General features: G+C 39.1%; 2 protein-coding genes across 8 annotated transcripts; one reads left to right on the plus strand and one right to left on the minus strand.

Moving 5' to 3' along the window:
• The first annotated feature begins 2,644 nt into the window (after positions 1–2,644).
• On the plus strand, positions 2,645–86,672 carry LOC121674425 (myelin basic protein). Of its 2 annotated transcripts, XM_042048772.1 has the most exons (8): positions 2,645–2,715; positions 33,779–33,869; positions 67,529–67,959; positions 80,056–80,163; positions 80,633–80,668; positions 81,241–81,273; positions 82,242–82,364; positions 84,873–86,672. In XM_042048772.1, the coding sequence occupies exons 1-8, from the start codon at positions 2,665–2,667 to the stop codon at positions 84,927–84,929; spliced, it is 930 nt and encodes a 309-aa protein (XP_041904706.1). In that variant the 5' UTR covers positions 2,645–2,664; the 3' UTR covers positions 84,930–86,672. The 2 variants fall into 2 exon arrangements, with proteins under 2 accessions (XP_041904706.1, XP_041904707.1); XM_042048773.1 differs by lacking the exon at positions 81,241–81,273 and having other exon boundaries at positions 2,646–2,715.
• Positions 86,520–166,109, minus strand: ZNF236 (zinc finger protein 236). 6 transcript variants are annotated; one of them, XM_042048767.1, is made up of 33 exons: positions 166,004–166,108; positions 155,390–155,532; positions 153,787–153,951; positions 148,769–148,947; positions 147,521–147,645; positions 144,235–144,407; positions 141,439–141,585; positions 139,538–139,609; positions 134,560–134,763; positions 133,211–133,439; positions 131,222–131,494; positions 129,284–129,487; positions 127,387–127,531; positions 124,794–125,054; positions 124,290–124,540; positions 123,560–123,661; positions 118,457–118,608; positions 117,208–117,314; positions 116,962–117,113; positions 116,634–116,846; positions 115,841–116,120; positions 115,210–115,313; positions 111,140–111,505; positions 109,042–109,157; positions 107,584–107,827; positions 105,349–105,528; positions 104,668–104,820; positions 103,859–104,049; positions 100,737–100,868; positions 99,322–99,519; positions 93,516–93,645; positions 90,538–90,714; positions 86,520–90,098 (listed from the first exon to the last, which is right to left on the minus strand). In XM_042048767.1, the coding sequence occupies exons 1-33, from the start codon at positions 166,062–166,064 to the stop codon at positions 89,971–89,973; spliced, it is 5,757 nt and encodes a 1,918-aa protein (XP_041904701.1). In that variant the 5' UTR covers positions 166,065–166,108; the 3' UTR covers positions 86,520–89,970. The 6 variants fall into 6 exon arrangements, with proteins under 6 accessions (XP_041904701.1, XP_041904700.1, XP_041904705.1 ...); XM_042048766.1 differs by having other exon boundaries at positions 109,042–109,187; XM_042048771.1 differs by lacking the exon at positions 166,004–166,108 and adding an exon at positions 165,612–165,714 and having other exon boundaries at positions 109,042–109,187.
• Positions 166,110–288,358: the final 122,249 nt, after the last annotated feature.

The raw sequence follows: 288,358 nt of genomic DNA on the forward strand, positions 1-288,358 counted from the left end.
GGCCTGTTTTGGCAGCTTATTGTTAGATGTGATTCATGTTAGATTCAAAGAAGGTGCTGCATTTCCAGAGTACCTCTGTTTGTTTGTTTCTCCATTGCTTGGAGCACCATGACTGTTGTTGTGGCTGTTCATCAATGCTAAATCATTCATGGATTTCTCTGCAAAGGAGAGTGTTGATCAGCTGATGGACATTGTTGGGAAGTGTAAGAAGCTGTTTCTTCACTTCATACTGAGCTGCTTAGTCTGGCAACCTGTACGTTAGGAAGGTGACTAAAAAGAAAATATGAATCTTTTTCTAGATGAGATGTTTGGAATAGTTGGCTGCAAGTTCCTACAAAGGTGGTAAACTGAGTAATCCCATTGAAGACAGTGACTCAACTCATTGCATAAAAATTGGCGTAGGTAGAAACTATGCAGTATGGTCTCCCTCAGGACAGTAAGAACCAAAGTCAGTGTTTAATTCTTAGTGCTGCAGGGTCTACTTTCATCCTGAGGTGCAAATGACCTGTGTGCTCAGTTTTTAGTCAAGTAAGGCAGATTTCAGCTTGAGGCTGAAGTGAAAAATTAAGTCTTTGTTGCTGTAAATGTTTAAATGTTTATGGGCTTGCATGTATGTAAGGTTTTACTTCCTCATCAGATATCTACAGAACAGTTGGCACTATACAATTTCTTTCATAATTCATGTCAGATCTTGGAAGCCTTTCTTTGCCAAAGCATTACTTAAATTCTCTGTTTAATAGGTAGCATGAAAAAATTTGTAACATTTGGGATACCTTGCTAGTGCCTGGTTGCTTTTGTCCCTTTGGCTGAAAAGTAGTTTTATTGCTATGTGAGGAATTAATAGCAGTTACCTGTAGCTAACTTCTCTTCAGTTTAAGCATCTGCATTCATTTATGCATGAAAAAAAGATAAAATCCAGTTGTGAATGTTTTATGGATACAAGGTAATTGTTCCTGGAGCGTTACTCCAAAGACATGAGGGAGACTAAGGGGGACAAGATCACAGATCTGATTTGCAAGTGTTGTGTTGGCTTCATCATCTGTGTACTTAGATACATGTGTGTTATAGGTCAGATTTGATTGTTAATTTTTTGATAAATGAGTGGAAGAATAACACATAGAACATTTGCCTTTTTATTCTGCTGTAGACATCTCTCAACAGTTTTGTATTCCATTTTGCTTTCCTTATGTTGGGAAGTAAGTGATGAGGGGTGAGCTGCTCCTCACAATTTGTAGAGCAACGACCAGTTTGAGGAAGTTCAGCTCTGAAACTCAGTGTATATGAATTTATTTGTATTTTTCCTTGAAAATTTTCAGAACCACAAAAAATATGTGGGTTGGTTGTGCTGATCTCACAATTTGAAAGGATAGGGTTGTTTGTTTTTTTTTTTCATCTTGTAGGCAGTAGATAGTGCTGTTCAAAAAAAAATGTTTCCAATTTACCAATAAATTCTATCATGAGTATTCACTGAGTTTGGATGGTTTTTTAGTTTTTATTTTGTGATATCTTAGAAATGGATTTTTGTGAGGAACTATTTAATTGGCTTGGCACTTAGATTTTAGAGCAAATTGAGTTCAGTGGATTGTCAAATGAGCACTGTAGACCCTCAAAATTTGAAATTTATCACTGGGGTGTTGGGTGGAGTGGTGAAGTGTGTGTGTAAATAAATCTATCAGTCTCTCCAAAAGTTGAAGTAGAGATACAAAATAAGATTAATTACTTATGACTGTCCATCACAGACGTGTACTTTGTCAAAAGCACAGTTTCTGTCTTTAGAATCCTTTTGTACACAAATCAGTGCATGTAGCTCAGGTTATAACAATATATGAGTGTATATAGCCTATTGTTTTACTTCATGCATGTAATTTAATGTTTCATGACTTCAGATGCTATGATGCACTGCATTCAAATCAGCTGAAGGCAGCAGCTGTGTGTAAGATCCTGTACAAACGTGCTTCTGTGAGAATATGTAGCACAACCGCAAGTGTGCTCTAAAAGCTGAAATTTGAGTGTTGTGGTTTAACCTACATAAGCTCTGTTAGAGCTGAGATACAACAGGATGAGCCAGAAAATACAAAGAAAGAGTTGGCATTACTTTCTTGTGGGCTCATCACGAAAGTGGGAGCTGTAAACAACTCACATATTCTAACCTCCCCAGCAAATTGTTAGCAGTTTAAGTGTGGTGCTTTTTTCACTAATTGCTGTTTATATAATGGTAAATGTGAATTCAGAAGAACTTACTTGAGCTTGTATGGAAGTTTGTAGTTGTAAGTTATTTGATGCATACTACACTGTTTGTTATCATAAACAATATCGAAAGACAGGGCTTCTACCTAATTTCTAATCTAGTTTTGTTTCATGTCGAAATTTCAAAAATAACATTTCCTTCCCTTTTACATGTTGATTTTTGGTTTTTTTTTTAACAGAAGTAGGAAAGCTTTCTGATACTGCTTAAACTTGCAAAATAGACCAGATAAGCATGGGTTTTTCCTTAGGATCTTTCACAGATGTTACCTTGGATTGTAGAAATTCTTACTGTATGCGAACAATTTCTTTCCTATGTATCAGATTAAAAGTTAATTTATATTTCTGTACAAAGGTATTGGTTTCAAAAATGTTGTTTTGTTTTTATCTTTTCAGAATTTAAAGTTTTGGTGATCCATCATGGGGAACCATGTAGGAAAACGAGAGCATAGCACTGAGAAGTCAGCCAAGGTGAGTGTAGAAAACTGAAGATAGAGGGCCACTTGGGAAATATGTATTCTGTGAAATACAGGGGATTTTTAGGACAGTAGTTGTTTACCAGATCACTGTTATCATTACTGTTTTGTAGTTGATACTGTAAAATGACCATGTTTTAAGGAGTGTCCTATGAGATGTGGCCAAATGAAGATTTTGTTGTGCTGGATTTAATGAGAGATTTCAAGTCAGATCCACAGCTGATAAGATTCTCAGTCACGGTGGAAATGAATGAAAGAGACTCAGAAGCATGATATTGTAGAAGTTTTTTAAGAGTCAGTGAGCAGAGTTATGTTCTGTGTGTTGACAGTTTTTCATTTGGGCAATCGTTGGCTTTATCCGTAAGAAAGAAACTATGTAAAAATAGGTAAAATAAGAGGATTTTAGAGGACAAGACTGTCAGTCCAAGGAGATACACAGCTTTAAAAATCTCCTCCCTAAGAGGAAAAAAAAAAAAAAAAAGAAAACTGTCAACATGTTCATTAAAAGTTACTATTTGATTCCTAAGCATCTGCTGACACTGTTGTGTTTTCTACACATAATGTGGTGTTCTGTTTGCCTTGTGATAATATCTTGTTTATTTGTTTTTCTGTGTAGTACCGGAAGAGGTTTCACATATCTTAAAACAGGACATCTTTCTATATATATATTTATATGTAAAAAAAACCCCACTGCTTGTTGCTAGCTATTGCTATCTTCCCTCCACACATCCTCATCCAAAAATAACAGTTTACAGTCTAAGCCCACACTGTATAAAACTATTGCCCTTTGCATTGCACATATGATATAAACAGATAGTTCTGTACTTTTTCTGGAGGAATGTGGGTATTTTGCTTTGCTGTGGCAGATAAGCAGCTATCCCCAAAAAGTATACAAACTAGAACTCACACAGTTGTTTAGTTCCTTGCCATCTCCTTTAGGAAAATATATAAGCACACTGGAAGGAATAGGGAGAAAGCAGCACGAAGAGAGGACAGCTGGCTACATATGGTTTTGGTTTGGGTTGCTGCAGTATTTTGCAAAACGCTTTTGTGGCCCAAAGTTGCAGTTTGAGTACAAACAATAGTATGAATCCCAAGTTGTTGTCTTGTGGTGACTGGTCTTGCAGACATGCCCTTTTGAAAACTCTGTTGTGCAGCAAAGTCAAATGCACCAAACAGATGCATTTAGCCAAATATTTTGATCCTTTCTGAGTAAGCATGTGAGATCCAGCAGGTGTGATACATTAAGTTTACAAAGCTTGATGGACTGTAGTGCACCAAATACCCCCTGCTTTGGTCTTTGAGGATAAAATTTGCTTAGAAAAACACATTGTATCTTCTTTCCTGCTGTGGGATCACATGTGTTTGATGCATCTGGATGGCAGGAGGGTGAGTTGTGGGGCACATCTGGCTTCAAAAAGCTAAAAATTCTTCAAATTGTAACAGCCTGTGCAAGAGGTGCAAATTCTGTGGTGGTGAGCAAGAGTCAGGTGACCATGAGACTGCAGTTGTACAGGACAGATCAACAGAGAAACGGATTGCTGCAATTCTTTAAAATTCCTTCTTTTTCCTAATTAGTTCATGGAGAATACTTGATTCTGCAGTCAAAATAAAGTTCATTTACCAAAACTGTTTTGTGAAGCAGGAACTTACTACTGTAGTAATATCTTCTGTCCTTCACTCATCCTCCTAGAGAGTCAAAAAACCAAAACACCAAACCCCTAAACTTCCAAGTTGGTAGTGCTTGATCAAAATCTCCCTTTACGCACAGAAATGTGCATAATATCCCTTTATCTAAAACAGCAGTCATGCCACAAGAAATTATAAGGCCACAGATTTAAAATCAGGAAATGTATGGTTAAGGCAGTACTATGGATTCCCTATAGTTAGTCATTCTTGATTCAGTTCTTTCAGGCAGCATTAAATTTCTTCGTGGTTGCATTAACCAAATGTCACAGTGTGCTTTGGTTTTTTCTTCTTTTTTTGAAGTCAGAGTAAGTTTTTCTGTTGTTGTTCAATATTGCTGTAGATTAGAAGTGTTTTCCCACTGACCTTCTAGTGTGCTGTGGGAGACCTGCTGAAGGCCTACAGAGACTACAGTGGAAATGCTGAACTGCCTCTCCTCACTCATAGTAATAGAACTGAAATGAAAGAGGAGAACATCTCATCAGGGGTCTTCCTCAATTTCATTACTTTCACTCTCCAGGCTGTTTACTCTTAAGTCCTTTCCTAAAACTTTAGGACCAAAGAAAAACATAATTTTAGGCAGCTTCTTTGAACCTTTGAGGTCAGATTTGCAGCCACTGTAGTGCTCCTGCACTGGCAGACCATTTCTCCTCAGACCTGTTTTATGTGTAGTGACATTAAAGAGACTGTTGCCAACTGCAGCAATCACAATTCTTGATTGTCCAGTAAATGTCCTTTAATCCAGCGATTACTGTGAGGTTTGTTTGGTGGTTTTTTGAGTTGACATCTAGCTTCACTTTACATTTAGGAAATTTGTGTATTTGAATTACAAAATTAGAAATGGACTTCTGGAAAGCAATTACTTTATGAAACGTCTAGGATGATGCTAAGAAGCTTTCAAATTAGGAAATTCGCAAAAGACATTAAGATGACTTCCCATGCTGTGACACTTCTTTCAAAATATTGTTCTCCTCTTGATATATAAATATGGCAAGCTACAGTGATTATTTCATAAATAATGAGATACTGTGAAATTAAGTGAATGCTTTGAAAAATAATTGGTCTGTTTGACCTGAATAATATGGAGGAGTGTTTACAAAACCCTTCTGTTTTACTCACAGCAGTAACATACACCACCTCATTTCTGTGGGATATCTTTCTTGTATGTTTAATGGATCTGCATTTTTTAGAGTTTCATAAGATACAAAAAAATTGCTCAAGGAACCCAGCATTTTCTTTTCTTTTTACTTTGATTGATACTAGACTCTGCATCTACCTAATGCATTAGTAGATGTTCTAAGTATTTATTTTGTTTACTTTCTTCTTAGCGTTAATACTTGGGTTTGAACTTGACATAAATAAATCTAAGAACAACAATAACAAAAAGAATGGGCTGTGCAGAGTTTCTTGCCAAGAGTTTCTTTAACTTTTCATAGACCTAAATGTAGATGAGTAGACACTGAAGATTTTTCTGGTTTTTGTTCAGTTTTAGTTGTCTCTGATAATTTGTCATCATTATGCTACAAAGTGCCACAATCTCTTTTGCAGTGACTAAAGCTGCCTGTGTTACAACAGCACAGTTCTCTGCTACTCCTCATTAGAGAATTCTGCACAGCACATTATTACCATCCCAAAATCTTTGAACTTTCTTGCTACCTGTGAAAACTGGCCCTTAATTTTATTGATTGTTCAGGAAGAGGGGTTTGGAAGGAAGGTTTCCAGCATTGTCCCACTTACTGAACAGCAACTACCAAATGCACCTAGTCCAAGTAGCCTGGTTTCCATGGTCACATAGTACAGTGGGGAGCTGGAAACAAAACTTGTGACCTATATGAAAGATCAAAACCCACTGCACTGCCATGTCAAGGGATTGCTCAAGAAATTTATCCAGGCCTGGGACGTGTTAGATTATTGGAAATGCTGGATTATCTACCTAGTTCATGTCCTTTGTGTAATTGGGGTGTGCTGTAAATAAACACCAAGGAATCAAACCCAACTGCCACTTCTGGTACCTAGGTCTGAAAAACCTTGGGAAATGCAATTGCAGGCAAAAACTGAAAACAGACATAGTGCTGATAAGGTCTTTAGTCTGCAATTTAATGTTTTATTTGAACTAAAAATAATCTGTTAATAATGACCAAGTCTTGCTGGATAGCGAACTTACAAAAAATCTTACCTTTAATTGCCCTGTGTTATGTACCTAGATTCTATAATGTGTTTTGAGGTGGTCGATTTGAGAACTTGAATAAAGTGACTGGTACTCAGTGTTTGAGTGTGGATACAAATATGCTGCTAGCAAGAATTTCTCTTGTTTCTTTCCAGTCCTGTGAGATACTTTTCTCTCTCACGGAAGATATTAGTAGAGTTCTATAAACTATGAACACCTGCGACCTTGCAAACCTTTGTTTATAGTCCAGTAGAAAAATATTTTGACAATGGATGTTTTAGGATTTTAGCCAATCACCCCAAGGGGTGGCTGATCCTTTGACCAATTAGACTATGAAGAAAAAAGGCTATAAAAGAGTTGTAAAATAAATCAATCTTGCTGCGCAATTCCTGCCTGCTGGATCTCTCTTCTCCTACCCTGTGGGATACTGTGACATTTGAGGAGAGCTCAGCATAACTAGTTCAAGCTAAATTGCTTCAGTAAGCATGTATCAGTAAATCAGATGGGTTCTGTGCTGCTTTAGAGGAGATTCTATTTTGTCTCCTCTTTTTCCCCCCCATTGCCTTGCTAATGTTCCGAAATCTGCACCCTGACTAAGGCTGCAGTCCCGTAACACTGGCAGGAAATTTTCTGTCTCTTCCTGGTGAGAGGGAGTTGAAATTCTTAACATGGCACATGATGGTAGTTGTACTGTTCACCTCATATATGCTCAATGATCTGCAAGCATAAAAGCTTTCACTACCTCTCATGGCTTAGGCTGCTTACAGACCTGAGCTGTGTGTGTGGTTTTTGCCAGGTGCTTCCTCTTGGTATGCATCATAAGTTATCAAAAAAGGAAAAAACCAACAGATGAAATATTTTTTACTTGCTTAGTTAATTGCTCTGAAATGTTATTTTCATAAGATAAAAGTTTATTATTTTTTTCGTACATGCAGTTTGAGAGATACATGACATACAGATTGCATGGATTTTGAAGTTCGGGGTATGCTTTTCTGTAAAAAGTAAACAAACAAAAAGAATAGTCGTATTACCATACAAAATTAATCATGAAGCCTTTTCACTTTTTTTTTTTCCCCTAGCAAAGTTGTATTGCACTGTTTCTATTTTCCAGTGTAATCTTTTTTTCTCAGAGTTTTACCTTTTTCTGTAAAGCAATAAAGAGTGCAGGAACTATTATGGTGTATTTGCAATTTGATGTATTGATTAAACCACTCCCCCTTGATCTTTTCTGATGGCAAGTGAAAAAGAGAAAAAAACCTCAAAATGTTGATAGCGCCAGTGCTTTCTGTGAGAGATTTGATGAGATTTTCACCAACCAGTTTTACAAGTTACATATGCACTGTAGAATCCTTATGACCAACTGGTGTCTGGTTAAGTTGGTGCCTGGTACAAGGAAGTGCTGCTTTTGGAAGAGGCAAATCTTCTTTAAGGATGTGAAGGGAAGTTCTGGGCAGTCAGGTTAAGCAATACCAGTTGAATTTGATAGATGGCTGTTTTCCTCAATTCTACCACCAACCTAGCTTTGCCCTTGAGCAAATCCTCATGTGCTGGCTCTGTCTTCCTATTTCATTCTTAACCTTCGTGCTGTCTAACTGGATGGTTTGTTGGGACAGATGCAGTGTCATTCTGTATTAATAGTAGTGCTTGGAGACCTTGAGTGGAGCCTTCAGGCACTAATGTGCTTCTGCTGGTGAGATGATACCACAGCAATACAGAAATGACTGTACTGTTTGAAACCTCTGAGAATGCCAAGCATGAAGTAGCTATGACATCTGTCCTCAAAAATTAACCTTAACACCAGCATTCAGTACGGTATCAGAAGTCTGTGTTAATGTTTCAATGGGCAAATAGCTTTACTATGAAGTTAAAAGGAACAACTTACGTGTCTAAATCAAAGTAATGTGTTTTAATACTTGACTGTTCATTAAACTCCTAGGGTGCTGAAATTAGTATAGTCAATTGTAGCTGCAGTAGTTAATCTTTCTCATGTCTAAAATATGGCAAGCTCGTCGTAATTTTGTGTGGAACATAAATCGTCCCTGAATTGAAGCTGATACTCCTACACTTCCATGTTTCCCTTTGTTGCATGTGAAGGCTGCTGAAGGTACAGTGTTCTGCTGTGCAAGGAATGGGTGGAAAAGTTACAGGTGAGAGGCAAGGCTGGTGCAAGTGAGGAGCAAGTTCTGGTCCTGCTGCAGTGCCCACTGCTAATGTTTAAGGAGTTGCCTGAATTTTATAACCATGGCAATATATGACTAGATCTGTGTTCCAGTGAAAAAATGAGTAAATGTGTAGGCAATGGTTTCATAAAATAAATTGCAAGTATGTTTTTCTGTTGTGCACACAGTGGCTAAGTACTGGTGCTTCTTGATTTGGGTCTTGAGCTGGTTAAGCGTGCATGGGTGTAAGAGGAAGAGGTGCAGTCGCTGTGGCTGGGGAGGAGGTAGGGTCTTAGGCTTTGTTCTCCCACCCTCAGCCTGCAGAACTCACTAAATGAGGGAAGTGCACTCTGTGCTTTTTAAGGTCTTGTGCTTTAGATGCCATGTTTTTGTGGTAGTTTTCTGCAGTTCCCTCCTTGTTAGCTTTGATGCAGAACTAGATAAATGTCCTGTCAAATGAGTTTAATGCCAGTGCCACTTAAATTAGCAAGGAGCTGGAAGAACAGGGGTGTAATGCAGTAGGCATTCTTTGTGAACTCTCTGTGAACTGTTCTAGCTGCTGAGATGACTTTTCTAGTAAATCAGCCCATACTTCAGCCTGAGAACATGTTGTTCAGTGTTTTGGCACCTTCATGTCATAAAAACGAAGGGAAAGTTGTTCGTATTTATAATTTTGAGGAAGCAGTAAGTGACATGGCGATCCTGAAAGGGAGCAATATCTTCCTTCCTCACATAACCTTTTGTGCTTTTACTGTTGTGGCGGTCATGATCTGGGTGCGGCAGTAATGTTGTATCACCTGCTCTGAAACTGCGTGAGATGAAAATTCTACTCTGTTACTTTGACCTTGGTTATATTTGAGAAGAGCTTAAAAAATCTTCTGCAGTAATGTGCTACCTTAAAATGCAGTTATATCTGTAAAATAAGTTGTGGTGAAATGTATTTGCCCTTTTAGAGAAATGCCCAAGCTTTACCTTTGGGTATCTAGTGTCAAACCACAGGGGAATCTCCAGTGTCTGAGACAGCAACTGGCAAACCTGCCCCATAGCACTTACTAAAGCATTAAACCCTGTAAAAAAGTGCGTTTTAAAGTTTGTTCTCATCTTCTTCTTCCTAGTGCTAACTCTGTTGTGTTTGATGCTCCTGGGCAGCAGCTATAAGGAAGAGTTCTGGCACCATGTTTTATTTTAATTCTCAGTTTCCCACAGTTGTATTTCTGATAGTGTAACTGACCATGCAGATGGGGTAGTTGTAACACATGGTTTTACACTATGCACCAGTACAGAGTCAAAACACTGCTCACATCTGATGCTAAATATTCTGTCGTGAGAAAAGAGGGTTTCTACATTAAGCTGAGTTGAATTTTGCTCTCAATTGTAAATTCAGCAAGTGTGTAATGGACATCAGAAGGAAAAAGTTGTAGGGCTTTCCCATGCAAAGTATTGCTGACAGTAACTTCTTTTTGCACTTCAGAAGTTAAATTTCTTGAGTAATTGGAACTATTTGTACAGTGAATAAATTTAACTTGTCTGCAGCTACAGTTCAGAAATTGATTTTTCCACTTTGAGCAGAAATGTCATGGAATGCTTTTCCTTTTTATTTAACTTTTTCAGGCCGTCTGCTTTAAGTTGATAGAAATACTCTGGTAGCATTTGCTGGGGGAGAAAAAAAGGTTTTTGTAAAAGGAAATAAAAAAACTTTTAAGCAGAATAATACGATGTTACTCTTGATTGCTGAGATAAGGTTCACTCTTAAAAACAATCTGATCTTTCAGCACAGCATCCAGTGGATGTGGCCATAAAGATAGCAAAATTTGCATAGAGCTGAAAGCCACAAGATAGATACCAGTTACCTCGGAGCATTTGGGGGACTTCTGAGCATCAGTTGCAATCAAGAAGAGGCAATAATGAAAATCTTGCATTTTTGTCACAGTGCCACAGAGTGATGGTCAGGCTGGTCTGGCGGGACTTAGAATTGAAAGCTGATTTTAGGGAGGCCTGAGGGCACTCAGCTTGCTCGGAACTCTAGGCAGCTCAAAAAACATTGAAAAGACACAAGAGCCAGAAATCTTAGCAAGTCTTTTACCAATGAGATATATCTTCAAATAGGCACTTATCAAAACATCGCCATTTTTGGGTCCTCAGTTATACCTGTTCAGTATAAGAGCTTCAGGAATGGATTCACTGATGGTGCAGACATTTTCAGATGAATTATGGAAATACCAGTACGTTGGAGGCATTTTGATTCAAAAAAATAGAGACTCTGATGTTGAAATCTGAATCATCTGGGGTTTTTCTAGTTTTGGTTTTGTGGTCATAGCTAACTTATCCGTCTAGCTCCTTCCTTTATCTTCCTTCTATTTCTTTCACCCAGTTTCTTCCTGCATGCTACTTTCTGCCAGCACCTCTGATGCAGTCAAAATGCATTGCTTTGATTTTTCTGAGGTCTTAGAAATAATATTTAGTTGCTAACAGTGCTCAGGAACAATGAAGAGATGGCCAGCTAACAGGCAGTCTGATCAGGAAGGTGTGAACACCATAGAAGAAAATAGAGAAAATTTGCACTTTCCTGACAACACATATCCACTGCAAAAATTACTTTCTCTTCAAGCCAGTTCTTTCTCTTCATGTTATAATATGACTTTCTACAACCTTCACAGCCTACCACAGTACATTGCTTTGCAAAGCAAACCAGTAGTGCCATTGTCAGGATTTGAAAGCTGAAAATCAAAGTAATATTCTGGGGTTTTTTATGACCAACTATCATTGTCACTTATATAGTGTTTTGGCATGAAGTTGTTTTGGATTTTTGTATTTTCACCTTCTACCTGTTAAAGAATTTGTTTTATGCAGCAAATGCAAGAACTTCTGTGTTCCTTGGGGAGAAATGTGGCTAGAATTTGTCCGTGTGAAGTGGAACTGTGCAAAAACTTCAAATCCCACTTCTGTTTCTTTCATGCATGTCTATGTAAGCATGCACAGGTCCATACTGAAAAAAGTACAAGTGTAGGTTTAAAAAATATTTTTATATAAATGCAAGTGTATATTCAAGTATTGATGCTCTGCTTCTGCCCCTGTATGGCTGCAGATGTGCTTGCTGTATTAGTCTCAAAAGGCAGGACTGGTAGCCTTTCACCCTGGGGAGTCTGACTATTCATTCTGATCTTCCCTGTGAACTACAGACTAAATGTTTTCTCAGTGTGGTTAAAGCCAATGAAACTTGCCTCATGGTGCGCAGCGATAAAGCCTGAGTAATCAGTACTATTTTTTTCTTTTAAACTCTTGTCTGAAATTCCAGACAATTCTGGGGTTTTGAGACTTGGAAGATGAAAGATTGGTGCATATGAGACTCAGAATGTCAAGTCAGTGCCTGTAACAGTTGAGAAATATTTATATATCATAAAATACATTGAATATATTTCAATACTTACTATATATAGATTTAAAATTAAATATCCTTAATATATTTAACAAATATATAGTACTAGTATAAATAAAGGTATCTTCATGTTTTAGAAGAGGCTTCAGACCTCATAGTAGGTGAGACCCACTGCACAAAGTAACAACTGTTTTGTCTTTGGTACGCTACTGCACAGAAGACTGTTTGGGATGTGTGTTTGGGATGATTGACATTACTTCTGGAGCTTGGTCACATGAGATGAGATTCTAGGTCAAGGCTGTGCATAACGTTATATATTTGTGCTGAAATAAGTAACTTGTCATGTGCTGCAGGATACTTGCTGATAGATACTTGCTGAGAGGAGGTCTTCTATGTTGTGGTGCTGATTTCCATCAGAATCAAATCTGTGTTAGGAGAAGACCTATGTTATATATTTTATTTGAGAGAATCTGAACCACTGTAATCTATTACATTCAGATTGGCTTAAATGAAGCATATTTGTTTGTAGGTGCTGACAATGTGTCCTGAACATTCAGCGTTAGGATTCTTGCAGATTCATTTACTTGAAAAATTAATTTTAATGTTGGTATTTTGTTTCTACAATGCAATATTTAAAAAAAAAAAAAATCTTGAAAAAAGTAGGTGAAATACCTAATAAAAATTAAGCTTTTACTCCTTTTCCTCTTGTTTTGACTTAAGTGTTTTGTGTTCTACTTTCCTGAAGTCTTCTCGGGAAGGGATAGAACTCCATTCAGGAATCTCTTCAATATACCTTTTCTGTCTGTTGCCTTCTTTTCCTTTCCAGTGGCATCTTATCTGTTGTTTTTTAATTTTTTTATTATTATTATATTATGCTGTGCTATATAGTCTTTATAAGGATTGCTAAAATGATATAAAAATGAAAGTTTTATGGAGCCTGAGGGAAAGGAGGCCACAAGATCCCTGTCATTGGATGTGTTCAGTTGGGATGGGGAGCTCTGGGTTCTAATACCTTCTCAACAGATTGTACAGGTGACTGGCCAGTGACTTCAAGTACAAAGAATAACGAGTGGAGCAAGGGATATTTCTGCCTTTGACAAGGGATGCTGAGATCTTCCAGGCAACAGATTTTGCTCTGGGATTTTGCAGAGTTCATAATGCCATAGCATAATGCAGTTAATACTGTCATAATATAATACTGTACTTCAGCTGTTGAATCACCTAATTATGGGAGAATAAAAGGTTTATGGGATTTTGGAAGCCCGTAGGGCTCAACACGTAGACTTTGTATCAACTAAATTGGGTGTCTTTGATAATTTCTGATTATGTCTCCTGCTGCTGTATGTAAGAACAGGAGAGACCCTCTGAACATGTCTTGAATGTAGCCCCCGAGGGAGCTGGCTCCACCAGGAGCAGGGGCCCTTGGCTTCCATCCCAGCTTTGAGATCTGGTCTCAGCAGATGACAGGTTGTTCTGGATTTTGCCCCATGGGCTTGCTTTAACCAATTAGACTGCAAACCGTGGGCTGGTGGAACAGGTGCAGAGCTGCTGTCTTTGTGCAGGAGCCAGATGGCCAGTTAATTGTCCCAGTCGCTGAGTAAGACTTGGCCGAGTCTCCTGCTCAGTTCTCAATTCTGCTGCTGCGCTGCCAAGCTGGGTCTTGTGGCTTTAAGAAATTGGGAACTTCAGAGACAACTCTGAGCATCTGGACTTCTCTTAGTCACGATGTAACGTTGTTAGTTTCAAGCCTCAAAATGGTTCATGGCCTAATGTTGTTTTCTTAAAAGAAAAAAGTTGCTTGATGCTTTCCTGGAGTAAAGATTTCTGATCTGAGCTGGGATATCTTGCTTGTTACAATGTTATTAAGATCAAGGTGACAGAAACAAAGCTTTAAGTAGGAACCCATATTTCAAAGGATTGATTCTCTGGGATTTTGCAAGGAGGAACTCTTGTTGAGTTATCTCTTACGAGGACATTAGCTGAGGGGAGGAATTTTGAGAGGAGGAATATTTTGGTTTCCTAAAGTTTTTAAAATCCTGTTTTAGAATAACTGTTTTTCATTGTTAGGAAGAAGTAAGAAACCATTATGTGAATGCTGTACTTAAGGGGAAGTGCTAGGCTTTAGGGCTTGTAAACTTGCTAAAAGAATTGCAAATTAAGTGTGTTTGCTTATCTATATGCTTATACTTATTTGCTTGGTTTAATAACTGCAAATATAGTTTACCTGTAACCTCTTCATATGAATATGAAGTTATATGAAGTTATATGTAACTCAGTCCATTGCTTTCTGTCAAGATAATCCACTTTTATTACAGTAAATCATTTTAGAAGATAAAACTGTGGGGTGTTAGAGGCAAAGGGTAGGCCTAAGCAGATTAATGATGATATGTTATTTGCTATGGTAGGGAATTGCATAAAAAGATGTCTAGGTATTTCCAGCAGGCCACCACTTTTGTTCAGTGCTAAAAAGGCAATCTCTGGGTCTAAAGTGATTATGAAGTCCCATGTTGATTCAAACTACTTGAGTTAGACTGTCAGTCAAATCACAAGTAGCTTATATATGGAAAGAATCAAATATATAGGTTAATAAAGTACAGCTATTTAAGTTTTTGTATTTAGAGTTGATGGATTCTAATCTGCATTTATTTTAAGATTTTTTTTTTATCCATCATGCTCCACCTGTTTTGTTCGGTCCTGGATCTGATTCACACAGCTTTTTTTAGTATTGTTTTGGCTGTGGCTCTGGCAGTACCAATTCTACCCAGAAGTTACATAGCCTATGGGTTATACTACCTCTAGGGGAGGAGGTGAAGAGCTTTGCATGGTCTGTTGTCCTTATGTCTGAAGTCTCCATTGCACAGCATGTGAATAATACCAGGAAGTCTGCCCAAGTCTACCTGCTCCTTTTTTATGATGAAATACCAGCAGGAGAAGGGCAGTGGAAATAGCTTCTTGTTTACACACAGGTTTCTCTCCAATTATATTCTCTGCCTAGAGAAGCAGCTGACAGTAGTTGGTGCAACTTTGTTTTACAGTTGCCCACATGACTCCTTTAATTCCTGCCTGCCTATAGAATTGAGGCATGGTTTTTAGCCTTCACAAAACATATGCAGTGATGTAAAATTCTATTTATGTGCAGAGGGTTACTAAGTAACAGTTGCTGAGGGAAATGCAGTCTTTAACTGTGTGACGTCTGTGCACTTTAAATTGCCAGCCAAGTAGTGCATTAACATAGATTTTGCTCATTAACGTAATGGGATTTGCTGTGGGCAGTGGGAGAAAAACCTTGGAAAAACAACAGTGTAGTTCAAGGAGTTGTAGTCTCTGCAGCCTGACCTTGTGGACAGGAGGTGAAACCCAGTTTTTGCCCTTCTACCTCATCGTCTCCATACCATACCATAATTAAGGACCCTGATATATTTCATAGAATCATAGAATATCCTGAGTTGGAAGGCACCCACCAAGTCCAGCTCGTGGCCCTGCACAGGATATGCCCAAGAATATCACACCATGTGCCTGAAAGTGTTGTCCAGACATTTCTTAACTCTCTCAGGCTTGGTTTGTCCAGTGCCTAGCCACCTACCTAGGTGAAGAACCTTCTCCTAATACCCAGCCTAAACCTCTCCTGACACAACTTCAGGCCATTCTCTTGGGTCCTGTCACTGATCAACAGAGAGAAGAGATCAGTGTCTGCTTCCTTTGCCAGCTTTCAGTCAACTGGCACCTTTCTAGATTCCCAAGATAGTTGAAGAATCATTGTGGGAGGTCTCACGGTGACATCAGGCAGCTCCTTGAGTATCCTGGCATGAATCCCATCAGGCTCCATAAACTTGAAGGGATCCAGCTGAAGAAGCAAGTCCCCCACAGGTTCAGGTTGGCTGGGAGTTTATAATTCTCGCAGTCATGGTCCTTCAGTTCAGGACTCTGGAGGTTCTGTTTTAAATATTTGTGTGTATTTTTGTATATTTTAATATTTGCTTGATATTTTGTGTGTATTTGTATTTATATCTGCCTAGATATAAAAAGGATTCCATGTGTAACCAGTTTGTTTTGCATGTGTTCCTTCCTTCAGGGGGAGGAAAGTTGAGGGTCAAACAAACAAAAAGAGTTGGGGATAGATTGGGTGTTGATAATACAAGGAGAAATTTCCCTTGAACTGTGTCTCAAGTGTGTCTCTTCTTTTAACTCTTTGCTTCTAATTTTGCGTGGTCTATCAAAGGATTTGTTTTTTCTAAGGATTATTTTCAAGAAATGTTACTTGGGAAAGGTCATGTGTGTAGCCTTGAAAATGAGCTTTTGTATTGAAAAAGATTCTACTTAAGTGATCAACCTTTCCTTTAAATCACACCTAATATGACCTAGCAGTAGGGCTTTTCATCGAAGACCTTCATATGCTGATAAAGATGATTTGTTGAACTTTTATGAAGTCCTACAGCTTTTAACTCATTTCTCTGTTACCAGGCTCCTTTTCGTCTGAAAATACACAGAGGATAGGGAGAAGTGTGCATGTATGTAAATAATTATTGCACTGGGAAGGTAACATGAGCTTATTAGGCTGTGTGATTTACTCACTGTGGCTTATGGAGATCTTAATTTCAGTGAGGTTCTTATGTTAGTGATACCATTATGTCAGAGTACCTAAAAGATGGGCAAAAATAATTTTTTTATAATGAAGTACTATCACAGTCCTTTTATAAAAGTGCCATAAATATCTATCAGGCATATCTAGTCATTATTTTCTTGGATTTTTATGATGTTTTAGATGAATCCAAGGATGTTATTTGTTTATCAGTGAGAAATGAATTATGGCCTGGAGTTGATCTTAAGTTATTTATCTGGGCTCTTCAGTAACTGGCATTGCCACTGTCATGTGAATAGTATCGTAATTTGTCAACTGTGCAAAATTTCTTGGTTTATTCGCTTATGACAATTGTTTTTTTAGTTTATTTTCTTGTTCTTCCTATGAAAATTTAAAAATACCCCAGCAAACCAAGAAAAAACCAAACCTAGTGATACCATCTCTGTAAAAGTGTGTGTTGATTTCTCTTCCTGGCATTGTACAGTCTCTTCACATTTTTGATGGGGTATAATTCTCAAGTACTGTCTGACTTCATTTTTTGCCCATGTTTGAGAGAGTGTAGTATCTGAGGGTTTCTGTAGTCTTTCATACGGTTCACTCATTTTAGTTTTGAGCCCAGAAACCCTTCCCTCTGGAGAGAAATTGGTCCTGAATTCTTCATTGTTCAGTCAAGCTCCTGTTTTTCTGTAACTCTTTGTCATCAGCTGTTCAAGTGGTTTGAAACTGATGTATTAGCCACAGCTTTTCTCTTAGGAAGCAGTCCTTGCTGGTGGGAGTACTGACTCTGAGCAAAGTATCTTTGGAGTCTACAGAAGAAGTAAAGCAGAACAAGGGGAGAAAAATTGTCACACAATTTACATAGCTATTCTTCCAAAGCCTCTTCTTGTTGCTCCATAGGGACTCATGTGTTTCTTTTCTCTCATATGGCCAGGTTCAGGAGAACTGGAGTTAAACCTATTTGCCAATAGCTCCTGGCTTTGCCATGTACTTCAGGAGCTGCTCATCAGTTCCAAACACCTGTAATGCAACCATTTATAGTTACTTAACTAGAATGGATGCAAAAAATAAATGGAACCTTTTCTGCAAAGTGACTTTCAGGCCATTTGGCCCCTGCCGATCCTAGTGAATGGATGTAACCCATTTCAGCTGCAGAGTTTTGCATGTGCCTTTATTGGACTTCATGAGATCCTTGTCTGTTTACTTCTGTAGCCTGCCAAGGTCCCTCTGAAGAGCGCCTCTGTGTACTGACCAGTCCCCCAGTTTATTATATCCTGGGTTTTTAATAAAGACATTAAATGATACTGGCCTGAGTGTTGATCCCTGGGGGATGCTGCTGCTGACAGACTGACAGCTGGACTCCGTGCCGTTGATTGCTGTCCTCTGAGCATGGTGGTCCAACCAGTTACCCACCCCTTGTATTCCACCTACCCAGACTTTATCTTCTTGGTTTGACTCGAAGGGTGGAGTGGGAGGCTGTTGTCATAGGCCATGCTAAATTCAGGGGATATGATGTCATACTTTTTCCCTCCTCCCCAAAACCGGTCATTTCATCACAGGAGACTATTGGGGGGTTAGTCAGATACCATTTGCCCTTGATAAATTCAAGCAGGCTGTTCCCACACACCTTCTATCCATGGAGAGGAATTACTGTTAAAACTGTTATGTCATCTGCCTTTAATAAAAAAGAGAAAAACAGCTAAGCATTTGAAATGCTGTGTATAAAGTATATGTCTCATTTTACCAATGCGTTATCACCCCTTCGGTGTTAACGCAGAGGTTTCTGTTGAGTACAGAATGTACCTACCTTTGACAGTCTTTTATCCTTCACTGAATTGTTGCACTTTTGAATTATTGGGAAAAAAAAATACCAAGGCCTTCTTCTTTCAGGACAAATCCACATAAAAAAGAGGTGTGAAGTGCACTTCCTAGTTGTATGATGTTCCTTGATTTCTTGAAACCTTTCTAGAAAGATGGACCGTTGTCACGTATTTACAAAGTCTTGACAGATTGATAGCAGCCTGTATATTGTAACAGTACAGAGTTCATGTTGAGCGGTCGCAGAAGAAATGGCGATGCTGTCTGGCTGAGCTGTCAGTTGGGTTTTTGTTTGATTTGTTTGTTGTTGTCTTGGGTTTGGTGGGGATTTTTTCAGTTTTTGGGTTTTGGGGTTTTTTTTGTTTTTTTTGTTTTGTTAAATAGCTATAAAAGAGTAAAGATCTAAAAATTAGGCACTGGAGGAAAAGGTGGAAGTTGAAGAAAAGAACAAGTGCTCCTGCCTGGAGTTGGAGACATTCCCAGGCAGTGAATAGGTGTGCTTGCTGGTAGTGCTTCATGCTCCCCCCCAGAGCCTGGGGCTTGCACAGATGATGACTATAAATAGTGCAAAGTAGCACTTATTTAAATCACCCTTTTTTTTTTTTTTTTAAAAAACGTAGCTCTTGAATTTCAATGCGATACTTCTCCTGAAGATGTGCAGAGTTCTTACCAGAAGCACACTAATGAATCAAACTCTGGTAAATTGAATCATCTCTGTAGTGACCAGTCACAGGACCCAAGCTAACAGTCTGAAGTTGTGGCAGGGGAGGTTTAGGTTGGATTTTAGAAAAAGGTTCCTCACCCAGAGGGTGTTTGGGCACTGGAACAGGCTCCCCAGGGAAGCGGTCACAGCCTGACAGAGTTCAAGGAGCGTTTAGACAGTGGTCTCAGGCACATGGTCTGATTCTGGGGGATGGTCCTGTGCAGGGCCAGGAGTTGGATGATCTTTGTGAGTCCCTTCCAACTCAGCATATTGAATGATTCTGTGATCTATTAAAATGACAGTTTCTATTTGGTTTTTGGCTCACTGAGTGATAAGCTGGCTGCTCAGATTGTATTTCTTGTCTTAAACTGTTTATTTCTCCTGCTTGTACATGCACGAGTGTTTCAATGTCATCACTTCTGATATTTATTTACATTGGTATTAGAGAAAATGGACATTCATCTTACAGTCAGTTGGAGATTTATATTGCTTGATCTTTTTCAGGTTTATTTTCTTTATATATTCTTTAAATATTTCTTTGTCTATTTGGAAAATGGTAGCTACAACTGTTTAAAACAATACTGTCTCTACAACAAAACTCGAAGTGTTCCCGAAAAACAGGGTTGTGTATAGTGCAGATGGGGTCCTTCTTACTCAGTTATTAGACTAGCTGCTCATGCTTTTCAAAAGGTATGAGAGCAGCCTTATGAGCCATTTATGTTCTGGAGCATGTATCTTATCATATTGGCCATCTGAAGACACTTTGGATAGATGCTTACTGACAGCAGTCCTTTTTTCGTGGTGTACAGAAATGGCAGCAATTAACTCCACAGGAAAACCTTCTCTAGTTCCAGGTGAGTAATAGTAGGTATTGGCTGATGAATCAGGTGTCGCCTGGGGCTGAAGGAGTGCTGAGTGTGAGATCTGGGTGAGTCACTTCCTTGGGCTCTCAAGATTTGTCTTACCACTAGTTCAGTTTGGTAAGCAGCAGTAGTTAACTCAAGATGACTATTTCTGAAAGGCAGGAACATGTTAAATTACTGATTTATGGGGGGAAGTAACATTTCAGCTGTACTCCTTGCATATGAAATCAATAACATCTGTTAGAAACTCACCACATCGTTTTATGGAATTTTGGAAAAACATTAATCATTGCATGTCTGATATGCCCGCATCTTCATGTTACAATCTGTAAGTATGCTCCAGAGGAGGGCACCAAAATGTGGAGGTGTTAGTGCAACTGGTATAACAAACCAGTGGGTGGCCTGGTAGCCAGAACCCGATGAGGTCATGTTCTGAGTGACAGCCCTTAAAATGTCTGGAAGCTGCAGTGTGATCAGGTACTCTGACTGAGTTTTCAGTAGGTGCTCATTAAAGTGTACTTACCTCACAACTGCATAAATATTCTGATATTACTGCTTCTGACTGAAACAATGCATTCTCTGTTTCCTTGTAGCTTACTTCTAGCTTTAGAGGACCTTCACGTACCAGTTGTGGGGCAACAAATGAAATTGGCTTCTGCTGTTGGTTAACATCCAGATACTCAGGATTTGTTGTTGTTTTCCCTCTCACAGTGGTCAATACACTTTGAATGCTAATTTAGACATTTTAAACAGGCTGAAAATAAATTATTAAAATGTCATCTCTCTTGGCAAGTTTGGGTAAACAATTGGGTTTGTTGTATTTTTTCCCCAAATATTTTGCCTCTGAGACTTAGTTATTCCCTTCTGAGATGGGAAAGTTCACCTGTTGAATGTGTAGGTTAGTATTTCAGCATGCAACTTCATATATGTGTTATAATGGTCCATTTTTCTTCTAATATTGGTGTGATTGTAACTCTGCACAGTAGTTTTTGTGAGCGTGCCTCTGTGTTGGCTTAAAGCATGGAGGGAAGCATTGTTCCCTTGTTTGTTTTCAGAAAATGTGGTGGGTTGATCCTGGCTGGACTCCCGGTGCCCACCAAAGCTGCTCTATCACATGTTTAGTGCATATGAACATTGTGAGAGGGAAATGACCATGCCAGTAAGGGTTCTGCTCCTCTGTTCCTGATAAAGGATGCAGAAGTCAAAGCAAGCAGTGAATGGGAGCAGTTTCTATTTGTGTTGTGAAAATTTGAGGGGTTTGTGTTCTGTAGCTGTGGAATTTCTTCCTTGTTGTTGGAGTGGATTGGTTTTGGTTAGATTTTTTGACATTCTCCTGACTTGGCTTCTATTGCTTCAGTGTTAATTAGGTGCATTGTTTTGAGATGTTTATTTTATGACAGTCTTTCTGGTTCAGTTTAGACAGTTTCTTGAAAAATGACTGACAGCTAGAATATTTCTGAAATCAGTTAATCTCCTCTTTAGATTTTGCATTTTGTGGTTGTTAAGGTAACTAGGAAAAATGAGTAAGGGATCCTCATTGTGCTTTCTTCAAGCCTCTTAAGCAAAACTGTAAATTAATTTTAATAGGTGTTCTGAAGTTGCTCTTTAAAAAATATTCAGGTAAGTATTGCATACATTTCATTGTATATTCTTTGTCTCTTAGGGAATATCTCTCAGGATATTTGTCTGTGTTCTAGTAAGTAGTTGTATTTATGTACCATTGACAGCTATCTGTTAGTTAGCAGTTGATTTCTACTTGAATGGCTTACAGTGGCCTGCTGAAAGAAAGGTCAGCTTGATTTGGGCCTGTACTTGGACATCAGATGAACAAATCCCTGGGATGGTATTGTGGCTTTCTGAAGAGGTAGCTGTTCCTGTGATTTTAAAGTCAAAAATTAGCTTTTATCATTCTGTTGCTTCCTGCTGGTTGACTTGTGTGAGAATTGAAGTTGCTGAGAATTTGTGGGCAAGGTCTAGCTCTTAAAATGATCTAAAAAAATATTTGCAAGGTGACTAATACTGATGATAAACTTCTTGTAATGTCTTTGGTAAGGTATGGAAAGGGAGGTAACTTCTGGTTTTTAAGCATGTTGAGAAACAGACTCCTTGGGAGGCTTTAATATGGTTCTAAAAACTAACATATACTTCACAATGGTCCCTCTTTCCTGTCTTTTTATATCCAAGGTCATTATGTAAGGTGCAACTGACAGTTCTGTTCATGCTGTCTTTCCCTCTCATGTATCTTCTCCTTTAGGAGAGAGATTTGGGTCCACGGTGTTGTGGTGATGCTGGTGGGGTTTGTGAAATCCTTGGACTATTACCCCCTACTGCTGCTCTTCCAAATGGGCACCCTTGATACTGCTAGGGGGGTCCTGAGAGTGGTCATACGGCTCTGGGTCTGAGGAACAAGGGCACAGGAGCCGAGGTTTTCTCCCTGATGTTCCCAGTGAGGGTGTAGGGCTTGAAAAGAAGTGAATGGATTCTGGAGGTCAACAGCTGGTTGCACAACAGGCATTTGGCTTTTACAACCATGGAGACCCTCTCTGAGGGTCAAGGACTGCTCAGAAGAGATTGAATCTACCTGACCAAGTCACGCAAAAGCTTCTTTGCCACTAGGCTGGCCAAGCTGGTGAGGAGAAAAATAAGGGAAAAATAAGGGGGAGAGAGATGACAACCCACAGACAAGTGAGGAAGGGATGGAATGGGTTGACAAACAAAGGACACAGGATGAGCAGATAAGAAGAACCTTGGAAAAAATGTAACGGGGCTGAAGGCAGAGGTTAGTTCTGTGAACCATCAAGGAAATATTCAGTTTTGCCTAGTGTCTTAACATTCCTGGTGAGTCTGCATTCGACTCTAAGTTTTACAATAAAACTTTGTATCTAATGTTTGTAGCATTTTTTTAGAGTTTTTTCTTCTTTTTTTCCTTTTTTCTTTTCTTTTAATGTAGTCTTATAGAGGAACTGTTTTTGACACAGTATTATATTGATAAAGTGATCCTTGATAATATGATCAATGTCTTTCCTTATCTTCACATCTTCACATATTATATGCTTGATGTTTTTTAAAATGTACTTAAGTGGGAGTTAAAAGATGTCATGCCACTGTTTTACATTTATACGAACTGTTTTGTGCCTTTATCAGTTTCCTTTAACTAAAAAAAAAACTTGCTTCCATGCCAACTGTATTTCAAAACTCTTATCGGAAGAAAAATCTTTATTTACATTTTGAAAAAGGCAGTTGTGTTGATTATTGTGTAAATATTGACCCTGTAAATCTTGACATTTGAAAATATTTTCTTCTAAGTGGTGTTTGTGCATTTATTTACACTACACAGAGGACTTATGCTCATTCTGGGAGCACGGAGCAATAAAACTCATTTTCTTTCAAGATCATGCATTTAACATTGGCCTATTTTTAAATCAAACAGGGAAGTGGAAAGTAATTTTCTGTCTTGGGTGGATAGACAGGTACATGCACATGAAGGCCTCGTTTTCTATGGTGGCAGCTTTGCTCTTAACCAAGCGTTACATAGCAAACCTTCTTTTCCCATACAGACTGGAGTAAGGGAGGCTCTGTGGTGGCTTGGACCCAGGAGCTGGTTTGGTTCTGTCTTCTCCCTTTCTCTCACTTCATGTTACTAAGATGGATTATTTTTAGCCCTTCTTTCGCCCCTTGGGGGCCCAAAAAGCGTTAGAAGCAGCCCAGTGTGTCGGGCTGGTTAAGAGGGAGGCCACATGCCATGGAGATGGGACACGGTTGGGATCTTGGCAGGAGCTCATGCTAATGAGGAGCTGAAATGTCTGGCTCAAAATACCTTGCCACTTTAGAAAGGCAAAAGCATCTTTTTAACAACCCACCACCCCCCAAAAAACCTAAGCCCTTTTTGTACAAGATTTAAGAGACATCTGTTAATTTTCTTTTATCACAGTTCAGAAACATTGATCTGTACTGTGGTCAGAATTTGCTTTGAACCTACAAATCTTGCAGGTAAATAGAATGTATTTTAGTATCAGGCAACTTGTGTGTGCAGTTTTTCTTAGCTTTGGCCTAGAAATACACTTCATGAGGCTAGAGACTTCCAAGTGACCTAAAGCAGTATCAGTGTGCTGGAAAAAACTCCCTTCTAAAATTAACTGCTTGATGTTAAATTTAATTCTCCTTTTAATTCTTGGCAAATAAAAGTGAATTTTGCTTTTTAAATGCTGAAAATGTGTTGGTACTTCTTAGGGAGTTGAAGGGATGTAATTTTGAATTTAAAGTGCTTTTTACATTGCTGCTTTTGAGCTTTCTTTCCTCATGAGCTAAAGACTTGGAATTGAAAATTAAAGAAGTTGAAAGTTCATGTTTGGTGTGCACTGGCAATTGTTTCAGAGTGTGTTTTATACTCATTAAGCTCAGAGGGGATTTGAATTAGTCTGTTGCATCTCTTGCCCACTGTGAGTAGAACAGCGAGAAAGTGTTTTAAAGTTGTCTACTGTTTTTAGCTTCTTTTTGTAACCTCAGAGAAAGCACTAAAAAGGTATTTTTATTACTCAAGCAAGCCAGCCTGCAACCATGTTGAGGAAATGACCCAGACACATATTCTGTGTAATTATTTTGCATACTGAAGGACTGGTTCACGCACGTAATGGAATTAGGAATGAAATACCAGAAGTGAAATTCTGGCTTTCCTGCAGCCTGGTTTGCTGCTGGGGAGCTGGGCAGAGCTAACCTGTCGTGTTGGGTGCAGAGTTCCTGCTGTGTGTATTCATTTGGCAAGTTGCGCTTCAGCTCTCTGTAGCCCCCACAGTCACATGTTCCACTTTGCTCCTGCAGACCGATGGAGTCAACAGTTTATGTTGACAAGGGAAACCTCATGTGTTTTCTGTTAACAACGGTAACATTGGCTGCAGAGTCAGGATATCAACTGTGTTGGGTTTTTGTCAAAAATACCTGTCCGCTCTCAATCGGAGCACTGCAAAAGCCAGAAGGTTTTCACACCTGGGAGCCGAGAAAAGATGTTTTGCTGGTAATGCAGCAGAAAGGTTTATCTCTGATAGTTGTTTACTGTTCTTTGGTTTGACACTTTTACAGTGAATATTTCTGAGATGCTCTGTAACAGCTTTTATTTTATAATATATTTCACTCAAAATGCCTTCAAGATAATGAAAGCAGGAAAATAAGATTTAATGGAATTTTTTTTTTTTTTAACTTATTTAAGACACTCTGAGTATCCTCTAGTTCCTGGGTTAGTGCAGACATCCTTGTGTGTGATGAGCCAGATTTGGACATTGTTTCAGGCATAATTTCTCATTTTTTTTACTTTTGTTAAACAACCATAAGCATCAGGCAAATGCAGCAGTGCAGCTTCACACAGCCAGTGATTGGTGGGACTCTGGAACAGGACCAGAGCCTTTCCTCTGCATATCATGGCATTGGGAAACTGCTGCACTGAATCATGGTTTGGAATGATGCAGTCTCCCAGATGTGCTCCTTTGTGGCCAGCTGTTTGTAGGTTGCCTGCAGGGAAGTGTAGAAGAGCTGTGGGTGCCTTTGCTTTCTTTGCTGCTCAGTGCTGCATTGTGCAGCACAGCACAGAACCCTGCAGGAACCCTCGCAGCGCTGCTCCCAGCCAGTGCCCTGCTGGGCCACTGCCCACTCCCCACAGACAGCTGCCGCCTCTTCTGCATCTCTTCCTGTGGATAAAAGCTGCAAATCAACCGATTTACTGCCACGCTCTACAGGCTCCTGAGGAGGATTCAAGACTGAGGGTTTCTAATTATGTGGCAATCTTTTTGATTTTTATTTGTTGCAAACTGCCAAACTGAGAATTCAGATATGAGAAGTTCAATGTAAGAGGTTGAGAGGCATTTTTCACCTGAAAAAAAGCCCAGAATATTTGTAGTCTTCTCTCCCTGGTTAGTGGATTGTTATTTTGCACTTTTTTTATAATTACTTTGGGGTTTTTTTTCCCTGTTAACTACTGGGCATCATTCTGTACCTAGTTGCTAGTTTTTGCATCTCTGTTGTGCTTTTACAATAGATAGAGTAGTCAGATGTTTAGTATCTTTTTCTGGTGTATTGGATATATATATATGAATTCAGATTTTATCAATATGCTAGAGTATAGAAGTTAGCTGTGAAGAAAACAGGATCTCATTAGCTGTGAAGAAAACAGGATTCTGTTGTAATCTTTTGTTACAACCCTTCAGAAAGACCTCAGGTGGTGGCATTTGAAAATTACCAGTCTGCTGGGGTCAGACACAGACATTGCTTGATGGATTTATGAAGCTTTTAAGGAGGTACACCGAGGGTTGAGGCTGCAGCATTAAGACTGTGTTTATGACCTGAACCACATCCTTTTCTTGGAAAAAAAAAGAGTGAAATATTTGCACTTGTTTCAGCATGTGGCTAAAATAAGTGCTTAAAGGACAGTAAATTTGCACTCAGTTTAGATGAGATAAAGATGATGAGTGGACTGTGAAGGCATCCCTATTGACAGCTGTCACTTTTCAGACTATTCTGGAAATCAGCTTGAATACCTTTTGTAAAAGAGACGGGCTCTTGTGCTTGATGTACAAAGTACCTGTTTTTGATTTTGTCCCTTGAGTGTTGTTATGGTTCCTCTTTGTTTCATGAGGTCAAGAGCTGCATCCATCAATGTGCCTGCCAGATGCTGTTTGCAGTGGAGCTGTAGAAAACCTGCCTGAGTTCAAAGCAGGTAGCACATGTTCTTTAATAACATTAGCCCAGGTCAGGTGTTCCAGAGGCTGTTGAGCCTCACTCACTGTGTTCTCAAGTGTGGGTGTAGGTCCTTGTATTGGTCTTCACAGTGTCATAGAATGTTGCCACTGCACTGCTTGTGCAGCTGGTGTGGTGATGGTTGCTCTGCTCTGTAGGACCAGGGTGGGATTGGCAGAGGAAGTAGGAAATCATAGCCCTGTCTGTACTTGTCTGAATTTTACGTGATTCACATCCGGGTTTCCTGTGTACAGTTTCAGGGTTAATGTGCACAGAGTTAAAGAAACTTGCATGAAATTGAAAATATTTCCCAGAGCAGATTTTTGTGTCTTGTCTTTACTTGTTCTGCAAATTCCTTGCTGTTCTATGATGATTCCTGATTCTGGCAGTGTCTTAGAGCACCTACAGAGTAAAAGGTCACTCACAAAGCTTTTCCTCTCTCTCTGCCCCTATGCCCAGGGTATCTGAGATTGGTTTTTTTCAGTTCACAGTATTAGTGCAGAAGTCTTGAATCTTGCACAGGGCTGTCTGACCTGGTTTTTTATTTAGTTTTGTTTCCCAGATGAACACTGTCATTTTAACAGCTTGCTCCCAAATGCCTTTAGCCTCTGTCAGTTGTATGGACACAGTAATGTAATCCCTCATTTTCTTCTTATTGCATGCTTGAAACTCCCTCTTCAGCATAATGGAATACGGTATGGACTAGTGAAAGCTGACTAATAGCACACTGTAGGTCCATTAATTGTCTTTATCTGTTACATTTTGAGCTGAAGAGACCTCAGTTATAAAATATGAGAACCCCAGTGTGGTCAGGAACATTTAAAGGTGAGACAGTCTCTGTATTAACCCAGTTTGGAAGAACATGGAGCAGAGTGCTGGTAACACCAAAACCATGGGTTCAATCCCAGTATGAGCCATTGGCTTGAGTTGGACTCAATGGTCCTTGTGGGTCCCTTTCAACTCAGAATGTTCTGTGAAATCTGTGAAGCTTCATGAACAAAAGTAGTTTTTAAATGCCTTTCATGAACGAAGGGAAACACATAGCAAAATAGCGTGGAACTGTAATGCGGAATGTAGCAAATTTTTTAGTTGGAATTTAGTGTGTTTTACTTCGACCCCTTGGTATTTTAAGATTTCAAAATAGACTGCATTCGTTTCTTCAAAGACCTGGATAATGTGTTTGAGGCATCTCAGACTTTTTTCGAAGTGCCTTGGGGGTTAGTGATGAGAATCCTTTTGTTTGCAACTTCTTTTGAAGTTCTCATTTGGTGACAGCAGCAGTAGCACTGTGCTGTTGAGAGGAAAGGAAAACTGTCCTTGGAAAACTCTAGCCCTCTCTTTTTCCATCACCCTGTCAATTTTTTTTCTTTCTTATACCTTAAATAAGATTTTGACACATGCACAGGAGTGTAAAAATAATTACATACAGAATTTTGTGGAAGCTATGAAGTAGAGGATATAGTAAGTCTTGCATTTTAAAATGAATGAAACTGAATGTAAAAAATCTGTAGAAATTAAACTTAAACTGAGAAAACAAGATATAATAGAAAGCTGGAGATAATGATTGTGATTAGCTTGATGTTTAAAAAGAGTTATTTTATTTAACTGAAAATTAATGGCAAAATTTGAATCCTTTTCTTGGCTGGTGGGGACTGAAGAACAAACTGATGTGGGAGTTCCTGGAATGTTTTCAAGAGCTTGGAGCTGTATAGATAGCACGAGCCCGGCTTCAGCCTGGGATGACCTTGTTGTGAATGCGGGCAGTAGTCTTGTTTGAGGAGTACAGATCTGCCAGTATGATGTTGTTAAAATTGACCATTCACCTTCGGTGCAAGAGGCCTGGTGCTTGCTAGTGTGTGTGGGAGTTTCTGTACCAACACAAAAGCGTTTGGGAAATCTCCACATTGAGGAAGAATTAGTGGTGGAATTCAAGAATATGTTTGAACATACTTGTTAATGCAGGTCCAGGAGATCTCTGCTCACCTGAAGAGGGTCAGCTGCCATTCCCTGAATTCCTGCTGCTAATAAGTGTTCACAGCATCTTCTCCGTGTCACTGTGTTAAGCTGTATGTGTAGAAATTCCTCTCAATGAACAGGAGCTAAAAATTTTGATCCTGATTGAGGTCTCTGATAAGAAGTAACAAGGAATTTCTCCAGCTTTTATGAAAGCAACATTGTTAAAACTTAATATGGGGATGCAGAATATAAAAATTACTAGGAAAATTACAACTCTTAAGATTGACTTCCATCCTGCCCTGCTGATTGCAGCAGTATTTGGTGTTTTGAGAAACATCTGTGTATTTGACAGACTTACTGATACTTGTCTCTCAGTCCTGTTACTGTCACAATTTTGAAGGAGCACATATTCATGTTTTAAAGAATTTTCCTACTTTTTCCCCATGGAACTCTTTGGAAAATCAGTTATCTCTGAGAAGACTGAGATTGTCCTGAAGGTATACTATAGCCTGAACATCATACATACATTTTATGAATATTACATGAAAGGTGGCCTTGCATGGTAGAATTCAGGGGAATGTCATTGCAGAAGTGGAAAGTCAGGAATGTTTTGCAGGAATGGAACAGTATGATCTACTGCTATAGATATGGGTTAGATTATCCTGATCGTTATTGCCTGCAGCCTTACTCTTTTTCTGTTATTTCAAAAGGAAGGTTTATTGCCAGTCAGTTCTGGTTTTATCCACTAGAAACTCTTGCCTGTCTTTTGAGGTGGTGTCTGTTGTTTATCTTAGTTTTGTAGATATAGCACAGGGAGAGAATCAAGTGTTTAACCATGCCCCCAGTGCTGCTGGGCTTTGTGGAGGGAAGGTAATGTGCTGTGGACAGGAATGAATGAGACAAGGAACTGGAGAAATGTCTGTGCTGCCAAAGCAGCTGCTCATGCACTCACAGTCTGTTGTTGTCTTGCTGCAGCTTTTGATGCCCTTGTGGCACTTTTCTGAAAATAAAGGAAATTTTAGCTGTTTTCAGTTGTGCCGCTGGAGTGGAGCTAAACATACTAGCTGAATATATATAATAAGAAAAAGGAGTAGGTTGTAAAAGGCAGGAATGAAAGCACAGACAATGTGAATCTGTGCTTCACACTGAATTTCTTTAACTCTCATGAAGACGTAACACTTCTTGAATAGTCATTTTATTTCTGATGAGAAATTTTAACTTTTCTGTGTGGTTTTATCACTTAGAAATTGAAGTCATTGAGTCATAACTTTGTGGTTAAAGGAAAAGAAACAAGCCCTTCTTAACTAGTAACAAAAATGGCAAGGTAGTTAAAAAGCTGCCTTGAATACTCTAGAGTACAACTTTCTATTTCCAAGGCCTATGATTCCTTGAGGACTTAGCTGCTTCTCTAAATATAATGTGCCTCACTGCACTTTTTAACCCTCCTGATACTGTAGTACCTGCAGAATACAGCTCACTGTAACTCAGTATTTCTTAATATTTCCCATATAAGTAAAGATCATCTAAGTAGGCACTGATAGCAGCAAAATACAAGTAGCCTCTTCTTGCACTAATGGCTGTATATATAGCCAAAACATTTTTGATATTGCTGTTCATTTGTTGAAAATACTTTGATAGCTACTGGTTATTTGTATATTTACCTATCAAAGTTTTAAAATGTGTAATATGGGGACTATGGTGTGCACGTGGTAGATAATGGGAAAACAGGTGAACTGAGTCGTAAGGCACCAGAGAACAGCTACAGTGGAAAGTTGGGCCAAAAATATCTTATAAAACTGGGGCAGATTATAAGGCAATTCTAATTTTTGTCCGGTCTGAATCAAGAGCAGTTGTATATGTACATATTCACATACATAGAACTGCAGTATATATGCACATCTCATTTTGAAACTGCTTTAAGAAATAATATAAGGGGTTCTAGTCTGTCACCAGCTGTTCCCATGCAGTAGCTGCTGGCTTGCTCCTTAGGTATTTTATGGTGTTTTGGAACATGAGTGGCAAAGGAGGTGCTTTTTAGGGAGACGGTTTTTGTGAGTTTAGGCCTATATAATATTTATTTCATACTAAAATCAGGTAATATCTACTCTCCTGGGAACTGATACTGTAAAATGAATCTATTTTCTCTATCACTTCTGAAATTGCATTCAGTACTCAGCCTGAAGGAGCTAGGTAGAGTTACGTTTACACTGTTATGTACAAAGGGCCTTTATTTTATAACCAGCCACAAGCACACTATTTCTGTAGGTAAAGAGTCTCTTCTGGCACAGCTCAGGCAGTGTAAGGGAATGTGTTCTCACTTTTTCTCTTCATTGATTACAAGGACAGAGACACTTAAAATTTTTTAGGACCCTAGAAAAAAAGAATCAAGCAACTGACCGAGCCTTGACTGTTTTGCAGTGTCTGGATTGTTGATTGTTCTTTTGCAGTGATTTGTCTTGTATTGGTTTTGGGAATATAAGCATTATATGTGCCAGCAATAATGTGTTGGGTAGATTCCTTCATGCAAAAAATAAAGCAAAAGAAGTCTTTTGAAAGTTTGCATTTTGGTTAAGAAGGCATGCCAAGCAGAATTATATCCAACCATACACTGTCGTTTTAGGCTGATACATCACACAACTTTGCTGTCAACATCTTGGAGCTGGCTTCTGTCAACACCAACATTGTGCCTTATGTAGGGAGCAGACAGCACAGCTGCTGTGTAGTTCTTTCCAGTGATTGAACTCAAACCAAAATGTCTCAGAGTTCTTTCTAACTTCCCTGAGACTGCCAAAACCATGTTTTCCAAGTAAGGGATGCAAGCATCTCCCCGGTAAGAGCTTGGAGTGACAATGCGTTTCACAGACACAGCTGAGTGTCTGCTGGATAGTGTTTTGTTGCTACTGCTCTTGATGCCTTGCAGCAGGTTACAGACTTCCAGCAGTTTCCCAAGGGGAACAAGAGCATGAAGAACAGCAATCCCTCTCCTCCTGTACCACCAGCTCTACCATACACTACATATGATGAAATACAATTAAAGATGGAGCTAACAAGCACTGCCTTTACAAAGCCTAGAGCAATAGCTCTGATCAGGAGTTCAGCTGTCCCCTTCATTTGGGAAAGCCCTGAACTTTTGATCTTCTAAATGTATTCATTTTGTCCCATGCACGATGACACAATTTTTAGTGTTTTTCTTTGCCTTTGGGATTGACTTACCCTCCTGTAGCAGATGTCCTCTTCTGCTTTTTTTCAGAGTTGACTGCTGTTCTCGATCTCTCTGTACAACAAAGATGTAGTTGATTTGCTGCTCCCTATAAAGCAACTAAAATAGATTGGAGAACCCAAATCCAATATGCAGCTCACTGAATCAGTGGCCTCTAAATATGGGTGATCCTGTCAACAAGTACAGACCTTAGCCTAAGTCCCTTGTCCGGGTGGACAGCATTGCAGACTGGGTGGCTCCAGGACTTCAGTTATTTGTGCTGATCGTGAAGTTGTTTACCCTAAGCAAGTTGTCTCCCAGTATAGCCACTGCTGATTTCTGACTGGGTCCCTTCGTCTTCCCAAGGGACACTAGTTAAGCCAGACTGAGTGAGCATCTGCTAAAACTGACTTCCCTCCTCAGCTCTGAGAGGTACCAAGCTGATGGGTTTTCTGCATGGGACACACTCAGGTTGGTACCTTGAGGGAGTGCAGAACCTTTTCACTTCTGCATGTGCTTCCTGCTTCAGGAAGGACCTGCAGTTTCCTCTGAAGCACTTTCTCTGTCTCTGCTTTTCCCAGTTCTTGTCAGCTGCTGTGTGACACCAGTAAGCTTGCTAGGCCTATCTTTCATTTCTTTCTCAAAATTATTGCTGTCTTGTTTCAAAGTCTCTTGAGTTTATGTGCCTTAAGTTTGCACTCCCCTGTTCTATAGGGAGGTTAACAAACTTAATCTACCTATCTTCTTACACCTTCCTTATTGTTATTAATAAAGGGAAATAAGAGAAATTTGGAGCTGTGCTATGTTTCTGAGAGCAGAGATGGTAATTTTCATGAACAGATTGTATAGCAGCATTTTCAAATATGTATCAGAGTTTAAAAATTGTATTTTTCCAAAACATCACACAGAGTCTTCCAAATGAGCATGTACTTGAATAGAGCAATATGTATCCTTTAAAAAGCATAGGCATACAACATTTCTCTTTTATTCCTTTCTCAACTCTTAGTCAACTCTTTCCAGTAATATTTAATATTGTATCAGTCATTTCATATCCATCATTCAATGACTGACTGCTTATGCAGTTTACTGTCTGCATTGCTGTAAGCTTGTTTATATGTTTCTCTTGAGTACTAAAGTAAAATATTTTTAAAACATGAGTTATTTTTTCTTTAGTAGTAATATAAATATTTAAAACTCAGTGTTTCACAGCTTATGTTTTCCTCAGACTTTTCTAGCTAGGGAATGAAATGTTTTAACTTCTGGCAAGTTAAGTGCTGAAGCTGTTGCTTTATCTCTGGGCCCAGTCTAGTACCAGATAGCTAATTGGCAGATTTCTTTCATAAATAGAAAAGTACTTGTGCTTTAAACAGTCAAGTACATGAATTGGTTAAAGACTTGAAGCTGGCTGCTCATAAGCTCTCTTTAGCTCACTTGCCTTTGCTCTGTAAGGAGGAATATTTGTGTACTATGTTCTGATCTCGGTTCACTAAGTCAACATGGAATATGTCAATAGAAATAAAATTAGATATGAAACAGAAAGGTGGAAACTTACAAGACTTTTATGATTTAAGATCTCTCTCTTGCTTAAATGTCTTTTCTAACTCTCCAGTTTATGTAGTCTAGTCAGATTAAAACAGGCTCAAAAAAAAAATCCAGGTTTTCTGAGAGTATTTTTCCTTACTATTTTGCAAACCCACATACGTGTAGCAAAGATAACAAAACCACCCGTGTTAATGATTCTGTAATTAAGAATATAATTTAAAAGTTTGAAGAGTGTTTCTGTTTGAGAGCTATAAAAGGAGAACTAATCTCAGTAAATGTTTGTTTTACAGAATGCTGAAACCAAGGTGGAGGAAGCAGCTAAGGAGAGTCCAAAAGCAGCCAGACTAACACAGCAGTCTTCAGAGGATAATGAAGTATTTGGTGAGTTACTAGGACAAGTGGAAAATGTTATTTGATGTGTTAGTACAAAGAGAATTCCCACAAAGTCCTAGTGATCTACTTAATGTTGGTGTGCAGTATTTGAGTGCAGGCTGTACAGTCCCACAGAGACCTGGAAAGATGGAGGAGAGGACCAAGAAGAAAACAAAGAGCGATCAACAGTCTGAAACAAATAATCTCTGAGGAGAAGAAAGATTGAATCCAAGTGTTCAGCAAAATTAAAGGTTTATGCAGTAAGGGAATATAAGCTTTTCTTCATCCATAATGGACAGGAAAAGCAGTGAATTCTTAAAACTGCAAAAAGAAAGATGTGATCAAATGTCAGGAAGGGAAATACAGAAACAAATACTAAAGCATTGTGATACATCATCTGGAAAGTGTGCAGATTCATCATTGCAGGTCTTGAAAAACAGGTTAGACAAGTAACTGTCTAAGCTGATGTAATCATCTTGTGCCAGAAGGATAGACTGGATGACCTTTGAGAATTCTTGGAGGCCTAGGTTTTAAATGAGCTTCTCTTGGTATTTTTCAGTGAATCCCTTTCCTGCTCTCCATAGAGGTTTTGCTGATAGTTTTATTATTTAATCTGAAAGCCACATTTGACCTTTTCTTCTGCATTAAGTTTTGGAAAAGAGACTGGGAATCTTAGAATCATAGAATATGCTGAGTTGGAAGGAATCCATCAGAACTATTAAGTCCAACTCCTGGCCCTGCACAGGACACCTCAAGAATCACACCATATGCCTAAGAGAATTGTCCAGACTCTTCTTGAACTCTGTCAGGCTTGAGCACTTGCTATGAGCACTTGCCTGCAGAGCCTGTTCCTGTGCCCAAACACTGGCTGGGCGACGAAAGTTTTCCTGATGAGGGAAACCTTATTATTACAACTTTAGGTTGATTTTATGCTAATAGAACTACAATAAAGAAGCAGTAGTCTTAACATTAATGCAGGAGAGGTTAGGGGAAGGCTGGTCATGTGAATGTTACTAAGGATGACTAGCTTGAAAACTTCGGGATGAGCGAAATATTTTTAAATACAGTAACGATTTTTTTTTCTTTCAAAGTACAAAAGGAATGGAGCATGGATAATTAGTCTTTTTCACTATATATGGAAATCATTTAAACTGGTTTTGTTTCAATTCATCTTTTCTCAGTGAGATAATATAGTGTGATTGGCACATGAGCCTGAATTCCTGGCATGAATGTTTCCAACACTGATCACATAGTGCTAGTGTCTGATGAATCCACCAGTGGACTTTAGAACTAGCTTTCAGCTTTATTAAGTGGGTGCTGAGGCTATTACCTCATTTCCTCGCTATTTGCTCTGCCAATTATTTGCAGTAGATCCAGTATTACTGGTTAGAAAGCCCCATGGCACAGTGTAATGTGCATCTCAAGCTGTGTCCTTTCTCAGAGCAGAGCTTTCGTTTTCTTTCTGCAAGAATGATGGAGACAGCAAAGCAAGGAGATCTCCATCTGCCTCTTTCTGCCAGCAAAATCTCAAGCATTTAAACATCTGTATACTGTGATCACTGCTCCCATGTACCAGTGAGCTAATCTGGTAGTTAGTCAAGCCTGTGGTCCACATGAGAACTGTGAGTCTAGAGATGGGAATAAACCATGGAATTCACTGTTGGTAGGTTTAAACTCAACATCCAATGATTCATACCCTGTATCAACACATTCTTTTACTAATTGAAGAAAGTCAACATGCAGTATGCTATATGGTCTTTAAAGCTAATAATTTACTAACAAACTGCTAAATATTTCCATGTTCCAAATCTGTGAACTGAACTGGTTATCTGAGATAAGACACTGATCAACCTTTGATAACTCGACATAACAAGGAGGAAAATTTTTTTCCAGCCCCAAAACAGTCAGACTGCAGTATCTTATATCAACCCTCCTACCACTTTGCAAATGACAGTCTGGTGTGGGTTTTTTTGATTTTAAGATAAGGTCAAAATGGGGGAGAAAAAAAGAGGAAGTATGGTGCAAATGGAGTCTGTAATCTTCTTTTACCCTGGTCAAATGAGGAAATCAAAGTGGACTGAAGGTGCAAGTGAAATCACTGTAGTAAGGATCAGGGAGAATATTTTGACGGATACAAGTTTTGTGTCTTGAGAATGACTGCTGTGTGTGCCTTTCCCTGCAGTTCTGGACAATTTCTTAAAATACTCTATTACAGGGATAAAGGATAAGCTTGAAGCAGTTTTCCCTAGATGAGTTATTTGTTGTTCGGTGACTTAAATGATTAGAGATCCTGCTCACTCTGGCTTGATCTATTTCAAGCTATCCCTCATTTCTTTCTTCTTTTTCCCCAGTGATGCTAATTATACCAAGCATCAAGTATGCACCAATAGTTGGTTAATTCATAGCTCCAGCTTTGACTAGAATCCCTCTTCTGAAGAATTTTTAATAGCCTCCAGTCTCTTTGAGCAGGTGCAGTGTCTTCCCTTTTCACAGAGATCACTATCTTCTGTGACTTATTTACAATTTTCCCCAGACATCCCTTCCCCCAGCTTTCTCTGGACAGTGCCACCCCCTACAGAAAGGTTAGCACAGGCAGCAGAGGAGCCTGACACAGCCTCTGAGCCCCCTTTGAAGCGGGGCAGCATCCCTTGAGAGCCGCCTGCCTTTTCTGTCCTGGTGCGTGGGTGCGCAGCAGGCGCTGGGACGAGCCGTGTCCCCCGACAGCGCTGGCTGTCCCTCTGCGCTGAGCCACCCGGTGGCAGCAGCTGCCAGGCCCTGGCAGCCACCAGGGCGCCTGGACTGCCAGGTCCAAGGCTCTGCAGCAAAGGAGACAGAAATCTCTTGATTTGTGCTTGTCTCCCCACTCTCCGAGGTTAGTGTTGGCGTGCACCAGGTGACAGTAATGACTTCTCAAGATACGGGAACTTTCTCTGCTGTGGACAGCATGGAATAGATGCAGTTGCTAAGAATTGTTATACAGAAGATACCTGGTGAAGCTGTACCATTTGAATATGTCAGGGTTTTTTTGAAAATGCTTCCTTTCAGAGTAAATGTGGTTTCTGCAGTCCCTATCAGCTGGATCCAGTTTTGGAGGCAAACATGTTATTATTGATTGAAAACATCACGGTGGTAAGGAGCCAAGTGTGGGGTTCTCTTTCAAGTCTGCTAGACCTGGTAGCATACTTTGTAGATTCAAGCAAGGTTTGATCCACTACTGCAAAGGGCCACTTGTGAACACACATAAATGTCATACTTTTCCTGTTGTTCTTCTCTCTGTGGGTTGGATTTGGGAATTACCATTCCAGAAGGCTTTTTTGCATTTCTCTTTAATATTTGGGGTTTTTCTGGGGTATAAATGAAATGGCCTTGCGAACAATGAAGCCACATCGTACCAGCTGCTTTATGAAACAAGCAAATGAGTCAGGTGTGTCTTGTGTTTCAGAGAGGTAATTCTCAAAGGCAATGAACTTTTTATACAGGAAGATGGAATGGAGAAATGAAGCAGAAGGGTAAGGGCATGGGAGAGAAAAGACATCACAGTGATGGCATTCGCAACTATGAAATTCTGAATTGACAAGAGTTAGTTTTGTTTGCCCTTTGAAAGGATTTTCTTGTGGCATCCAACAGAGTTCTGTTGTCTGATATATACTGAATATGCATCTGTGATGTGGAGCTAGAATATCTTGCTTGCTACAAACTTCTGTTGAACTTGCACGTAGTCAACATGGTCTCTGTTGCAACCAGTATGTAGTCAGAAAAGGATTGTGAATTACAGTCCAGGGGAAAGAAGGAAATTGCTGGGTATGGTGCTATGCATTTAAGGCAATGGATCAGGAGAGGACTCTTCACCTTACTTCCAGAGATTATTTTGTGAAGTTTATTAGATCCAATGCTACGCTACAACTGTCAGGCAGAAGCAGGGGGGAAATCTGCCTTTTGTTCTGACCACTGGGATGACTGGATCTTTCTTTCTTTGGTTTAGCCCCTATTACATTAACCTGGAAAATGACAAATGCAGATTTTTAATTACACTTTATACTTTTTTTTCCATATGGTTGAACTAGCATAAAATTACAAGCAAGATTTTTCCTTGGGAGGACTGTTGTATATTAACAATATATTCCCCTTTCTGATGGAAAAGAAAGTCAAGTGTGCTAACTTTTTGTCATAGAATCATAGAATATTTTGAGTTGGAAGGGACCTTTGAAGGCCATGTGGTCCTAATCCCCTGCCATGGGCAGGGACATCTTGAACCAAATCAGGTTGCTCAGAACTCTGTCCAACCTCACCTTGACTGTGTCTAGGGATGGGACATCCACCACCTCTGTGAGTAACCTGCTCCAGTGTTTTACCACCCTCATAGTAAAAAAACATCTTCCTTACGAAGATAGAGTAAGACTTGATCTTGTCAGACAGGAAGCTTCATTTTCTTTCTATCTTGTCGATCAGGTCTAAGCTCGTATCTGGATGTGGCCATTTTTCTTCTGGCTTAGAGCTTTTCAGGGATCCATGCTGTGCGCCTAAAGTTGTACTGTGAGGTGTTGGGTTTTTGTTGTTGTTTGGGTTTGGTGGTGGGGTTTTGTGCTTTGGTTATTTGTTTTTGGTGTGAGTTTTTTGTTTGGTTGGCTTTGGTTTTTGGTTTGTTTGTTCTCTGGGTTTTTTTACAAAAAAGAGGCAAAATGAACACATTTTTTTTCCCCTCTAAGAGGAGAGATCCTGTTGTAGGGCTTTTTCAGCACCATCTGCCATTCTGCTGTTTCAAATTGCAGTACTGGGTACCTCTTGATGTATCTTTTTGTGTGCAGAGCTCAGAGATAGAGCAAGAAAATGTACATTCAGCACAATTCCACGGTGGCCCTGACTCACCCCGATTCTTGCTTATGCTGATGCCTGCTGCTGTGTCCCACACAGAATGTCCTGTTGGGAGTTGTGTAAACCCACGTGGGATGAAGAGCTCCTCTCTCTGTGAGACTTCCATCTGTAGTGGTTTGACAGACCTAGTCACACTCACTGTTGGTCTGCCTTAACATAGTCCCACTGCATCCAAACGTGGGAACTTTTGGATGCTGTGTATTGAATGCCAGTTTGGGTTCTTTGGTTGTGGGGTTGTTCTGGTTGAGTTTTTTTCTTTATCTGAGGATTTACTGATGGTCTATAAAATTTGTCTGGGAAAATGAGAGAATTTGTATTCTGGTCTTATAGAATATACTTATAAAGGTGGGAATATATATGTTTTTGAATGTTACATCTGTAAGGATTTCACTCTTCTTGTACCTATTTTTGCTTTTTGATTCTTGCTTAAGAAAGAGAGGGGGCAGAATGTGAAGGGAGGAGCTGGAAGGCACAATGGCTTTATCAGGAGGTGATGCAGTCCTGTCAAAAGCTGGCTAAAAGCTGAAGGTTATTGCAGTTCAGTGACCTTACTGGGAAGCTTCTTTCATTGTAAACACAATCAATAGTGGAATACAAGCTATGACATTAATGCAAAATAATGGCAAGCTTACACACAAAAAAAATCAATCTGGTGGGACAGCAAATGGTCCTAAAATAGGTGTTATTACCATGGTGCAGTTATCTCCTCTTGCCTGAGAGGCAAATGGGGGAATTTAGTGTCCTGTCGGTTTTCATTATAAGCTAAGTAATGATTCTGGTTTTCCAGCTATCCACCTATTTCCACTTTTCCTAGCCTTCTTTCCTTTTCCTGGTTTCTTGCAAGACTTGGCCTGTCTGCTTTCATCCAGAGACCACTGGTTTATCAAAATTACAACAGCAACCCTGGATTAGCTTTCTGAGATGGAAAGAATAGATTTACATTTTAATAAAAAAACCCACTTGCTATTTTTTATGCAATTGTTGGGTCTCAGAGGTACAGCTCACAGCTTTCCCTTTTTGGTGTGGTATTTTATGCCCACCTGCAGATCTTTATTTTAGGGAAAGGGCTGAAACTTGTGTATCTCACATATCATAAAGTGGTTTTTGCAAACAATGTGTAGTTTTTGCATATGGGCAAGCGAAGATGAATATTGGAGAAGTGCTGAGGTGGAAAGAGACCTATAGGAGTCCAGAGGCAGCAGCTGGCCAACTGGTGGGAAGTTTTGTTATTTTAAAGTTTGAAGCTTTCTATACATTTATAGATATTTGCAACTTCTCTATTAGTTCTGTAATTGGTTTGGTTATGGCTCATTTTTATGGATTTTCTTTATTTAACAGTAGCATTCAAACATTATTTATTTCCTGGCAGCAGTCTGGTGCTTTAAACAGTAACAGTAGCTCTTGGACATCTAATTAGTTAATATGCCTTTAATTAAGTAATGTAATGTCCTACAGTAGCATCAACTAAGTCTTCAAGATTACCTTTAGTATGCCATTGATGTTTGCTGCAAAATTAGTGCACAAGCACTTAAGGGCATTTTAACAACTCTGATTTGGTACGATTTTTCTTATTTTTTTCTTGTGTGTACCACATGCAAGCAACATGTAAAACAGAGGTCTGGGTTTTCCTAATATCATAGGGACTGGATTTGTTACTTGGGTGGTTAGCATAGGCGTGGAGCTGAGACAGCAATGCCTGCTGCATTTTTAGCAGTGGTGGGCTGTGCTTGCTGTAATTAATCAGCACATTAACAATAAATGACTTATTCATGATTTTAATGCTTGCTATACAATGTACAGGAGCTGGTGATTTTTTCCCCCCTTGTTTATTCAGTAAGAGTGAGTCTGTATGCAAGATGGAGGGCAGCACAATAGGCATTTACCATCCTATTGTTACCCAGAACAAGCATTGTATCCAATTGTAAAAGTGAGGATGGAGAAGGGTGGTCTAATGTCACATGTTGCTGGATGGTGATTTGAGGCCTATGGTTAATTAGCTAGCCATGAAACAAATTACTCCTTTCCCAGTGTGTTTTATTATCTTTGTCCTGTTAGCAGGCTGCAGCCCAAGAGAGTATTCTGTGTGCACAGAAGTCCTTAGTGTTCTCTGTCACTGATTCTTATGTACCATCCAGTTGGGTTAAGGCAGGATTTTATCTGTAAATGAATTAAAAGTGCTTCTGAAAGATCCTTATTTTGGGGAAAGGAGCTGAAATGTTGCTGTTGTCCCGTTTCCAATTTTGTTGAGGCTGAATAACCACTCAGTTCTGGTTTGAGTGAAAGAAGCAGCAGAATAGTTCTCTGTGGGCCAACCGCTCTTCTGTCGGGTTAGCTGAAACAGATGTTGTTGTTAAAGTTTAATTACAACATGACTCACTTTTTAATGCAGTGGCTAGAAGAGAACTAGAAGTTTTTGTACCATACGTTAGGAGAATACGAAAACAACAGCTAAGATTGATAACACTTCTGTGTCTTTAAAAAAATAAGTAATACGAAACTCATCAACTTTGGCTTCCTGCATAATAGAAACTATGGAATTTCATTGTGTAATTCCTGGATAAAATCCATAATACCTGATTTGAGCCAGAATAATGTCCTGTTGCAAAATTTGTACAAAAACAATGGATTCTCCTCAGACTTTAAGCAGTCAGTTACCCCGGTTTGAAAGAGGCTCTTTGCTGATGGTCTGCACCCCATAGTTACCTCTAGTTGTGTGTCTGGCCTCCATTAGGCTGCCCATAGCACACATCATGAAAGACATATACAAACCCAGATTTTTTCTCATCTGAATGCAGAAGACAGAAATCGAGGTAAAAAGGGAATACAGAGGTAAACATCTTGCCCTCATAAATACTGTAGGTCAGTGCTAAGTTGATGCTTCCCCTCCAGTGTGCTGTGAAACAGGTGAAATTCCAATTCCTTGCCAGGATCTGATGGGCCTAAGAAATTCTGGGTTGGATTCTTAATGACGCTTCCCACTCACGCCCCCCTTTAAGTCATGTTCACTCATGATATTGTGATAAGCTCTATTGACTTTGCCAAAACCATAAAGATAGTGAATTGAGCTTAAAAATCAAAAATCCATTGACTTGTCCTTCCAATATTAAAGGATCAGGCTGGAGTGTGGAAAAACCTGTGGATTTTCTTATGTTCAGGTTGATGCCCAAAGAGCATGGAAGGGCAGGGAGAGAGCCACTGTAGCTGCATCCTCTTGTCCAGCAGCAGTTCTGTGAAAATATCAGCCTGGGTGTGCGGTGCGTGTAGCTCTGGAAGGAAAGCCAAGCAGCAAGAAGCCCACCGTGAAGGATTATGAAAGTAGAGAGTGACAGCTATTGTAAACATGTTATGCAAGCTGTTTTGGTGGTGACCCTGACAAAATATTTTTATTCCGGTGCTGAATTGGGCTTCAGCCTCGTGCGTGGCATTTGCAACTGTGTCCACAAGACTGAAAATGACTCTGCTGGTGGTGGAGAGTGAAAGCAAGAAGGAATGCACAGCATTTGAACAAGTGAATGAAAATTTGCAGGGCTTGGCATGTGTCAGTTTCCCCTTGGCACTGCCATCGCTGTACTCTGGAGCTCTGTGAAGCTCCAGGGCTCCAGTACCCTGTCAGGCAGGAAATCCAACCCGTACTTGAAGCTATGGCTTTCTGTTACGCATTTGTTCGAGAAGGCTGCCTGTGGTTTGGCTTAACTCCTTCAAACACATAGCTCAGCAGCACTTGTGCAATAGCTCAGTTTCAGGGGTGGGACAGTGGCCCTTTAAGTGCTGAAAAGGAGGAACAGAGCAGAAATTCACATCTGAGATAATCCATTTTTGATGAGGAAAATAGAAGTGAAAAGGACTAGTATTTACTGGTGTGCACACACTGGTACTTGTACAGAAACATCCTGGTGGCGACAAGACTGCAGTCGCTCACAAGCCTTGCAAGGAGCAGAGAACAGCCATGATAATGCTGCTCTTTATTTCCAGTGCTGTTCAGAGCAGGCACCCTCTCTAGAGCCTTCCCTATGCTTCCCTTCCCTGTTGCCAATGAAAAGCTTGGCCTTTTCTAGTCCCTTTAATAGTCCCACTTAATTAGAAGGAACCATTTTTAGATACAAAGTATTTCCATCAAAACAGCAACTTTAAATTAGTTTGAGTGATTTCTAGTAGTTGTCATCCATTGTGAATTCTTCTTTTCTTTTTGGTTCTTTCTGTAGCATCTTAAAATTTCTTCTGTGCATCATATTAATCTACTGCAGGAGGACTGCAGTAAAAATCAGAATTTTAAAGACTAAACTCAGTTGCTTAAACATATGCTTGGACTGTTAAGAAATAATTCTAAATAAGTTTATCTCAAGTGACTTCAATAGAAAGAGTCAACATATAAAAGAAATCCACAACAGTTCTCATTTGTGTTCTGAAGTAACTGTAATAGGATTTTCTTTTAACCTTTGCTCGTGGAAAAGTAGATGAATGGGCTCTTGAAACAAAAGTGATAGGTTTTGGACACTTAACTAAGCCACCATGTTATGTTACAATAAATAGACTTCATTTCATTGGACTCAGTGGAGACAAAATTAAAATATTGATGCTTCTAAAATAAATACTTGACATTTCACAAATGATTCCTTTGAAATAGGCCTGCTTCCCTGAATGTTTCTCAGGATGTGGTGTCTCTGTTTGCCTTGATGGGACCTCCTGCTTCTTCAACACAACAACTCTGCTGATTTTAATGGAGCCTTGCAGTGGTTATGCCTGAGTTCCTACCAAGATTATGGTTATACCCAAGTTCCTACTGAGGAAGATGCTGATCTGTAGTACCTGAAGTCGTCAGCTCAGCCAGCAGGTTTGAGGTAGCTGTCTTTCACATATCAAGCGTGCCACTGGGGCAGCTTCAGGCAGGCACATATTTCCATTTTCTGATCTACTGATGTCGTGCAGCCCAAAGTCAAATAGGAGTAGATAATTCTATTCTGAAGTGAATGGGCCAAGTTTTAATTGCAGTTGTGACATTTATTGTCATGAGTGAACTGAATTCTTTAGAAAGCCTTTTTGGGCAGGATTAGCTATAGACATGGTAAATTTTTGTCCCCTTTTTTTCACCTGTTGCTTCACCTATTCATCAGGTGTAAAATATGCAAGTATTTCATTTTTTAAGGTAAGGCTATGGCAGGAGCAGGCTGTAGTGTTACTCTGTTCCCTTACTTTCAGGCTGTTCTTTGTTTTGTGTATCATGTTCAGTCTTGTATCTAAACTGGCCATCCTTAAAATGACCACGAGACCCTCTTGTTTGGTCTCCAGATTTTATTGCTGTAGTATCACTTTCCTTCTGCATTTGTCAGCATAGGAAATCTACTACAAAATAGGCAATAGATGTCTGGATACTAATTATACAACAAGCCTGAGTGCCCTAGTCAGCATTAAATATAAATTCTGAACGTTTATTTATTTTGATATATTTGCCAAAATTTCTTGAAATAATTTTACTGCTCTGTTTTGGAATATATAATTCTGATATGAAGATCTGAAGGCAAATTTGTTTCAAGATTCCTGAATGATTTTGCTTGAAATAAAAACCAAAACCACAAACTGTTGAGATCCCTGAAAAATAAGAGCTTCCCTCTTCCTTTTCCACCAAATTTTTCCACCCTTGCTTTGACAGATCAGTGGCTGGCCAACATTATCATGAGCTACATAGCCTAGAGAGGGAGAATAATAAGTGAAAATTAATTGAGGAACTTTACTAAATTTCATCAGAATTAGGAACATGCATTAACATTTTGAAATACTATCCAGATTTTGACTGAGATACTTTGGTGGATCTGGGCTTAAAGTGAGAATCAGAAGACTGAGCAAAATAACTGTTTGTGACTTTTCCCTTGATGATAAATTCCCCCAGGCTCCAGCAGAGAGATGTGACTTCTGTTTCCATATGCCAGCAACAATAAATCTGGCATCTATCTTAAAATCAGTGCTCACCTGATTGTAGTAATTTATATATAGTGGCCTGTTTTCAGGATGTGGATTGGAGTGGTCAGTGAGATTGAACTGAGCAATTTTCTGAAAGTGAGAAGCCTGGGAGTTGAGATTTCTAAATATATTCATGCTTGGGATTTTTCTTTTACCTTTTCAGCTGCTCTCATTATTTTCATGGTGCACAGGGTGTTTTTCCCTCTGTTACTGAAGTACCAATGTCCAAATGCAGACTCACTGCCAGCATTATTTCAGTCACAATTCATACTGCAGGAGCACCCAGTCGAGGACTGGACCTCACTGAGCCTATTGATCTATAAACATCAGACCATAAGAAGGTTGCTCTGCATGTGTTACTGCCAATTCCTGTTTCTGAGAGTAGGTGTTTCCTTGCCAGTCAGACTGCTTTTACACCAACCAGTATTTTTCTCTTAACTGTAAGACAAGAACCAAATTGCTCTAGATTTTGCAGACAAACTTCGGTTTCACAATGAAACCTGTTCTACGTGGGTAAACTCAGTAGCAGAATCCCAACAGCACAATTATTCTGTGGGGATGTGTGCTTCATTAGCAGCCTCTCTCGATGCTGTTGCTGCTCTTGACAGAGTTACAGCTGCAGAGTCATACTTGTAGCAATACAGCTCTGCTAGTGACTGCTCCCCGAAGGCAAGCCTTTAAATTATTCCTCTCTTCAGCCCAACAATCTTTCTATATTGACTTGTAATTTGTTGTTCAGTTTTGAATAATTATGAAGAAGGGCAAATATCTTTCTGGTTTCTGAGTTACACTTTTGCCACCCACGGAGTTTTTTTGTGTAACGTATGTGCTGATTAAAAATGTCTCCTGCAGTGAAAATATGAGACCTTTTCTACTGTATTTTCTTAGTTCTCGTGTAAAAGGACCCTTTTTAGCTCTACCTAAATGTACCTATTAGAGGATTTCTGAGACTGAAATGTTCCTGCAAATTAATTTCAAGATAAAAAAGAAAATAAGAAAAAGAAAGCTGTGGAGCTGGCCCCTCAAGAAAACAGAAGTGAATGTCTTGAAACCAGCATGTTATTTAAAATCACCCACTGCTTTGGCTAGTCATTGTGTCACCCCACCACTACTGGCATGTTCAAATACCTAGCTTTTCTAGTCAACTCCCTGTGTATTTTCAGAGTATTATAATCATGTTCTTTATCAGGAATGAATTGTGAGAAAAGTCAGAATATAAGATAGTTTGACATAGGGAGCTATTTAGAATTAGAGCCTTTTCTCCTTCCTCTCTATTAGTCTGTTTGTGTTGACATAATTGTGATGCAACACTGCAATATAAAGACATGTATTTTTTTAAAGGCAAGATTCGTAATTCAATATCCTGATTTAAATAAAAATATAACCCCTCTAATTTAGCAGATTCATTTTCATTGAGGAAATATGTAAATATTTGATAGTTCTGGTATTTTTATTTAGTTGTTTAATTTTCTATTTTAATTAGAGAATAAAAAGGGATCTGGAGGTTCTCAGGATGATGGAAAGTTGTATTTTTTTGCTACCTATAATGTTAAATAAAAAATCTGTGCAAATAGTGACATTTTCATCTGAGTGAAATATCCTAACATTTCTTCTTTGTAGAATTGCTAATGAGGTCACATCTTTCTGAAAATTGCAGTTAATTTGTATTGAGTGTAGGGATTTATAACATTTCAGATCTCCTTAAAATGTTGTGGTTGCAATAGTGCATTTATTTTAAGGACGTTATTTATACACAAAAATTAGGAACCATGCTAGTAAGCTGTGTCTTCCACAGAGGGGAAGATAAAATTGCAGCTTGGATTAGGGGGAGGAATTTGATAAAGCATATTTATGTCCTTTCATGCTCTGTACATTCATCTGTTTAATTCCTGTGCTGGTTTGTGTGTTAATTCAGAGAACAGTACTGTGCACACAGTGGAGATGCAAAGGCAATTTCCTTGTCTCTCTGAAGTGTAAGCTGGAAAGTGTATAATTATCTGTAGATTTTAGCACATAGTACCAATTGGAGTTCTTGCTTATATGCTGCTTGTGCTAAAAGTGGTGTGAATCAGAGGTGGTTTGTTTTGTTGTTTGGGGTTTGGTTTATTTTTTTATTAACTTACCTGTGGGTAAGAAGCTGAGCATCTCATTTTTGAGATTACTGGTAAACAATGTTTTCAACAAAGCAATTCAGGAATCATGAAAGTGCATCACAAGGATGTGGCTTGAATGAAATATTATAAAACAAAATTTAAGAGATAAGAAATAAATCTTGTATAGGAGATGGTATAACAGTGAAGAATGGAATAACCTTATTCTTTCCTAATTACATTATCTTTGTGCACAGCTGCTTAGTCTAGTGTTTGGGTTTTGAGTGGAGGGGTTTTCCTTGTGCTTTGGAGTGTGGCTTTTTGGGAGGTTTTTTTTGGGGGGGGGTTGGGGGGGGCGTTTTGGTTTTTTTTCCTCATATGTTAGTATCTGCTTGTGCTAAGAACCTTGGATCAAATGCACTTTTAGGTTTCTGCCAACGGCTTTGGGGAGAGACAGATGGAACGGGGATTAGAAACACATCTGTATCTGTTTTGTCATTCTTAGAACTGCTTCACCATTCAGCACACAAGGTCTCGAGCCTGGAACTCTTAAGTAAAGGATTGCTTGTATCCTCACACCTTTTAGATTAGCCCAGTGGTCAGCGAGTTCATCCGAAAAGGCAGAAGAGAAGTTCCAGGTCTGTGAAAATACTTCACTTAAAATGTCCTGCCAGCAGTTCTACCTCAGCCTTTATATGTGGTAGCCGACATATCTCAGATGATCTCAGCTCTCAGGGGAGCATAAGAATAGAGGCATTCTCTGCGTGCATGAGTGGTTGGAATAACACTGTGCTTAGTGATCAAATGAACAATCCCTTTGAGCTTTCGAGATAGTACCCCCTCTCACAGGGCATCGGAAAGCATTTCTTTAACAATTATGCAATAACAAAGCACAATAGGATCACTGGTTGCCGTGATTTCTGAGGAGGAAAGTCAAGAGTTTATGTTACCTTGTTACTATCTCAAACTAAACCGGTTTGGCAGTCAAGAAATGTAGCCTGATCTGTGCCAGATCCCTGATTTTAGTGGAATAGGGTGGTGCAGAAATAAATGTTCAGAATTTTTTTGTGTTTTAGCCTGCCTGGTGCTTTTTTTTTTTTAAACTTCCCCCCCTCTTGCCCCCCAATCTCGTCTGGCATTCTTGCTTTTCCTTAAAGCAGTTTAAAGATCCTCCTGATGTAAACAGAACTTGTACTATGGACTGTGCTTTTCTTATGCTCCAGGTCATTTCTCCAGCCCAGTGGTCTTCCTTTTTATTGTGACCGATTCCTCCTGTGTGACTACTCTATTTTACTGCTGCTGTCTGCTTCTGCTTACCACCAGTCTTTTTTTCCCTGTGTTTTTCTCACCACATTTTCTTCTCACCTGCTGATCCATTTCTTTCTGCCAGACCTTTAGCTGCATTTGCATCCTTCCATCTGGCTGGTTCATTCCTTTTCTTCCTTTTCCTCTTCTCCTCTTCATGGTCCTCCTTTACTACCAGGAGTCACTCCTTCAGCTGCTTTCTAGCAGCTTCTCTACTGACAAACACACAAAGTTCTCCTTCTGGTGAGCTTCTTGATGATTAACCTGCATGTTACTGCAAATATTCTAAACAATATTAGCCAGTCTATCTGTTTTCTTGCACCCCTGGTCATCAGAAAAAGAAAAAAGGGGGATGAAAAAGGATCAATTTAAAGTAATTTAGATGTTTCCTTTTTTGATTTTTAGGTGTTGAATGTGGGACACTGCAAGCCACATATCAGCAAATATTCCAGCCTTGCACAAATGAATACTGATGAGATGACCTGGGATAATAGCATTGCTCAGGGCTGCTGAGGCCATTCTGCTGTAATAACAAATTCTAGTCAAGACTGAGACATATTCAGCAACAGGATGTCTTGTCTTTTCTTTGAATTTGAAAACTAGTAACAAAGCTGAGGTTTTCTTATGTTGTGCATGTGTGTGTGCAAACAAGTATTTGTATGGCACACAAGTGTTGCACAGCAGCAGAAAAAATACAATACATATATTCTGTGTTCTCTGGGATGTTCATATTACCTAATCTTTTCATTCTAGATGAAGAAGAATAAAAGTTGAAGATTATAAATTGCATTAATTTAAAATTAAGATCTGGTGTTTATGGTTTTGCTGGTGCAGTGCCCATGCCCTGTTAAAATCTCAGGGGGAAAAAACATATGATCTTTAGCAAAACTGCTAGTTCTCAGCTACTGAAGTGGGCCTCAATGTAATATTTATAGTCTCATCATAGAGTTCTACTGGTTTGTTGTTGAGTTTCTTTTTCCCCTTTTCTCCCTGCTAATTAGCTTAATGCTGTCAGCATAAGAAACTTATTTTTACTTTTGTATTTGTAGTATTCATCTATAACTTCAGGTTTGTCTGTACTTTTTAGGAAAGGGAAGAAGTCTTAGCCCTGGATTTCAGATCTGACCAATTACTGTGTCTAGAATCTCATGAGCTCTTCCTACTGCTTTCAGCTCATCCCAGTAGAATAGGCTGCGATGGTTGGCTTTGAGCTGCTTATAATCAGGAAGCACACACAGTTTGTTAGATTTTACATCATTGGAGGGCCAGAGGCTGGAAATGGGAATGTGTAAATTTGACACTTGATTTGATATTCCTGCTGAGTAAAAGATGCACACAGTTCTCCCTTTGCCGTCTTATTTTCTCCTGGTGGAGCAGAAAGTATATGATAATGAGTCCAAAAGCAAGTGGTTATTTAGATAGCAACAAATTGCTGCATAAAAAAGATCCATATGCTAAGGGTCAATTTAAAGTAACTTAGATATTTTCTTTTTTGATTTTTAAATGTTGAGTATCAGTGAATGTTCCAGCTGTGGTCCCAGGGAAGAATGGGAAGGTGGGAAAGCTGTTCTGGTTTTATCTTGCAGAGGGTATTTAGCAAAGCCAGTTGTCTCAGGGTCCCACTGAGATTTTGTTTATGGAGTCAAGTATTTTGAATGTCTGAATCTACTGCTGACCTTTTCTCCTTTCTCTTAATTATTTTGAGTACCATGGATTAGTATCTTGCTTCAGATTTAAAAAACAACCAAGCAAAACAAAACAAAAACCAGATGAATGTGCATGACAAATTGATAGCATATTACCCTCTCTATTAAGAGTATGAAACTGGTAGAAAACAAGAAGCAGACATAAAATTCTTAAGCAGGCAATTTGCATGTTGTGGGTGGATTTTCTGAAATACCTGAAGGGAATTTTAAATACTCTGGAAAAATTATGAGAAAGATCATAACCTGAGTGTATTGTAAGTAATAAAGAACACTAAGCACAGTGGTGAGCTCTGCAGAATATCCTAAAGCATTTTCACATTCACAGCTCAGTCTCAAAGGAAAAATTGTAAATGGAAGGGAAGGACTAGAAAAATCTGGTCCATGCAAGTGTTAGTAATGAACACTGTCAATACCATGTTCTGGGAACCCTGAGGTGTAAAACAACTGTTGGCATTTGGAAGTTTGGACAGGGTTTGGGGGTTCTTTTGCAGGAGCTGAAGGTCAAAATACCCGATGCCAGACTGCATATGAGCTTTAACCTGACAGGCAAAATACTGACACCACTGAACCTTTCCAGTTTGGCTGGCAGTAGTGCCCCTAGCTGTGTGTGTTTTGTAAGAACACACTGGGGGACAGCCAAGCAAGACGGATAAATGGACACATATTCTTAAACAGCAGCTGTCTGTAACATCCAGTTCCACTTGGCTAAGCACTAATTTGATTTTTGCTTCTGCTTTTAAATTCTTTTTGGGCTCATTGTAATCTGTTTGCATTGGTTGGTTAAATTTGCAGTAATAGTCCAAAAGCAGAATTTGACAGCCACTGCTTTATTGCCACCTCCTTTCCCCACCCCATTTCAAACAAAGCCTAATTCCAAAGTAGAGTGGCTGCACATTTGGCTTGTTTGCTTTAGATTTCCATTAGACTTAACTGCCAAAACAACCTGGTCATACCCATGACAAGGTTGAATTTGTCTTCCTAGTAATTTGTTTGCCCTAAAAAGCAATTTGACAACAAAGGTTTTCTTCAAAAAGGAAGGTATTTTGGGGCAGTAACCACACAACAAAGATACTTATTTTCACTTTTGGAGACCACTCACTTTTAAATTGCTTTGGGTGAACACATTCCATTGTATGCTGCGACATAACCCAGCAACATTTTCCATCTCTCCTAGGGCTAGGTCCTGGCTTTTTCCTGTATTCATGTGCTTACAGTCCCTTTGCTTTCCCCTTCCACACCTTTGTGTCTATGTTCCCGTGACAGAAAAACCATTCTGAGCAGGCTGGGTGACAGAGGATGTCATAATTCACATCTTGACACATAGCAGAGGCACAGCTATACCACTAGAATGCATCTGGTATGAGCAAACAAAAAGAACAGACTGTTTTTCAGGCCATTTGGGGTACGGCTAAGGCTGCCTCTTAGTTCTTCGGAGATTGTGTGTTACACAGATTTTCAATTTGTGTAAAATAGATGCAGGAAGGGCTAAGGAATGCTTTGACAATATGATAGTGTTTCCCAAGGGTTGATCAGCATAGTTCTGAATCGATATACTGTGTAATTCCTGTAAGGCAGATGAAGCACATAGTCCATGATACATATCCTTGGTAGGAGGTAAAAGAGTTCCACTCAGCCATTTTTTAAAGACTTTTTAGCTATTGTGTAGGGCAAACAGTGTTTTGGTGGAGGAAGAAAAGACACTGCTTCTCTGGTATCACTGACATCTCTCCAGTCAGCATTCAAGTGCCATGGTATTCATTGAATGTTGTGTTTTTCAGAAGCAAAGCCTTGCTTGATCTGTTTTGTGTTACAAAACATGAAAGACAGTCTGGATAAATTTCTTTCATGGAATCACTGATCCTTCTAAATGTATTTCATTTTCATGTCAATTCCTCTTCTGGCTACCATTTAAAGCATATTTGATCTAGTTACTAGCCCTTCTGCAGGCTTAATGCTGCTGGTACCTCCGAGTTACTAATGCTCATGTTTGTGTAGATGTTGCTGGAGAAACTGTGTATGGCCACATGCGAAACCGCACTGTCAGAAGGTAACCTGGTGCACTCTCCAGGGGTGTGGTGCCTCTGCATTGCAGTACATCCACCCTTGCCTTTTCCTGACATTTATTCATTTGTTAAGGGTTTATATTTATTAAGGGAATTGCCTTTATTCAGTCACCACTTAAGCTGGCTTTTGCTAATTACATCAGATATCTGTACGTGTGCATGCAGAATAGTGCTAACAAAAGGATTCTGCTTACAAAACTTAATAGTTTGTTCATTAAGTAGGTCTCACTTGCCTGTGAATCCATGCTGACTTAGAGCTATACAGATGCATTTTTTTTGGATAATCTTGGACATATATCTTTGGTACACAGGTTGTACATCCACCCAATTATGCTAAAGTTCCTGTGAACTGGTCTGGGTGTCCTGCCACTCACGAAAGTTCAAGTGGCTCCCACTGACCTAAATACCAGTCAAAATAATTTTTTTTAAAAAGCAGGTCTATACTGCAGTGCAAGCAGAAGAGTAATAGCTGAAGATGATGCAGTTTTATCTGCTGGTTAGTTGTGATGATGATAATGGTAGTTATCATTTAGCTAGCCCCGTGCAGCTTCTAAGGACTGCACAAAGTGTGCACTAATTAAGTGTGAACTACTCTGTCAGTTAACTTTTACTGTATTTGGAAAGCCTGACACTTTTTATTATGTGTGGCAGACCTGGCAATGAGAGAAAGATTTAAGCAGCATGACTTCAACTTGCAATCATCTAGTCAGACTGTATCAAATTAGATGTATATGAAAAAGAATAAATGCTCAGATAATGTCATGGTCTAGCTCCACATCAAGTTATCCTCTATTGTTTTTTCTCTTTTTTTTTAATATGGATTGCAACATGTTGCTTGTGCCATCAGTAGAAGTGTAGGATAATTTGTCAATTGCTGATTTCAACTAAGTTGTGTCAGCCCCCTGCAAAGAATATGGGCCTTAATTTTATTCCTTTCAGGTATGTGAGAAATATTTTCCTTGCCAGAATAGAAGATTAAGAAATCGAAAATGGGGTGAGTGATAGACCTGTCTTATTTATTGTCACAGAAAGAATTGTCAGGAGATGTGGGTGGGAAGAAGGGGATTTGTTTCAGTAAATGCCTCTTTATGACACTTTCTGAAAGGCAAGCAGTCAGAGCTGAGACTTTTGCAAGTGCAAGTTTTTGTCCTATCATGAACTACTTATTTTCTTATTTTTATGAAATGTATCTTGGTCTGTTAATCTGCATGCATTTGTTTTTTTTCTTTCTTTTTTGTTTCGCTTCTGTTTCTCAGGCAATACTGTCTGCAGTGGGCTTTCTTTACTGCTGAAGGAGATACCCTGGAGGTTCAATCCCTCCTGTAATAGGCCAAAGATAATAAATGAGAGTTCAAAATTAAGTGCATTTGCTTCTCACAGCTTGATGCTTTCATGCTGTTGGGGAGCAACAGGAGTGGCCTGCCCAGCGTGGGGATGAGCTGGGACCAGGGTGACAGCGAGGAAGGCCGGTCAGGCAGGCACCCAGCAAGGGGAGCAGCGAGGGCTGTCAGTCCTGGCAGGTCCCACCGTGGGGGAGACACAAGCCCAGCCACCTGGGAGGATCCCCACAGGCTTTTTTCTCATCCCAGCTGTCTCCTGGCAGTCTGAACCTGGGCTAGAGCTGACCTTGAACAGGGACAGGGAACTCACAGACGAGTGGGAAGAGGCTGCAGAGCCTGCTCATGCACTTGGGACCTGGAAATGTATCCTTGAGCCATGTGTTTTTCCTACTGTTCTTCACAGTTACTATAGATGGAGTTAGATTTTTTTCTCCTTTGTATTTTTTTTTTATCCTTGATTCCAGTACTTCAGGCTTTCAGTGGGGAGGAAAAAAAAAAAACCTAGTAGAGCATGAACACAAATCTGGAGGCACAGGCAGTTTCCTGCTACTTCCAGCACATTTGACTTCTGTAGCCTGTGGCACCCCTTTGTCAGACTGTCCTGGTTATCCTGTTTTCTCAGGATAAGTTAAGTCCATGGTTCTCTACAATGGATTGCATCCTATATTGAGAACCGAACAAGTTGCAAAGATTTTATAAACAGATTGCATTATTTACTTATTTCAAAGGATGCTGAGTAACTTCCTGGGATACCACAGACTGTGAATATGAAAGACTTCTCATTTTGCCACTCACAATTTGTGGCTGCAGAAATTCTCTTACAGCACTTACCTGGGAAATAAATGAATTTTTATTTTCAGAGATAAGATTAACACAGCTTTTTTTCCTGTCTTTGGAGCACTTTCTACCTTCTGTCAGTTGTCTGCACAACTTCCTAGGAGGCAGAAAAATGAAAACTTCCTGCTGAGAAAACCAAGGCAGAGTTGTTTTGTTTATTTCTGAAATGGCCTGTGCATGGTGCTCCTGCACACACAGGCCCAGAACCACGAATTGCTGAGCCTTTTGCCAGCAGACACAGGGCTGCTGCACCCAGGAAAGTGCCAGCTGGAGGCTGCCAGTCCCAGGTCAGTGCAGCACCAAGCCAGGCATTAGTCAGGTTTGGTGGCTGGAGTGAGCATGGTGCTGAAGGCTCCAATGTGACTTCTGGCGGCCTTGGGCACAGCGGAGCAATCTGCCTGCAAAAAGCAGGCATGGTATCACCTGCCTCCCCAGGGCTGCATCCTAAGTTAGGGTAACCAGGACTGTGTGCTGTGTGCATCTTCTGTATACAGTGCTGCCCTATGACAGTCCTTCTGGTGTAACCCACTGAGTTGCTCTTAGGCTCTTTGTAAACTTTTCTAGAAGTGGTGGTTTTACTCACTCTCATGCTTGCCGGGTGTACCTAAGTACACTTGGGAAAAACATGTTTATAGCCTTTCTTGCTTGTTGAAATACTGTGTAGCTCAATCATACTGCCATTTTAGTCTTCAGAACTAACAGCTCTTTTTGCTGACCAAGCTTTCTTCATCACATGAGAAGCGACTTTATACGTACTCAAATAGCAAAATAAAGTTTGTGAATTCTTGTATTTTCTTTCTTTCTTTTTTTAATGGTAGTAACTCCCACGAACTGGTACAAGGCTTGGTACTGTGCAAGCAGTTTTCACTCTCAGAATGCTGCTACTGAAAAGCAGATATTGTGTAAAGTACCATCGATCACTGCCGCGGTTTTATACAGTTTGTCACCATTGTTCTTCGTATAGCATTGAGTCACATTTAGAACTATGGTACAGCTCACAAGTGTTCAGCATGGGGAAAAAAGTGTTGGGTTTTTTTAATGTAAAAAAGCTTTTAATTATTTGTAATCTGGTATCATTGATTTGTTAGTGTGTAGAAAATATATCTGATGTGGCCTAGTATAGGTGAGAACAGAATCATTAATATATTTAGGACTGCATGATGTGGTTTATAATGATGGAGAGTGGAATGGAGTTTCTAAAGACCTAGAATAGCTGAGGTTAGAAATATTAGAGCAGGTATCTATAAGGCTGTTCTGAGAGATGCTTGGCTCAGAGGCAGAAATGGACTTTTATATCTAGTTTTACATTAACAGCTTTGGGATTCCCTAATAATTTCCTTGGGGTTTTTTTCTGACTAAGAGCATACTGTATCTCAGGTAAAATCCCACTGAAGTAATAGATTATTTTAAACTGGTGTGTGAGCAAATCACATTTTCTCTCAGTCTACCAAACACCATGTAAATACATATTTTAGAAATGTGGGATTTCCTGCTGTACAAATCATACCAATGGCCTAGGCTACTTTGGAAGTCTTGTAATTTTGCTCCCTCCTTCTACCAATACAGAAATGTTTTGTTTTCTTTCAAGCAGTACCTGTATAGATGAGCTTGTAGCATGAAATGGGGAGAATCCTGTTTGTAATTGGAACATAGAGCAGGCAGCAGTGTATGATCTTTGTGTTAGTACAGCCATTTAAATTTCACTGGGAAGGGTGAGGAATGAAGTATTTCTTATTTCAGTGCAGAGAAGGCAAACTCCACAAACCAGATCAATCTGTGGCACCAACCACACAACACTTAATGCTGGTTTAAGGGAACTGATCCAGCAGTGCTGCGTTAGCAGAGCTGTAGGGGGTTGCTGCTGGAAAGGTGTTTGTGAAATGTATCCTGACATGACTTTGAAAGCTCTTAGCTAATGTGGACAAGTGTCAGTAATCCAGAGCAGCAGAACCATGTGAGAAAGGGCAAAAGGCCATGCAGTGTTTATTTTCCAAGTGGGGACCCTTTGAATTTAGATGTTTTGTGTTATCATCATAAGACATGCATGGGTTTTAAGCCTTTGACAGAGTAGGTTAGGAGAGGTAGCACTTTAGTCTTTTGACTCTTGCAGTTGATTTAGAAATGAGTATTTGTTGTCTGCTTCTACTAGCTTCTGACAGCTCTGACTGGTATTGGGCAGGCAGGCTTTAGGACAAGGAGAGATTCCAGAGGTGAATTCCTGTGCAGAGATAATTTGGAATTTGTTCCAGAAGAAGCCTGCCAAGTCCTGCAGCAGCTTGGCAAGGCATCATGATCTTTGTGGAGGTGAAGCTCGTGGGAACCGGATACGCAACACAGCAGAGTGGTTTGGACAGCAGCTTTGGTCCAGGAGCCTTGGGAAGGGAAGGTGGGAGGAAGGACTGGAAACTGCTGGCGGCCAGAGAGGGAGACAGTGCTTGACAGGAGAGAACAGCAGAATAGTGTGAGCAGAGCAAATACTGTCCTATCCTCCAGGATTGGAAGTCTTGCATCTAGACTTATAACACTGTGGATTCTCTGGTTCACCTTGGAGTGTAAAGTCTTTCCATGTGATTATTGGTAACGTTTCTTTATTCCCTGGTAAGTGCCGGTCATTGCTTTCAGTATAGACAGACGAGGTGATTTGTATCCAGCTTTAAACGTCTTCAGCTCATCATCCAAAAAAACCACTCATCTCTCTCTTTTTTATTTTTCCCCCCTGGTATCTTTTTTCTGAACATCTTATTCTCAGCTTTCTGCCAATATTTCTAGGGAATACTATCTCTGCTGTTAGGCCCTGTGCCAGTTCAGTCAGTGCATACTGCTGAACAAATCCTTTGGATTTGTTGTTTTATTTGCTTGGTTTCAAGTATTCTTCTTTTCTGGTTTTAGGGCTTCTCTGGAGGCTATGGTGAAGAAGATACTGCCTCCTGTAAAACCTATGATAAGTTCTGGAATAAGGTTTTCTTTTAATCTGTCTGCTAGGCAGGCAGATATTTTAATCAAATCTCATATTAATTGTTCAGGCATATGTTAGAGTTCCCTTCTAAAAAACATTTCTTTGGATACCAAATTTCTTCACTGAGGAAATTGCTTCACTAAGAAATCTCTAAACAGTTTATTTTGCTGTTTAATGCAAACTACCTCTAAAATTCTTGGGGGTTTTATTGTATTGATGGTAAAAGTGTAAAGGCCTTGAAATAATTTTTGCTAGTATTTAACAAACTACCCACCTTTCATTGCATGTATTGCAATGTTTCCTGCCCTCCACTCATTCTGCACAGCAATTCCGTGGCTCTGCTCCTAGGTCTGTGCTGACGTTCTCCATTGTGCAGCTTCCAGACAAAGCTGTTTTGACAAGCAGGACAGAGCATGATGGCAAAAATCCCATTCCCTCCGTTCACAGCAGTGATCAGGATGCAACATCCTCGAGTGCTGTGCTCCTGTGCCAGGGCCTGCAGAGAGACTTGGAACTGCAAGAGATTCCAAATGCAGCCTCCCGAGTCTGTGCCCAGCAGCATCCCTGCCATAAATGTGGTCAGCTGTGATTTCTTGTGTTGACTTTGGATATGGTATGTGGAATTTGTGCTTTGAGAAACCAGGCTTTTAGGTTCATGCTCAAGAGCTCAGAGGATGTCACAATCACCTTGAGTGTTATCTTCTAAAATCCGTTTCATGACATGAAAACATTTTAAAATATGGTTAGAATAAGCATTGCCAGGCAGACTAAAACTAAGATCTGGAGTTGAACATCCCTGAAGTGACACATATGTGAAGTATTTACTGTGTTTTTCAAATTGACAGTTGGCTGCCAGTCTTGTAGGCAGAATGACTTTCTCACCATCCGTACCCCAGGCAGAGCTGGAGCTGCACATGGCTGCTACACAGTGCTCATGAGAGACATGGCAGCATTGTGGACTGGAGGTGAAGCTCAGGACCTGGTCCTCTGCTTCCCCAAAGGGTTACAGAGGTGCTTCCATCTCATGGATGCAGCTGGTGGTGTGGCTCTTGTCCCCACCGAGGTGTGAGCTTCTTCCACTTCTTCCACTGTCTGGTTTAAGCTGGAGGTGTGAGTCATTGCCTTCCCCCAGGACACAGAGGGGCTCATCTTCTACCTCCTGGGCACTGCTGGATATGCAGGTCACAGCATGGTCCCCTACACCCTCCCAGGGCAGGAAGCTGCCCTCCTGGGCTCTGCCTCCCACAGGGCACAGGGGTGCTTGCATCACCTTAGAGGAATTAATCAGGTTCTGAGATGTGACAAGCTCTGTGAACAAGCTCTGTGCAACCGGAAGAAACTCCTGCTCGCTTTTGCTCCTCTGACCTCTCCCCATAGGTGTAAGGTGAAAATCAGTTCCAAAGTGAAGGTAATGTCAGACAGCAACCCATGGCTGTGGATTTGTGGTGATTGTAAAGAACTGCAGTTTAGGCAGACTTGAACAACCCTACCCCATATTTTTTGGCTTGTGTGTGTGTGTGTTTGTTTAGGGGGTCTGTTTTGTCAGCTTCTGAAGAGCCAGATCTCGAATTTTGTTTTACATATGCAAGAATGCAACACAACGGTAAAGGGTCTACAGGCTTATTTGTGCCCAGGTATTTCATGTATTTTTAGAAATATTGGCAAATATGTGTGTCATACTCAAAATGTGTCATTTATACCATTGTGGTGCATTGCAGAATTTTCTGGAAAAAAAGGTCTTCTAAAAACTACCAGTGTAATTCCCCTCACTGCAAATTCTGTAACCATGACTCTCTGAGATCACTTCTGCTATTAAAAACTTCAGTTCAGAATGCATTAACAGGGCAAAATAGAGAAATCCAGAGATATGGCAATGTACACCTGAAAGATGCACAAAAATGCCAGGCTTATTGATCACATCATCATGCAGGTGATTCACAGCTTCCAGAAACCCAGCTTGCATTGTGCACTTGTCACTCTGCCATACTCCTGTAATTTGCTTTTTACCTGGACCTGCCCTATGTTTTCTATTGGAAAACAAACTTTGAAGTTATGTCCTCAAACCAGCAAATCAGTGCATTATTTTGGGGAGAGTTAGAAGCATTCATATTCGCTTTTTATTTTAACATATGAAAAGCTCCTCTACAGTGCTTTGGGCTGTGTTCACTACTGTGAAGTGTTTTGTTGGGTTTAGTTGGGTTAGTTGGTCTCAGGAAAAGTTAACACACATAAACACTTATTCTGTAGGACTAAAATGCAGCTCTTAGAAATTGGAGTTTATAGCCTCATGCTGTAAGAATTTTCCCTGTGGTCACAATCAAACCATGTTTTTTAAAGGTAGCTTATTTGGTTAAATTACTACAAGTGTATTTTATCCTGCAGTTTATACTTTCTAAATAATAAAATACCACTCAGAAACTTAAATCCTGGTCATGAAAAACACAGTAGTGTTATCAGGCCCTCTTTTGGAGATGCTATGTGATGGGTTTTAACAGAAAATATTCTACGGATAGGGGTTTTTTTGTGCTGCTTATCGTGGTCTGAGCAACTTCTTTGAACCAGCTGGTTCAGTCACTGTACTCACTTCATTTACTTCACGAACATTTCGTTTTCTGCTGCTTTTAAGGCCCTGTTTCTCTATGCTATTATGAAAGAAATTTAACTGTAATCGGGTACTGAGTTGCACTGATGGAAGTAGGTTATTTTCCAGTAAAACATAATTGATGTGGAAAATACAAAAGATAGTGGAAGTTGTGAGGTCTGATGGAAGCACTGCTCATTTTGTCATACTGTTACTTTGGTGGGGAGGGATATATCCAAGTTTTGCAACCTAACGATTATTCAGACTCGATGCAACTGAAGCAGAAAATATGAATAACCAAACAATCTTTGTCTAATACTAGTGAGTTGCACGATCTTTAAAGAATACAAATGCTGATGGGTCAGCAGGTGATTTCTCCTCCTTAAGTACATGAAATTGTTTGTTACAAATGATGCTCCAGCTTGCTTTGCTGTAGGAGGATCTTTTGTGAGATATTCAAGATTAAAACAAACCTATATGTTCTAGTAACACAAAGGAACAATTTTCTTTGAAAATTGGTGGGTGGATAAAATTCTTTGTTTAGATTTTTAAAAAACTCTGCAGGCTTTATGGAGAATTGCCACATGCTTCTCATAGATTCCAAATTTCTGCCATAGCAAGTCCCACTGGTTTCAACCACAGGCTCTTTTGTTTTCTGTACTCGCCTTTGTAACCCTCAGCAAGTGGAGGCAATGCCAGAAGTTCTGGAAAACAAGAGCGAGAGGGTGCGAGCCAGGCCTACACTGCTGCATTCCTCTGCAATGGTAGGCCACCGTGTGGGCTTTGTTTCAGCTCTTCATTGTGAACTAGAGGCACGGATAACCAAGTGCCCAACTCTGTGAAAGCATGCAGAGTGCAAGGCAGTTTCTGCAATCAAGGAGATGGGTTTTAGTTACAATCTCGAGATCAAAAATCGCTCTTGCGCAGGGGATGTTTCCAGCTTTTTGGAATGCCTCTTTTTACTTGCAGGTTTCTTTACTTGACCTCACAAGCAAACAGTACCTTCACACACCCATGAGGCTCATAGCAGCCCTGAGCCACTTTCTCTTTCATAGAATCATATAATCATTGAGGTTGGAAAAGACCTCAAAGGTCAAGTCCCACCTTTGACTGAACACCACCACATCAACTAAACCGCAGCACTAAGTGCCACATCCAGTCCTTGCTTGAACACTTCCAGGGATAGTGACTCCATCACTCCCCTAGGCAGCCTGATTCAATGCTTAATCCCCCTTTCAGTGAAGAAATCCCTCCTGATGTCCAACCTGAACCTCCCCTTGAGGCCATTTCCTCTTATCCTGTTGCTGGTTGCCTGGGAGGAGAGGCCGACCCCCACCTCGCTTCTCTTTCCTCCATCAAGTCTGAAAGCTGGCTCCTGGAGTGCAGCCCCTCACAGGGGGATGTTAATGCATTTCAGCCCACAGTAACCACACATGCTTCTTGGGCATGGACTTCGGGTTATTACTGCACAGACTTGCAAGTGATTCGACATCTCTGACGTGCAGATCCTAGGAGTTGTATGTGCCTTGGTGAAAATACAGAAAAGCTTTCCAGCAAGAGGACTCCTGATATATCAAAAATCTCTGACTCAGGGAGTATTGCTACTTTTTACACACTGATACCATAAAACATAATTGCCTTCAGTAGAATGATAATGCTGAACATAAGCTGTAATGAGTATACAGCTTATTTTTAATTTCTCATTTTTATTTTGTAGTAGTTTCACAGGACCAACCCTCTCAAATCATGGAGCTGTCAGCAAAACTAAAAATTTTGTGCTGTTTACTGATTCACAAAATAAGATTTAGGCATGTTTATTAGAGAGTCACCATTCCAGCTGGATGTCACATTGCTGTGTGTTTTCACCTAGTCCTTGATTGGTTACGTTATGGTTTTACTGGGTAAGTTGAAAAAATCAGTATAGTTACCCTACCCAAAAAGACACCACAGCAACAATTCCCCACTGTGCCACTACCACCTTATAGGGATCCTTCTCCCAAAAACTGTTTGCTTTACTGCAAAGCAGTGCTTAAGGGATGTATGTGCCATAAAACTGGTACTCTTGTAACAAGCAGCGGTTCACAGTTACATATTAAACACTTTGGGGTGATGAAGTCTAGCAAAGACAGTTGAAATCATATTTCCTGATACTTTCCTATTGTCTCTCCTTCATGTGTTTTCATGTGAGCTTTGCTGTAAGGCCAAGCTCTGCTACCTCAGCAGCTTTTCTTCAGCAGGAAAAGACCAGGGAGGACTTGGAGAAATGAGATCTTTCATGAGTCTGAAAGAAACTGTGCCAATGCTTGGGTATTAGCAAAGGTCCAGCGACTAATAGATCCTTTTTGACCTATTAACTTTCCGTCTGGCATTAGCTCTTAGGGGGCATAATGCTTTCTGCAGAGAACAGCTGGTAGCTGGTATTCCATGAGGCATCAGGGATGCAGGAAAAGCAGCAGTTTTCAGGCACTTATTGTAAAATTTTAAGTGGAAGTTTCATTCACTCGGCCACAGCAATGCAGTCTAAAGGTCTAAACCTATGTTTGGCCTTTACCAACAATAAAGTTGTTTTTAAATAAAATGAAGTGCAGTAACTTTCAGCAGGCTCAGCCAGTGATCCTTACTGACCCAAGATGTAGTGTAGAACTAAACTTGGTCTTTTTTTAGTTTAGTTCAATAGAAATAAATGCTGGACCAGGTGAGGTTTTTCAGTTTTTACTGTATTTTTAGTACTAAGTTTCATTGTAAGGAAAATTATGCCATAGCAGATTCCTTATTCACTGCTTCATCAGTGTAGAAATGTACTCAACTCATCAGTGAAATGGAAACACTCTCACAACTTTTATTCTAGTCTGGTAAGAGCTTTATATGCTGTAAAATGTCTAATGAAAGAAGCGAGGGAGGGAAGTCAAAGGAGTGCATGTTATGCTTAGCAGGTGGTTTCTTGTTTGTGTGGTAGTTTAGTCTGCAGCTTGGTTAACCCATAGAACAAACTGAATTTCTTGTGTAAAAAAGTATCATTCCTTCAGTTATGCTGCAGCTAGAAAGAAAATTTGCCTTTGGGTGGAAGTTTTTTTTCCTGGAGGTGATAAGCTTTGGCAAGGAGGGAGGGAGGGGAGAGCAAGCTGTAATGGAAGTGATCTCTTGGCTAAGTGCAGTAGGAATGTTGAACTCGTGTGAATCTATATCATGAGACACATGGGCACTTCTCTCTGCATTCAGTCTGCTAGAAAATGGGGAAAATGTTTGTGTAAAGATTAAATACACCAGCATATCCGTTCTGGTTGTGTTCAGAGGTATGACCAAGTGTTTGTTTCACAATTACACTGCATGCCATCCATTTCAAACAGAAATATTTGTCCAAAATTGATTCCCAACTGTTTGACAAGCATCAGACAAGCCCAGTAATTAGGTCTGTTAATTTGAAATGTCTGATGGCATATTGCCTTCTAACCATATTAGTGAAGTTAGGCTAAGAGCCATTTTTTGTCTGCAGTGTCTTAGCATAATGAGGATGAATCAAGCTCTTGCAGTTCAGATTTAACAATGCAGACATAATTCTTTCCCCTCTGTCTCCCCAAAACTTCTGTAGTGAAGCCTAATGGCTGTGGGCACTCTATGGTGCTGTGGGCTGTGCTGCAGTAAAAGTCCAAACCAGTAGTTGGACTGTTGGGAAATCATCTCAGCAGAGTTGGAACGCAGATATCCTCAGCTACAGCGTGTATGTAGTGATGATGGATGTGTTTTCTCTGGCCTTTTATTCTTTCAAGTGCCTGATATTACCACAAGTGTCATTAGAAGCCACACATTCCAAAACAGTGGTCTCGGCCTCTTAAATAATGCAAAGCAAACTATTACTAACACATTTGCGTTACTGCTTTAGCTTACCAGAGATCTTCAAATCTCAGCTGTGACAAAGCTGATTAATTTCTAGGTGTTACCTTTTGTTGCTCAAGTGACTAAGAACAGGTGAATCAATACAAAAAGTCAGATGTTTTAGTTAGTATTTTATTGTCAATATTTTGGGAAACATACTGAAATAAACTTAGCTCAGAATTGAGGACTATACTGCATTGCATTTAACTGTCTATAAGTTGACATCTTATAGAAGAGAGAGGATCTAAAAAGCAGAAAAGGGCAAATACAGATTATATTTCATGTAGTGAAAAACAGTGCTTTTTATCTATAAATTACTTAAGCTAGCATGAAAAGTTGATTTAAAAGATCAGTGAGATAATTTCCATCTTCATACTCTGAGAAAAGAAAGCTGAGAAAAAGGAAGTATAATTGATCACAGTAGCCTGTAGTTATGAAAAAGTAGATTCAATATTCAGTGTTACAAAGTTGATTAATGTACTTTTTGGCATTTGTAACGAGTAAATGGTACTTAAGATTTCATACAAATATTTAAGGTGCTGTCATGTATTATTATGATCAATATTTGCAATATGCTGTGGCAGTTGATCTAAGCCTCTCTTGAGAACCCAAAGTAAGGGAATGGACTTCAGCTTTTATCAGCTTCATCTTCCTCATTTATTTTACAGCATTTGTAGAGGGAGCAGCGATAGGAATGTGAGAGGAATTAAAAGTATCTGCAAGAAAGCAAGACTGGAAAGGAGTAGGAGGAGATGAAAAACTTGTAATCTTTTTTAAAACTCTTAGCATAAGAACCCCTTTCCAGGTTGTCCTCTGTATGGAAGACTACAGACTGCTGCACACACAAGGGGGGACTATCAGAGAGCAACCCTTCCAAGTGCCCCATGAGAAGGATATTTGTATCCAAATTGGAAATTGTACTTTGCATAGAACAAATTTCCATGGTCCTGAGACGAGTTGTTGTTTGAAGCACTGGGCCAAGAGGTCCCAGGAAATTAGAAGCTTAGGGAAAAGAGTTTTCTCAAGAAATGGGATAAACTATCAGTGTCTAATCAAACACTAAGGCCACAGTAGTTTTGAAAATACTCATATGGGACCTAACTCTTATTAAAGACAATGAAGGATTGGATTTATTATTGTCTCAGTGAGAGCACCTTTGGACTTTCTCTTTGGTTTCTTTAACAGACTGTTAAGAATTTTTTGTCCGTCTATATTCCTCATTTTGGAAGTCACTGTGTGTACAGGGAACAAATGGCTCTGTTCACTGTGACCAACATGCCCAGGGAACATTGTGCCAGCAGCAGGCTCAGAGCACCGTGTGGTGAGGGGAAGTGGAGAGGTGGCATTGCCCTTGGGAGTGGTCCTTGGCCCCACCTGGAGTGCCACATCCCTGCTCCGGTCTGGCTCCCTCCTGCTGCTTTTGGGCTAATGCGAGGAGGTGCTTTTCTTGTGCCCTCATTTGTGCAGCTCTCAAGGACTGCATTCACTTACGTATTAATAGAAGACACTGCCATAGCCCTCTAGTTAATGCCTGTGGCAATGCATTCTGCCGCATTTCATTTTACAAGGATTAGTAAAAAAATGCCGAAGATCTCTTCCTTCCTGGGCAACTTTCTCTTGTATAGGTGATGTGGTACAGGCTGGGTACTCTGTTTTAAGAAAGAGCTTCATTTTCCAAAGAAAAACAGCTTTAAAAAATAGTAGCTATACACAGCATTTACAATAGGTTTTAATAAAAGTCTAAATATTTGTTTTTAAATGAAAAGATAAGCATATATTAATATAGTCCATTAATTCTGGATGTCCTTAGGACATTATTAAAGTGATCTGCCTCTCCAAATGCACTGGAAGTCTTTGATTAGTTAGCAAAAATATTAACAGTATCTCTCTTACATGTTTTTATATATTAGAGAAGACATAAGCATGAAGAAAATTTAGAGGCAAACTTAAATGTGTGCTTTCACTACTGAAATAAAGCCTCCAGAAAGATTTCTACTTTATAGCTCGCTGCCTATGCATTGGGAGAAGCTACTTTTGTGGCACATTTACCCTTCTTTGTTGCTTACCAATACCCGTATTCAGTGACACAAAGAACAACTGTTGTAAAAGATATTAGTATGCAGATGCTCTGGTGTTATGTTAATGCATTTAATTAAATACAATAACTCTTTTGTTTGCTTTTCTTTCTGCCCTTGAATGGATTTGTATTATGGTATAGAATCTAGGCTTAGAGATGCTGTTTAAAATGTTTTGCAGTTTCAGAATGTGTCCCATATCCACGTTAGTTACTTTGCTTTTGTTCTGTTAAGAAAATCATTTGGGTATGTTAAGGGTTTCTAATAAATTTGAAAGTATTTTTTCAGGAAAACTCAAATCCCAAAGTTGCCAGCGAGTATTTTCCCCACTGATGAGGTCTTCAGTGACAGATAGTCACTGATTAAATAATTGTATTCCTGAGAGACACTTACAGATGTTTTAACCAAAGAAATTTTTCTTGAAGTTCCCCAACATTTTCTAGGTAGTTTTCACAAAAGAAATAAAAAAATTGAACCAACAAAACTGCACTTTATGTTTTTATATGAAAAACTGTAGCAGACTGATTACAACCAGTTGTAACCTACACACAGGTTTTGCAGAAGCCATCATTACTGTCTTGTGTTGTTATTCATAAAATTATTTCAGAATTGTTCTCAGCCTGAGAAAAGGTTTCTTTAGTGCCCTGTGAGTGGGTGAAACCCTATGAAATGACTGTGTCAAGTCTAAAATTGCTCTGCTGAATTAGCAAAGTGCTTGAGCCCAGAGTACTTCAAAAACACAGCAGTATTTGCCAGATCCTATCCCTCCCAGGGCAATAAGGACCAAATCAAATGAGGATGTAACAGGGTAATTAGGAGACCCTAAAGGTAACACATGACTAACTTACTTCTGAAATTCTGAGCCCCCTTAACTCCAAAAGACATTTCTGACACAGAGTGAGTGTGTGGGAGGTGTCTGTGCTGTAGGTTGCTCCTCAGGCAATGACCTACTAACACTCTTTTGGTGTTCCTTGGAGATAAGTCATACTCCTCAGTGGGTGCCATTTCCTTTAGAACAGTAGGAATCGTGGTATAGATCGTAGAAACCTCCATAAATCTTTTTGTCACTGATAGAAGGAGCTACTGTAGGTGAAGGGCTAAGTGTGCTGCAGCTGATGCTTCTTAGATACTTTACTTGGAGCATCAGAACACAACTGTGGAGAAGGCAGCAGGCATTTCACTTACCACAGGGGTCTGTCTTGACACCTTTCTTGGCTTAAAAAAAGCTTGTCAGTTGCTGATAATTGTTTTTGTCACTTCTCACAAGCACTAAATGCAAATTGGACAGTTTTGCTTTAGGCCTTCAGCATCAGTGCTAGGACATTGTACCTGGAGTGCCAGGATCATCCTACGTGGAGAAAAACTGTCATGAGAGGCCAAGCAGAAATTGCAGTTCAGTGCTCGCTGTCTTTTTTGAAGTGAGGACAATTTCAATAGTGGGGAAAAGGAACCCCTCCCCTCATTATGCATGTTTGATCCATACTGAAGTTACAGCAAGGGATTCCAAATGAGGCCAAACGCTCTGGCATTGTGGAGAGGGAATGTGCACTTGTGAAGGCACAGATCTGCAATGTCACTGTAATTATTTATTTTTTCCCCGTTTTGGACAAAGACGGCATAGTTAGAGTTGCAGTTCTCAAGGGAAAGTACAGGAATTCTGACTACTCACTGAAAGCCTCCTCATCCCCAAAACTTCCATGTAAATAAAGTTAGTTGTGCTTCAAGTAATCTATCGATCTATTTATAAATGTGTTAAATTTAAAAAAAGAAAAAAAAAACCCACAGCAAAAAACTACCTAGAACTACTGCAAATTTGTGTGAGAACATCATTCTGGTTTCAGTTCCAAGATAACTTAATGTTCTTTAAGGCTGGAAGAGAACATAGTTTCATTACAACTGCACATATTACGGGTTTTGTATGAAATGAGCATCTCAAGGCAAGGGAAAGAAAGCAGCATTGTTCCAGGGCTGTTTTTTACAGGCCTGTATTCATATCTCATCCTTGTTGTTTGCAGGAGAGGCAGATGTGAACCAGAACAATGGGACCTCCACGAAGAGCCCAGCGGTGACAGACTCCAAAGGCACAGCAGACCCGAAGAATGCCTGGCCTGAGGCCAACCCAGCTGACAGGACTGGTCGCCCCCACTTGATCCGCCTCTTTTCCCGAGATGCCCCAGGAAGAGAAGACAACACCTTCAAAGATCGGCCCTCAGAGTCAGACGAGCTACAGACCATCCAAGAGGACAGTGCAGCAGCTTCAGAGAATTCGGATTTGATGGCTTCACAAAAACGCTCCTCTTTCCGGCACGGATCAAAAATGGCATCTGCGAGCACTATAGACCATGCCAGACATGGATCCCCACGGCACAGAGACTCGGGTCTACTTGACTCGCTGGGCAGATTCTTTGGAGGTGAAAGACACGTTCCCCGGCGGGGCTCTGGCAAGGTGAGCTCTGAGGAATAGAGAACTGCGAGGCTACAGCAAAATACAGTACAATGAAAGAGGAAGGGTGGGTCTGAAAGAAAGGTCTCACTGCTATAATGCAAGACCTAGCCAGCAGGATGGTACTTGTAATATAATGCTTGGCTTTAAACTGAAAACAGCAACAACAAAAAAGCAAAGATCTGGGAAACAAGAGGAGCTACTCTGGGTAGTAACAAGGAGTATTAGAAATCCAGGGGGCTCTAGAAACATTACCAAGAGGAATTTTTATGAGCATTTAATGTAGTGCATTGTATGCATTTGTATGCTGTGCCATTTAGAGAAACTTCAGCCTGCTTTTGTGTGTTGTTCTTAAATATTTGCATAAGGGACCTGGATGAGAGCACTAAATGCAAGACAATCTCTTCGTATCTTGGCACTAAACAAACTTGGAAATAGATGTTGGAAAAGGAACTGTGGCCAAATTCTCAGCCTGCTTGTGCAAGAGTAAGTTTAAGGTCAGTTGACAGCATTGCCAGGGAGATGGCTTGACAGTTATTATCCTGAATCCCAGGTGTACAAAATAGTCCAGCTGCTTTGTTCTGATAAGAAGTTGAGATTTGTTCCAGGCATTTCATATTAGAAACTGTATAACAAGCCATTTCTACACTATGAATTCAGAAACAAGGTATCAGTGAAAGGTTGTTAATTGAATTCTTTCCTTTTCCAGGATTAATCTGCCTCCTCTGATAAATTATGCAGCTGGCATATTAGTTCACTATTATTCAAGTGGCAAAGTTTAACATATTTTCGCTGTACCCTTTGCCATGTAAATGATAAGTGGAGTCTTGTGTTTGTGTGTCCACACACTACATAAGCATTCGAATGGAACTGCTGTAGGGCGGTAAAACCTTTCTTTTAGCTGAATTTATTGTAGTTGCTCAAGTTGTGTGTTGCAAAAGCAAAAAGCAGCATTCGTAGTTACCGGCTGGGCCCAAGTTTTTGGATAACCTCTGACAACCTTTGAGGTCTATTCAGTGTTCCAGCCTGTGATCTGTGCCGTCTCTTAGTGCTGCACTGGGACGGGACACGAGCTGCCCTGTGGTGTAAAACCAATCTGTGGTGGTCCCACAGCTGTGGCTGTCAGTGTCTGTCACAGCTCCACATCTGGAAGCACAATGTATAATAGCCCTTCCCTGAAGAGTCATTGTAGTGTAGAGACCTCTGGATGAAAAATACTCTAGAAACTTAAAACCAGAAGCTTCTCATGCTTGGTAGGCTGTACTAAGCAAGCTGGGTGTTTTGTTCTTTTTATTTCTCACCTTTACAAACTGGGGCCTGTAATGCTATTGAAAAAGATTTAGCAGCCAGGCAGTTGTTTCTGTAGTATTGTTCCTGTGTGTAATGTTCATAAATGCAAAAAACAGTTGCTGTGAGCATGAAGAGAACTGTTTTTCTTACTGTTACTGCAAATAGCAGAGACTGTTCCCAGCTGCTCTTTTCTGGAACCTGGTTGGCCAGCTCAACTCTTGCTGTTTTGTTTGTGTACTGTGTTACTCAATGAAAAATAGCATATGAAATGTTCTTTGTACACCAAGGAAACAATACCAAAAAGTTAGATTCTGCATACAGAATATACAGAGGTATGTGCATTCCTGCTTGGCAATAAATCAAACCAATCAACTCAGTTTTTAGGAGTAATGACTAAAAAATGTCTGCAAGCTGTACAAATTCTGTATTTTATCTTTTGGCGCGAACACAATTGCAATGATTCTCTAGAGATTTCTATGTAATTATGTATGAGAGGACAGGACATCATCTCTTTTATCTCTGCTCTTCAGTAAACTGCTATTCTGAAGAACTTAAGTGTCTGCAAAACAGTACAGAATTATGGACAATTCTGACTCTTTTTACCCAGCAGAAGTAGTTGTTTGGGGTTTTTTTTCCTGTAAGAATGACTACTCACAGTGCTAGAGAGTCCTGATTTGCAGATCTGAGCTGGAAGCACAGAAAAGTCGAATTATTTTGGCAAAGTCAGTCACAGTACGACTTCCCGTGCCAAAGGATCTCTAGCACTCTTCCACACAATGATAATATTGATTTATGTCCTAGGAAACATTCCTAGGAAGCTCTCTTGTGGAAGGGCTTCAGTGTGGAAAGGACTGAGCAAGTGGCACAGACAGTCATTTCAGCTATTATTTATTTAGCCTCTGAAACAATGCCTTTTGGTTTCTTGTATCAAGAAAGGCTTGTGGTGTCATTTATTTATACAAGTGTAGACAGAGGAAATCTAGATGGTTAATTTGTGCTTAAACCCTAAATAGTTGTTGCCATTTGCTGAATTTTGTAGAGTATCACTGATAGATGATGAAGGTGTTAATGAACAAGCCAAAATAGAATGAAGTCCCTTGGCAGTTTTCCAGACTCCACTAAGTAAACAGGTCTTTGGCAAATAAGATACCACTAAAAGCACCTTAAAGGATGAATTTCAAAGGCTTGAAAAGGAAAAGTTCCTAGAGCTGCACTGTTTATTTGCTTGCACTTTTTTCTTTATTTATTTTGAAGCATTTCAAAGCAATTCTGCTGCTGCCTTTCTTGCAGTCTTCCTTTTTCAACCAGCCCATGCCTCAGTGGGAGCATCTCAACTACCCACACCAGCAAGCACTGGAATGCGAAGACAACACTTACTCTTTGTACAAATTTAGGGCTGACATTCAAGCAAAACATATTATAAATTCTTTGTGGAGGCATTTTCTTCTTGCATCCATTGCTAAGAAGTACATTAATGAATAATATGCACTATTGTGTCCAGAAAGGTGGAGTAGGAACAATGCTGGGACTGTTTCATGGCCTCCTTTTCTCATGTGGAGCAGGTTCTCCCTTGCCCTGCAATTCTGAAGTTAAATTAAGAGTGCATGGGAGTTCCACGGGAGTTGTTAAAAATAGAAATACTGGAGTGTACAAAAGTACTCCTTCTCCTCTAAGGGGCAGCAAGTGCATTTGCCATTTTTCCCCCAACCCCATCAAGATTATGGATAGCTGAAACTCAATCAAAACCAGCTTGAACTTCTAAAAGTTCTTCTTAAGGTAGAATATTTGAAACAAAACTGTTGTGCACAGCTCAAATTTAATCGTATTGAGAAAGAATTTAAAATGGTGACAGAAGGAAACTGTGGTGCAGACATTTTAAATAGCATGCAAGAGAGAGTAGTATAACAATAAATTATTTCCTTTCTAATCTTTGTAGCATATTGGTCGAAGCAAGTTTGTTAAAACAATCAAATGTTCTTTGCACCTCCTAGATTCTAGCCTGTATTCAACTTCAGTATGTACTGACTGCTGTTTTGTTTCTTTGATGCAGTTGTTCATGCTTTTGTAATCCTTTTGTTTATGATTTTTTTTTTTTTTTTCTACTAAAGTTTGGATTGTGAAACAAGAACTTTTCTGTCCTGGTTTAACATTTTGCATTAACGTACTAAACTTTAAACTACATTTGTGACACAGATGAAACAAACCAAAATATGTGACAGTAAACAGTAGGTGAGGCAAGGCTGAGTGGAAGGTTCTATCAATTTCTCTTTTACATTTTGCTTCAGTTTTGTATGCAATCTTGTAACATGCTCCTGTTGCCTGTATGAAGCCTTGCTCCTGTATTTCCTTCCCAATTTCTATATGCTTGGGTGCAAGAAATACAGAAGGTAGAGATGGGGCTTCCCTGTCCTACAGATAGATACAAGGCAGGAGCATCACTGGGCTGAAGTTCTTCTCAATTTGAGCAGAATCAGGGTTTGGGATCAGCATTTCAGAATCAGCCGTTCCAAACCCACTCTTGAGCTAAGCAGTTGCTAGAGTGGGGATCCACAAAAATGGTTGCAATAGCCATGCAGAGGCAAAAAGTTTAAGAACCACAGTTTTAAATAATGCCATGGAGGGATAAATTAATCAGAATCTTTTTTTCTTTTTTTTGCACTTGAACTCTATTTGCATTTCCTGTGGAAGCTTTAATGTATACTACAGCACCATGAAGAATTTGAAAAGTAGTTAAATCAGTGCTAGTCTGACTAGTATATGATGTGATTTAAGTAAATACTTACTGTGATTTTAATTTCCAAGTCTTAGCTTTCAGGGAGTGGTATTGCTTGTGATACACTGTTTTGTAAAACCTGCTGTGCAAGCAGTATGCTTGTAAAAAAAAATTATAGAATTTATGGTGGTTGTAACAATAATTTTGTTTTAATCTTTGGCTTTTTATGTGCTTTATGTATTCATTAAACTGTTTACATGACAAAAACCAGTGTACTAATGATTTAATTTGTTTTAAATGCTTTAATCCATTAACAGCAGTTGCAACAAACTACTACTCATATGTGACGGGTTCACTAAGAGGCTGCGTGTCCTTCTGCAAAATTCAGCTAGAACAGTGCATGGGATGCAGGGGAACAGAGGTTGCCTTCTGGAAGGAAAGGAGAGGCTTTGAATAACCAAAGCTCCTGAATCTGATGTTCTCAATTAATGATAATGGGAACTGAATCTGGCCTCTATTTTGTAGCACTAGTAAGGAATGATGAACACCCAAAAATGAATCAGTGTATCAGAACTGCCGGTCTGAAGCTCATTGAGGTTGCGCAGTGGTAGAACCTCAGAGTACTTTGTATCTGCCTGGTTTTAAAAATACCACCTGTACAAAACAAAGTATCAAATGGTGAGTACACACAGCATGTGAGAAGTGAAAGGCTTAGGAGCCAACATTACATGGGATTGATTGTGACATGTTCATTTAACACAGGTATGACCATATACATGTTATTTGTGCCTAATAATTAACACTTTATTTAATGCACTGGAACTTGCATTTTCATGGAAGTTACTGCTTGAAGCAATTATTACAAGCTACTAGAGGAATGTGGGAATTGGACTAGGTTTAATGCTCTGTGCTACTTAGAAGTGCAAGCACTAAATGCTGGTGAAGTATTAGTGGTGCTTTGTGCTCACCTGAGAGCAGCTGCATGCAAGGACTGTTCAGAAATGGGACAAAGTATTCAGGGCTCACTGATTTGTATTTCAGGTTAAGAGGAGATCATGACTGGGCAGAATGCCAATGTGCTTCTCTGCTTTAACTGTCTTTTATATGGTTGTTTTTGCCTCTTAAATTCCGAAATGTATTAGTAACATGTTCAGGCTAAAATACAAATTAATCAACTGAAGCATTTGAAGGATCTCTGTTTCTAATCACTCCACAACAAAAGGTTTCCCCCTTTCATTAAACTTCAAACATGATCTTTCAGTTCAGTCTCTACTTGATTATTTCTGGAGTCTTCTAGTCACTAGTATGATATAAAAATAATAGTAGTGTGTTTAAGTGGGAGCTGCAGAAGAGCTCCAAGGATTCTTTTGAGCACTTGGTGAAATTCAAGGCTTGCTGGTGCCCTTTGGCTGGGCCTGAGCCGGATGGCACAGCTTCTGGTGGGGCAGTGATGGCAGCTTTGGGGTCTTTTAGTGGGAACTGGCCTCTTCTGTTCTCAGCCAGTCTTCTCTTGTTCACCTGCATGGCACCACAGCCCAGCTGAGAGTAAGGTCTGGATTTAATTTTAATACCATATACCAGAGGGAGGTGTCTGTGCAAGGGGCCAGCAGGGACCCCAAAACTTACAGATGGTCAAATAGGTCTATGAAAAATTTAGCACGAGGATTTTCTCTGCCTGAAAACAATCTGTTTATTCTCTGCAGATTAATCAGTTTGGTAAGTAAGAAATTGCTTTATATTAAAATCTGCTATATTGGTTTTTCTATCACATTCCTTGCAAATGAAGAATTGCATTATCCTTAGCACTTTCTGTCCTAGAATGCCAAAATAAATAACTGTTCTTCAGCTGTTCTCAGATTACACAATGGTAAATTCTGCCAAATAGAAAACTGCAGTAGAAGTTAATACTTTTTTTTCCCCTGACCTTGTTCTTTACCTCTGTCATCACGTACCATTAGTGACAATTGCTGGCTTTCAGCTTCTGTACTGATGCAAAATATGTCACCTTGTTCCTGAAATGGTCTCCAGTTAGTTGTGTTCAGTTACTCATGACACTCTTCAAGTTACTTGGTTTCATTTCTGAGCTGTACAAGAAATCATCCACTGCCATTTTCAGGTGATTTTACTGAATTTTTTACAAAACAATTTAAAAAATGTCTGTAAAACACAGAATTACTTCTGCAGACCCAAGATGAGCCTTAGCTCTCTTTCACCTTTTGCTTATGATGCATCTACTTCTCCATTTCTGATACATCATACAATTAATGTGCCTTGGAAACTGTACAAGCCTCAGGTTTGGAGTGGTCCATTTTCCCCACTTATATTATTGGAAATTTTACCACAGTATTTTTTTCAAAGAAATATGCTGTTAACCATGCCATATCTAATTATTCCATAATAGTAAACTCACCTTGCTATTAGGCTCTCTCCACAAGTTATGCTGATACCAGCAGGAGTGCTTTTAGCAGCCTGTACAAGAGTTTAGCTTGTCACTTGCCTATGCAAGGCAGAAAAGAAATAGAATTGAGCCAATCCCTTCAAAGATGATCAGATATTTTGTGGGTGGGTGGGTGAGTGTGTGCAATCTCAGATTTTCAGAAATCAAGGTTGTAGTAACATTCTTCTGGCCAGCAGCTGTAAAGTGATAGTGTATGCCTGGTATTTATAGCTTTGTTTTCCAAATAATTCCCATCTTGTTTATTGCGTGACCTTCATGACTGAAATACCAGGGAACAGGACTTGTAAAAATTGTATAAATCTCTGCTTTCTTACCAATGGCCATACCCACAACATTAAATTCTTCTGCTGTAGCAGCAGCAGCAAACAGCTGCATCTCCACCAAATACGCAGGCCATCAGTAAACTGCTCATGGTGAATACCAGTGCAGGATGCCTTCCATCTCTTGCCCATGTACAGTTAAATCCTTCAGGCTGTGAAGTTTGCTGGTAGCAGAAGCTACTCAGAGAATACCTACTAGGCAAAATCCTTTTTTTGCTGGAATGATTATTGTCAAACAAAATCAAAAACAAAACCAGCCAAGAAAACCCCCACCCAAACCATGGATTATTTCAACAAAGTTTAATTTACGTCATTGATACCAACTTGATAAAGTAACAGAGAGAACAATACTGAGTATGCATGAGAGACTGTGTTCAAGTAGATGAAGAACTTCTATAATGAAGAATATTTGAATAAAATTACTGATGCTAGGCAGAAAAAGTGCTTCAAAAAGCAAAGTCAAATTGAAGTATCGGGTTTTGCCTCTGAAACCATTTATCAAGTGTCACAACAATGGAATAAACTGGACACAGGGAAAAAACCCAGAGGGTACAATGGCACTGGTCTCTGATTTGAGTCCCATCATAAAACAGAACTATCCTGAAAAACTGCCCCCATTCTTCTTTTTTCCCCAGTAATTCTTTTACCTGCTAATTTGTGAACACTAATCATCAAGGCACTAAGGTGTAAAAGGGTTATGGAGAAATGTGGTTCTGGATTATCAATTGGCACCTCTCTTGATGGGGAGTGTTCTCCATTGTTTCCTTCTTCTTCCTTGCATTTCTTACTTTTCAATCATCTCTGCTCTTTACTGCCATTTTTGTTATTCCTGTCGTTCTGCTAAGAATTCTTCCTCTTTTTGTTCATCACCTATTTCTAGACAAAGATTGATCTCAGCACAACACTGAAAGACAGAATCTCCTGTACTATACATCCCTCTTCCTGCCAATTCTCCTCTATACCTTTGAGCAAGTAATTTAATTTCTGTCTTCCACATTAGTAAAAATTAACAGGACCATTACAAGGATGTGTGGCTCATCCATTCTAAAGTGATTAAAAAAGCCTGCTATTAGCTATAATGTCATCACCAGATCAGCCAGTGGGGAAGCCGTCAGCATTCCCATTACTTTTGGCAACAGATCAGCAAGTCGTGAACAGCCTGGGACAAACACCACCACCAAGAGCAAACTGCTACCTGGGTTGTATGTGAACGAAGATGGAACCAACACCACCAGTACAACACAGCTCTGGTTTAGCAGTGCATGCTCACAGAAGTTGTATTACTACTAGAATAAGCATGGAAAAATACATCCCCACATGACACATGGGCTGTGTATTCTGTCGCTGCCTGGTGAGAGCCTGGGCAGCAGCACTGGAAGGTTCTGACGAAGCGTCAGCCATGCCCAGAACACAAAGCCCCATGGACAAAGCCCCTCCAAATCCCAAGATGATGCAATTTCTGTATTCAAGTGCCTGTCAGATTTTTCGTTAAACTATATAATAGATTTCCATGTTATTAAAAAAAACCCCCGAAACATATCTATTAACTGAAAGGATGCATCTCAACTCCTGTTTGGCATACTTATTTAGAAACCATACTGACTACGTACATTTGAACCTGGATAGAAATGTCATTAGAGTTTGGATTCAGAGTCCATTTCAAGGACTAACACAGAATCAGCTGAGTGGCTTAAAAATTGCCTGTTGAACTTGCAGCATTTTCTTCCCGCTGAACAGCAAATTGTTCATCACCTAATGCTTAAAGAATAATTTTAGTCTACCAGTGCAGTTGCAAATGTCCTAGTGGGGTGGTTAAGCATTACAGACAACCTGCAAGTTGTGGGACAGTTTGATTTTCTAAGGCAATCTAAATGCAATTTTCATGTCCATGTGAATTTGAAATGTGTTGATTTTGTAGGATATCTTTTAAATTCATGCACAGCAACTCATTAGGTATCTTGTGAAGAAAAGCCATTGGAAACCATGAAACCCATTGAACCCATGAAAAAGCCCATTGTTTCTCATCTTTACCTGGTTTGACTGCATTTGGTATCAGCTATTTCTGTATTTCATATGTATTTGGATTTTGCCAGTAGAAAAACAACATGGCATGTACTTTAGACTTTCATCTCACATCCCCAAGTAGGCAACAAAACCACATAATAATGATACTGAAAGGAACTGTAAAAAGCTGAAAATTCAAGTATTCAAAACATTTTAATACTGTTATTGTCACAAATGTGTATCACAGACTGATTAGGAGTTAGAGCTATTTACATGCATACGGTGTCTTCAGCTATAAGCAATCCTCTTGTGGAGGATGAGAGCCCTCAGAGACAGATTATAATATGCATTTAAAGTCCCCCCTAATGCGTATGAGTTGCGAGATGTGACATACCCTGTTTACAGCAAGCAAAGTCAGGGATGGATTTCATGGGATATCAAGACTGAAAAAAAGGCCTGTAACTGCTTAACTGCAGTTTTTATACATTTTATACCCAGAGTGAGTTGTTGCACAACACTGAAAAGCATGCATATATATATACACGTGTGTGTGTGTATGCATATATATCTATCCACACACACACACAAACACACACCTGGGTATCTTCAGGTCAACTGGAAATGTAATAACCTTGCACAAAAACCCAGAAGGAGCCCATATTGTTAGAGAAGTGGCAATTTTAATTTTTTTTTAATTAACAGCTCTTTCAAGATATATTAATATGGGTTGTGCCAGTAAATGCAATTAGTCTGGTGTGGAAGTACATGGCTAACACAGGGAATGCAATTCCAAGGTATAGCTAATGTTGAGACTAAAATACCTGCATGTTTTCTTTGCCCTGCATTCAGAGTTACTCTTTTTTTTTGTCTTAGTGGCCAACATACCTAAGGTAGGTGACACACAGTGAAACAGTGCAACTTTCCTGTGCATCACCAGAAAGAACCACAAACTGTTTCAAGAAAAATCACTCCCCATTACAGAATAACTGGGGGTATTTTTTTAAGAATTTTTATTTAGATTATTAAACCTTAAAACTATTGATTTCAAAGTGAAGTTGCAAACTGTGTTTTTGTAATCAGTTCTCCCAGTTACTGCTTAAATTTCCAGCACGGGCAAATCCTTTTTATTAGTATTATTTAGCTTTAGGGTTCTTTATGGCTTTTTTGAATGTGCAGCAGAGTTAGTTCAGATCCTTAACTGAGGTCAAACATTTCATTAATGTTAACTGGGAACAGGAAAAGCTGACTGTTCTCTCCTCTTCAGTTACTGAAGAATTATTGTGTGTTTAAACTTTCTTTAAGGGCACAAACAGAGGCACCTCCGTTTTAAACTTCACCAACAATACCCAAGGGCTCTGAATTCAGGCTCATACTTGGCAAGTACATTTCAAAATACATAGTTATAGAAGCCAAGGATGCCTTTTATTGGCCCTACTCTCAAGACTGAAATTCCTGGCAACATTGCTAGAGGTGTGGGGAGAGTTCACTGCAGTTCCTGGGCACAAGAGACCAGTAACACAAAGAAATAAGAAGTATATTACACCCCTTCCTAAAACACAGTTGCTCTTCTCTATTCCTATTAGGTTTTAACAAGAATATTATTTAAAGCCAAGCACTTAAACCATACTTACAGATAAATGGTGATGATCTGAATGCATTAATGAAACACATGATAACTGTTAAACTGAGTTCCTTCAAAAAAGTCCACTCATATCACATCATCTCAGTAGTCCATCGTAGCAGTATAAATCAAATTTCTCTTTTCATTTCAATTCCATTAGAATTTACCTTTTAACACCTACAGATACCAGTTATTGCACAAACATAGGCAGTCTCCGAAAAACACCACCGGATTTTGCTCTCTGCCCCTAGGAGTCCAAAAACTGAAAGAACAAACCAGAGGTGAAAGAGTAATTCCAACAATGAATTGAAGGGAAATGTGAATTACCTGTCACAAATAAAGAATAATATCAAAGATTCTGAAGACCTTTCCATTCAAAGGTGAAGTTTGCTGATGATAATATGAATGGAAAGCACTTTATTTTAAACACCAGGAAACTCACCCAGAACAGTCATTAAAAATTACTTTTTTCTACTGCTTTCTACACATTAAAAGGGGGGACAATCAAAGCCTGTGATGACATTTGGCACTGCAGGCAGAAGAAACTTTGTATTTACAGCACAATAACCTTTTCAATAAGCCAAGTTATTAGCACCTAATAATTGTGCTAATTCAACCTAATAATTGGTCAGAACGCCAAAACCAAGAAACTCAACCCGATCTAGATTCTAAAACCTTATTCCAGTTTCTCTCCATTTCTGTGGCAATCCATAGCCCGTCAGATCTGCAACACCATGGTATTTATCACATTACTTATCCTAAAGACAAGGCAGCAGGTTTCAAAGGCAAAGCACTGGGTGATTTGAATGTAGATTAAGAAGACAAAAACATGGCCGAAGTGCTCTGAATACTACTGGCTCTCTCTTCCTAATCACGACAGCAGAGGATATTTTGGCATCACTGGAACTAGCGACCAAGTAGAAACTGCTGCAGAAGTTTAGGCAGGACTGACTGCGTGACATTCTGGAGATTTCACAGATCCAATAAATTTCAAGTTTTCCTGCTTTTAAAACAGTAAGTGTCCACTTCAGCATGCAAAAAAACAACCATGATAAAAACCAGCTGAACTTCTTTGCATTGATTATTTTTCTTTTCCAGCAGAAGTCAGTGTCATAAACCATATATCTGACTTCATTTGGACTATTGCTCAGGAAGCCCTACTGAAAATAGAAAGCTCTACTGGAATAGAAATTGTCAGCCTCACTTGATTCCCTCATTCTTAAAAAAAACCCATTGCTCCTGCAGCTCATGAGTGTTACATAGTCTTTGGGAACTAAAAATGATACACGATCTATTCCTGCTTTCCCATGCAGAATGAGCCAACATAATTTTAAGTTTTTTCTCCATTTTGGTTTAATTTCTAAAATCACAGCCTAAGATCCTACTTGAGAAAAAATTCCTATTTAAGGAAAATTACAAGGTTTCTGTTGCCTGAACTTTCCAACAAGAGGCTTAATTCCACACTGGGCTGTAATGTTAAAAGCATATGCACCCATATATATGCACATCATATGTGCATATACATACTGCGTATTTGCCATTTCACAGCACTGACAGCTATAGGGGGCAATCTCTGTAGATTTCCAAGGCATTTTTCTCCTCTCTTCACCCCTGGTGAAAATGACTCTCCATGCCATGGCTGATAAGCTGTCCTTCCCAGCTGACTGGGCCACGTGCCTGTTCTGCTTTTCAGGACATACATGCAGCCAGGGTCAGCCACCACGTCGGGTCCATCCCCCAGAGATCTCAGCATGGCCGGCCTGTTGATGACAACCCTGTAGTCCACTTCTTCAAGAACATTGTAAGTCTCCCCTCCTCTTATGCACCAAAATTAAATATTTTCTTTAGAATCCATCAGTAACAAACACTAACCAATCATTACCCGTTGAGCCCCAAATTGTACTGTGCCCTTGAGCTCATTATGCCATTAAATGCCAAAAATAATTTTTACATAGAAGACAAACAATACTGAAATGCTACCAAAAAAAGCATGTAAACCTCCATTACCATAGTCAAATGCTAACCATGTCAGTTGCACAGCTTCATCATATACAGGTTTAGTCCTTGTGTCTTCAACACTGGCAGTATTCAGAAATTATTACTGTTTCAAGATAGACATAAATCCAGTGTCTTCCAGGCAAAGCCTAAGACAGCAGAGAAGCTTCTCAGTGCAATTACCATTTTTAGCTCATGGATAATGTGCAAAAGGCCTGATGATTTCTGACATTTATTTTTGTCTTCATTTGACAACTCCTTGTGTTGGTTTTTAGGTCTCACCCCGTACACCTCCCCCAATGCAAGCAAAGGTAAGCAGTTTCAGGGGCTCAAGGCATTTACGGGCTAATTCACACTAATTTAACTGCGAGCCTGATTCATTGTCTCTAACGGCACTAAGTAAAGACTACAGGTATCATTGGGAACAATTTAAAGTATGAGCCTAAGACATAGAAGCCATGGTTCTCTTCCTCACACAGCTCCTGACTTCATGCATGACTAATTGAAGCCACTTGCAAGGATTTCTATATTCAATTTATGCTGTGATTGCTTTATGTAATGAACTAACAATAGGTAATGCTTTCAAACAAGCCTCTCCAACCAGGAGCTGTCCTTCCATTTACTCAGCTGGCTTCTGAAATATATAATACTGACAAACCATGGCTAGTGAAGTCCGTTCTAGTAATTACAATAAACAATCTTGCCTTTTTTTGCTTCATGAAATGACTGTACAGATTGTTGTTTTCAACTCCTGCCGGCCTCATTACCTGGCCGTTATTTCATAATCTTGGCTGTCTTTTCATCATCTTCTGTGTATGGCAGACCCAGATGCTGTGTTCCATAGTGATCATCATGTCATTGTTTCTATTTCTTGCATGTACAGGGAAGAGGATTATCCCTCACCAGATTTAGCTGGGTAGGTGATGAATGTGCTTTTGGTAACAGCCCTTTTATTTACCAGGCCAAAGCATATCTTGCTCCATTGCCTCAAGCTGCCACAGCAACGTGATAATTTTGTTTTGTCTCAGTTTTGCTATTTTGCTTTTCCTGTTCCACCTTCCTCCCTCCTTCCACAGCACTTTAAGATGGTAATTGTGTTGCTTGCTCTTATCCTGCAATTTGACAGCCCTTGCAGCAATTATTTCTTTTGCTTCAGCACGAAGGGAGCAAAATCCACTGCATGGCAAAGCTCTCTTCCCTTAAAGGCTCCTGGAAGACTCATCTGCTGCATTTTTCTCCTCCTGGGATGGACCAAAAATGGGAGGGAGGTCTGGGATGAGATAGGTGCTTACTCCACTTTTCCAACTGCTTTTACACAGTAAAGTCTGCAAAACTAATTCTGTCACTAACCTCAGTATTTTGTCCCACCTTTCCTGTCAGTTAGAAGTGATCTGCCTAAGCAATTCCTAGACAAGTTCTTCCCACAGTTCTCTCACAACTAATTAAATTCTACTTCTCTACCACAGGTTTGATTTTATATGAGATGGCATGTAAATTACTGGCACTTTAAGACAAAATATCAAAGCCTTCAAGCTGTTAAGCATTTCTTTCACTATCAGAACACCACAGATTAGCTGATGTGTTTGACATCTTAGAACTCATGAAATTAAAACATTTTAAGTTTTGTCACACAGGTTAACCTTCTGAGTATTTAATAAATCATTTTTTACAGATTGATGCTTCCCTCAGATTTGAATGTATTCAGATAATTTCCTAACATTTTCCTTCATTCTTGTTTATCACATAAAAGATGGTTTTATTCCAACAACCTCCAAATTCCACATTTAAGTATTACATTTCAGTGATCACAAAAAAAGACTACAACACGCCTATGTTAATTTGAATGTGATAATTTGCAATAAACATGAAAATCTTTCTTTGCAGGGTGGTGAAGGACACAAGCCAGGATATGGAAGTGGAAAATTCTATGAGCATAAATCTGCTCACAAGGGACACAAGGGATCCTATCATGAGGGCCAGGGCACTCTTTCAAGAATCTTTAAACTGGTAATGTACAACTGAATTTTAAGTACAAAAGAATTGAACTGGGAAAAAGAGAAGCCAAACCTCTCCAGAACCTGCCTTGTTTGAAACAACCACATTCCCTTAAAGCTTCTGATGGAACTAGATTTGCATGGATAAACCAGAAGGTTATTTTGTGGCTTAGGGACTACTTACATGATAGGAAACAAAGGTAAAAATACACAGTTAGAGGCCATAAGGAAAGAAGGTAAGTCCACAAGGTCTCACAAAGACCTGCACCAGGATCAGTGTTGTTACTGAATGCAAAAATGATCTGGAATACAGAAGACAAAAGAGATGACACAGCTTGTTGCTGCTGAATTATTTAGGATAGTGAAAATGAAACAGAACTGATAAACTGCAGCAGGGTAGTACAGGGAAGTGCTGGACACGTATTTGGATGCAATAACAACTCCAGAAGTCCCTGTTGCTCCCACCCCAGGTGGGAGAACTCCTACAGTATGTCAGTATCGCAAGTTACGACACTAGAAAGTGAGGCAAATCAGAAAACCGTCATATTAGAAATAGACATTTGGTCAGATTATCTTCAGCCTGGTTCAATTCCCCATTTCAAGGCACAGCACAGCCACAGCAACACAGGCAATACACAAAAACAGAACAGGAAAAAAAAGGTCAGTGGTGAGGATTTTTCATATTCTATGCCAGGAAACAGACACATGAAAAAGCAGACTGTATCTGCTGGCAGATACTTTAAGGAACACCGTATTTTCCCTCAAAGGCAAAGAAGGCAGTGAATTCACTCATAACAAATCACCCGGTGCACTATTTGCACATGAGGATGCAATAAGCAGTCATCATAACTTCAAGTCAGAAGGTCTGAGATCCTTAGCAGAGCTGATTATTTCAGATTCTTACTATTCCTCCCTGCAACAGGAGATGTAACAGTGCCTTCATCTGTAGCAAAATCCACATTTTTGTCTCTTACACAGTTTAGGTTACATATCTCCCATTGTACAGTTGTTTTCCAAATATATGCAGCAGTGAGTGACAGCACAAAAACTTCAAGGAAGTAGTAGGAATTCTTATGATGCAATTTAAGAAAATGAATGATCTCTTCAGAGGCCCAGGTAAAAATCAAACACATTTCAAGTCTTATTTTCACATTATGCACTTGGTAGTTTTTAGTGGGGTTCAGATACATCAACTATTCCATGGCTATGTACTGATATTATTTGTAAAATTTCATCATTTCAGCATCTGAAAATACTCATTAATGACCTTCCATGAAATTGAACATTCCCTTTTCTGCATAATCATCACACCTATTTTAGCTTAGATTTATATATATCTGAGAGATACATACACCAGTTCTACTTTTTAGATAGCCTTTTGCCAGCCATTATAATTTCTGGAACTTTGATATGAGTTTTATTCAGGCCCATTTGATTTAGCCCCATTGTTTACAGAAACTACTATTTCTTTATATAGTTGTACAGTCTCGTAAAATAAAAAAGTTATCCATTCTTTAAGATATTTTTGAAAGAAAAAAGCCTATTGCCTAATGAATTAGACTGAATTTTCCTTGAAACAGTTCTATAAAACTAAGGAGGCAGCACTGAAAGATGAGAAGAATATAAATAAAGAATATTAAGTCTCAAAGTACACACATGGTTTTTTTTTAACTAAACATTTCAGTCATCACCTGATTAGAGTAACGTAACAATTACCACACCATCTCACATTTGTGGTCATAACTGTACTTTTTCAAGATTTTCCTATAGAAGAGTTGCTAAAGCTACGGGAACATGATGTCAAGTTAGCCTAATCTTAAATTCAAAAAAATGAAATGTCAAAATTGCAGCTTGGATCATCTTTGCTATAAAACTGCTTATTTTCTCAAGTGCAGATTTATGAACTGTCACAGTTTTTTCCTCCTCGTTTGACACTTTCTTATTATTTCTAAGAATAGGGCAGGTTTCAGCCCTTTCATCTACTCTTAGCTTTCCCCTGTATTTGCATCTGAGCTTTCCATACAAGACTCATGTTGATAAAACACTGAGAATTTACTGCAGAATGAAACTATTAACTTTCAGTTCTTTCAGATGTGAGACTATTACACCTCATATGCAAGGTTTGGAGATTTTGTTTGTTTGTTTTTCTGAAGCATACACACAGTACAGGGTATATAAAAATGAAATTTTCCATTATGTCCAAGCAAATAAATAGTTTTCATTAGGAAGGCCTGAGTAAGAACATGCACTTAGAAGTAATTAATGAGAGACACCGTCCTGTGTGGAAGATTTAATGAGAGTAAATTAACCCTATGTGAAAATATAGGAAAATCAATCATCTTTTTGAAGTGAAAGTCCCAGTAATATTTAGTGATGTACTAGAGGCAACTGCAGGCCATCTTCATTAGACAGTATTTAAATTCTGTCACACTCACTACAGATTGATGTTTTTCAATGCACAGCCCCATATTAATTAACATATTAATTTCTAATTAATACAACTCTGCTCTTCCTTCCACAGGGAGGCTCTGGGTCCCGACCTGGATCGCGGTCTGGTTCACCCATTGCTAGGCGCTGAAGCTCCAAGATGCCATCCAAGGATCATGTACTCTGCTTCATAATGTAACTGCCTTAAAATTAGTAACAGCTGCCACAATTACCTAGATAGATGCAATCCATTACTTAATGCCAATTAGGTTCTGCATGCAGTAGATTATACAAACTTCTATTGGCAATCCCTGAGCAACAGTTGAATGAAAGCAACACAAAAAGTAGCTTTACTAGATGTTTTCCTTATTTTATGTGAAGTAACAAGATCTCTGACTTTACCCGTTCTTCTTCAGGATGCCCTAACTGTATGCTGGACTCCTTTATTTCTCCCAAGCACCTAATTTAAGCTCAACTCCTCTGGTTTCGTTTTAGTGAACATCAGAATTACAAATAAAGAGCTATAATGTCTTGGATACTGAGCACTGCTGTTAATGAATTTTTGAGATACTGCTGTTAAAAACAAAAAAAAACCCCAACATGTGCAGAAGTTGTAAGGACTGTTTATCCAAATTTTCTTTTTGGTTTTGTTTTGTTTTGTTTTAATCTTCCTTCTCTCACTCACAGAATAATTTATTTTCATAACAGGATTAGGCAGTCATGGAAAGGTTTAACAAACATTGGGAGTTCAAGGTATGTGAAGTGTGGGAGGGGGCAGATGTTGTAGAATCAATACGATGTGGAGCAATAGCAATAAGGAAATTCTTTCCATACTAAAAATTGCTCATTGCATCCAAACCATTAGAATAAAGAGTAGATGAGGGAGAGAAAGAGGATTTCAAATTTGAGTTAGACTAATGTTACAAAATAAGGGATATTCCCAGAGAAACATCTAAGATTGCACAAGTGACCACTGGACGTCACTGGTGCTTCACATAAACTCTGCTGCAACAGCGTTAACTTTGCAGTACAGTAAGTAAATAAGCATATAAACAAAAAAGTCTAATTTCTGAAAGAAAGCCCTTCAGTACTGGAATCTCAGATTGTCCTGCACATCTCACATTAGAGTGTCAAACCTTTCTCTCGGTATTGCAGCAGTGTTGTATTTGATTGGCTCATCTTTTGCCTGAGTAACACCTGGATGCCTATTAAGGGCCGTGCACCAAAGCAAACTCTTAGTAAACTACTGTGAACATTTAACTGTTGTATTGTAGTTGCCTTGTAGAAATAAAATTATAGCTCAGTTAGAGTTAGATATTAATTGTTCACAAATTACTAAAATGAATGTGTGGAGATGGTATTTCCAACCACACTTAGGGAAATAAAAGGCTCTTCTGAATTGCACTGTTTTATTACTTAAACTTACCATTTCTTCAAACTGTCATCTAAGTGTCTGTCATGATTAATTATTTTATTTTTTTAGTTTTAGCCTATGCACTGTAGATTACAGTTAGTGCTTCCTAGGTTGAAACTGCACTCCTAATAAGTGCCCAGTGAAAGTTACCTATGAATATGTATGTTAATTGCATTTCACATCTAAAACTACTGTAGGTTTAAATCAGTGTCCATTAATATGAAGCAATGGAAGATGAGATACATAGAGAAAATACATAGAGACTAAAGAAAACAAAACTGCCAAAATTATTAAGCATACACACACATATTACATCTATTACCTTTGTTGGTTGCTATGTGTATTTTTCTATTGTAGCTTCATTCAGATGTATACTCTGCAACATAATGGTTAATTTAATTTGAACACGTGTTGTTCTTATAGGAACACAGCTTTTAAAAATAGTCATTATTGAAATAAAGTAATCAACTTGAAACGAAACTTGGGCCAGTTTTGTTTTTTACATAGTAAAAGGTCACATATATATATATATATTTATATTTATGTATATACATATATATTTAGGTCTGTTTGGTTTATTTCCCCCCACACACATACAGAGTTTATGAATAATGTTTTGATACCAGAAAATGACACTTTGGGACCCTGCACACAGGCTTCTAGTGACATTGCATGGCCCAGAAGGCTGACAGCAGGACACAAGAATTATGGAATGCCAGTGTCTATGGAGTGGTAGCTACAGGTTAGAGGGATATTGCAAGGCCTAAAATGTCTATGAACAGGCAATGAAAACCTGCCCCCCTCATGAACAGCTGAGGTGCAAACAGCCCTCAAAAATGTGAAAGAATATTTGAAGAAAAAACCCAGAGAAATATGTCTTTCAAAATACTACACTGTAGAGCAACAGAATTTATCCAAAACTTCTTTCTTGCCTTCATCACTCTTTTTCCCCCTCAGTCATCCTTCCCAGAGGGTGGAAGTGGCTTTTTTGGATTTACTTCCTATAGAGGAATAGGTACAGTATTTGAAAGCATTGCTTTACCAACACAAAAGAAGATTAAAACTTAGCCTGAAATTTATTCTTTTAGTTACTCACTAGTAGTTTTGATGAAAACCAGCAGTTTAAATGGCCATTTGATTTGTAAGCAAAGGATTTTTCCTGAAACAGGAATGCACAACCAATACTAGGAGTGGGTAATTTAATGTACTGAAGGAATGGACATAAACCGAAAGAAATTGTGAGCAGACACAAGCCAAAAAGCCCAAGGCTAGCACAAGCCTACTACTGCATCAAACCAGGAAGAAGAGAGGCTGTTCTAAGCACTGTCCACTTACCCACTATATAACATGGCTCTCCAAGTACTCCTCAGAACAAGAGTTCTTCTGCTTCCTTAAATAATGCACCTACTTAAACACTGCTTTCGAAAATATCAACATATTGGTTACCATGTCTGTATTTGTACTGAACATCAACACACACACTGCTTTGAAAAGCTCCAACTCAATCTTACCAAGGCTATAAAAACCTCTGTCAGGACACTTGAAGTTCATGGGGGAAGAGGATGCAGGGAAGCAAATCAAATACAATGTTAAAAAGAATTTTTTAAAAAGTCTATTATTGTAACTGACAGGATTTCCGAGTGCTGAAGGAGTAGCAAACTGAATCCAGGAAAAATGTCAGCTGATGCCATAACTTACACTGTTTATTTAACACTTCCAAGACTTGCTACAGATTCACTGCCTCTAACCAAGGCATAACACTTTGAGAAGTGACCCTTTAAAAATGGCATCTTTTTACTCACAAGATCAGCTTTTAGGTTGTGCTTACTGAGTATCACAGGGTTGGAAGGGACCTTAAAGATCTCGTAGTTCCAAGCCCTTTGTGCATTTATAAAGTATTCCCTGAAATAGCAGGGAAAATATTTCATACATGGTACAAGTAACACAGCACATTTTGCAACATTATTACAGATAAACAGGTGCTATGCCATGAGGCCAGACAACTGCAAAATACAATGTCTTTCTTAAACAGCCAAAACACTCACAGGCTGCCCAGAAGGGAAGGCACTGCTGGAAGAACTTTATTCTTTACATCTAATATTCAGACACGCACTTCTGCAAACAGAGTTTTTCCAATCTCCTAGAATCCAGAATCATATGCTTAAAAAATACACGAAACAGAATTTGGAAAAAAGTAATATTATTTAGCATGTTTTTGAATTAAATATTCCACATAACAAAAGTGTTATTTTCATGTCACCAACTATATTATTTACATACATATGCTGAACAGTTAACAAAAGAATTAAGAGATGCCCTATCAAAACCAACAGCAATTTCTTGCTTCAGCAATCTGAAATAACTAGTTTTTATCATAGACAGAGTATAGACAATATTTACAGAAAAGAGCTTTTTGGATCTGAGAACAATTATCTTTTAGAAAGTAAGTTAAAGTCCAGGTCTGTACTATTGTACAACATATCCACCACTGATCTAGAAGTACTTGTGGCAACCGAATAGATGAACTTCTTGCAACTGGGATTAGTATTTACAAAAATACTGATCAGCCACACAGAGGCTCATAAACTTTAAATATATATATACATATATAAGCACACATATATATATCTATATATATGTAACATATAAATAAAATTCAAAAGAACAAGGCAAAAATAAGAAAACAGCTTCTGTCTTTGGAATGTCTAAAAGACAACTATGATTTTACTCCAGTGTTTCTTTGCTATGAATATACTCAACAAGTGGCACCTTTGAAAGGCAATACTCAGCTAGGCAGTTTTGCTGAAACAATGACTTAAACAACAAATAAATGTAAAATATTTCCAACATCCACAAAGAAAGTAATAAAGGAATTTACAGATTCAAAATGATAACTGTTTACAGCACTGGGGAACATTGTATAATATAGGTGACCTAGTGTGCATCTAACTTTCTCACTGCTACCACAAAATTGTACTTGTTTACTTCACAGATTTAGTATATGGCTGTGTTTTCCACAGATAATCGAGATATGTACCTGCTGACCCAGTACAACAAACAACAGCAGAGGCTTTTACTGGAACCATTCGTTGTTTGGATTCTTTTTAAGTAATTATTGCCAAGTCCAAAATCTCAGACTTTTACTGTAAAAACGAACATCTGTCTGCCTCTGTGGTTGGAATGAAAATGAACATGCTCCCTCTCAAGAAAAGCCATGAGCTCGCAGTATTTTTTTTTTTCAACAAATTCTCAAAATGCACTAAAAAAGAAAGCTTTCAAAAGAAATACAGCCTTTTCTTGTGCCTTGTAAGAAAAAAAAAAAAGGCAAAACTCCACTATTTTAACTGCATGCATGCATCAACCACAACACTTTGTTTCCAATCTCAATTATTTCTTTAAACACATAAAAAAAAAAAGTTGACCAACACTTTCATGATTTTCCTGTGAAGTTATTATTCATCTCCATTAAAAATGGGAATCATTCTATTCTGATATAAAGTTCCAGTTTATTTTTAAATAGATATACTGGCTGTGAATTCAAAGACGAAACTGTATACATTATTACCTGAGTTCATTGATTCACAGACAACTTAGCAGAGATTAAATGATGTTTTCCCAATATTCTTCTACAAGTTTAAAAAAAAGAATTTATCTTTTAGGTAATTTTTGTAAATAATTAAAAAAACTATAATATATTATTCTATTGTTAGTATCTTCAATGCTTGAAGCTTTAAAGTTCAAGTCCCAGAAACATTTTTAACTTTCAAATTTTAAGGTGTCATCGAAAAACATTGCCTATACTTTGCCATTCATTTGAAGATTCTTGTACCACTTCTTCTAAATTCAGAGCACGACTAATGTCTTCCCCTTCTTGTTCTTGGTGACTCGCAGGCTCTTGTACAGGACCTACCAAGGCACAAGAGAAAAAGGCAAGTGAGTATGATTTGATGTATAGTGTAAGAAAAATGCAAATATAGCACTTGAGAACAAAGGAAACATGATGGGAACATGGGTATTACACAATTACTTCAGATACTGTAAACGCATTCGACAGTCTTTGAAAAAAGTTTTTTAAAAGTTTAATACAACATACTGTTTTTCTGGAATAATTTTTCAACTCTGTATTTCTGTACACAGAGCTCCACATAAAAAACAAGGAACCATAAACAGCAAAACATCAGTGTTAACCTGATTTTTGGGTTGCATGTGCAACTAACTAGTTCATCAGCTGTGGTCTTTGGCTATTAGTGCTTGATTCCTCAATAACTTAAGGGAAATGCTCTGTGCTCTCCTAACAGAACATATGGATTCCTACCCTCAGCAGTACTACTGCTATGCCACGTACCAGTGTAACCATGAGCCCGTTTCATATGCAGTTTCATATTGCTTTTCTGTGTAAATCCCATTGCACAGTAATCACATTTATAAGGTCTCTCTCCTGTGTGCCTTTTCATGTGGACTTTAAGAGCACTCTTCTGGTTAAATGCCTTTTCACACAGTGTACACTGAAATGGCCGTTCCCCTTTATAAAGAAGAAAAACATATTAAATTAATTTTTCCCTTCAACATTAAAATACAGTTCAGAATTCAGTAAAAATTAAGACGATCTAAAAATGAAAGAGACATCATTTTCCTTGAGACTTTTTCCAAACAGTGCTATAGCTCCATATTGTCAGCAAAAATCTCAAATTAAATGTCAGAATAGTTACATAAGTACTAAATCATTGATACTATCTTTCCTATCCAATTTCTCATCTAAGTAAGTTATTTAACAGAGGTACAAAAAAAAATCACTTCACCAATCTGACTTTTCTGTACTCAAGGAAATCATCGCCTTTTTACACCATTTAGAGTAAGGCAGATAAAGCAATGTACTAGAATTAACAAAGCTGATGCCTTTAAGAAACTAAAAAGTCAAATATGTTAAAAAAAAAAAGTGTCCTGGTAATTCTACATGGGACTCGTGGCCTCCTATGCCAACAGCAACTGCGAGAATACTACTGTTTCTAACTATAAACACAAAAACATATTAACTTAAAAAATACTCTAAAATTTAAAAATACCTACTTTGCAAAATCCGACTTTTGCTTCAACACTCAACACCACAACCTCTGACATGAACACCAGACACATTGCTGTATGTCATTAAGGACTTCTAAAAGCACTTTCTAAGATATACCTTGTAATTAGTCAGCACAGTAAAGCACAAGCAGCAGTAAAAATACTTTTCCAAGTTCTTCCTTGAAGGACCAATACCTCTTATGTCAGTGTTCCCACATGCATGCCAAATCCAACTTCTCAGACAATCAACAGAAGGTCCTTTAAAGCACAGAAATTTTCTTTCTATTTTTGTTAACAACTTTTTCACTAGTTTGAAGAGAAATCTAGATTTCCTCAAATACTTTTGTTTCCATTTTTATAGTTCAGTGAAGGTCAACAGCCTTTCTGGTGTAATGGATTACCACATGGTTTTTGGTAGAACTGGAAGCAACTGCTTCCCTCTAACTTCAACATTTCAGCAAACCACTCCTCACTGATAAATCTTAAATAACAAGATATTTAGAGCTATTCAGAGAAATAATGTATTTTCCTTCTGGCCACTGATTCAGTAGATATTACCCATTAGAAATGGTTAAAAATGTTTAATCAAGACAGAAATGACAAACACTTTGTCACAGACAAGGATGGTACCTCTGTGAAAACTAGTCAGTTTAGATTTAGATTAACCTTTCCTATCATAGTTTATGTAAGTGCATCCATCTAAACACTTCTGTGCAGCGCATTTTCACTGTTTTGGTCTTAAGCGATTTCTAAAAGAACATTATCTTCTGAAAGAATTACTGTCATATGGACTGACCTACTGTTGTCTGTCATTGTTGAAACACAAAAATAAATACGAGTTTAGCAAGGTCTGTTACAGCCTAGCACATGAGCACCGTAGTAAAGAGAAATCCAAAAATACCTAAGGATTTAAGGATTTACTGAGTCAATGACAAGTTATTCCAAAGCAGAAATAATTTTTCCTATGATGATGAAGATTTATGAGAAACAGATTAATAAAAGGACTCTGGTCTGTTCTCAGCCTTCCTGAACTGCTCCATGCCTATTACAGTGGGGCAGCAACATGAAACTAAGCACAGAAAGTGGCAACTGATTGTCTTTCCTGCTTTCTAGATATTTTGTGGAACCCTTAAACTAGGAGACAACTTTTTTAAGAGTCTGTGCTATTTAAGTCAGTTTTGCAAAAAGCAAATTATTGACGGATTCTGAAGAATTTTCATCTCCTTGGATTTTAACTCCCACTTCTCTTTTCCTACCCACGGCAGAACCAGAATGTTCCTTAACACAGTAACCACAAAACAGCTTGATGCTGGGGAAAGAGAAAGCTTTGGCTGACTCACTGAAAGAGAGTTATCCTTTTGTGGGAGTCTTCTTATTCTACAGCACATCCAGTCAAATTCATTGGTCCCCTCCAGCTTAGTAGCAACAGAGGTAACTGTCCCCTGTCCTCTTTAAGTTTAGCAGTCATGACAGCTCTTTATTGGTAGCAGTGGTAAGGAAAAGAAAGAACTTGTTTCAGAGAACTGACTCCTGTATTTAGAACTCATGTTGTTACGAAGACTGTTCGTCAGGCACAGAAGGTGGCATGGAGGGCAGCTGGGCTATCATCCTATATAGAGCTTTCAACTTACAGCAGGGCAGAAGCTGCAACCTGAAAAGCACTTACATCACAGAAAATGAGTGCTCCCTAGGAGAAGCCAGTATAGATTTCTTACAGATTAACTGTTGAAGAAAATAATTAAGTGGAAAAGAACACAACAAATTGAAGGCACTGGCATTAGAAACAAATGACCTGTACAAGCAGCTCAGTGACAATGAAGCACTGCATACAGCAGTCACTATCAGCTGCCAAGCCCGTCCTGTGTTTAACATCACTGAGCATACCCACTCATTTGCACATTCTTCTATATGCTTGAGGATGACCACATCCAGTGTCTTTACATCACTTCAAACAATGTTTTAAAATATGCTTTTATTAATCTGTTTCAAAGCCTGACAAACTTTTAGATAAAAGCTCATGCATTCACATTATCACTACAGTACTGCCAGTCCCAAAATACAGATCAACTTAGTGAAGCACACGAGTTTTCAAGCTTGCTGTTCCTCCTTTTAATTTCCAAACACGTAAGAAATTGACTTGATATTTTAAGCTTAAACTGAGATTTAAATGCAATTAGCTGAAAGCATAAGCAAGGATTCCAAACATAACAGCCAGATATTCACAAGAAAACCTTGTAAGATAAAAATAATTTCTGGTGTCACCTGTGTGGATGCGACTGTGTCTCTCCAGCTGACTCGGCTTAGCGAAAGCTTTTTCACAAGTATCACACTTAAACACTCTAGGCTTCTGGGAACTCAGTGAGGGTCCACCCTGATGGGTTTGCATGTGTTCCTAAGCCAGTATAGGGAAAAAAAAAAAATTCAGACCATTTAAAAAGACTTCAGTACTTAACATAAAAATATATTCACACCTTGAAGACAAAAGCAGAGGATTTTAGTCATCAGCAGACAAGCTGGAAGAAAATGGAAGCCTGCATTTGTTTTTTTTCTTTTAATTGAGAGATTATTTTTGTGTATCAACTCTCTCTAAGGCTGAACCATTGGTATCTTTACACTTCTGAAAAACTCCATCAATAACTGTATGTCTTTCTTTTTTGGCATACATTAGTCCCTTCACTAATTATCTGAAGCATAATAAAATACAAAAAACCAAACCAGAGTTCTTTAAGTGCTTTGTTAATCTACAAAGAGGTATTTTGACAACTGTGCATTGTAAGCTAATGTAAGATTTTTCCCCCTCTCCTCTACAGTATCTCATCTCCCTCCTGGTCTATGTAGGTATTTCTCAACACCTGAATTGTAACACACTGTAAAACTGTACAGGCCTCAAAGAGGCAACTATCACAATATACACACACACAGCTGCACGACGTCAAGATGCAAACAGAACCACTTCACAACGGACTCTTAATTGAAAAAAACACCAGAAAATAAAAACACTAAGGTTCTTACAGGTAAAATAGCAGTATGCTTTATCTTTGTGAAGAAGCATCAATAACAGCTGTTTTTAATGTATTGATGCTGGGCCCAGAAGTTTTGCAAACTTAGAAGAGTATCTTATGTTATCTATAAATTTTTTCATTTTATTTATCAATGCCAAGATAAAATTCAAATTACAAAAGAAAATAAATAAAAATATATATAACTACAAAAATCTAATCAAGAACTGTCTGTGAAACAGTACTGTAAATACTTGTCCACTTTCTAAACTGTGTGTGGATATTCTTTCCTAGTCTATTTCATTACAGACTAAACTATTAATTAGTCTTTACTATACCTAAACAATAAGCCTTCTTGATGTCTATGAAGTCCTATTCCTCACTCCACGAACTGAAGCAAACTTTGTCTGCAGTTTGTTTACACTGGAAAATCAGCGAGACAGTTACATGGAAGAATATTATTATTACAGTAATAATAATAATAATATAGTATTATAGGGAAATAATATAAGGTCTTCTTAGAAAAATCAGATATCTATAAACCCCAGCTTAGGTGAAAATAAACAAAATCTTTTGGTTTTATCTTGTTCATTACCCCCTCAAGCACTGAAATGGTGGAAGCACACTATGCCCTACTCCAGAAAAATGATCTGAAATCAGTTGCTTCTTTCTTCCACCACAAAACTCACACAAAAAACCAAACAAAACCAAACCTCCAAATCCCAACAGCCCACCACCCCACTTTCCACTTGAAAGCAAAGATATCATCCAGATAGCCCTGTAAAACTTTCTGTCAACTTTCTCTGAAGAAACAGTTTGTGATGCAATTCTGTTCCACTGACCTGTGCATCTCTTATATTTTTCCTGTAAAATAAATATACTTTTGAAAATACTTCATGGAAATGCAACATTCTGAAGTGCAATCATCTCTTTATAATTCAGTATTTTACTGATTGTTCATGTGATGTTTCACAACTTTGTGTAATTCTTTTATTCTTCAGAGAGTAATTATTTTGGGGCACCAAAAAAGCATTATCTAATCAGAAAATAAGATCAGGAAACTTTCTTTGAAATGACTCGTGCATTGGTATGTCACTCTTATACCCCACCTCTCCTCAAACATTAATTGTAACCACCTCTGAAAGCGTGGCAATAAAAAGTTTGTTTCATTCCACTGTTTTAATAAGATGATAAGGCCTTTTTCCTTTCATCTTGGAATCATGTCTGTGCCTTATTTACTATCAACAGTCAGCTTGCAGATAGCTCCACTACATACTGATATGAAATTGGACAGTTCAGTCACTGTGCACATCTTAAGATTCTCATCTCTGAAGCTGTAAAATAGGACAGTAACCCACATCAGAAGGGGAACCAAAGTCACTGGACTGAAAAGTCTTGATACTGGGGGTAAGGTGGGTGGTGGACATGTTTGTACATGATCTCTAAAGAGGATTTTCTTGTGGATAATTGTGAATCTGCTGGTACTGATATCTTTGGAAAAAACACATACATAGTTAAGTACTGGCATCTAAACATTGATACCCTTGATACCCTTACCTCTTACTGGGTTTTTCTGAAAAGCATGAAGTTTGGCAGAGCCCTTAATATTTCTGGTGATCTCCAGAATTCCATCAGTATAAAATGAAGACCATGAGTAACAGATCACTAAACCCTTCCCAAAATCCTAAGCCAAACCCCATGGTTTCATTTATCTTTGTTGAATTTGCTGTTAAAGGCTGCTCACAGCTGATGCTACTATTAACACCTTGATAAAGAGTCTGATAAGGGGTGGAATTTGTTTTAGTACATGCTGGTCCTGTGGTAAATGAAACTGTCCTTTAAGACCTTTAAGATCAAAGCCAACCATTAACCAGCACTGACAAGTCTACCACTAAACTATGTCTGCTAACTGTCCATAGTGCCACATCTACACATCTAAATACCATCAGAGTTGGTGACTCAACGACTTCCCTGTACAGCCTGTGCCAGCACTTGACAAGCCTTTCAGTGAAGAAATTTTCCCTAACATTCAATCTAAACCCCCCCTAACACAACTGAGGTAATTTCCTCTTGTCCTATTGCTCATTACCCAGCAGAAGAAGCCAATCCCCACCTGACCACAACCTCCTCACAGGGAGTTGTAGAGTGTTAAGTGACACCCCCAGCCTCCTTTTCTCCAGGCTAAACAACCCCAACTTCGCTCCTCCTAAGACTTGTGTTCCACACCTTTCACCAGCTCCATTGGCTTTCTCTGGACACACTCTATAACCTCAATGTCCTTCTTGAAGTGAGGGCCCAAAACCGAACACAGGATTTGAGGTGCGGCCTTGCCAGTGTTAAGTACAGAGGGACAGTACTGCCCTGCTCCTGCTGGCCACACTGTTCCTGCTACTATTCCCCACTGGCCTCCTTGGCCACCTGGACACACTCTGGCTCATGTTCAGCCACTGCCAGTCAGCACCCCAGGTCCTTTTCCACCAGCAGCTTTCCAGGCACTCTGCCCCCAGCCTGTAGGGCTGCCTGGGGTTGTTGTGACCCAAGGGCAGGACCCAGCACTTGACCTTGTTGAACCTCACACAGTTGGCCTCAGCCCACTGATCCAGCCTGTCCAGATCCCTCTGCTGAGCCTTCCTGCCCTCCAGCAGATCAACACTCCTGCCCAACTTGGTGCTGTCTGCAAAGTGACAGAGTGCACTCGATCCTCTTGTCCAGATCATTGATAATGATATTAAATAGACCCAGCCCCAGTACTGAGCCCTGGGGAACACCACTTGTGACTGGCCAGCAGCTGGATGTAATTGCATTCACCACCACTCTGAGCCTGGACATACAGCCAATTTTTTCCCAGCAAACAGTGAACCTGTCCAAGCCATGGGAAGTCAGTTTCTCCAGGAGTATGCTGTGGGTAATAGTGTCAAAGGCTTCGCCGACGTCCAGGTAGACAACATGCACAGCCTTTCCCTCCTCCACTGAGCGAGTCACTTTGTCACAGGAAATCACATTACTCAAGCAGGGCCTGCTTTTCATAAACCCATACTGGCTGTGCCTGATCTCCTGGCTGTCCTGCATGTGCCACATTATGGCACTCAAGATGGGCTGCTCCATAACCTTTCCTGGCATTGAGATAAGGCTGAAAGGCCTATAGTTTCCCAGATCCTTCTTCCAGCCCTTGGGGATGGGCATCACAAGTGCTAAGAATCAGTCAACTGGGACCTCCCTGGTTAGCCAGCACTGATCATCATAAATGATTGGAAGTGGCTTGGCAAGCTCTTCTGACAGGTCCCTTGGTACCCTTGGGTGGATTCCATCCAGTCTTATAGATGACTTGTGCATGTCTAAGTGGAGTAGCAGCTCCCTGACCACTTCCCCTACCTCCACCAAGATGGCTACAGTGCTGCACGCACCAGTATAGGGACATTTCAAATGTGCTCCAGTGTAGTCAGCACACTGGGGTGGAGCCCAAAGGATGTCGCTGGCACATGAACCCTCAAACACTGGCATGCTGCCCTCAAGCTTATCTCCAGCAAGTCTGGTTTTATCCCTTTCTCCCTACAAATCTAGTTTAGATGATCTCTTTCAATGAGCCCTGCTAGGTCCTCAACAAAGATCTTTTTCCCCCTTTGAGACAAGTGTAGCCCAACTGCAGCAGGCCAATTGTGTAGACCAATCCATGACCAAAAACCCCAAAATTCTGCTGGTGATGTCAGTCTCAAGATAGTTACTGATCTGCTGGCTCTTCCTGCCTCCTCCTACATCATTCTCTGCAACTGCAAGGATAGAGAAGAAGATTACTTGTGCTTCTGATCCCTTAACAAGTTGTCCCAAGGCCCTGAAGTCTCTTGTGCCTGACCTTGAACTTCTTATTACAACTTCAATTGCCTCCTTCCTGAAAAATCAGTTATGGATAATAATCCAAGGGACATACGAGGGTAAGAAGATACCTTGTCATATATTTAACCTCGCCCCAGGACATAATAGAAATCAAGTTTTAATTATGGAAAAAAAAAAGTAACACCAGCCAGTTCTAAGAAAATAAATTGGAGAGACTGATACTTGGAGTTTGTTATCATTATTTAAGGAAAACAATGATCGAGACTCTTTTGGTTTTTTTCCTGGGAAATTTCTTCTAAGTCAGAGGTTAAGAGTTTCACAACAACACGTTTTATGATAGTCTCCAATAGTCTAGTTGACAGACATGATCACTCCAAGGGGGTGAACTTCACAAAGAGAGTGTATTTCCTTAAAATATTATATCGAAGGGAAGGGGAATCTATTGAAGAGCTCTCCTAAAAGCTAATATAAAGATAATACAAATGAATATAAATACATTCCTTTTGGCTCCAAAAACTTCTTGCTATAAATTCTGGGAAGCTGGCAAAATTCTGGGCAACTTACATGTTTCATCTTTTCTTAAAGCTCTTCTTCAAATTACTTCCTTTAAGTATCTCTCAGAGGTAAGATACCAGCGTGAACAAAGCACTTGTCTAGTACAGCCCAATATTACTAACAGGAACATTCTATAATCCAATTAAGAACTTAGGTACACCACTAATCTTTTTTACAAGACTTGGAAGTATTAGGTTGTTCATAATCTAGAGAAAACAGACAAAATATCACTAGACAACAGCAATAATATAAGGACTTCTTAAAACAAACGCTTCCTCTATCACTTGTACTCACACAACAGAGCATCTACAAATGAAATGGTAAAATGGTAAAGCAGGTAGCTTCCTGAGATACCAAAAGATTATCTGAAAATCAGGATTAGCACTGATGATACTCATATGCAAACAAAGTAAATGAAATCCTTTCTTGACACTACTACTTGCATGACAGGCATTAACATTTTTCATTCTGTAGTCAATACGCATTAAAATCCTCTCCATGCTCCAGAAGAGAGTTCTCTATCTGTGCATACATTATCCCTTAGACTCCCTCTCTCAGATGCACACCTCTCACACTGTAAAGGGAAAGCAAAGACAAAAGGCTAATAGGTACCTTTTGTTAATATCACAGAAAGTCCAAAACAAAAGGAGTTATGAGAACAATCAACTGTTATTACCAAATACCTTGAGATGTGTTGCCCGCTTAAAGGCCTTATTGCAGATGTGGCAAACGTGTATTCGCTCCTTGCCATGAACCTCTTTGCAGTGGTGCGTCAGCATGGTGACGGAATAAAAGGTTTGGCTACACTCAAAACACTGGTGCCCACGAGTTTCTTTTTCTGCTTGACTGCTTTTAGTCACATTAGGGGAAACTTCTGTCACCTATAACAATTTACAAATACACTATCAGATTAATTTCATACACGCATCCACATTGGTTTATTTTTCAAAATCTACCTCAACATGACAAATTTTTGGACAGCATCTTCAAGCAACTTACAGACACAAAAGAAGTCAGTTATATGTAAATATAAACTTCTATTTCACTGCTCTAAAGAATGACACATATATGAATTTTAAGAAAACAACATTAATTAACTATGATCAAATTGACTTAATCATAAATAGAATGTGTATCTGTATTTTTCTACATTCAGTTTTATGCTCCTGAACATCTCAGATGATCCTCAATTTCCCATCAAACAAAATTCAAAGCCAAAAGCATTTCAGACAGAAAAAAATTATCTTTGATTTTGTAGAGGAGAAGAATATTTTCTATTCGTTTAACTTCTTTACTGAGGATTCTGTTTTCATAAGGAAGTAAAGCTCTACCTCCAGAAGTACTGAAACACAATGAAAAATTGATAGAATTGGATGGTTGTGTGCTGTATTATTGTTTTGTTTTAATTAGTGAAAACTGCTTGGAAAAACTACTTTCTTCAGATAATTTAACACCAAATTCCTTCAACTTTATAGATACAGAAGAATCCTAACTACAGTAACACAGGAAGCAACAAATGAAGTCACCATCTACCTCTCCCGTTTCTCCTATTTTAGAGTTTGTCTTATCAGGCTGGTTGAAAACATCCATTTTCCTTCAACAAAACAAGTCTGAACCACTTTTTCTAGTATCAAAGCCGTACAATGTATGCAGAAGTTTCTATTGTGATTCAAAGGCATAAGAAGCTGAAAAGACTACGTTGCACCATCACTGAAACAACTTAGATACAGAAAGAGAATGGGAAAAGTGTACCAATAGGTGCTATTTTTTTCCCACAGCTCCAAAATTTATCTGTTTTTATTATCTAACTACCAATTTACTTGGAAATTTTTGGAGCAGTCTTTATCTGATTTGTAGAAGGAAACATTTATTACATTTCTTTTTTTGTGTGAATATGTATATATATATGAAAGTGGTTTTTAACTCAAAACTTAAAACAGCATCTGGGTGACTAGGAAGTCACAGAGAACCTCTTCTCAATACTCTTGTTTGGCATTGATATCAGCCCTCATGATTCAGAATAAAAAGGAATTATTCCAGTGTTTTGATTAAATAGAAGTCCTTTACCACAAAAGAGACAGAAATGTATGGTACCTACCTGATATGTTATTTCATCAGAATTTGCAGGTGCTGAATGGGGTGCATGGCTCACCAGTATGACTTGCTGTGATCCTGATCCACTTTGGCTAGCAAGACTGGAATCTGTGAGTATAGCAGGGAACTGCTGACCCTGTCAGAGAGGGGAGCAAAAAAAAAAAAAAAAGAGTAACCATACTTAAAAAGCTCTATTTAAACAGCTAACTGCAGTCATGTTTCACACCTCAAAAGAACTTTTATTTTTCCTTTAGAAATAAGCATTTCAGAATCCTATCTACACAAATGCAACTGTTTTCCTTCCTTTTCTCCTTTGTAGCAGGTTCGGTTTGTAACCGGGCGGAAACACCAATTTAGTGTAGTGGTTTGGTCCAAAATACTCATTACTGTTTATCTTCTGTGAGATAAGAATTAGGAGAAATGCAAAGCAGGCACCAAACTAGAATGAATATAAAGAAGTTTATTAACAGACCTAAAAGAAGAAAAAAAATTATACCACACCTTCAGAACTCTTCTCCCCCTACCTTCCTCCCTTCTCCCACTGACAATGTAAAAAGACAACCCTTAAGATGTTCAGTCTGTTTACCACTTCCATAATAACCTTGTTCAGTCCATTTAGAAAGAAGAGTCTGTCTTGCTCATGCTATGAACACATTATCACAACGAGACAGCCGCCCACTTCTAAATAACTTTGTTCAGTCTATTTAGGAAGAGGAGTCTCTCTGCTCGCATGTGAGTCCCTTCCCCCGACTTGCAGCTTTTCCCACAACTGCTTTCGAGGGTCCACTCTTGAAGTTTTCTGGGGTACAATTTTAAGGTTGAGCTGTTCAGAAACAAAAGTTCTCTTTACCCATCTCTGGGAGCATTTCATCTCTAAGAACAGAGGCCCTTCTCCTTCCCTGGGAGCAAAGGGTCTTCCTCAGCTTCATCTTTAGGACTATCTCTGGGAGCATCTCTAGGAACTGAGGTTTTCTCCTTTCCCGTGTGGAGCAGAAGTCCTCATCGCTTCCATTTCTCCCTGTCCAAACTTCTCATGAAATTACAGCTGCGTCAGCATCTGCCTATCTCAGCGCAGGTGCTTTTGCTTACGAGTTGAACACTCCACCCCCCATATCTTCATGAAATTACAACGGGATACTCTGATATATCATAGCTTCACAACAGACTTTCAGCTTTAAGCATCTCCTCTCTCTCTTCCCTCAGGTTTTCAGCTCTTCACAGCAATAAAAGGGTTAATCTCACCTCGGCCTTGCAGCTTTGCAGCTGGAATGTTGAATTTTTCTTATCGCAGTGGAGAGGGGGGAGAGCCGAGCCGCTCCGGCTGCCCACGGCAAGGCAGTGGGGGGGTTCCACGGCTGGAACAGGTCCATGGCTCCAGGATGGCCGTGGCTCAGCCCGGCCTGGCCCAAGCAGGGCCTGGCCGGGCCCGCTGGCCCTCACACGGGGCCCGCAGCCACCTGTGCCAGCGCCGGAAACGAGAGAGAGCTGGGGGGGGTTTGTGTATTCTTAAATGTGGATCACAGAGGCGGTCACAACTTTAAGTGGCTTAGAGAATTGTCCATATTCACACTGGCCAGCTGATAGGTTCTGTCAGATCATGGGGGAAGCTGTAAGCACTCCTTTGCGAGAACATCACTTCTGAGACTATGCTAGCTAACCCATGACATCCTTTAAATTTAAATCCAACAATTTAAGGGTAACAACAGCTGGAAGTTTGTAAGATTAGATTCAGTTCTGATTAATTTTTACCAGCCTTGCGTGAAATGCTGAATATTTCAGCCTTCCCTTGCCTTTTTTTAACCCCTGTATTCTGCTCTCCTGCATGGCCTTCCAACAGTATCTTCTTTTATTTAAGTATCTTAATTAAACATACTTCCAAACCCCATGAAATCATGATACAAAATCACTACTTAGGATATATGATTACTAATATCTTACTACTTCTATTTCTACACTACTTTTAATGACTTTTCAATTTCCCCCGGAAACACAGTTTATTTACATACCACCTGTCTATTCACCATGAGTTCCTGTGTTTGTATAGCTATTATTACTATTATTATACAATGTTTAGATTTTATTTATGCTTGTCTTAACAGAAGGCACAGGATCTTATTAATAAACAGCAACACTGCCAAATGTAATCACTTAAATTATTACGAAGTCTGAAATGAAACCATGTTCTGCTTTGTTACTCTGTGATACCAGAAATCACAAACATATCATAAGAATTATTTAAGAAATCATTTCTTCCGTTCCCCAAAGCAAAACTGCAGAGGGAAGCATATAACTTTGCTTCACCAGTTTTAATCACACCACAAGCAAGATAAATAGTATTTAATTTATATATATTTACACACTTTAACTCAGGTCAAAAAGTAAATAAAAATCCATCTAAGCCTAGTTAAGCCAAGAAAATAGAAGAAACAGCCCAAGTTTTCAGATGTAAAATCTACATTGAAATGTCAGCCACACAATCCTAAATTTTCACTTTGTAGTGTTTTAATATTATTTTTTTATCGCCCACTCTGTAGATTCTATTTGCCAATATGTCTTTGGCTCTTCACGACACAACACCACAAAATTCTTAAATTACGATATAAATGAAACTAATAGTAAGGTTACTGGGGAGATGATAGTCCATAAAGCACCAATTTTATACAATTTCTTATCATGCCACCTGTTATTAAACATAGTCAATTAAATTCTCTCCTGTTACTTGCTGTCAAAACAACTGTTGCAACTCCTCTTCAACTCTCAAGTTGACAAGTAGGAAAAAAAAATTACCCCATGAAATAATATATTTCGGAGTAGTAAGTTGTACTACTGAATAGTGATGATGAAATACATAGTTCAACACTAAAAACTCCTCTCAAACACTGTTTGAAACAGTAGAACCTATCTGTTAATTTTAAAAAAACCCTGCAAAATTTATCTGCCCTTCTGTTTAAATAATTAATGTTTCTACATGCCGTACACACATGGTTGGCAGAGACAAGGAAAATTAACTAAATTTTCAAATACTGTGTATTTACAGGACAAAATTATTTTCTAAGCAAAATCTCCAATTCCTGCCCTGTAAGACAGAAAGATCAATTTATCTGTCAGTTCAGAAAAGCATCTTACCTGTGAAGTGATATTAAGTGTAACTGCATCAAGACCACCTGACAACATTCCCTGAGTGTCAGCAAGAGTCAAAGTGACACTACCATCCCCTCCAACTCCTGATGAAGACATTACCAAATTCTGTGCAGAAACTGCAGACTGAGATATAGGTGTTGCTGGAGGAAGGTTTGTTCCACCTGTTGTGTTAAGTTCTAGAATATATGCAAAATGGTAAAAATTATCTGTTACATACATAAACTCTAAACTGCAAACTTATTTTAAGTGAACTTAGTAATTTCTGTTTCTCATTGCTAGGACTTTATATTTTGGAATCAACAAAATTGGTTAAACAGCTAATCAAGCATCTAAAATTGTCAGTCAAATGATAAAATTAGAAAAATGGCATTTAAATATAGCTTCATGAACACAGTATTGCATGCACAGGTGGTCATGTGCGTATACAAACATATATAGGTAGAAATTCATATACATACTTAAAATCTCAAATCAGTACTAGAGCAAATTTGATATTTTATCACTTCTGCAGCAAAGGCACCAGATTTTGTCATCCTCAAGTTTACACATATAGTTCTTCAGTACTCCCGTAAATGACTAAAAAGTACTAATTTAAGATATGTCTTCTTATTTTCATTTTTCTTACTGTGTGGAATAAAGTTCATTTAAACTGACATAACAATTTAAAGCTTGTGAGAAAACACAAAATACTTAAAGTTCCTGAATCATGATGTGCAAGATTATACCATTTCATTCTAGTATTTATTTTTAAAATAAAATATTATTTTCAATTAGAAATATCATTGTATGCATACCTGGAGCATTTAGTGAAGGGCCCTGAGAAAGAAGCTGGTCGTTGCTTATAGTTAATGTAGCATCTGTAGTCTGACTACTGATGGTTGGTGCTGTCAGCCTTAAGCCAGTATTCAGATCAGTGCTTCCAGAATTATGCTGAATAAGATCTTGGCCTGAATAGAAGTAAGTCCTATTGTAACTGGAATAGTCTCAACATTATTCTGCTACCGTTCTTACAACTATAAACAATAGATCATAAAATAACAAAAGCAGAAAATACAACCAAAACACAGAATTAATTTCTACACATACAGATTTTTATGCAGAGGTTTGACAAGTTTTTAATACAGATGTGATTATGCAAATCCAGATACAAACATGTACAGAAATACATGAGATTAGTAATATTTAGACAAATATGGATCTCACTTATCTAGATTCAAAGCACCAACTTGATCAATCTATAAACATCCAGCTGTTAACTGAGGCTATAAATAAAACAGTGAACCAATCTAACATGTTCTCAAAGCAAATGTGTTTGGTTTTCAAATGTGGATTTGAGGAGTGTCTTTTAAAGTTCATAAATATACAAAAAGTACACCATGGGAAAACTGTGGACTGTGAAAATCCTTGTATGCTACTGCACAGGTACGTCATGAAATACAGATCTGGTATCATTAAAGATTTTTAAAAACACAAACCAGATATTGTAAGAGTGATTTCTTGAGGACTTCCTGATGACGTCGCAGTAGCAGAACCCGAAGCATGAGCTAGAACTTGACTCAAACTGGAATTATTTATGGTTAGCATTATCTCATGTTGTCCATTTGTAGATGACACCATACCCTGTGAAGTCATGACTTGAGTAATGTCTTGTGCACCTAAATGTAAGTGGTCGAACAAAAAAAATTCCATTAATATCCTTTGGTGGAATTTTTGACATTAACTTTTTAAAGCAAGTTATACATTATTTTCTGAACTACTACAATCAGTGCAGCCAAGGGGAGATGCTAGAACTTGCAGTCTAAAATACAAACTTTTTTCACATCCAATTTATTCCTCTGCAGTTAAAATTTTCAGAACTCATATATTTTGCTCAAGACTATGGAAGTTGTTAAGTGTTTCCACTATATAGAATCATAGAATGGCCTGGGTTACAAGGGACCCTAAAGATCACATAGTTCCAACTCCCCTGTCATGGGCAGTGACAACTTCCACTATATCAAGCTGCTCAAAGCCCCATTCAACCTGGTCTTGAGCACTTCCAGGGATGAGGCATCCACAGCTTCTATGGGCAACCTGTCCCAGTGCCTCACCACCTTCACCTTCAGAAGAATCTCATCCTAATAGCTAATCTAAACCTACTCTCTAATTCACCTTCTGAAAAAATTTGTATTAAGATAGTGTAACACAAAGCTGTAAAATTTGCTGAAGATGCTTGTAGTGCTTTGGTCCAAAATACTCATTACTGTTTATCTTCTGTGAGGTAAGAATTAGGAGAAACGCAAAGCAGGCACCAAACTAGAATGAATATAAAGAAGTTTATTAATAGACCTAAAAGAGGAAAAAAAAAATTATACCACCTTCAGAACTCTCCTCCTCCCCCCACCTTCCTCCCTTCTCCCACTGACAATGTAAAAGGCAACCCTTAAGATGTTCAGTCTGTTTATCACTTCCATAATAACCTTGTTCAGTCCATTTAGAAAGAGAAGTCTCTTCTTGCTTGTGCTATGAACACATTATCACAACGAGACAGCCGCCCACTTCCAAATATTGTTCAGTCCATTTAGGAAGAGGTCTCTCTGCTCACATGTGAGTCCCTTCCCCCAACTTGCAGCTTTTCCCACAGTTGCTTTCGAGGGTCCACTCTTGAAGTTTTTTGGGGTACAATTTTAAGGTTGAGCTGTTCAGAAACAAAAGTTCTCTTTACCCATCTCTGGGAGCATTTCATCTCTAAGAATAGAGGCCCTTCTCCTTCCCTGGGAGCAAAGGGTCTTCTTCAGCTTCATCTTTAGGACTATCTCTGGGAGCATCTCTAGGAACTGAGGTTTTCTCCTTTCCCATTTGGAGCCAAAGTCCTCATCTGGTCCATCTCTCCCTGTCCAAACTTCTCATGAAATTACAGCTGCGTCAGCATCTGCCTATCTCAGCGCAGGTGCTTTTGCTTACGAGTTGAACACTCCACCCCCCATATCTTCATGGAATTACAACGGGATACTCTGATATATCATAGTCCATCACCACCATAGCTTCACAACAGACTTTCAGCTTTAAGCATCTCCTCTCTCTCTTCCCTCAGGTTTTCAGCTCTTCACAGCACTAAAAGGGTTAATCTCACCCGGGCTTTGCAGCTGGAATGTGTCTTACCACTGTTGGTCACATGACCTCTGCTGGACAGTGGTGCCGATTTCCCTGAGATCTTGGCTGCAGTGGGGGGGGGAAGCCGAGCCGATCCCGCTGCCCGGGGGGTTCCGTGGGTGGAACAGGGCCCATCGGCTCCAGGATGGCCGTGGCCTGGCCTGGCCTGGCCTGAGCAGGGCCTGGGCTGGGCCCGCTGGCCCCCACACGGGCCCCGCAGCCACCTGTGCCAGCGCCGGAAACGAGAGAGAGCTGGGGGGGGGGGGAGTTTGTCTATTCTTAAGTGTGGACCACAGAGGTGGTCACAATTTTAAGTGGCTTAAAGAATTGTCCATATTCAAACTGGCCACTGATAGGTTCTGTCAGGTCATACAGAAAGCTGTAGAAGAACATCACTTCCTAGACTTAGCTTGCCAACCTATGACAATGCTCAAGCAAGAACTGCAAGTTTATTTTATTACAATGAGGTGTTTGGTGAGAGCAGGGGGAGGCAGAGGGGTAACATTTTCTCACTGTGGGTAATACCCTAAGTAAAATTAAGAAATTGAAAGCACAATAAAACTACTGACAGTGCTTACCATTAGCGCTGGTTGTCAGCACAGACTCCTGCTCAGACAGGGATCCTATTGCCATGCTAGCAGATGATGTTACTGTGGGCTGCAAAGACAAGCCTGATATGGGCTGAATAACCACATTAGCTGGCACTGCATTTTCTGTTGCCTGGAGGGAGGGATTCTGTGGAGCCATGGTGGGATCTCCAGTCAGCTGCTGAGTAAGTAAATTACTCTGCTGTAATGTCTGCTGTAGGATACTTGGATCGATCTGAAAAACAAGTTTTCTGCAATCAATCTGAAGTTAATAAAATGGGTTAAATGCATGTTCTTAACATAAGTTCAGAATACATATTTATTGCATATAGAGAATATATGGTACTGAACATACATAATTAACCATTTAAAATTTTAATTTAATTTGTATGTGTCTCTATATAGCCAGTCTCTAAAGTGACTATGTAACCAGTCTCTTCAGATTCACCTTCCCTCCCTTCCCTCAGCAAAACGTTTGGGAAATCATGATCAGTTACATATCAGCATGCCTGGCCCCAGGTAAACACATGGCTGGTCTTCTGTACTGTCTTATTAGTGCACGTAATGCCTATCACTGTCTCCATGCTTTTGAAAGTGAAATAGCATGGAGCAGAGAGAAGACTGATACCAAAAATTAATTATTTTTTCAGCTTCTAGGGGTCATTAAGGTCTCACTTCACAAGCCAATAGCTGTTCTCTATACTTAAAAGATAAGACATTTTACACTTCAGAGGTGTTTAGCAGTTGAGAAAAACAAAATTTTCCTTCCTTTTATGCTTAAAACTCCTTGAGCAGAGGGACTATGAGCAACTCAATGCAACTCTGCAGATGTCCCGTCCCTGACCTTGGGGTTGTACCTGGTGACCTCCAGAGGTCTCCTCCAACATCAGAAATTCTGTGCAACTGATCAAACACAACCAATTTCAAGAAAATCATGGTTTCACACATCTCAAATACTTCTAAATGCAATCATCTCACCTCTTCCTGTCATTCCTTTTACAAGATTAGTGGGAATTTAAATTGTGAATCCAACTATTAAAAGCTTGCAAAGTAACAGTGTCTTATGTTTAGAAAAGCACATTCTGTGCAATAATTTGGGTTTGTTTTGGGGGGGGGGGGTGAAAACCTTTTGAGTGGGAACCTAAAGTACTTTTGAAATGTAAAGACAAAATGCAATTAAAAGAAAAAAATGCATATTTTAAAGCAGTATGTTGAAATCCCAGAGAGGTAAAACAAACTGAGAAAAATGAAAATGAAAGAAACCAAACAAGCAAAATATCCCACTGTGCAGCTATTTTTTAAGTCTTCTAACATTGTACAACTGATACAATATGTTATTGCTCACTCAAGGAACTCTTCCAGAATTATTCAAGCTCCTTAAACTTTCTTCAGCCTCCAAACTGACTTTATAGAATTAAAAGCAGTTACTAAAAACAGTGAGCAACTTACCTGTAACGTTATGTTGTTAATACCAGTGGCATCTATTCCAGAAATCTGAACATTTTGTCCAACCAGATTAGCAGCCAGTTGTAACTGTATTCCTTCAAGAGTGGCCAAGCTACCATCTGTCAAGGACACAGTTAAGTCACCTCCAGCTACCAAAGAAAACAGTTATATTGTAATGTTTTTATTTACCATTACTGACTACCTCTTTCAGTGTGCTTATTTTTATAAATTAAATCAATACAAAAGCTATGTACACACACATTTATTTATGACAAGAAAAATAATTTGAAGTAGACGACTGCCTGTTTTAAATCTTCATAAATCCCATGTGATTTAAGGATTGCTATTTAGGCACTAGCTAGCAGCTTACAAAACAAGAATCCTTCCAGAGTAGCATTAAGAAATCTGGAAAAATTTGGTTTAGATTTCCTTGGAAAGTGTGCTGCACCTAAACAAAGCAGCACACACACAGGATATTTACATTCTGACTCTGAACATACACATGAAAGTTACTGCCACATTTTGCACAGCACAGACATGGTTCGGTATCAAAGTGCCAGAGTTCATCCTCCATACTTATATGGATGAAAATAAAGGTACATTAGCAACTGCAATCTGAAAGTCTTTAAAACTTGAAAAGGTTCTAATTTCCATAGTGGAGAATAGACCATCTCTACAAAAGGTCTTGAGAGAATATAAGGAAAAAGTCATTTTGTGTTTGATGTACCTTCTTCTCCAAACACCTTGCGTGTGATCAACCAGTTTCCTTTGGTTGATACTTCAAAAACACCTACCCTTCCCTCTTCCGAAGATTTTAGCACAATAAATCTGGTTCACAATGCACCCAAAAATTACCTGCCCTGGGCAAAACCCACATTAGTAGTCTCAGTTTAAGAAGGCCTCTTTCTAGGACATCTGAACATACTAAAACCACTCCTCCTTATTATGTTCAAAAATCCAAGCAAACATCAATCGATTTTTCATCACAAGTTTATCACTAACTGTGCCTGTCAAATAAGATCAGTATCTTCTGAACACCAACAATTTGCTCGTTTTGGACAACAGCTTAGGTCAAATGAGATAAGCTAGAATGGCTACAGTTAAAAATGAGACTGATACAATACTCTGAATTTGTGGGCATACCTGCAAGATCATAGACATGTACTGAAAAAAATGCCAAAGCAGCACAGAAATATAAGTCTCACTTTCAGAAATGACAGACAGCTCAAGACTCACAATTTAAGTGGCACATTTAATAATACCAAGGCACATTGCCAGAGACCTGAACACTATTCTGCTCTTAAAATCATCCCTGTCCCAAGTTTACCTGAGCACTTACACAAACATTGGGTCAGTGAGCACTTATACAAAAAATACCTGAAAAAAAATTAGAAATTAGCAAGGATCATTCTCAAAAGGTAACTTTCTTGCAACACGAAGCATGTTGGGTATTCTCTGAGAGCTGGTCTCAAGGAATGGCCTGTGGAACATTTATTGTGCTAACGCAGCTGTAGTCACTGCCAAGGGGTGAGACTTATATCCTCAGCACTTAATTATCTAACATACTTGCCTACACTACTGGTTTTTTGTATTGCTAGAGTTTTTGTGTTTTGTTTTGAGGTTGCAGGTCTTTTAGCTGTTTTTCTTTTGGTGTCGGGGGGGGTGTTTCTTTTTATTTTGGACAAGTAACTCCACATGTACAGCAGAGGATATGCACTTAAAAGACACGCTTCATTATTCACATAAATAACCACTGTAGACAAACAAAGTCAACTGTTTTGCTTCTTTTCTTTTTTAAAAAAACCCAGAAAGTATTACCACAAAGAATACAAGTACTCCAGCTATTTGTTATCTGCATTTTCCTCCTCTCTGCAGTACAACACCACAGCAGAACTGAAGAGACTTTTTTGGTGAACTGCATTCTTAAATAAGTAAATTTCTATTCATGTCACCACTGTGCATCAAACCATAAATTCAGTACAACTCTTACCTGTTTGGCAAGAAGCGTTTGGTAAAACTTTCTGAACTCTTAGAGAAAGCAAATTTCAGAACTCGATCTCCACACCACCACCACCACTACCGCCACGCCATCCATCTTTACCTGACACTGAAGCAGGCAGGATAGCCTGGCCCACAAGTCCTTGTTGAAGTAAATTTTGATCAAACTGACTCGTCAAAACAGAGTTATTCATGATGAAAACATTAGGGTCTGTTGAGGATGAATTAAGGAGATTGACTGGTTGTAGTCCCTCAGTTGAAGTCCGGGCAACAGGCTTCCTAATTTTCTTTGTATCTGGTTTATAATGACACTGTATGTGGGTTTTTCTGCGCCCCGAAGTACGAAACCGCAAATCACAGTGTGGGCATTTGAAGGGCTTTGCTCCTGTATGCAGGCGCATGTGGACTTTTAGACTGCCTTTTGTAGAAAAAGAATTACTGCACACGTGACAACAGAAGAGCTTCTGGCCTAGAAGAGTTTCAAAACCAGAAAGATAAGTGATTAAACCTCTAAAGACTGACAGGACTAAATCATCCGTTTAACAAAACCCATAACAGATTCTAAACTAATTTGAACAGAATAAATTTGAAATAATTGGATTTTATCACTTGGCTGCTTTTCAAATGAATTAAAGTTCTCAATGAAGTGCATATTAACTTTTTTCTTTTACTAAAACTCAATATGCTTTTAAAGCATTATTTGGTCACCTTCATGCCTCTGTCCTCCTCCTCATCTCATCTTCCTGACTAATCCAGTTGTTTCAACTACACAGCTCATAAACTGAAGAATTAAAGGTTTTATATCAACCTCTTCAGCATTTGGCTCCTACTTACTTAGCCACTCATTTCCTTTTTTAATTCCAGCAGCTTTATTCCTCTGTTTCAATGCTGCCTCAATTAACCAGTATTAACGGATTACAAGTAGGAAATTATTAAAATTAAGTGAGATAACATTCTAAAACAAAGTATCAACCCCTCAGAGTAATCCAGAAGTACAGAAATCTGGTCTATACATACACAGTCCTTTTAGTCTCTCCTTTCAGAGTGCATAACATCTGAAAAATATCCATGGTCTCAAATGGAATTTTTAATCTACTACATGTAACAGCAAACTACAGAGTTTATTTCTTTAACCATATGCACAGCTGTACAATTCACAAAAAGCATAATGAAAATATCTGGCAGAAAACATGCCACTGCAGCTGAAAACCCACCATAACTCCTGAAATTCCCAGGCCTTTAAGCACAATATTGCTTCCTAGCTAAACAAGGGAAAGAAATCAATGCATTTGGTAAAGAAATCACAAGAACAGTATATGCCTATGATTCCTGCTATTGGGTTCTAGTTTCCATTTACACAGAAGAATCTCTCATCAAAGTCCTGAATTACAATTCAACCTACTTCAAATTACAAAACCCTGGCACACTGTTGTCACTTCTTGTTCAACAAAACTAAGTAAACCTCTGACAATAATGGAGAAGAAAGAACCCAATAACATGAACTAGTAAGACAGTGGGAATCTGGGCTGCAGCAAAGTCATCTACCACATTGAGAGTGCCATAAAAGAAGCCAGCTAGCAGTCTTTCCCACTAAATAAAAAATCCCCGCCCATTGGGAGAAAAGGGGGTAGAAAAACAAGAGAGAGAGGAAAACAAAAGAAAATAAGCAGGATGGAACAAACTAAACATTTGAAGCCCTGTTATTTAAATATGGAATGAGATTATGACCTGACTCTTGGGCCATTTGTGTAAATACTAGGAATCTGAATAGAAAGATGGTTGAACTATGTTTTCAGTTGTTTAGTAGTTTTTACTCAGTGTGCACAAGGGAAACTTGGAGGAAAGACAATCACAAATTCAGATGAAAAATCGTCGAGGAACGGCAAACACTAAATTGGCACTGCTTCCAAATACAGCAAAAATTAAATGTGTTTTATGCCATGCTACTGGCTACACAACTAACATGTTAAGAAGAACTGTTACATAATCAGGAAACTGGAAAAGCAATGAAGAAAGAAATGCAATAGTGTGTGACTTCAATTATCCCACTTTATGCTACATCGGGATACAGAAGCTAAGTGTTCAGACAAAGAACCAAAGACCTCAAAGAAAAACTTCCAATCAGCCAGTACTTCCAGTAAAGCCCCAAACTAATTCTTTGGATCAATGATGATTACAGATGGTATCAGGTAGGCTCCTATCCAGGCAACTTTCAAAAGCTGAGGAACAGAGTAGCTTTTCAAACTGAACTATTTTTAGGGTAGTTCCAGACATTAATACTGCAAAAATTTTCTTTATTTTTTTAAAAAATAAATTATGTACGTCTCAATATAAAACCAATGAACTATTGGTGTAGGTATTGCCTACAGATTATGACAGCATTCCAGAAAAGAATCCAGGCTCAAATGCAGGAAACTGCACATTAGTTAAACTTCATCCAGCACAAGCTGGCCCAAGTATAAAAGAACATGGAAGAAAACCTCCACAAGATAAAATGAATTACAATAGGGAAAAGGTGATGCGGTTTTTGCAGTGAAAATTATACCTCACAAATCTGTGAGTGCTCTTTGAAGAAGATAGATTTCCACTGAAAAGACTGTACCTGGGTTTTTTGAATTTTACACTGCTTTTATATGAAAAGACGTTAATAAAAATTCTGTCACAGGATGAAAGGACAGAGTCTTTTCATGAACTAAATAAAAACAGTTTTAAGACTGAAGACAAAAGGTTTATACAGACAATTTGCACAAGGCTGGAAGCCAGGAGAAGAGTTCTTAAGCACCTGAGCGAGGACTCAAATAGTTAAAATTGTACTATATGTAATGTGAAAGAGAGAATGAATAGAAGGTTGGGAAAATCAGTTTAAGGATGTTAATAATTTACAAAGCTCCATTATATATTATTAAAAAGTCTGTACAACCATAAAGAGCTTAAAAATTAAGAAAGGGAAACAATTTCTCATTATTTCTCAAACAAAATCTAGTGGGCCTAGGAACAAAATTATCAAGACAGCAAACTGAAAATCACACTTGATTCCAGGAACTTACTACTACTGACTCAACTGAAGGCCATTCCTTTTTACCCAATTTTTCTGGGTTCAGAAAACAACTGGATAAAACTAATGTAAAATATTCTATTAAAGCTAGCTAGCAAAGAGATGCAATCTCTTATTCAGAGTCCCACAATTTGTAAACTGCTTAAATCTGGAGGTACATGACCAAATCCCTGCTTTGTTACTTCCATTCTCCTTACTGCTAACTACTTATCTGCTACTGTCTGAGACAAGATACTGATCTACACAACAATTTCATGTAACATGAGTACTATTTCTAAGTACATTAGAAACACAAAGCAACATTAGAAAGTACAAATACAATAAAATGAAGAGAGAGCTTCCATGAACAAAATAGTTATGCATTACAGCATTAAAAGTCTTCTATCTTGTTTTTTGTATTTTTGAAAAGACACAATAATGAAACTTAATGAAACTGTAGACAGTTTAAGAAATTAATTAGTTCAGAACTGGGTTTATTACAGAAGTTCAATGGTAAGAAGAAAACAAGTACGAAAGACTTAGAAGGGTTTCTTTAATTAGCACAAAATTGGGGTTGAAAAACAGTACTATTAAAAACAGACCTCTCTCAGTAATACAGAAGAACTACTGTAAAAATCTAAATATTACAGATATTAGGTTTACATTCAACTTGCAAGATTCAAACAGCTGAATGCTCAAGATTTTTGTACACTTATTTTCCAGTTTACTTAGCATCACAAACATTAATGTTTATAGTTTGTTTTTTTTCTCGAACTTAATTTTGTAAGATTGCCCCAATTCTACCTTCTTACTCAGGAAAATCATTTATCACTGAAATGCTACAGAAGATTTGACATGAACATATTCTGGATACTTACATACACAGTTTTTGCATGAGCTAAGACTATGCTTTAGAAGCCTGATAATACAGAAGGCTGTAATAACATGGTTTTACTCAGAATGTTCTAATGTGATTCATTTGATGATGTCACAAGTACCAAATTTCCCCCAGCACTGCCATCCACAATTCCAAATAATAGATCACAGTGAAACATAGCATTCCTTGCAAAATCTGTACTTGAACAGCTGGTCAAGAAAGCAACCAGCTTCTAAACAAAGACATGCAAAACCTTACCGACCTGTGTGTGTTTTAACATGACAATCCAGAGTGGATTTTACAGTGAAACTCTTTCCACATTCATCACACTTATACGGCTTCTCTCCAGTATGGATACGAACGTGCCTAAAAATTCCAGGATACATGTATACATGAATTTCTACTTTTATGTCAGTTTGTACAAATATTTATTTTCTATCTTACTAGTTTTGGAATTAATTAAATACTTATACTAGCATTACACTAAGCAGAACAAGATGATTTAAGTATTTGCATTTTTTCAACAGATCTTTACATGTTTTTATAGGCAACTCTGCAAATATGCAAGAAAAATAATTTATTCTAAAACTTCATAGAAATAATTTTAATATTGCAGGAAAATAAATATGAAAAGGCTGGATTAGTCATTTTCAGAATATGTAACATTCTGACACATTTTTAAACCACTGTGAAAAAGAAAAATTTATGTAAATATTAGTCAAATTTCAACTTAGGCATAGAGAGTTATATGAACCTGTTATTGCTAAAGTTTCTGGTGAACAAAAATAATAATTATTTATTAATAATATTATTTATAATTATATATATTATTAATTATTATTGCTATAATTACTCAGCAAATTAAAAACACATGAAACTTTTCAATTCCTCACCTGACTAAATCACTGGGTTTTTTAAAGCTTTTGGGACAGTAACTGCAACAGTTGGCATATTTAGGCTCTGCTTCCAGTTCTGCTTGCTTATCTTTGATCTCACTAATTCTGTCTTTCTCTGCAGCCGACTGGACAAGAACTTTCTCTGAAACAGTAGCACTTTCTTGAGGCCTAATCTTTGCCAGTTCCGCTGTTTCTTCTTCTGTAAAAGTTATGACACCAGGACGAGATTTTCTGGAAGTTCTTTCAGATCTTTCATCATCATCTTCAACACATGCAACTATTAAGTAAAAAAAAAAACACCAAACAAAAAATCAAACCAAACCAAAAATCATATGCCTGTTTAGTTTAATCTGCCAGCTGAAATTACAAAAAACAGAAGGCTTTATTATTAAACACATGGCCACTACATTATGTGGTTGGACTTTAATCTCATTCAAAGGTCTAACTAGTCATGTCTGTAGTTCATTTTAAAAAAGCTGGATTTATGATTCTTATTTTTACAATAACTAACACAGGTTAAGTAATATAGGACAAAAAAGTCTTCTACTTTAGTGACATACTAAAGTAGCTATGTCACATACAATACCTTTAATGCACTGGACAGATCCTGGGAAACTAATTTCTTTAAACAATTTAGGTAACAGAGCAATTTCAGTAGCTCTGAACATCAGACATTATCCACGCTGGAAGGCTATTTTGTACCATTACTGTTATAGCATTCATGTAATCCATCAAAACATCTGTATTTCTTATGTAGTAAGGACTGTAAAGTAAAAATGAAATAATTTACCTCCCCCTCCTGTATCTGTAGCTGCTGCTACAGCTGAGGAGACTGCCTGATGTTTTTTCATATGTTTTTTGCAGTGAACAGTTGTTCGAAAGCTTTCATCACAGAATGGGCACTTGTAAGGCTTCATGCTCATGTGAGTTGCCATGTGCCTGGTAAGGCTGCCATTAGTTGTGAAGGAGGTATTGCAAATGCTACAGCTGAATGCTTTAACTCCTTAAAGCAACAGAAACAAATAAGTAGCATGCTATTTGTTTAAGTTTACTCACATAGGACATTTACAAAACCCAAACATGGGTTAAGCTCATAAAGAGCTGGTATACTCTGTTACCTGTATGAGTCTTCTCATGCGACTTAAGAACTCCCGAGGAAACAAAACCACGGCCACAGAGTTGGCATTTATAAGGTTTCTCACCAGTATGTGATCGTACATGTTGCTTCAAATGGCTGGATTTCTTAAAACCCTTGTTGCAATATTCACACCTATTAGAAGAAAATTTTTAAAATTAGTTTCATGTAATTATTATCCATAAAAGATCCAGGAAATTCTGTTACAAAAACTAAAAGCGTAACATACCTATATGAGCGCCTACTTTGATCTTCATTTTCCTCAAGAAAATGAGGCCGTTGGGTGTGCAATTCAAGCTCTTCCTGGGGTGACTGATCTTGTATCAAGCGAGTGGCCTAAAAATCAAAGCCTCAAGTAAATTTCAAAACACAACATTTAAATACAGCCACACAAATAGGCAAGAAAAAAATTTACAGCATTTACAGTCAACACCAGTAATTAAATTTATGCTTTCATACATTTTGTCAGGAAATCAAGAGTGCAGTATAATACCTCTTTCATAGTGAGAAGAAAAGCATCAAAATGTTCAGCTACTGAACTGGAATAGACAACATAGTGCACTTACACTTCTCTGAATCTCCACAAAAATGTATGTAAGTCATCTAGATTTTCTAGTGTTTGAGGAGTTAAATTTAAATTTGGGGCAGCCATTTTAAACACTGAGTAAGCAGCAAAACACAGTGTTGCTGACAGACTTCACTACTTTCTGAACATTCCTGTAAGTAAAAGCCACAACAGACTAATCCCTGAGAAGAAGAGTATGTTTCAAAATTTGAAGCCAAGGGAAATTCCAAAGGCTGTAGGCTGAAATGACTCAAACTCTTCCAGATCCTAAAACCCTCATCAGTTCTCTGCAACAATTGCACTTTGCAAACAAGCTTGAAGGGACAGTAACTCATAAAGATCATAATGGTAAATACAGTACAACAGATTATCTTCATGCTAGGTACTTCTACCATCATAAAAAGCTACATTTAGACTGTATTTTTAGCAATTGAATCCTTTTACATATTTAACTACATGAGAACCACGTAAGAACATCATACACTGCAATATGCAAGCTCCATGAATGATCACTAAAGATCGTAATGCTTTTTTTTATTGCTTGATCATATATGCCTATAGACATTTAATAATTAGGAGAGAATATAATGCAATAATGCAAAATTATTTCATAACATTACATTCTCTCCTTAGTTTTAAACTCACAATCCAACACTGCAGTATTTTTTTTAATTAAATTTTTGCAGTATTTAGTATTTTCTAGAGCATCAAGACATACAATTCCTTTTTAGAAACTAGTCAAGTCACTTATCCTCCCCTCACCTTTCTATTTTCCAGTTGTAAAGCATAAGCCATCTAGGGAAGAAATCCTGAAACTTTTCTGATTCTCATTTTATCTCATCACCAATGAAACGGTGCAAGAAAGTCATGACTGAACATGGAACAATGAATCCTGCCTTTGAGCAATACTTACTACATTAATAGTGTCTGTATTTGGAACCTGAAGAAGGGCTGGTGGATGATAACTCGTTGAAAGAGCCTGAGATTCAAGTGTGCTTGAATCCTGCAGCTGTTGTACAGCTGAAAATTGAGTCTGTTGATTGTAGCTGTCATTCACTGTAAAACCTGCCAGAAATCAAACAGTCATAAACCTGCAAAATACACTATATTGGACTTTGACTAACACCACACTTTTCTGTAGACTACCTTCAAAAGAGAGTAAGTATCATTACCACATAGTAATAGTTGTACTCTTCACTGTTGAGCGTCAAAACACATGTATGTTTCTGGCATCTACGTAATAGGCGTAATAGGGTTACTTACCATTAGCTGGAATTCTATTGGAAAATCTCCTCCACAGAAAAACACTGTTTGAAGTTTCTTCAGGGTGCCACAATTACCTTAGAGCCATTGAAATTTTGAATTTCTTGTATGTAAGCATGCATGTGTCAAACAGGTTGACCCATCTCCCTTTATCCATGTTGGTACCACGCTCCCTTAACTACACTGGAAGCTGATCACAAGGATGCAAAGCTCAGTGGGGAGGATGGCGGGTGAGTGGAGGAGATGACCCAATAGGAGAACTCCAGTTTCTGATAAAGTAACCCCATAGTCTCCTACTTTGGATCTCCTCCACATATTCCCACTCTTTCGATAATAGTAAAGTAGAGCCTCTCAAAGGCAAACTGCGAAGTAAAAAGTAAACACATTTTTATTCACATTTCCAGTATAAAACCCTGAAATTTTTATTTGGTTTTGTTCTCCTGAAACAGCAGATCTTAATCATCTCCTTTTCTAAACAAATGAATGAAATGATAGCACCAATGATTCAGAGCCAGGGAAATATAGCTCAGATTGCAGTGTTCTTTAATGCTATCAACCCTTTAAGTCTTAATACTTCTAGTATTAAAAAATAACCCACAATGTCATGTGGAAAAAAATGAAACCAAGGTACCAGTAATTAAAGTATGGGCAAAAATTTTAGTACTTCTGTGCAGTTTGCCTTTAGTGGACAAAAAGGGTGAAGATTATGAAAACAGGGTAGAAACAAAGCCACATCAGATGATCACAGCATCAAAGGCCAAAAAGCAATGCTTAAAGAATGTTTCGAGTAACAGTAAAACAAAAACCTGGATGTGTTGAGTTTAAGCAGAAATTTTCCCAAAAGACACTTTCCACAGCAGAAGAATATTGTAATCAGTAGAGAAAAAAAACCCCCTACTTGCATGCTATTGCTTCCACCATAGAATGAAAACTCACACATGTAAACAAATCTTGAAGGTATTATTAATCAGGTCATAACTAGTGACCAAACCTAATACTGAAACTTGTATTATTTTCTCTCCTAGAACTACCACAAGAGTACAAGAAAAAGAGATCCTAAAAGCTGAACCTTGCACCTCAATTACCCTTTGTGAAATGACAAAAAAGTAGCCCGAAGAACGCAATGAAAAGCTCTGCAGTGATAAGAGGGCTGCTAATTTCGACTTTCCAAATAAATTTTAGAAGTATCTTAATAGGAAAATGGAGTTTCTACTACGCCAGATGAGAATACGAAAAAACAAGACTCAAGAAACTGAAGCAAAGTGATGTCACTTCCATGCTCTACATAAAAAAAAAAAAAAAAAAAGGACATAACTATTAAATACACTGTCCAAAAAACCTGAAACTTCTTTTTTAATCAGTAGGTAAATTTTACTAGCTAAAAATGAAAAAACTAGTCACTATACCATGACCTGTTTCATTTCACAATGCTTAAACAAATTATTAACATCCTGAAAAATTTCCCAAAATCATGCAACAAAATGCTCAGGAAGAGAAGTTATGAATGTAGAGGTATTTGAGACAAACTGAAGAAAGAAATGCTACTTCTGAAAGTAGTTCTGGAATAAATACAAACCAAAGTTGTAACAAGAATATACATGAGGCATCCCCATTTTAATCAATACCTAGCATAAGGGTCAATTTCCCCTCAAAATTTAAAAAATATCTGACAGTTTTGAGCATTCTAAAGGCATTTGCTACCACCATACTATTCCTACAGAACAGCACTAAGAAACAACCCCATACCACCAAACACCAGAACCCAGACATTTTGTCTGAGAAATTTCACAACCTTTATTTTCTGCTCATTTTCATCACCGTATGTTGCTTCCCTTCGAAGCTTTTAATCAATCTTCAAAGAACAAGAGAACATCTTAAGCTCTGTATAGTAATGGGAGTCTCTCAGTACAAAGTTCTCTAAACTTGGAATTGGATATCATGTTTTTCAGTACAAGTAATCATTTGTGTTGCTTGGGGTTTTTTTGGCTTTAGGACATCATCCGACCTATTATCTTCTATATTAACAAAACATACTGAAAACCAGAATACTCTGGAAATCATTTCACTAGCAGAAAGATGTGTCTTGCATGTGAGAACAAGAAAACAACGTGATAGTTTCTGGCAAATACAATATTTAATCTAGAAAAAAATTCAAGTCTTTACTGACAGATCATTCAAATTCTAACATTATAAACATTGACATGCACATGTGCATCTCAGCAGGAATCACTGACCAGCAATTACATGTTCTGCAGGTTTGCTTCTTCGGCAACTTTGGCAACCAGCTGAACAGTACTGGCTGCAAATATGTGTAAACAGTTACTGAAAGATCAGAATTCAAAGTCCTGAGATTGCAGATCAGCTTCTTAGGAAAGCAAAACAGCATTCTGGTGGCAAGTGTATATTTGTATAGGCTACAGAATTAACAGCACTTGGACTTCCAGTTTTTCAAGATCTTTGCCTGTCACCACTACTTGAATTATCATTCAACCACGCTTACAGGGAGACTTTAAAGGAAGTAAAGGTGATGTAATTCATATGAAAACACATTTGGTGACAGATGTTCAATAAACCAAAGACAATTTCAGATAAAAGACACATTTGTTTGTTCTGACATCACTACAAAGTCTTCAAATGAAGATGCCTGAACACAAACTACGAAGAACGTAAGTCCTTTTCCCAAGCCTTCAAGTCTAGCTCAAATGAATCATAGATTATGATACTGTAGCACCCTCATAGGATCTGCACTTCTTTACAAGTCTGAACGTACGAGGAAGAACATCTATCTGAACAAACAAGAAATTCAACAGAAGTATTATGAACAAACCTGAAAGAAGAAACAAAATTCTGGCAGGTCTGTGCAGACCTAGAGATTAGACTCATCTGACTAAAATGCAAAGTTGGGGTTTTTCCCTTAAAAGAGGAAAAAGAAAAATCAAAAAACCTATCAAAGATTTTTGTAGAACTCCTATGTTATTTTATTAATAAACACTGAAGCAAAATATTTTAGCAAGAATACAGCCTATAAATATCAAGAATAAAAAAGACATCGTGTTTTAAGTTTGAATGTTCTGCCTAGCTGATAGGAAAAAGAAATCAGGAGCATGAAGCACAGATGCAGACATAGGGAGAGGGTCGACCAATTTAACGCATGCATCCGCGCAAATGCTTACCTACCTGAAATTCAAAAAATTTGAAGGGCTCCAGGATCTTCAAGGAAACTTCAAAGAGTTGGGAATCTGTGGATGAGATTCCAAGTAGAATAGGAGACATCTTATACAAATGAGACTTTAAAGAGCCCACACCACAAATTTTCTGCTTCTCTGAACCAATTTTACAACGTATTGACGATCAGTCTAGATTTCTGATGATGAAAGAATTGTTTTGTGAGTTCTAGAAGAGTCTTTCCCCTCCCCGAGAAATCAATCAATATTCATACAGTACAGAAGATACACACACATAGAAACTGAAGTTTAAACAAGGTAACAAGACAAGAGTTACTTATTGAATTTTCAAATTCCAAGGAGCCATTAAAAAAAAGAAAACAAAACAAAAACCACCACCACTCTTCAGAGTAATGTAGAACAAAAGGCTGCTTTTTTTTTCCTGTAGTGTCTTCTCATTCACTTGAAAAACTGTAAAAGTCAACCAGTGAAAATAATAATATCGTAAGAGGATCAGGATTAGTCTTGCTTAATAAAGGTGGAGACTTTAATTTTCTTTTCTTTACATGCAAAGCAGCACAACCTAGAGAATTAAAATTGGCAAATTATACTATTTCTTCACAGTGTGATACCACAGTCAATTAAGTTTTTACAAATGATACTATACAATTAAAAGGGAATGAAACTAAGAACAGAGAAGTTTGTGCAGACAGAATACCAGTTACTGGTTACCAGCTACATAGAGCTATTTCCTAGAGTCAGAAACAAGGAGATCAAGGAATCAGCCAGGGATGTATGCTTCCAAACCAAAACAAATGAAAACCCCTTGAACATTCCCCACCTCAGCAACAGCCCCCCGGCCACAAAACTGAAAACGAAATTAGTAGCTTCATATTATGGAACAATTCAAGAAATCCAGCTGTGAAAAGCAAAGAAAGACAGTCATTTCTTCACTGTTTGCAGGCTACACACGCCTGCACATATTTCCCTGTATTTTATAGGAAAAAAATACTTGCCAAGTGCCTACAATCTCCTAATTTGCTAGTTTCATTGCTCTATAAAATATAAAAGGAAACTGCTGTGGATAGGTGAAAGTATGATTTTTATGTGACTATATTTTTCACTGTCCTTTTCCAAAATGAATCCCAGTAGCTACTCACTCAAATCTTAAGAATGTGTTTCTGAACATCTCAGGTTATGAGAATGTATACTGAGGGGGAAACTTCTGCAAACTACTTACTGCCACAGCAATTTCAAACATAATCAAGGAAAATGTATACTGAGGGGGAAACTTCTGCAAACTACTTACTGCCACAGCAATTTCAAACATAATCAAGGAAAGAATATGAAATGCTTGACTATAAAACCCATACTGTAACAACTAAACATCAGCTCATAAAAACAAATAAAAAATTTAAGTATTCATAATAATCTACCAAGTACAGCTTCAAAATGATGATTTTTTTGCAAGTTCTCTGCATTGCAATTACTTTGACTACAGATGCTCACTTTAGAAATGTTTTATCATAGCTATGCCGTAAAGACAGATTTATAAAAATTACTTTTTACCTCCTTTATTTATTACTAACCTTGTGATAAGCTCTGTTGATCAAATGGCTGCTGTGTTATAGTTTGTTGTTCAAACTGAGTGATGTTTTCCTGTAAAGCATGCTGGGATGCCACAAATCTATCTGTAATGGGGAAAGGAAGGAGAAAGGAAAAGGGGAAAGGGGAAAATATCAAGAAAAAAAGATGCAATTAACTGCATGTATCAGTTGTTTCAAAATCCCCATATTTGGCAGTCATCTGAATTTTTGCATTAAAACTAAACAATTATTAGCTGAACAAGTATTTAAATCTTTGTTTATAGTGCATTTTATTTATATTCTCCTGTTGTACTTGATAACTCATTGCACCATGAAAAAGAGCAAACAAGCAAAACCAAAATACTTTGTTCCACTATTACAAACAGAGTAAGTACATGGAACATTCATTCACCTCAAAACAGAGGTATTACTTTCTAAGTAGACTATACAGCAATGCTTTTTAATAATAAGAGAACTGACATGGTAAGGTTTTGTGGATGTATTATTTTTCTGTATATTTGTTTTGTAGTTTTGATTGCTACAGCTGAATGGTGCAAATCCTAATCTTCTTATATTTTAACAGTAAACCAATGAATGAAACTGTACTGTATACTGTAAGTATATAGTAAGTAGCCTTTACTCCATGTATTTTTCTAGTTCCTGTCAAGAAACAATTATTTGAGAACATGTAAACTTACCTCATTACAAACCTTATCACATTTCAAATACTCACCCTCATCTTGCTCTAAAGGCTGATCAGCCAATTCTTGCTCTAGTGCTGTTTCTTCTGTGCCTACTACTGGCTGCTGGTCTAACGTTAAAATAGCCTGCTGATCCGTCGCAACAGTTTCTGACTCCTGTAGCTCATCACTTTTAATCTTCACTTGGATTGGTGTAGAAACATGAATGCTCTGCTGATCTACTGTAGAATCATCTATTGAAGAAGACTGCTGATTCTGCTGAAGTTGCTGTGCAAGTTCATATCTACCAAGAAAGGTGAGAAAGTATGGTTTTAGTTAGACATATATCCTACTTATGTGAACAATTTTTTATTTTTACTATACACCACAATTTACTATTGGGTACCTGCAAAGGTACCTAACGGTTTGCTACCCATAAATAAAAACCCTTATTCAAATATATACACTTTTTACAGAGCAAAGCTGCCTTTCTAAGTATCTTTAAGGAATGGCTGCTGAACTACATTGAAAGATTCATATAAAAATTGCAAACATACCTATGAGTCTTCATGTGTTTTTTACAGTTGAGTGATGTTTTGAATGTTTTTTGACAGTAGGGACACATATACGGTCGAAGGTCATTATGGATCCCCATATGTCGCCTGAGGCTACCACCAGTAGTGAAGGCCCCGTTGCACACAACACACTTGAAAGCTTTCAATCCAGTGTGTGTTCTAATATGTGCTTTCAGAACTCCAGCTGACACAAAACCTCTTCCACACTGAGAGCACTTAAATGGCTTTTCACCAGTATGCGACCTTTGTAAGAGAAAGCGAGAGTTAAAATAGATTTAACAGTTTGACTTACAACATTATTAAAGGACTTAATTTTAAAATGAACAAAATAAACCAAACTAAGGTGATAGCTGTATGGATGAAAGAGGTCTCAATTAAGAAATTCCAGAAATTAAATTTAATAAAGTTACAAACAACCTGGCAGCGCTAAAAACAATACTATCTGAGTAGTTTTAATTATGTTCTACAGTCCGATCTCCTTTTCTGATCATACTTTGTTTCCATTACAATACTTGGGTTTAATTTTTCCATTCCAGATGGAATATAGTATAGTAGTTCTTCAGACTAGTACATTATCACTCACATATATTTTCCTCAATTCAGCTAAAAAACTGTCCACAAAAGTTTGGAGAAAAAGATCCTGTTCTCCTTATACATACAACCGCTACACTTAGCAGCAAACAAAACTCTTGGGAAAAGAACTGTGTCCATCCTGAACACCTCCTGAACAAGGCACAATACAACCTGCCTCTCATAATGCCATGTGAAAAAAATATTCAAGAGGGGAAAGCCTCTCACTTATATTATCGAAGTACATAGCACTAGCTATATCCTTCCTTCCAGAGGTGCTAGAGGAGTTTCCCTTTAGGACTACACTGAGATACAAAACAGATGGGAGGAAAAGTTAGGAGATGGAGTGGAATGCAGTAAGAATTTTAAGGGTTACGACTGCAGCATCCCAGGAGAGAGCTACAAGGAAGGCAATGGGAATGCTAGGAAATGGAAGATAAAAAAGCAAGCTTTAATAAACTCAGGTAAAATTAGGGACAGCTTATGATTACAGTAACCTTGGAAGTCTATGACCACCACATCAGATGCCATAACATAATATATGAGAGCTATTAAGATTACTATTTTGCTACCAATACACTGGTAAAAATCAGCAGTAGGGTATCCTGACCTTCCTTGGTGTGCATGGGGGATAATTTGACACACTATTCACAGTCCCTGCTCTATTGAAAATGCCCTACTACAAATTTCCCTCTTTTTCAGAGAGGGAAACAAGCTTTGCAAGCAATGACCAGCACTACTCCATGAGAACACACTGTCCACAAAACTACCAAGCATAGCAATTTAGTTATAGCAATGCCAATTTACAAAGAGCAAACATGTAAAAAGTTTCTCATTCCTCCACGAAACCGTAACAAAGCCATGCTTCACTCAGTACTCTGTTGAAAGATCAGAGATTGCTGAAAGTTGCAGGTGATTGGTACCCACATCATATTTTTCCATTTTCAGTATAATTCAAAATTATTTTCATTTAAATCAATCCATCTGGAATGTATCTACAGAAGACAGTGAGAAATCTAGGTAGGATATTACAAAAGAAAAGATGTGATACTGTAAAGCTTCCCTTCCTCCTGTTAAGACAGCATATAAAACCCGGAAATTGTTTCAAGGCAGTCTGAGAACTTAAAAATACAGAACTTTATTTGTAAAGAGAGTATGAGGAGCTCACCATGATCTGGGCTAGAGAAAGTAAGAAAGCAGTACAGAGCTTACATTGCAGAAACAAGCAGACTGCCACCTGCTTGTACGGACTCTTCCCTTAGATTCCAGGCACCATCTTTGGTGGTTTTTTTTCATATTTCCTCTTCTAATTATTTACAGTTTCTAAGTCAGAGAGCACTGTTTCATAACCTGATTAAATGTTAAATCTCACTGCCTGTAAGACTGCAAAACTGTAAAACTCATCTAACTTTGAAGCTACTCTTCTTTTCAAAACAAGATTGAATTAGTTATCTCCACTGGTTCTCCTAAAATCTAAATTTTTCTATGACTCCATGACTTTGTGGCTGTAACAACCACTGACTACACGGAACTTGAACTCAGCTTCAAGCAACATAATGATCCCAAACAATATTTAGTCGATTACAATGTAAGCTCAAATTCTTTTAGAGGTTTTCTATACAGAACAAAATGCAAATTTCCTTCTCAAAAAATAGGAGTTACATACAAAGCAGGCAATTTGGAGTATGCAATTACAAAATTACCATAAGAATTCACAAATAGTGCTTGTTTTTTTCTATACACAGTTTAGGAAAAAAGAATCCAAGCGTAAGTAAATTAAACTGCACGTTGAATACAACCACTTGTACTGCTAGAACTGCACATAGGCATGAGTTATTCCAAAGCCTCCTCCAACTCAACCAGGGGAAAAAAAAAACAATTATCAATGGTTCACTGTTTAAGACATGGTAAAAAAAAATCTTTTCAGTGAATACTATATAAATTGCATGCTTTTCCATGGATCTGTTATTACATACATTTTCTTCCTTTATTGTGTTTATTTTACCTGATGTGTTGCTTAAGATGACAGGATTTTTTATAGGCTCGATGGCAATAATAACACTTGTATGGTCTCTCTGGATTATTCACAAAATTACTGTTAAAATAGTTTTGGAAGACCTGGCTATTCCTTGGGATTGGCTGGAAAAGACCTGCATATATAAACACACACACACAAAAAGGAGAAATTGATTGGTAAAGTTGCAGTAGTCGGAAGAGCTCCTATTTGAAGAGAAAGCAGGACTAAACTTGTAGCATCCAAAAATATAAAGAAAATGTTTTTAGCACATATTTAAAATTATGCATACATCTATTTAGCATTATAGATATTATACTGTACATGCTATTTTAGTGCTAAGTTCTTCTTTTATCCACAGGTCCACCTCATTATAGTAGCATCCTTGTCCAAAATAAGCATTAACTTTAGAAAAAGCTGGCAGTAATGAATTCATTGCTGATCCAATAACATCATCTTCTTCCAAACTCAAATTTAGCAAATGATATTTAATCAATGTATATCAGGTCTACAACTTGACAAATATTTAATATGCCTTTTGTGAAAAGTATTGAAACAGGTAGAGAACAATTTGCAGACTTTTTTTCACAGGCTTTTAGAAAAATTAAGACTACTTTAGAAAGCAAAATATATATCAACAGAAGTGCCACTCAAAGATCAACACTATTACAGAGTAACATTATTAGGTTCTTGACACCTCTAAAAGAACTAAGATTATTTTTCTGGGGGGGAATGAATAAAAATGTGAAAATATTGTGAGGGGGTTGAAAAAACATTACACCCTCCTGAGAAACAGTAGAGATTATTTTTACACTGAACATTCTAATATCAGCAGAGTTCATGTGTTATCAGCATCCATAGGAAACAACTTCTATAGTATTTCTGGTTAATATTCATCTTTTCCCAACAATCGGACTTCAACTGTGCAGATCTTTATTGTATTGAAGTGGAGTTTTTGTTTAAAATCAAGAAATGGGATTATACTTGTTTCTGGGGTTCACTCAAGAAAGAAATACTGTGTGATCTGTCTGAAGCTGTCAGCTAAATTTTGCTTGTACCCCAAAAATTTAAGTTTCTTCTATCTGATACCAAAATAACCCCTACTCTTGCTTTCATTAACTCCTGGATGCAGTGAAAGCAAAAAAATTTTTAAGAAGTGATAAAAATTTTATCAATGTAAGCTGAAGGTATTACCAATATAAGATTCCACCATAACGATGACTGTACAACAGACAAGTCAGGGGTTAGCAGACTGTTCAATCAAACAACAAAGAGTAAACACCTCACCCACTACATTGAACTCTACTGGACAACATACTGTTTTGATTGGGCTGTAAAACTTCTTCCAAAAAGTCATTTTATATAACCTTGTGACAATATTTATATAACACATAAAATAATTGGATGAATTCTCCAAAGCAGGTTCCAAAATCAAGCTGCCTTTCTGAAATACGACCACTAATCATTACCACTAATTCAGCTGAGGTCACAATTTATAACAAATACCTTAAAATCATGTAACACACTGACTCCTTAATATTTGTAATCTGAATAAACATGATCATCTTAAGAAGAATCTAGGTCATGAACTGTCATCTCTTCTATACCTACAATCTAATAATACTTAAACTCCTTAACACAAAAATGCACATACTTTTTTACTGGTAAGGATTACACAATTTCACTGTAAATAAAAAATCCTCTTCTTATTCTAGTGCAAGCAAACTATAAAATATGGCACTTTGCTGAAGTTTGTTTTTGACGACTTATTTCAAAGCGCATCTTTGAAGATGAGTGAGCTCTGAATGCTTTTGCTAGACTAAAATGTGACCTTTATATTCCATTGAAATCCAAATTTCAAGAGAGTATGGATTTACTTGATCTTTACCTAAATCAGTTATGAGTATGGGCTCTTGCAAAGGAATGTCTGGTACTGGACCACTTGACTTTCCTACTCGAACTTTTGCGGGTTTACGTTGATGTCGCAGCTTTCTTAGTTCCGTATGTTTAAAATGTGAAGTGATGTGAGTTTTCCGATGGCCCGATGTTCTAAACTTCTTGTCACAGTGAGGACAAGCAAAAGGCCTAACACCTGCAAAATATTAAAAAAAAATTAGTTTAAAATTTTATTTCCATCAACCTAGAAATGTAGCTTTAGAATACTGATTCTCTTTCCTGTACTTTTTTTTTCTCTCTCATGGTGTTTATTATTACATAGGTTTTCAAGACAGATCCATAAAACCAATCAAAGTAACAACTAATCTGCTCAACTGCTAATGGATTGAAACGCATCACTTGAAGCAAGTTTGTTATCAAGAAACTGGATGATGAGAAAGTGACAGCAATTTTCAAGTGTTTCAGAAGCTCTCCTAAGAGTTGCACATGGCAGGTTAAAGTCCTTCCAAAACAAACTTTTAAAAAACTGTGAGAAAAAGGAATCAGCAAACACACAGGCAAGTATGTTATACAATAGGATAAAAGAGAGGAAACTGTGATGGGACAAAGTCAAAAAAATTATACATCCGTCTCTGAAAACATCAACTCTGTTTGATGGCAGTCAAAAAAGCATGCCAACAGAAGTATCAAAAAACGACTTTTGTAATGCAAAATCCAGTAGAAACATCTCCTTGGGAGCGATTTCCTAGAGAATTTGCTAAGTTAGAGACAGGCAAAGCTGAACAACTTTCTGGTTTTGTTCAAGGGGAAATCTTGAATTTAAAAGGCTAGGAAACATGACTGGATATTATGAAGAAAGCTTTTACCAAGTTCAATCACAGGCAGAAAACGGCAGAATAATGAACCACTCTTCACAATGCAATAACTAAAACATTATATGAAACTACAGAGCAGTTCCATAAACACTGGACTACCTATTTTCCAAGCCACCTAGTGCTTCTGCCACTCTGAATTAATCTGAATTCTTGTATAAAGCAAGTCTGACTTTAAACTAACAGAAAAAACTACTGGTTTACAAGTTTACAAAAAAAAGTCAAAGACTTTCTGCAGATGAATCCAACATTGATATTTCATGGATAAAATACATCCAACTATAAAACACATTGAATACCAAATGCACCTAAGCCAATGAATGATACTTTTGCAGAAGATAATTACATAAACAGGAATGAAAGGAAAGAGCAGCACATTTATCTTGCCGAAAACTCTGTCTACCTGTATGAACAAAGAAAGAAACTGGAAAACAACCAGGTAGCCTACCAAAAGCAGAAAATTCATTTTTCTCTATGGAAAGGATAGTTCAATCACATAAAAAGACATGTTGAAGACATCATATATTATGTAAACAAAGACCATATGATCAGAGGAGTTTTAGGATATGTAAGATGCTGAAAACATGTAAGTTGGTGAAAACATGAAACAACACTGCAATGTAGAACATAAAATGGAAAATAACCAGTCCTGAGTGTTACTGTGAAATTATCAAAAAGTGTTGGGAAGGGGAGGGAAGATGCAGAGTAAATATTAAAGATGACTAGGGATAAGTAAAATCAGAACTCAAATTTTAAGAGTATTACTCTTTAGAAAGCACAATTAAATACATTCAGAATAGCGATATTAAAAAGGAACAACAGCTGACTCATCGGAAAACGGAATGTCCATGGTTTTTGTAAGAGCCCAAAGTTTCAAAGCCATGAAACACTATGACAAAAAATTACACTCATCATGTATGACACTAAAATGATACATTCTATGATAGATATTAACAATGACATGACAGACATGTCTACAACTTACACATTTCACAGTCTTTTCTCATTCAAGGTCTCACCCACATCATAGAATACACAAAGTGATTTCAAGGCCTTACCTGTATGCAGGCGAATGTGAACTTTTAAACTCCCTGAGGTGGAAAAGCTTTTCATACAAAATTGGCATTTGAAAGCTTTAATGCCAGTGTGTGTTTTGACGTGTGCTGTTAGAGTGCTCTTCACGGCAAAGGCGCGGAAGCACTGGGGACACTTGAATGGCTTCTCATGGGTGTGAATGCGAATGTGGCGCACTAAATCGCTCGGTTTTTTAAATTCCTTAGAGCAGGATGGACAAACATGCCACCTTATTCCATTTTCTTCACGTATAGAACCTAAAACAAGGAATACCAAAATGAATGCTCTTTAAACCTTTTAACAATTCTTGAAAACTCCCACCACATTGATGTTATTGTACAAAGCAACCAGACCACAAAAACATTTTGTGCAATAGATGCCATCACAACACACTTCATAGAAGATTAACTTCTCTATCAGATATATTCTCCTTCATGAAAATGGTGGTGGGCTGGAATGACAAAAACAAACCCCAAGAGAATCCTGTTGAAATTCAAACAATGCAACTTCTATGCCACTTAGAAACGTAGAATGCAGCTGTAATGCAATATAATATACCAGCTAACTTATAAATAACATATCTAACACAAAATTATCCAACAATGACTGTAAATCCTCAACCACAACAAATTATTTTACATACTAAACACATACCTTACTGAAGGAGATACTTTGCTTGACCCTCTCTTTTGCAAGTTCAGACGTATCTTACATTTTGTAAACTTGTAAAGGAAGAAAAACTGCACAAGTCCTTCTGATATTTTTACAATTTAAGGCTACTTTTTTTACAAAATTTGCTTTATGATCCAAGAACCCTAAGGTCTGTCCTAAGGCAACAGGATGTTTTTTCCTCAACAAAAAATGAAAGGAACCCCTTCTAAATCCTATCAGAGTCTTTTATTTATATATGTTGTTCAATATCAGATTGTCTGCTCATTTAAATCGGTTCACATAGTGGGTTTTTTCCTGTCAACACACTGAGGTCATGTTACTTCATCAAAAAACAAAAGTGGTTGTGTTTGTCTGTAGAGCAGTGATCTTTTATTTTTATTTGTAGTCACAGCTAGAGAGTTGTTACTGTTATACACAAGTAACAAAGTAATTATTACCAGAGGAAAAAGTTAATTTTTATCACAGCGATACTGAAGAAGACAAGTTTTTACTTTGGATCAATTTCTCCATGCCTTGCAGAAGTAAAAGCAACATCAATGTAACTATGAAGATACTACAGAGAGAGATCAAAGGCTGCATTATAGCACTGTATATACCAGGCTGGCCACTAAAGTATGAAGGCTTTACTTGGAACAAACAACTTCTAGCAGCCATAAAGCTCAAACAACCTTGAAACTGAAGTTGCATTTAAGCACACAGAGACAAAATGCAGGCTTGCATATACACAACACAGTACAGAGGCAGAATAATAACATGGATTTATACTGACAATATCATATCAGTACTGTGATTCCAGAGACAGATGACATGAAGTATTATTCATATAATATAATGCCAGCCTTCATCCTTCCCTACATGGGATCAGTGAAGATCTGCAGTCCTGCCCTTATGCCTATGTGAGGCCTCACTTCCAAAGGGGAAGAACAGTCCTTGCAAGAACTCTCTACTCTGGGACACACAAAGAAAACCCAGTCCTTGTCAGAGAAGGATGATGGGAGAAGAAAATACATTCACATACTTTTTTTTGTCCTTTTCCTATAACTCCACTGATCTAATCCAAAAGATTTAGAAGTATAACTTCACTTCATGCCATCCTGAGATTTTTCTTTATGAAAATATATTTTATAACGAAAATTATAAATATTATTGATCATACCTTACACTGTGTTTCAGGTAAGAGCAAATACTGTACATAAATAATCCACAATACATTTTGGGAAATCCCTTTATAAAGCCATAAACACACCCGCAATTACTACACTCCTTACAGCACAAAAAGTAGAAAGCAGTGGCAATATTACCAGGCAAAAATGGTGATTTTTTCTTAATGAACTTTTTTTCTTTTTTATCTTGTTTATCTGTACTGTCTTCGTCCTTTTCTTGTTTGGTACTATTAGAATCAGCTTGATGATTTGAGAGGCTTGGGACATCTGGGTTCTGATCCTGGGTCCCTGCAGCCTTAGCCTGGCTGCAGTCAGTAGAATGTGCAGAGACAGGAATTGACGACAACCCACTGTTCTCTAATGCTTGCTGAAAAAAGAACAAAAAAACTTCTGGATAAAGAAAGAAACATTCCACTGTTATCCCCAACTTTTCTCAAACAAGTACTTAGAAGATACAATGCAAATATAATTAAAGGAATTAAATGTCTTGTTTTCACAGATCTGCAAATGCCTTATTACACAGCATTGATTTCTGATAGTCTGTAAAATTTTACGTTGGATTTTCTGTGCTTACATATTTGCCAACAGCTGCCTTCCAGGAAACAACAACTTTTTTTTTTTTTTTTAATTTAAATAGCTATCAGGATAATAGTTATGTATCGTTGTTACTTTTTGCAATTCCTCATCACATTCCATTACATTCCATTAGAGAATCCAGCACAGGTAACAGAGTGAACCTGCACATAGCTGCACCTAACATTTAGGACTTCCAAAACCAAATTTAAATGGTACTTAAAAGTATAGAGATGAAAAGGTATCTTACAGGTTAGCAGGCTACCACTAACACTAAAGAACATTATTCTCTGCCCAGTTCCATCCTGTCTGTGCTTTTATGTGGTGCAAGCTGGAGAACAAGCACAGACAGTAATTCACTACCCTACATCTCTTCTGTTACACCGCATCTCCTTCTGCCATTATCAAGGACAAAATACAGTTAAGAAAAACACTGGCTGACCTTGGAAAAAAACTTTTTGCACAAATAGGAAATATTCAGAAAGCCCTTATTAATTAGAACAGGGTAATGGCCACGTATAGCTTCTCATTTTTTAACCAGATAAAAGTATTTTTCCCCTCTTGAATGATATCATGTTTTAAGCACTGCATAACCTACGGATATGCCACAAGCTCCTTCTAGGCAACTGGAAAAAAAAAAGCTAAAGGTATAAATAAAAATATCCATATACAGGGGTGTACACTTAAAGCCATACAATTAATATTTATAGCCTTTCTCTTGCATTATTACACAAAAGATACATTGGTGCAGTCCACACCCGTTCAAAAAATCTTCACAATTCTTTCTTGACTGAAAAATTGTTTAGAAATTCATAAGGAATGCCATAATACTGAGAACGAATTTCATTAAAATTTAAGAAAGAATGAGAAAGGAACCATTAAAATGTAAAGCTGATCTCATACAGAGCTCTTACCTGCAAAATATCTCTACTGATCCCCACTGCAATGTTGAGCTGTTGACCAGGTTGTTGAGGCTGGTTATTTTCTACAGGACCTGGTTCTGATAACTCAAGGAGCTGCTGAATGACATCAGTGACAGTCTGCTGACCCTGATGAGCAGCAGCTGGAGACACCTGGTTTTCTGTCTGTTGAAGAAGTGGAGACCGAAAATGTGTGGCCTGAAATACACAGCAGTATGTTTGTCAAGGAAGATCAAATGTACGTATTATGAACTCACCTGTCCCGCTCCCTTACCTGACATGTCTCGCAACTGTCCACTACAAGGATAGCTACTTGTGTAAGGCATAATGACTATACAGAGCCTCATTCAAAGTTTGCTCACTTCATTATAGAATTGCTTTTTTATATCCCTTTTTTTTCAGTTCTTCCCAAGTTTGAAATTGCAAGCTTACGGCTTGATTTAAATATATTGTTAACTACTGAACTTTCAACCAATTAAGAAAACACAAGGATCAACTACAAAACTCCACAAGTAAAGGCCACATGAAAAGTAATTCCCAAAAGAGATAAACTGACATGGCTATCTTTTTAAAGTTCACATTTACCTCAAGCAGGCCCTTTGGAAAAAACAACCTTCCATTAGAGATTTTTTTTTAGCAAATTATTGTGTGCTGCTGTATGAAAACCTTTCAGAACAAACGACTAACTTTTCCCCTTCAATTTGGAACCTTTGAAACTGCTTAGCTTTAGAGGAATCTCTTCATATTCTAAAAATTTAAATACACATCAGGCTCTGTCAAAATACTAAAAAACCTTGAAGTGTAAAAATCTAATCTCTCAATCTTTAATTTGAAATTTTATCTTAGACTACCTTAGTAACAAATATGAAGGAAAAAAGTGATAAAGAGCCTTGGTATTTATTTTAAAATCAGAAATAAAGTCTCCTGTTTGCCTGCATTTATAAACTTCTCTTCTTACCACACATAGACTGCATAAGTATACTATTACTGAAACAACTGCTCTCAATGATTTGTTTTACTGCAGAAAAGAGAAATATATATTTATACAATGGTTAGCCCCATAGCTGGGTAACCTAGAACACACTGGTTATTTGCTTCTAATATTCACTTCTGTTCTCTAAAAATAACCACTTCCAGGTGCATGTGTAACCACACACAGATATAAAAGGCTGTCTTCTTTCAGATCATTTTTAGCAAAGAATAATCTTAGGCTTCACATGTGTACTATTTCTTTCTAATCTGAAAACTTCCCTGAGATATTCTTTATACTGACACTTTACACTAGACAGTTAAGATGACAGTCACTGTAGTAAAGAACGGGTGGTTGCAGAGAATTATATTAAGAAACATTAGCTTGACTCAGATTATGTCCTGTGAATTTGATGAAGTATTCTTAATGCCTTCTCATGAGATGATATAAAACAAATCCTTATCTTGTTTCTCTTGTGTGCATGTGAGAATATCACTTGTTACTTTGCTGATTTAACCATTAGGGTTTTTTTCACCTCATCAGTGAGACACAAAAAGACTCCAACTCTTCAGATTCCAGTTTAGCAAAAGTGCTATAAACATTTCAATGTGGGTAAGACACTATATGCCATTCTCACTGCAATAAACAGGAACTGAAGCAAAGCAGTTTGCTAAAGAGTGTAACAGCTCTTTATATAGATAATTTCTTTTCTGGAAACAGAATGTAGGGAAGCTCTTATGTAGAGCAGGATGCCTACACTAAAAGTGTATCAAATTCTCCCAGGCTTTACCAAGAGAAAAACTAATTGTTAATGAAGGAACTTCTCAACATCATCTTTGATATGAAAATCACAGCATTACATGCACTTAAGGCCAGTGTGTTCTGTGTATTATACAGCAGTTTATATACAGTCTCATGGAGGTTATCTTTTTTGAACAATAATGCACACACATACACATACATGAAGTTTGTTACCATTATTCTTAAGATAACGCTGTTATTTATAAATAGTTTCAGAGGTCTCTTTCTAGGTCTCATTTGAACATCCAATTTTAAAGCTAACATGGAGAATGAAGTGTTTTATTACTACTTCATTATTCCACTGTTGCTCAATTGGAATAGTGGACCTTGTGATGACCCTTGGTTTGTTTGATCTGCTGTGTAACACAGACAGTGTGACTGCTCTGAGTGAATTACTCCTTCAAGTCACAGTAACCATAAAAAATTAGAGCAGTTTGTTAAATCAAGTAGTTTATCATGGTTAACTTTTTCTGTTGCCATCCAACTTCAATACATGGCTCCAAGAGAAATTATTGTCACTAAAATTTCATACTTTATTTCAAAGTGAATATTTGCCTAGCTTCAGCCCTCAAACTTTCTTTTCCTCTTCTCTATTAAGATGACAGACTTTTCCCTCTTCTTCAAAACAGAAGATGGAATCACCCCTATGTATTTCATCTGATGGGCAAGGCAGCTAATGCACCTTGAATGTCTTCACTAATAAACACATCATAGCATATTTTAAGGATTCTGATGGCTCTGATTCCTCCTGTATCACTGAAAACAGTTCATGAATAGTGAACACTATAAACAGACAACTGAAAAAACCCTAAAAATTGCCAGAATGAAATACAGACTATATACAACCCTGGATCTGGACAGACCTGATCGATAGGCAGAGGCCAATTGTGTGAAGTTCAACAAGGCCAAGTGCCGGGTCCTGCACTTGGGTCACAAAAACCCAGGCAGCGCTACAGGCTGGAGGCAGAGTGCCTGGAAAGATGCCTGTCAGTTTTAGGCAATTCTAGGAGGAGAAGGCAATGGGATCCATTCCCTCCAACTCACACCTCTCACTAGGAAAAACCTGGCAATCTTCATCACATCATAGAATATTCCGAGTTGGAAGGGATCCACAAGGATCATCAAATCCAACTCCTGGCCCTGCACAAGAACCATGCACAAGAGTCACACCATGTGCCTGACTGTCTAAATGTTCTTGAACTCTGTCAGTTTTGGTGCTGTGACCACTTCTCTGGGGACCCTGTTCCACTGCCCAGCCACCCTCTGGGTGAAGACCCTTTTCCTGATATCCGACCCAAACCTGTCCTGACAAAACTTCAGGCCACTTAATCGGATCCTGTCACAGGTCACCACAGAGAAGAGATCAGAGTCTGACCCTTTCCTTCCCCTCATGAGGAAGTTGTACTGGACTGCAATGAGGTCTAAGTTCTCCAGGCTGAACAGACCAAGTTCCCGTCCCTATTTGTGAGGTGACCATCCTCATCCTGTAATGGGGCAATGTTATTTTTACTCTGCCTATTGCCATTAATAAATTTGAAAAAACTCTTTTTTTGTCCCCCACAGTTCTGGTCTGCTCCAGCTCCAGCAGAGCTTTGGCCACATGAATTTTCTCCTACAGCAACAAGCAGTATCTCTGTATTCCTCCTGTATCACCTGCCCTTGCTTCAACAGGGCACACACCTTCCTTTTCTGCCTTATTTCCAAGAAGAGATCTCTGCTCAGCCAAGCTGGCCTTCTGCCTCACCTGCTTGACTTGTTACATTTGGGAATCACCTGTTCCTTTGCCCTCAGAAGGTTACGTTTAAAAAGTGACCATACTGATATTCCCCAGCACCTGCAAAAACATTCTCCCAGGGGTCCTTATTTACAAGCTCCCTGAGAAGCCTGAAGTCTGCCCTCCTCAAGTCCAGAGCTGAGGTTTTGCTGGCACTTTTCCTCCTGTCAACAGAGATTTTAAACTCAATCGCTTCACGGTCACTGTGGCCAAGATGGCTGCCAATCTCCATTTTGCTTATGAGATCCTCTCTGCTGAGAAGCAGCAGATCAAGGAGGGCATCTTTCTGAGTCTGCTCCCTTAGGACCTGTTCCATAAAGTTGTCATCCAGATTTTTTAGCAATCTTCTGGCCCAGGTTTTACCAGCTGTGTGATGCTCTCAGTTAATTTCTGGCAAGTTGAAGCCCCCGATAAGGTCAACAGCAGTTGACTCAGAGGTGTCCTTTAGTTCCTCAAAGAATAATTTGTTGACATCATCGTCCTGGCTGGAAGGTCTACAGCAGACTCCCACAATGATATCTGCATGATTTGTTTGCCCCTTGATTCTTATCCAGGTGCTCGACTGCTCCATTGCCAACTGTGAGTTCCAAACCTTCTAACCCTTCTCGTACACCCTTTCTGTGCCACCCCTCCACCTGTTCTGCCCTGCCCTACAGTGGATGGGCTGTTTATGGTGACTTTAAAGCAATACTGCCACATTTCCCAGTTCTTGGTTTTGTGGATTTGAGTGCACGAGAAAATAACTAGTAGCTGAAGCTGGGAGGGGGAGACTTTAAGTCAGATGGTCTGTCCCTAAGATACCATGCTGCAACCTACAGCTGACAAACAAAATGTTGTACAGCTGCAACAAAACACACCAGCATTCTCAGGGGGCTGGCACATACAGGCCTACAGGCCTTCCTGCACACCACAACTGTTTGCTATGGAGTTCCAGAAAGTCAGCCCTGCATCATCCTTCCCCAGCTCCATCACTCCTCCTGAGCCCCACAGTTCCTCTGCTGCCTAAATTCCAATCAACTCAACCAGTATGAACACAGCTCCTTCCCTCTCCAACCAAACCATGGTAATCCCTGCAAAGTAAAGGCAGAGGGGTAGGGCAATCCAGTACTTTTAAGAATCCTTACTCTCTGGTCTTATTATACAGAAGAGTATTTACCTCCATTTTGAAGAGCTGTTAAGCAGACTTACATCCAAAATCATGGGTGTGTAAACAAATGAGGCAATATAATCCATTCAAGACCTGTTCCACCCTTAAATAACCAGCTGCATTTGCCAAGGAGCCTCCCTTCACATACTAGCTGATCCAACTTCCACAAAGTATCACAGCATATTCTTTTTCACCAGTTAAATGAAAATTTGTGAAATTATGTAAAGTTTCTCTCACTTATAATCTTGACACAAAAATAAAACAAAAATTTCCCACTTACATTCTTCCATTTGTTATCAACAGGTTGCAAAAGATTAGCAGAGGATGTTGTTAAAGGCTGGGTGACAGAGTCCTATAAAGAAATCAAAATATTTTAAATTTTTGTCAAAAAGAAGAAAAACATGGCTCATATAATGCAGAAAAGCAGCACAGAAAAATGAGACTATGTGAGAGAAACAAAAGTACACAAAATCACCTCAGTTATAAATACTAATGCAGCAAATGACAGCAAAATGACAGCCTTACAGTCACTGTAATTTAAAAGATGTACTCATGTATCACACAAGAGTGCATTCTTTGGTATCACAGCACTTCAGGAAACTTCAGATTTTAGAATGGGTTCTTAATAAGGACATAATCATTGCTTATCCCCAGGTATGTACATGCCAACAAGGGATGACAGAGACTGACTGCAAACTTCAGAATAGAATTATTATACTGGAGATTTGTTGTTAAAGCAGCTCTGCAAGTTTTGAGCAGAATGAAGGAAAGTTCGAATCTAAGAATGCTACTGCTAATCTAACAATGCACTAAGTTTCTAAAGCAATAAAAAATAGGAATAATTAAATATAGGCAGGTTCAGATATAAAATTACAAATAAAAAGCATAATCCTCTCTAATATGCAATTGACATGTCATTTTTTATCTCTGCTCCTCCTTGCTAAACTTCTTGGCATCTGTTTTTAGAAAGAATCTTTTTCTCCCTTCTCTCTCTTTGCTTATACTACTGTATTGCTTTTGCTATTCCCCTCTTGCATGCAAGCAGCAAAGGATTCATGCAGCAGAGATAATACCACACTGCTGTAATATCAATATGCTAAGAAAATCCAAAATATTTAGGCAAACCAAAAAAATAAAACCAGAGCTGGCCAGGGAAAATAAACAACGGGTAGTATGAAGGAATTCTTTTCCATTCTGCTTTTAAGATTAGGCTTGAGAATGTAGAAAGGTAAAAAAAGACAGAGAATATATGTACTTGCAAACAAATAAGACATATTAGTCTTTCTTTTTAGGAAGTAACATGAAGAAACAAATAGCATCTGCCCTATAAAACAACTTCAGAAAATCTAAAAAAAAGTTTTTCCAAACAACGTTACTAGACAGTTTTTTTCAACAAGACGCAGCTGCAAAATGAAGTTCAGACTTCAAATTTTAACCATTCTCTTTCAAAGTCTGGTATTACTCATCACCCATTGAACATTAAAGCATGAGTTGGAGATTAGGCAAAACAAAGTGGAATAAAGGTAGAAAAGGTAGTTCTAATCAAAGAAAAAAATGAAGAGTACTGTAATAAACCAAATATGCACTGGCTCAAAAAATACAGTAGTCTTTTGAAACCAGAGGCATTTCCTGAATTTTAGCTCTTTTTTGTATCTTGGCAAAGAAAGAAAAACATTCACTGCTTCCAACAAAGCTATATTTTTTCCTTTATAATCTCCCAAATAAGAAGCTAACATTTAAAACAAGTTATCAGATACACACAGAAGAATCCACTATGTGTTTATATGGACTAGAATTATAGAAACAATTTCTGAAGATGAGTTGAAACTAATACATTGTTTCAACAGCTCTAAAACTTCCCCATCATTTTTGTTTTATCAGAGGAAGCTAACATAATCTGTAAGAACAAGAATTATACTTTACTTAGTTGTAGAAATAAACTGCTATATTTTCAACCAAATCCTTGAATTGTAAATACTTTTTTACATATAGTCAGCCAATTTATATTTTCCTAATATTTAATCCTGCAAATTAATACCAAAAATCACACAAAACTTGAAAAAGACAAAAGACAGCCACAGGGTCAAGAAGTGCTGGCCTATCTGAAGAATTACTGGAATTAAGATATAGACCTAATAAAACTCTCAAAGGCATTTTCACAATATACCAAGAAAAGCTTACCGCTGTAACATGAGATACATCTGTTGAAGCACTTGCAGAATTCTGTGGACCACCCATGTGCATCTTGCTGATATGTGTATTTAAACTACCCAAGCTTTTGAAGACACAGCTACATTCTGTACAGTTGTATGTAGGGCCATTCTTCACCTTAAAAAAAAAAAAAATTGCCATTAATTTCCCCTACATCTACCAAATATTATGTTTTTCATTATTTTTCTGTATAACAATTACACTACGGAATTATGAGAGTAAAATGGTTTGTTTTTTCAAGTTACCAATATGCAGTTTTTGAACCAGGCTGGTACCTCCCCGATATAAATGAACTACAATCTTTGTACATGACTATAATTGCTTATTACCATTTCTCAGCACTGTGAAGCACCAGACAGCAAAAAAAATGTCCTCTGGCAAACGAGGCCTCAGACTTTTCTCTCTTTACAATCTCCTACCATTCCACACTTAAAAGCAAGAGTGAAATGCAACTTTATCAAGTAAGATGTGGCTGAAGATGAAACATCATAAATTATACAAATGGAAATTTAGAAGTGTGAGATAAAAAAATGCAGACAAAACCAACACTGTGAAGGGCAGGGAAGTTTAATGTTTAGTTTGAACTGAATTTGAACACACCGAATGAGAAAGTGATCAGCAGCCACTTGTTTGAGACTTTCACACCAATGGGTTAAGGTAATTAAAGCAGCTAAATTTGCAGATTCCAACCATCCTCACCATTCCTCCTCAGTCCATCATACAGCAATAACATCCAGTGTAGCACTTGCAACATGCAGGGAGCAACAAGATATTCAAAAGAAAACACACCATAGTACTTGCAATATAGTATTGGTACTTTGTATTTTGTGACACTAAACTGCGAACAGGACTTTCACAAAGAGGTATTAAGTAATAAAATACTCTACACCTAAACAGTGCTTTAGGAAGTGAGAATCAACCTGTAATTCATTAACAGCTGCAATGTTATTTTGTGACTGTCTCAGGATAAAACAAAGAATTCATAGAGTTCCATGCAGGCTTGAAGAAAACACAGCAACAGCAAGAAAGGGAAAAAAAAAAAAATCAATAAATTATCCAAAACAGTAACTCAAATGTAGGCTCAGGACTGCAAAACACAGCACAGAATGTGATCAAGAGGTAGCATTTATTTAAAGTACCGTACCCACAGCTTGATTCTTTCTTACAAAATAACAAAGTAACAGAGAAAAAAGTGAAAAATATTTTTTACTGCATCCGTAACTAATATTGAAAAAAGTCAATTTAAATTATTAAATCAACGTTGGTGCATTTTTTTACTTAGCAAAAGCTATCACATATAGAAAGCTGTTAACCTCGAGGACAACTAGTCACACAAAGTCAGAGAATCACAGAATCAATTAGGTTGGAAAACACCTCCGAGGTCCGCAAGTCCATCGTCTGACCAAACACCACCATGTCAATTAGACCACAGCACTGAGTGCCAGGTCCAGTCTTTTCTTAAATACCTCCAGGGACAGTGACTCCACTCCACCTGGGCAGTCCATTCCAATGCCTAATCGCCCTTTCTGTGAAGGAATTCCTCCTGATGTCTAGCCTAAACCTCCCCTGGTGCAGCTTAATACTGTGTCCTCTTGTCCTGTTGCTGGTTGTCCGGGAGAAGATGTTGACCCCCACCTGGCCACAGCCTCCTTTCAGGCAGTTGTAGAGAGCAATAAGATCCTGATAAGATCTCCCCTGAGCCTCCTTTTCTCCAGGCTAAACATCCCTAGCTGCCTCAGCTGCTCCTCACAGAACTTGTGCTCCAGACTCTTCATCAGCTTCACTGCCCTTCTCTGGACCTGCTCCAGCACCTCAATGTCTTTCCTCAACTGAGTGGTCCAAACTGGACACAGTACTCAAAGTTATATGATTTAACAAAATTAAGTGTATTACAAACTACTAAGACATATCCATATACTAAGGCATATCCTAAAAGTAAGGAACTAACATGCTTAAAGAATCCTTAGTGATATCTACCATTGTAACACAAAAACAGAAAACAAGAATACAAATCTCAGAGTTAGGGGAAGAGTGAGAACAAAGATGATATTCTATACACAAGAAAAAAAAGAAGGAAAAAGTGCTACCTCTACCACTTCACAAGTTCCAAACTAGGTCTCTTTCTATGGGTATTTCCAACCACAAATCATTAAACTCTGCAAGGAAATGACTGAACAAAGCTGCATAGCTCATGTTGTTCAGAAGATGGTATTACTTTATTACAGCAGTACCTTTTGAATCTTAAAAACTGTCAAAAAGAGGAAAAAAAACAGACATAAGGAGATCTGAAACATTTTTTTAAATCTTATTCTGGAATTTCCTTCTACCTGTAACCAAAAAAACCTCTGTAAAAGGCTGCAAGATACATATTTCAAAGACAAATGGCAATACGTTCTACAGTGGAATTAGTGTGTTGCTGTTTCGTCTTGAAACTTTTCACCATTTTCTGCTTGGCCGCTATTGGCTTCCTTTCATCTGATTCTAGCCCTCGTTCTCCCAAGACTGACATAAGTACATTTTTGAACACCTAACCCCACTATTTATTAATCTACCCATGTATTTAAAAGACACTGGGAAATGAAGGTTTTGCTACTTCTCCTAAGTATACATTTATCCAGACCAAGCTAAGGAAAGCTCACAGGTAAAAGCAGCAAACCAGAATCTACACTACAGCAGTAAATCTGTACTGGTTGGAGCACATAGGAATAGCAAAACTGAGTTAAGATGCATGTTAGCACGCAGGACTCGATGAATAATTGCATTTACCTCCGAGTGAACTCGCTGTATGTGTGACTGCAGGTTGCCTTTCTGGGAAAAGGCGGCGGGACAAAAGGCACAGGCATGGGGCTTCTCCCCCGTGTGCTTGATCATGTGGGTCTGCAGAGCCCCCTTCTGGTTAAAGGCCTTCCCACACTCGCTGCACTTGAAAGGTCTTTCACCTGCAAGGAAACAACAGCAGGAGGATGAAGAGGAGGAAGGGTAAGGAGTTTTAAGTAAATGTCAGCAGTTTCCTGTATCTAAAAGAAAAATTGTATCAGTTAAAATAAAATACACACATTATTATATATGTTATTAGAAGGTTTTGACAATAAAATTGCTTACCTTGACCACCTCAGCACCCACTCTTATGAAAATGTAAGCTTTTGAAAAAGTTTTCTAACTAAGCTGATGATTATCAGTTGAAATGGGTAAAATAAAGGAGATCTACATGAAGCAATTACTAAATTAAAATAGTTTCCCTCATCTTGTGGTTTGGAAGATCTCAGAATCTGCTATGCAAAATCAATGGGGGAAAAAAAACAAAGGGAAAAAGAAAAAAAGAAACCCACATATGTTTTACACCAAATCCTATCAAATGCATATACCTTCACAGAAACAAACTGGCCCAGAGGGTAAATGCACAGTAACAAGTAACTAAGAGTCAAAAATCTAACCTTTTATCTAATTTAAAATCAGAAAGTCTTACAGCAGCACTGCAAAAGATGGCATATGGTTCCCACTCCCCAATAAATATTAACAGCCATTCATTCTTTGCAACCACCTAATGAAAATATGCAATGAAACAATGTTTTGGACAGTTCTGCTGAGAAAATAATTTTTAAAACTGTTCACATTGAATATTTAAAGAAAAACTAGCCAGTATTGTTACAGAAATGCTCTGTCACGATTTCCCAATTTTGGTGCCCTCAGCGCTGCACATAATTACAGTTTTTGTATATTAACAGATAAGCATGAAAAACTCCAGAGAAATTTTAAGTTACAGAATATATGAGGACTGCATAAACAGATTACAAAGCTACATATTTTAAACAGACCAAGAATAAATTTCTGTTTTTTACAACCATGTGTTCTAATTAACTCCTGGAAACCCCCACTGCGAACTCACTACTACCCTTGTTTTTCTTTTAGTGAAATAGTTCAGCTGTGGTAGCTGTAGGACCTTGAAAATATTTAACACTTTGCCTTTGCACATTTCTATAGCCAAGACCAGCATAAGCACGCAGTATATTATGTCTGCTACACCAGTAAGTACTACCATGTGCACACTAAATCAGTTTTAATAAATACTTTTATATGTTTTCTAATTTTATAGCTGTAATTACATCTACTTTAAACTTATTAATTCTTAATTAAATTCACATTGTCAGAAACAAAAGCAGCTATTTTTCTGAAATATATTACTCACTGCAGGAATATATATCTTCTGCTGTTTAGGGGTTTTGAAGATGCTTTAAGGATTGCAGGTTTTAACTGTGTATTTTTTAACAGAGATTAAAACAAAGAACACTGATTCATATCTAGAAATACTAAATTCCTATTGGGCTTTCACACGCAAAAAGCTTAGCTTCCAGTAAGAGCTGCTGTTGGACACATAGAAGTATTCCTTCAGGTTAAGTTTGCCTATACAACTAAATCTCAGCGTAAAAATGAAATCTTAATGCTATTGTGGAAATGTGAAATTTTTGTATTTCTCAAGTATAACTTAATAAAATACAGACTTGAGGTGGGGAATAAGGGGTTCCTTACTTAGTTATTAATGTAGGAACTGCAGTCCCTGAGACTTGATTTTTCTCCCAAAAGGATGAAAGTGCTCAAAATGCCTAGCTATGAACAAAAAAAGTATTGCAATTAAGAGGCTAATGTAATGCTGCATGTTGTGCACAGACCTGCTATTTTAACACTTGAAGACCTGGGCATTCTAAATAAGCAGAGTTGTTCTTTTCTACATGTTTACAGTACCTCAAGCAGCTGAATGCCAGACAGATTGCCTGCAGATTTAGAGTACTAACATACTTCACAAATTAAATGAGTATTTGCAAGCTACTTGGAACTTAAAATGACCTCCTGTCACGTGCAGATTAGGATTGCATTTTCTGTCTCAGATTTCCCAAAAGACAAATGTCTTTCTAGTATTCAAACGAACTATAAATGCCCTTGAACTTTTTGAAGCTTTAAAAAAGCATCCTCAACAAACTACAATAATGTTTCTTTAATTGTGACTAGAAAAAACTAATGTATTAAATAGAGTCAAGAATCTAAAATACTGAAGTTAATTTTCACCGACCATTTTTTGGATATTACTTTCAAGCAATTGTTTTAAAGCAGGTACAAGGGTGACCTCTTGTGTTACTTTTCTATAACTAGATCTGTAAAACTTCAAAGGGTTCTTAAGAACGTGTCACACAATGGTATTTTTATTTCTTAGTAAACAAGGCCAGTCTTGCAAATGGCAACTCATCACATCACTGTCTGAACAGTGATATTAGACTGACTGATATTACAAACAGAATTGCACGTTTACATAAATGAATACTTGAATTAGCTAAAAACTAGACAAATGGCAATTTATTCAATATGTATGAAAAATACAAATACAAATTGAACATCACTGGAACATCTTCAACAAAGGCTTTGTTTAAAGCCAAACTCCTGCTATAGTAGTATATCTGGCTAAAACATAAGAACTATTCTTTTATAGTCATCTGTACACTCTAAAAACTTTTGTATTATTTTATGCTTGGCATTTTTCAATTATTTCAGTTGCTTAAGGTTTAAACATGCATATATTTATGACAGAAATTTAGCAAAAAAACATCCCCTATTCATTCTGCAAACCAGCTCTGAAGATCACTTTGTAAGTTTAAATAAATCAATTTAAATAAATGCAAGACCACTACTTTGTTAGTATTATTAATTTTCATGTACTTTTTCTCTTTTAGCAATTGTAGATTTTAGAACCTGCTCTCTAGAGTTTGTTAAGATGTAATTTAAACTAGATGATATTTGGTAACAAATGAAATCGATAGAGTATTTTACATTTTTTTAACTGTTTCTAATCATATAAATCTGGAAATTTTAAAAGCATATAAATTTCCTAAGCGAAAGAATTACATAAGGTTTATTTTAAACCAACAAGTAACTGCATCTAATGAGCCAAATGTATTAATGACATTTTAAGTCCCAACAGGAAGAAAAAATATGTAGTATTTGACAGATTAACTGATTTTTGTAAAACAAAAAGAAATTAAAATAAGTACTTCCACAGCCTTACCTGTGTGTATTCTAACATGTCGTGTTAACTGACTCGGTTTCTGGAACGTCTTTCCACAGTGAGGACAGGAATAGGTAAACCCACTTCTGTCAATGTTTCTGTTGTAAGATCTGGTATCTGATACCCTGTGATTAAAAAAAAAAAAGAAAAGAAATAATTTTAATATGAAAGGCTATTTTGAAGAAGCTTATTTTACCCCATCGCTTTTAACATAGAGTAAACTTGATGGCAACATAGTATCAGCTGCAACAGCGATAACGCAAACTCCATAATCATACTGAAAGAACAGCACAAACAGCTCTTTTCTCAGTACCTACATGCACCAAGAATTTCAGTTATTTCTGTAGGAAAAATCCAGTACGTCTTAGAGGCTCTCTACAGACATCTTCAGGGTAAATTCTGCCAGAAGTATACAGCGACTTCACAGGTATTTTGGTGGGAACTTTCTACTCTACACAACTCTAAGAACTGGGAATAGACAATATTTCTTGGTTTTAAATACGTAATTTTCCCCATCTGTTTTTTTACAGAAACAGTAAAGATTAAAAGAGAGATCACCTGTCAAGACTTAAGGCTTTTTTAATATATAAAGTAAACCAAGAGAAGTTTTTCCTCCTTCTAACTTACAAGTAATTCTCACCTTGCTAAAAGTAATGTTAAAATAGAGAGCTGAAAGAAAGGACGGAACAAATATTCATCAAAAATAAGAAAAGCATTTACCAGGCCTCTTTTTTTCCCCTTCCTTTTGTGCTTTTTCAGATTTACAAGAAACTCATGGGCGGCTGTAATGAGGACCTCTTGGGAAAGATGATTAAACTCAAAGAACAAGTTACATCTTTGCAGGATGAAAGCATGAAAACTTCTGTCATTATAATAAATGCTATGTAAAATTAATATACATTTGCTTCAATGTATTGCTATTAGCATTTAACATCATAAACACACTTCAAAAATCACTTTGCATCAGAGAAAGTTAACCCATGTTTACAAATAGCTGGCAGATGAACTATGCTTAGTATGTGTGCCAAAATACAAAAACAGGAAAAAAAAAAAGAGGCCTCCGAAAATAACCACCCACTTAAGCAAAGTTTTAAAAAGCAAGTGTCATTTTAGAACAGCATAGCAAAGAAAAGGAATGATCTGCATAAATCGTGGCACTCTGCTGACTGGAAATACTACTCCTGCTTTTCCCAGCTATCACCATAAAAGTAACATCTGCTCATTTTGTTACAATCCCATGATTGTCACCTTATTTTATAGTGAGTTTTCATATGCTCCTTTAGCTGCGAGGAAGTTTCAAATTCTTTTTTGCAAGACTTGCAGCTGTGGATCCTACTGCCTGCCAATTCTTGACGATGTTCTTCCATGTGTATGGACAGCTGACTCTGTAAAGTGAATTCATCTCCACACTCTGAACAGATGAGATTCTGAAAGAGAGAATAGCGACTGATTTTTCAAAACAGCGGTACACAAGCACAAGCTTTGCTCAAGTAGATTAACTTATCCTTCTATGGACATTGGCAGCTGGAAGCAAGCAGCAAGAGAAGTATATAAGCAAGAAAAGTTTATGAGCCCTGTAATATAAATTACGTACAATAATCACTGCAAGATTATATTAATATTTATATTTTAAGAAACTCCACTAGAACTGAGTTCTGAAAAACTTCATACGGCAGCAGAAACAAGCAGTTCAGTACCATCATCACCACCTCCTATATTTCCTTGGTGGGCTGCTTCAAGACACACAGAAGCTCACCTCAGTGCCATTACATCATGGTCTACAGAAACATCTGTAACAAATAGTACTTTCTAACCAAAAGCATCTTAACTGTAGATGCAGGGATTTCACACCTTTACTGGTTAAAACTGTAATGACTGGCACTTCTAAACAGCAATCCCACCACAGTTAGCACTGACTTTTCTTAAGCTATCTTGACAGAAAACATGACAGAAATAAAGAGGGACACAATGTTTCTAATAGATACCTCTTCAACCTGTTATTTTATAGCAGTATTAAACACACCATTTTCCAGTTATGTTAGTATTCCATGTCATCTAGAATGGAAATTATACTTGTAATGTTTAACGCAAAAGTATTGCCATTTCTCTAAAATTCAGAGTAAGAATCAAATATTGGTTCAGTGAAAATTAAAAGCTCTGCATTTATTTGACTTCCTTTGGCCTTTTGAAATCATTAATTTTATTTGTCAGTGTATCTTTATTTTAGAAAACCTAAGCTGAAAGTTAATCTTAAATGTCTAAAAATATGCATCTCTGTTAAATGTTCTTCACTGGTGTGCCTAAGTAACTTCAGACTGGTTTTTTTAACTATAAGCTCATTTTTCAGTAATTGTGATTATCACTGCAAACTAAAATGTATTTTATCCTGCCCAGTTTTTTCCCTCTCCCTTAATGATCAACAAGAAAAATAAAAAACAACAGAAAACAACAGTGTTCATTTCAAGAAGGATATTGACAACAATGTTTTAATCAAGAGGAACACAGGTATGCAACTTTGTTTTTGGACTGTTTTGACAATAAATTTGTTCTTTAAGTCTGAAAAAGAAAATTTCTGCTGTATCACATGTCCATACAAAAGCTTAAAAAGCTGAAGTCCTTTAATGAAATTAATTACCAACTCAAAAATTACTTGTTTAATCTAACCTAGATGTCATTACTGGACTCAAGTTATAGTGTGAGATGACAAATAACTAATACTTTTTTTTCTAGGACATACATACAAATCTGAATACTTCTTATGGGTATCTTTTGTTGTTACACAATGAATTTAGTTTATGATTAAACGAAACTAAAAGTGGGGGAAAATTTTATGAAGGGAAGCTTACAATTACTATGCCAAGCTCATGAACCTCAAAATGGTGAGATTTTGAATCACTCCTCAGCATTTTTCAGACATGCATATGTATCATGTTAAGTTGCTAATATACGTATCCTATTAAGCAACTTCTACAAACAAAAAAATAGCCCAAGATGAAGTATTTGAGACAATAAAAGACTTCATGATTCTATTCAGTACTGTGGAATTTGCTGCAGGAAAGCAAGCAGAAAAACTACAAAAACCCCAGCAATATGTAACTACAAACAGACTCTGCTATAGGCAATATCAGATTTATCTTTTTGCTTCTCAAGCAAACAAAAAAACTGACCACCACACACAACAAGTAACTGAACACTGTAACCTCACTATGGTTAAACTCACATTTTAACACTGAACAAAAGGGGCTGATCATATGTAAAATTCCCAAACTCAGAAAAAAATGTTTAAAGCTCTACTCATTGGATTCTGCCTGTATTAATTCTCCCTATCTTACCAGATGCAACATCTGAAGAACACTTTGGAACTCGTGATCTTCACCTGTTTAATATCTATGATTTCTAGCATCTGTAAAGGATTTTAATCTGCACTTTTCCAAAAGATCATTGCTCACAAATTTGATTAGACAGGACAAATCAAATACAGCGAATAGTTTTTTTAATAAAAACCAAACAAAACCCCAACATCGCACAAATGAAACACAAAAAATCAGAACAAGAGGATCTCATAATGAGGGAATTTTCACTTTATATTCACCAAATACCAGTTTTAACTTTTTCAACACATTAAGGTTCTCCTAAAGCCCAAAAACCCTCATGTTCATGAAAAAAAGAAGACATAGTAGCAGTTCTAATGTAATAAATAATCTTTTTTTTCCAGTTTTTTATTCAGCATTTATGTCTTGCCAGGGCAAAACACAGCAGTGAAAACCACTGTACATTTCCACTGAGGAAATGGACAAAATCAAGAATCCTCTAGAACATGGGGCGTATTTACGTAAGATACCATTCTTTATGATTTCTCAAGAGAAAGCTACCCCGTATTAGTGAGGAATGTCAAACGTGAAGTTTTTCCCTCACACCAGTTTATCACACACAAATCACCAAAGAATGTGAGGAGAAAATACAGTCTCTTGCAAGCTCAATATCAATAGCTCAGAAAATTCCTTCCAGAACTTCTCACAGGTGCAATCAATCACAAAAATCTAAGTTTCACAGACAGACCCACTCTCACAAATCTCACTGGAGCACTCAAGAAGCTAGGCACACTAATTTCTTTGTCTTGCCCATCTGAACTCATCTGAAGATAAAGCTGCCTGATGCAGCACAAAACAAGAGTAAGGTTCCCCAAATTTCAGTTTGTGAAGCCACCTCCTTAACTGCTATGTATGTCCCCTAATGTATGTTCCCCCTACGCCCCTTTGCGCTGATTTCAGGTTTTTAACTCTTCTAACAGCAAAAGGAAGAAGAGCAAACAGGAGGGAGAATGTACTCCACTGGTAACTCGTTATCCTGCATGTTGTGGAAAACTCAATGACAGCTAGTGCCATCACCAATACCCTCTGCTTCAAGTTCAAATTCCAGCTCTCCTACAGGTCCTGCGCATAACTACTGTGAAAGTTATACCTGCAGTTTTCTATGAATTGTTACATTCGTCTCTGTTTTATCACAAAACCATTGAGCATTACAAGAAACATATTCATTAGCAACTGAAACATATATGTATTTTTGCATTAAAAATGTATTAAAATGTTTGTATTTTTATAAATTTAATTTTCAAGCAGCAGACTGAATTTTAAATTGGAAGGCATCACACAACCTATTCTTCTGACATCTGCACCAAAGCAACAAACTCAGACCTGCTGCAGTGCATGAAAAATCACTAGTGGCAGATATCAAGAACCACCCTTGGGTGTCTTTCCTGATGCTTAGTTTCCTTATTCTGATGTTTTTAGCAATTCATAAATCAAGTTTCCTTGATAATACCCATTAAGTCATTTATCATTACAGATATGTTAATATGCAACAAAATTGTACTTAACTTGGCTACCTACTTGACTGTGCACATGACAAAACGTGAACTAAAATATGATTAAAGAAGGAATACAACCTCTACAGATGGCATGCCGGCATCTGTTTTAGGGAAAAGTGCAAACAGGCCTATTATCCCAAACTGACAAGTCAAAACTGCTGTTGATGCCTAAGGTTTTAACCTTCATATTTTTCAAACCCTGTGCTGCCTACTGTGTAACTCTGAAGTTTCTTGTAGCCTGTTAACTTCTGCTCTCTCGTGCTACGCCTGCTCTCCAAGGACACTCAGACCGTCCTAGGCCCCAAAGTATAAACCAAAAGCCTCTAAAGGGGGGGCAAGCTTGGGGAAATTACATCATTAACTGAAGCTTTAAATGGAGAATTAACCCTGATACGCAAATGAAACAAACTTATAAAAGCGTGAAGAACTTGTGACCTGTTGTCCACCTTGGGGTCCATCTTGGCAGTAGCCTCTGGCTCCCCAGAGTGTAGCTTTGAAGGCCTTTCAAATAAATACCTACCTTTATTCCCTTACTCTCGTCTAGTCTCTGTTTTTAGGTGGCCACTTCAGGCATCAGTTTTTTGGTGACCCAGGTGGGACAAGAACTGTATGGTGGCCACTGTAAGCTGTCAGCAACTGGCATGGAGAAACACACCACCGTTACAATTATGATTAGAAGTCTGACAATAAAAGTGCATTTTTGATTCAGCTCCCATTCTCCAACACCAAGTGCAATTTTGAAAAAACCTTAACTGGAGGAAGATGCAATTATGTGATGGAAAACTTGGTATTTCGGGCAGTGCAATCACCTCTGGCAATTGTAGTAATGCAGTCATGACTATTAAGTGTGCAACATACACCACTATGTATTAACTGTTTGCTAAGAATTTAACCAACACCATCAGAATGGAAAATGAAACTGTGAGAGGGGAAGAAACAAGAAGTACTCTCAAGCAAAACAACCACTCAAAAATGGAGGTGGGAGCTGTAGATAAAGGAACAGTTTAATCTGTTTCTATGGATGGTGAAAGTGCCTCACCATGACATCTGCCATCAAACATGATCACACATTATTTATTACGTGTGGGCTTATTAATGTAGATTAAGCCACAGAAACATCTTCAAAATAAAAGTATGTGTAAATAACCAATCAGTTAATGTTTATAATATGGTATCTATCAAACATGCACAGATGCTCTTTGTTCATAAAGACACAATGGGAACACTTACTTATATTTAGGGTATTAATTTCCGTAACTAATCCCCGCTTAAATTTTATATTTCTTTGGAACAAAATAATTTATTCAATCCTCCAATTTAAAGCATACAGGTAAGGGATTAAATACAACCACTATGACATGTCTTTTCAAAATTCTGTTATAAGGTTTCATGAAATTACCTCCTCTTTCTCATGTAGCATTATATGTGCTTTCAGACTGGCTACTCGGGAGAACTTCTTGTTGCACACAGGACATGTAGGATCCTCGCCATTGTGAGTACATTTGTGAAGGGTCAAGTTGAATTCAACATTAAATGACATCGGACACTGGTCACACCGGTGAGGCTGTTTGTTAAAATCACAAAAATAAAGACAAAATTCAGTCTTCTCATAAGCTACATATGCCCTGACTGACACATATAACCATACAAATCAAAACGTTAAACATTAAAAAAAAGTGCAATTCAAGTACCTACGTAGGATAATGATGCTTAATAATACCAATATTAATTATTTTATTTTCTTTGCATCTCAATACAAAAAATACAAAAACAGCATTACAAGAGCACAAAGGGAAAGAAAGCAGGCGAACTAAGGAAACCAGAGACTCAAAACCGAGACTGTCCTAAAAGAGCGAAGTTAGCAGGAAAGAGGAAAGAGCAAGAGACAGAAATACATTTTCCTTCTTTAACTCTGGTCACAATTCACCCAGAGGGTGGTTGGGCACTGGAACAGGTTCCCCAGGGAAGTGGTGACAGCACCAGGCCTGACAGAGTTCAAGGAGCATTTGGACAATGCTCTCAGGCATATGGTATGATCCTGCCCAAGACCAGGAGTTGGACTTGGGGATCCTTGAGGGTCCTATCAACTCAGTATATTCTGTGATTCCATGAAATCTCCTTAAGTAAAATTAATAATCAAAACAGCAAAACACTTAGTTTATACTAGGACTGACTGCTTTTCACTTGGCATCTGCACAATCAGTTTTAATTCTTTAAGAGCACCTTCACTTTTAGATGTAAAGGCTCTTACACATAAGTTTGCAATAGCATGGGTTTAACTTTATCAACTTTACAACACTGAAACTTGTGTAAGTTGTTCTTTGTATACATGAATTATCTCTAAGTGCTAAGCTTTGTAAAAATTAATCTGTATTTAGGGCTATCTCAAAAAGTAATAAAATTGTTTTCCTATCACATGTAAGTAGTTTTAGCTTTGTGAAATAGAAAGCAAGGGAAATAAATTAAATGCTTCATATTACAGATGCAACTTGTGGTGCAAGCTTCATTTAAAAAGCCAGTCTAGTCTTAATCACATATCTGTATTCTTCTCATTCTTCCCAAATTTGATTTGTAAGTAGCTAAAGTGATGACATTAATCTACTGATTAATACATACATACTAAATTAGTTCACTAGTAGGGTCCTGCTAATAAATATAAGCATTATTTTCTTTTTATTGCTAATGTGTAGAATCACTTTGCAAACTATTGCAAAAAACTCATACATTTTCTCACCTACCTGAGTATTTTAAAAATCAAAGAAAATGGCTAAAATTAAAAATTACTGATCTGGAAGCAATAATCCAATCAAAGGGTATCAAAGGAAGGTCCTATCTCAAAGGAAACATGAGAAAACAAGAGGAATGTCACAAAACTGAGGCCCCCAAGTAATAATTATTAGTGGTGTGACTGAAAAGAAATGGAAAAGACATCTTGTGTTAGCTTCAGTTGATAGTATATGAAAATATCAATATACACTGGTTATATCTACTACAATTCATACCTTGTCATTTTGCTCATGATCCCTCATATGGCGCTGGAACTGGGTCTCTCTTGGAAAAGACAGCAAACAAACCTCACACTTATGAAAGTTGGGTACTTGGTAGGAAAAATCACCGTTCTCTCTTTTTGGTGTCAGAACAACACCTGCAAAACAAGCAACAAAAGATTTGTATGAAGTCACATTTCATCTACTTATAACTCATTGTAAAAATACAGAATCATTTGAAGCAGAAACTACTCCAATTCCTCTAAGATTTTTGACTTACCCAACACTGTAACTTCAAGAGATCTTGAAGATCTCAGGTATAAACATTACTGCTTCCATTGACACAGGATCATCCAAATACATCCATATCTCAAGCTGCCAGTCACTAAAGACATAAATAATCACCTCTTCCCCGTAATTTGAAATAAATTCTTTCTGTGCTTCATAAACACCCATCAAGTTCGCAACAAAATGAAATGTTGCAAAAAACACTAGGTATGAGTAAGATACTGCCAGGGGTTACTACTAATAGTATTACATCACCTGTTTAATAAAGTTTTTTAAAATTACCTAGTCAGCAGTTCTGACTACACAGATTTTCTGCCCTCCCTCCTTGCTCTCTCTCTTTCCTTAAGAAAAATTTAGACATCTTTTCTTTCTTCTTCTTCTGGCATTATAAAACCTTTATTAAAACCTATTTTAAAACCTTTAGGGTTACAAAACCAACACCAATGTTTCAAACAGTTGAGAGAGATGCAATAAACTGCAAGTCTAAGTGTGTACACATTAATTCAAAGGAAAGAGATGTATTTTTCTTTGAACAGATCCAGTCTAAGCCCATATAGTTTTCTTTAAAACTCCTACAGTCATACAACTTTTGACATACAAGTTGCAAGCTTCTATATCCTTCTGCTCAAATGAGTGAAGTCAATCCTCTAAATACTTTATGATATAAGGAAAATATTAATCTAAGGAACTTAAGCACATTTTACATTTGAGAAGATACTCTATTACTAAGGAAGTGATCTTTATTTAAGAAAAAATTTAAGAAAAGCAACTGGCAGGAGGGGTCAGCTTGTGCTGCAGGTTAGGGTCATGAAAGAGAAAAAAAATCTATAGAATTCAAACACTGCCACAACTAAAACTGCATCAACAACAGAACACAAAAAGAAGGGAACACTGATTTTATTATCTGTACATGGAAGGCCTGATGTTTAAGTCAGTACTTTTCCCCACATATGTAAGAACTAGGCACAGGAAGTAACACCACCACAAGTAGAAGTTTACAGCATCCTGTTTAAATTTCCTCAGAGGAAACTGAAGATTACAATTCGTACAGTATTTCCACTCTACTGCACCCACTTCAAAGTCCTCTCTCATTCACCACACTATTTACAAGCAGAAAAAGAAATCAGTACCTTATGTCCCGACCATTTTTTTTTCCCTGCTAAGATTCTCATAAACAAACTTTAAAAGCTTGTAGTTGAGGAAGCTGTAGAAAACATTTCAGCACAATGTATTCTGGGCAAGAAATCCCAACTAAAAACAATGCCCTAGGGACTTATACTTCTCCTTTCTGGACTAAGTCACCCAATTAAATTTTGCTTTGCAAAGTTTCATTTTCACGTATTTCTCTGTAACACAATGATGCAAATATTACTAATCTTTATCATGTGTACACTTGCACTTATTGCATCTTTTAATAAACTGTAAATTCACAGTATGCAGACACTACCAATAGCAACCCTGAAATAGTCACATTTCTTCAAAAGCTGAAAACCACAGCTTTAATTACAAGACACAATCCTTTAAGCATCCTTGTGATAAATATGCCTGAGCAGAATAAAGGACACAAGATCAGTTTCTGTAAATAATGGCAACACAAGAGAAGTGAAAGAAAAATCTACTCCTATACTTGGGCTATATGAAAATGTAATGCACAAGGCTTTCCTTTCCCCTGGAAAAAGGAGTAATTGTTCAACCCCATGAAGGCCTGACCTCTACTTTAAATTGACAACTGAAAAATGATCCAATCCATGACTTTAGAAAGACCTTCAAACCTTCTCCTTGAGCCAAAGAGATTATCTTTAAACATTCACTCTTGAGATCAAAGGCACAGGACAATATGCAAATATAATGCCTAAGCAACTGAAGTAGCAAAAATGTAGCACTGACATCATCTAAGGTGCTAACTTCCCCATACTTTGAAACAAAAACCCAACACGCTCACTAGTTTCTGAATAATACTACCAAGTGGCATTGGTCTTGGGTTCATAATATTTCTATGTATCTTTTTTATTAAAATGTGTATCATATCTGTATTGACTGTAATACTGATTAATCTACAGGCTGCAAATGTTCTTCTTCAATTCAAAAAGGAGTTTAACTATAGAATGAAAAATTAAGTATCTTGTAGTATTTCAACAGAATTTGATGACTATAATTCTATGAAATCAGACCACCTGATGCAGTACCTGAAAGTACTTTAGCTTTTCTGTAAAAAGACAGAATTGATCACCACTAAACTAAACAGAAAGATAAAACAAGTGCATAATCCTAAAATGTTTCACGGAAAAGAACAGAAAAACAGCCTGAACTTCGAAAAATGAGGAGTTGAACATATCACATCCCATGCCAAATCATCAGGAAGTTCTCAAGACTAGTTCATGGATGATCATAAACCCTCCAAGCTGCTCTGCCTTCTCAAAGGCACTCAGATCCCATGGAAGAAGAAAACAGAAGGCACCTGTATAGAAAATGGACTGCTTACATCTGTAACATTTTAAGCATTACGCTTTCGAAGAAAATCTTTGTAACTCTTTCCAAAGCCAAATCTTACAGGGTTTTTTGGTCCTATCTTTCGTATTGGTAAAAAGCAAAGGGCTTTGGGGAATCAGGACTGGACCCTAGAATCACCAACTGCACTGTAAAGTCCAGCTTCTCTTGGCAGGTGACTCTCAGTGCAGAAATCCTTAAAGACAAGGCACAGCAGATCAGCTTAGGTTAGATTCCAGAAGTCTTCAAAGGCTTAGCTATTGGAAAATCAGCCTGAAGTCTGTTCTAGATAGTTACAGCCTGTATGTCCACAGAAACAGTCTAGTTTGGATATGAAAGAATTCTGAAAGTTCAATTGCTTCACTTTTATTCAAAGGTCAGGATTGCTATCTAATACGGGTTTAAATTAAAATACAAACTTACAAACTCATTTTTTATTCATTAACACTTCATCTGAAGTAGCCTATGGGAGGGATGAGACTAAAATCCTTTTTTCATTTGTATTGTCACTAAAACAGTCTGATCCTCTATCACCTACCAAATACTAGGCATTTCAGAGAGCTGCACAACTCCCTTTTATTAAAGACGTAGGAAGGGACTTTATATCTTACTCTTCTACTAACAAGGAGAGCATTCAGAAAAATATTCCTCCTGAAATCAAACAATTGAGTAACAGCAAAGTTTAAACTGTTACACTGTGTCTAGAATTAGGAGGACAGTAAAAACAGGAAAGACACTGTCAATTAAAGAAGTAACAAGCAAGTGAGGCATATTTTGACTTTTCAGGCAGGTGTCACATGACTCAGGTCTGTTTTCATTTCAATCATAAAAAAAATGTTAAAAAATGAAATAACCATTTGACAAAATTTGTTTGTAAGAAGAATGAGTATCCCAATGAAAACTTTATTTACAGTGATACCTATTTCATAACAAGTCAAAGTAATAACCTACACTACCGTATTTCAGATAAATACACAATAAAATAATCTTTCCCTATATCAGAGGAAAAAGAAGTTTTTGACACATCAGCCTGGATCATCAAACAAGCCAAACACTGCAAAATACTGACTCTATCTTAAAGACCCATACTGTTGAATACCAGAAAAACACACAGACAAAAGCAAGTTCAAGAAGTTGGCAGTGGGGTATGAACCCTGTACTTTTAAATGCACTGAGAAATTTGTCAATTAAAAAAAATGCAACAATTCTAAACACTCCCTGGGTACCTAAGTGAAAAAAATCAAAATACTGACATAACTGACACAGCATTTGATGGACACAATTCACCATTTATCATACTAGCAAGCGTATCATAAATAGCCAATATGATGCTTATGCTCTCAGAAAAATATACGTATTAAATACGCACAAATTAAGCAATTTATTTATTGTCAGGTATACTCTGGCAGATGAAAACACAAGTCTGCTGTTTGTTAATAAATTAATGCCATCCAGAATGCCATTCGAGCCAAAACCACAGAATTAAAACTTGGAGGTTTTAGTTCAAGAAGACATTAACTGATTAAGCACATAATGTCAACACAATCACATGAAAAAACTGGCGTGCTCTTACTAGAGAGCAGCTTCTTACTGGTATCTGTAAACAAACACAGAGAGAGAAAACACAAAAAGAATATCAGAGTAACAAACCTCCTGAAAAGTAAGTGATTCTTTCAGGTCTGCACACTACAACAAATGATAAACCTTGCTGAACAGAAGGAAAGCTACAAACATTTGCATTTTTTAGTATTAACTACACAGAAACAGTGCAGAAGCTACTGTCACTTTCTATTTTTTTTTCAATTTGCATGTTAGTCTAGCTGCAACATAAATCAACCTTATTCCTTCACAGCTTGGGAGAGACAGTCAAGTATCAATACAATTAACCTAAACAGGAAGCACTTAGCTCATTATGCACCATCAAACACATTTTTGTCAACATGCACTGTCAAACATATTTTTGTCTATATTCTTAGTTTGTCCAAAGTGCCCAAAACCAGCAGAATCAGATTTGCAAAGTACCTATCAATGATAACAAACTTCCAGTTTAAAGATGGTCTTACTTGAATACTCTTAATGTTACAACCTGTAATTTCTTTCCTGAATTTATTGTCCCTCACAGAGCAGCAGCAATCACTTTGGGTGAACTCAGCTGTGATACAGCCTTCACCAACACTTGACCTCAGGAGTTGAGTCAGCAAGCAGGTGCTCTCTGCTAGAAGCCACTGATGATAACTCAATGTGGAAGGAGGAAGACAGAATTAGAGCACTCCCAGCCATTCTCTCCTTATGTAAGCAGCACTGTGCCTCATGGCAGCCCACAGCCCTCTCTGCAAGGCGCAGATGGACTCATTCAGCTGTGAATGCAGCACAGCCTTATTAGATCTCTAATAACCTCCTCGAATCCGACTGAGAGGACACTGAAAATAAAACACTCAAGCTTGTGAAATTCATGGATGAAAACTTGTCACTGAATTTAAATGGCAGCTGGCAAGCCTAGGGACAAAAGGGTCTGACCCCATCAAAACCTATTTACTAATTTGTGAATGGAAAGAAAGTGGTAGGACAACAGAACAGGGATGGCAATATTGACATTTCCTCATACTACACGTGAACTCATAGAACACAAATGATCATGAATCATTAGAACATTTTGCTTAGTTCTGCAATCATAAAACAGGTTATTTTAAATCTAGCTCAGCACTCCTAAACAAAAGCAGCAGGCATTCCCCCTGACTTCTAATGGGAAAAGCAGGGGAGAGACTCAACTCTCAGTCCACATATTGAGCCAAAATCCAGAAACCAATCAAGATTTGCTCCTGTAAGACAAGGTATTTTTATTATGCTTTGATCAACACTTAATCCGGAGTGCCAAGTAGTATTAGTCCACACACTTTGTTTCCAGGAACACACTGCTGGGATGGACATCCAGGGGCCAGTCACTCAGCATGTGCCAATACAAAGTAGTTGCACTCCTTTCAGGAGCAAAGATGAGTCCAGACAGAGCACAGCCACACCGCTGCTGCAGAGAAGCCAGACAGGACACAGAATTAACAGCTCCATCATAGCCAGTTAGAGGCTAAGTAGGTTGCACTGGGTCTGGCTGGGATAGAGTTAACTTCCTTCCTATCAGCCCATATGGTGCTGTGTTTCAAATTTGTGACTAAAACAATGCTGCTAACATCACTGCTTAAGCTATTGCTGAACAGTGCTGCACAGCATGAAGGACTTCTCTGTTTCTCACTTTGCCCCCACAGTGGGTAGGCTGAGGGTGGGAGAAAAGTTGAAGCTAACACAAAGGGATATTCCAGGCCATAAACCATGGTGCTCAGCAATATAAACCTGGGGGTAGTTCTTCCAAGGTAGTGCTCTTTGCTCAGAGAGAGCACCAGACTGCACCTCTGTGAGAGATGGCAAACATTTACCTTTGCATCACTTGGTTGGACTTTTTTGTTGGTTGGCAATTTGGTTGGTTTGGGGTTTGTTTTTTTGTTTTGTTTGGGGTTTACCTTTTTTTTTTTTTTCTTTTTCCCTTTATTTCTTAAACTGCCTTCATCTTAATCTACAAGCTTTTTCTTGCTCTTGCTATTCCCATTCTTTCTCTCACTCTACTTTTCTTTCAGGAGAAAGTGAGTGAGTGGTTGGAGGGTGCGTAATTGCTGGCTGAGGTAAACCCACCACACAGACACACCATTCACATCATTCTAACCTACACAGACAGCTGAAAATTGGCATTTCCTCAAGTAACTTCAATAGCTTCATTTGACATTCAGGCAAATATGGCTACATTTATTAGTAAATACTCCAGGAGCTACACTTTTTTTGACAGCTGCATATGAACACACCAAGCTACCATTTTTCAGCTGTTTGTTTTCACGTGATTTCTCATGGTTGAAACCACGACCTTTACCTGTGTCCAGTCACTACACTGTTAACAGAAACTTCTGAATGAACTGAATTATTTACTACATGGTCTTCCCTCTTCCAAAGAATGAACATAATCCAACTGCAGCAATAAAACTCAAAAGAGGGACATGAAAGATTTCAAATAGAAATTTTAATTATATTTAGAAGCACTTAATGTGTAGGAATAAATGAGGTATGAAGACATGAGCACACATGCAACAGGAAATAAAATTTCTGCAACTGGCTGAAAGCTATGGACATGGGACAGAACAAGGGCTGAAGCTATCACACAGACAGAACACAGATTACTTGGGAAAAGACAGGGACATTATTTCAAGTATAGTGAGGAACTAATGCGGAATTAAAGCAGGCCAGTGTAGTCTGAGTTTATCATCTTTATCACCCAACACGCCCCTCGTACATAAATGTGGATTGTTTTACTGCGGAACAGTGAGGTGACCAAATAACAGTATCACCATAAAGCCTAAATATTAACTTTTCTAAGGCAAAAGTTTGAGCAGTTGTTCCTCCCGTATGTTTTCAAAAGGAATTACCTATACCTATTTAAGAGATTTAGGGCACACCACACAAGCAGTACCACAACCTCTTCATTCTTGCCTGCACAACATCACTCACCTACTCTTCTCTTGTCAGTCAGAGGTCACCACATAAAACCTTAATGCACAACTACTAAAATAATCTACAAAAAAAAATTTGGTAAGACTTAACTGGTGAGTTCAAATTTTATTTTTCTTCAGTTATATAAAATTGGAATGTAAAGCCTCTAAATTGACTTTTCCCTAAATCAGTGTACCCACATCCTAAGTGCTGCTAGATGACTGACAGGCAGCAGACAAAATACAGCCAGGTCTGCAGAGGCAGACTTAAAACTATGTCATCTCTGTGTTTCTTAGCTTTGTCCATTTAATATCTATCACTCTTCATATGTGAATCCTGTTACAATTCAGGCCCTCTGAAGACATGAAATACTCAAGTTTTAACTGCACTCATAGAGGAATTCAGTTCAAACATGTTTAAAAGTAGCCCTTGGGTTTAATAAAGGACATACACTCTTGGCTTAAAAACTGCTCCAGTACACCCTGAAATATTTCTTTTGCTGTTCAAAGCATTCCTTTTGAAAATGATCAGATAGCAAAAGTCAAAACCACTCATTTCATGTTGCTGCTATTCAGTGACAAACATCACAGGTAAAAAGAGAAAGGGCCTCTCTGTGGAAGGAGACTCCACAACTCCCTTGTGTAACCAATACCTGTGCTCAGTCACCCTCACAGTAATGAAGGGCTTCCTTATGCTCAGACAGAACCTACCATGTTTCAGTTTGTACCCAGAGAGGTCAATTTGAGCAGTTCAACTGAGTTTCAAGACAAACAAAAAGTTGCAAGATAGTTTCGGGAAAACACTACAATGCCAAAAGAGAAAAGGGATTTTTTTTAAAATACCAGCTATTAAGGTCAAGATATTATTTTGACTATTGCTGCCTAGTGTTCATTTTTTTATCCAACATATTTCATTTTCCTAGAGCAAAGAACTTGTTCTAGTCTTTGACATGCATGGTGGTTAAAGAAGTCAAAGGAAGCTACATAAAACATTATTGATTCACCTTTATTTTCTCCCAGAGCCGTATTACCCTAAATATACAGACTGTACAACTACAGAGAGCAACACTTCCATGAAAGATATCAACATAGCACAGGAATTCCAAGGACCACACTTAAAAAAACCCACTTAAACCCATGCAATTTCCTAAGTAAAAGATACGAAATTTATTTTTGTAAACACCTGTTTTCTAAATAAAATTCCTCCTGGTAAAAGTGAAATCTATGAAATGCACAACCAGTTTTCAAAGTCTGTATCTGAACAGGACAAACAGCCAAATGTCCTGAACACATAAATTTCCCAGATTCAAGATGTCCTGTTCAGCCAGAGCTTCCTCATTCATGACCTTTTTTTGTCACAGAGAAGTGCAGAAAAAAACACTATGCTTGCCAACACTGACTTTGCTGCTTTCCCAAACTGCTGAAATCTCAAGGATCAAAAACACCAGCATCCACAAAACCTGCCTGTTTAGGCAGGTTTTCTTACAGTTCTCTCTGAATCCCTGTAATAGCCCTAGACTCTGTAATTCTCAACAGCTGTCTGCATTCAAACCACCTCTATGAAACAGTATCATTAATAAATTGGCAAATTTCTTTTAAAAGAAATAAATATGTGAAAAATAGAGACTGTGACGAAACTCACAGTAAGTCTTGTCAGCCATACAGTTCTCTTACTATAGAAATAGTCTAAGATCAAGGTCCAACTATAAGCAAAATGAATACAGCTACTAGGCTGTATTTTTCTGGACAGCTTGTCTCAATTCCCATCCTTTTCTCATTTGGACATTGCAGTATTACTACAGGAGTTCACACACGTATGACACATGCATACCCTTCCAAAAACTACTGGAGAACTAAGTAGATCTTTAAGTAGATTTTTAGTTTCAATAATAAAAAAAAAAACCCCAAACCCTCAACATCCAAAGCTGGCAACAGCAAATGTTCTTTGGGACCTTCTTTATATCCTTATTACCTAGTGATCAAAAGCTGAGATCAATGGCCACAACAGAATTAACAACAAAAAAACCCCCAACCACTGCTGGTAGGAACGTGTGGCCCATCTGGCTTTCCATACTGTAGAAAACATCTTGCCCAACTTCCCAGCTCTCACATAACAATACAGCTTTTTCTCTGCCTGTCAGCACATTTCAATTCTACAGAAAAGTATTCCACAGTAGGCTCACCTACACATTCCCCTTACAGAGCCAGAGCTCATGTGCAAGCATTGAGAAAACTAAAAATTCTAAATATATACAGAAAATATTAATTGGCTGACTTTTCATGACTGAAATAGGCATGGTATTCAAATACTTTATGAAATCTCTCTCCACGCTATCTCTTAAAAAACACATATTTAAAATAAACACCTACTGCTACATGCTTGTGCTGAAGAAGTCACTTATGAGGGCTTCAGGCCTACCTGAACAACAGTATTTTTTTGTCTGTGGGCCTTCCGATATTGCTCACAGAACCACAGTAACATCAGCAGGAACGAACTACACAAGAGAGCCATAAAACTCACCAGCTACCAACTGCTGTCAAAAAAAAAAAAAAAGAACCAAACAAAAAACAAAAAAAGACACGCCAGCCCATCAAACTAGTCCTGTCCTGAAGTACTCTCAAGGTATCAACGGCAGTAAAATATAATCAAAAGTTTTAAAATCAATGCGTGAGACTAGTACATGTTGGGAGAGAAAACCAGTTTTGTTTGGGGTTTTTTTATACATATATTCACAAAGAAAACTACTGCAAAGGTGTTTTTAAAGGAAAACAACAATAAACTTAAAAATAACGTCCTCCTTGCAAATCAGAGAGATGGACGAGTTGAACCTCATTTTCCATTTGTCTATCATCCTTTATTCGAAGCTCTCGTTAATTTGGCCGGGGGAAGGAGGGGAGGGAGAGGAGCAGCGGAAGGAGCCAGAGTCGTCCCGTCCTACCCGCCGCAAGCCGGCCCGGACAATTCCTCCGGCCCTCCCCGCCAGCCCGGCGCCGGGACCCGCACCGCGGCAGGAGGAGGAGGAGGAGGACGGCCAGGCCCGACTCCTCCACCGGCCATTACAGCCATGGCCGCCGCTCCCCCAGCGGGAGACTGCGGGCAGGCGGCGAGGCCGCGCCGGCCCGCTCCGCCGCTGCCCGCCCGGTATCATTCCGCAGGGCCGGGGCCGGCTCCCTCCGCTCTCCTCTCCTCCCCTCCGCCTTCTCGCCTGTACCCTCGCACAATAGACCCGGCCTTCCTCCCCCATATCCGGGGACTATATGCGGAGCCCGCGGAGGCTTCTCACCTCCCACCCCCGGGCGCGGATCGCGCTCGCCCGGCCGCACTCGTTACCTGCCTCGGCGCCGGCCTCGCCACTCTCCCCGCCGGGCTCGGGGGGCCGCTCCCTCGGCATGGCCGCCCCCAACCCGTGCCTCCTGCTCCCCCCCCCCCGGCGCACGCACACACCACACACACACTCTTGGCAACGGCGGAGGGGGGGACAGCGGGGCGGGGACGAGCGGGCGGGCCCGGCCCTACACACGGGCTGCGGGGGGCGGGCGCCGGCGCTCCCGGGGGGAGCGAGCAGGGGGGCGAGCGGGGCAGCGGCGAACTCACGACAGGGCCGGGCGGGCGGGGGGCGCACGGCGGGTGAGGGGCGGCGGCGGCCCCCGGTGCGCATGCGCCGGCTTCTGCCCGGGGTGGGGGAGGTCGGTACATCCGGGTGCGGCAGCGGGCGGGGCCGGGAGGCCTCCTTGGTGGAGCGGGCCCCGGAACGCGGGTCGGCCTGGTCGGGCTTTGGCGCAGTTGATCTGCCTGCCTGTGGCTCCCATCTGGACGCGTTCCTCTGTCCCCTGCTGTAGCTGATCCTGCCTTGGCAGAGCGGTTGGACTGGGTGATTTCCAGAGGTCCCTTCCAACCCTCACAATTCCGTGATTCTCTGAGGGTGGGAGTCTCAGACCCTGAAAGCAGGACTCGGCCAGAACCGCGTGGTTTATGGTCTGAAACTGTGTCGGGGAAGATTAGGTTGGATATTAGGTACTAGGGAAAGGGTTCTCCACCTAGAGGGTATTGGGGCACTGGAACAGGCTCCCCAGGGAAGTGGTCGCAGCACCAAGCCTGACAGAGTTCAACAAGTGTTTGAACAATGCTCTCAGGCACATGGTTTGATCTTAGGGCTGCCCTGAGTAGGGCCAGGAGTTGGACTCTGATCCTTGTGGGTTCTTCCAGCTGTGGATATTCTGTGATTCTGTTCCCTGTGGGTGACTGTTCCATGCCTTTCCCTCCCATGCCCTCCATACATTCTACTTTAAGGCTGAGGGGCACACAACATGAGCACAGGTGTTATAAACAAAGTATGTAATTCATGCTACTATGTATAAAACTGAATGTAATTAGACCATGCAGAGACAGAGTTTCAAAATTGTTGGGGTTGGGCCCCCCCCCCCACCCCCCCCGCCGTGTCGCCCTGGGAGAGGGGCCCTGAGGGCACAGACACGGGGTTTCCCTGTCCCTGCTCAGCCTCGTTCCCATTGGTTGGTTTGTGTTCCCTGCGCGGGCAGAAGGACCCTTGGTCCCGTGACTGGAACAGTTCCTGGGCAGAGCCCCGGCCATGCGGCTGGAGAAATAAATATCTCTGAAACATCTACCAAGAATCCGTCTGTCCATATATATTTCTTTTCCACGGGACTCCTGGTTTGATATATGTGTGTTACAGTATCCCCTCTGTAACACAAATGGTGGGGAATTGAGAGCAGAACGATCCCCGATCCCTAAGCGACTGATTTGTGTGAGTAAACCCTAGAAACTTTGGATTCCTCTTCTTGATTTTGTTTTGCTATTCCATATCTAAACTATGGAGGAAATGTGGGAAGACTCTTGGCTCTCAGAGCCACATATGGACATTTATCTTAAAATGATTCTTGAACAACGATTTGTAAATTTTAGCTTGATTCAAGCTCAAAAAGAACTGAAACACTTCCTGGCATGGTTGTTTAAGAACTTTTTCTATGTTTCTTGGGTTTTAATTCTTACCAAGGAGTTTTGGAACACCGCTTGGACACAGTTAATTTTCGAGTCAAAATATATGCCGATGGAAGAATATTTTCGTGAATATTATTTAATTACCGAGACTGTTGAGCAATGTCAGCTGTGTCTTGGCGAAGGGAAGCCTGGCGCAGGGACCGTGCAGCCTCGGCCACGTGCACCGAGTGCTCTGTGAGCAGCAGCGAGGCAGTTCCCGCGCACGGGCGGAGCCACGCGAGCCGCAGTGTCGGTGGCGGAGCGAGGCGCGGCGGGAGCGGCGGGACCCGGCAGTGCCCGCCCGGCCCCGCGCAGCGCGTGGTGGAGCGAGCCCCGTGAACGCCCGGCGGAGAGGGGCGGCGTGTGGGCGGCGGCTGGCGGCAGTGGCGGTGGAGCAGAGCCGCACCCAGCTGAAACATGCACTGGAGCAGGGCACGGGGGGGCCACCGCTCGTTGGCCCGGCTGAGAGGTGGGTGCAGCGCCTGGCAGTGGCAGCGAAGCTGCGACCAGAGGAGGCGACACATGGAGAACTGAGCAGCGCGGCCCGGCCCGGCCCGCGCAGCCCCGAACGCGACCCCGGGAAGAGCATGCAGGCACGAGCAGCTCCGACAATTCCAACACGGGAGCGACCAAAGGAGAGAGCAAAGACGCAGCGAGACAGAAAACAGCAGCCACTCGGAAAAAGGAAAAGATCATAGTAACTAAGATCTTAGGGATAGTAAAATGGTATAATGTTAAGCAAAATTATGGTTTTATAACAAGGTGTGACAACCAGCAAGACATATTCGTGCATAGAACTGCTATTAAAAAAAATAACCCTGAAAAATGCATCCCAAGCTTGGGAGATGGAGAGGTGGTGGAATTCAAAATTGTACTAGGTAGAAAAGGGTTACAAGCATCGCAGGTCACTGGGCCTGATGGTGTTCCTGTAAAAGGCAGTATATATGCTAAAAATCGTAGTCATGTTGGACAATATCTCCATTGTAAGCCCCCCCTACAGTCTCCCTTTCCTAATCCCACCTTTCCCTTTTACCCTATGTCTTATTACCCCCAGTGTATTCCCAATCTGCTTTTTCATCCATGGTTTCCCTCACAAAACCATACCTTTGCCAATTGTTTCCCCAGAAATCCCTTTCCAATGCCAAGTGGGGATGAAAAGGGGGAGGGAAGGAATTAAACCCTCTCCTGCCTCAGTTTCCCCACAAAGCATGCTCAGAGAGTTCTGTCTGCCTTCTGTCAGCCCTAAGATGTTCCACAGAATCTGTTTGGACATTTAAAGACTCAGGAGGGTGGCTTGTTTTGTTTTGAAACTGTTCTTGTTATGTTTATCCAGTTGTTTTCATTCTCCTTTTATTAAAATAAAACGGGTGAGGTGTTGGGGTCCCTCCCCTGCCGTGTAGCCCTGGGAGAGGGGCCCTGAGGGCACAGACACGGGGTTTCCCTGCCCCTGCTCAGCCTCATTCCCATTGGTTGGTTTGTGTTCCCTGCGCGGGCAGAAGGACCCTTGGTCCCGTGACTGGAACAGTTCCTCGGCAGAGCTCCGGCCATGCGGCTGGAGAAATAAACATCTCTGAAACATCTACCAAGAATCCGTCTGTCCATATATATTTCTTTTCCATGGGACTCCTGGTTTGATATATGCGTGTTACAGTATCCCCTCTGTAACACAAAATCCCTCCACCAGCCTGGCTGAGAGAAAAATTTCACAACACTAGAAGAAGTTCTCTCACAGATGTAATCAATAAGTGAGGATTCCACCCAGGTGGGGTTGCATCTTATCACCGGGACGTTGACACCATGACGACTTGATCACCACCTTCTGATATCTACATCTCATCTGATAAGGAATCGGACATTCCGAGAACTAAAAATAACTGCTCCAGGAACCAGAGATGGCCCATTCATCATCTAGGATGGACAATTCATCAGACCCAGGAAAGGCTTTGTGCAGTACAACTTCGGGACAAGAAAACTTCATGAATATGCTAAAATTACGAGAAGAATAGAATTAATTCGGACTCTGCCCAAAAACTGTATAAGAAGGAACCAGCCAAAGCAGCATTCGTGAACTTGGGAGGTCTGATGCGATAGAGGTCAGACCTATGCGTGTTCACCCAGCTCCGATCCCGGGCTCGGAGCTGCTTTTCTCGATCGTGGCTTTCTATGTGACCGATCTTTCGGCCGCGGAATAAAATCTATTTCTTTATAAATTTAATTTGGCTGAATTTCTTTACCTCACAGGGACTCACCTGGTGCCCAGGAAGGCGATGGCTTCCAGCCTGCACAGCTGCCAGGGCAGGCGGGGTTTGCTGCTGAAGCCGACTGAACTTGACAGAGTTGTTTGGCCTGGCTGTGCCCTGCCCAAGCTTTGCTACCTGAAGCGAATGCTGCCTAAGGAGATCTTAGATCTTAGTTTGGGTTGGAAGGGACCTTAAAGATGATCTCGTTACAAGGCCCCTGCCCATGGCAAGCGACACCTTTCATTAGACCAGGCTGTTAAAGCCCTATCCAACCTGGCCTTGAACGCTTCCAGGAATGAGGCATCCACAGCTTCTCTGGGCAGCCTGTGCCAGTGTCTTACCAACCTCACAGTAAAGAATTCCTTTCTAGTATCTAATGCACCCTTCCATTTAAAGTCATTCCCACTTGCCCTATCACTCCTTTTGAGTGAGCCTTGTCAGAAGTCCCTCTCCACATCTTGATGTGAGTTGTCATAAAAGATCATTGGGTCATTCAATAGCAATTTTTTGGTATCGTAAGCCATAGTGTTTGATTTTGTTCCCTGTAACTTGTGTGCAATAGAACTGTGCTCCGGAAAGATACCAATAAAGTTGCATATGCTTGTCTTGACAGCACGTTCAGCACTTCATGAAAGCACATTGCTTTCAAAGACACTGCTGTATGTCATCATTTAATACATAGGGCTTCCGCCTCTAAAATTAGCTGTTTATTACACCTCTTTCTTGCTAAATATAACTTAATAGAACATATTTACTTTCGATGTATGACTTGATTACTCTTCTACCATTATCTCAGTAGTTTCATCTATTTAAAATTCTACAGCTTTCTCATTAATTATAGGGTTTTTCTGCAACTTTTAGTTTTTAAATGCCTTTTTTAAAGGAGTATATTTCTGTATAGAGGGAACTAGTATGAGAATACTGCCTGCAGTGATCAAACTACCTTTTTTTTTTTTTTAGCTACTCAAGTCTTATAGCCAAAAATGGATCCAAAGCCCATTGCCACTGAACTGGGTTGCTGCTGTTTATTTGCTAAACTGTTAAAATGCTCAAGTTCTCCTCATTGCCTTCCAGGACGTCCCTTTTTCCTCCCCCCATCCCGTATGCCAGCATGTAGCCAGTTTCTTTATTACCAAATACATAGTGTTTCAATACCCTGTATTAAAACACATTTAATATGATGCATAAATCAGGCTGGATGATCCTTTCCTCATTTATTACATTTATTACTTTAATGTCACTTTCTATAGTCTCTACAAATAGTATTAGTCAAGTATTTCAGAACACTGATCAAAAAATAGGGTGGCTAGGTACTGATATCTCTAAACTATAGTAGCAAAGCATTGCTTAATAGTTTTCTCATCGTTGAATGTTAATTATCACTTCATTAATTCATTTATCTTGTTCCATTGCAAATGAATGTTGAGAGTTTTTTCTTAAGTTAAAGCCTTTCAGATACCTAATTAAATTACATCTAAAAACTTGCCTTAAGCAACCCAATTTAATCATATCAAAGAATGAATTAAGGTTTTTGGAATGCAAGGTTCCATTTCTTCCTGAAGGCTAAGGTTGGGTAAGCAATATTTAGATAATTTTGCATTCTCTCCGCCAATAAGAAGTGTACTGTTTTTAATTTTCTCTGCAGAAGTGCAGCATTGGCATATAAATAGGGAAAGGAGGACTGAAGCTGGTGTGACCATTGCCTGGGGCCTCCGTGAGCTGACTACTCGCGGCAGCCCAGCTGCAGGCAGGAAAAGAGCAAAGAACAGCAGTGGCCTCTGGTGGCTGTAGGATAGTTCTGTGATACAATATTATGATCACCGGTCGTTTTAGCAGTGAACTACAACCTACAAGTACATGAAACACAATGACAGCTTTTTGCATGATTTCAGAGAGGCCCCAGGGACAGGACTCAAAACCAAAGAAATCGAACCGAATCAGTATCTAGAAAAACTTTGAACAAGCTCATTATTTTACATGCTTCTGATTTTGTTCTAACTTTGTTATCAAAATTTTCTGTATTTTTTATTGAGGTCGTCTGCTTTAGGATTAAGAACCTTGAATCTTGAGTTTATTTTCAGTTTTGAAAAGACCTGATGCACGCTTTACAGGAAAGTAAATGAGATTGTATGTGCAGGCAACTTCTGTCTGTACAGGTAGTAATGAAAATTGTCTAATGCAAAAGCCAATTTCATTTCTACTTTAGCTTTTCAACATTATTGTTCCCTGCATGTCTTTCAGTGTTCAGCAGCAGTACATACAATTGTGTTTAATTTTGTACTGCAAAAGTCTGTTCATTATCTCTTCCACATTTATGTGGTATGTTTGTCATTGCCTATCAGTCTTTTAACACTTCTGCATCAGTCTCATTCTGTATAAAATTAGCTCTGCATAAAATCAGAATAGACATAATGTTTTTCTTCAGAGCCTGAAGAAGCTTGTGGTACTGGGAGATATGCAGTTTATGAAGAGTGTATGGAATGTGTGTAGAAGAGCATATGAAAATTTTTATTAATAAGTGGTATATCATATGCCTAACTTTATAGACATTTCCAAGTTGTCTAATCTCTCTGTAATTTTCCTTCTTTGTCTGTGTGATTGACATGATATTTTCCACCTGCACTTTGCAGCTCTGGGAAGAAATGTACTGCATGCATTGCTAAAACTTCTGTGCTACTTGTCAGTGATTCTATTGTCTGCATTTGTAGAAGTGCTGATAGTGCTGATACTTCAAAATATTTCAAAATTTTAGTATTTTGTAAATAATAAAATCACCGATTATAGTCTTTCTCTAAAGTCTCTGGCATTACTCCAGAAGTGCTACACAGGAAACTCTCAGTTTTGGGGTGTGCCTAGCATTACAACCCAGTGCCTTCTCAGGTGAGGGCCTAGCAGACCATTACTTATGCTTTGTTGTCCATACAAAGAAACCACATGTCTGTTTCCCGGATGGAGTCTGTAATGTAATACAGAGAGTGCGAGATGGTTAGCCTTTAACTCTCTCTATGATTAATTTTATCTGGTATCGCTAATTGCTAGGAAGAAAAGCAGCTGTTGTGTCATCCCTTAAAATATGTAACATTAAAAGTTACACTTATTTTATACCTGCAGATGAACTGTAGCAGCAGAGTAGTTCTAGGTTTTACTACCAACCGGTAGTACTTGGTGTGCTGCTAAATTTTAAGGCAAACTAATGAAATTCAGTGAACTGTTACAGTAAAGCTAACTACTAAGTAGGGTACTATTTGCAGTTGTCAGATACTGTTTTACTATTGTAAGATTTTTTTTCATTTGCTTATGGCTTTGTCACACTTGAAATCTTTGGACTAAAATTTCCATGCCAGATGTCTCACTGCTGTTTATTTGAATAGTCTGCTTCTATTTGTCAGATTATCTATCAGTCTTGGGGTTTGTTTTTTTTTTATTTAAAAAGGCACATGAAATCATTTGCTGCACTCACCAGTGAAACCAGTGGTTGAAAATTTTGATGTTAGCATGAATTTTAATTCAGGAGGAGTCCATTCCAATAAAACTTCAAATTTATTCTTTTTCAATATGTTTCAAACGAATTATTAGACTGTGGTAATTTTTTTTTCTTTATTTTCCCATTTCACTTTAGGGGTCATGTGACATCTCTCTGTCCATGTTTTCCAGGCTGGGGCAGGCAGCACAGTACTTTCCCTGAGTTAAGGCTGTAGATGTGTAGTAATACAGACTGGAAAATCCCTCTACAATTTGCTTAAAATAACGACATTTAAATAAGTAACACACCTTTTGAGCTCTTATGTTTTGGCTTTTGCATGTCTGAATGCTTGTGAACTAGTGTTGGGGTTTTAGTTTAGTCCTAGTTTTTTTCCTGTTAAAGGAATTTTTTCCCATATGCATGTTGCTAGGGGACAAATGGCTGTACTTAAGAAAGACAAAAAGAGCTGCCCATTGGGGGTGGGGTGGGCCTGGCTACTCCTTTGTTTCACCTGGGTGTGGGGTCAGTTCACTCTTGGTGTTCGGAGAGAGAAGCTGCAGAGAAGCTGCTGGTTCTTTTTCTTCGGCCGTTTTTCTTTTCTGCTGGAAACAATGCCGGGATCCCAAAGCTGTTTTCCCTGCCCTGCTGGAGGCTGGGCTGTGGCTGGCTGCCCTGCCCCGCTGCTGCTGCTTCGAGCCTTCGCTACGCTGTAGCCGTGCTCGACCTGCCCGACCTCTCGGGGTTCCCCGTTTGGATACATCTCGTCTGTCCTCTGGGATCTGTGCTCGTCCCTGCTGCTCCAGCCTGCCGCTCCAGCCTGCCGTTTCAGCCTGCTGTTCCCGAGAGTCCCGCCGGACACTGGGATCGGCTGCCCAGGGGTTTGTGAAGCCTTTGTTCCATCCCTTCCCGGGATCCCAGGGCACCGGTGCCGCGTGCTCCCCGAGCTCGCTCCGGAGCGCCCCCTGCAGCCACGGGGGAACCATCGCACCTGCCCTGCTCACCGGGAGCCGCCAGCGCCCCTGCCGGCTGCGAGCGGAACTGCACCCGAGGGGAAAGGGCCTGACAGCCGAGAAGGCTGGGACTGGGTTTGTGATTGTTTGCTGTTACTGCCAGAGTTGCTGTTGTTTGTTTGACTGGTTATATATACAATAGTAAAGAACTGTTATTCCTATATTCCCACATCTTTGCCTAAAAGCCCTTGATTTCAAAATTATTATAACTCGGAGGGAAAGGGGTTACATCTGCCATTCCAAGGGAGGCGTCTGCCTTCCTTAGCAGACACCTGTCTTTCAAACCAAGACAACTAGAAACAAACATACTTCTAGTAAATGCATTTTTGTGTCATGCTTTGGCTTCAGGCGATGGCATTTTAAGGAAAAAAATCACAATTTTTCCAGCATGATGAAAATGCTGATACACCAAAGTAGTTCTGTAGTTCTGTAGTTCTGTGTTCAGCCAGAAGTGAGAGAAAGAGAGGCCATCTCAATATCCTACACACACAGTATAGCCAGGCCTCCATAGAAGGGTGTTTTGAGAGCTATACCATCAAGTTTCATAGAATGCTTTGGGTTGGAAGGGTCTTAAAGGTCATTGAGTTCCAACCCTTCTGCCATGGGTAGGGAACCTTCCGCTAAACCAGGTTTGCTCCCAGCCCCATCCAACCTGGCCTGAACACTGTATTTGCAAACTGTTGGCACAAAACAGTAAATATACTTAAGAGTGACTTAGTGCCGTTGCCAAAATGAAATAAGCTGTCCTGGAAATAGGAACTTTATGGTTATAGTGCATAATCTGGACTAGAACCTGCAGTAATGTGGAAATGTCAATAAAAGCAACAGTCTTCTCTCGTATTGCTGTAATAGCAAAAGCTAGAATAGGCCTGGTGTATGTTCAGAATGTATGAAATTGTTAAAATTATACACTGTGAGAACTGCAGTATGCATTGTTTATGAAGGATTTCACTAAAGAGGTAGTTTTACAATCTTAAGTTATTAATGTCCAAGGAAAGGTAAATGTGTCCTGCTTTGTTGTGTTGGTTTGTTCATTTATCAAAGAAATGGTGCCTCCTACACTTTCTTGATTTCCTTTTGTGTGGCTAAAGGACTTGGGTTTCCAGCACAGTCAGCTATCTTGCTTCTAAAGGTGCTATTCCAGTGGAAAATAGTATTTTGATGAAAAACTAATTCCTTGTGAAAATCTAGTTATTACAACCCCCTTCGGAAGCCCCCTCCCCCCCCCCCATTTAATGAAGATTGAAAAGGTAAATGCCCTTTGAATAATATCCATTAAAATCTTATTGGCAGCCATGAGGCTGCATGTCAGTTCAGTATTTTAAGAGGAAATCCAGTATAATAAGGTAGGGTTGTGCTGTAGTACATTGTGAGAGTAGAGCTGTACTAAAGGTGAAATCTATTTTGAGACCAGGGTGACTAATCAAATGAGAACAGCACTGAGTCTAGCAGCTTCTTTTAACATATGTTACTGAACTTAGATATTTCACATCTGTGTGACTTTCACCTTCTGCCAGCTGGGCACTAACTCAAACTGATCCTCTAAAGGATAGACATTACATTTGTTGTCAGTGTCAGAGTTCTAACTGGATTCTTATGAATTCCTACAGCACCACGTTACCTAGATTGGCTCCTACACTGGGATTTTAAATTTCCTTCCATGTTTAAAACCAAGCATAGATATCACCATTTTTTTTGTGCAGCTTTCCTAAGGGTGCAGTTTTTACTATCACATTCGTCAGTCTGAGGCTCTATGACCAGAGCTGTCTCTTTTCTATTGCATTTGATTCTCCTATTTTTCTTCTATTTATGTAATGTATACGCTGTGATGCAGGTTCGCCACCAGCTGAACTATATTCTCTGTTCAAGTGTAATATGCCTGGAAGATGTTCCAGTCCTTCAGATACAACCTGCTAATCTTTCAGCAGCTTTGCTGCAGGGATGCCAGTGTATCATCTGCTCTAGATAGTATAGGGTGTTGATTTTTTAAAATTTTTGAATCTCTTTTAAATCATTTGTCAGAAACCTCTAAGAAGCTTCATTATTTCTTTCAGTGACACTAGTTTCCGTGTTGTCTGCACTACCTGAAATTTCAGCCTGTAAGTGTTCTCTGTATGTTTTCTTTCTGTGTCTTTTCTGGGGGGTTATTGCATGATCCTTGTGGTTTTCTGATCATGCATTTTATAATTTTCATCTATCTTGTTATGTTTTCAATTTTGTTGTGTATGCTCAAGTAATAGTGTGGGAGTCTTCATAACCTACTAGGTTCACTGATGCCTTACTGTGAACTTGGCATTTAATTTCCTGTTTGTATGCTGCCTTGTCTTGATGTCTTACGATAGGCTGAGGTTTATGTTTCCTGTTTTATGTTGCCTTTTTGTTCCCTTCCTCCTTCCTCCTCTTCTTTTTCCTCTCCTATTTCCTTTTCCCTTGACTACAAGTTTTGGCATGATAATTTCTTCTGCTGCAAGTGTATGACCCCAAACAGAAGATCTGTCCATCGCTTTATTTTTTCTTCATAGTACATCATGAGAAATTTTATGTATGATCTTGTAATTTGCCTGTCTTTTCTGCTCGGTATTGCTTTTTGATGATTTTGGTGATGGGGGTGGGTTCTTGGGCAGGCTTTTTGCTGTCTTTTTGTTCTTTTCCTCTCTTACATGCCAAATTGTCCCCGAGAGTGCTCTGTTGGAGAGTTGCTGTCCATATTGTTTTTGTCTGTATCTTCTCATAATGGTAACATGAAGCTTTTGCACATTTTTGTTCAATCTCCTGCAGCTTCATTCCAATTTCTAAATGATGAGGATTTTTATTGGACAATTCTAGAATTCAGCTTATTTGCGTAATTCAGTACCAGTCTTCCCCAGATTCTTGACCACAGTTGTTGTTTTTTTTTTTAGAAAAACCCCGTTCATTAATTCTTGAGAGAATGTAAAATCCTAGAAGTCCTCTAAAAGCATGAACTGCCTGTGACTTTTCTTCATACATCAAGGTACCATTGGAAAATGTAGTCACCTTTACAAGTAACAAGTACAGTCTCGGGACATCATTCTGCCCTCCACAGATAAAGACACCTCCTGCAGAGCAGTTTCAGAAATAAGGCTTTCCATTCCTACAAATTACACTTTACATATTCTTTTCACTATGAAGACTATGTTTGAACCATTGGTCTTTTCACATGAAGGATTTTTTTAATAGAAAAAAATATTTGTATTTGGACACTACTTGTATTTCCTCAAATCTGTTGTATTTTTCCAGATTTGGACATGCTACAGAGCCCTGGAACCTGTGTGCTGCATAGACCACAGAAGCTTGAACTTCAGTGCACAGGAGATGTTTTTCTCCCAAAATTTTCAATGAAAACAAACTTACAGACTTCAGAGTTAGACTATGCATAGGACTTCCCCTGAAGTAGCAACGTAGACTAAATACTTTCATCCTGAGGAAGAAAAAAACTAAGTTTCCCAGCTTCATTCTTGGAGGGCAGAGATCTTAGCTGCTGTAACCAGTGCTAATCTATTCTTTAGACAGATAACTAAGGACTTTTTATAATTTCACAAGCCTATATTTTTCCTATTTGTTGATGGGAGTATCTCACTCTGTGTCACACACAGAGATATTAATATAACTGAGCTCACAGTGAGAAAACACAAAAATAAGTAAGTATGTGCTTGCAGAGAAGGTGAGAATAAGAAAGTAAGTGATTATATTTCCTTGAACAACAGAAATATTATTAGAATAATAAAATTTTCTTCTAAACTTTTATTAAAAAAATCTGATATAAAGATTTCTGTCTTAAAATTAAGCCTGAACTTTTCTAGGTCAATATAAATATCTGAATGTTCATGTTCACAGTCTTGTAATTTTGGAAACTTGTGCAATAGCAAACAATACAATATAATTAATTGTTTTGTGTTTTCACAGCGTTAATTCATATGAAGGAGTGTTACTTAGAGCCCTTCTGGGGATGTAAGTGCACATTGTGAAATAGTTGGTGGCTGTTCTCACTTAGAAATTCCCTCCCTACCACTCTCACACTGATTCTTCTTCTCTCCACAGCTTGTCAGCCTGGGCTGTGCTGGCATGATGGTCCGAGAGGGTACACCATACTTGAAAGAGACTGTGGAACTGACCCCATTTTAAAGGATTTGTATTGTTATGCTTTTGGCAAGCACAATATACTGGTGCCAAACACAAATTCTATCCCCTCAGCCAGATATTAAAGTTGCAAAAATCAAGGAGCCAGATTTAATAGGATTTAGAGACATTACCTTCATACAAGGAAGACATACAAGAGGGGTCATTAGGGAACTGAGCTTCTGGCACTTAAGATCAGGAGTATCATGAGCTTGTAAACAAAGAAGTGTTGAGAAAGCCAGTATGTTCAGAAGAACATGTGATTTGAAGTGGAAACTGTGGTACTGGTAATGTTATGCAACTTCAGATACATCAGTCAAAGCAGAGAAAAATCAAATAGGCTTCCAGTTAAAGAAGGAGATGTGGCAGAAACAACTTCTTAAAAAATAAGATACACGATGAGGGAAGCAAGTCCTGCCCTAAGTGGAAGAAGTGGCATAGTACACTTACCAGAATCTTGACAGAAGAAAGTTAATCCACAGATTATAACACCAAAACAAAAAAATTGTTGATAAAGGTGAAAATTAAGTAGGCCTTCATGGTGGTGATATGGTGTTATTTACTTCTTAAAAGTTAGACTATAATGAAGAAACTCCCATGAATGTTGAACTTGCTTCATCAAACAACCGTATGAATACACATGGACTGAAACTCAAAGCCTAAATCAAAAAAATGTATAATTTGGTTTGTAACTGCCCAGCAAAGATGGTAACACTGGTTTTTCAGTATCCTAAGTCTGTCAAAGAAGCAGCCAAATCAGGCAATAGAGTAATCATGGGCTGCCTTATTTGCCTACAGCCATGGGTCAAATACCATAAGACTGTAACACAGAGATGGCTCAGTAGATGGGTCTGGGGCAGTTGGCTGGGCAGAGCCCAGGAGGGTCTGCAGCCTGTGAGCTGGGTCAGAGCAGCTTCCAGGGGCTGCCCCAGAGCCTCACAGCTCAGGGATTGCTCTGCAGCGGCTGCTGCAGCCCACTCAGCTTCAGCGTTCTTCTAGGAGCAACCACAGTTGGGCTCCTCAAAAAAGGGAACTGTGGAAAAGAAGCACCTTGTTTAAAAGAATGAAATCTTCTTAGTTCACGTCAATTTTTTTTGGTCACCACCACACTGGAAGCATTGGGCCAACACACCTACTTATGAAGAAAAGTGTGGGAAATGGCAGAAGAAAACCCACATACTGAGGAGCAAGTGACAAGGATAATGAAAGCAAGGAGATGCTCTGCAAAAAACTGATGTCCATATTAAAAGAATAGAAAAAATTGCATCTTCTGGCAGGTAACATGTAAAAGCACAAGAAGACAAGAAGAATTTTGAGGAGCATCTACCAGAAGAATTCACAAGTAGCAACAAATCTTTCTTCCAATATATCAAAAGCAGGAATTAAGCCAAAATTTGAAGGGCAAGGATGGTAATTGTGGTATGAAGAGAGCACTCAGAGGAGGATTTAGGCCATTGCAGAGGAGCTACAATTAAGTATTTTCATCAGCACTCACTGCACAAGAAAGAGGGCAGATTCTGATCTGAAGTTGTCTTTTTGTGATATTTCTCAGAGGACCCACGTGGAAATAAAGTGGTTACAGAAAACTACAGATGGAGCAAAGAGAGCACACAAAGAGCAGCATATTGCCAGGACAAGGTGGTGTTCGTGATAGAGTTCAGGAGGAATTCAAGCCTAAAAGAATTGAATGACTCCTCAACCATGACAGTGGTAACTTTCTCAAAGCTGCCTTGGCAGCCAAGGACAACTGCAAATCTGAAGGCAACTTTTTAAAAACTTTTTAAGAAGAGACCTGGGGAAGTACAAAATTCTTAAGCATTTTTGTTAAACATGACATCTGTACTGTGCAGATTAGCTATCAAGAACAGTTACTTAATATCTTGATAAAATGATGTTTTTGTTGGCCTTTCTGAATTCTTATCAACATCTGTGGATAACTGTGATGTGATGATGTAATTGATGTTGCTTACTTGGTTTTTCCAAAAGGCTTTTGAGAAATGTCTTATTAGAGGCTTTTAGGGAAACTTTGCACGATGTCGTGAGAGGGAAGACCCTTGTATGGTTAAATGCTTAGAAGATAGGAGTAAATGGTCAATTTTCACAGTAGAAGGTTCTGTATGATCTATGCTAGAGCCTTTCCTGTTCAACATGGCTATAAATTACTTCAAAAAGCATGGTAGCAGTGAGGTAATCAAGTTTGATGATATTAATTTATTCAGGGTAGTAAAACTTGGTGACTGAGCAATAAAATGACAGCTTAAATTCAGTGTAGATAAATGTTCAGTGATGTACATAAAGAGAAGAAATGCTAATTTCACTTTCATGAGCTGCCTGGAATGAGAGTTTGGAGTTATGATCAATAGTCACACGGAAACATCAGTGTTCAGTAGTGTTCAAAAGAGTAAATCAAATATTAGGAGCCATTAGGAGAAGAATGAAGAACAGAAGAGGGACTAGTACTCTGCCATAGTGTAAATCTGTGGTTTTGCCCTATCTGTAATTAGTTGTTCAGTTCTGGTCTTGTCCCTCCCTACCACCTCAAAAAGGGACTGAAGAACATTTAGTCAAGGCTGACTAGGATGGTCAGAGACATAGAATAACTTTCATGTTAAAAATCACTTCAGCTACCACTCTTCAGGCTGAAAGATAGAGATATTCTCAATGACAAGGGGCAGACTATGGAAAAAGGAACCAGGAAGAAGCTAAATTACTAGGGGCAATAAATAATTATAATCATAATAAAAAAATAGAGTGGAAGGAAAAGTCAGAGGGTAAAATAGAGGGAAATAGAGATACTAAAGTACTAAGCAGAATACTTCTTGATAGTACATTGAGGGCATCCAAAGACATGGTGAATGCTGCTCAGCAGTTCTGTGCACAGAGACTTAGCAAGGTGTATGACCACAACTCAACACTAAATACTGAAGAATTTCTTTTTTAATCAAGTACAATTAGTTTGATACTCATTTACATTTGCAATTTTCCAGCTACTGTATGTTTTAACTCATTTAACTGTTTTGTTGAAACGCAAATGGTAAGCACATATCTTTTAACATATTTCAGAGTCCAGAACCACATGACACTTTCAGATGACCTCCTGGGACTCTAAACTAAATGAAACCCATAATTGCCAATTTACATCAGGAGCACAACTGTTTGAATTAATTTTTCTCTATAATCGTTATCAGTATTTGAAGAATACACCAGCTCAAAAACACAGTCAGCATCATAACAAATGTTTATTTCAATATTCTTCATTATTTAAATAATGAAAAGAAACCAATTAATCTATTTTCTTAAAACCCCATAGGGCTGAGACAACCAGATAGTTTCCAACTAGTTCATGCATGCTGGTCTAATACAGACCAGTAGTGGCTAAATATGGTGGGCTGTGGTTAAAATCACTGCAGGTGTTCTACTTAATGAAGTGGTATTTAGGTGGCAGATGACCATGATATGTTGGGCTCCTATGAGTCATCAGTACAGGAGAAGGGAGGTGTAAATGCTGAGCCGTGTGACATCAAAGAAGGACATGGAGGATTGCCCTTAACTAATGTAAATTGTGGTCTTTGCTACATTCAGCATCCGCTGACCTGGGCCAAAATGTAGTTGCCAATGTGGAAAGCTCTGTATATTGCTCATAGGTCACACATATTTATTTTATAAATATTGTAACAGCAAAGGCAGATGGGTTTACTGAATTTTCAAAAATCATATAGAAAACTAGGGGCAAATTCAGTGTCAAACCCCCAAACTGTCTGATTCCAAATCCTCTTCAAAGGTGATGGAGAGAAGAAGAAGGTGCAAAATCATCCCAATTAAAAAGCAAACAATAATTTCATATGTAGCTCTTAGCAGATGAGCACTCAGCAATTGCAATTTTAGGGATGCCAGTAATTTCAAACAACATTTCTTTTATGGAGAATATCTCCTATGTAACGTGAATGAAGTAATATCACTTCTATGAGAAGAACAAATCATTTTGTAATAGCATATGTCTGGACTGAGTTTCCAGGTGTGCAGTCACCTTCACAGAAGCCTGATGCTGACTTTTTGTGGGGGAGGTTAGAACAACTGCAGGCTCATTTTCCATATGAATTATCTCCTGGGCTGCCTAAGCCATTTGCACTGAACTTCATCATTGTTTTAGTACCAAAGAAGCAACAAAAATGTGTTATCTTTTCTGTGGACATGTAAGTAAAAGGAAATGAAAAATTACAGCAGTTTTTAAAGATCAAAGAAGTGTCAAGACATTAGAGTTTTGATTTAATGCTTCATCATTAAAATGCCTGTTGCCTCCTATCCTTTTCCTCATATTTCCTTCTCTTTTTTCTCGTATTTGTTCTTTTCACTGTCATTTCATGTCTTACCAAACTTGTCTATTCTTCTTCTGTTTTATACATCCCATTGCAACACCTCTGTCTTCATCCTACATACTTTGTCAGTGTTTGAGTTCCCCAGCTGTCTTTTTTCACTCCTGTTGATTTGTCTCAGGTAAAAGTAGAATCTTCAAAGACATTGGATACAAAATTGTAATACCTGTCCACTTAAGTCAGTGTGTATTGTCTGGTTTTTCTGGGGCTGGTAGCTTGGCAAAGTATGAATGCCTCTCTAGGGAACTTCAGCAAGTGAAAGTGCAGATATTCAAGTTCTTTTTTCAAAGGATATAGATAACTGATTTTTTAAAATGAAATAACTGAGAGTCCATATGAAGTAAGCAAGCTATTATCGCCCACATAATTATTGAAAATCACAAGTTCATCTGAAACACTCTCTCTTTTTATCCTTTGATTTAATTCTGAAGATGACACTTACTCCAGAAGAGATCAGCCCACACAATCAAGTTGAAAATGGTCTTATAATGGAAAACGTTAGACAATCTTAACAGCAGGTGTCAGTGTGAACTCTGCCTTTCTAATTAAGGGTGAAACCAATCTGATTAAGAAGTTTCAGTGCCATCACTTAATACTCTCAGTTGTGGATCTTAAAAGCTCTTTTATTATTCAAAAGTGCTTTCCAAATGTTGTTCTTTCACATGTCAAATAGTGACAATATCATAATCAAGCTATTTTTCTGTCTTTCCAGCAATTTTCACTAGCAGCAGCACCACAATAAAAACCTTGAAATCACACCTCTGAAAGCAGCAACCGTAATGGTAAATATTTGCTGTTATATAACATATATAGAATTTGTTTTATAGAAGAATGTGATAAATAAGTGATAAGGTTGATTGAAAAGGCAGACTAAACGATGAAAAGACAAAATAGAATTTTGAAGAGATTTAAAGAAGTGTATAGTCAGTAAAAAAAACAAATCCTAGTGTAGAAAGTCACTGAGGCGTGTAGTAATAAAAATCAACTGTCTGCAGAGCTGGCTGAACAAGCTGTAAGATGTTAATGAACGGAATTAAATTAGAATTACCTGGAAACTAGTAAAGTGGGGGGTTAAGGTGGAAGAAATGAACAGTTACTTTTTTCATGAAATCCATTTAGGTATTCCTTCTTCCCTTCTGCCTTTAGCCAATACCTTTGCTCACCCATATCTGTGTTAGGTGTGAAAAGATATTTTGTGTTTTTGAAGATCTTTGGAGTGCCTACCTATATTTCTTCTCCAGTGCAGATATTCCAACTACTGCACTGTCGGAATATTTAGTCCTAATTTTTTTTCTGAGAAGAGAGGCATAGAAATTTCTATCAACGTGATTGTTTAACAGAGTGGTTTATGTGGAAGATGAGGATAATCGCAGATGAGGCATCTGTAGATTTATTCTATGACAAGATATGAGATAAAAAACTTAGCCAATCTAGAAGACATATGTAAGATAATGATTCCTTTAAAAGTTCTGAGATATATATATATATATATATATGTGTGTGTGTGTGTGTGTGTGTAATTTTATATGTATATGTATGTATGTATTTATGCATATGAGCAATGAGCAAGGCTGGAAGGCAGCCAGGATCTCCCAGCTGAGAATTCCCCTGCCTGCCTGCTTTGGCTGGCACCTTACTCCATTCTGCTCCTGTGTCACAGAGCTCCAAGTACCTTGTCCTTCAGCTGTACTCAGTCAGTGCACATAAAGAAGCTTTCACTAGGATTTAGAACAGTGGGAGTCTGTCCTAAGAATCAGTGATCCGTAACTGCCTCCATCATTCAGCCTCCTCTGCACGCCCAAAAACTTTCTATCTTTTTGGTTGCCTGTTTTGTGTGGGTCCCATGGTGTACTGCCTGAGTGACTCCAGAATGGGAATGGATTATCTTCCTGATTGCTGTAAGGTAGAAAAGCTCTGCTACTCCTCATATTACACATGGAGAGTTAAAGCCATGCTGTGTTTCTACTGACTGAAATCAGTGTTTGAATTCAAAGAACCAAATTGGCTGAAGCTATGTCTGTATGGCCTGGAGGAGCTCAGGTATGAGCCAGTCCTGATCTCTGCCTCAGATTTCTTTTTTGGAGAGTCATCTTGATTTTCCAGATGAGAAGCAAAGTAATAATCAACATGCAGGCAGTCCCCAGGGAATTTTGACTCTGGCCCCAAGTGACAAGGCAGGGTAAATACTGCAGAGATTTAAAAGCCAGGGTTATTACAGTAATTAGGTGTCCATAATTTCAGCACAGCACAACTAAATTTTATGAGATTTGGGCACAAGAGTGGAATCCAAAGCTCAGAATTTGGGGACTAGACAAAGTTAGGATAACCCAGAAACATCATGTTCTGAGAAGCCATTTGAAATTATCTCAGAGTTACTGGTAGAATGTAGGCTTGTCTGAAAACTCATTCTGTTTGGGACTTGCATGTCTATAGCAAGACTGCAAGGTAAGAATCTAGATTTCCTCTGAAAGTACTTACAAGTAGGAAGGGAACAAAGTAAACTTTGGTTGTACTGTACCTTCTATCCCAATGGCTAGAGCATTCAACCTGCAAATGGGAACCTCTGGCCCTTCCACTTTGTCTCTCTTCAGCTGGAAGTATTTAAAATCACCATCTCTTTGGGGCTGCCTTTACCATTAGGGTATCTGGTCTGCTTTGGAGCATCATCTTCTTATTGCAGGCTTAAACAGATTGTTCTGGAGGTAGAGAGAAGCAGCATAATCCTGTAGCCTAACAGTTTAGACATTATGCACTGGGCTGTAAACAATTTGCCCAAAACAAGAGAGGAACTCTGCAGAAGCAAGATGCTCTGCTCTCTTGGCTTCCAGGACTTGAGGTGGTAGGCACTCATTTCTGGTTACTTATAGCATTGAATATTGGCATATTCTACCTTTAAGTGTAACTCCAGCCTGACATACTGCATGTGATTAATTTACAGAAAAAACAAGCTGCACCTCAAACAATTTCTGAATTTAGTTGAATTCTGTGTTGCATCTGTTGCAGCAGGATTAAAATAACAGGGGAAGGTGGCTTTTAAAAAAAAAAAAAGGAAAAACCTCATCCTTAGGGATTTGGTTATCAAAAGTAATTCTAAAGGAATGAAACTTTATTGACTTGGTCTTTACCTTCCTTAAGCATCCTAATTGCCCTGACTACTACTGAGAAAGGGAGAGAAGTATGTCTATAGCAGCAAATAAAACCGTTCCCAAGAATATTCCCAGGCCCAGAAGCCAGCTGGCATGGACTGACTCACAAGTACCCCAGTAAACAAACACAGCCAGCCTCCAGAGCAGGCTGACTGGATGCAAATCCTTTGGTGCTAATGGTCTGTGGGATGTTGCAATTCCATGCCTGGGAATTGCTTGGGAGACAACTAGTTGGTGCAGGCCAAAAGCATGTTGGGGGCTGCTCTAATAATTTCAGACCAGTCATATTCCAGTGTCTGGGAACACTCACAAATACTTTTTAATTCACTGTCACAGACATAGCCTTAGGTTCACTGGTGTATTCCACAAATTCTTTCCAACTGCTCCGAGATGATAAAGACTGGTGATGATTGGTGAGGATGTATTAAAAATTAAATCTTGATTCAAATGCCTGCTTTGTTGTGAACCTTTTTACATTTGAGAAATACAAATTTATAGTTTGGGTCTGGATTTTTGGTCTTGTAGTATTTGTCTTGTTAGTGTAGCAAACCTTTTAATGTCTCATAGTAATATAAAATAGCTTGAAGATGTCTACAGGTTTTAGAATTAATTTTGTTGCCTTTAGGGCAAATTTAGGAGTAGACAACTAAATTTGAAGTGCTTTGTGTGATTCTGGATATATAAAAGCAGTCTTCTGTACAGAGTCTTCTCTCTCCAACACCTATGTTTTTCTTTGATCAAAGTTATTTATTTAGAAGATATTATAATTTTAAAACTATCATCTCAGAAAACAGATAGCTTTAAAAGACTTTCAGGTTTTTCAAAACACTGCTTCGTTTTCTTGTGCAATTAAATGTGCTTATTATGTAGGAATTGAGTTAAATTATAACTGTGTTCCACATTAGCTTGATACAAAAAAAAGTAAAGCAATGGTTAGGTGCGAACAGAGATTGCCTATTTGAATTATCTTAATTTGTTCATTGTCTCATTTTTAAGTCTTCTAATTCCTACTTCGTACTGCCCACTAAACATTTTGTGCATTAGCTAAGAAGAAATAGATAAACCACCCTGAATTAAAAAACATACTTGTAAGCACGCAACGCACGAAAAGTAACTGTTTGGCCTTTACATTGAATTTAACCGATTTTACCAATTCTTTCAGTCCTTTGATTGCAAATCTTGTATGAGAGGAAAGAAGCTGAGGTTTTTACCCCATCATATATTCTTTTCTCTTGGAAAAGAAAATCAGCTCAGCAAAAAGAACACATAAAGAATTCAGCTTTAACCTGAACAAAATGGTTCCCTTTTTCTCCAAGTTATTTATTCATTCAAGTATCTATATCTGGATTGCTCCTTATTTACAGAACTAATTTTAATCCCCTGATTCCACAAAAGGTCAGACAAAACTTCTATCACAGCCCTAATGCCCTTCATGAGTCTCTTTGTACTTTAATGGAAGATTTTTCAAATCATGATGGTAAAGGAGCAAGGCCCTAAGAGGATCACTCTGAGAATCCTGTGGTCAGTATGTTATCTCACTTTTTTGTGATGAAGTTATGTTTGCATATTTCAAAGACAAAGATTTGCAGAAAATTAGCACAGAAAACTGTGGTGAGGCAACATAAAGTAAGTCAGGACAGAAAGAAAATGGCAGCTTATACCACAGCATATTCTTAAAAGGCTTTCTGATATCCAGCTAATAGAAAAGATCTGCAGCCTTAGATGGTGTCATTGTTTACACAGGGTTGCATATACTAAAAGAGAAAGGATGGAGTAAATTTGAATTAATACAAGCATTTTCATTATAAAAGAAAAGATAAAGCTAAGTGAGCAAGCAGTAAAAAACATTATTCTTCAGTTGTGCTATATTCTACCATCAACTGAAAAAATGTGATTTTAAAACTCTTCCATTTTGCTTTGTTTCAGCATCACTAATTCATTTAAATCCTCCCTTCTTCTACAGACAGCATAGTCTCTGTGCTGTGACAGGATATTCTAGTCCTATTCCAAAATGTTGTGAGACTCTTATATATATATATAATATATATATTTATATATAATATATATATTTATATATAATATATATATAATATATATACTTATATATTATATATATATAATTTATAAATATATATAAATTTATATATATATAAAGGTAGTGAAAAAGGGCATAAAAATATGTAGCAAACAAAACTGGGAATGATGGTTAGAAGAGTCAAGTTTCAGATGTTTTATCTAGACCTGAATTGTCATTGAACCACCTATTCTAAAATAAATGTCCATAAGTGTGGGTTGAGACAATGTGCTGCATGAAGTTTTTCTGTGTTATTTTATTGCTGTAAACATGCATAAATAAAATATTGTGATTGCCATTTTTCATGAGCAAAGCAGTTCAATAAATAGATCTTTAGGACTGGGAGTAATTCAAGGTAAATAGATTTTTTTAATGTACACCATGAGCAGAAGACTGCAGTCAATGTCCTCAATGTGTAAAACCTGGGAAGTTCGGTGTTTTCTTGTAGTCTTCTTACTCTAGGAACTGGTATGTTAAAGAAAATCACCAAATATATGGAAATCATGACACAGAGATGGGTTTGCGGCATTAGAAATTTGTGTCACTTACTCATGTGTTACCACATCCCAAACCAGCTATATCCATTCTAGCTACGTGGTCATGTTACATCTCCTCAGCCTAGGGAGCTTCAATGAATACCAAAAAAGCTGTGGCATATTCTCTCAGCTTCCCACTTAATTTCAAATGCAAGTGAAGGTTGCAGTGGTTGGTGCTAGTTGGCTGGGTTAGAGTGTGTGGGATCTGTGGTTTGCTGCAGTTTGTAGTTTACAGTCTTCTCCAGGGGAGCTGAGTAACACAGACGGTGTGCATCTGAGCCAGCTGCAGCTTTCTGCTTTTAATCACAGCTGATGGACCATTAACTGCAGAGGTTTAACAATGGAAGTAGCCAATGTTGAGGGAAGTCCAGGGACTATAAAAGCAAAGAAATAAAGAGTGTTTTAAAAAATCTTTTTATAGGGTGACATGAAGGAAGTACAGTTTTCTCTTTAAATTTGGGGAAATTTGATCTGAATTGATCTCTTACAGAATTTATACACCACATGTCTCTAAAAGGTCAGGCAAACTTGATAGTTGTCATAAGTTACTATGTATTTTCATGTCCACACAGATTGTTGTTGACTCAATATGACACATCCGAAAAAACCTCCACAGTCTATTAAAACCAGGGAAGGGACAGAGAAATACAGTTGCTTTAATGAACAAAATCTGACTAAAAATGGAACAGGCATGAAAAGGACTTGATGCAGAAGCTGTAGGCTACTTTCTGATCATGAAAAGGTACCTGATGGAAATTACCTACTGATGAAGTGTTGCCAGACAAGAAAAGATCTGAGGATTAGCACTGCAGCTGGAGGATTGGTGAAAGAATGATATGAAACTAGAGGGCAGAGGAAGGGAGAGAGAAGGCTGTGCTGGCATTTGAAATTTACAGACACCTATTAAATGAGATGACACAGAGAAGAGATGCATGAATGGGTTGTATGACCCAAAACCCCATATGTCGTAGGTCAAAATGAAGGAAGAGATCACTAGTGGAGGAGAAGCCAAAAAACAGGTGTAAATCACTGAAAAGAGGGGCAAAGAACAGACAGAAACAGATGACTTATTTTCTGGAAAAAGCAGGAGTAACTGCTAGGGAAGGGGGGAAATGGAGATACCCAGGGAACACAGCAGGAGAGATAACAGTGTAGTATAGGAGACTGTGAATTACAGAAATATAAACTTATAGGTTGGAGGGACTTCTGAAAATCATCCAGTCCAGCTGAATAGTTTGTTGAATGAGGATTTTTCAGCAGATGAGCAGGTCAGCAATAGCTTTGTCTATCTCAGTCTTGAAAACCTCCAAAGATGAAGTCTGTCTCTCTGTCCTGGTCCTGTACCACACTTAGCAAAGACATTTTTTGTAATGTCCCATTGGAACTTCTCTCACTGCACATTGCTGCTATGGCATCTTGCAAAATTGTCTGCAATTACCATGAAAAATTTGTCATCACAGTATTGCCCCTTCAGGTAGTTGCAGGCCATTGTTAGCTCACACCATATTTTCTTCTTCACTAAGCCAAACAAATTTCTTCTCACCTGTGTGAGGAGCTATGCCTGTAACTTGTCCAGTCAAGTTTAGAATAGCTTCCAAGATGGAGATTCCACAACTTGAATGGGCAACTTGGTTCAGTGTTTGACCACTCTTCCAGTGAAAATATTTTTTATAAGTTTCAATAGAAATTTCTCTTGTTGCCACTCAGGACCATTGTCTCATACTGTTTTTATGGCATATCAAGAAGAAGCTGCCCCTGTGATCTTATAATAGCAGGATAGCCCCCATTAAACTTCCCTTGTGCAGACTGAAAAAACACGGCTCTCTCACCTCCTTGATGGGATGTGTTCTAGCCTCCTAGTCACCTTGGTGGCCCTCCAGTGGGTTCATTCTGGTATGTCCAGATCCTTGTTTTACTGAAAAGCCCTAAACTGAATATCAGATACTGCCTCTTAATTACAACATAACAGAGAAAAACCTGCTTCATTTTACTTGCTGGCTACACTCTTCCCAATACAGTTGTCATGGTTTAATCCCAGCTGGCAATAAAGACCCGTGCAGCCATTCACTCTACTCCCCAATGGAAGAGAGTGGGAAGAGAATTAGAAGGGTAAAAGTGAGGAAAACCTGTGGGTTGAGATAAAGGTTTAATAGGTAAAGCAAAAGTCATGCATGCAAGCAAAGCAACATGAGGAATTCATTCACCGCTCCCCATGGGCAGGCAGGTGTTCAGCCATTCCCAGGAATGCAGGACCCAATCACAAGTAATGGTGACAGCATCACTCTGAAAGTCCCCCTCCTTTCTTCTTACCCCCACTTCATGTGCTGAGCATGACATGGTATGGTATGGTATGGTACGGTATGTCCCCACCACAAATGTAAATTTAAAAAAAACCAAAAAAACCAACAACGACAACAAAACCAAAAAACCACACAAAAACCCCCCAAACCCACCACCACCACCACCAAAGAACAAAAAAAAAAACAAACAAAAGAAAACCCCACAAAAACACCCCACCAAAAAAACCCCACCAGATTCTAAGGGCTGGTTTTGGAGGAAGGTTTTGGTTACAAGGGTTCAGTCACAGTCACTAAGAATTTTTATGAGGAATCTGAAAATGGACTCCTCTTAAGTGTTGGAGTGCTGTTCTTCTGCCCAACTAAGAGGAGTTTTAAAATACAAGCTTTAAGCTCTTCTCATATTTACAGCATTGTTTAAAATGTAGTACAGCTGTACATAAATTACTTCACATTTTGGAAGCAGCTTGGCTGCAGCACAAGGTTGCTTTGCTTATGCAGTTCAACCTGGTGTTTAAAAATTGCCTGCACAGCAGGGGAAGACTGACATGGAGATTCATGTTAATTTCCACACTTGGCAAAGGTACAGAGGAAAAAGAAAAATTAGTAAAATAAAAGCACTGTAGTGGTGAGAAGATCTAAAATTAAATCACAACATCTCATCTAATCGCCTTCCATTCTTTTTCAACAGATTTAAAGTATTTAATACGTTGATGTAATACTGTAATTGCATGGGGAATTACAAAATAAAACAGAGATTGAGACTAACAGTTAAATGCTTCACAAAATGTGTGCTTCAGTTCTTAATGTCCCAGTCCTTCTCTGCACTCCTGTCAGACCTGAAACATTTGAGTTCCATTGTGGAATACAGAGATACTCAGTATCTCTGCTGTACCTTTCCCAATGTATTCTGGGCTCCCTTGGCCTATTGGTTCATGTATGATAAATACGTACAAAAACTGGTTTTCAACCATAAGCACAAAGAACAAAAGTTCTCAGAGCAAAAAATTCTGCCATTAGACTTTAGGAAAGCATCTTGCATTTTAGGCTGTTGTATTTAATTTGATGGGTATCTACAATGGAGTTGGAACTAGATGATTTTTAAGGTCCCTTCCAACCCAACCAATTCTGTGATTCTATGATTCAATGATATTCTAGTCCTGGTTTGCATTGTTGATGCTCCCAAATATGTGACATCAACACATTTCATGCTGCTTGTGTCATGATCATTAAACAAAAATAGCAACTAAAACTGATGGGAAGCACAGGCACTGATGGAGTCTACCCCAGTACAGATGTTTTACCTCCTGAACCATACATCTATAAGGGTGAGAAAAATATGAGAGAAGAAAATGGCTGTTCAGCTAAGGGACAATGCTGACAGCATAACAAATACCTGGGAAATGACCATACTTAAATTTAATATGGGAATTTAGAGCCAGGATTCTGACTGTTTGGAGGGGTGTTATTTTGGACCTGCATTTCAGCCAAAGTAATGGAGTGTGAAATAAAAGACAACTGCATTTCAAATTATACTGTTCAGTTCATGTAGTAGAACTTTGGACTTAGTGCAACCCAAAAGGCACTTGAAAAAAAGCTTTTTGGCATTTCCACATCAGTTTTAATTGGTATAAATACAAATATAACACTCCCTCATTGAAACTGGCTGGTTTTCATCTTAAAACAAGAAATTTTGTTTCATTCCTGAGAGGGGGTAGGCAAGGTGGGCTTACAACAATCTCTATTTTCTCTGGAAAAAGGGTGAGTACTTTTTCCACATCTGTCTCAGACACAGCATGGTTGTTCCTTTCCAAAGAAAATTGTGTTTTGGGGAAAAGCTAATCAGATTATCACTCATTTTTCAGAGCAAGCCATTTGGGTAAAATGCCCAAAGGTATCCAGACTGGGGCCAATTTTTCCTGAAAGTAGTTAGTATGACACTTTCTTAAAAGGCAAGGAATTAAATTACCACAAAAGGAAACTATTATATCAGTTGAAACTGTTAATATATAGTCACAGTATCATGATCTTTTATCACTTTACACATGTAGTAGTGTCATTGATTTTTAAGCAGTGCACTGGGAAAACTGAACCAGGGTTCTCTTTTTAACAAAACTCAGGGAACCTTCAGGGTTTAACTTCTCCATATAAATAAATCTTATGTGTTACATCACACTTTGGAACCTCATGACAAAAAAAAATTGTTTTATTATGCTGTAAAACATGCAAATATTACTGAGATTGTTCTATAAATGCTTGGAAGGTAAGTTTCTCAGTTTTGGATGTAAAGAAGAAATTCATTGCCTTTGGTAGCAGTGGTTAGCCAATATTGAGAGCCTGTCCTCATTAGGAAGAGAAATGGAGAATAGCCCAATAGTGACAATCCTGGTAATTTACAGGAATGTGTGCAGCATCCTGTTTTCTAGGAAATACTCAAAATAATCACTATGAGACAGCGTCTTTGTTCAAAAATCAAAATCTGCCTGGCTTTCCAGAAATTTTTTCCCAAACAGCTCTGCGCATCTTGCTCACAGAGGTATGCCCTTGACACCTCTTGCTTTCTTCTGGGTTTCTACTCCCCTCATATGTATGCATTGGTAATCAGTCTCACAGCCCTCCAGGGACCTCCTCCATCTCTCTCATCTTCTTGAATTGCAACCTCTTTAGTTAGTTACTTAGTTACCACTCCCCAAAGGGGCCCTTACTTGCTCCTTCCAGTTAGGCTGCTGAAAAGCCAGTTTCTACTGCCCTTTTGATTTTGCTTGTCTCTAAGTTAGAGAAAGCATCTCTGAGCATCCAAGGTGCCAAAATTTTGCATTTTTAAAAACTAGTATGTGACCTATTGTTTATTGTTCTCATATTTGCTTTGGAGTAATTTTTAGCCCAGTCCTAACCAAGTGCCGGAGCAGGATGGCGGTAGAGCAGCCGTTCTTTCCCCGTTTGTGTGAGTGCTATCCAACTAATTTATTGGGCTGTGTGAGTACACCAGCTCCACAACTGCAGAGCTTTCTTTATTAGCCACAATAACTGAGCATCTGCCAGGAAGGACGAGGAAGTTAAGGAACTGGACACACCTTGGAAGTATGGATCCATTCAGCTCTCAAATGAAGCAGCCCACAGAAGGCTTTGATGCAGGATGTACCTGGAAATAGAATATTCCTGTGAAACAGTGCCCTACCCTTGATCAGTTTCTGATGCTATGTCCCTAAGCAACCATGTTGATCTTCTCTCATGGAGCTCGATGGATTTTTGATCTGTCTGGTTATGTCAAACCCAGTATTCATTTCGGAGCAGGAAAATAGGGTGGCTTGCATCTGAAGATAATACCAGATGCACTCAAAGTAGAAAGTAAGTGAACTAACCTTTGAAATCACTTATGAGAAAATGTTATCGTTCTTTATCCCCTGCAGTATTGAAGTCCAGGGCAGCAAAATACTCAAGTTTTTAATGTACAATCAATGACATATTAGGAGGGGTTTCAAATTAATTGTCTTTAAGTGGTGTGTTTGGTGGTGTAATGTCTTTCTAGATATGTAATCTGGATTACAAGCAATGGTTGAGATGACTCTGGAAATTACTGAGTGAAAATTTCTGTCTAGTGTTCTGCAGGATATTAATTAGGTAATCCTAAGTAGCACCTTTGCATTTGAACTCTGTTGCAGATACATAGGAAACATGAACAAATTATTGGGACATAGGAAATTGCCATGTTGAATTCTCTGTGTGCATTCTCTTACTTCAAGTAAAAGTGAAGCAGCCTGTCCTTTAATTGAGAGAAAAAACACCTAAGATTATATTGCATTTGCAGTAGAGGAAGGATGTGGATACGGTTACCTCACAGGAGCTGGTACACAGCAATTCATTACCCCGTGGTACCTTCTCGGTGTGTCAAAGCCTTATGGCTTCAAACTGTTATTTTCTTACATTTTGCTCATTAATTCTCTGCATTGAACAGACCATATATTTATTTCTTGAAGTCACTGAGAGAGACAAAGAAAATGATGACATTTTGCAATTTTAACTGCTGGAAGAATTACAAGTGTAATTATTTAGTTTATGATGAAACTTGCACCAAAACTGACCTATTACTACTTTGACAAGGTATAATTTCTGTGAAGCTTGTGTCCACCAATGCTAGCATGTATTTAGTTCTCTACTTAGCTGCATTTCATTTTTATCCAGCATTTTTTTTGCCTCAAGTATTTTTTTTTTAATTTTTTCAGTACCCTGCAGATATTATGCACAAAATTAGTCATGGTCACAGTAAGTCCAGGTTTTGAAACATTTTGAAATAGAAGCTGATGCTGCTGAGAATATATACTTGCAATAAAAACTTCCAGGCAGATGATACCATAGTGACACTATCATGCCAAAGCAACGATTATTTTATAGGTGATCGAAGTACCACTCATATCTAAGAAGTTCCTGATTAAACAGAAATTTGACACATCCTCAGCCCCCATATCCTACCATATTGTCATGTTAACATTGCCATAAATAACTCCTGGCACACAATTTCATATTAATATTACTTTATGCTTATATCAAGGGCAGGAATGAAGGCAATTAATTAAGGGTAACTTTATTAATTAATATCAGGAGGAGTGACAGACTGCTTAGTGGTGAAGAACATGATATTGAATAGTAAACTTTTGTCTTTTACTATAGTTCATGTTTCTAACAAAATAATCAAGAAAAGAATCAAGAGAGCAGGAAAAAATAATCTACAAACTCAGAGAGAAGGTGCAGAGACACCTCAGCAGGAGAAAACAAGCAGCAAACACAGAATTATATGGATGGATGGATCAGCAAGCAGTAGGCCAGAAAAAGGGCTGCTCAACAGGCTCAACACAAGGACTCACTGACCCCATGTCATTGCAAGGCCACTTCTTATTATTTAATAATTCAATATTGTTGAATCTTGGAAAGGTCATGAGAGACATAGCACCAGACGGACCTCGGCAGTCTGGAGAGCTGGGCCAACAGGAACATAATGAAGTTCAACAAAAGGAAATGCAAAACCCTAACCTGGGTGGGGGATAACCCATGCACTAATGCACCTTGGGGGCAGACTGCCTGGGAAGCAGCTTCTCAGAGAAGGTTCTGGGAATGCTGGTGGACATCCTGGAATGCATTAAGAGCACCATCAGCAGGTCAGGAGAGCTGATTGCTCCCCTCTGCTGAGCACCGGTGCGAACACATCCAGAGTGCTGTGTCCAGTCCCAGATTCCCCAGTACAGAGACATGGATGTACAAGAGTGAGTGCAGTGAAGGGCTACGAAAATGATTAAGCAATTCAGTGAAGTGCTAAAAAATAATTAAGGAATTGGAGCATCTGACACAGAAAGAGAGACTGAGAGAGCTGGGACTGTTTAGCCTGGAGAAGAGAAGATATCATATCATATCAATGTGCACAAATATCTGATGGTTGAGAGTAAAGAGTAGGGAGCCAGAGTCTTCTCAGTGGTGCCTCTTGAAATGACAAGAGGCAATGGAACAAGCTGAAATAAAGGAAACTTCCCTTGAACATAAGAAAATATTTTTTACTGTGAGAGTAGTGGAACTTCGGAAGTGATTTCCCAGAAAGGTTATAGAGTTTAAGATACTCAGAAGCCAATGGTCACTGTCCTGAATAACTTGTTCTAGTTGTCCCTGCTTTGGGGGAAGGAGGGCAGGAGGTTGGAGGAGGTGAGGTCTCTTCCCACCAGAAACAAAGAACTAATGAATAATAGCGTAGATGAAGGCATAAAAGTTGCTTAAGAAAAATAGTCTGAAAGACACGATAAGCTTTAAAAAAACTCTGGTGCTATGCTGAAGATACCAAATAAATTGTAGCCCCAATTATACAGTTTAGGAAGAGCTTTGCTGAGCATAATTTAATAAAAAGACAGATTTAAGCAGCACAGGGTTAACTGTATTCTCCTACTAAAAGATTCTGACATGTTGAATAATTATGAGGACCACCATGTATCCAGTTCTGTGAAATGCAACTTACTTTATGTATGTTGGTTTTGTATACCTGTTTAGAATCCTAGGGAAATAAATAACTATGCGAAGCCATGATAAACATGAATGGGGAACATAAAAAATGGTGTTTAATGAAAATTTGATGTAATTGTAAATGTTAAGTCAAAATATATTAAAACATGAGATAATGTCTTCTTACTGAGTTAATGTTCAGCCTGTTGAGTAGGAGATTCTTAAATGGTCTTCACTCTAAGGATCATAACAAGAACAGTTGAAGACTCTTATTTTGTAAAAGAGATATAAATGGGAGATGAATCAAATGTAATTGCTATTGGCATGTTTCATGCAATTACAGGGGAAAACATGATTAATAGCAATGAAATTTATGGTTGATTAAAAATAAACGATAATGCCTAGAGAGAGGCCACGGATAAAGATAAATGCATTAATATGAAAACAGGCATCTGCAAGTAAAAATCTGTAGTAGTGGTGAGCCTAAATATAGTTCCTCTTAATTGTGGGGAATAAATATTACCTCTGAAGTTGTGGGAAAAGAGAATCTTGTTTAAAAGAGAAAGCACATTTGTTCAGTGCACAAAAAGACTAATTGCTGCTAGAAATCTGTTCATGTTGCTACTCTCACAGTAATGATCCTAGCATATACAAAAGGAGCATTTCAGGCAAATTTGACAGACATGGAGCGTGAGCTCAAGGTGACTTGGCACTGTGCTCCTCAGATCACCACCCAGCAGTCAGTCACTGCAGCAGACTTTCTTGACACCATGATTTGATAGGGCCAGAAGAGTGGAGTGCTACAGACTGCCCTGCATCTTAAAGAACGCAGCTGTCATTTTCATTTTCTACATGCAAAGGAGCTGAGGGACTGAAACCCACCACTGTCTTTAGACACTGGTGGAGGGAGAGCGTGAGATTTCCACTGTTTGCAAATTAGGTGCATCTGCTTACAGAAATTATGGGAATTCTTTACATTGTTCAGGAAAGGAAGTATATATTTAAGCTGCTATAATGAAACACATAAGAGTCTTCTTCAAGCAACCTCTGAACCTGAAGTGTGTGAGACAGATTTGGTGATGAAGATAGTGTGCAAATATGGGTTGAATATAAGCATTGGACTAAAATAATGCTCATAAATGATGTATCCAATCTAGTGTACCATAAATGTACATACTCAACGTCTGAAACTGGCCAAACTGAGTAAAATAAAGGGAAATCAGAAATGTGGCCTAAGGCAAGTTGCTTTCTTTCATCTGCTTTAGGAATGTCCCACTAAAGGAGAAAAAGAGCTAAAGCAACCAGGCATCCTAATATTTTGCCTTATTTACGTCTGCTTAAATTATGTCTCATAGCTACAATTAAAAAAAATAAAATCCTGATATTTTTAAAACTCTTCACATTGTTTTTACCTAAACAGCTGAGGAAAACTGTATCAAGAGTAAAACTAAACACTGTGTACATATTGCTTTGTATAGGGCAAAGAGGAAAATTCAGGGAAGTTCAGAAGAGTATCACATATTCAGACCTCATATAACAGATGTAACTCTTTTGCAAAGACTGGAATTGTATCAGAGCTGAGTTCAATCCACTGATGTTACATAAAGACAAACATCCCAGTAGATTATTTTTGGAATGGACAAAATATTGAATCCCTTGTTCAGGAAGCTCATAGTAAATACAGACACAGATGGGAATCCACAAATACTTAATTTATAACTACCATACCATCTTGTACAAATGAATAGTTAATTACTTGTTTATATATTTTGTATATCGCCGTTCAATAATATTTTACGTTCTTTTTTCAAACCAAATACCCAAGAAGAATATAAATGGGGGGGGAGGGGGGTTGTCATTCAGATAGGTAATATATATGTCATATAGACATCTAAATCCCACTGCATTGTAATAAAATATTGAAAGAAACCAAAAGATGCTTTTGCCTTGTGATTTGTTCTTTTCAGTTTCTGTCATTGCAGCTTTGTTAAGGCACAGTCTAAATCTTCCCGTATGGCATCTTTGGTACTTTCCTACACATATATTTCAGTAAATGGGCTTCAGTCCAAATTTTGATTCCTTTCTCTTTTGTTGTTCAAAACAATCGACGTCAAACTGAAACATGAAAGAGAGAAGAAAAGGTTGTTTTCTCTACACTAAGAACCACAGCAGTGTTTTACATTTTCCATATGAATACAATTATTGTTCATCTCTTGCTTGCACACTGCATCCTACATTTGATTTTGGCAGGTAAACTTATGCTTGCTGAGCTTGCTGATGCTTTGTCCGATTCCAAGCAGCACTTTAAGCTTTGTTATTGTCTGCTAGACATTTCCCCTCCCCCATAGCTACTTAAATCCTTTTTAAGATCAGTTTTCTGGAGTCCATCTGGCATTTTCAGACCCTATTTACGAGGCCAGTTCACTGCTAGGGTGTGCTGTGAGCTGTGAGAGGCCGTCGTGCTCTCTTTCATACACACAGCAACAGAAGTGCTTTCTGTTTATACTCCTCCGCATGTTATCTAGAATCTAATTTCAAACACGTTCATGCTAAAATAAGACTTCCAACTACTACTTCTATTTGTACACTTTAAGCTTTCTCAATCCTAGCTTTATTGGCTAAAAAAAAGTTTATAGATAACATACCCCAGGCAAAGCTCTCTAATGCTTCATTTAAGAAACATTAGTAACTGCGATCTGTGGAAATGAACTGAGATAAATTGTGGCTTTTTTAAAACAGCTTCTTTCTATCCAATTTAGGTATCAAAGACTGAAACACTGGTTATATGTCTGAAACATTTGAAGATGAAATAAGAAACAACTCTTGATAAAGAGATTGAGTTTACTCTGTTTAAAGGCTTATCTGGTCAGAATAATAACTTAAACCAAAGCTTTAGTATGTAAGGATGGGGGAGCCAGTGCTGTTGGTGTGTATCTGACTCAGTTCCCCTATATATAAGCAGATGAACATTACTTGGTCTAGATCTTCTGACTCCTCTTGCACCATCTGCCTAAGCATCACTTCTGGGGCTGCTTGACCATGAGTCTTCCTCCACTGCCCTGTTTTCCCTGCTTCACCTTGTGTAACCTATTCAAGTGCTCACTCACGTCATAATGGCTCTCTCTTGCTGTTTGAAGCATGTGGCACCAAACCCAGCAGCACATTTTGGGTGAGGACTCTGAGCTACTGGTTAAAAGTGGACATTTTCTGCTCTGACAACTTGACAAACCTGGTAATACATTTTGATGGTGAACTGGAAAATCAGTTCTCAGCAAATCCCACTAGCAGTCAAAATATGTAACAGAACAACAATCATTAGCATAGTCTTTAATGAAACACAGTAGTTCAGTCATGGAACCCGTAGCATTCAAAGAAGGGTAAAGTATTAGGTTTAGTGAATCCTACCTTGGAAACTATTCTTGTAAATCTGGAGCTATTTTTCATATACAGTTTGAAAGTAATCATCTGCATCTTCTCTGATGCAGGGAGTATAACATTCAGGTCAGCTTGTTCACTATCAGCTTACAAGTTTTCTATGAGACCTAGGGCAAATGAAATAGTTCAGTCGAATCCTTGACTTTCTAGTAACGAGAAATAATGTTTGAATGTTTGAGGATTCTGCTCCAGTGATGATGATGAAGTAGTCTGAATCTGTGGCAAGTATCTAGAGTAGTCTCCTTTTGCTAAGTAGTAGCAAAATTCAGAGCTTTGGAATTGAATTTTTCATGTGAAACAGAAATTAGTGACAAGTCAGTTATTTATCTAATGCAATTTGTGCATTGAAAGATTATGCAGAAATCCCTTTTGTGTAAATAATATTAGGAAAAAAGAGCATAAGGATAATTTCATTAGACACTTCTGTCCTGCAACCAACCAACTTCATGGCCCTGGTGGCCAAGAAGGCCGGCGGCATCCTGGCCTGTATCAAAAACAGTGTGGCCAGCTGGACCAGGGAAGTCATTCTTCCCTTGCACTCAGCACTGGTGAGGCCACACCTCGAGTGCTGTGTCCAGTTCTGGGCCCCTCAGTTCAGGAAGGACGTTGAGACACTTGAGCGCGTCCAGAGGAGGGCAACAAGGCTGGTGAGGGGCTTGGAACACAAGCCCTATGAGGAACAGCTGAGGGAGCTGGGGTTGTTTAGCCTGGAGAAAAGGAGACTCAGAGGTGACCTTAACACTCTCTACAACTTCCTGAAAGGTGGTTGTAGTCAGGTGGGGGTTGGTCTCTTTCTCCAGGCAGCAACTGGACAGAACGAGAGGACACTGTCTTAAACTGCAGCAAGGGAAATGTAGGTTGGATATTAGGAAAAAGATTTTAATGGAAAAAGTGGTGAAGTACTGGAATTGTCTGCCCGGGGAGGTGGTGGAATCACCATCCCTGGAAGTATTTAAAAAAAGATTGGATGTGGCACTTGGTGCCATGGTTTAGTTGAGGCCTTAGGGCATGGGTTGGACTCAATGATCTTAGAGGTCTCTCCCAACCTGGTGATTCGGTGATTCTGTGATTACCCAAATAACATTACGTTTTCCTCACTCTCTTTCTCTGTCCTTTAGAGGAAGATGAGTGAGACCAGGCACAATTCAGAAATAACTATCACGATTGGAAATGTTTGGGTTTCACCATCTTTATGCCCTCCTCAGCTGAGACAGTTGAATCAAGTCTTTTAAACCACTGCCTTGAACATTTCAGGATAAAACCAGCTGGGCTGCCCTAACTCCTAGCTGACAATAGTTCATGGCATCCAGGCGATTTGACATGAAGAGAATGAGGGGCACACATAAATTGTTTCATTAAGTCAGCTGTATGGCTGATAGTTTTCTGTTGAAGGATCATTAAAGTACCTGTGGACAGAGGAAGAGGAGTGGGTGCTGCAGTGATTTCTACAATTGCTGTTTTAACAACTGAGAAACTCCTAGCCAAAGGCTGCCTACTACTTGTTTAGAAAAAGGAGATGAGACTGAGCATCCCTCTTCTTCTCTATGATTCCTTTCTCTTCATTATGCTTTCAGTTGGGTTGTGTAATACAAGGGAACTTCAAGGATTCAGATGCCATCCAGAAAGAAAAATAAAATTATCTGGTCATAGTTAATTACTTTTTGGCAAAATATTCTCCGAAGCGTTATTCTGCTTGTTTACACATCTTTAAACTCCAGTGTACCTTAAATTCTTCTATAATAGCTTTAACTTCAGATGCACTGTACCAATTAATATTCCATTTTGGTTTTAGTTCAGAATAATGTTTTTCATATAATATTTTTAATGACTATGCCAGTGTAGTGCCCTTCATAGATAGTGCTAAAACGTTAATTATAAACACAGCATCTATTTTGCTTTATGAATTCTCTTGTAGAATCAAATTACTGACCTTTTTCTCATTTAATCCTATTTTCAGAGCCACCTTACAGCATTTGACAGTGGAAATTAGTGGAAATTTCTGAGACCCAGCTCAATTGTTTTCTTGGGTTTTAGCACCTTAAGTTCTTACCTGGAGAAATCAAATGAAATCAAAATTAGCTGAAACAAAAATCAAAAGTGACTGGTTTTATAGGACCATTTTCCCACATTAGTTCAGATGTTGTCTGTTGTGTCCATACCACAAATAATCAGGAGGAAAACACTTAGAGGGTCACATAGGTCAATAAACATCTGGTTTATGAAGTGTTGCCCCACTGCCTGTATTATGTTGATAAAATTACTTTAGTCAGGAGAAAGAAATATAAAGTACAAAATATAAGTGGTAAATTTTCTCGTCTTGACATATGGAAGATTTGCATGTGTAATTTACATCGGCATAAATCTCAGTTTATCAAAATGAAATTCTATCCGAAATTCCAAGAGGAAAAGAAACATGGGGTGTGTGTTTCAGCGGCCTGTCTCCATCACAGTGTAGGTATAGGGTCCTCTGTCCATGAGGAAGAGACCATTCCAGAGTGCTTTATACTTCTCCAAGCAAGTCATTTGAAGGCACTGCTTCTTTCTGCTATGGAAGCAATTTTAATCTGCTCTAAATGCAGATCAGCAGTGAAACCCCCCAGCTATACAAATTCTCATAGTCACGCTCTTCCCCAAATTCTTCTGTTTATCTCTCGAGCTTTTGCAAATATTTGAAATTCCTGGAGAAATGCGTCTTCACCTGCACCCACTAGCAGATTCACTAAAGAATATTTAATGAGAAGGTACTGTGTTGTCTGTGTTATCAGGAACAGCACGCTTAGCTTGCTTTAATTCATGTGGCAGATAACTGCCTTTGTGATAAGCCAGCTTTCTTATTTTTATTGCTGTTCTTTGCATGGCTTTTATGTTCTCTTGTGATGTTACTAAACATTTTGCTTGAATAAAGATTGGGCTGCTTATTGGATTTTTGAAAACTTTCTGTGTTGAAAAACAAAATTGCTTTGGGCAAATTTTGTTTTCTTTTTTTTTCCAAGGAAAATTCCTGTTGACTTCAAATAAGGGCTTCAGGGGTTAGCTGTCCAAGAAAAATGAGTGTATGATCACAGGAAGAGATTTCTGACACTTTCCTTGGCTAGGAGCATTCATCAAATATTTGAATGGAGTGCTGCCTAGAATGGATCCAGGAAAATAGGTATTAGTTTATGAACTCCAGTTATTGTGCAACCAAAATGCAATAACATTAACCAATATGTTTAGGTGATGATATTTTGTCCAGAGAAGAGAAAGCAAAAATTAGTAGATGTGATACAAAGAAATAAAATAGTCCTGCATTAACTGAAGTAATTTTTTTGCAGTGACAAAATTAAGCACAAGGCATCTGCCCTAGACACCTAATTCTAATGCTTACTCCAAGAATCTTGTTTTCACTTGAGGCAGATTGGTTCATTTTTCAAACAACTTTACTGGTCAACCTGAAATGAAAATTACCAGAGACTTGGTACTCACACCATAGGTAATGAAATATCCCCAGCAAGGCATTGTACCTGTGTTCATCGCATGTATCCTCCCAAACAGCAATAAAAAAACCACAACACTGAACTTTTAGTGTATGTCCTGGGCAATTAGACAGTAGATATTTATCAAGAGATGAAATAATATCCTCAAGAAGTCATCATCTGGCATTTGTTAGGTAGGTCAGCTTCCAGTGTAGCCAGTTGCTGTCTGATCTAGACACTTCTCATCCTACATTCCAAGTAAGTCACTTCATCCGTACTTATCTAGCCACTTTCTCAGTTTTCACACAGTCGGATATGCTCATAAAACTGTCCTAAACACCTTTTCCACATCCTTCAACTACTCCAGACAGGTGTGGTGATGTATCAGAATTTCATCACTGTTGGCCATGGCAGATTTGCTCTGTACTTCCTACATTTTTTTTAACCTTTCCCTGGAACACTGCAGGTGTGTGCTACCTGCCAGCAGCCAGCAGTGACTCTATCTGTGGAGAACAAAGGCAAAAAAATCCTTGTGCTCTCCAGTGCTCTGGACTTTCAGAACTGTAGGGAGTTGGATGGGTGCAGCCTCTGCTCCACAGAAGGAGTTTGCGAGCTTCGTGTTTTTAAGCTGCCCTTCAGGACACAATCAGGGCTGTGGGTACTGGTTGAATCAGCAGAATTGCTCCCTCCAAACAGTTCTCAGTGCCCTTATTTGCACTCTGCAAGTGACTGGTCTTGGTGACAGCTTCCACATAGTACATTTGGTAGACATCAGTTGCCCTCTTCAGTATCCCCTACTCTTTTGTTAATGTTCGCAGCAACAAAAACTCAGCTGTGGGGGTTTTTTCTTTTACTTCATGTCTGTTAAAAGCTGTGGCAGCCTCAAAAAGAAGGAAGCTTTGGGTTCAAGTAGAGAGACCCCCATTTTCTATTTTTTGGAGGCCTCTTCTGCTCTCTTTCATGGTCATTGCAGTCATGTTTGCAGATCATGGCAGGTTTGGCAAGCCCTGTGAGTCCCGAGGGTGATTCTGCACACTGTCCACAGCACGTATATCAACAAGCCCAGCATTGCTGGCCCACTGATAAACCAGCTCTTCTGGAACCATCTGGAGCTAATGCAAGTCTCATTTCTGGCACCTGCCTTAATGCTTCGAAATAGGTATTAAGGGAAGAATGGATGGCATGAGCAGAATTACTGTAGGACATCTGTAGACACACTGTCACCCTGACTGATGTTACGACACATGATCTGCTTTAGAGTAATTTTTTACCATTGCTGTGGAGATCAGAATGCTGTGGGTTTATTTCTAAGCTTGCATCTTGCACTATGTCCATTTTTTGCTATATAAATTTAAAATTAAAATATTGTAATATGTATCACTATTCCGAGTTACACTCTTAAATCTGCCTCTGGGCACTTAAATAAATGGCCAGGTTTTTAAATAATTAAGTACTTCCAGCTCCCATCAAAGTCAATAGAAGAGTTGTAGCAAGGAACAGGCAGCAAATTTCAAGATAGAAAATACAAAGAAAAGACAATTTCAGCTAGCGTTGTATCAGCCTGAGGCAAAAGATGTAGAAAATGTACCCTTATCATGGATTCTGCTAAATAAGGGGCCCACTGTTGATCCGTCCACTAGTTGGCAGGCATAGCAACGGAGTCAGCCATCCTGTGAATGCATCCCTGGCTGCTCCCGAATCTCTGCTGAGGCGTCCTAGCAACTGTGTGCCAGCACTGCACTGTGCAAATGCATAAGCATTAGCAGGATCAATCAAACCTGCAGGGGAGTTTTCCAGTGGCTGGTGCTTAAACCATTTCACTGGAACAGAGTGAAACACCTGGTGAACAGGGATACCAAGGTTAAGTGTATTTCCAGGACTGCATTCATCTTCTTTTTCTTAAAATACCAACAACTAGAAATCATAGTTCTGAATGCATAGCTTGGAGATTTTTCCCTTCCCTTCAAGATCCTGTTCCTGAGGATTATGCAACTGTACAAGCGCCTGCAGCAGATGCTCAGAATATTCTCACTCTTTGATGGATTACATGGGTCACTTCAAATTTAGGGACAATAGGACCTTGCAGATCAGATTTACAGTATATTTAACATTCCTGCTTCAATAGTGGCCAGTGCAAAAGGTCAGCAAGGATTGAACTATCTGTAATGTAGTAGTAGTGTACACTATTTTTTCCCCTCAATACTATGTTTCAGAAAAATACCATTATATATCAGCAATTTTAGTTGACTTACAAGATGAGGTGAATTTTTACAGTTTTTCATTTTGCTTTCTGCCTTTGCATCCCACATATAACAACCCTGTAACATTTATTTTGGAGCAAACTTGTTGTTCAGTCAGGAAACCAAGAAATGAGTCACTCAGCTCCCATTTCACATGAACGTTTCACTCCACGTATATACAAATTCACAATTTCATTTTCTGCCTTCTGTGCATTTTCTGGTGTATTAACATGCTTTCCTATGCTCCGTCTACTCTTTCGCTTTTCTGTAGCTGCTGGAGAGACTTTTGTAGAGGCTTTTTTTTTTGTACTGAGGCAAAATCCTGTCAACAGAGTGCAAAAGCATGTTTAATGGCCTCTAGCTGGCTGCAGATGCCCACATTTCTGAATAGTACTCAACATCAGAAAACTGAACGTACTATTAATTAAAGCTTTCTTTTCAAATGATGCCAAAATAGAATATTTTCTAGAAAGACCTCACTTTTCCTCCAACATGAAGTAAGATGAAAGACATTTACTTGGTGATTTCATCTGCATTCTCTGAAGTGACTCTCTGAAATGTGCTTTGGTAATAAAGAAAGCACTTGTTGCTGAAAACCAAAAGCAAAGTATTACTTGTCAGTCTTTTTACAGTGTATGTGCAAATGTGAGTCTTGTGTGTGAAAAATTACTGGTGGTGTAAAATAGGACATGTAAGGCCACACACTTACTGGTTAGAAGATCCTAAAGGGAATTTTTTTCCCAACCACATTAAGTTGTCCACACCAAATATCTATTTTAAGGTTATTATACAATAACATGCTAAAAATTATATTTGGCATGTGAAAAATGTATAGGCAGTACTGAAGAGAGATAAAGCAACTGATTTTTTTAAATTAAAAACCCCCTTGTTTTACAATGTAGCAATAAGTTTTACAGGTTTTTATTTTGTATCCCTGCATCCCTGGAATGCTGCATTAAGACTCTAGCTACATTTTTATTTCCTTTTATGTATACATATGTGTCTTTCAATGAAAAAAGGAAAAGAGAATTTAAATAAAGTGTGAATGATCAGTGAAATGTATACGTGTTGCTTACTGTCAGAGCAAGTATGTGCTCAGGGTTACACAAGTGACATCTAAGTTGTGTGGAAGTTGTGCTTGTCCCAGTTCACCAAATTGGAAAACAAGCTGGTAATTGCCTTCCCCCACAACTTCCAGGCCACATACTGTGCTTTCATTTACACAAAGACAAAGCTGAAAGGACAAAAATGCCACAGATTGCCCAGAGAGGTTGTAGATTCTCCTTCACTGGAGATATTCAAGAACTGGCTGGACGCAATCCTGTGCCATGTGCTCTGGGATGACCCTGCCTGAGCAGGGAGGTTGGGTCAGATGACCCACTGTGGTCTTTCCCCATCTGACCTGTTCTGTGATTCTGTGATTTTATGAATAGGAAATGTGATCTCAGCCTACACAGTTAGGATGTGACTGCAGCATAAGTTGGGCCCCACCAGTTGGGGAGACAACACAATATACATGCAGCACTTTGGGCTTCAGAAAGCATTCAGGGCAAGAAGAAACATCCTGTTGTTTTCCACTCAGAAAAGCCCTTTCCAACTCCCATGCAGTTCAGATGAAGGGTAAACAGCTCTATGCAAAAACCCAGCAATGCACTGGCATTCTGGCAAAGCTTTCTCCTGCCTAAACCTCTATCTGCCTGCTCTTGCCTGCCTGCATGAGGGGAATACATAATGTGTCAGCAGGATCTGCATCTCCTCTTCTACTGTGTGGTGAAGAATGCTGAGGAACATGTGAATACCTGGTACCCTCTGTCCTCTTAAAGTTATATGAATTAGCAGGATACTAGAGGTATACTTCCTGTCCAACCTTCTCTGTGTCTTTTTTTGAATATTAAGTCCTGTTGCTCTTGCTCAAGGACTTTTATAATGTAGGAAAACACTTCTGCTAAACTTTAAAATTCCTTTAAAAACCAAGTTTTTCTGGGAGCCATCAAATTAATGACGCTTGATTTATGCAGAGTTGTGCAACTGCATCTTCAGGAACCTAACAGACTCTAAGTTTTTTTCATACTAGGGTTATTCATAATAGAGCTCTCCCATTTCTATTGTAGACTTCTTAATGTTTAAAAAGTTCATAACTATCCTTTGCCTTACCGGAAAAATATTTCCACAGAGACAATACTGCAAGACTGGAACAGGATGCCCAGAGAAGCTGTGAAGTATCAGTTCACAGAGATGTTGTGCTTTGAACTGGACAAGTCCCTGAGCAAGCCTAGGTAGACCATTTTGAGAAAGGGGTTTGTCCAAGTGGTCTCCAGGGGTCATTTCTAACCTAAATTACTCCATGTTTCTACATAAACAATGAAGCCTTGTTTATATGCTCCCATCTATTTTCGTGGCACTACTATACTGCACCTATATGCCACTGAATTGGGTTGAATTTGGCAAAAGGGACTCAAAGGTTACAAGAAGACAACATACATCATAACCACATAATTCTTATTTCCTTGCAAATGTAGGCTGCACATGAAAAGAAAAGCAGTTTTGTCTGAATAACAGGTTCAAAATTTGCTGATGTACAAAATGTAACTTACATCTATAGTTTTTAAAAAATTATTACTTAATATTGGTCTTTGAATTGAATTAATGTTCTATATAGATTTTAATTATTATATTGATAAATTTAGCATCTCTATTAATATGTTAACCAATATTTATTCTTAGAGTGGCAAAATATCAAATTCTCAGGCAAATTCTGACCTCTGCAACACTGATGTAATTTGCTGAATTAATATCAAACTAGAGTAGAATTTGTCCCAGTGATTCAGAGGAGTTATTCTGAATGTTACAATTCTTGGCTATTTCAGTACAGATTCGTAAAAAAAAATAATTATATCTTAACAAATAAAACTGTATCTATGCAGTGTAGATACTTGTGCCTAAGAAGACAGAAAATAAACCATAGAAGGTTTTTTTTCATGTAGTCAAATAATTATTTGTGTTAATTTACAAACACTACACCTGTGTTTTGTTACTATCTTTTATCACTTTCTTCATGAGATACAGGATTTTCAATATTAGAAAAGGCTCTGGGGCACAAAAAGGCTTATTCATTTGAGGAACATCACTGATGTCATGACCCACAGGAGTGAACACTGAGGAAACTTGGAACATAAAATGCATTATGCCTGCACAGAACAAAAAGATCACAGGAACATTTTAAGTGTTACTTGTTTATAAATCTAAAAGCCCCACAAAATTGCATGACAGTTTAGGTTTTCTAAATCAATGAAATTGGTGATAATGCAGAAATTGAGAATATATATCTTTAATGTAACTCGAGAAATGAATTTAGTTGTAAAACAATGATTCTTTTGGATAGATCTCAATTCTTTCTACAATAGAAACAAACCAGTCCCTGGTAGCATGGTGAATGCTGCATTGGTGTCATATGGTGGATGTTTGAATATTATCCATGCTAAATAAAGCCAGAACCAGTTAAAAATCTTATTTTGGGAAGCATTACACCCTTTTCTTTACCATTTTCTCCATCCTTGCCAAGGAAACACTAGAAATAAAGTGTTTCTAAATCAAGCCCTTAAGATCTCCTTCCATGCTATTCTAAAGATCCTTGATGTGTGATTCTGTCTTGCTGAAAGAGATAGAGACTTGCTGAAATGTCTCTATCTCCAGATGGATAAAGCCAAAGCAATTATTGTTTTATAACTTTATGCACAGTTTAGAGAAAATCAAAGATTTTGGAAAAAGGTGTTTACACCAGTTTTCCTCAACTGGTGTAAACTGGTCTGCATCCCTTAATTTCTTAATTTATACCTAAAATAAAATAAACGTAAAATTGTACATGGGTTTAGTGCTATCAAGTAGTCCCACTGGAAACTGCAAGATTACGATCTAATTTAGCACCACAGTACACTCTGAGGGTACCTTGTCTAAGTATCCATAGTATAACCCAGAGTTATGTCCAAACAAAACTGTCTTCTGGGCCTGAAGCATGGCCCTAGCTTGCCTGTGCTTGCTGCAGCTCCCTGTGGATAGAAGTGGATTTACTTTCTTTGCAGAAACCCACCTTTGGGGACAGTTGATACACTTGATGCTGTCGATTACCCCACCTTGAGCTGTTAACAGCACCCAATAAGATTCTTGTCTCCCTGCCAGCAATTGCAAGGTGGATGGTAAGGATGCAGAGAAACCATCATCTGGGGAGTTACGCACCTTTAATGTGACTTTTGCTCCAGTTGTGCCACGGAGTTTCTGCGCTGATGGCCAGGATCCAAGTCCTTCTCAGGCTCATAACGAAGTACACTGCAAACAGAAATATTTGTACAGTGTCTTCCAGTGTTGCTCAAGGTAACCGAGATTACCATAAAAAGGAGACTAGTGTTGCTCTTTTTTTGCAGTGTTTCCATGCCTGTACTAGATGACAGCCCTCCCTCTATTTTGGCAGTCTGTGTGATTTTCATACTCAGATGCCAGGCTTATATACATAATATATAATAGTCTGTTTCCACTAAAACAAGCAATATTTGTCCAGCATTTGTGGTAGTAGGTAGGTGTTGGGTTTTATGTCTATGTTTGAGAAAATCAAGTCATTGCTATGCAGTAGGATGTATTAAGCTCTTAAATATGTCTAAATTTCTGGAGTGCCTTCTGATTACACAGACTATGGAGGAAGGATGGGAAAGAAATTTTTCAGTCACAGTTGACTAAGTTGATTGAGGAAAATGGTAAATTTTTTGAAGAAGACACTCATTGGCATGAGGCTGAAGGATGTGCCCTTTAAAAGGGATCCAAAATTCCTAGAAAACTTGCACCTTGGTCACTACGCAGCCTATCACTGTAGTGTCCTTTAGCTCCAGCTGCAGCTAGTTAGAGGGACACTGACTAGCTGCCTTTGCTAAATGAAATCCCAGAGTGGATGTGTGAGAGGCAAGAGGTTAGTGCACAAGTCTCATACCCAAAGTATAAATATTCCTTTTTCCAAAGGCAAAACGGTAATGTTGCATAGAAATTCCCTTGGATAATTGTAGAGGTTCCACCCATAAGGATGAGGAATGCAACTCTGTCTTCTGTCTCTAGCCAGGGAGGGAAGTTGTAGCTCTGTAAAATTCCCTGTTGTTGTAGCTAAGCTGACTGCCTGCAGCTGCTTGGGTGGTTGGAAAAAGTAGGTTAACTCTACTTTGTACTGTACAGAATGGGCTACACTAAGTCCTACGTTTTGTAAAGAATAAATAATAAAACCCCCATTTCTTCTCAGCGTGTTTAAGATCTACAGAAAAAAATAAAAATTCCTACTTTGGTGTTTGTATAATGCCTAGTTGGTGACTAAGGCACTGTGATGCCACAAACAATTAAGGTAATTCTTCTTTCTTCTTTACTTAAGGAATCACTCATAGATACTAGGATTCACCAAAATCTATGATGGGTAATTAAGGAAATGTGTTGTCTGCCAGATTTAGAGTAAATTCAGTAGCAAATAAACATGCTATTAAAAAACGTGTAATCTGCAAAGGAAAATTCTTCTCCAGTTATCTCCCTCCATACTTGAAAACCCTATCCTTGATCTACTGCTCCTCCCTGGATCAAAAACACCCCACAAAACAAACCTAAAAACAGTGTAACAGAACAAAAATATCCCAACTATTAGTTAAAGAAATTGAAAATGGAAGTCCAAAGTAGGTCAGCTTTAACCAACTGACACAACTTCTAAGGTCAGGAAAAGCTTCAGTCATAGTTTTTGTTCCTTTGCTAGGGAAATTATTACACAGTAATGTCTTGGGGCTGTGTGTTTGCTGGTGCTGCCAAGACAAGTAATTTCTGTGTGTGCTATGAGGAGCATTCCTTCTCTATCATATGACTACAAGATGGACATAATGCTTCACAGTAACAGCACTGACTCACCCTGTGGTTTATGCCAACACTTAATGTCATTCATGCTTAATAAAACTGCAGGGTTCTGCTTTTCCACCCACTTTTAAAATTTTTCCTTGAAACCTACCACAGCACAAGAAAAGTTACGGCAGCTTGATATAAAATGTTTATTTTATATTCTCCATTCAAATATATTTGACAGTATTCCTGAGAAAAAGTTCTCTAAACAGCCATACACAGATGGCAAGCACACAGCTGAATGACTGCAGCATTCTTTTCAGAGAAATAGGTGTATCTGGTAATCTGATTGTCTAGTCTTTTTGTTTGATGCAAAGTTCATTTGGAAATCACAGATTCACGCAAGCCAAAATCCCCCCCCAAAAACCCTCCAGCTCAGATCAGCAAACTGACTCACTTCTGGTCTCCTCAGCTCAAACCCACCTTTACACCAGCTGCCATGCTGCCTTTGAATGACTGATGTGAAGAGAGTCTGTTCAATATTGCAGGTAAAAACCTTATTAAAAAAATATTGAATCAAACATGTTTTCCTGCCATGCTGTAAGCCCAAACACAACAGCAGCAATGTGGTACCTAATGAGAAATTCAATGCTGATGCACCTCAGTCCCCAGCTCCAAGATGAACTGGAGGAAAGCAAATGCCAGCTCTTAATGCCACCTCTTAATGCCACATTATGCCTTGCCCTACACACATGTCCAGAAGGATTTCACTCAGTTTGAGCAGTGAGCAGCTGTAATTCCAGCTCTCTCCCATCTAAGTAGAAGCAATGAGGAAATTGAATGGGTGTGAGGATTGCATGGCTCGCAGAACAGCAAGGATGGGTGGGCTGTGGTGGCTTTCTTCATGCTGTGCTGCCAACACACCTGAACAGCCACAGGAAATCCAGTGGCAAAACCCCGAAAATTGTTGTAGGGTGTGCAATTTTCATGAACGGTGAGAATATAATATCTAGTGAAATTAGAGGTGTTCTGAATTTGGTTTTTATTGTAGTAAAAGAGAGTGGGGGGGAAAAATGGTGTTTTGCTCCTGTGTTCAGTTCCTGAAGTCTTATGCCTCAGCAAGGTTATTGGAAATACACAAAATTTGGTGCATTCTGCTTTCTCCCAAATGGAACAAAATTATCATTCTGAAATATCTGTAGCAGTTCCAGGAATAAATTGTCGCTCTTATTGATTTAGCAATACCAAGGCAGTAGAAAATTCTCAGTTCTGTATAGAGGGATTTGTCCCAGTTTTCATTGTAGCAACGGAACTGAAATAGACAGTTCCAGTAAAGTGTTATTTTATTAAAACCACTATAATTGCACTTTAACTGTTTGCATGTTTTTGTCCTTCTCTGCTTTTTGGCCAAAAAAAGTCACGTCTTTCAGTAATATTGTTCTTCCAGTAAAATTAGTAAACTGGCTTCTCTGTGTAGTATCAGCTTGATTAACAGCTACCATACTCAAATGCATGACCTCCTTGCTCAGGGACCCCTTTGGGAGAGTGTGGAGTGTGAATACAGATGTGATAATGAGTGGGAGTCACACATTTGTGGCTGGCTTTACCTCAATAATAGTATTTTTCTCTTTTTTTTTTTTTTCCAATAAAAAAAAACCCCAAACTTGAAACAACTAAGGATTTTTCATTGCTGACTTTTAAGGTGTACAAAGGATTCTGCCAGTAGATATGATTGTTACAGATATTCCCACAAGAAACAAGACTATGTTGCTTTAAAGCCTTCTATGTTTAATGTTTGTTTTGGGCTCTCTTGTGCAAACTGTCAGAAGAAAAAAGAAGAGACAGCAGGTGTGTAATGTATAGTTCGATCATTCAAACATGGTGAAAAATGATATCTGCTCTCTGTAGATAGAAGCACATTTTCAGCTAAAACAAACCTGTCTTCTGCTTTTTTGTTTGATGCAGAGAGAAAGAGTGCTGTTCTGATTAGGATAGAGTACCTGAAATCAAGGAAGTTAGTCTTCATGGCTCTGACAGGCACTTCTCTGCCTGAATAGGTCACTAAACCTTTATATGCTTCAGTTTTTATTATTTGTAAAGCACTTCTTATTTATTTCAGCAAGATATACTGAGACAAAATAAACTAGGATTTGAAAAAGCATATTTAGATCTCCAGTAAAAATACTGCAAAGTGAGACACATTGTTTGTTTGGAAAAATAAGTTGAAAACTAGAATGAAAGTATGAAAAGTTTTTAAAGGGAGCTTTTAAATGTTTGTAAGATTTTTCTACTTATTCCTGGCTCATTTTTATCAGTGAAGCTGATATAAAAACCAAAGCTAAATGTTGCAGTGGGAAGGAATGACACATGCTGTTTCCTACTCTCTAGCACCCTCACAGTATTTGGCATTGCTGACAGGTACCTCAGGGTTTTGGGACAGAAGTTACTCAGAACTCCAAATATTGCACCAGGGTCATACTTGGCACTTGCTGTTCAGCTGTTCCCATGCAACAGGAAGACCCACAGTCAACAGCAAGGTGTGCAGCCCATGTTTGCTTTAGGTCCCACTGTTGCTCCAAGGACAGAGGGAGAGCAGAAAGGAGAAGTCCAGAGCTGTTTCACAAGGACTTGGATGTCTCAGGCAGGGAGTGCTGTTGCCTCTCTGAGACACCAACTGTCTTGGAGAGATCAGAGGCCCAGGGTTTCAGCTCAGATGGCCCACAGTGTAGTTGTTTGGCTTTCCCTGACTAAGTGGTGTCTGAGCTAAATCATTTAGTACTTTGCCTTAGGCTTCATGTCCTATTGCCATGAGTGTATTTAAAGGATCCCCATCCCCTTTCCAGCTATCACATAAGGCAGCACACATACACATCTGTTGTATATACACATCCAGATTTATTTTCAGGTTTCTCATTTCAAGGCTTTCTTTTTTTGCTCAGAGTTCTTCAACTTGAATGGTGCTTCATATGAGTAATCCATGTTGCATTCAGCTCATTACCCTCAAGGCCAAATAAGAGACAGCACCTGGCACACAGTAGAAAGAAAACCATGTACAAAGAAGTCACCACACTGGAAAGAAGCACTTGAAACCAAATGGTTGAATTATGTCCCTGTGGGTGGATGCTCTAGATAGATTCGTAGAAGAGAAAAAACCAAAATCTTGTCCTACCTCAGGACCAGGCTAGGATTTCTCAGGTGCATAACTGTTTGTTGAAAAGCATCACATGTCATTAAAATACTTCTAAATTTTTGAAGACTGGTTTTCTGCTCACAGAAACAAGTATACTCTACCTAGTATCTTAAAGTAGAAAAAGAAAGCATCACCACAAACAAGTTTTATATTAGCGTTAGATATTGTTAGATCTATTTAATATTAAGAGTCCACATAAGTATTTTGAGGATAAGTTACATTAAGCTTGCTGACTGGCAATCTGAACAATCCATACTATGAATGGTGGGAAATTTCCAAGTGCTCTAACTCAGCTTTTGTGACTATGGTTGACATCACCTATGGGACTGGCAGCTAGATGAACTCACCAAGAGGTGAAACTCTCCTCACCTAGCCAGTGACTGCAACTGCTGCCTGAAGAGCCCCTTTTATTCTTTGCTTGTATGTTAATCCCAGTCTACATTCTTAGCTAGTCATCCTGACTGCTCACAGCATCAGGGTCTCACACAGATGACCTAGGAAAGAAAGAGGGAAAGAAATAGGCAGAACTGAAAGCCATGCAAAGCTTTCTCTTGTCATGTCAGAACACCTGATATTATCACAGATTGGTAGAATCATAGAATCATAAAATCATAGAATGCCCTGGATTGGAAGGGACCTTAAAGATCATCTCCTTCCAACCCTCCTGCCATGGGCAGGAACAACTTCTACTAGACTGGGTTCCTCAGGGCCTCATCCAACCCAGCCTTGAACACTTCCAGGGATGTAGCATCTACAGACTCTCTGGGCAATCTGTTCTTGTGTCTTACCACCCTCAGAGTATAGAATTTCTTCGTAATATCTAGTCTAAATCTATTATCTTTCAGTTTAACGTCATTACTCCTTGTCCTATCACACCATGACCTTGTAAAAAACTCCCCAGCCTTCTTGAAGGTCCTCTTTAGGTACTGGAAGGTGCAGTAAGGTTTCCCCAGAGCCTTCTCTTCTCCAGGCTGAACAACCACAGCTCTCTCAGACTGTCTTCATAGCAGAGGTACTGCAGCCCTTTGATAATCTTCATGGCCTCCTCTGGACTCACTAAAACAGTCCAGTTTTGGTCCCCCAGAGCTGGATGCAGCATTCCAGGTGGGGTCTCATCAGACCAGAGCAGAGGGGCAGAATCCCCTCCCTTGCCCTGCTGGCCATGCTGCTTTTGATGCAGCTCACAATAGGTTTGGCTTTCTGGGCTGTGAGTGCACATTGCCAGGTTGTGCTTAGCTTCTTATCCATCAACACCCCAAAGTTCTACTCCTCAGGGCTGCTTTCAACCCTTTTTCCATTCTCTCTTTCCATTTAGCATATGTCTCTCTGATTCCCATTAGCCACTGTAGGATTAGCAGAATATAAAGTTGCAGTATGAGCAACCAATAATTTGCAAATAATCCAAGCCACTTGGTGCTACTGAGTATCTCTTACATATTTATATACTGTCTAAAATGTTAGATATCATTACTTACACTCTTTAGTATATCTGCATACCTGAAATTTTACAGATTATATAGTGCTGTTCAACTGCAAAGTGGGAAGGAGCAGCCCATAATTCTTTCTGCGATCCACTCATCAATTAACAGGTTATGGTAACATATTCTGCATAACAGAGGCCAAAATTACTCATCCAGTAATTTACTCTGTCTGAGCTGGCATGGGTTTTCAAGGAAGACCTAGTTCAGACTTTATCCCTCCCTATACAAGTGATTTTATCAATTAATTAACCTCAGCAGTCACAATTTGTGCTGTGCTTCTAGTGAGCGTTTGTTTAATGTGTGTTTACATGCACTGGAACACGTGCCCTTTGGTTTGCTGTTTACTTGGGCTTTTTTTCCTAAATAAAAAAACCACCTTCAATCAAAACTCCTTTACAGCACAGGATCTCTTAAACAGCTTGCAATTCACCTCACAACCTTCTTAATGGCATTTGCAACAACAGCATGGAGAATTGCAGTTGCTTTCTCTGAGCAACCTAAGGGAAAGCAGACACAGCTGGGGTGTGCAGGGCTGCCCTTAGCTGGAACAACGGGGATGTGCTGCCAGAGAAAACCCTAGATATGTCACTCACCAAACTTTCAGGGCTCCCTCTGGCCCAGAAACATGAATTTTGCACCAAAAGCCAAGACAGAAGGGTCTGAGGCATGAGTATGTCTACCATAGTATGGGGTGAGAGGCTTGTCAAGAGGCTTACCTGGGCTCAGAAGCTCAAAAATATTCCAGCAGTTTAGGCATCCTCTTGGCTACTCAAACACTTTTTTTTTTGAGACAAAATATTGCTCTTGTGCTGGTTTCACTCAGCTAGTGCTCAGGGGAGCCCAAGCAGCCATACTACCTCTTCTTTCAAAAGTTGTGCCACAGGAGAGTTATTTTTTCCCTTTGGCCAAATATGAACAAAAGTGAGGAAATCATATCCTTTCATATATCCTTAGCAGTGCTAAATGTGTTCTCACCCACAATGTATCTGTTCCATTTTTATGTAAATAGAATAGTTGTGACAGCATGGTACAACCCAAAGTTTATTTGAGGGCAAGGTTATGAAAGCAATGACTCTTTTTCCTCTGGGTAAGGAGGAGCCCTATAGTAGCCAAAAATTCCCAGAGATAAAGCATCTTATCTCGTTTACCTAGAACCTAATGCATCTGTATTTTTGAAGCCCAGAACACAAAGCACACTGTATTTTGGGCAAATTGCATAGCTTGGCTAACATATGTGTTCCCTACATTTTGTGCAGCTCAAACATGTTTTTCAGAGGAAAAATACCTTATTAAAAAAAACCCTGTTCTATAATTTTAGGTGAGTTGTGTGGAATTGTTTAACCTAATTCCCCTCTAGATAGTTTTGACAATGGAAAAGTGTATGCCTGTACTATTTACAGAAGTTTGGTCTGTGATGAGAGAACAAAAAGTGCAGTATAATTAGAGAGATGTTGAGAAACACTATGTAATAGATGAAGAGTTCTGACAACAAGGTAGGGCTATCCCTAGACCTTCTTTATTCACTGGAAGATAATATGTAAGTGTGAAAATCAGATAAAAATATCAGAAAACTATTAGCCAAGTCTTGGTAACAGTTGTACCATTGTAATTTCACGGTTCAATGAATTTGGTTGGGCTGTTTGTAAGTGTTTCTCCTCAATTTATCCACACTATATTCCTCTATATTCCTTGTGTTAATGATCTATTTTCAAATCAAGTGAAACATTCCCAGCTCACATCCTTCTTGATAAGAAAATTTAATAATAAAGAAAAATGATACTTTCCTGAGGTTCGGGGGTTTTTTTGTTTGTTTTATTATTTTTTCTTTTTTGGTCTAGAATGGCCAATTAAATTAAAAAAAAGAACTGTGGGAGCTTAAAGATGTTATACAAAAGCAATTTAGTACTTCATTGCATGTTCAGAATTGCATATGACCACTGATGAGTCATCTATGTTTTGGTATTGTGGTAAATTTGATTTAATCTTTCTAAAACTATCCCTGATAAAAAGATGTCTGCTTCTCTTCACTGCTCTGACATTTTGTCTTGAATATATCCATTCATGGTAGACATTTACAGTTTCATATTCCTGTAATAGTCATTGGGAATTCAAAGGAATGCCATTGCTTGCCCAAAAGGCAGGATTTAGTGAAAGCTGTGCGATGGATCAGAATTAGCCATTCACTTCTAGACCTTTGACTTCAGTGGGCTGAATTTGAAGCAAAGACTGATCTTTCTTAACTCCTTTCTATTTATGGCTATATCAAAGCCAGAGTTTTTTAAAGACATGTAGAAACAAAAGCAGGGGACTTTGTCCAAGCTTTGAACAAAGATGCACTTGTAGAGGGCAAAAGTGAGCCTAAGTATGGTGAAAGAGCAACAACCACCAGAAAGGGGAGCATCAAGGAAAGTATCTTTTCCCTGATCAGAGAGGTGACATCTCCTGAGAAACTATGTGTCTACAAGATAAGAAGACTGCAGAATAAGAGCTAGCTTAACATTAGCAGCAAAATAAATTATCAAAAGATCATTGTAATTTACAGGAATCTGCATTTACCCCAAATAATTAAAATGGATTAGGTAAATCTTAAAAAAAAAGATTGAGAGAAGAGGCCCTGTAGAATAAGAAGATAACCATCACAGCATTGCATGAAACATTCAGGACATTGAGTTACTGGCCATTTTACTAAGACAAAAAAGGACTCTTCCTATAATCCTGATTTTGTTATCATCTTACTCATAGAATAATTAGAAGAATAACTTGGTAACTTGAATGATCCAGATCAGTATACAATGAACTTAAAAGACGACTTTTCTTGTTTTTAAAAGTTAATATATGATAATTGATGGTTGTCCACCTTAAGCCTTGCTGTCCATGATGAGTAGCCACAATTCTCTACTACTGATTTTCAGATGGCAAAACTATGGTATAGGAAATCACAACCAATAATAAAAATTAGCTTGCACTGGGCTACTGTCAGTACAGTTCTGAGCAGCAACAACATCTGTCACTCTTTTTACTTTTATGACATCCAGATCTCCACTTGAAACTCACTGAAAGGATGTTAAGAAAAGAGGTTTAATTTAAAAATTTCATCCTAACCAAAAATATCAGTAAAACATTTTTGAGGCTCAGGGCTAGAATTGAGGCGGACACTATTTCCTTTGCTTTAAAACAAAGTAGATAGAGTCTAATCTTGCTTCCACTGAAGTAACAGACTTCATCATACAAAACTGAAGGAGAAATTCATTTTGTTTAATAGCTGTCGTTTCAGTTCTTTATGCTTCTGTTTCCTTAGAGACTTACATGCTTGTAGATAGGCATACATTTTCTGATAAACATTGTACTTCCTTTGCTTTCACAGGCTGAGGTTTAAAAAGTGTTCATGCATTCCTTCATCTTTTGTTTTCCTTCAAGTGCTAATGAAAAAAGCAGGGCTGCTGCAATATCATATGCAGGATAAAAACAATAAAACTCTGACTTGGGATGTTCCTCACTAATTACCTTGCCTAAATAAATTTATTGGCTATGATTATAACAGATCAAAACAATGATATTGGGAAACAAACTGTGCACACTCAACCACTCCCAAATATTGATGTTGCTGTCACAAGTATTATTACACCACGCTCTTTTTCTTCATTTCTATATCTGTGACAATTCTTATACAACAAACATTGCCAAACAAACATGGTGTCTCTAATGTTTTTAATGTGCTGTGGTAAGATAACAAGGCTGATATCCTTGGTCTGGTAGATTGTGTCAACAACCTGCAAGATTTATCTTTCCAGCATGTCTGTATAAACCTATGTTGGTTCATCTCAAAATCTTCAGTGAACTGAACCTCACAGAACCTCTGTGAAAGAGAAAACTCTCATAATTATCGCTTTACGTATTTGGAAGTAAGCATCACAAGCAAGACTACTAAAATGTACCTGCACTCAGGAGCACATAGATTAGGTTTAGATGCCTAAGTCTTCCTAAAGTCACAGACCCCAATAACTACAGCAACGCTCTGACTCAAAGCAGGGTGTGGGCCACCAGCAAACCCAGGAATGATTCACAGTCACCAAACTGTCCTTTTGGGAAATGTTATGGATCTGATGATGATGAATCTTGTTTCTTTTTACCTTGTTGAAACCAGTTCTAATAGTTGTCAAAGAGCACCTACTCTACAGCACGGCAGCTATGTTACTGCGGGATAGTGGGAATTGGCACCTGCTCAGAGGATGGAATTGTTCTGAAGGAGACCTTTTCTTTAGGTCTTTCTTTCATTAATAACCCTGTGAAGATCGTATTGTGGAAGTTCATTCTGATATCCTGTTCATTCAGTAGCAACCTCATATTTAACGATTGCTTAAAAGGGTGCAGAATAGGGAAATAAATCAGCATTGGTGTCAGTTTGTTTTATTTCATCAATGGTCACCATGAAAACAAAGTCACTGACCTATTTCTTTTGATACATACAAGTAAACACCAGGGTTTCCAATTTTCATACACACCATCTTTCATGCCAACAATTTACAGAATATCCATAACATACTGTCTTACTGATACTCACAATTTTTCCCTGCACGACTTGTTTACCTTTTTGCCAGTTTCCTTCACCAGGAAGGCAATGAAAACTTAATATTGTCATGATAATACCAGACCTCTTCTAGTTTCACTACACCTACACTTGCACCCTGGTGCAGTGACTGTAAACCAGCGCTCTAATAGCTGCATGATTAGATGTGCTTCAGCAGTCATGTCTGACTCATCAGATTAATTTCAGATTGCTTCATTCTGCATCTTTTGAAAATACTGGTCAGTGTTACTACACAAGAACATCTTTCTAATGACAAGCTAGCTGCCATTGTATGAACATCTTCTGCTTCCAGTGGAGGAGGTCTCTACTCTTACCTCCCCATCATGGCACTCTTTAAACAAATTATTACCACTGACCTGGCTTGTGCCATACTGTTCAGAACCTGTGGATTCATTCTTCACTTGTTATATATGCATAATTCACATGATTTATTTGCACTTAGATAAGGTGTAGGTGTCAAGAACACACAGGTAGCATTAACCAGCTGACACCAAAGTGATTGTGTACATGTAAGCACAGCGTGTGCCTACTTGCATATGGAAGAAGATAATGGAGTTTGCAAGGAGTACTTCAAAAACATCAGGTTGGAGTGCCACTTCTCCTTTTATTATTGAGCACACAGTAACACCCTCTCCCTAAACTTCTTAAGCATTTACTATGTATGTTGTGTGCGTGCAATGCACTGTGGCCTCAAGGATAATCACCCACATGTGTGGGAAGAGAGAGACAAATCATAGGGAAATGCTGAACAGTAAAACAATATGGTATTTGCTACATTATGGCCTCTGAAACTATGCCCCATGCTTTTCTCATTGCAGTAACAGTTAAATAATCTAGCATATTAGCTGCACATTCTAGGCTAAATACACTGCTAGAGTAACTCTAGAGCTGTAATGAATATACTTTCTTCTCCTTTAAGCAATGTAAATCCATATAACACCATTGAATTTGATGGCATTACTCCAAGACTAAATAGATATAACTATGAACAGAATTATCTGACTGAGCCAAGCTGTTCAGAAAGAAATCAAAGACATGCCAGAGAGCAAGTGCCTTTCATTTTATTGCTCTGTGACAAGCCTGACTGCTGTATCTTTCACAGGCGTTTTAGGTTTAAGTTAAAGGCATATGAAAATAGTTGTTTTAAGTCAAGTTCATCTACATCACTGTTCATAGCAGTCAATATATGCATTTTACCTGACAGGGGAATTGAGTGTTGTCTAGGTTGCTTTATAGGGAGGTTTGTTGGAATTTTTTTTTTTTTTTGGCTGCTATTATTTCTGCAATCTACTAGGCAAATGTGGTTACAATTTCCTAAGTCCCATTGCCCAAATTTACCTAAACTGCTTCATAAACAGAATTTAAACATGCCTTAGCTTGTGATAGATTAAACTTTTCCTCTACTACACTTCCAAAACTTCTGTTCCAGCTGAGGGCACTGACCTTGCAAATAAATAAAACATGTTTTGTTTCAGTGCTCTGTATCTATCTCAGTGGCCTGCAATCTTTCAAACTTTCCTTCCCTCCTCCTTCTCTTGGGTCCTGCTGTTTCCCAATGACGAGAGGGACACAGAAGCTTCCTTATTGGGTAACACTGGGCAAGTTTAAGTGCTGCTGTCCACTGAAGGGAGATTTCTGTAGTGACGTCGGACAGTTTTTGCAACAGGAGCCCGAGGAGCCTGAGCTCAGCAATCAACAGCTGGGGGATTAAACAGGAAGAGGAGAAACAATAAGAAACCCCCCCCCAACAACAACTGCTTGAGTCTTAATACACTCAGATGATTTTTGTTATGTGAAATCACCAGAATATAAAGTCAGGGGACTTTCTCCTCATTTTCCTTTTAATATTGTCAGCATTTCATACTAGAGCTGCTGCCACTGTGATTTTATTTTTCATATTAAAACATTTTTTTAAAGCTTATTTGATATTTTCATCTTTCAGGTGGTCAGGGATACAGCATGTTGTGGGGTCATAAGGGATGGTGACTCTTCAGTGCCAAGCAGAGCTCAGCTGTAGTGTGTTGGCGGTGCAGGGTCCTTGCATAGACTGAAAATCCATTGAGAATACAGACTTCAAAAACAGTGCCCTTTTACTTCATACCGCCAGTTCTTTATGTATTTAGGGTTTTTTTGGTTATTGCTTATTTCATACCTTTTTTCTTTCAATAACAAAAATTAAGTCTCACTACATCAGGATTCCATAGTCCACTAATACTCCCAGATTAATGGAATCAGTGGTGAGAGTTGAATAATAAGTTTTCCAAAGTAACAGCACCCTAAGAAGTTCATTGTTTTCCAGGAGACTGCATGGGGAACCCAGAGTATTCTACAGCCTGCCTCAGAGCAGAGATGAGTGAAATTTTAGCTGTGGGAGTTCGTAAATTTCAGAAACAGGTTGGTTTTTTTGTCAGATGGAGTTTGCAAATGGATGTTAAAGTAAACAAAATTAAAACGGGATAAAATAGCCTTTCTTTGATCATGATGCTAAATTTGATACAGTAACCACCCACATAAACACAGAATCTTAAAGATTTAAAAATCCTAAATATAGGCATTGTTGAGAAAAGTAATTTCAGAGAGAGTGGAAGAAAAATCCAGGTCAGAGAGAGAGTATGCATAGCAATATTATCTCTCTAGAAACATACTTTCCCTCTGGTTTTGGCCACACTCCAAAAGTCTACTTCTGAGACATCCCAAACAATGGAGATGTTATAACGAGAACCTGTGGAACAATGTCCTGCATCATGCTGATGGTATAAAAAAGAGTGGCTTGTCTCAGCTCTAACCATTCCACGTATATAAAATTAATGGTTTCAAAAGACAACAAATGCTTACTGCACACGGCAAACACATTGCAGAAATCCACTTAGATGGCACTAACTTTCCACTGATTTTCTCTGCACTTTTCCTGAGGAAGCAGGCACGCAGCAGGGTACTCCCTTGTGTAAGCCCAGATCTTGGAAGCGTGGATTCCTACAGGCAGATTCCTCATACCATACTTAAGCTGCTTAAAAGGAAATGGTCAGATTTTCAAAACTGTGAGAAATGCGCAGTTACCATGGACATTGAGGAGATTTGCAGCTTCTAGGCAAGCCAGGTACCTCCTTTTTGGGCACCTAAGTATGGCGTAGCTCTGGCTACTCAAACTCAAAAATATTGGTGTAAGCGTGGAGCTAAATGATTTTGTAGTGCTTGAAGGTTTTTGACTTGATTAGAGATTTTTGTATTAAAATTATCAAGATGAGGAATCTCATGCAAAGACTTCTTACCCTCTTTCTCCCTAAAAATTCAAGCCACGCTGGTGTGAGTACCTGCATGTGTGCTGAAGGGATTTCACTGAGCCAGGGGTTAAATGACAGGAGCTTATGTTGATGGTTTGTGGGGGGGGCAGAGGGGGTGGAGTAGTTGCAACTTGACTGCCGGGGACACAAATCACTGACAGGTCACTGTCACTAGATGGTGATTTAGTGATGCTCTGCCTCCACTTCCCTAGGTGGAGACTTTCACAAATCCTGTGACATAACTGTATTTCATTTGTGTGTTTGGAGATCTGGAATTCATTTTATTAATCAATCAGCTGTACATAAATGAAAGAACATGGTCTAGTAAAACCTGTGTGCAGGTGGATCCACCCTAAGGAAAAGTCTGCTTCCTTCTAGTAAGGGCTCTCCAGCACCCTGTCTGCAATGAACCTCCCCCTGCCTTTTCCCACCTTTACGCTCACCACCCATGCACAGGAAGGACAGCCCAAATGGTAGCTAGAGGCAATCTGCAGATCTCGGGAAAGGGGACATGAAGACAAACCATGAAGCAAAATACCTGTTAAACTGGGAATTTGGTGGCGAGGCCTGGAGAATCCTGACTTAACTTCAGGGAGTTGAGATGTCTTTCTGCTGAAGCTCAGCTACTAGTCAATGTGGATACCTGACATTGTCATCTCTTGTTCCCGAGTCATTGTTTACCTACTGTTTGATGCCATTCTGTAAAGCTTCTGCTATTATGACATGATACTTTTTTAGGAAAAAAAAAAAGAAAAAAAGCCCCATTTCAGTTCTTGTTCAAAGCCCCTCAAGTCTTTGGAAGAAATGGAAAGTGATAAAAAAAAGATTATTAATTGATAAAAAAGTGATAAATTAAGATGATTAAATCTACTGCTTACCACATAAAAGCAAATTGCATGGGCATATATTATGTCATTCCTAATTATTTTAAGTAGATATTGATCTCCCTTTATGAAAAAAAAAAAGGTTTTTCTTTATTTGCAGGTATATTTAATAGACATAACCCAGAAAAACATTTTATATATGAAAGCATGCTTGCACGCGTTATTTCAACAACCTGTCCACATGATATAACTAAATCGTTTTAAAGACCAGTTCAAAGACAAAGGGTTAATTCACCTATACTTATTAATTCAAAATGCAAAAATGTATTTATTTGCATCCATGGATTTTATTCCCTGTTATGTCTTCTTGACAAGGGAAAGCTTAATGGCATGTCAGTAGCAAATAAAAAGCATAAGGGTGATGAGGAGATGAGTCTGTTGTTTGACACATGCAAGTTGCAGTTTATGATTTAAGAGAAACATATCTTCTCTAGTATGCTAAAGAATCGTATGGTGTTTTAAGAAGGGAATCTCTGGTTTTCTTCTGTCTCTTGCACATGTCCTGCAGGACAAGAAAGACACGTAAGAGCAACGTCGTGGGATGCATTTCAGACTCATACCACTGAGTTAAAACATCTCATCAGCGATATGCTAAGATCCACCACTGCTTTGTAACTGATTAGTAACATGTATTGGTGTATCTTATCTTGTCACACTACTTGGCATACATCCAAATCTTCTGGTGCACAAAGTAAACAATGACATTTTCGATGTAATTTGAGTTTTTTCTGGTGTGAACTGTGGACAGTTCAATAAATTTAGACATGGAGGGTAGTCCTAGCTACACAGAGATTATCTGGTGGTTTTATAATGCCCTCCGAGAAGTGGCAAATACAATTTACGGGGAGCTTCCATACAAGTGGCCTGCAGTTTCTACTGTTCCCAGGAGATGGCATACATCTTTTGGAAAAAAATGTCTGCTCACTTCCTAAAGGAGCAGTGAGGTGTAGGAGGAAATACTTCAATGCACCATTCAGTTCTGCGTTTACCACTTGAAAAATTGAAAGTCAGTTGGCAAACCTTTTGGGATTTAGGAGAGATGGAATGGGGATTGCCATCCACAGAGGAGAGTTTGTATGAATAGCTCAGCAGGAGGAGGGTGAAGAATCCCCACCCAGCAACCGCATCTTCTTTGTGGCATAATATATGTAAGACCATAATACAATGCCCTCCTACTTTCATCTTTCTATATTGCCACTCATCAGCATTACAGAGAATGTAGCTATTAAAAGAACTGCCTCTTGGCACCCAAAAGCCATAGCACTGTATTTTCTACAACAAAAAACTTGAGCCTCTATTATTTGTTTTGCCACATTTGCAGCAGTCTCCCCATTAAGCTTGCTTCTCACAACTCCCTGATCTCATTCCCTGTTGGACCTAGATCAGACACACAAGAGGTCAGGCTGACTTTCAAACCTTCTTGCAGGCTGGCAAGCACAGAAAAGTGTAACTGTAATAAGGATTAAGAAGTTCTCAGATGAGCCTACCAATGTGAAAAGTCCCTCCCATCCCCAGCTTTGCCACCCTCCAAAACCCTTGGTGTAAACATCAGAGCCAGATTTATCAATCAAGCATTTATTAACCTCTAGATTCAAGCCAGCCCTTGCAAGCATTGGGGCCTGTCCTGAAGCTCCTACAAATACTCTAGCTACAAGCTCTCTAGCACTTCAGTGAGGTTTTTAAAAGTCCTGCAACTCCTGCTAATGGAAAAGAATTGCCATCAGTTCCTCATGGCAATCCCAAATCTCGGCAGTGAAGGGCCATCAGCCATTGCTCCTTCTGCTGATGCACCCCTGTGTAGGTCTTTGTGGTAAATGGAAACTGGTGCATTGTGATTTGTGACACACTGCCTGCATGTTCAAATTTACATACATAAAACTAAAAATGCCCTCACTGAAAGGGCAGCACCATGAGGTACTTATAGCAAGGGCTATAAGAACCAAAACCTGATCTACCAGCAGTCACCGCCTGCTGACAGCCCAGACTAAGCTGCAGCAGAGAAAGCAGTGCATGGGCTCAGTCCCTGAAGGAAGCTGCAGCCAGAAGGGAAAGTAGAAATAGTTAAGTGCTGCAGCAGCCAGCATCTTCACCACACATCACAGATGAGGGTTAGCTTGGCTGCAAGCTGGGTCAGGTCTAAATTGATCATAGGGGGATATGTGAGGTTTCAGAGCAAATTCCTGAGCACTGGACTCCTGATTCATCAGGTCCAGACCACTATATTGTAGAAAACCTACACACTGATTTCCGAGTGTAGGGAGGGGGTGCAAATTAAAGAGGGCTATAATCCCAATCAGTCTCTGCCAGGGATTGCATATGCTCTTCCTTATGCCATGGGTTGCATCGTTGCACCTCCCCACCCCTCTCATGAGCGCAAGAGCTAGAGCCATTCCCACAGTCACTGTATAAGTGCCCCTAAAGATGGTGTTTGTTACTGCTGTCATTTATGGTAACCAATTTTTACCTAAGGTTTTGCTGTTCAGACCAAGCCCACTTGCCCACCTCCCACAGGGCTTCCTTGGGCTGCAAGCCGTGTCTCTGGAGCCTGAACCTAAATGCAGTAAGACTCCAACAGGCACCCAAGCTACCTTAATTCCCCAAGGCAGCAAATCCCATAACCCAACTCCCCACGTCTGTGACCGTGTGGCTGTTGGATCACCCATCCTGTCTACCTCCCTGGCTGGGATAATGGCCCTTCCTGAGCATTACCATCTCCCACCAGGTGGGCACTCTGATAGTGGTTGGTGTGCTCAGGTGCCTGGCCAGCAATTCTCGGAGATAATGTGGCCCCTCAAAGGCTCACTGGGAAATCTTAGCTTGACAGCAAGCTCCTTTCAGCCTTCCTTTTCCCACTGTATTCAACACAACAGAGGTGGAGCTGGTTTCAGACTTTTGGGGGTCACAGCAGATTGGGATAAGCCCATGCCAGATGCAGTAAAGTAAAAGTAAGCGAAACAGCTGGCAGCAGGTGAGTGGTGCATTTTTAAAGATCCTGGGGGATGTTTGAAATGCACTTATCTTGATGCTTGTGGATAGTTTTAAAAGAGCTCCCAGGATTTGCTGTAGTCAGCTGTTTGCTTATTCTAACAAATAAATATAAGACGCTGCTCTTCAAGAAATTAAAGGTTAAATTTGGATGCCTTCCACAGGAAATGGAAGCATAAGGGTGAGTATGTGTTTTGAAACACGGATGTTACAATCCCCATTCTGGCTTGCAAAACAAACCCCAAACCCGTACTATGTCACTTTAATGATTTATAAGCATGTCTTATAAAAAATCACTTATTCAGTTCCTTGTGATGGCTCTCTGGTACACACATGAGGCTCAGCAGTGTGCTTGTTTCTCATGCTGCACAGGTTATTGCTTTTACCAATGGCCAGACTGTGGCTGCCCAGGAGCAGGTGTGTGAGTGAGGGGGAGGTGAGGAAGCTCAAAGCCTTCATCTCCTCGGGCAGGTATTCAACAAGCAGCAATCACAGTCTTGCCTCTGCAGACATTTCAGAAAGAGCAGGCAAGACACACTAGTTGTGGTTCAAGTGGAGTAAATGCACTTTCCTCTGACACTGCCCACTTGGGCTGGTTTGGAGACAGTTGTGCTGCATCTTGGGATGCGTCCATGAACTGCTCCAAGCACTGGGGTAGTGTTCAGCAAAGAAAATCATGTGGCTTGTAGCACTCTTTGACTCTCCCCCTTTAGTCATAGGAAGACAAATTCTGCATTTCTGTTAATCTGAAAGTGCTGTCTGTTTCAAGAATATCTATATAGCCTGCTCCACTGCTGAGGCCCTCTGACACCTGGAGTTTGAGTTCAGAAGGGCTGGACACCCAGGACTGTACAGGTGCTTCCAAGGTCTTTGATACTCAGAAAACCAAGAAAGAGCAGCTATAGAAATTTTGCTAGTGAGGACAGGAACAGGTTCAAATACAGATATGCACATGCAAGAGCAGAAGTGAAAGAAAAAGTTAAACTGAGATCAAGGTCATACAGACATGGAATTATTAAAGCATCAACTAATCATTTAAGACTCACTCTGAACCACTCAGAAATGGAACAAATCAAAGGAAGGTGTTTCTCAGTTTTGTTTGACTAGTGCAAAATCTAAACCATACTTAATATATCACTGGGTTTCAAAAACTTACCAGACAGCACGGTGTCTACTTCTTCTGTGAGATTTACTGCTCTTTAGAGCTGAAATATGCCAAGGGGGACCTTTAGCTTGTTATGATAAATGGCTTATCTCCACTGACTTCACTGAGGCTATGGTATATTGGTCTGATTTTTTAATATCTGACCTAAAGAGCTAAAAAACCTTTGAGGACACTGGCACTAAAATCTGCTTCTAAATGCAGGTACTGAAACAGTTTTTCTAAGGACTAAGAAATATTAAAAGGTCAAAGTATAAAATTTGAAAAATGTTGTGAATATTTCCAAAGACAGAAGGCAACCCCCCACCCCCCCCAAAACCTGAAATTCTTCTCATTGAAACGCAGGCATATTTTTCATGGCTTATCCAGATTCCTTTTTGCAAGGAAGAAGTTGCTCAGCTTAGATGCTGAAACCTGGTCTTTCCCTTTAACATTCTGTGTGGAATCAAGTTACAGAGAATTAGAAACTTTCAGCATCTTTGGAAAAGGCCTCAGCCCTCTCAGCATTGAATTGACAATGATTAACATCATTATTTCAATGAGTGCCACTTCACCCACCTGACAGATACCCTAAAGGTTTTCTTCCATCATATAACCACGGCTCTACACCAAAAATGCTTTCCGCTGTAGGAACAACTATCTGAAGATCATTTTCATTTCTCCTTTTCACGTTCAACTGTTTACTCCATTCTCAGAGTAATGTCTTTTAAAAAAAGTTGGTAAAAGCAGAAATGAAAGCAGTTGCAAAAAAAAAAAAAAGGCAATTTCAATTTGGTTAAAATTGAGACTTTTAGTGTTAACTCTGGCTATGGAAAGCAACAACAGCCAGTCTCAGGGGCAGAAGAGTGAGGAAGAAGACACACTACACTTGTCACCAGGAGCGTTACTGGCTTCTACTTAGAGGAAACATCTGCCAAAATTTGAGCCAATCAGGGTAGAATTAGCTTGATATAAAACCAATTCTATTCATCAATTCTTAAGGACTAGGCAGGGAAAAGTTACATTTTGATCTTGGAGCAGTTGCTGCGCCATAAAACTTCCTTGAGAATTGTTTTGTATTTCTTCTGCAGTCTAAATGTTTTGATTACCAAGGCAGTGTTTTCCCATGAGGCATATCTCAAAGAGATGTGGTGCCAGCACCAAGTGGGATGAGATTATAAAATATAAGAAGCTGGAACATGAGAAGTTTGAAACTCAGCTGTGAAAATGTTTATTGGATAAATGTTTACTCTGCTGCATGCTCATATTTATTTTTCTTTCGAACCTTTGAGTTTCCTTACTGCTTCACTGAGACAATTAATTTTCTTTGGAAAACATGACATGGTTAATTAAACAGGTGAGAGAAACTAGTTTCTCAGCTGTCTGAAGATTCAAAGATTCAATTGCAATTTACGAAGAATATATTACAGTTGTCAACATCATGTGAATCCTGGATTGTGTGAAAATGGTAAACACATGAATGCTGAAGGAAATACCCCTTAGAAACCTGAAACCCTTTAGAAACTCATCAATGCCAGTCCTCTGTTGTTCCAGGTGATCACAGCACATTGTGCTTTTCATGAATGGCTTGTGCTTTGTCTTATAAATACCTAAGGATTTTGCTCTTTTTTTCTTCCTGTAGACTGGTTACTCTGAAATCTCATGCTGATGGTTGGGGAACAAATTCAAAATCCCCTGGCTATTTCTTTTTGTACTAAAGATGTTTTTAGCTTTTGTAGCCTGTCTTCATCTCTGATTTTTATCGTCATGATATATTTACAAAGGTATTCTCTTAAGTCCTCACCTGCTAGACAGAGCAGTGCAAACTTGAGGGGTGTATCTTTGTATAGGGGCATGTGTGCTGACTTTGCTTTTGTGAGCCAGCCCTGCTCGGCCCACACAGTATGGCCAGTGCATCTTCCCTCTAGAACTCAGCCCAGCTCTGGTCTCACGGTTCCTACCCACCAGCAGGCAGCATCAGGGGCTTGAAGATGTGCTGAAGAAGGAAGCTAAAAAACACTGGTCTGACTGAACAGAGAGCTTTGGCTGAAATTCAGGGGGAAAAAAAAGAGAGTTTATGACCTTTGGAAGAAGGGGCAGGCAGCAAGGAGAAATTTAGAAAGGTCAAAGCTCAACGAGAACTTAATCTGGCTACTACTCTGAAAGACAAGAAATGTTTCTATAATTACATTATCACGAAATGGAGGGCTAAAGAGAATCTCCATCTTTTATTGGATGGTAAACACTGGTAAACACAGTGACAAAGGATGAGGTAGCGGCTGATGTACTTAATGCCCTCTTTGCCTAAGTCTTCCCTAGTAAGATCAGTTGTCATCAAGGTACCCAGCTCCCTGAACTCTCTGGAAAAGGGAGACGGGAAAGAGAATGAAGCCCGCATAATCCAAGGGGAAATAGTCAGTGATCTGATACACTGAGACACATAAAACCCTATGGGGCCAGCTGGGATCCACCCAAGAGTACTGAAGGAGCTGGAAGAGGTGCTCGCTGAGACGCTTTCCATCACTCACCGGCACCCCTGGCTAACTGGGGAGGTACCTGTTGGCTAAGGGTTAGCAAATGCAGTGCCCGCCTACAGGAAGGGCTGAAAGGAGGATTTGGGGAACTACAGGCTTGTCAGCCTGACCTTGATGCCAGGGAAGGTTATGGATCAGCTTATCTTGAGTGTCATCATATGACATGTGCAGGACTACCAGGGGATCAGGCCCAGCCAGCATGACTTTGTGAAAGGCAGGTCCTGTTTGACCAATCTGATCTCCCCCTATGACAGAATGATCCACTCAGTGAAGGAAGGAGAAGGTGTGGATGTTGTCTACTTGGACTTTAGTAAAGCCTTTGACCCTGTCTCCCACAGCATTCTCCTGGAGAAACTGTCTGCTTTTGGCTTGGACAGGTGCACTCTTTGGTGGATTGAAAGCTTTCTGGATGGCTGGGCCAGAGAGTGATGGTAAATGGAATTACATCCAGCTGGCAGCCAGTCACAAGTGGTGTTCCCCAGGGCTCAGTATTGGGATCGGTCCTGTTTAATCTTTATCAGTGATTTGGAAAAGGGGATTGAGTGCACTCTCAATAAACTTGTAGACACCACCAAGCTGGGCAGGAGTGTTGATCTGCTGGAGGGCAGGAAGGCTCAGCAGAGGGATCTGGACAGGCTGGATCAGTGGGCTGAGGCCAACTGTGTGAGGTTCAACAAGGTCAGGTGCTGGGTCCTGCCCTTGGGTCACAACAACCCCAGGCAGCCCTACAGGCTGGGGGCAGAGTGCCTGGAAAGCTGCTGGTGGAAAAGGACCTGGGGTGCTGACTGGCAGTGGCTGAACATGAGCCAGAGTGTGCCCAGGTGGCCAAGGAGGCCAATGGCATCCTGGCCTGTAGCAGGAACAGTGTGGCCAGCAGGACCAGAGGAGGGATCATTCTCCTGTACTTGGCACTGGCGAGGCTACACCTCAAACCCTGTGTTCAGTTTTGGGCCCCTCAGGACAACAAAGACATTGAGGTGTTGGAGCAAGTTCAGAAAAGCACAGAAAAGCTGGTGAAGGGTCTGGAGCACAAGTCCTGTGAGGAGCAGCTGAGGGACCTGAGGATGCTCAGCCTGTAGAAATGGAGACTCAGGGGACACCTCATTGCTCCCTGCAACTGCCTGAAAGAAGGCTGTACCCAGGTGGGGGTCAATCTTTCCTCCCAGATAACAAGCAATAGGATGAGAGGAAATGGCCTCAAGATGCACAAGGGAAGGTTTGGGTTAGATATTAGGAAAAATTTCTTCACTGAAAGGGTTGTCAGATGTTGGCACAAGCTGCACAGGAATGATTCTATGATTCTAAACCCAAGTCCTCATAAAATAGCTTGCAAAAATAGCACTTTGACAGTGAACTTGGGGTTGTATCATCTAGGAGACAAACCTAGAAAATGGTACAGAAATTGCCTGATGGGGCCACATAGACAACTTTAAGCTCGCTGAGCAGACTGTTACTTCCTCTGTTTTTGCTTAAATGTAGAATCATGTGGCCTTGATCAGCTGCCTTTTGGTGCTACTATGATCTAAGAGTTAAGTATTAATAGCTTGAAACAACAGGGAGTTTTGAACCACACTATACTATCTGTTGTACTAAGAAAGGCTAGTGCTTTATTTGTATCAGGAGGGACTTAACATCATCAAAAAGGCACTGATCTGGGTGGGGAACGAGATGAGGATACTTTGGCAGTGAGCTTTCTCTGCTACATCTAGTGGTAAGATGTACTCCTGTTTACCTCTCATTAGTGACTCCAGACTTTCCTCCATCATTTTCCACACAGAAAGATCAAGCAATTACGTAAATTCTCTACATTTGACTATTGTTTAATGCAGGCTTTATTTTACTGTTTTTAATGTGTTATTGGTAAACAAGCACTACTGTTTGGCCAAATGTTATGTTTTGTCTAGGGATACTTAAGTCTCAGTTATTTGTGGAATGTTCCTATATTCCTTTGGGCAGTCAGTGCATGACTCACAATTATTTAATATCTTTTTGGGAAAAAATATCTCAGATCGCTTTTATGCATCTTTTACATAGCTGTTAAATATTATAGGACATACATACCCACTTTAACACCACCACATCTGCAATTGTGGTTGAAAGTAAGAGATTCTCTCTATAGCAACCAGTGCATGTTCAGTTTTTTGTTTTAAAATACCAAGAGCCAGATTTTGCTCTCAGATCCTCAGTAGTTTTGGTATTTTTCTGATTTTCTTTTTTCCTGAGAGTGAATAAACCTGATACTTTTCCACTACACGTGTGTCAATCTTATTTTGGCAGCTTTCTGAAACAAATGGTTTGCTGATTTTTCTCTAAATCAAAAATGTATTAATGGATCTTCAGAAGGGGATGTGCTTTGAATGAATCTGGACAGAATTAGTGACGATGAAATGTTTACTGCAGTACATTCTTTCTGCAAAGCCTTTAGAACTAATTCCAAATGCATACACGACTGCGGACTTTTAATTGGATAATTCTTGCCTGTTGACTTTCTTCCAGCTTCATCCTGTAAGGCAATGTGTGTCAAGATTTCAGAGTCACTTGCATATCTGTGTATCCCTATTTTTCATCCGTAAGTGTAAACAACTATTTGCCCATGCAGAATGGGTCCTTAGATGTGCAAATACTTGATCTTCTTGCATAAATATTTTTTGTAAGCAGATCTGTTTACAGGAATGACTACATAAAATACAGATATGTTTGAAATGAAATGAAATACAATTAAGTACAGATCTATTTACATGAATGACTATGTACACAAAAAAAGAGGGCCTTTAACTCTGAGGTTGGGGACTTCTGTCTGATACCACTGTATTTCTTTTTGTCTGTGAAACTACCTCACTAATAAAGTAGTTTTAGCAGTGAACCCAGCAAATACACTGATAAAACATCACATGTTTAACTTTAGTGAAGCTTAAGCAAAGTTAAGCACATGAGTCAGTGCTTTTCTGAATTGGACCAGCATTTAGATCCAGAGCTCCATGCTTTTCCATGCTTCCTGATTTCCTGCACTGCAAGGGAAGAAAATTTCAATGGAAATCATTTATAAAGGCTGCAGCATTAGGTGTTGTCAGATATATTTTATAGCCAGATTCCTTATGTAGTCAAAGCTGATCTGAGTAAGGGCTGAGAAATTCAAACACATGCCATGCACTGTATCTAGCATTTCCATAGTTATTAAGGAAATGGTGATCCTATTGATCTACACATTAGCTTGCAGTTCCCTAAAAATGAAGTCTGTGACATTTACTTCTCCAGAAAAATTTGTGCATTGGCCTTTGCATGTTATTTGACAGCACAAATACTTATGTTTAATATAACTGACCAGCCCATTCACGAATAATCAATGTTCAGCTGGTGGTCCAGGGTCTGAAGAACATTACATTTGTGCTCATTTCAAACTGGGATGGATAGTTATTGTAAAGCAATATTGCAGACAATTAGTTATGAAGTATTGTTTTGGTGAAAGCCTAGCCCTGAGCAGGGGGCTGAGAAACCATGTTTCCCTGGTATTAAGGTATCAGAAGGGAACTTGCACTCCTTGAAAAATGATCTTTCCCATAAGTTAGTGGTGCACAAGACAATTGCTCTCTTCTAGAAGTCTGTGGGAAATAGGGGAAGCGTGCAGCGTGAGGGAGGGAGAGTCCCTGAGTCCCTGTGACTGCTTTAGTTGGGTTTCAGGTATGGTGTAAAAAGGGCAGGGCAAACCTCTGCCTTCTGTCATCCACACTATGGTTCTCTTCCAAGCTTTTTGTTTTTGTGTCTGTGCTTCCCATCCCCCACTCTTCTTCGTATTATCATTACAAGATGAATGTGGAAATTCAAGATCTTGGCCCTGGAGCCTGCAATTTGTTGGCTGTACTGGACCAGGCACGGCTGAAGATATTTCACAAACTTAGAACGAACGAAGAACTCCTGAATGGTTTTATAATTTTTGATGGTGATTTTAATTTTGATGGTGATTTAAAATTAGAAGTAAGTCTCATGACACTGTTCCATAAGAAAAACACAATACTTCCGGTTAGAAATATTCTATTTTTCCATTTACTTGACTAGTTTGTACCTGTTTTCATACCAAGTTTTCTCCTTTGCCCCACCCTCCATAGTTTTGCTGATTCATGTGATTACTGCTAACTTAATACTAGATAGATTAATTTATTTGTACTTCAGATACAGTTTTCATCTCATTTATAGATATGTACAGTATGCTCAGCCTTTTAAAAGTATAACTTTTTCTACAACTTTAATTAGGTTTAGTTTCTTTTGCAAATATTTTATTACTATTTTCTTTCAGTTCTGACTTGGCAAAACATCTATGCATTTGGCCCACTTCTTAAAAAAGTGCAAATTTTTCTGTGCTAAATGGTTTAATTCCCTGTACACTTCCTAAATACCACTTAGTGAAAACCATCCACAAAGACAAGTCTGTTATTTAGCAGCAGCGTTTAAGATAGCAAAGATCAGCTTCCATGTGGACAGAGCCTTCGGATCAAACAGGAGGAACGGGCTAGGAGATTGTATGACTGTGAACAGATGAAATCATGTGACAGGCTTTATTGCTGGTGAAATCTGTTTCCACTTGCTGCCACCCACTAATTTGACAATAGATTGCATCATGTGGTTGCAGCAACTGAGATGAGTAGCAACCATTTTAAAATGCTTTCCTTAAAGGGGAAAACACCCTACTAAAGCAGCAGAACAGAGAGGCAGTGTTGTGAGCACATTTTAAATTTTAGATAAATGCAGTCATGTTTGCTGCAGTATATTAAATTTAACATAACCCAAGAATTCGGTGAGGAACTATGTATTAGCCAGAATTTGTTTATTGAGAGATTTTTCTTAGTGGACAAAAACAGCTAGGAGGTTTATTAACAGTACTTTTGCTCATCCTAGAATTGCAATTACCACCTAAGTGCTGTATGGGAAACACACAACATTTTTCAAAGCAGAAAAATAAATAATAATGAACCCTTAGCTTAAAAATGCAATTCTCTCTGTGTTCTTTTCTTGTAAAGAAAAATCTACATTTCAAAGGAATATTTTCTTACATATGGAAATGCTTATTTTCTAGCTACTGAAGATCTGCCAGGAAATATTAGAGAATATCATGTTCAGAGTTTTAGAAGGCAAATTGCTTCTGCATACGCTGTATCTAGCAGACAGCTTTATGGTGCTCTTTACCTGTCTGTCACAACATCATCAGTTTTCCAAAGTACCTGAAGCCTTTGAAAGTTAAGGAGTGTAGCAGTATACCTTCACATGACACATGTATTTAGCAATGCTAATCTGATTAGCAAGTAAATACAAACTACAGTTTCACGTGGTTTAAACCCAATTATTAAATGTTCCTTTATGGAAGACAAAAACAACTTTGAAAGTACAAACTGGCTTCAGCGTAAGAAGATGAAATTTTAAGAGCACTAATCAAAGCACACTTATCATGGCTGTGCACCTTTAAAATGAATTTCAGATGGACTTTATTGTCTTAATTTATATCCTATGGAAGCAAGGAGAGCCACCTTAGCTGTGGAAGATTTGGCGTTTTAGATATAAACACTGACTTTAAAACATCTCAGCAGCGTTTTCAGATTGTCACAGTGAGCAGAAACATCCATGTTGTCAGCCAGATGGGAAATTTCATATGCATTTCTCAAACCAGTTAATTTTCTTCTTCAGTGCAGAGAAGCCAAGAGCTAATGCTGAGGTCTGGGACATACTTTCAATTGCTTTTTGTGTCAAATTCCAAGCACCCAGAAAGCCTTACTCTCTTATTTTTTTGTTTGGTTTTATTTTTGAGAGAAACCAGTGCATTTCTGGCAGTTTATTCTCAATCTGGTTTAAACCATTCTAGTATTCTGACGGAAAAAAAAATTTCTTTGAAACTGTCAGAATAATTTGAAAAACTGATTCAGAAATAAAAATGGAGTTCTCCTTCTCCTTAGGTTCCATATTGAGACAAATTTTAACAGCTTGAGTAAGCGCTGCAGAAATGCCCTGTGGTCCTTGAGGAAATTTTCATCACTGCATTTACCATTTATTTGGTGTACCCCTTTTTCTAACAAATCACACATGAAAAATGTTCTCGTACCTCTGTCTGGTGTTTTGTTTCTTTCCTTATCAGTACATTTTTTTACTTGCTTTTTCTTCACTCCACATTATAGAGTCAAGATCAGTTTTATTTATTGGGTCAGCATAATGCAAATAAATCTCTGCTGTTGGTTACTGCTTAATGCCTGCAAGAGAGCAAGCCCAGCCCCCCTGCCCCTGCATCTGCTAGCCAGGGAGGGGCAGCCACCCTAGGGAGATCTCCTGAAGGCAGCCATGGCCCAGGGCAGCTTTTCAGAGAAGGAGGAAAATTAATTCAAACCCAAAGCTTTTTGAGGAGATGGTTCTTGCAGGCAGGGGTGAGGAGTCAAGGGAAGCACCAAGTGGGATTTGAAAACGAAGCACGTTGAAACAGTTCCTTGGGAGCGCAACCATTGTAACGCACTTGGTGTTCACACTCAAATTTTAAAAGCAGATTTTAGCAAAGTTCAGAACAACAAAATTTCCTGATATTTAATAATTATGAAAGCACATTTTTGAAAAGCAACGATAGAGGAAGACCATCACAGGTTCGGAAATTATGAGAAAACCTTAAAAACATCTAGGTTTTATTTTTTAATCAATACAACCAGAAATCCTGTGTGGAATGCCAAACACAAACAAAACCCCCATCCCTAACTGCTGTTTCTACATGATGTCATGAGTGGGTTTTGAGCAAATGAAATGCAATTGCAAGGGCAAAGAAAACATGGGATTTCTTACTCCACATGAAATTATTTGTGTTCACAAAGAGGAATTGTGGCCGTCTTACAGAAATGCCACCACACCAAATGTATTTAAGAAATGATTGACGGCTTGGTGATACTTTTACCTGCAGTGCACCGTGTTGTGTGCTTCCACAATGCTACCAGTTTTGATGGTAATGATTAGTAGGCGTGTAATTCAAAGCAATACCAGCATTAACCTCACTCAGCTTGGCATCCAGACAATGGAGGAAAATAAGGTGTAGGTTTCAGTCTGGTAAAAGACCCATGGAAAACTAGTGAACAGAACAACATACTAACCCCCTTTTAATGAATATAGTGTTCAAATGACTGTTAAAGAAAGAAAGATTTTTCGTATTCTATTATGAGATCCCTATGCACCAGGTTAAACAGCACAGCTGACCAAGAGATGACTATGATTTTGTTTTATTGTGGGTGGGCTAACCTTAAGAGATGCAGCAGGTCTTTTCAGTTCGCAGAAGGATAAAATTACCTATATGCTTATGCAACCTCTATTCAAACCTCCTGCAAGCCAATGGAACTTCCACTCATGCTTACAAAGCACATGTAGAAGGATTATTGTATTTATGATTATAAAGCATGTGTAGCCATGTGTAGAAGGATTTTTAAGACCAGAATGTAAAGTTTGCCCCAGTTCCTAACCTGGAAATAATATTAATTCTGTCCCAAGTAACTCCGGGATGTAAGTGGTTTTGGGTAAAAAAAAAGTAATCACGAAAGAAAGGCAGTTATGTCTTCAAATCACCACAAAAATTCTTGCAAGAGAAATTTTGGAGATTCTTTGGCAGTAAAAATATGTTGCCTTTATTCACTATCACTTGTTTTTCATGATGAATGCAGCAATGTGAACCTCATGCCTATTTTTTTGCTAAGATTTTCATCCTTTACAAGTCTTTATACTCAACAGTCCTATGAGATTCAGGACAATTGCTACAGTTTTTCAAGGATGCGTATAGAGCCTGAAAGTGTTGGCCAGGATCTCTACTGGAATTTGCATACAGCCTTGCTGACCGTGTCTCTTCTCAAAAGTTTGTTCAGTTTTTAGCTTTGCAGTTGGTTTGCTTCTCTTTTGCCTTTTTGGGGTGCGTGTGATCCTTCTGACATGTCAGGTAGGTGCTGCAGCCTTCCCCTCCCACTGTCTCTGCATGGAGCTCCCATGGAGCTAGGTCTGGCAAGTATCCTTTAGCACCATGAGGAAACCTTGTTCCTCTCAAGGACTGCAGGGCCTTTGGGTCAGGTTCCACAAAACCTTTTATTTAGATTTCTAAATCAACCAGGTCTGAAACCCTGTACAAATGGCACAAACTGTACCATTACTCAGGAAAGGATTGATGGAACCTTTTCCGTTTTGGAGACAGAGAAGCAGGTCCCCTTGCTCATGTGGCACTGACAAAAAGAGAGTGATCCAGGCCTGAGCTGGCATTCAGCAGCTGCTTCAGGTATCCACTGCCCAGCTGCATGGGAGTGAGGGTCCCTTCTGAGGTGTTGAGAAGAGCCCCACATAGTCTGTGGTGCAAGTATGGGACCATCATTTAAGGGTGGGATTTTGAGCTGTGGAATGTGGCATTCCCAGGACTGGGTATTGGACCCAGCCCAGCCTCTTTGTCTAAAGGCAGTCCAACAAGGCTCAGGTGCCAGAGCAGAGGCAGTGAGACGAGGAAGGGAGGAAGGTTGCAACTCGTCTCAGTCACTGTCAATCTTTTTGGTATGAGGAAAAAGTACAGAAAATGTTGACATCACTGAGACACTCAAGACCTTTAAGACAGCTTTGCTTCAGGGAACTGAAAGGACTGAAAGTCACTGACTGATTCAGTAAGCTGTTCTGAGGTAAGAATTTAGGAGATACTTTGATTTTTTTTTCTTTTTCATTTCACCTTTTGAGCACCTAGACAGAAATGGCACTGATGAATCATTAGAGTATTTCACTCATTAATCTGGGAAGATGCATGACTTACTGAAAAGTCAAAAAAAGACATTTTATCTTTGTCAGTGCGTACAGATGTTTAGATGCTGTTGCAATGCTAACTGTTGCTCTTAAGGTCTTGGCCTCTGTACAAAAGACTCTCACTTCTGACTCATAAGGACCTGGACTGTAACGAAGAATGATTCTCTGCGCCGATGAGAGGCAGTAGAAGAAAGTATGGTGGCCAGACAAAAAAGATCATGAAAATTACATGATTAGGTTAGATGTTAAGTGGGCTCTAAAGATTTACGCTTATGGCTGCTGATTGTTGTTTAACAAAATGATTATGAGTGTTTATAAAGGAGACAACTTCCATCGAGTGGAAGAAGGACTTAGGAAATATAAACACAAAGGCACTTGCCCAAACCTCCCCAAGTCCTGTGTGGATAGTGGGAATGACAAGAGCTGGGCAGCAGGAGATGCTTTCCTAGTGTGTAGAATGTGACCAATAATAACTGTTAAGAACTTTTATTAATCACACTGAGGAGCCGCATATTCACAGAACAGTTCTTTATTTTTTTCTTCTTGTTCATTTTATCCCTTACTTCTTATTTCTCAATTTCAAGGGGAAAACCCCTACATTTTCTACATACCAAAGTGAAACTCCTCCTTTCAACAAACTAATTTCTAAAAAATGGGAAAATTCTGGTTGTTCTGACCTGCATCAGAGATCATTGCAATTACTCCTAGTACTCTTCATCATTCACTAGCGATGCATGAAAATGACAGTTTTGCAGTTTATGCTATCATTCTTAGCAGAAAGTACAAGATGCTGAAGCCTGGAAGATACTAGGAAGAAGAAATTGTCTACAAAGCATAATGACTGATGTACATAATTCATTGCAAACTTTTATTCATAGTATTTTGAAGGAGTGCAACTTGCTTTGGAGAAGCTGGACAACATCTTAGTTAATTTTCTGATGGTATAATTCACTTTATTTCCATTTCTTCCCTTAAAATCTCATTAATTCTCTTTCAAACCCTGAGTACCGTGTGGCTTGAAAAGTGTCATCAAATACATTTGAAGTGGTAGTTCCCCTTCTTCCTTCCATGTTTGCTTTGACATATTTTAATATATTTTTAAGGGTCTAGATAGTGGCTTGTGTGTTTTTTTATTTTACTGATTTGGGCAAATACTCAAGTTCAAATTACTGTGCATGGATGATTCCTTTGAACTCACGAAGTTGGAAACCACACTGGGGCTTTCAAAGCCAAACTGATCATGACTATCCCAAACCTTCAAGCTGAAAAGTACAGCCATGAAATGCTGCAAAAGCAACAGTGTAATTGCAGTATTTTTAATGGAAAACCACTTGTAGAGGGGCAGGTAATGTCTACAAAGAAGTGTCTACACAAGGGTGATAGCAGTGCCCTTGTATTGTTGGAAGAACTGGTCCAACCTAACGGAAGTTCAGGATTTTATCTGGCTTCAAAATAAGTGTGGATGAAGGCACGACCAATAACACTTTGTAGTTTAAACAAAACAAAAAAGAAAGTCCTCAGTTCTGTGTCTGCAAGATTGTGTTTCTATAAAATAACCATGTTTACCTGTCTTGAAGATTATCACATTGAAAGGTATGATTTGTTCAGAGAGCACTGTAATGGGGCCGGATAGGTACCATCCATAAGCAGAGACTTACTTTTAAAAACATTTTTTTACTGAGAAGTAATGGCTGCTCAGTTTACTGTTTCCAGCAGCTCCAAACAGCTGGCATTACTTCAATTATAGTGAGTAGGACTTCCTTTCTGTTATGAGGCAAAAGAGCTGTCATATTTTCCTGTAAAGAAAAAGAGGATGGGTAAGATATAATTATTACTATTATTTGCAAGATTGTGAGGAAGGGCAGGTTACCAACCTTGAGATAGTACAGACCTCACTCTTACCATTTATGAGGTTGCCTGCACAAAGCCTTGCTCAAATCAATGGGCTTGAAAAAGGAGTAAAATCACTGCAAGTCAGGTTACATTTTGGGCTCTGCTGATTAAGAGAGCTGTAATGTACATTTGATTAAATGGTACATTACAGCCTCAAAGCTCAGGAAAACCACTAAGTCATCATCCTATCTGTCATTCCTGGGCTGCTTTGAACCCAAGCATGCCCTGCTTACATGAATTAGAGTTGATAGAAAGGACTGACCCGATTTATGAAGGACGTGCAACCCACAGTGTAGAGAATACAGAGTACTGCAACAACTCCCTCCTCTGTCTTGACATGCCCATTTTCTTACTGATTCTGTGGGCTGTAGAAACAGAAGCTTCTACACCAGTTGTACAGCTGGTTGAAAATGGGAGCTTTTGTGAAAAAAGATGTGCTCATGAACCATTTCCTGTTTTTTCCTCTAACTGGGAGAATTGTCTGACCTGGGACTTTCTTCTATGGACAACTCCTGTTCCCATTTCAGGCAGCACACAGAAGCCTTGCCTGGTCATATTATTTTGCCTAGGAAATGTCAGGCTTAACTATAAATAATGGCAACAGCATGCCATGATAGCTATTAACCTGCCAAAAGTAGGATTTCTTACTGTTAAATTAAATTTTTAAAAAATAATCAGGAATCAAGATGCAGTTACATTATGTTTGCTTGAACTTTCCTTAATGTTTCAATTCAGCAGTGAGTTCTTTTGATGAATGACAAATTAATCACCATGTTACAAAAATAATACCATGAAAATCCCACAGCAAGCAGAAATCTTATCTTGCAGAATATTTTTCCTATGATGCATTGTAGCATTTTTTCCTAACACATACGTGTTACACACCATAACTCCTAAAGAAGGTTGTACCATTATTTACAAATTAAATGTGTATTAATTGAAAGCAGCATCTGAGACTAGAAATAACTTAGGCACTGACAATTTCTAAGAGGTTATCTCAACACCTATTTTTCTGTTACTAATGAAAAAGTCTTGTTGTTACCATAGAAACTGGCATATCTCTACCTACACTTCTCAAAGAAACACACCAATATACTAATTTTTGTATGTGTGTGTGTGTATGTCTATGTGTCCCACCAAGTGCTTGAAGGTCATCCCAAATCCTGTTAATAAATGGGAAAAGAAATGAAGCAGCATTAAGTGACAGTTTATTGACATCAAGCCTGAAAATCAAACTGATAGGCAAACCTCACCAGAAAAAGTTGTTCTACAGATCAGACAAAGGTTCCTATCTTGCCAGCTACTTTGCGTTTCCCAAATCCCCTGCACCCATGAAGTTACTTTGGGTTGGGATCGATTTATCCTTGCAATGAACATTTCAAAAGATAGCAGTAAAGAAGGGAAGGTTTGGGATTTTTTTCCAGAAATGCTCATTTGAGAGAAATTTCCATTTGCTATTAACAGGCCAGATCAATAATTCACATCACTGTTTTTAATTTTATGCACAAACATCAGAGCAGTAAACTTTTCTTTATTTCATTTTTGATATAGTTTCCACTTTCATTAGAGAAAAGTTAATCCATCACAACCACTCTGTGCTCTGGAGGGAAATTATTTTAGCTGGCAAAAGTGAGACAGTTAAATCAGGTCCCTATTTAATTTTTACTAATTCTATCTTTCTGCTCGTCACTTGGATACCATCTTGATGGAAAGGAGAATGCTCAGGTTGTTGCTATGTAGAGTGCAAAGGAAAACATTTACAGCAGAACCATCAAGTAAATAAATACCGTTACATCTTTAAATATATGTTTGTTTCCTTTTGTCTCTTACTTTTAAAACACATATAGCCTCTGCTTTTCTGGCTCTCCATGTGTTATTTGTGTGATCCCCAGATTCTGTTCTATAAAGTGCTGGATTGCTTATGTCAATTTAAAAATATTTTGATGAGACAAAAGGAAGGGAATTTTTATTTCGAGGACTTACTTCTTCATATATTGAACCAATGAAGCACGATTATGGCTAGAGTTGGATTATAGTCTGGACTCACTAAACTTTAAGGATTTTAACAAGCTCTAACTTCCAAGGGTAACTAAAAATTGCTTTGCAGCATAAAACCCACTCAGCAACAAATCTGTCTAGGCATTACAAATAGATTTTTATTTATGAATGTCCTTAAGCATATGAACTTCATAAATTTCTCTTCCTCATTAGCTTACAGAGGGATTGCATGTTATGGTTTGCTAAGAAATGCAATATTGGCCACATATAAACTAAGACAGAGAAGGAAAAATCAGTTGCAAAAGTTTTTCAGTTGGAGTTTTGAGTAGACTGTTGGGGTGGAGACCTGAAAGCAAACTTTTTCATCTGTACTTGCAATGAAAGAGGGAAAAATATTGCTCTCAAATGCTGCCTGCATGACCTTGGTGTGTCTGTACAAAAAGCCCTCAGGGACATGCAAGTAGTTAAATATCATAGAATTTTCAGACTACAAAAATGGATTTATATGAAGTTACCAAGGAAATTCAATTGAGTTATGCGGCCCCAAACTCAGCTGAATTTGTGTTTGCTATTTTCTTTGTTTTTCTTGCAAAGTCTTGTACTCCTTGAGAATCACGGAAAGGAGGGAAGGATGTGCAATGGGTGAGGATAGGGCTGCGCGAGACTTACTAATCTCCAAGTGAGGGCTTTAAAAGATTTTTTTGCTTGGGTAAAAGCTGAGAACAACCTGACAGGCCAACAAAACTAACAAAAGTTCTTGCTCTTACTGTGGCAAGTGTTGGAGCACCTCACAGTGAGTACTATCCTAGGATACTCTTAGGGTTCACAGCTTTGAATGAACTCCAGCTAGGTAGTGGAAAGGTTTTTTATATTCTAAAGCTAACTGAAATCTCAAATGCTGTCTCCTTCTTGGATTTAGGATGCAGTTGGCAGCCTGCAGCTTCACATTCTGAATGAGTAGCAGTCAAAACTTAAAGGTCTCCAAGGTTTGTGTACCTGAACTCCAGAAGGTGACCATGGCAGCCTTCAGTGTGCTACAGGACTTACTCGGGGAACAGGAAAATGGGTTTTAGGTCAGATAGTGCTTAAATTCACAACACTCCCCATAAGGAATGTTTTGAACCATCCAGCTGTAGATAACAACTGAGCTAGTTTCCATGTCACCATAATGCAAAGATTTTGACTTGAATGTTTTTGGAATCATTTTAGAATGTCCAATTAAATAAAAGTAGTATGAATCTAAGTATTTTGATGTTGATGAGTTTGTAGCATTTGCAGAAAAACATTAATGAGATTTTTTTCCAAGTTCTCACGTGAGTATAGGTTTCACAATGTAGCAATTTGGCTGAAATTTTGGACTCGAAAACTTTCCCAATCACAAACTTACATCCAGTGGAAACACTCAGGTTACACCTTATTTCATGCTTCAACCATGCAAAACCATTAAGTCTGCTATAGTGCTTCAGCACAAACCCATAAATCACCTTGAGAGTAGTTGAAAGGCCACAGAATTAGTGACCCTATTCTAAGTTTTGAATTCACAGCAAAACTGCAAACCAATTAGCTTTCATCTTAGACTTTTTGCACAGGTCTCTTCAGACATTAGGCCTGTTCTTTAACTGTATCCCTGCATCCTCCCATGTTTAAGAGAAAAAGCTTTGAGTAAACAAAAGCCACAAATAGAAAATACGCATGCACTGTATGAAAAGGGCTGTTTGTGATCTGTCAGAAGGTGATTAACCTAAAATTAAATCAGTAATCCCAGGCTTTAGGACATCTCAGTATGAGAAACAAGTGAATAATTTTCAAGAAAATTGTATTTTCTCTTTCAGAGAGTGTCTTGAACAATTGAATACAGGACAAAGAGAAACACTCTGGAAACACCCTGGTCTGTTCCACCATCAATGTCACAAGGCAGTCAGGTCATAGAAGAGCTCACTTGGATGTAGAAGAACTGACTTGTATTTTGAGCAGCTGAAGATCGATTTCAGTATGTTTGTCTCAGGGGATTGCATTTTTAGCATGTTAGAATACGTTACTCTGAGTGTACGTGCAATTCAAATATGAGTCACGTTTGTTTCAATACATATATGCCATCTTCACGTAACGTGAGCAGCAGCAAACAGGAAAAAAATGCATTTTTGCATATGCATGTGTTTGAACATTGTTTAGACATCCTCAGAAATGGAGTACAAAAGTCTCCAAAATATTCTGTTCTACCCCACAAGGAACAGATTAGAGTTGTTAACTGAATCTGTTCACAGTGAAAACACACACTGTGGATGCCCAGTTGTAAAGACAGAAAGCCTGATTCATTCCTGTTAAACAGAGATGTGGAAGAAATCCATGTTGCCGTCCATGTGTGGATAACAACCATTCCCTTATCTTGTACTTTGGCTGATGGGGATAATACATTTTAAGTATGTTGTAATGCCAGATTGTTGTGGCGTATTCAATCCCTAAAATTATATGCAAATTTTTGAAGCTGAAGGCAGAAGACCCTGTTTTTACAAGGTTGAACCAGGTAGGGACAGATTCTTCCAGTCAAGCAGTATTTGCCTTAACCAGAAAAAATTACTGTTTGCTTAATTTTTTTTGCATTTAACCAAAGGCAAACTGTTGTTAACAGATGCTGGTTGGCTGCAGGATGGCAGCTTGAGAGCATGTTAGTAAATAATCTTGACAACAAAGTTTTTTAACATAGTCAAGAGAAACCTTTATTGCAGCCAAAATATCTGCAGAATTCACTCAACGTGCTCAGATGTAAGTCATCTTCTGTTTCTTTACAAGCGAAGAAACCACACAGTAAAAAAAGCTAAGCAAAAAATCCTGCAAAAAATCCTTCACAGTGTGCATTTGACTAAGTAATGTAGTTTTCTCTATAAGGTTCAACAGTGGAAAACTGTTGCATAATATTTCATAATTGCAATGTATTTCATAAATTTTATTCAGTTGCATAAGATGAATCAAACATATCAGCAAATCCTGCTATAGGATAGTTAACAAAAATAAGTGAACCTGGTATGATTTGAATGGAATATACCTGCCTTTTGTACCGGTACACCAATTGCTTATCTGGAGAGAGAAATTATTTGCCATCAGGCACATAATAACAGTGCCTGATTCATGCTCTACAGCTAGTATAAAACACTGTGACCTTGATTTTGGGCATGGGCTTTATCTTGGGAATAGACGCATAGAAATCGAGGAAAACATGAGAAAAGATAGGCAAGTCTGTACAGTGCCAATGTAAATTAAATGAATTTTTTCAGACTTGTGAGGAACTCTGAATTTCATAACAATTAACTTAAGCATTACCAGCACTATATCTATGTGTTCAGATATGCATTTAAAAGACTTTCTGGTAGCAGAACATTATATGTCTTCAATGTGTGTCCACTGATATCTTAACTGGAGATTTTAAAAAATGCCACTGACTCTCCTTCGGATTTGCATTCCTAAATTTTAGAGTACAGACTGATTTTAGAGTACAGACTTGAAAAACATCATCATCTTTTAATTGAAGACAGAAATTAAAATTACCAGCTGTTGGGGTTTTAGGAGTTCTCCTTCTATTTTCTTTTTCTCTTAAAGAATTTTCCCTATACATGTTGCCAGGGGACAAATTACTGGGTGCTTAAGAAAAACAAAAGACCTGGCCACAGAGAGAGGGGTCCATCTGGCTACACTCTTTCACCTGGGATTGTGGGCAGTTAGTTCCCCGCGTTTGGATGGAGAGAGAGGCTGGAAGGAATTCGTCATCATGGCAGACTTCCACTTTTTCGGCTGCCTTCCTCCTACCTGAGGGACCCTGGAATTCCCAAGCCCGCCTTTCCCTGCCCCGCTGGGAGCTGGGCTGTGGCCACCCTGTCCCTGCCGTTGCTTCGAGCCTTCACTACCCTGTAGCCCCACACGTCCTGCCTGCCAAGACCTCCCGGGGTTCCCACCGCAGCTCCAGAGTTTGATACTTCTCATCTGCCACCCGGGATTTGTGCTCATCCCTGCTGTTCCAGCCTGCCGTTCCAGCTTGCTGCTCCCGAGAGTCCCGCCGGACACCGGGATCGGCTGCCCAGGGGTTTGTGAAGCCTTTGTTCCATCCCTTCCCGGGATCCCAGGGCACCGGTGCCGCGTGCTCCCCGAGCTCGCTCCGGAGCGCCCCCTGCAGCCGCGGGGGAACCATCGCACCTGCCCTGCTCACCGGGAGCTGCCAGCGCCCCTGCCGGCTGCGAGCGGAACTGCACCCGAGGGGAAAGGGCCTGACAGCCGAGAAGGCTGGGACTGGGTTTGTGATTGTTTGCTGTTACTGCCATAGTTACTGTTGTTTGTTTGACTGGTTATACACACGTAGATATATAATAGTAAAGAACTGTTATTCCTGTTCCTCATATCTTTGCCTGAAAGCCCCTTAATCTCAAAGTTATGACAATTCGGAGGGAAGGGGGTTGCATTTTTCATTTCAAGGGAGACTCCTGCCTTCCTTGGCAGACACTTGTCTTTCAAACCAAGACACAGCTTACCTACTTGCTCGTAAATATGTGTCAGGGAAGGTGTCTGCACCTTTTCCATATTTAGTTGAGTAATCTAAAGTTTGCAATCAAGGGCTTAAAAAATTATCTGTATTGCTAATGCTTTTAGGACATGCAAACAGTGTCTGTAGTATTGTACAGCAGGCTATCTGATCAGTGGAGTGTTGAAAATATGTGCATAACACTAAATTTCTCAGGGAGTCTATCCAAGGTAAAGGGAACAAATAACGCAGTGTGATGAGTCACTAACAAATGTTTTAGCAGAGGTGAAACCGCATTATGCCAGCATTTTGTTAGTAAGAGTGGTGCATCTTCATTTTGTGCTTATTCTGCAACGTTAGTGGAAAAATATTTCCACTACAGGGGCAGTGAGCATATGTAACGCAAACATTTTGACAGTGAATGTAAACAGCTTTCCTGCATTTTAAACCATTAAATCAAGGACACAAATTTCCATGGTTTTGCAGATTGCAATCTTCGCTGACTATAGAGAAGATGGTGTTGCATCTGTTTTGTGTTTATAATGGCATGCTATGTTGTGCCACTGTGACTGAATTTTAATAAACACGGGGGTTATTAATTGTTATGGACGTTGGGGTCTCACTTGTAACTATGGTGCAGAGATCCAACAATATAGAAAAAATGTTTTTAAAGAAATAAACAGTGATTGGGATGACTCAAATATTGCTCTTGCTTGCTCATCTGATAGAAGAGTATGACAGCCTGCCCCCATTTGATTTCTGACTTCTTGCATTCCAATTTCAGTCAGTTGACTTAAACTCTGTATTTTTGGCTTGGTGCATGAACAGGAGCCTCAGGGGAGTACTCTCCATCAGACTGTTCTATCTAGGTTTCTGTCACTGCTTCTGTCATTGGAGAGCATGTAGGGTCTGTTGGAAAATGCTTTCCCCAGCTCTCTTCTCCATCCCTCCACCCTGTCCCAAAAGAGTTTTGCAGGGAAAATGAAAGTCTTCTTGAGTCGAAACAGAAAGCATGTGTCAGGATGGACCCTGTATGCCAAGGAACAGTGCCCCAGGGAAAGAAGTAGCCACAGACTTGTGGGTCAGGAGGCTTTTTGTGGAGAAGGAAAAGCTAAAAATTGAGTTACCAACAACAGAGCAAATGATTTGTGAAAGAGGTAATTTGACTCTCTCGGCTTAAAGGAAAAGTTTACTTTTCTAATAAATGATTTCTCCCCCTGGTTAGTAAATCATTTCCCTTTCCTAATACACTTAATTTGCTATTCCCTTTAATTATTGCTTGTCCAGGTGGATCTTAAAGGCTCCTACTTAAAAGGAGTCTAACCCAACCCTGGCAAAAAGCCACCCCCTGCCACATCATTAACTGAAAGACAATCATACTCTGTCTTGCCTTAAAATAATACAGACAGGGTTCAAAATGCTGCAGTAAGTGTTTTTCTCAAGGCAATATCTTGCACTAATAGGAAAGAGTATGGTGGGGGTTGTGCCAGGCCCATCAGACCCTTCTTGAATTAAATGACAGTATATTAGTATGAGAGTTTGTGTCCCTTGGATAATGTAGTTTCACAGAGATGCAGGGGATAGTATTTCTTAGCGGAAAATTGCCTCTGCACTGTCAGTACCTGACTTTAACACTAACCTGTTACAATATAGTATTGTAGCTCACTTCCCATGGGAAGAAAAAAAAATTGGAACATAGTTTTTATGGAAGGAAAGAAGGTTTTTTTCCATCCTGAGCCTAAAAGTATTGAGCTACGTTTATCTTAAAGCCTTGCTTCTATCTCAGTATATGGCTAGCAAACTTGTACATTGGGTTTTATTTCTAAATCAGCTGTGCAGCACTGTGGAACATCTGCTGGATACCTTGATTTGCAGCTGTCTTGTGCTGGTATCTTAAAGTCATTTCCAGTAGCATATGATATGTATCTTGGATCTTTGTACCTGGGGGAAGGAAATGGGAGAGAAGGGGTAAAGAGAAAAAGAACAACCAGAGGGAAACAACTTTTACCTCTTTTTGATGTGTTTTGCAAACTGAGACACCCCAAAATCCGAAGGTTGCCTGATCCCTCTGTGCACTACATTTCCCACAAAAAACCAGCTGGCTCTGTCTGATGTGAAACGCCTAATATGTCTACAGCTTTTATAACATGCTCCTCCTCAAAGCATTTAATCTCCATGAGAAGACAGCCATTGTATTTCCCTTCTGTCCTGAAAATGTGTTTGGGAACTCAAGTTCAAGAGAGCCCAGCATGCTGATTCCCAGAGACACATCAAAGGAGCAGCAGTGGATCAATGGGATCTCCCAGCCCAGGAGACTGTTTGGTACTCTATGGCACAGACTGCAGAATGACTCTGCATTTTTAAAGACCAATTATCAATTTTCAGAAGAGGGGTACAAAGGATGAGGTGTCTTGCAAGATGCAGTTGGAGCCATTCTGATTAGGCCAGTGCCTCAGGAGCCTGCACCCCGAAACAAAAACTTTTCAGACAGACAAAGCAGCTGGTCAGTATTTTGGAACACCATTGATCCACCACTGAAGAAGGGAGCAAGCATCCCAGTGCTGAGCTTCCTCTGTGCCATGCCAGTCTTGTGGTGGCAGAGGAAGGGGACTGCTGTGTGACATTGGTAAGGGCCAAATTCCTATTTATGCCTCATTGGATTAGGATCAGTTTTACAAACTGCAAGGTCACACTCTATCTGCTGTGTTATGCCCAGGGAATCCTTAACTTTTCTGATTCTTACAGCACTGGAAGAACACTACTAATTACTCACAGTGCAAGAGAATAGTTGTTTGAGCACATGCTCAAACATGAGTTAGAAAAAGCAACATGGGAAGCCTTCCTTTTATTCATGTTTATTAGGATCCTCTACTTCTCTTGCATTTAGGTACACAGTTTTAGAAGAACAACATTTTGGTCAATTGTGATAAGGATATAATTTTGTCTGCCTGTCCTTACTAATTCAGACTCTTTTGAAATAGCCGGCTAACCAGTCGCATGTAGAAGTTTCTTTATTCACTGGATTTAATGATATTAAGCTTGCCTTCCACCCGTTTTTTATTCCAACTTTCAAATCCTTCATGTGAATGAGATTTAAATTTGATTTAATGAAAAATTCATCTCCTGTGTTAACAAAAATTGTCTAAAAACTAAAAAGAAGAAGTGCAATTACCCAAAGTTTTCATGAGAAGGGAAGTGAAAATCAATTCCTAAACACGACAAGGTTCAGTGGCAGTAGCACCACTATAGATATGTATATATATATGTACACCTGTTACTATATCCACTTAATGGACTAAGATGAGATGGTAAGACTCTTTCCAGATGGCTTTTATGTTCCAGCTATTCATGATTGCAGAATTTGCTTTGGAAGGACAACCACAGCCAGTGTGAGCTGCATGTATTAATGGCCAGCCTGGTGCCATATCACACCCAGAGCCTAGAGTACAGCACAGATCACTGAATCACAGAATGGTTTGGGTTGGAAGGGGACCTTGAAGATCATCTATTTCCATCACTCACAGAAGCATGGAATTTGGTCCAAACACTGTATTTCTGCAATTGCATTTCCAGGAAACAGGAGGGAAGACTAAAAGGTTACAGTGAATAATACATCATTCTTTGAATAAAAATGTCCTCTGCAGGTTACTTATACTGGATTTAGCTGGGCTCACTGGTATATGGTTGACTCAGTGCATGCTTACTCAGTGCCTGTCACTGTTCACTGACTCCAAAACTAAATAGATCTCCTCACTGGGACAGTGTTCACTGATCAGGGAGTCATTATAAGGTGCTATAAATGTGGCAGGATGCTGTCTGTCCATGGAACCTGCTTGACACTTCTGCTGCATAGAAGACCCCTGTTATAAAACAGGAGTATTACACAATAATTGAGAGAGTTATCCTTAAAATATCGTGAAATATATGAAATGAATCTGTGAAATGAAATATTTCATTTTCATGTGGGAAGTTGGGTTGTACCATGATGGGATTGTTCCACTTGTGGGTCTTGAGGAAGGAATTTGCCCAGTCCAGCAACACAGTATGACCTCCTTAAGCATTGCCCTAGTGTTCTTGTTGCCTCCACCCTCCTTCTTCAGATCTGCCATTAACACCACAGGCTTCTCCTGTCAGCTCCTGTCAGGACCCTTCCAGCTTCTGCTTACTGCAGCACCACTGTTTCACTTGCCTCTGGAAGGAGATGTTGCACCATTGTCCATTAGGCCACAGAATAAAAGGAGAAAGCGATTACATGGGTCAGGTTTGGGCGTATGGGCTGTTTGACTTCTTCATTGCTCCCTCATCAGCTGATTGTGCTTGTATCTGGCAGGGCTGATAGAGCAGAACAGCCAGCATCTGGTGTTTCAGGCTTGGCTATCTTGGAAGCAGAAAACATGGCACTCCCCGTGGGTTCTTTTTCTTTTCCTGGCAAATTATCTGGAGGCCTGAAAACCCTCTGGATGAGGCCTACAAGACCAGTATGGCTCACAGCACGCAGGTGGCAGGAAGAGTCTCTTTGGCTTTCACTGGTGCATGAGCAGGTGGCAGAAGTGCACTAAAGCCAGAGCTTAGGAAATGAGGTCCTGCCCTCAGAGCGCTAAATCAGGGTCCCTCAGTCAGGCTGAGGTGCTCAGCATCAAATGGCACAGTATTAATCCCTGAGAGAACCAAACTGTCTTTGTTCTCCTCTTCACATGGGCTGGGAAAAGGGATCAGGACCCCATAGACCAATGGCTCTTAGTGCTCCCCAAACCATTTGGAGCCCCCGGAACCTTACTGGGCTCTGTCTCCTGGTCCATCCTGCTGATCTGAAAATATCAGGTGGGGACTACATCTTATGTGCCTCAACAAAATGCCAAAAAACACCCCTGCCATCACCACCCAAAGCAGAAATAAGAGCATTTGGCTTGAAGCAAACCCCTAGAGGCCACCAAAGAAATCCTTGCCCCTCTTTCTCCCCCCTCTCTTAACTACTGGGGACCTTGAAGAGGCGGTGGGGAGCTGTGAGTGACCCCCAGCAAGCCAGTGGCTGGATTTTAAGGGAGAGAGGCCGGGGAATCGGGTGTCTGGGCTGGGAGCTTCCTGAGGCACCTCTTCCAGCCCCACTGGTGCCTGTCTACTCACCTTTGTCCTCCCACCAGGCTCAGAGAAACAAAAAACCCATGGTGGGACAACCTGGGTAAAATAACATGGACAAGCTGACCGCCAAAATAGTTTTGCTTAATCCAAAGCACAGCTGGGCACTGCCTTGCTTGTAGGGGAGCTTCCACAGCTGCCATTCTAAGGCAAAAAATCCCAAATTTCATCCTTTCTGAGCTCTGCCAAAACACAGTCCTCCACTGCTAGTTCTGTCCTTGTTCCATACCTTTAAAAAAATGCGCACAAGGAAAAGGGGAGAAGTAGAAATATAAGCCAGACTCAGATTTTGTTGCTCTTAGGCTCTTTAGGGTTTTCAAAGTTCACAGTTTCCTTGAGGGGGAAAATAGTTAATGTGTCAAAAAATGCCAGGCCTCCTGGCTTGGAGAAGGACTTACCGAGTTCACTTGCTAGCTGTGTCAGGGTTTGTCTGCCAATTAAACCTCTTCTAATGAGAAATAAACCATTCATTAACGGGTAAACATCTGTTTAGAATATGGTGTCCTCCTTTCTCCTAAAAAGCAGAATCACAGGAACAGCTATTTTTAATGCTGATGGTTTTTAGCTGCAATAAAAAGTCCTCCTTTTTGCAGTATTTAAAAAGAATTGATGTTTGCATAACAAATTAAAGAAACTCAGACTGGGAATGCACACATCTGCAGGATGTCCTCGAGGCACTAACCTTACCCAAGAACACAAAGTCCTTGTTATGATATGCAAACTAATGAATCAGCTGAAGGAAGCATTTATATTTTGACAGTGTTTTAACTTTCTCTGTCCCAAATTAGCTGTGACTGTGGCTGTGGCTCTGTAAGATTCTGTGAACTTTCCAGCTAAAATTAGTCTTTCCACTTCTGGTTGTTATCACAGAGGAAATAATTTGCTGGAAAAGTAACAATTGATCTGAAGCTACCCCTTGCACATTTTGATATTTGGGGAAAACAAGTTGCAGATCATAACTGTGTGTTTGCACTTTTGCCTGGGATATGCTAAGCCTGTACTGGTCTCAGCTAGTTTAAACATAAAATTAAACTATGGTCAAGTAGCAGCACTCACTGTGTGTGGATAGGCAATCACACAATGTGGATTCTTGTTTATTATTCCATGAACAGTAGCAGTAGCTTCCTAGCTAAAACATTGCATATTCTGTGGCTTACTGCCTTTTATTAAAACGATGCCTTGTTGGTTGACATTGTTCTGTCAGAGAAAATTTTTAAGAGCCCTGAAAGTCAATTTATTGGCATCTTTGACTAACATTTATTAATGGCTGTATTAGGCATTTTGTGCCGTGCTTCCTTAGCCACTAGAGCATCTTTAATTTGCCAGACATCAAGGTCCTTCATTCTTCTGCCTGCATCTCTGCTCCAGAATTGGTCTGAAAAGCATTTAATTGGTAATAAATAGCTCTTCTGGTTTGTTTTAGTTTGTTTTGGTTTGCTTGGCTCTTTTGTTTTTACAGTGCTTGGGCTTTGACATTGATTTGCCAAACTCAAAGCTTTACGCCTGATCAGGCTGGAGGAAAAGGGTGTTATGTGGCCTTTGGCTTGTATCACATGGGAGTTCAGATTTGAGCTTGTGCTGCAGTTGTCCTGGCTGTCTCCAACATGCAGAAATATTTGAGTTGTAGTATGCTTTGTGAAAACATGTCTGCAGCACACTCTCAGGTGTAATTTTATTCCAGCTGCCTGTTGCTGTAGAGCCCGGTTTGGTATCTATACTCTCTGGCACAATGACCTGAGAGCCAAAAGCTGCACTGCAGTGCCAAGGCAGAGGAGGCTTGTTTGTACTGCAGCACGAAAACAGGGGCCTGGTACCCCCACTGTGGGAAGGGAGATGTGCCCTGGGCCATTTGTGTGTGTAATGCTCATGCAAAAGTCTCATCTAGCCATGCTGGAGATATTGTTTAAAAGAACAGTTCGTGTTCTTCTTCAAAGTACACAAACACTGCTCACAAGGTCAGTGTCTAGAAGGATTAGCTGGCATGTAAAGGCCAACCATGTAAATAAAGCTCCTCAGGAGTAGCATTAACTTGCCTTGTAGTACATAGATTTATTTAGTACCTTTCTTCATCTCTTTATTCTGCAAGTAAGGCTTTTTATTTGCTTATGCTGTCTCTCACTTCTTATCTTCCTTTCCGCTTCTCTTTCCTTCTGTAGTGTGCTGGCAGGTGATATTTCTAAGTGACATTTCTTCCACCTCATTTATATGTGTTTCTCTTACTCATTGCTTGAGCATATGGCGAAAAAAGAAGGTGGCCCTTTTAAAGTTTGCATATCCAATAACTGAGGTGTGGTACATTTCCAAAACACTGCCTTGAGATTAGATGATGAGCACCTTTACACACCCACATGCACACACATTGTTCTGCCTCTGAAAAGGCACCTTACCTATAAAATTACTTGTTTCTTTAAAAAGCATGGAATTACTGCTGAGGATTCCAATGTTTCAGAACAGGATATGACTATAATATGAAGCTACTTGCTGGTCATTTCTTTGCTAAAATAATTCAGGTCATAAACCCACAGCTCCAATCACTGCAGTGGAAGCAAACAATAAATAAATAAAAATAATAAATGGAAGTCACTTCTCATCCATGAAAAGTTCTTTTTTTCTCTGTTTTCCAATGTATTTTTTCTACACTTGACGTCTTTAGGCACACGACACCCAGACAGCTGTGGTCGTTCCAGAAACAGAGATAAGAGCCGTGTTATATATATTTTTCTCTGTAACCTTTACACTACTTTTATACCATTGAAAATCTCTGTTGTTGTAAGTGGCAACACCATCTTCACTCATCCATTTTTCTCTTGGTCTAAGTTTCCTCTGCACTTAGGAGGCTCTTCACCTGCTGCTGCTGGGACACATCCCCGTTCCCAGATCTCCCGTGCCGTTCCTACAAGCATTGCTTTTGCTCCCTGGGGCTGGCCCCAGCCCTGGCTCTCATCCACTCTTCCAGTACTGCACTAACCACTGTTGCTTTGTTTTGTAGAGTGGCAGTCTTTGCAAGCCTGAAGTGTCTTTCCTCCCTACTTGGTTGTTTCTGTTTTTCCCTCATTTGTTCCTGGGTAGCAGCCACAACATGCTAGGTTTGTGACACAGAAAAAGTCCCAGCCTCAGAGAACCTGCCGTATCACATCATTCCTATTCCAATTGTTGTTTTATCACACCAGATAATTTTTGTATTCAGCTCTCTCTTTCCAACCTCTGTTTCACTACATAATACACCTTGTGCTTTCTGTGGTTGTATTTGAAAGAGGATATATCTAAAATAAATCAAATAGCCATCAGATTAATAAAGCATATATAAGATAAAAAACCGTATAAAATTTCCATTCTTTCCCACCCTATTGTGTTATGCTAACTGCAGTCAATATTTTCAGTTTAGTTGCCTTACATTGGTTCTTGAAATGTATATTTAAGCATCTAAATAAAGAGTGTACCAAAGAGAAAGGTCAATGTCTACAGATTTGTGGGTATCTAGAAGATTCTCAGATCAAACCTTAGTAGTGCTTTTTTTTTTTTTTTTTAACAAGGTTTTGGTGCCAGACTAGGCATTACCAACTTCATCTGTCCAAAATCCATGACTCATCAAAATACAAAAATTGGCTTAAGAATTTTGAGATTAAAAGCAACTTGAACAAGAATTGTTCTGTTTTCCATAATTTGCTTTTGTTTGCTGCTGCTGCTGTCTTTAAAGTTCCATTTTCAAGATTCTTTTCTTCACAAGCAGGAGGGATAGCAAATGCCTTTACTGCCAAATGAGAGCTTCACAGTGCCATGTGAATTCAAGACCTGTGGCTTTTATTATTTTATCGTGCTTGTTTGTAATACTTAAGGATCCTCCCAGAGTTGGTAACAAAGGATTTAACTTTGAAAATTTTATCATCTGCCTCTAATTACAACTTTGTAGGACTTCTTATGGGCCTGAACTTTGAAATAGCTCCATATTGCTTAGAACTACGAATCTCCTGAAATAAGGCTCTAGGTCTAATCCTACTTACACACCACAGGTCTTGTGTTTCACAAAAGCTGTGTCACAGAAATATGAGCTTTGAGGAGACACTCTTAGCCCATAAATTAGGTTGTTGGCTATTTGGTTTCATCTTTAGCTTACTAGGTGAGAGTTATGTGGTGTCACTTTCATTAGCACAGAATTTGGATCTATTCTCTTTCTTGGTGGGTTTATAATTTTTTGCTTTATTCTCTGGTATGTGTGACCCTCTGTAGATGTGGTACACAGCTGCAGCTGTTAAATCTGTGCAAATCAACATGGACTAAAAGTTGGTCGTCCTCAGCACTTGATATACTTCAGTGTGTAGTGTCATCATCAGATAAAGAAATTGCTGAAACTCTAAGCTGCTTTACATTTATTTTGCTTTAAGACATTACCTCACTCCTTTTCATGTAAATTCAGATGCTTCCTGAATAGTAGTAGTAGTTTAGATGCTTGTATTTCAGAAAGGATATTCCCTTTAAAGATAAAACCCAAAGCAGTCTCTTAGGAAACCTCAGGGTTCTGCTTCCCTCCCCTTCAGTTATTCTAGCTCCCCTACCCCACAGCTCTTTCTTCTGCCACTGTTCCCAGGAATATATTGCAAAGGTTGCAAAATGCAGGAATTCAACCTGTACCATTAAAATCAATATGAATTGTCATCAGTGACTTTTATGAAGACTTATGTTTTACTAGTAATGCTGGCTTAGCCACTACTATTTCCCCTTCCCCATCATTTGCTACATCCCAGGGGGAAAAAAAACCCCAGTGGAAGTAGGTAAAATCTGTATACTTATTTATATATTACTTGCTATAATTTACTTGTATTTCATTAATCAAATTTTATTTGTTTATTTATACATGAAATATATAATTTCTTTGTGTATACATTGGAAACCTGGATTAGCTGGTTGATCTATGTGACCACGCAGCCTGGCAAACTGAAAGAGCAGCAAAGAGACAGTAATTAAAACCTGGGAGGACGGCCTCTTTAGTACTGCTGCTGGAAGAGTAACGTTGCAGCTGTGACTTCAGAGCGTGGTTCCATGGTTTATATTTTATTTGACTGGGAAGGAGACTAAAGATGTTGCCAGTCCCAGTTTTCCCATAAGCTCCTGCTCTTGAATTGCTGTTTATCTCTTTCTGATATGTGCCAATAAAACTCTGAGACCGTGCTATAAAATGGTCAAGGAAATGAGAGAACATGAGGTTTTTAGAGGCTAATTTTTAATGGTGAGTTTACAGTGCAGCCTCCCAGACAGTTGTATCAGCACAATTCAGGGTGACAGTGAACTGTGGCATGGGGGATGTGCCAGCCTACAGGAGATGATCTTGGAAGGCAGTTTACAGCCAAAGAAAATGTACCCAGAACCACATCCTGTCTCCTGGCCCAGGTGTATTTCAACCAGTCATCATGTACCTTTAACGCATGAAATTCACTGGTATTAAGAAGCATCTGTTTCTGTAAAGCAGTTAATTAAACTAGCCCTATTTAACTGGTTATGTAAATAAGCTCACCCATCATTTAAACTTCTGGTTGCACATTAAAGGCACTCCTTTGTAGGACACACATAAAATACATTTCAGTGGCACCACTCAGTATTGCTAATTTTTCACAAGTGACAGGGAATTTGAGAAGCACAAGTCTCATTGATTTTCAACAGAATGTAGGAGCCCCAAGTCATGTAGGCTCTTTTGAAAAATTTTTACCCTTTATTATTTTCTTTGGGAAAGTTAAAAAGCCCACATGCCACTAGCAGTTGTTTAAAGAAAATGCTTACTGTGTTGGGTGCTTAGTCATAAGGATTTAGCATTAGAAGCCTTCCTGTGTCTCTGTGTGTGCATGTGGCTTTACCACACATAAATTATCCGGCTTTCCTTTTTCCTCCTACATGCAGAAAAACATACAAAAGATGAGCAAATAATCTGAAACATAAACCCATGCCTTTTATTCCCACTTCGGATTTGGTCTGGAAGATAGCTTCAGAACCAGCCCCAGTAAAAGAATTGCTTTATGCAAAGCAAAAGAAAAGTACGGTTAAAAACTATTGAGTTGTGAAAGCAGTGGAGCTACAACTCTTTAGCATTCAAGCAACTATCTCTGGAAGGGAAGCAGATTATGCGGTATCATATTGCAAAAGGGCTGTTCGACCCTGTTGCACTTACTCAGAGCTACATATTTACTTTTGTCACTGTATAGCAGCGATTGCATTATATCCTTCCTGCCAGGACATTAGGAGAAACAGAAGGTTAAGTGTAAATGGGGGAGGGGAAAAGAAGGAGGGAGAAGCAGCAGGAAAAAGTCTAAAAAGGGAGAAAAGAGCAGCTGAAGAGAAAAGAAAAAAGTTCCTCATCAAGGCAGAAAAAGATCCTAAAGAAATGGAGAGAAACAGATCAAGCACTGCACATATGGGATTACTAATGCAATTGTCTTTCATCCGTGATATGAGTGAAACCAAGATAGTTTGGTCATAAGAAAATAGATCCATTTTATTAAGGGTATATAAAAGTGGGAGGCACAGAGTCTGGCACCAGCATAGCCTAAAGGAATTTCCATGATTTGTGCCATGAATGCTGAATGGGAGACTTGTAAAAAGCACCTTTCTCTTAAGGATAGCTTGCTGGAATTTGTAAATATAGCCAAAAAAACAACAGACCAACCCCAAAGTAAAATAGTACAAAGTGATGAGAATACCAAAGGCCCTTTCACCAGATATGAAAACCTGCAAATGAACACATTTTCTTGAGGGGAGCTCAAACAATCCAGAGGTCACTTGGACTTATGGGTTTGCAGGGGTCTCAGGATGTTGGTGAGCAGCAGAAATGGCAGAAGATAACGAGGTCTGGTTTCATAGTTCACGGTTTCCAGAAATCAAGCTTTCATGGGTGAGGGGTGTTGGGGGAACAAATCTGACAGAAGGCGTCCAAACTGGGTTCCTTACATTCACTGCCACTTCCACCAAGGCAGGTCATGGCATCTTTCTAGTAATTTCAGCATACATCAGATCAGGCACTGTCATCAGGTTTGACAACCAGGCCTCTCATGTTTCACTCATTTTTTGGAGAACCCACCATCCTGACATTCCCTGGCCATCACTCTCCTCTTGAGGTGTGATATTGTGCCGTGCCTCAGCTTCTCTCGGTGTTCCAGTAAAAGGGTCGGCCTGATCAGTGGGAAAGGTTGTTGCCTTGCAGCCAGCATGGTCCCATGTGTGTCAGGGCTCCAGCCCAAGGCACCTGGCTCCGTTTCCATCCTCCTGTGAGGCTCAGCTGCTGTCGAGCACTCAGCCATGGCCCAGCACACAGCCCTGCAGGGCAGGGGTGTGCTCTACCTCCTCACACACTCCCATGGGGCAGCCTTCTTGCCTCTCCTATTGTATGAGCCCATGCCAGAGGTCTGGACAACGTAAAAACTATTTTACCTTTGCTGCAGAAAGAGCTAGAAGGAATATTCAACTCATTAACAGAATGTCTTGGCTTGAGTAGAAGTGGCATTTTTCTCAAAAATGTGTTAGCTAACTCATTTTAACTACTATATTATATATTCCGGTGCAGGCTTAGCAAGTAATGTTTTAATATGTCTTATGAAGCATACATGAGTCCTAGGAGTGAGCCAACTAAACCATATTAAAGTATAATTCGTCCTGTCAATAACAGGAATCTAAAACCTGTTAGCTAACACACCTGAGAAAAGAGAAAGAAAACAAAATTCCTTTTATTCCCATCCACCAGCTTCTCTCTCAAGATGGTCTCAACACGGAAAACAGTGACAGGCAGCCAAATGGGTACATTAAGTTACAACAGTCTCTAAAAATACTGGTTTATAACAGCACAGAAGCCTTTTGAGTCTGGCTCGTCCAAATTAGCTGTATGAAAGGTTTGGGAATCTCCACTAAGTTGATGGGACATGCTTTAAAAAAAGACCCTGGGCTCTTGCTAGACTTTGATGGGAAGCCTGAGTCCATAATAACCCAGAGGGTACTGAACTGATGAGAAGGAGAGTGGTACTGCTTTGGCACAGTGAAAATAAGAATAACTCCACTGAACCCAGCCAAATTTAGTTCAGGGCAGTGAAGAATAGCGTCCTGGAGCTGTAGTGCTATAATCAGTAGGATAATCAGATCTTCCATGGTCTCTGCAAGATAAGGATTAACTGGAGAAAGAAACTCAGAGAATCATTAAGGTTGGAAAAGGCCTCTAGGATCATTGAGTCCAATCATTAATCCAGCACTGCCAAGTTCCCCACTAAACCATGTCCATAAGTGCCTCTCCCACACATCTTTTAAACACCTCCATGGATGGTGTCTCAACCACTTGACTGGGCAGCCTGTTCCAATGCCTGACCACTCTTTCTATGAAAAAATATTTCCTACTTTTGAATCTAAACCTCCCCTGGTGCAACTTGAGGCCATTTCCTCTTGTCCTGTCTCTTGTTACCTGACAGAAGAGGCCAACCCACACCTGGCTACACCCTCCTTTCAGGCAGTTTTAGGGAGCAATAGGGTCTTCCCTAAGCCTTCTTTTCTCCAGGCTAAAGAGCCCCAGATCCATCTTCTGCCTCTCATAAGGCTCGTGCTCTAGGCCTTGACCAGCTTCATTGCCCTTCTCTGGACACACTCCAGGGGCCACAACTGAATGTGGGATTCAAGGTGCAGCCCCACAGTGCTGAGTACAGGGGACTCTCCCAACTCTCCCCAACTCTGCTGTGCTCTCATTTGCTGAAGGGATAGCACATCTGTTGAACATCCCAGAGCTGTGGATATCTCTAACAGAAGTGCTGTAATCCCTGGGAAGATAGGCTTACTGGATCCGGTCCTCTGAACCTGTGTTCTTCCACATCAAATTACTCTTTTCCATCACACTGGGACAGCACCCACTACTGTAAGTCTTCTCCATATATTTATATACCACAGGAAGCATGCACAACATATTAAGAAACTAAAAGATCTTCCATAACTTAGGCTTAGCATAGAAAAGGATTACAATAAACAACGGTAGGAAAGAGGAAGAAAGAAGGGAAGAATGAGAAACCATGATGAATATTCCATACACATCAACCTTTACTTCCTTTTATTATAAATGCTTTGTTTGAACAATAGTCAAGTACCAAAAACTTGAAAGTTTATGAATATTAAGTTTGCCTATAGACTATCAGCAGACTAAGGAATTGTCCTAAGGCTGGATATGCAAAGCAAGAGCAGTGTGTTCACTAAGAAAGCCTATCTAGCTTCTGGCTTGTAATTGTCATCTGTAAAAAGTCACCTCACTTGCCCCTCCTAAGCAGCAAGCAAGCAGGGATTAAATTCTTTGGCCACATTCCTCCTTGTTGCTCATCTCAGGTGCTTATTTTGGAGTGGGTAAAACCCATTACCCCATGTACAATGTTTGTATTGGCATGAAATGATAGCAAAAGATGGTGAGTTCCAGCAAGCAGCTGCCTTAATGCAGCTTAAAGAAAGAAAATCCCAGCTTCCTTCTTTGTGTTCATGTCTGTGGCTAAAGCACAGCAAGTGAATGGAGAACTTCAGGCACAAGCAGGTGAGAGAAGAGGAACAGGTAGTGTTGCTGACAGGAGATGCCAAATGGGATGCCAAGGAGACACAGAAAAGATGGTCATAGCACAATGTCCAAATCTACGGCTGAGGGCAGACACAAAGGGAAAGATCATGGAAAAATCTCTCTAGGAAGAAACTATTGGAAATTGCTTATGAGATATAGACAAAAACTCTGTATGGATGTTCCCAGATGCAGATCTTTTGACGAGACTGACAAAAAGTGGCCCTTTAAGAATGGTGTTATCAAGACCTTACAATAATCCCAGCTTTGCCGGTGGGGGAGGGGGTGCAGGTCCTTCACTGTTGCTTCCTCCTCCTCTGTCCCTGATTGATCAGAATTAACATACTCTGTGTTGCACACCAAGCTGGAAAGCTCATGCAGTATTAGACCCTCACATTTTTCCAGGAATTCATCTGAAGTGGGAAACTGTTAAGAAACTACTGCAGGAAGAAGCCACAACAAAGCAGAGAACAGGAGACAGATGGCTAACAGAGAGAGAAGTGGCAAGCATACTGTCCCTGGCCATCAGGGGAGATCCCTGCAGCACAGCTGTAGGAAGTGGCAGGTATCCTGTCCTCGGCTGGATTTGTATCTGCTTTTCCATTTGACTCAGGTACTGGAAAGCACAAATTATTTTGATGTGATTTTTGTCTTCATTCAGCATTTAGGACTGAAACCTAGTTTTCCCAGGCCATGGTATATTTGCTTTGTATTTGCCTCAAGGGCAGCAATTTGACCTGGATGAGTCATGTGGGATATATGAAACAGTTGGCCCACAAGCAGAGTTAGGCTCCCTTGTCTAGTCATCCCTGGCAAGCGCTTTTGTCTCATCCCATTGCCCACTACTTGATTCAGTTTCACCTCCTCCATAGTCAATAACTGCACCCATGGATCTTCTGATCCAAAAGGACAACACTAGGTTTATGAATTTACCATTTCCATAGTGACTTGGTAAATGCAGAGTTCCATCGACTCTCCCTGCTCCCCGCTACTCTCTGGGAAGCAGGAGTCCTGAGGAAGATTTATCCTGAAGAAATAAAGCCACAGGTTACTCTTACCAATGTACTGGTGATTACACACAATGACTGTCACAGCACAAATTTCTTGGGTTGCCATTGTAATGGCATCACCCCAGCAGTCAGCAACGTGCACTTTGGCAAGCTGCAACTTCCCTGGGACCCTCATACATTCACCCCCTAGTCAGCCCTCCTGCCACAAGGCCCCAGCCTCAGCTATGCCAAAGGAACCCGGAGAAGGGCCAGGGTTGGACTGATGTTGGATGTGGCGCATGCAGTGCATGCCCAGCGAGCACAGAGGGCGAGGACAGCTCCATGCCTGAGCTGCCTCTGGGGGAAGGGAAAGGCTTGGGATTGCTGAGCTGGATGCCAGACACAGGCAAAGACAGTGACTCTGGACCAACTCTGTCAGTCTTGTGTCCTTCCCCATTGCAGGTTGCTACACACAGTAGGTCTTTCTAGGGGTAGGCAGATACCTGTGGACAGGCTGGGTTTTGTTTGCTTTATCTAATTACACCCAAGCAGCTCATTCAATACAGGGAAAAAATGTAGTCTTATACTAAAGGAGTCTTTTCTGAGCAGTATGAATTATCTTGCTTAGCCAGGTTTTCATGAAATTCTGAAATTAATCCCTTTGTATAATTAATTTTAAAAAGTAACCCTCATTGCATTGCGTTAGCAAAACTAGGACTGTTTGACAATATTTAATAAAGATATTAAAAGAAATAAAAAATATCTTTCTTCTGTTCAAAAATATTTTCAAATAATGTGGCCAGACTGAACGTGTGGGAGGTGCCACCTGGCAATCTATGAAAGAAGGAAGTCAGACTTGGTCGTCTTCCATTACAGAAACTTTTGGCAAAGTATACAATTCTAAGTGTTTCATAAAACATTGTTTTGTTAGCTTGCTTTGGTAAGCAAAATCTCTTGGTTGATTTAGCATCCAGTACAGTAAAAAAATCTAATCCAATAGTACATCAGGTAATGCTGACTTTGGTATCTAGTGTTCCTGTCTAATACTGCAGAAAATATACATCCTTAAAATCAGTGTCTGTCACAAGATAGCTTTTTCTCATGGCATCTCTGTTATTATCAGCCAATATCACATGAAAGTGGCCAACATAATTACTAATAGTCACAAACTTACCAGTCACCAAGGTACCCTTAACGCAGATGAGAGGGACTGAATCAGAGGTAGCTTAAGCCATCTTCCCTTTTCCTTTGCATTCTCAGGCTGCTCAGGGACTTTTCTCATCCTGCACAATTTAAAGCATTCTCTTCCTCTGGATCAAGAGGAAAGAGGAAATGGCTTGAAATTCTTCAGGCACAAAATATATTCTGCCCTCTGGTTGAACAGCCTTAAGACACCCTAGAATCCACTATGCCACACTACAACACCTACAAAGGGAAACCTGAGCAAGTCACCAGCATGCACCAGCTTGGCCTGAGTCAATCAAAATGCTACAAAATCCCACCCATGCCTAGGAGGACCAATCCACTGACCTCATCTCTGGAGGGTGGATGGGAGGTGACTTTCCTGCAGCTAGTGAAGGGCAGCCTGTGGCCGAGGCCCTCATTGCTAGGACAGGGAGCAAATGGAAAGACCTGTGTGACCAGAAGTCCCAACTGCTCATTTCTCTCTGAGAGCCAGAGGATGGATCTGGGTTGAAAGTGTGAGTGCAGTAATATATGTGGTTCACAAAAGGCTTCCTGCCAGTACCTTGTTCAGTCTTATCCTCAGAATGTGGAAAATATATAGGTTAGGACTTCAGGCTGACACTAAGAGGCAGGATCCTCTTTGGCCTCACTGAATGTGAGTCCTTAGAATGAGACTCCAAATTGTGCCTAGGAGGTAACAAGGGAATCAGTTGAAGTTCATGAAGTGTTCAGACTGAATCATTCCTGTGTGACCTGGGGCCACCATCTCACTATTAGCAATCTTTCCTCCTTAGTTCTGAATCAGCTGAATGCATATAGGCAGAACCTTGTCAATGTGTGAAAGATGTCTTCAAAAACCTGGGTTTTGGAGGCTCTGGGCACTGGCAGAAGAGTCCAGATCATTAACTTAGTCTGTCAGTCTGTCCCAGGGCTTCCAGGTCTCCCAAAGCTCAGTGCCGGTTGAGCTCTCCTTCTGCAGACCTGCAGCTTCCTTCCATGCAGGAGCTGCTGTTATTGCTGTCATACTGTGTCTGTGAACACAGTACCTCACAAAAATTAAGGACAGTAAGAAAGTTTATCATCACATTTGCATGTAAGTACAAATGTTCAGCTATAAAGCTGCAGTAGTGGTGAATGGTCTGGAGCAAGAGTGTTATGAGGAGTGGCTGAGGGAGCTGGGAGTGTTTAGTCTGGAGAAAAGGAGACTCAGGGCAGACTTTATTGCTCTCTACAACTGCCTGAAAGGAGGAAATGGCCTCAAGTTGCACCAGGGGAGGTTTAGATTGGGTATTAGGAAAAATGTCTTCACTGAAAAGTTTGTCAAGCACTGGAACAAGCTGCCCAGGGAAGTAGTGGAGCCACCATCCCTGGAGATGTTTAAAAGATGTATAGATGTAGCACCTGGGGACATGTCTTAGTGGGGACTTGGCAGTGCTGGGTTAATGGTTGGACTTGATTATCTAAGAGGTCTTTCCCAACCTAAACAATTCTATGATCTGAGCTGAAACAATCAAGCATAACAAAAGCTCTTTTTTCACTTTCTTTTCTTTTTGCAATGCATAAAGGTTATCTGAAAGATTAGTGGCTAGATCAGCAATCAGCACAGTTAACAGAAGTAAGTGGGAGTGGTTTTTCTTCCATAATGCAGGTGTATTTGAGTTTTGTAGATGCCTCTTTTGCAAGTGGCCTTGTCTGTTTCCTGCAACATCCTCCCTTAAAGAGAAAGCATCATTCTCCAGGCTGCATTTACGAAGATGCGTGGCTTGGATGTATCTTATAATATGAAAATGACATAATTACTTTGCTTCTAGCAAAGTCTATGAAAAAAGTGACCCAAAGTCTTGTACTTTCAGGAGTAAAAATAGGTTTACATTATTTCTACTGTCCTTGGTTTGACAAAATGCCATATGCCTCCAGTCACTGTGAAGCTATTGGAATAAGGATAAAAATTGAACCCAGAACACAGTCGACCAAGCCAGTCTCTAACTAGGAAGTTTCATTTCCAATAAATCCTTTGAAATATTTTTTCTTTTTTTAATTCAGCAGTATAGTCATAATCACTAGAAGTGGTAAACCGAGTTGAATAATTTTAACAAAAATTTTAAAAATCCCCCATAACTTTGTATTTTTATCTTCCATTCTATCTTCCAGACACATGAGGAAGGCTCCAAGTAAAATTCTGGCCTTGAGCTGATTGCAAAGTTGACCTACAACTTAGCCTGAGGTTGTAAATACTGGTTTATAACCTGCTTGATCCAATTCATCCCCCTTTACTGTTAAAGACAAATGATAGCCTACTGGCTAAGGCACAGAATGAGAGCATCTAGATTTAGTTCTCTGCTTTGCCATGGTCCAGAGAAAGCCACGTGGTTGAAACGCCTTTGAGGGATTTCACTCCTCTTTTGCAGCTCCTAACCTCCCTTTATTTCCAAAGCACAGGTCAGACAGAGGATTTCAATCTTAAGATTTTAGCAGCAGTTCATCCCTATAAGAGTAAGGATTATAACTTCTCCCTCTCTCACAATAAGGCGTTCATAAATATGTGGAACACTAGTAGATTGAAGTGATGGGCTCAGAGTGATCATTCCTCCAAAATTAGGCAGAAACTGGTACAAGTAAATAAGCTTGTTTCTCTGTACAAAAAGCTGTGGAAACATAGCTGAAATCTCAAAAACCTGTTTTCCACGGATTTGGAAATAATCCATAGAAGCATTTAGTACTAAGCATTGCTTTGGTGTCTATGTAAACAATTTCCCTCATCTGCAACAGCATCTATACATCTTAAAGGTCATTTCCAACCTGTGATTCTATGAGTTTGGCTTTTTTCATATGGCTGTCCTAGAGGTAACTACATTTCAGTAATTCCAAGTGGGCAGCAGGATAGGAGCCCTCTGAGTCTGACAGCCGACCATTACACAAACACACAGTAACACAGCACATGGCGTAGATGTCTTCTGTTTAAATCTGCAGATAATTGCCTCATCCACTTACCTGGAGTCTACCAGCTGTAAGTATTTTGCATTCCTTGGGGTAAAAGGTAGAGCAGGAATTCCAGCCTTAGCCCATCTCTTGTGGATAGTGCTCTAAGAATAGCACAATGCAGCCCCCACCATGTTGCTGCTGCCAACCAGCATCAGACATCACACTGAGTTCATTAGTCAGTTTAAAGACAAGTCTTCGAACCTGAAATGCCGTTTAAAAAAACTGCTCCCAGTGTTCTGGACTTCAGATGAAGGTACTTCGGGAGTAGTAAAGACTGGCCATTTTCAAAAGAGCTTTACAGAATATAGCAGGATGATCTGCAAGTATATATATAGTTTAGCTTTTTAATGATGCATGCCTTTAAAATGGACAGGGATAGGGACTCCCTCCACTAAGAACTTACTGCAATCACTATTTGCAATTTAGCAATATTGGAAAGTAAAATCATAATACTGTGCTGTTTGATATCCTGATAAACAAGAAAAAAATATCGTAATAATTCTCAAAAGTCTCATAAATCCTCTAATAATAATTCTCATAATAAAAAAAGGCCTTAAACAATTCTCATGATAATAATAATATTTCTGGGTAACTAATTGCATATTGCTGTCTGTTAAATATTCTTCTATCTGTATATACATATTTGACATCACAGTAAAATATAATAACCACATACATCTTTTCTGTGCCTCTCCAATACAAAAAGTAGTCCTGAGTCCTGTGGGTTGCATTTTGAATACCTATTTCAAAAAGAAAAACAATTCATACTTCCTTTGTTGACACATTGCACAAGTTAGATGTCAAGACCAGAATTATTCCCTGCCAATATATTTTCAATTAATAAAATTGATGAAGATACAGAAGGGAAATAAATAGGGCAATAACTGTATGATATAATTTAGTGTAAACAGTAAAATGAGCTTCTTATTGCAGCTTCCCATGGGACATGAGTATAGACAGGGAACTTCCTCTCGTTTCTAAAGTAGAAAATAAAAAAGAAGGGATGGAGGGACACCAGTTACTAATCTGCAGAGCAGCCATTAAGATAAAAGCAGATGGGGACCTGGCTCAGAGGATTGGTAATAGGATATGGTACCTTTTCCTTCTAAGTTACTGACTTCAATCAAATTCAGGTTGTTAGCTACTGAAAATTGTGGTATTAACATCCAATGTATGTTCAGTGGTCTTTATCCAAAGGGCTGTTGGTTGCAGTCCAGTTTCTTGTAGTTCCAGGACCAGTTGAAGTGGCACCCCAGGGTTATTCAAGCAGAGACACTAAGCTTTGGGTACAGAGAATAAAATTCCCACCCAAACTAAATCTCAGTCTCCCAGCAAGATGAGGAGATGGAGTAGAGCTTCCACCACACTGCTGACTTTGCTATACCTGTTTTCTGGCCAGACAGGAGTTGTTTTCAGCTACAGACCTTCAGCATCTTTTACTGACAGATTTCTACTGTAGTATTCTCTGATGAAGATGCATAATTTATTCCCTTCCTAATGTAAGAACTGCTTCCTGGGCACTGTGATGTCCCTTCCTTACCCTTCCCTCTATTTTCTTCCCAGTCTTTCACAACTTTGTCCCTATATTGTTCTGGTCTATTGACGCACTGTTTATATAAAGCAATCGATAGAGAGTATGAATTAACATCTTTGCTTCTGCCATTAAAATTATCTAGGTTTTGTCTTGTGCACTGTTCTTTTTCTTTGTTTCACTTCATCCTGCCATCTTTTCTGCTACTGAACTTAAAGCTTTTAGATTTCATCAGGAGGGCTGTGGGCAGAGATGGCGGTTCAGAGGGTGCTCTGGTGTCTGCAGACCAGCTGGGAACAGGCCCTCACTGGGATAGGCAGGCACTCCAGCAAGCCCCACTGGGGGCCAGTCCCTGCCTTGGGGACATTGCTCTCCAAAGTGGCAAGCCTAAAACATGCAGAGAAATGCTTCTATCTGCATGAAAAACACCACAGGAATGAAGAGCTCAATCTGATCATTGCAGGAGTTTGTTTTAAGGAATAGTGGCCTTGTGTCTGTTCAAATTCCTTATGTGATTCTTCTTCCAACACATTCTAAGGTGTCTTTTTTTTTTTTTCTCCCCAGGGCTTTGGAATAAAGAAAGTATATTCACCTCACACCAGGTTGGGGTCTCAAGCCTGGTTAGTGGCAAGTACCCTAATTTCACCTCAAAGACCAGCATGCTGAGTAAGTCAAAGAAGGTGCTCAGACTACCTGAGAAATAAATTGCAATTGTTATCCAGTTCAGCAAAGATGATTTTTCATTTCCTAAGTGGCTCAGTCTTTTGAAAAGATACATCATAAAAGGAGAGCAAAGGTAAAACTTTTCAGTCTCTCCTTAGTGATGGATCTATACCTGCCAAGATGCTGACTAGCTGGAAAAGCAGCAAAAACTAGATTGCCCCCTCCACCTTTTCATTTTTAATAACTTTAAAGTTTTAGATTTGAAGAAAAAATAGTTTAATGCCTCATTGTTTCTCTTTCCCATCTCTCCCTCCTATCCAGTGTTTTTAAACATATTATAAAGTTAATCTAAGAATTCAGTAGTGATTTAAATTCTTATAATAGCCACTAATAATTACCATTCTGCTACTATTCAGGAATTTCATCTATTTATCTCAATGACAGAATAGGCAGAAACACATAAAGTAAACAGAGAGTCAAGTCTGATTAGAGAAGCAGGCACTGAGTTTCATTTCCCAAGGACATCACATTTGTAAAATTAGTATCTCAGAAAGATTTGAAAAGTCTTCAAACTGGGAAACTAATAAGAGATTTTTTTCTTTTTTTTTGTAGAGTTAATACTTCTGGAAATGAATTATTCAACATTTCTTTAATGCTTGAAAAGATAAAGAATATCCTTTTAGCTTTGCAGATATGGGACAGCAGAGTATCTACTCCTATGGAAATAAAAGTGTACCTACTTTCTTACTGTTTCCACAATCTGTGTGACACCTGCATAGAAGATAAAAATTCATTCAGATATGCATTTTGATATGCAAAAATTGCTAATTGTCTTTGTAAGAGATATTGTATCATTATGCAGGATATAGTAGAAAATAGAAGACTTTCTACAGCATTGCAAAACTAACTGGGAAATGTAATAATGAACTTAAATACAACTTTACAAAAGACTCTGTTTTTTCCAGACATCAATTAAAACACTAGGGAAAGGGTTTCATTTTTCATTGCTTCCTTTATCTCTTTTACAATAATTTTCTGCAGAAGACTTGTTTTCTGAGAGATTAATTTTTAAAAATTTTCTTGTGTTTTAATATTGATACTAAAGATAAAGTTAGGCTAAAAATAGTTGATTAATTTCTTATTACCATTACTTCAGACAGTATGCTGGTACAGATTTAGTATTCATACCCTCCAGATTAAGTATGAAGATTTGGATTTCAAAGAATGTGTACAGTTGGTAATAGAGAATCAAGAAGGCAATATACTGTAAAGGGTAATGCAAGAAACAGAAAAAGAACTGCATGATGACTGCAGTTTTACTTAGCAAAGATGTGTGCAGACAGTTGCTGTTGGCTTTTACTTTGAATACCTGTTGTGGGTGTGTTGGAAGCTTTGGATGTTTCTCTAAAAATCAAAGCAAAACAAAGTTTATATTTGGTGAAGTTGGGTTATGGTCTCAGTTTTGCTCTGAAAAGCAAATTATCACACATTATGCATTATGTCAGTGTAAATATGTATTGGCTTAGATTAATTTGAGGCAACCTTTTTCTGTATCTAGTCTGAATTTCAAGGTTAATGTGAAGAAACAAACCACGGTGCTCTGAAGCATTGTGACATCTCTGACCAAGGGATCTGCTCACCTTTGCCTCTGAATATGCCCTTACAATATATACAAGTTATAAATCTTCCTGTACATGTGCAGCAGAGATAGAGATAGAGATAGAGGTAGAGATAGAGATAGAGATAGAGATAGAGATAGATGCAATGTTTTATACTTCTTAGAGGCATGGACTTGGGTGTATATTGAGCTTTCCAGATGCAAGTCACTGCAGACATAAGGAGCAAAAGTCATTGAACAGAAGGCAAGGCCCACAAGCCTGGGGTGCTCCCAGCTCTGCCTCTGATTCACCTTCTGGCCCAAATCAGTAGTTTGCATCCTCAGATATTTTCCTTAACTATTTAATGAGCATTTCTGATGTTTGTTTACATATTAGAGGTACCTCAAGGTCACAGTACAGAAGCACTAAGTTTTCTTGGTGCCAAGTCTTTATTTCCAAGTCTTCTCTTGAACACTAAACAGTGCTCAAGGAACTCCTGGTAGAACAGGGTTAGTGAGCAAGGCAGGAATAGGACACCTGGAATACTAAATAGATATGATGAAGTAAGGGGAATTTTAGATTAAAACACAGCTAAAGAAGGAAAACCATAAAAGAGGAAAGGAAAGGAACTGATAAAAAGAGGTCAGTAGAAATGGGAACCGGAAATGAAAACCACACCTCACATCTTGCAAAGTGTAATCCTTTCAGGATGGTGTTACCCACACACCATTATCATGGATTCACTGTTGGAAATAAGGTAAATCCTTGTGGTAGGCACCTACCTAAAGAAAATCACAAGTCCCTCATCATCTTACTGATGCTTTGCCATTACTGTCAGCAGGTGAGATGCAGATGAGACACTTCCGGTCAGACACTGATGGTGCTGAAATCCCACTTGAAACAACAATAGGAAACCAATATTAGAAAGTTCACATTGTCATGACCTATTTCTGTGGATCACTAAAGGTTTCAAATGTGACTTTTTAAAAAATGGAACAATAAATTTGGGTGTCACAGGACATTTCTGTATAGTTTTAAACTTGTGTACTGGTACATGCTAATTAGGCTCAGGTCTTTGCCTATAGGACACTTTCCTTGCAGGTAAAATCAACAATAATTGATTAGAATATAAAAATAAAAAAATTCATATAATGACCCCATAATTTTCTCCAGAATGAAACAATATTATTATGCTTTGCTACAGCCTAAATCAGATTATTATTTCCTGTTCCACCAAATTATATGGTTTACAGAGCTATCATCAAGATGGAGAAGTATATGTAAACTGGCTATCAGGCACAGAATGAACCATATTTTGTCTTCCAGTAAAAACTTAAGCCTCAAACCATCCGATTATCACCAACAGGGAAAAACGTGAAGTTCTTGACAAGTCAGTAAAAGCATCTGGCAAAGCATGGAGATTTTTAATTTTTAATTTAAAGACCAACTATCATTCTTACTAAAAATATCTCGAAACAATCAGGTGATCTTCAACACTCCAGACGGGTTAAAATTTTTCACAGAAAGCTTTTACCAGTCTGCAGTAATCTGTCATGACTCTGCTCAATATGAATAGTGTGGATGAAAAATGTGTGGTTTATTGGTTCACATACAAAATGTGTAAATAAGGAAGCAGAGAAGAATGTGTGGGCATGTGTTTTTATCAAACTTTCCTTGCTCATACACAAAGATTATGGTCTTGAATATGGCATGCAGCCCTAGTGAAGTAAAATGTCCAGGGTTCATTTCCTAGGAACTCAATTACTTACTTATTTCCTGCCTTTGCCTATGTAGGGCCCAGAGCTGCCTCTCTATCTGTTTGAGGACCACACTAAGAGGAAATTAATATTTGGTATTTCCAGCAATCTCAGATGAGGAGGAATGTCATTACTCCTAAGTCTTTAATTGTACACAAATCAAGATCTGCTTTCATGTAAATAACAGTGGCTAAACCAAGGACTCAGTCATTTTTTTGCCTCTAAGTCTCCCTTTCCTTTTCATAGGAATATCAGAAGTTATCTCCAGTTGGAAAGGAAGTTAAAACTGTATGTCCATACATACAGCTGAGAAACACTTTTTATTCAATCCTATCCATCCAGTCACGGTTCATTTCCATTGTTTCATACAATCTTGAAGACAATGCTTGTCTCTGCATTAATTTAATTGACAAATCATTAGAATGACATATGTTAATTTAAAAGTAAGGAATACGAACTAGGTGTATTTTTAACTTAGCTTACACATCTCAAATGTGCTGCAATAAGAAAGGCTTTTTTGGATCTCAGAGAGAATTTTTATACCTAGTTTAGATGCCGAAACCTGTATTTTGGCCCTGAAAGAAAAAGCTTCTGTTACTTTAACTCAAGACAGGGAGGTATTCTGAGATGTAGGCTAATTCTATTTGGTTGCCCAACAGATGGTTTAGGAGGGGAGCCTTCAGCACCCCAGGCACGGCTGTGTTAGCAAGGCCTGTAAGACAATTTAAGGAGCACTGTGATGTCTCTTACAGTTTTGGGGAAAAGCTGGTACATCACACCCTGCGGCAGCCCATGGCACCAAGTAGGTGCTGGAGGGCTGTGTGTCAGTAGCAGAGGCTGAGCTTTAGTGTGTTAAGGATGAGGATAATGAGGCTCGCGTAAAAGCAGATTTTTGCTGGGTGAAAGGGATGATTTCTGCCTTAATGAGAATGTCCCTTCATGGTTATCAAGGGAATTTATAAAGCCTTGATTGCAAGCTAACCAATCCAGGTGTCTTTTCCTTGTGAATCAGGTTCTTAGAAGGGAGAATTCACTTCATCTGCCTAAATACTTCATTCAATATCATGTGTTCTTAGGGGTGCTTGTTCCCTGCCCACTCCCTGCTTGTCTCTTACTCTGCACGCTGGATTTAAGGATAGGGTGCTTATGCCCCTTAGGAGAGTAGGAGTTATGCACTGAGACATCTGCCAGAGCCTATCCTTCTGTCTCCTGACTTGCACAGGCACTCAGTGAGCACCACAAATATCCTTCTCTGCCACACACAGGGCAATGCCAGGGAAGGCAGGTGAGATGTTTTGGGAGTGACCTTTTCCCATGGACTTCCCTTCACTGAAAGGCATCACACTTCACATCTTTTCAGCACTGGGCAGGCTTTTCCTCCACACGAGCTTTTGAATGTCTAGTCTCTTTTTAATGATAAAGGACTAGTGCAGTAATCAAAGCAAGGGGGAAGGAAAAGAGTTAAGAGAGAGGCGTCATTAGGGCTTACTAGGATTTCAGATTTGAACTCTTTTTTTAATTTAAAAAACCCAAGCCAAAGAGTGTGACAGAAAGTGAAAACAGGCTTGCACCTAAAGCTGCTTGATGGATGTACTAGAAAAACAGCTTAGCAAAGGTCTTCCATTTCCTAGCTATTCCTTCCTGTGACCTTTACTAAGACCTGTTTGTAGTCTCCAGGTAAAATCCCTGGCACTGACAGATAGACTTTCATGGTGTACATCATGACGGACACCAGAAAAGGAGGTGGAAAGAGACAGGAAAATCTATGGCCACTGCCTGTCACTGTAGAAGAAATCTTCATATATATTATGGCTATAACCTTGGGAAAGTTTTGCTCTTGTTGTCCCAAAGGGTTAGATATTTTGTTAAATAAATAGGAATTAAGCACGTGTATTTTTTAATATCCTAAGAATTCAGTACGTATGTTGCAATGACATGAAAGTGAGAATATTGGCAATTACTTTTTGTGCTAGAATTCTTCCTGCACACCGAACAATAGCAAGTCCATATCCTCTAACATGTGCTCAGGACAGGGTGATGATATTATGAATCATGGTGGGTACTCAGTCTCCATCTGCTAACTCACACTGAAATCCACTTCATCCACAGTTTGAAGAGGTGTCTACATAATGGATTGTGTAATTTCTGCTATTTCTTGGGGGTTTTGGGAGCTACTATGCCTTTGGAAATCACCTTCGTTACACAATATACCAATGGTAGGAAGGTCTGAAAATGAACACTTTATGATCTAGACTGTATTAATATTAAATAGTTACATGTTTTTTAATGAATATAAATATCTTGATAGTATTTTTCTTACCAGAGAAAGCGAATACATGTATCTTCATTTACACTTTTCTGTGAATTTTTAGGGAAATTATCAAGTGTGAGAGACTTTGATTTTGTATTTCTTACCTAAAAAAACCCCAACACAACAAACAAACAAGCTGCCATGAGGTCAGTGGGGATTCTTCCTGTTGCTCCCTCCATCCTCTTCACTGTCAGTGATATAACAGAAGGAGTTTGTAGGAATATGCTTTGTAAGTGGGACTTTTTTCTAATAGTTAAGGTCGTGGAGCAAGTTGAAAAGCATGAAATTCTGCTGCATAAATTATCATTTACAATGTGGTTTATTTTTCTTTGGCAGTTGAAATTTTAATGTAATGTTCTGCTGAAATTCTGAGATTCAGTCAAGTTTTAACAAGCCACTGCTAGGAGATTGCATTATTTTTTATGCATTTGTTATTAAAATTCTTGATAAATGTTGCAGAGATTCTGCCTGTGAGCTGTTTCTCACTCTCTAGCCGATATTAAATACTTGCCACCAGAGCTGCATTTTTGATGGTGATTTGTCACATGGCATTATTTCTGCTCCTAGAGTGAATGAATGCAACCTTCATCAGGTTCCTTGTCTGAAGCCTCACAAGAAATACATTTCAAAACGAAGGTCATCAGTATGTATGTGCATAAAATTTTCCATAAAGATGTACTAGTACTATTTTCTTGCATGAATGTTTATGACAAGAGGATGCCACAGCTTTCAGAATGGGTGAAATGGATACATATTTTAATAGTGAGCAAAATTTAATAGAAAAAGTTTGTGTTGTTCACCCAACTATGTTTTGTTTTTGTTGGCATTTGTGCAGCCAAAGCTACTCAGGAGCCTAAGAAAAGCCCACAGACAAGGTTCCTGTGACTCACAGTGGCCTTTGGCCCAGCCACCCAGGCTGGGAAGATGGGAATGCTGGGGGCTCCAAGATGCTGCTCCTTAGAGTGTATGAAGGTAGAGTTTTAGATCTGAAGGGGAAAAAGCTGAATTTTTCTAATTTTTCTCTGGAACGCTTTCCAACATCTTAAGCTAACTGGTTCCCAGCTTGCTTCCAATCCTGGTTTATACTTGTTCTTTAGGGGTTAAATGAACTGCAGTGCTTTTCTTGCATGCAGTGCTGCTTTCTTTAAAACATCAGGAAGTCAGTGTGGTGGCATTGGGCAGCCTCCAGGTGTGCCAGCCTGACCCCAGGCCCTCCAGCCAACTTCTGTAATGGGAGATGCTTGCACATCAGTGGCTTTGTGCACCCAGTTGCCTAAAATGAATGCAGAAAGGTGGGTCAGTGATTCTGTGACCATGGGCTGACCCACCCTCTCTGCTGGTTCCTCTGAGCTTTACAGTTTGAGCTTTTCTGGTGATTCTGTGCAGTCAATCTTAGACCACTGTGCTCAACCCTCAGCAGGGTCTTGCAGGTGTTGGTGAAGGTGTTTGGTGGTAAAACTCGTAGAAAGGAAATACCATGAAAAGAAATCTCCCCAGTGATTCTTCCCTGATCACATAAGTGGCCATGCAAACTTTAACCATCCGGGGAGCCCAGAGGGAGTGTTCTCTCCATGACCCCAGTCACCCTTTCACACTATAGTTTCCATGAAAAATCAACTTTTACCAAGATGACTGTTCCCTGGATGGACTCCTGGGAGTGCAGACCACAGTCACAAAGGTAGCTGCCTGTGAGTCATTTCTTCTCCCTGTCATTCCAGGTGGACCCAGAGGGTTTCTCTGTTATCCTGGGAGGGTGGGTGGCTGGCCAGGGGAGCCTGACTGAGAGAGGAGGGTGGAAAAGCCTTCAGCATCCTTTCACATGAGGATCTGCTGCTAATTTCTGACCCATTCCTGTAAATTGTCTTAATATGCGAACACAATTAAAGCTTCATCTATAGGTTTTGTATATGTGGCAGCCAGAAAAAGGTTGCGTGTCAGGTTTGAGTTTGATTGAGGGAGGAGTGGGATCTGAAAGCTATAGATGCTGTTTTAAAGCTTCTCTCCAGTACTGGTGATAATGAATGATGTAAGCCATTCCTTCGGACTGATGACTAATCCTAATGAATATGTTGCATACGTATGTTTCACAGCTGTCATTAAGCTTCCATTTTAACTGCTCTTTCCCTTTCCCCACTCCCACCCATGCCTGTAATCTGCAAACTCTTATTCCCTGTAGGTATTTTGATAGAGAAACAGACAGGTAACGATCCCGATGTCAGACTGTAAGCCATGCAACTGTCAGTTCATATTGTGTCTGACAGCCATTGACAGCTTGCTTCTTCAATTTTACTAAGATAAATATTCTTCACATGTTTTATTTATATTTACTGATCTTGCTGCAGTGAATTTTTAAAGAGAAGTTTTCATGTTAAAATCCCCTGTTAAAAATCAATCTGCATTTTCTTCAAAATTTGGGTTTAAATTTCATCAATATTGCTTGTGGAATTTTTGCATGTTGCTAATGGCATAATCTCACGTACAATGCTTTATTCATACAATGGTCAATAAGGCTTATTCCAAAAAACCCCCAGGATCATCATCATCCTGGGAACCTCCTCATCCCTGGGAGCGTATCCACACATGGTTAACTCCACACAAGGCAGTAGTTTCACAGAAGACAACTGCTCAGATGCATAAAATTATTCACATGTGCAAGCATTTGAAAGATCCAATTTCTGTAAGAGTAACATTGTCACCAGAGTAATGCTATTAAGCTTCAAAGTATTCACATGAGCAAATGCCTGCAAGATTAGACTTGGGGCTCTCTGGTGAAACTCTTGTATTGTTCTGTCCATTTCAGGTGGCTCACCATCTCTCTAGATGCTTGAATTGAAATAGAAACACATTGGGATGCTGAAATTTTAAATACAATGGGGGAAATTACACTTAAGTCAAAAGAGTTTCAAACAAGAAAAGATAGAAGTACTTGGAAATTTGGAAAAAAAAATGAATTGTATGAACATTTTTATATAAATAGCAATAGGGTATTTAGCTAATTTATATTAAAATAATGTTTGAAAAATGTAAAATTTATATCTATGTATATAAAGACATAATTTTACATTGTTTAAATACAAAGACAAAAGCTTAAATTTGATTTCTATGGTATGTCTGCTTTAAAAGGCATTAGTCAAATCCCCCACTCCTTACACAAAGATGTTTTATCATGTGTCCTATGTGAGTGAAGGCTGACTTATTTGACCCAATTTAGGGAAATCCAGATCCCCATCTTTGCACCTTTATTAATCAGAAAATTTCCACTTCAGGACTCCTTTTAACCTCTCTGATGTTTCAAATTGCATGTCTATTACCTTCATAAATTAGCCAATTCTGACCTCATCTAGCCATGAGCTTATAGTGGTGGTTTATCTCTTTTTTCCCTTCCTTTCTCTCCAAATCTGCATCATCATGTTTTTCCTATTGCCATGGCAATACAGCTAAGTATACAGAAAAATGCAACAAGCCAATTGCACGTAAAAAAGTTTGCACAAAGACAGAACTGCTAACTAAACAAGGGGCATTACTGATATGTGGCTCCTGCAGGGATATTAGTGGTGGGGGATAATCCCTATTTATCTTCTCTCATTACCAAGCAAACTGAAAACACAAATGGGGAAACAAGACATATCAGGATTTCCAGAACAGTTACAGGATGGGATATCAGCATCAAGTAGGACCAGTAACATGGAAGTGTGACGTTTCCTTCAGATCATACAGAGCTCCAGCAGCCTTTAATGAAAATATGAGTGATTTAGCACTTCACCAAAACTAACCCTGCCCTGGACCTCGGAGAGGGGGCGTATTGTTAATTTAGAAACAGTGGTACAAACAATCAAGGGCACAGAAAAGTCAATGAATCAATGAAAAGCCCCTCCATTTAGCCTAATAATTCTCTCCATATGCTTACATGTGAAATTAATAATAATTTTTCCTTCAGTGACAAATCAAGACTACTTTTTAGCCCAAATAATTGTAATAAAGTAGTTAAAACAGAAATGCCTTTGATTTTTTCTAATATAAGAGGAAAAATTAGATGAACAAGATGTAGTTTCTTACTTTTTAAAATTTGATTTCATTTACATTTTGTTCATTAATTATTTTTTAGGGAGAAGAGGTTTGTCTTATTTTCAGCAAAAGGAATGCTGATTGTTCTCCTAGGGATATTATAAGAATGTCAAGGAAAGCCATAAATATTTTATAAAGACTGATAATAGAGTTTTCTGTGCTAAGGAAAAGTCAATGATTTTTGAAAAGGGATACATAATGATTTTCTGACTAACTGCAAAAATGAGATGGCAGTAATTTTAGTATTAGCTAATAAATATTGACATTTGTATTTCAATGAGTGTAATCAGGCTTTGGTTGCATATGGAAAGTCATGATTTTTTCATCACTATTATTATAAAAGCTTGACTATTTCTATTTCCACCAAAGATATTAAACAATCTTTGCAGGAAGCCTCAGTAACTTCTCAGAATAAATCCAGTAAGACTATGCAAAAATAACATGTGCTCTCTGCATCATATTGCGAGCTCATCTATTTTGCTCTCTCACTTAAAAACAACATTGTGCAACAGGCATCCATGCACAAAAGCAGTCTGTGTGCAAAATTATTTGGTTGAAATGACAGCTTTGGGCATATAGGTAACCTGATGTCCTCAGCATACTTACCTTGTTGTATCCTGCAGCTATTCAACTTTACCAGTCAGGGGAAAAAAAGGACCCAGAAAATACCTAGGGGTCACCCAGAGTCTGAAATGTCAGCTGTTATTCATGGTGGTAACCCATTATTGCAGAGACAGTCAAAAAAGTCATTATTCTGTGATGACTTCTCAGATTTTCAAAAGCTTTTAGTCCCAAAGTTACCACCATTCCACCAAAGCCAAAACCCCAAATTGGTTTCAGAACTTCTCCATTTCTGGTGAAGGATCCCTCTGGGATACCTGGTATTTGATGAATTAAAAATGACATCATCCTTGTTGGCTTTAGGGCCGATAATGACTGTCTGCTGAGAACACACTGCAGTGAATGGTGGCAGAGGGGAGCGAGCTGAAACCCAGCGCTTTGGTTACAAGTTCATTAGTGGACATGCCTGTAACAAACAGACCAGATTTTAACACTGACTGATTTTTTCAACGCAGACAATTTTTCACAGAAGATTCTGGAGCAGTGATACTGTTTCCTCACAAAACAGCCCCAGTTTCCAAGCAATGTATTATTTAGGGCAGCACATCCGTCTCCTTGGTTGCCCACTCTTCAAAAGCCTCTCCTATGGTAGCATAGGTATCCCGTGAGCTGGACTGGGAAGAGAACTGGCTGAAAAATAGCTTGTTTTGGATTATCTTTAGCTGGATTAATTTCTTGATCCAGGTGAAATTTAAAAAAATAAACCATGGGGGTGGGAAAAGTGAAGCTGGACGGTGTAAGAAATGCTGCTTGCTGATGGGAGCTCACAACCCTGTCTCTGTGAGTGCCACCGCGCCATCCTCACCTTGGACTTGGTGACGTATTTCCAGACCTTGCCCTTTTGCTGGCCCTGGTGCTCCCCTGACCTCTCAGTGACTCAATTTGAAGTCTGAAACCAACTGAAAAGTAACACAGGAAAACAAACAAACAAAAAAAACCCCAAAAACAAAAAAAGAGAAAGGCTATTTGTTTAAATTGGCTCGATAAGGGGTCAGATAAGCAGCAGTGCTTCTGTGCATCAGCAACATGTGGCATAGCTCAGGAAAAAGGGAGGACCCTCACTAGCTTGACCAATTTAAACTATCTTGAAACAGCTCCCTGGATATCTTGCCAGGGGCTGTGTAATAGAAAGAGGAGCATTTCTGTATCACAATGTTTAGTCCTGGCTAATTTTGAAACATAATGTAAAAAGGCTTCCTTCCTTTATAAGCATGGGATTCGTGACCCTTTCTTTTAAAAATACGCACGCACACACAGACACAGAGTATAAATTAATCTGGAAAATGTGTTGATTTATAAGAGGAGGGAACAGAGGGAAGAGAAAATCTAAACAACCTCATTTAGTCGTGTCAATATCAAGAATGCCAAGGCTAGTTTTCCCCTGCTTGTGGATGAGGCAGTTGGAAGCTTTTGAGGGAGTGACTGGGATTATATTATGAGCTTTTTCATAGTTTAGATGAACTGAGGGTGGTACTGGAAATTTTAAAGAAGGGTTTTTTTCCTCCTATATGATTTTGCATGCTGAAGTTTAACAGCTGTTGCAAGCAAGAAGAAAACATATTTTTCCCACTACATCTTTGATTCCACCAGATGAACTGAGTTTCTCTGGCATTATTTCTTTTTAAGAAAATTCAGAAAACCAGGCAGTTAAATTTAACCCAGATATAACTCTGCTGATTCAAAACTACATTAAAACAAAGGTCAGATTTGCCCAAACCTTTTAATTGCTCATGACCCCATTATTTTCTGTCCCCCCTTCCCTCCCCCCTTAACTGGTTGTCCCATTGTTTCACTAGGGATTGACGTTAGATTTACTGGCTGGCAAATACAAGGATTGCTCTTTTGCCCCTTTGCCCCATCCCCTGATTTAAAAAATAACAAGAGAGGGGATGGGTGTAGAGAGAAGCCTCAGAGGGGCTTGTTTGTTTGTTTGTTTTTTCCCAGTATCCCTGTAGGTTGCTAGTGTTATACTGTGAGTTTTTAGGAAAAATGAGAATACAAGCCAATCGATTCCCTTCAGCTCCACAGGACTGCGCTTTCCTGCGACAATGTAAACACCCAATTGCCCTGTGAACTCTCCCATCTGATTTTATTAGATTTGTTTTCCCCTGTGCTATTGTTTATCATCATTTTTATACATATTTGTCCTCATGTTATAGTTTTGCCGTCAGCTAGAGCAGCAAACAGGCTTTTATCAGCCTGTGAGCCCCACGCAGAGGAGCGGGAGTGGGCAGCACCCAGCACGCAATCTCCCCTCCTGTGTTAGCGAGTCCCCTGCGCCACAGTGGGATTCACTCCCTAAAGAGATAAAGTTCCCACTGGGTCCTCCTCCCCCTTCAGACTTTGCTCTGGCGTGAGTGCAGGCGTTTGCTTTGGTTTATGACTGTGAACAGAGACTGTGGGGGCTGTGCTGGGTCAGCACGTCCCATAACTCTCCTGCCCAGCAGAACCTATCTCGGGGCCTGCTGCCATCCCCAGCAAGTCCCACTCACCCACAGAGGGGTTATGGTTTGTTTTGGTTGTGGCAAATTTTTCTACCAACAGATTTCCCACCTCAGAAGCCCCCTTTGGGGGTTTGTATCATCCTAAGATAGGACAGACTGGGATTGAATCTGACCCCCTATTTATGTCCAAACAGCAGTAAAGCTGCAGAAAAACATAAATAACACTTGCTTGCACATCCTCTGCTGTGTTGTGATCCCAGAAATGCTGAAAATGGTGTCTGAGCACTTCAAACCCTGCTTTTAGACAATTTGAAATGCATCCATTAAATTGCAGCTTTTGCTGAACCTGTCAAGAAGGGTTTCTGCCCCAAATGGAAACTGTCCAAAAAATTATGCATGGCCATTTTAAAGTTATGCAAGGTCAGAAAATACAAACAAAACAAGCCAAAACAAAAGAGGGGCAATTGAATGGCTGCAGGACAAAACTGTGAGCTAGGAGAGTCCGTTCCCTTCAATTATGCCCACCTAGCCACGTGAAATCAGGGCAGTGGTGAGTTGCATGAGGATGAGGTGGGGGTCATCCCCTTAACCACAGAAGTTTAGACTCCAGTTTTCTAAGTGTTTTGAGTCCTGATGTCATTTTAGGCTAATAGCTGGGGTTAAAATGCTTCGTTGAACTAGATGGGTGTGTGAAATGGTTCTTTTTTCCCTGCTGCTCTGGGGAAAAACAGGAGGACAGGCTGGGATTCAGTGCTCATATTAGTCCTTGCTGCTGCCTGTGCTAGCTGACAGGTGTCCCAATATTAAGGGCCCATCCCTTTTGTTCCCCAAACACGAGCCACAACAACTGTGTTGAGAATGAAACGAAATATTGTGTCCTCTGATTATTAGGGGCTTTTTTTTTTGTGCACTGATAAATTCTGAGGGTGCCTGGGAGACAGTTGTGATTCCTAGCTTTGCTGGATCTGTTTTCTGGGATACTTCAAATGAATAAATCTTCAGAGCCTTTAGCAGCTCCTCATTCCTTGGAGCCCTCCCTTCCTCACTGCCCCCCAAACTGGCCTTCTGACACATATTGCAGCTCCTGGTTTTCAGTGTTTTTCCCCTTCATTAGCTGAATTCTAAGCTCAGTTAATCTCTGCTCACTGGATTAGTAAAAACTTTTTTGTCTTCTTGTGAGCTGCACTTTTTCTGATCTCTAATTTTAAGTGCCCAACAAGCAAGTCAAAAAAGAAATATTAAGGTTTCCTGGCTATGACTGTGAAATCAAATCAACCATGAGTGACAAATTGGTTTTATCAGTGAAACTTGTTAAATGCAAGGACTAATTTTTTTATTTAAATTTTTTTAAAGTTCATTCATTTAAGAATTCTGAAAGGGTTTTGCAGAAAGTCTAAAAAAACCTCCCATCTCTCTATATAAAAACCTGTCTCCAGAGAAAATTTTCTCAAAATACAGAAAACAGCCAAATAATTTAGAACCTATGGGTTTAACTTCGACAAGGCATGACAACCGCTTTTCAAGCTTGAAGGCGTTTTGGAGCCATTGTAAACCAAAACCACCAAGATGTTGAAAATTAAGGCTCCAAACCCAAGTACAAACTGCTTCCCTGTGTACCTATTGGAGCACACACAATACCTTGTGTTGGGAAAACATCACTCCCTCTCTGTCCAGGGAAACCTGGATCACATAGCTGCAGCAAGGCATGAAAAAGCTGGAGTTTGGCTGTAGCCTCTTATGGAAAGTAGCTTCCGGGTTAGGATTTAGAATACTCTGCTTTGTTCTGGTGTAATTTGATGAACAACTTTTCAGGAAGGCTTCTAGCAACCTCCTCTTCCCTGTCCCCTGCCACTGCTTCATCTTGGCCTTGGCCCTTACTGATCTGCCCTGCCTTATAGTGAAACGGGTGAGACAGCTGCATCCCTGGGAAAATCATCATTTATTCTTGTATTTCCTATTTGTTTGTCTATTTTATCTCTCCTTAGTGCTTTTTGTTTCCAAGGAATCAGTTCCACCATCCAGCCTCCTACACTACTGGAACAGTGCAGGATGGACATGGGAGGCAGAAGTTGCTGGAAAGGGTCAGAAATTGCATAAGGTAGCTAAAGCATCCTCCAGCTCATTGCGTGCCAGGTAACGCCTTTAGTCCATCTGGTGACCACAGCCTGCTATGGTTATTATACATATATATTTACCAGAATGTCTGCAACCACTGATTCTCTGCTGAATTGTCCCCAATTTACAGCAAAGCAATGTGAGTGCAGCATGTCTGCAGAACACTGCTGCCTGACTGCTGTTTTGACTTGCTTTGCACAGCTGTGAATACAAGGTAGAAGGCAGTGAAAAATTACGAGCAGAGTAGCTAAGGATGTTATAAACAATGTCTGTGAGGTTAATTTAAATTTAGCTTATGTTTCTCAAGAGTCATTAATGATAGATTGCTTTGCATTCTTAGAAATGGGGGGAGAGGGGTAAGAGTATCCATGTAAATTGACACTGTAATCAAAACAACAAAAGAAATCCCTGGAGGCCATTTAGATGCTGTTGGAACCAGATTTCCAAAATAACGCTAATGGTATTCTTCGCTATTAGTGTGTTACAGCATGTACGCAAAGATAACAGCAATAATAAGAAGACACAAAAGTTGCATGCAAGCGATGTGCTGCATCTTCTTCTTGCTCTTCTCCCTCTTCCTTTGCTTCTCAGGGTACTTATATATGTGTGTTGCTCTGATGTGACTCCTTTCAAAGGAATAATTGCAGACAACAGACTTCACTCTTTGCTTTATTGGCAGCTTAAGGCATTCAAGCACTACAAGGATTAAGTCATATCTTGAGGGACACCTTTCTGTTTCATGTGCTTGGGAAAGCTAGTGGTTATTAGAGATGTATGGGCAGGTGTGTGACTGCCTTAAATATGAAAGATTTTTCAGAATGACTCAGTATTTATCTTTTTATTTTCTGACTTTCACTTAAGTTACCCTCAAAATCTTTTTCCCTCCAGATACTCCACAAAAGGTGCAATGTTCTCTAGATGTCACCTTAATCCAACATCTCCTCCCCGTGCTCTGCTCCTCGGACACAGTGCTGCTTATCACTGCAGAACATAATGGACAAATGCTTCTTATTCTTATTATGTTTAAAATGCATTTTCCAATTACACGAGTATATAACATTTTCTAAACAAATAGTCTAATTTTGTACAGATAGGCAGCTTTTTAATAGGATGCCCCAATTGACAATTACCATACAATTCCTAAGGCCAAGAATCACAAACATGTCATTAATCCCCTAATAAAAACATCTGATCTCCTCTATGCTTCACTGTAGAAATCCCTCTCTTTTTTCTTTTTTGCTTTTTACTAAGTGTAGGTAGCAGATTGTTTTGGACTATTGGAAACAATTAAATCAAAGTCCATGGGGCTTTCTACAGCTATACTTAATAGAGAAAGGCAGAATCCTTCCTGCTGGTTAAATTGGTTGCTGCAATGCACAGCTATTTTTATTTTTGTGTGAAAGTGAGGTTTTGAAACCTTAAAAATAAATGATGGACTTGGCAGAAGAAAAATACTTGCTTATAAATCAGCACAAATGCAGTACCCTGTATTTACTTTGTGGTGTGTATCTAAATTTCTATTTTGATTCAGGGATTTATCCTGATAGATTAATCTATGTTTAGTGAGAGAAGAAATTCATGCTACCTGTTTCAACAGTGAATTTGCATTAAATAAGATGGGTAAGAGGAAAGCTGAATACCCCATTTGCACATTAAAAGCTGATCATTAATCCTATATTTTAACTCTACAACTGTCAGGAGCTATTATTTCCCAAAGAGCCTGACAGTTCAAGGGATAAACTGGAGTGGGTCCCATTATGAAGGTCTATGAATAGACGTCAGAATAGTTTGCGCATCAAACCCCAAAGGCTATTAAATGTGATACTTTAAGAATCAATTTGTAGCTAAATTAAAATGAAGGGATGTGAATCCTCGGACAGATTTTAATAAAGCAGAAAATTTAACATATAGAGAGGCATTTAAAATAAAATCAGACAGATGTAAAGATCTAAAAAAATATGTATTATTAAGCATTGAATAACCCCCAACATTGATTTTTCAGCCTAGTGCTTGAAAAACTGTGCCACAGCAATGAGATCAAACAAGGAGAGGTGCTGAAACGCTGCTTTCAAAATTATGTTTTCAAGTGACTCTAGAGTAGATCAATAAGAGAGCTGATAGCTTACGAGCTTCTGAGACAAGTCAACAAATGCAAGGCAAGAAAAGAGGACCAAAGAGCTGTCTTCATACAAAAAAATTAGTTTCCAACAGGACATCCTGCTGAGTTTTATCTGAGTTCATTAGGCTTGAAGACTGA

Source organism: Corvus kubaryi, unplaced genomic scaffold (assembly GCF_017639235.1).
Source record: "Corvus kubaryi isolate FWS band 111438036 unplaced genomic scaffold, C.kubaryi_AGA036_p1.0 68, whole genome shotgun sequence".
NCBI lineage: Eukaryota > Metazoa > Chordata > Aves > Passeriformes > Corvidae > Corvus > Corvus kubaryi.

Excerpts from the sequence above, each read along its gene's own strand:
- LOC121674425 (XM_042048772.1), top strand. The coding sequence starts at position 2,665 with ATGGGGAACCATGTAGGAAAACGAGAGCATAGCACTGAGAAGTCAGCC. Across the intron at positions 33,870-67,528 it reads AGAGGATAATGAAGTATTTG|GAGAGGCAGATGTGAACCAG; the intron begins GTGAGTTACTAG and ends TGTTGTTTGCAG. Across the intron at positions 81,274-82,241 it reads CCCTCACCAGATTTAGCTGG|GGTGGTGAAGGACACAAGCC; the intron begins GTAGGTGATGAA and ends CTTTCTTTGCAG.
- ZNF236 (XM_042048766.1), bottom strand. The coding sequence starts at position 166,064 with ATGCCGAGGGAGCGGCCCCCCGAGCCCGGCGGGGAGAGTGGCGAGGCC. Across the intron at positions 141,586-144,234 it reads TACAGCGAGTTCACTCGGAG|GTGAAGAATGGCCCTACATA; the intron begins GTAAATGCAATT and ends TTTTTTTTTAAG. Across the intron at positions 117,315-118,456 it reads ATACAGACACTATTAATGTA|GCCACTCGCTTGATACAAGA; the intron begins GTAAGTATTGCT and ends TTTGATTTTTAG.